Source organism: Phodopus roborovskii, unplaced genomic scaffold (genome assembly GCF_943737965.1).
Source record: "Phodopus roborovskii unplaced genomic scaffold, PHOROB, whole genome shotgun sequence".
Classification (NCBI taxonomy): domain Eukaryota; kingdom Metazoa; phylum Chordata; class Mammalia; order Rodentia; family Cricetidae; genus Phodopus; species Phodopus roborovskii.
Window position 1 is genome coordinate 5,415,716 of NW_026126514.1, and position 288,358 is coordinate 5,704,073.

A 288,358-nucleotide genomic window follows, 5' to 3' on the forward strand; every position below is an offset into this window, starting at 1 on the left:
GATGAGCTCAAGGCACTGGGGTCGGGGGTGAGGGGGCCTAGTGTGGATGAGTTGTCTCTGTGGTTTCTGCATGAAAACACACATTTCTCAAAACAGCCACAGTGGCTCTATTTTTTCCCTTCAACCACCTAAGCCTTTGCTCTCATACTTCTGTTGGAGTTTTAGAAAAAGAAAAACCTGAAGCCTGGCAATGGTGACACATGCCTTTAGTTCCAGAAGTTTGGAGGCAGAAGTAGGTGGATCTCTGTGAGTTCAAGACCAGCTTAGTCTATAAGAGCTAGTTCCAGTACAGGCTCCAAAGCCACAAAGAAACTCTGTCTCGAAAAACCTGTAACCTGATAGATCTTTGCACCTGTCTTAGACAGTTTTTTTTTTCCTTAAAAGCATACACAATTATTCATCAGCTAGTTAGTAGTCTAGGTCTATGGATGCACATACATGTAGACAGAGGCAGCGAGTACTGAGGGGCACATATAGTTTGTGACTGATCTAAATACCCTGGGAAGTCTATAATGGCTCTGCTTTTTGGGGTATCCTTACTCCCTTGAGCTGAGTCTCTTAGACCAATCCAAATTCTGCTCTGGAAAACTCCAGAACAATCCAGAATTTGGAAAACAGACTGGTAAGTTTCTTATCATTTAAGGAAACTAAGTCGAGCCATAGGTGTCAGCTACTTTCCAGTAACGTCTGAGTGAAACAAAGCCATACACTATAATTAAAATTCCTTGGTTTTCTTGTTCCCATCCTTCGTTAGGCGTGCACACACGCACGCACGCAGAGAGAGAGAGAGAGAGGAGAGAGAGAGAGAGAGAGAGAGAGAGAGAGAGAGAGAGAGAGAGAGGAAGATATTTATATGGCTATCGAGAAGGCTCAGTGGATAAGAACACTCAATGCCAGGACTGAGTTTGGCCCCTGGAACTCCAGTGACAGAAGGAGAGAACTAATGGCTAAAAGTTGTCCTCTGACTTCCATATGTGGCACACAAGCATATACTCATACACTTTCTTTCTTTATCTCAGTGTGAAAAATAGATAAAGAAATCAGTGTAAGACATATATATATGTGAATGTATATTGCTATAAATGGCTCTGTGCACACTGGGGACTGTGTCTTTCTTATCCTCCCTACCATGGTTTTTGTTGGAAACTATCTTTGTAACAATAATTACAAGTCTATGATGCTGTACCTCCCAAAGTGTTTACTGCTCCATGATTTTATTATATGTAATCTCCCATCTCAGCTAGGTTAGGGATGCATTATTCCCCCTAGATTGTAGAGGAGGAAATAGTAATCAAACAGTCATTAGTGATTTACTCAAGGTCATACCATTTGTTGGTAGGTGAGTTTTTACATTTCAGATGTGCTTTGACACTTCCTGAAATATACTTTATTTTGTTTTTTAGACAAGGTCTCTCTCTCTTTTCCGAGTGTGTGTGTGTGTGTGTGTGTGTGTGTGTGTGTGTGTGTGTGTAGCCCTTGCTGTCTTGGGACTCCATATATAGACCAGGCTGGTCTTGAATTTACAGAAATATGCCTGCCTTAATCTCCCTAGTGCTGGGATATATACTTTCTCTTCATTATAAGAAGTGAGATTTTTGGTAGCTTCTAGTGAAAATACTCTATTTTATACTTTCTCAGGAATTGAAACCAGGGTCTCATGCATTGTTGTATGAGAGATTCAACATACAGACAGACAGACAGACAGACAGACAGACACACACACACATACATACACACACACACACACCTACCTACCCCAAAAAAGGATGCCCAGACAGACCAAAATTTGTATACACCAAAGTCCAACTTTGTAAACCAATGAGTTTTATTGAATTCCTTATAGGAATACAGAATGATGGCTTACATAAAGAAGCAGATATTTTGTTTATGATATAACAAATAAAGCTTGCCTGAAGATCAGAATGCAGAGCTAGTCACACTAGTTAGCCACAAAGGCCAGGCAGTGGTGACACACTCCTTTAATCCCAGCATTTAGGAGACAGTGATAGATGGATCTCTGTGAGTTCAAGGCTACCCTGAACTACATGAAAGTCTAAAAGAGAAACAGAGTGCATACCTTTGATCCCAGCACTTAGGGTGACACGCTTTTCATTCTAGCACTAAGGAGATGGAGACAGGAGTGATATGGCTGGGTGGAGAGAGGAATAAAGGCTAGAAAGACAAGAGAGAGAGGCTCTGTGGCAGTCTGAGGAGCAATACATTCTGAGGTTCGGTGGATTGCCCCTTCCGTCTGAGCATTGGTAGAGGTGAGGACTCTCTAGTGGCTGGCCACTCTGCCTCTCTGATCTTCAGCTTTAACCCCAAAACCTCTTGGGTTTTTATTATTTGTGCTACAGAGCAGAAATGACTCAAACATATATGCATCCCCAGAGCCCAGCATGGATTACAGCTCACAATATCAGCAGGCAGCTTAACAAATCAGAGTCCTTTCCAGGTGGCTCAGTTGTTCTGAGCCTCTTCCAGTGAGTTAAGCTGCTCATTGTTTCTCCTAGGCAGCTGGACTGATATTTCTCTTGACTGTTTATCCTATTCTTGGGGAGGCAAAGGTGGGGTGGGACTAGTGAATCTAGTCAGTTTCAGAGACTTTCTGAGCTATTTTGAATTGTTTACTTCCTGTCTGAATCAACTTCTATGGTGTATTACACCTTCCCTTAGAATATACTGTTGTTTTCACCTACCTGTAAAACATCCTGTCTTAACAAGTTTCCCTCCAAAATGGAAAATTCTAAACTGGGAGGAAACTGCTACATAATATGCATGTTTAGCACATGCTATAAGGCTGAGTTATACCCACAACCTCTAAACATGTTTCTATATTGTTTACTAGATAGGGGGGTTTATTAGATAGGGTAACTCTCTCTTTTTAGTAAATAGCCAATAAAGGGGAAATGCCCACAATATATAAATGAACTGTTTCTGTCAACCTAATACCAGCTGAAGTCATCTGAGAGGACAGAACCTTTAGTTCCTGTCCTGACTTCCTTCAGGGATGGATTACAGTGTGGAAGTGTAAGCCAAATAACCCTTTCTTTCCCAGCATACTTTGGTCCATGGTATGTCACCACAACAATAGTAACTACCCTAACTAAGACATGAACAATACTTTCTGACTTTCCAAAATGACACTAACTTAAATATTCCACCACTGTTATCTAGTGCTTATTAAACAAATTTCCTTTTGCCAAAACATAACAATAGTGTTTTGAAAGTAATTTTTTTACACTTACTCATTTATTTATTAAGGAAGCAGGGGTGTGCATGGCACATGATATGTAAAGGTCAGAGGACACCCTGCAGCAGTCAGTTCTCTTGTTCTGCGGTGTGGGTCCCAAATATCAAACTCAGGTCATTGTGTTCCACAGCAAGGGTCTTCACCGGCTGAGCTACCTTATCAGCTGTGATAACAGTTTTGTATGAGATTACTGTTCTGCAGACCAGAACAATAGCAAATGCCTTTATTCCCAGCACTCAGGAGGCTGAGGCAAAAGCATCACTGTGTAGCCCAAGCTACATAATGAGGTCCATATCTATTGGGGCTGCAGAGTAAAATTCTGCCTCAGGGGTGGGGAGACTAAACTAAACTTAAAATTAAGTAAATAAAGGAATGCCTACTGGCAAGAGAGCTCAGTGGGTAGAAGTGCTTGCTGCAAAGAAATGATAACCTGAGTTCAAATTCCAGATCCCATACTGAAAGGAGAGTATTGACTTGATAGGTGATGGTGGCGCATGCCTTTAATCCCAGCACTCAGGAGACAGAGCAGGCAGTTCTCTGGGACAGCCAGGACTACAAGAGCTGGTTCCAGGACAGGTTCCAAAGCCACAGAGAGACCCTGTCTCAGAAAAACAAAAAAACCTCTCTTAAAACTGGCTTCTACACCATGTTATAGCACACATGTGGCCACACTCACACATGCATGCATACAATGACAATAATTAACAAAAATAAATAAAACTGTGGCAGAGCATGGGAATGCATGCTTTTGATACCAGAATTTGGGCAAGCAGAGGCAGGAAGTTCTCTGTGAGTCTGAAGCCAGTCTGGTTAACATGGCCAGTTCCAGGTCAGCCAAGATGCCAATGTTAGACCCTGTCTCAAAATAAGTGAATAAGAAACAAATTCAGAAATCAAAGCAAAAATTGTAAGTGATATCTAAATCCAATCCTGAGATGACTTAGCTCTTTCAGTCCAGAGTCTAACATAACTGAACATGATAAATGATTTGGGTACCATTAATCCTTTGTTAATGTAATATGGGTTATTTTTCTGGCTGGGTAGGGTGGTACACACCTATAAGCATAACACTAGGGAGTCTGAGCCACAAAGATCATAACTTGAAGGCCAGGCTGGGCTACCTACTTAATCTGAAGCCAAGCTAGAGGACTTAGCAAATCCCTGTCTCAAACAAAGAACAATTGTCCAGTGTTGATATTCTACAGTAGACTTTAGTATACACCAGGAACATCGAATCAGCTGGCTATGTCTTTGAACATTTAAAACCAAAGCTTAAGGGGGTTAGGGCATCCACACACAATCTGACCCTGGGTGGGAACTAAGTGGCTCAGTGGGCCTGGAGATGAGGGGAATGGAAAGTAGTAATTCTGTCTATTACCTTCCCCCAGTTTCTGTATTGGGAGTTGAAGGAAATTATTTGAAATGTGACAGCCACGTTCTTTCTACCTCCATCTCTACCAACCAAGGCTAGCATCCTGCAGAAAGGAAGCAGAGGCCTGAAGCTTCTGGAAGACTAGTCAGAAGAATAGTCCTATCAGATGCAGATAAAACAACCATTGTCCACACACACACAATTCCTTAAGTAAACTCCTGCTTGTATCTTTGGTCCCATGATATAGTGACTTATCCTATCACTTTTGAACAGAAACACAGAAGTGCCATATCTATCTATCTATCTATCTATCTATCTATCTATCTATCCATCCTTTAGGATGGACTCTCACTACTTTGTAGCTAGGTAGACCAGGCTAGTACAGAACTCACAGAGATCCAGCTGCCTGAGTGGAGCGGCCCCCCACCCTGCAGGGCTGGGATCAAAGGTCTGTGCCACCACACCCATCCTTGTCAAAGGCCTTATTCTCAAATACTTTGTTCTTGAAGGCTCCAGTCATCTCACCATGTGCTACTGCTGGGGAGTGTGTATGTGTGAGTTTAATGAACTACAGTCCCAGCTCTAAAGTCTTAATTTTGACTGCCTTTGTTTTTTGAGATGGGGGATGGTCTCATTATATAATCTTGGCTGTCCTAGAACTCACTCTGTAGACCAGGCTGGCCTCTAACTCACAGAGATCCACCTGCCTCTACACTCTTGAGTGCTGGGATTAAAAACACTCAATTTACTAGCACAAGGCTTTAATTTTGATGCAGTTTTTGTTTGTTTGTTTGTTTGTTTTGGGGAGGGGCAATACTTTGCATGTTATATCTGAGGTGTCCTAAGCAAATATAGTGCCTAATTTCTTCCGAAATTTCCTTCTAAGAGTTCCCTCTTTCTATTAAGACTGTATTTCTCTGTGTAACAGCCTTGGTGTCCTAGAACTCTCTCTGTAGACCATGTTAGCCTCAAACTCACAGAGATTCACCTGCCTCTGCCTCCCAGAGCACTGGGACTAAAGGTATATGCCACCACACCCAGACACCTTGGGTTAATTTTTTAATAAAGTATAGATTAAAGGTCCAACTTCATTCTTATGCATTTAAATATCCATGTATTTTGTATCCCTAGCCTTTATATTCCTATCTATATGTATTTATTTTTATCACTTACATATTTAGGCTTGTAATAACTGCACTCTATATTTTCATTAAAACTTTTATGTAGAGATTAAAAACATTCTTTACATTAAATTGTTAATAAGCTTATGGTGTGGGCTGTCAAAAAGGGGGTATTTTAACTCAAGACAGTTTCTGTGGACTGTGTAGGGTGAGTATAAATTGCACGACTATATGTTAGCTGCTTAGAATGGTGTCAGCTTTGTGGGAAAAAGAGAACAACACTAGAAGGAGCATTTTAAAATGAAGCATCTAGAAAGAGACTGGTAGAAAAAACAGGAAGAAATTAGTGTTGTGCTTCAGTAGTTGAATTTGTTTGCAACTGGTGCCAAGACTCTTCCCCTGGCTTTTGTGGTTAAGGGTTTTATAATTAGAAATTGAATCTAGGCTGGGCATGGTGGTAGCCTAGCACTCAGGAAGTAGGAAGTTCTGGGTTCAAGGCCAGTCTGGTCTACAGAGTGAGTTCCAGGACAGCCACAGCTACACAGAGAAACCCTGTCTCAAAAACCCAGCAAACTACAAATAAATAAATAAATAAAATGGTAGCTCAAGCCAACTGGTGGTTGCACACACCTTTAATCCCAGCACTCTGGGGGCAGCCCAGGCAGTTCTCAAAACAAAAACAAAAATAACCAAAAAAAAAAAAAAAAAAAAAAAAAAAAAAAAAAAAAAGAAAGAAAGAAAGAAAGAAAGAAAGAAAAGAAAAGAAAACCCAAAAAGAAACTGATTCTAAAAGTACAGTCTCGTAATCTAATCTGGTGGAATAAAGATTTTCTTGGCGTTTACTGTAGGACATTTTTGTTTTCTCCCTAAAGTTAATCCTCGACCACGCTAAAAGAAAGTTGCAGCTATGCTCTTGAAGGCACTATGGACATTCTTCCCATCTGCATCCCCGCATCCCTGGCTCTCTGGCTCCATGGGGGTCCCAGGGCTGCCTTGCCAACCTCCCTGCCCAGAGAAGCCGCAAGGCTGATGACTGGGGGAAGGGGCGGTCCGAGGTGCCCCGGGCTCGGGGCTCGGGACTCAGTGTCGCTTCTGCTGTGCGGCCAGTGCCCCGCCCTGGACGCTCTGAGACCAGCTGTCCCTAGAGCAGGCACCGGTTGCCTTGGGCCTCTGCCCTAGACGCCGCCCCAGGCTGGGCTGGGGACTTCAGATCTCTTTAGGTCACTGCGCAGGTTTCTGCAGAAACCGAATGACTCTTGCCAATTCAACGGAACGCTTTACGAGGAGATCTAATTCTGCTTTTCCCATCCCAGAGATTCTCACTCCTACTGGAGGGGTAAAACTGGGGCGGAGAACAGGAGCTCCTGGTAGATCCCAGCTTCACAGAAGAACCAAGCCCCGGCAGAGCTGGGGACACCGGGAGGACCCGGAAATGTTTACATGCCCAGCCTCTGAGGTTAGGCCTAGTCAGCCGGTTAACGACCCAGTGGGACAAACAGCCTATCCTGTCATTTACACAAATGCTGACTTCTGATTGGTACTTTACCAGTATGTGCTGGTGACTAAATTCCCGTCGTAGCTGATTATAGTTGAAAAAGAAAAGGCAGAAAGGAACCTCAAAAAAAGGTTTTTATGCCTAAAGTCTTCTTCCGGCAAGTTAAAATTACTTAAGATGTATGCTTTCAATGAATATCTGCAAAGCTAATTTTTCTACAAGCTTAATTAAACATAGCCCAAGTAGTATCAAGGGCTCCTGATACACAGGAACAAGCCCAGGAGTTGGGATCAGAACAAGAGCTTGACTCTTTGTCTTTTGGAGTAACTGGCCTTAAATATAGGATAAGTATATTGTGAAGTTTTATTTGTTAACTTAATAAATTTGTCTGGTATATAACCCTTATGAAGGTTGCTCTATGTTGGAGGATTCTGGTTGGGTTCCCAGCATCCCACATGGCAGCTCACAACCCTGAACAATGTATGTATGTGGTATACTGACATTCATATGCAGGCAAATAAAATGAGTATTTCTTAAAAGTCACCCCTTTGTGGCTATGTATTCCTTTAACTGTTTGTATTTTTATCTTTATAGTCAAAATAACAATTTCCTACATTTTATTTGTAACTGGTCACCATTTTTAGTGGCTATGTATTGCCAGGCTATAGAATTAATTTTGATCAGGTCAACCTCATGAAAACGTGTTATTTTCTATATGCCATTATAAAAATAGATACTACCAACCGAATGGTATAGATCTGGCTGCCTAGATCTCACTGAGAGGCTCCATCCTCTGCCTCCTAAGTGTTTGAACTAAAGGTGTGTGCCACCATGTCCTGCTTTTTGCTTTTAGAAAGGATCTTCTGATTCCCTCCAGTCCTGGGATCACAGCCGCAAGTCACCAGCCCCAGCAATTTTACCTTTGATAACAACTTGTTTGCTAGAGCCACAAAGAGTAATGACCAGAACACTGTGCCTGTTAAAGGTGAAGACAGACAAGAGGAGCAGACTGTCTGTGTCTGGAGGGCCAGGTGGGCCAGGCTGCTGCAGTAGGGAGGTAGGGAAGGAAGCAGAAGAAAGGTGAGGGGCAGTATACTGGAAGTATGTCACTGAGATGTCAGGGCCAATGCTGACATCTAACTTGGACCAAAATGAGTCAGGAATTAAGATACCAAAAAAGATGCTTTCCTAGACCAGCCCACCCCAGGGAGAAAGTACAAATGTTGTCCTTGAGTCAGACTTTGTACACAAGTAAATGCAATCTAAAAACTCTAATTTCCATTTGGTTTGAGGACCAAGAGTTTTCCATGATCCTGTCTTAAAAAAAAATCTGATATTTACTGAATAGTTGGTCTCTGTAATCCTACCATTTGAATCATTTTACTTGTATTAAAAAAAAAAAAAATCTTGCCAGATGGTGGTAGCACACACCTTTAATCCCAGCACTTGGGGAGGCATAAGCAGGTGGATCTCTGTGTCTCTATGACTCTGTGAGGCCAGCCTGGTCTACAGAGTGAGTTCCAGGACAGCCAGGAGTGTTTTACAGAGAAACTCTGTGTCAAGAAAAAAAAAAAAAAAAAAAAAAAAAAAAAAAAGAAAGAAAGAAAGAAAGAAAGAAAAGCAAAACAATGAAAAGAAAAGAACTCTTGGGGCTGGGGAGATGGCTCAGCAGTTTAGGAGCACTGACTGCTCTTTCAGAGGGCCTAGGTTCAATTTCCAGCAACCACATGACAGCTCACAACTCCAGTTCCAGGGTATCTGACACCCTCATGCAGATATACGTGCAGGTAAAAACACAAATGCACACGAAATAAAAATAAATAAAAAAAACCAAAAATGTTTTCAGTCCCATGAAGTGGGTTATTTAATCTATAGCTTGTAGACAACTGAGAATGATACAACAGTGGTTAGCAGCTGTCTGTGGCTCCTCATGCAACTGATGGTGATGATTACCTCCAGAGTTTGCACTGCATGTGCTGTGGAACATGGTTCTCTGCCATTTTAATTCATGTTTATCATTCATTATGTCACTGAGCTCAACCTTGTCTTGAAAAGAGATGATTGGAGACATGCATGTCCTGTCCAGATATAAGCTATTTAAATTTTTCTTCTGAGGAACACAATTAAGAACTTCAATTGAAGGAAAATGTGATGCTGTTTTATTTATGATCTAACAAATAAAGCTTGCCGAGGATCAGAGTACAGAGCTAGCTACACTAACTAGCCATAGAAGCCAAGCAGTGGTGGCACATACCCTTAATCCCAGCACTTGGGAGACAGAGGCAGACAGATCTCTGAGTTCAAGGCCACTCTGAGTTACACAAACTTGGTAACAGCCTTAAAGAGAAACAGAGCTCACACAAAGGTGATCCCAGCATTTGGGATTACATGCCTTTAATCCCAGCACTAGGGAGGAGGAGACAGGAGATCATTATAGGCAGGCTGAGCAGTGCAGTCTGAGGACAGGATCGCCCCTTTGGTCTGAACATTGGTAGAGGTAAGAACTCTCCAGTGGCTGGCTGCTTTGCTTCTCTGATTCTTCAGCTTTCACCCCCCCCCCCTTATAAACTGACTCCAAGTTTTTATTATTAAGACCAATTAGAATTCGTGCAACAGGGAAACAATTCTTAACTTTACCACTTTGGAGAGTTAAAGAGCCTGTTATTATATTTTGCTACATTAAAAACAAAACAAAACAAAAAAAACTTGCTTTCTTGTCATTAGAATTTCGTTGTTTAGTCGAGATCTTCCTATTTGTCCAGATTGGCCTTGAACTCCTGGGCCCAGTCTCCGACATTACTATAGAGGTGTGCCACATTTCCCAGATTGTCACCAGAATTCCTCATGGCCAACTTTATTCAATTTTGACTTGCTCAATTATAGTAATTGTTTTCTTTCGCTTTCAAGGAAAGACTAACCCACGCACTTGGGAGTTACCAGTGTTAGAATTGTGAGCTTAAAACTACCCTGGGCTCTGCAGCAAGACTTTGTGTATTAATTAGGTCCTTCCATGTCACTGTGACAAAAAAGAAACAATGTATGGTTTCAGAGTGCTCCAGTGAGAGGGGCAAAACAGGTGACTCTCCCAACAAAGGGCCATTCATCGACAAACAGAGGGAGAGAGCAGGAACAAGGCCTGAGTCAGCCCCACAATGTCTCAAGGACAGTTCCTGCAACCCCCTGAAACTTACCCAAGTGTTTCCAAAGATAAAATGTCAGCCAATGAAAAGTTTACAAATTTTCTGGGTATGGCGGCTCACACCTTTAATCCCCGCACTCAGAAGGCAGAGGCAAGTGGATCTCTGAGTTCACAGGCCAGGCTGGTCTACAGAGTGAGTTCCAGGACAGCCAAAGATACATACACAGAGAAACCCTGTCTCAAAACAAGAACAACAACAAAAGTATACTAATGTAACTGTTGCTTGCTTAATCAATTATGTTTGAGATGACCTAACTACTGAAATTCCCCTAGCTGTGCTTAGGAGGAGCTTTTTGGGATAATTGCAATTTTGTACAGGTGCTTGGCCCCTGCATACTGGCACAGTAATAAACACTCTTTGCTCTTGCATTCTATCTGAGTCAGCATTTTCTCAGACTCCCACAGAGGCAGGAGATGTTCATATCATGGCTATCTAGGAGGCATTATTGAATTTGGAGCCATCACCTTCAAAGCTCTGCCCTTAGTGGTCCACTTCTGCATAGGTCCCAGAAGTTCCACTGACTACCGGAATATTCCTACCCACTGAGGGACAAGTGCTAAAGTAGTGGAGTGGGGGGTGGGGAGCTGGGAGTCTGCTCTTTCTTGTTTTGTAAGGTTTTTCATTTTTCAGTTTTTTGTTTTTTTAGATTTTATTTATTTTGCATCTGTAAATGTTTGTCTGTGCACCACCATGCATGCAGTGCCTGAAGAGGCCAGAAAAGGAACTGGAGTTATAGACAGTTGTGAGCTGCTGTGTGGGTGCTAGAAATTGACCTCAGGTCTTCTGGAAGAGCAGTCAGTGCTCTTAACCGCTGAGACACCTCTCTGGCCCCAATTTTAATGTCCCTGTCTTGGAATTCACTCTGTAGACTAGACTAGCCTTGAATTCACAAAGATCCACCTGTCTCTGTCTTCTGAGTGCTGGGATTAAAGGACCTCCCAGGCTTTCCTCAATCAGATAAAAAATCAGGCTAAATCCATAACACAGCCACTTCCAATGATGTGGTTTTGGAGAAAGCCACTTATCTTCCAAGCCACAGAGGTCAAGATAGGTTCTTGTTTAGAATCGTCCAGCAACTTGCAATTTGAACTGAATTTCATAGCATTAAGGAATAACAGACTGAGAGATATTCATGTAACACTGGACCAAATTAAGGCGCTCATTCCTTCTTTTTGCTAGGCCCAGCCTGTGTGAAGAGCCAGTTTGGAGTTTGCAGTCGCCCCATATCTTTGCCAGTGACAGTGTTTTGGTGTCTACCTTGAGTTTGTCTTCCACGACATTAAGGAGAGCAACTTCATCTGCAAGTCCTTCGCTAAGATACTTGATGGCTCAGGCCATGACAACACCGCCAACCCCAACAACTGAAATCTTATTCTAGGGGCCTGTTCTTCTCTTAGAAGATTCACTATCAGCTCATCCTTGAGGCTTGGCCTCCTGGACTTAAAACCCAGAGTAAATGATTGCCAAGTATCAGAGCCACTTTAGCAGGACTCAGTGCAGCAGCAGAAGCCTTTCAAAGTCTTGCTCACTCTGCAGCTCAGACAGGACGAGGTTGCACTATGTAGCATAGACTGGCCTCTGACTTGTGGGAATCTTACTGCCTCAGCCTACCTGAGTGCTGGGACTACAGGTGTGAGCCATCCTGCCTGGCTATAAACACCTAAACTAGGGCTTATTTGCATTTCTGCTACCTGTAACCATGAAGCCTCTTTAACTGGGTGTGGTGATGGGAATTGTGAAGAAAGACATGGTCCTACTGCTACAAATGCCACTTCCAGTAAAACTCATCTTTCTTAGCCATAATTACAAAAATCCTCTTGAGCATTTCAGTCTGTTGTAAATCACTTTGCTGTTTTTCACACAGAGACAATTTTAATTATCCTATAATTCTTGGACTTGGGACTAGACCCTGGGTCATAGTGTGGACAGAGAGAGAGAGAGAGAGAGAGAGAGAGAGAGAGACAGAGACAGAGACAGAGAGAAATGAAGAACCCAGGTCATATCTACCCTTGGCTTATGTTTAGAAGGCCTATATTTATTTAAAAATTTAATTGTAAATTTAAACATTGTGTGTGTGTGTGTGTGTGTGTGTGTGTGTGTGTGTGTGTGTGTGTGGTGCCTATAAGTAGTCTGAGGCCTTGGATCACCTTGTAACTGGAGGTAAAGGTGGTTGTGAGCTTCCCGGTGTGGGTGGTGACAACCAGACTCAGACTCAGGTCCTCTGCATGAACAGTACCTTCTTAACCACTGAGCCATCTCTCCAGCCACTGTATTTGGTTTTAAACCATCTTATTTATGTGTCTGAGTGTTTTGCCTGTATGTCTGTGTATCACGTGTGTGTCTAGTGCTGGTGGAGGAAAGAAGTGGGTTGTTGGACTCTTGGAACAAGTTACAGGCCATTGTGAGCCACTGTCTAGGAGCTGAGAATCAACTCTGGTCCTCTGGAAGAGCAGCCAGTGCCCTTAACCACTGAACTAATCCTCTAGCTCCTGTATTTGTTTTGTAACTTAAGAAGTATGACTTTATAACAACTGTAATAAAGATTGGCAAGCCCCCCCCCCCCAGTAAAAACACAGGATGTACCAAAAATCATTTAGTCCTTCATTTTCAAATGAGAAAACTGCGGGTTAAATGACTTTGCCAAAGTCATACAACCAGCTGGTAGGACCAGAGCCACCCTGTGTCACTTGCCCCCTTGCTTCTGTACCATGAGGCATCTCTTCAGGGAAGTGTTAGGGTGAACCATACAGGGGTATGTTTTCTTGTCTTGGGTTGTATTAGCTGCACAATTAGTGAATCAGAACATAGTTAACATGCTCTCCTGCTAGGGAGAGCAAGGGCTTAAGGGATGGTGAGTAGGGGTTTAAATGATTGTATTATCCTGGGAGGTGGTGGTTGCACCCCCTTTAAACCCAGCACTTGGGAGGCACAGGCAGGGGGGGGTCTCTGTGAGTTTTAGGCCTGCCTAATCTACAGAGTGAGGACAGCCAGAGCTGTTACACAGAAAAACCTGTCTCCGAAACAAACTAACAAACAAAATTATATTACAAGCACTTACGATAAAAAAGAAAATCCTTAACTTTTAAAAATTATTCTTATTAGTCATAGTATTTGTAACTTAGATAAACATAACAACTTCAGGATCAATTGCTCAAATATATTAATCCAAATTACATCTAGAATGGAGAAAACAACTTAAGAGTATACGGGACAGGGTGAAAACACTCAGGTTGGTTTAAACTTCCTGAGAAGTGGGGTAAGCTCGGAAACTTCATGTTTGGTCATATTGGAGAGCCAGAGGACTGGAAACTTCCTGTTTGGTCGTATTGGAGAGCAGGAAGACTGAAAACTTCCTGTTTGGTTGTATTGGAGAGCTAGAGGGTTGGAACACATGAGTCTACCTCTTCCAGTCTAGTCCTAGAGTTGACTAAAACTGCTGATTTGAGATTATTCATAACCAAAGGAACCAAAGCATAGTATCGTGTTAAGTGTATTTGGGGAAGACACTAGTAATGTGGGAAAGAAATACCCAGATTCTGAAATGAAAGTTCAGGGGACATGTGACTTGCTGGAAGGCACCGCACAGAGCAGAAGAAGCTGGAGTTGGTATCTTTCTGTCTCAGGTGCTTGACTTCAGAGCTGCTCCTGTCGCTGCTAGCCCAGTGGCCACCAAAGTCACAGGTGTCTAAGTTTAGATGACATTTGTCTGCCACATTGGATTGTGTCTTAATTTTCCTTTGATGGTTGTGGATGGTAACATAGCCAACCGTATACTGTGAATATATGTAATTCTTCCTACAGCAGGCAGGGCAGCCTGTAGCCTCTTTTGATGCATAAAAGTGTGTATTTTTAGCGCAGTGGGAAAAAGCTATTGCTTACTAGAGTTCTATGTTAATTATATATCAGATGGCTATCATTAGTCCTGTGGTTGAACCTGTTAATGTGTCAGAAAGGGGACTCCAAGTGGCCTATTTCACTTTATTGCATACCTGCACTTGAAGATATATAGTTATATTTAATAGGTCATGTAGCATTGAAAATATGACAAATCAAGTTATACTTGGTGATTTATTTACCTGTCTAGCTTCTCCATTTCCACCCTCCTGCCAAGCAGAATGTGTGCTTCAGATCTCTGAGGAGCCTGTGTGTTTCTGTTTTTGTTTTTAATAGAGATACAGATTTTAGCTTGTCCATTTTGTTCATAATTGTATTGGTCCTCAACAGTCTGACTCAAATAGTAACATAAAAGTATGTAAATACATGTTGAATGACTCAAACATAGGAGAGGAACTTTAAGAGATTTTTTTTTAAAACATTAAGGGTTGGAGAGATGGCTTAGTAGTTAACCCACTTGCTATGCAAGTATGAAGGCCAGCGTTTGGATCCCTGCTACTCATGTAAACTATAGGTAGTTATGACAGCCTGGTAATGATCCTAGCATTCAGGAGAGATGAGATTCCCAAGGCAAGCTGGCTAGCTAGACTAGCCAAGTCAGAGAGTTCCAGGTTCCAGTGAGTGACCCTGTCTATTTATATAAGGGAGAGATTAAAAAAAAAAGACATCTCAAGTCAACCTCTGATCTCTACATGCTTGTTACCTGTACACATATATGCTCCCACCACATGCCCAAACACATGAAAATGTGCACACACATACATGCATATACTGCACACATCTTTAAAGGTTTTAAAAATAAAACAGAAAGCACTGTGTTTATAAAACACAATAAACAAAAGTTCTATAAGCTTTCCCCCATCCTAAAATAAGTCACATTCATTCAGAGTTTCTATGTCCCAACTTTGAAGTGCATTACTAGCTTACTGGATGATATAATTAGACAATAAAAGTAATTACTAGAGTTCAGAGCTGAGTAAGGGAGGAGATCTGTGATGCAGAGTCAAAGGTAGCCTTTGGCATCTGACTAAGTGCATGAAAAGGACATCAATTTCTACAGGCAGATGTGTAAGCCTACAGAGAATGAACAAGGATGAAGGAGCAAGCTTGTTTTCTCATTGTGTGGGCTTTTCTCTTTAATTTTTTTTTTTTTTTTTTTTTTTTTTATGGCTAGGTGGTGGTGGTGAATGACTTTAATCCCAGCACTGGAGAGACAGATGGCCCAGTGGTTACAAGCACCTGCTGCTCTTCCAGAAGACCCAGGTTTGATGCTCAGCACTCACATGGTGGCTCACAGCCATCTGTTTCAGGGGACCTGATATCCCCTTATGGCACCTGCACACACCAACCATGCAGGTGGTTCACAGATGTACATGCTGGGGAAAAACCTATAGCACAAAATAAATAGGGAAACATTTTAAAAATGAAGGAAAAGCCCATTATTTTTTTCATGGTTTCTTTCTATTTAATTATTTATTTATTTTACATTTCAATCCCAGTTCCCCCTCCCTCCTCTCCTCCTGTTCCTTCCACCTCCCATCTGCTCCTCAGAGAGGGTAAGGCCTCCCCTAGGGAGTTTACTAAGTCTGTCTCATTATCTCGTTGAGGCAGGACCAAGGTATCTCTCCACCCCACACACCCCTATGTCTAGGCTGAACAATGTATCTCTCGAATGGGCTCCACTGTGTCAGTTTGTACATTAGTGTTAGATCTTGGATCCATTGCCAGTGGCCTCATATATTGTCCCAGTCACACCATTGTCACCTATATTAAGGGAGTCTAGTTTGGTCTTATGCTGGTTCCCCATTTGTCAGTCCTGAGTCATATGATCTCTCACTAGCTTGGGTCCGCTGATTCTGTGGGTGTTCCCATCATGGTCTTGACTTCTTTGTTCAAATTTTTGCTCCTCCCTCACTTTGACTGTACTCCAGGAGCTTGGCCCAATGGTTAGTTGTGGATTTCTGCATCTGCTTTCATTTGTTTCTGGGAGAGGGTTCTAGGTTCTCTGGGGCTGTAGGCTGGGTATCTTTTGCTTTGTGTCTGGTATCCACTTATGAGTGAGTACATACTATATTTGTCTTTCTGGTTTTGGGTTGCCTCACTCAAGATGTTTTCTTTTTTTCTTCTTCTTCTTCTTCTTCTTTTCTTTTCTAGTTCTATCCATTTGCCTGTGAATTTTAGGATGTCGTTGTGTCTTACCCCTGAGTAGTAGTACTCCATTGTGTAAATGTACCACATTTTCTTTATTCATTCAGTTGAGGAGCATCTAGGTTGTTTCCAAGATCTGGCTATTACAAATAATGTTGCTATGAATATAGTTGAGCAAATATCCTTGTGGTGTGAATGAATGTGCCTCCTTTGGGTATATGCCCAACAGTGGTATTGTAGGGTCTTGAGGTAGGTTGATCCCTAATTTTCTGAGAAATCGCCATACTGATTTCCAAAATGGCTGTATAAGTTTGCACTCCCATCAGCAATGGAGGAGTGTTCCCCTTTCTCTACATCCTTTCTGTCATTAGTGTTTTTGATTTTAGCCTTTCTGATCAGGTAAGATGGAGTCTCAGAGTAGTTTTGATTTGCATTTCCCTGACTAAGGATGCTGAGCATTTCCTTAGATGTCTCTCCATCATTTGAGATTGTTCTGTTGAGAATTCCCTGTTTAGATCTGTACTCCATTTTTTTTAACTGGATTATTTGGTAGTTTGATTTCTAGATTCTTGAGTTCTTAGTATATTTTGGAGACCAGCTCTCTGTCAGATGTGGGGATTGGTGAAGATCTTTTCCCATTCTGTAGGGAGCCGTGTTCTTTGGAAAAGCCCATCATCATCATTATTATCTGCAGCTTTTTCAAAGCTTGACCTTTAACAAATTATTTTCAATTATGCATATATGTTTGTGTTGGAGGCAGGGAGTGGCGTGTGAGTGCATGTGTGGATGCCTCTAAAGGCCAGACATGCTGGCCCTCCTGGAGCTGGAGTTCCAGGCTCTTAGTTCCAAGTGGAGTTCCAGGCACTTGATGTTGCTGGAAGACAAACTTGGATGTCCTGCATGACCAGTGACCCCAAACCTCCAGCCCCCAAAGCTTGAATGTTTCATCAAACTTTGAAATTCAGAACAAGGAAGAAAGCTTGTTTCAGTTGATTGATTAATTGATTAATTAATTAGTTGATTTATCCTAATTTTCTTAGACATCTCACTCTATATATAGTTCAGGCTGTCCCAGAACTCACTATGTAGCCCAGGCTGACCTCAGACCTCAGTAACCCCCCTGCCTCAGTCTTCCAAGTGCTGGAATTACAGTCTGGACTACCAGGCCTGCTTGTCTCATTTATTTATTTACATCATAAAAATTTTTGTAAATGTTATTACTAAAAAATTTACAAATAAAAACAAAAGAAAAAAAAATCCAACTACCCTGAATATGTTTTTTGTTTCTTTTGCTTTTTTTCTAGACAGGGTTTCTCTGTGTAACGGCCAGGCCTGGCTTTCCTGGAACTCGATTTGTAGACCAGGCTGGCCTCAAACACACAAGAGATCCACCTGCCTCTGACTCTTGAGTGCTGGGATTAAAGGTGTGCGTCACCGCTGCCCAGCTCAAAGAATATGCTTTTAAGTTTACTAATAATGAGAATTACTGGGGTGATTGTATTCCAGCTGTCACATAATGGCAATCCAATCTACAGGCTCTGATCATTTGAACTAAAGGGCCCTTGTTTCCAGAGCTGGTCAGAATTACTACCAAACTAGGAGCACATTCTTTCCCAAAGTAATGGAAAAATAATTAGGCACTTGCAATTTATAAAAACAGACAAGTAGCTGTGCAGTGGTGGTGCACAACTTTAGCCCCAGCACTCAGGAGACAGAGGCAGGTGGATCTCTGAGTTTGAGGCCAGCCTGGTCTACACAGAGTGAGTTCTAGGACAGATGAGATTACATGGAGAAACCCTATCTCAAAAAACAGAAACAAGACAACAACAAAAAGCCCCATCTTGTTTCTAAATTTTAAAAAAAAAAATGACATTTGTTACTTACAAACTTAGAAGCAAAATTTGCTAGCCATGTAAGACTTTTCTGGGCAATGGAATACCTTGATTGGGTAAGGAGTTAGTCTTTTCTCACACTCAGCTATTTGCTTTCTTTGGTTGGATATGTGTGTATGATGGGGGCTGAGGATCAAACTCATGGCTTAATATAGACGAGGCAAATAGTTTTCGTAACTGAGTAAAATTTAGTTAGATATAAGTTAATATAGATTTAACAGAAATTGTATTAGTAGTCTATTCTTTTCAGTTTTACCTTTTTTTTTCTTTTAAATTAAAAAGTGATGATGGAGCCCAGCATTGGTGGCGCACGCCTTTAATCCAGTACTAGGGAGGCAGAGGCAGATGGATCTCTATGAGTTTGAGGCCAGCCTGGTCCACAGAGTGAGTTCTAGGACAGCCTCCAAAGCAATACAGAGAAACCCTGTCTCAAAAACAAAAACAAATAAACAAATGATGCAAATGATGATGGTAGAGTGTGTGTGTGTGTGTGAGAGAGAGAGAGAGAGAGAGAGAGAGAGAGGGGCGGGGAGGGAGGGAGGGAGAGCGCTCAGGTGACTGTGGTGTGCATGGAGAGGTCGGGGGAACTTTCAGGAGTGTGCTGTCTTTCCACTCTGGAACCCTGGGACTGAGCTCAGGTCACCAGGCTTGCTCAGCAAACGCTGTAACCTGCTGACACACTTGCCTTCTTTCTTTATTTTTGAGGCAGGGTTTCTTGTAGCCCAGGATAGCCTTGAACTCATTATGTAGCTTGTCTTGAACTCCTGGGTCCTGCTGCCTCTACCTCCTGAGTTCGGGGATTAATGCATGCGCTATCGTGACTGGATGTACTAGTTACTGATTTATGTGTAACAAATAGCTTCAGAAAAAAACAAAAAAACTTGGAGCTGGTAGGTGATTGATTAAGAGCACTGGGTGTTCTTTTCCTGAAGACAGGTGTTCTGTTACTAGCACCCATATCATGTAGTTCAAAACCACCTGTACAGCACAGGCTGGAAGCAAGGGTTTGGGTGCTGAAAGTCATCTTTGGGGTGGTTCCAAAGTGTGTATAGGTGACGATTATTTTCTTCCAGAACGTGGTAGTGATGGCCTTATGTCTCCACTGGTTCGTTTATTTCTGAGACAGAATCACACACAACCAAGGTTATCTGCAAATTACTATGTAGCCAAGGCTGGCCTGGAACTTCTGACTCTCTTGTCCCTGCCTCATGAGTGCTGAGATTACCTGTGTTCGCCTGGCTTACTCTTTGAACCTACCCAGTGAGTCCCGCACACCAGGGCAGTTTCCCTCATTAGACTGAGCAAGAGAGACAGCAGAAAAGAGTGACGTTCCATGGTATGGTCGTGTCTATGTTATTCTAATCTCAGACCGGGCATTCTATCTCACACATTAAAAACAAGTTCTAGCCCATCATGAGGGAGGAAATTACAGAAGACGTGAAAACAGCAGCTGGGGTCAACGGGAGCCATGCTGAAGCAGCCTGCCCCAGCAGGAACAGTAAAAGAAGGCGATGCTGGAGTAAGAAGCCAGCTCACCGGGAGTCATCACCGAGGAATAGCCTTCATGTGCAAAGATGGTGTTATTGATAATGATCCCTTATGACTCTGTGGTCAGGAATGGAAAGACTGCTGAGTGAAGTAAAAAACACTTTCCACGAAAACAAAGATGGTTTTATGATTGAAAACTGTTGTTCACTATTTGTAGTTCGTGGCTGTTTCTAACTGTACAAACAGCAATTCCCCCCACCCCCAAATCCGGCCCCGCCAAGACAGCAAAGCGGTTCTGAGATTTATAATTAAAAAACAACTGTGGGCCAGGCATGGTGATACACACTTGTAATCCTAGCACTAGGGAAGAGTAGTCCCAGTTTGAGGTTTCTTGAACTATAGTACATATAGTCTCAAAACTCAAGAGCCAAATCAGAAAAGCATGTCCCCACCCACCCTGAATTTTGGGATACCTCAGTCGTCAGGGAGAATTTATGTAACACGTATTTTGTATTATATTAGAGGCGAACAAGACAGCGTTTATTCACAATTAGCCTGGGGCAAGATTTGTACCTGCTGAAGCAGAAGCCTTGAAAGTTATTTACTTTCATTTTGTTTGTTTGTTTGTTTGTTTATGTGCATTGGTGCTTTGCCTGTACCTTTGTCCATGTACTATACACTACATCAGTGTCTGGTGCTGGTGGGGCCAGAAGTGAGCACTGTGTTTGTGGAGCTGGAGTTGCAGATAGGTATGAGCTGCCATACCGGTGCTGAACATTGAACTGGGGTCCCTTTGGAAGAGCAGCCAGAGCTTTTAACCATTCAGCGTCTCCCCAGCTCCAGGAAACAAGTTCTCATTGTATCATGTTCTATAGCCTAAAGCCAAAAGAAGTAAGTACACTTTCTATACTCCCCCACCCCCATTTCTAATATTTGAGACAGGATATCTTTGAGTAGTCGTGACTGGCCTAGATTTCCCAGAATTCTACCTGCTTGTGCCCACCATAAGCTGGGTTAAAGCTGTGAACTACCATGCTCCGTCTTTTCTATGCCTTTTGTGTTTGACTCTTTTTTTTTTTTTTGGTACAGTGTGAGTATATTATTTTCATTTAAAAAAAAAGTCAAAATATTGCCATCGTGTGTTGCTAGATAATAGGGTTATATTTATTTTCATATTTTCAATTTGCATGCTTAACATTTGCTTATTAAACATATTTGAGTAAGTTTAAGTAGAGATAAATATAAAGTACATGTCCAGCAGCTACTTCTCTGAAAATTATGGAATACTGTATCTGTTCTCTTCTAGAGCTGTCTAGCCCGTGGCATGTTTTAGTATATATGGGTAGTTTACATTATCTGTTTCTACCTAAACAAAATTTTAAATTATTTGTGTGTGTGTGTGCTATGATGTTCTTATAGAGGTCAGAGGACAGCTTTTGGGAGTCGGTGATCTCTGTCTATACCATGGGTTCTGGAGATCCAAGGTTAGGTTGTCAACCTTGAAATCCTCACCCTTCTACCTCTACCTTCTGAGTGCTGGGATCACAGGCAAGTGCCACCATGCCTAGTTTATGAAATGCTGAGAACAAAACCCAGGGCTTCTTGTGTGCTATGTAAGCACTCTACCAACTGTGTTGTATCTTAGACCCTAGAACAAAATTTTATGTTGAAAACAGTTCAATCGGTTATCAATATTTCCTTTTATGGCTGCAGTGGGACTGAGCCTAGGCTTGACTACAGTAGGTGAACACTTTACCACAAACACTGCTGTTAATCTTAAATATCACCTTACTGTAAAAGGTGATTTGTAAATCAGGATACCATTCTTCCTATTAATATTTAAAATACACTATTAGGGTGATGGAGAGATGGCTCAGTGTTTAAAAGTACTTGCTTCTTTTCTAGAGGATCCCAGTTCAGTTCCTAACACCCAGATTGGGCAGCACACAGTCACCTATAACTCCACCTCCAAGGGAGAGCAGGAATGTTTTCAGCAGCAGTAGGAAGCTGCAGAAACACAAACTCATAGCTGCTATTACAAGTGATTTACAGTCAAAAAAACAAAACAAAACAAAAACAAAACCAGACCGGGCAGTGATGGTACATGCCTTTTTTTTAAAGATTTATTTATTATAGCCTGGCTGTGGTAGCTCATGCCTTTAATTCCAGCACACAGGAGGCAGAGACAGATGGATCTCTGTGAGTTCAAGGCCAACTTGATCTATGAGTGAGTTCCATGACAGGCTCCAAAGCTACAGAGAAATTCTGTCTTGTAAATTTTTTATTTATTATTATGTATGTTATGTATAGTGTTCTGTCTGCATGTATGCCTACATGCCATTAGAAACCATCAGATCTTATTAGAGTTGGTTATGAACCATCATATGATTGCTGGGAATTGAATTCAGGAGCTCTGGAAGAACAGGGGGTGCTCTTAACCTCTGAGCCATCACTCCAACCCAAAATGTGCAACCCAGGATGGCCTTGAGCTTGTGATTCTCCTGCCTCTGCCTCCCTCAGCAAATCCTTCAGGTGTGCACCACCACAACCAATGGCTCATGCCTTTAATTCCTGCACTCAGGAGGCAGAGGCAATTAAAATACTGAAAAAAGAATTTATTTTTATTATTTTGAGTTCTGTGTATCTGTGTATGTGTATGTGCAGGTCACAGAGACCAGAGGAGTCAGATCCCCTAGAGCAGGAGTACAGGCAGCTACAAGCTGCCTCATGAGGGTGCTGGGAATGGAACCCAGGTCCTCTGCAAGAGCAGCAAGTCTCTTACCTACTGAGCCCCTAAAATGCCCTCTGCTCATGTTTTGTACAAGCTTTGAGGAGTAACATAATCAATTATTGGTCACTACATGATTTTCCTACTTCTTCATTGTTCATTTTAGATAACCCAATTGAAAAATACATTCTTTGTAACACTTGGGATTATGTATGCCTAGCTCAGAAAATACAAGAAAATGAAAAGCTTATGGTGTTCCACTACCTGGCAGGGTGTGAAGGGTCCAGCATCACCTTCCCAGTAAACCAACTTAAAACCTGGGCAAAGCATAAGAAGGAAGTAGAGTGAGAAAATCAGATAAAGAAAATACAATGGTAATGATCCTACAAAAACTAAACCTCCATGAAAGAAGCCAGGTCAGAAGGTAAGGATGGGATGGATGACACACAAGAGGAAAAATGGAAGGCTGAAGATAACCAGTTTTCACCATGGCATATTTTTACTGTCTTAGTACTGTGGCCACACCATGGTCATGATGCCATTTCAGTAAAACTACGCACAATATCAACATTAGATGCAACACTTAGACTTAGTCAGAATTCTAAGTGTGCACAAAGCCTTGTAAACATGTATTTGACTGCTGCTATCTCTCTTCCTATAAGGAGTCATTCTTTTTTTATTTTTGGAGACATTTTTGGTCTCTTATAGCCCAGGCTTTTTTCTTTTCTTTCCTTTTCTTTTTGTTTTTTTGAGACAGGGTTCTCTGTATTGCTTTGGAGCCTGTCCTGGAACTAAGTCTGTAGACCAGAGATCTGCCTGCCTCTGCCTCCTGAGTGCTGGAACTAAAGGCGTGTGCCACCAATGCCCAGCTGCTCAGGTTGACTTTGAGCTAACTAGGTAATGGAGGATGACCTTGAACTCTTCATTCTGCCTCTACCTTCCAAGTGTAGGACTACAGGTGTCCACCACTGTACCCCAGCCCTGATCTTTCAGTTTTGAATAAACATGTACATACTGGCTTCAGTACTAATCTGTCAAAATCCCCGGCAAACTCTTACTAAATATGGAAAAAGAGATTAGCCTCCCCACTGGTTTTAGACCCCATGCCTTATTGACTTGGGGGCACCTTGCTTTGTCTTTTAGACTTTGGTCAGCAAATTTTGCTTTTTTTTCATGTGTATAATCATTCATAAAGTAAGATGTATCCCTAGTGCTATAAATGGATGGCAACTATGAATGTAGTGGACATGCATCCAGGTCCCCAGGGAACATGCATGAGAACACAGAGAGAAGACTGTGGGGTTAGATTTTAGTTAGGGCTCTGTGCCTACTCACACTGGTGATAGTGCTACAATCATCCCGGCTCCTGGTGAACTCAGTGAAATTTGTGTAATTCTTAATACCATTTTTAAGAATCGCATGTATACTGCCCCCACTGTCCTATTTTGGTTTTGAAAGCTTGTCAGGTAGCTTAGGCTGGTTTTGAACTGGCAATCCTGTCTCAGGCTCCTGAGTGCTGGCTGGGCTTATCAGCTAGTGCCACTACCACCACACCACTAGCTTCAGAATTAGGTGGACACATGTGATATTAACACTTGTAGACATTATTTCCCCTTCTCTTGGGTGTGTTTCTAGGAGTGGAGCTGCTAGGCCACACAGTAACTTCCCAACTTTTCCAAACATCTAAATTATTTAGTGTTTTACTGGAAGTGTAGGATGTTCAGTTCTCAGCAAGCTAAGCCCTCCTTAAGCTTCTTCATGTACCATAAACCGTGTGCTCTACAGTGCCCAAGGGGTGGATTTCCAGAATTCTTCAGTTCATACTTCAGTGAGAAGATGGATTTTGGTTAGTGTATTTTCTAGGTCTGTGCTCAGACAGAAAGCACAGCTCTTATGTGCACCTTGAAGTTTGCCCTAAATAAAAATGTCTGTTTGGCAAAGAAAAATAAACAAAGAGGAATCCAAATGCTCAATCATTGTTTCGGATTAATCATTTATTGTCAGGACTTGTCTTTTCCTCCCTCGGAGCCAAAATTTGGGAATTTGGTTTTTGTTGTTTGTTTTGCTTTAGCTGCTTTTGAACAGCTCAAGTGTTATTCTAAAGCACACGAGGAAGACTGAGTTTGGGGGGCAGCCTGGTCTACACAAGGAGATCCTGTCTTTAAAAAGGGGGAAGAGAGGTGGAATAGGGTAGTTTTAATTTAAACCTTTTTTTTTTTTTTTTTTTTTTTTTTTTTCCCCCTTCCATTTTTTGAGACAGGATTTCTCTGTGGCTTTGGAGGCTGTTCTGGAACTAACTCTTGTAGATCAGGCTGGTCTCAAATTCACAGAGATCCACCTGCCTCTGTCTCCCAAGTGCTGGGACTAAAGGCGTGCACCACCAATGTCCGGCTAACTAAAACTTGTTTTAACCAAGTGTCTACATAGTATTTGGGAGCTCTATCTAGTTTCACTTTTTCCTAGAAACTTAAAAAAACAAAACAAAAAACTATAAACAAAGAGATAGTAAATGGCACAGTAAGGTCTACCTTCTCCTTTGCAGGAAAGAAGTCACTCTTGGATGTCCTGGAGGTACATTTGGAGATGGTATGTAACAACCAGGCAGTGATGATGCACATGCCTTTAATCCCAGCACTAGGGAGGAAGCAGCAGGCTGATCTCTGTGAGTTCAGGGCCAGCATGGTCTACAGAATGAGTTTTAGGACAGCTAGAGCTGTTACACATAGAAACCCTGTCTCAAAATAAAACAAACAAACAAACAAAAAATCTAAATCTAGTGGAGGTGGCATGTAAACTAAAAACAGATATGCTTATGTTTGTAACAGAATAAAAGGGCAAACAAAATATTTCAGACAAATATTTTAATTATATTTAGTTTATTTATAGCCATATACAACTACTGTATATGTATAATCATATGTAACTATTTACAGATATAGAATCATACACACAAAACATAAAAGAGACTCTACAAAGCACATGGATTAACATATCACACTAGACAGCGTTACTCCTGTGCTAGAGAACCTTATATAAATGAATTTGTTCAAGAGCTTCTCTGTCCATGTCCCTTTGTGGGTACACATCAAGGTTCAATGGTATCTCTTCCACCCAGGAAGACAGCTGCATATTAGTCTATGGGAATAAAAAAGCATAAGCAACACAAAAATTTAAGAATTATCTTATTCAGAATTTCACAATAATATCACCCTAAGTAAATGACACAACCAATGTATTTTTAAAGACTTAAATTGTGAGCTGACACATGGGTGCTGGGAATTGAACCCAGGTCCCCTGTAGGTGCAGCAAGTGCTCTTACCTGATGAACCATCTCTCGGCCCCTTACACCACAGGATTGTTATTACTATGAATAGCACTAAGTTACGTACCACATGAATAAATTTTGTTATTCTCAACTTGTGGGTTTGGAGACTTATTTTATTCTGATTTTGGTACTTGAAAAATTTTAGAGTTTTTAATATAAGATGTGTTTAGATTTATTTTCTGTCTACTAGTGTTTTGCTTGAATGCAGACTGTGCATTACCTGTGTGCACCTGGTGCCTATGGAGTTCAGAAGGGGGGTTATCCTGGAACTAGTTATGAATGGTTGTGAGCTAACATGTGGGTGCTGAGAACAGAACCCAAGTCTTCTGCAAGAGCAGCCAGTGCTCTCAATAGTATAACACTTATCATAAGACTTAAATAATCACAGATGGAAACAATAGGAATACACACAAAGCACAGAAAACTCATTCTCATTCCCCCTCTATAACCTGCATGAGACTGTACCCTCAGCCTATAAACTCTGGAGCCATGGCCACGCAAACCTGTTCAAAGCAGTTCTTTTTAAACAAATTTAGCAACTGTCACACATGCACATGTGGATACTCAAGGACAACCCTCCTGAGTCAGTCCTTTCTACCATGTGGACAACCCAGGCAGCCAGGCCTGACCAGCAAGAGCTGTTACCTGCTGAGCCATCACACTGACCTCAGAGTTGTTTTCTTAAGTAAGAAAGCAACAAAGCCATCCGTTTTACTTCCTTCCTCCCCCCCCCCTTTTTTTTTTTTTTTGGAGACTGTTTCTCTGTGTGACAATCCTGGATGTCCTAGCATTCACTCTGGATACCAGGCTGGCTTCGAACTCCCAGAGATCCACCTGCCTCTGTCTCCCGAGTGCTGGCATTAAAGGCATGTGCTATCACTGCCCGGCATCTTTTCATTTTTTGAGTCAGGCTGGCTTCCAGTCAACTCTCAATCTTCATGCCTCAGCCTCCCACACACTGGGATCATAGACCTGCACCAACATGCCTAACTTTAAAAAATAAAACATTTTTAACAATTCATTGTATTTATTATTTGTATATGTACATGCCACATATATGGTACATGCTATCTCTCTAGACCTCACGTTTTAGTTTTTGTGAGATCAGATCTTTTGATACAGGCCAGGATGGCCTCAAATTCATGAACCTCCTTGTTGCTGCGTCTGGAATGCTGTGATTATAAGTGCCGATGGCTTTTGGACAGATTTATGTACATAGTATTAAAGCTGTTATTTTGGGGACTGGGGATATGTCTCAGTAGTTAAGATCACTTGCTGCTCTTGCAGAGGACCAGGTTTGGATCCCAGCACCCACATGGTGGTTCAACTATTCCTGAGTCCAGTTCCAAGGAATTAGTTGCTCTCTTCTGACCAATGTGGCCACCAAGCATACATGTGGTGCACATATATACATGCAGGCAAAGTAGTTATACACATAAATAAATCTTTTTTGTTTGTTTTTGTTTTTTTGAGACAGGGTTTCTCAGTATTGCTTTGGAGCCTGTCCTGGAACTCTCTCTGTAGACCAGGCTGGCCTCAAACTCAGAAAGATTCACCTGCCTCTATTTCCTGAGTGCTGGGTTTAAAGGTGTGGACCACTACCACCTAGCCATAAATAAATCTTTAGAAAGTTCTCCTGCCTGTCTCCCAAGTGCTGAGATTAAAGGCGTGTGCCACTATGCCTAACGAACAATATATTTTAAAAGGGATGTTTCTACGAGAACAGAAAACTATGGTAGATCACATTACTGATGGGCAGGATTCTCATAAGGAGGAAATGGAGATGGTAAATAGGGATTAATATATTTCTTTATTCATTTCTTGATTGCTTCCTTTGGTATAATAAGTAAAACTAGGGACACAGAGATGGTTCAATGTTCAAGAATGCTTGGGACATCAAACTGCATGAAGAATACAATCTTCCAACCCTACTTGAAATCCTCGGACATCTTTGACCATACTGCAGCTCCGTTATTATGTATTACAGAGTCTGGATATGTAGCTTGACTGGCCTAAAAATGCATTCATCATCCATTCCTTCTGTTCTAAAGGACAGTGCTATGATATGGGTATTCATTTTTCCATCTTAGCTTTTGAGAAGGGGGTTCTGTTGACCAGGCTGGTCTCAAACCTGTGTGTTCAAATGATCCTCCTGTTGCAGCCTCCCATGTGGCTGGGGTTACCCTTCCCCCTCAGTTATGACTGGGGAGGGGGAGTTAGTAACTTATCCTCATTCACTTGTGTTTATTAACCTACAACTATGACCCCACAGCTACGAAAAACTGTGTAGAGAAACAAGGGAACCTATATCCAGATATGAATTGTATTTCAGTGCTTTTGAGGGTAGAAAAATAAACCACAAAGCAGAACTTTAGCAACACAGTCTTGCATTGTCTAGAATGTTATAATAGTTATCAGAAAAAAAAAAAAATCTAAGTTTTGATAAGAAAAATGTTGAGGGGCTGGTGATACAGACCAGTACAGTGCTTGCCTAGCAAGCATGTCCTAGGGATATTTTGTTCGTATTATTTTTGTTTGTTTGTATTTTTTCAAGACAGGGTTTCTCTATGTAGTCCTGGCTGATGTGAATTCTTTCTACAGACCTAGCTTCCCTTAAGCTCAGACACCCACGTGCCCAGCTCAGAAGCCTTAGGTTTAATTCCCACCACAACCAAAACTAACTAACCAATCAACAGAAGGAAAAGTGGTTACATACCTCAAGACCTAAGAGAGAATCTTGGAGACTTGGTACTGTCACTAGTAGTGATCCTTGTTTTCTTACATTATGGATGATGTAGCCCCAGGCTCTAGAACACATTAAAAATTGATACAATGAAACAACAGTGAGATAATATTACATACTAATCAGAATAGAGACAGTTCTCTTGCTCAGTGCCTCCTCTTTTATTCTCATGCCGGGGAGAGAAAGAGAGCGCAAGCATGCTAAGCAATCTACTCTGCCTCTAAGTTACAGCCCAACCAAGTTTGGTGGTACACACCTGGGATCCTAGCACTGAGGAAACTGAGGCAAGAGGATCCTCTTGAGCTGGAGACCAGCCTGGAGTACATAGTGAGCTTCAGGGCACTGGCCTTAGCTACAGAATTAAACACTATCTCAACAACAACAATGGAAAACACAACCCTGGCTGTAGTCTTTAATATACAATCCAGCAACTGCACACTTTGCTCTTTACACAAAGAGGCTGAAAACATGTATTTAGAAAAAAAAAAGGTTCATTAATATTTACTGTTGTTTTATTCATAATTGCCCAAACTTGGAAGCAACCACGACATCTTTCAGAGGAATGGATAAACTGTGATTTATCAAGACAACTACATATTGTTCAGCACTGAAAGGAAATGTGTGCTCAACTCAGGAGGGCACAGAGGAACCTCAAATGCCTATTGGTAGAGAAAGAACCTAACCAGAAAGGAATCTGGATTGTATGATTCTAATTATCTGGTGCTGGAAACGTAAAGCTGTGGGTTGGTGAAAAGACCCAGTGGCTGCCAAGGGTGAGGCTAGGGTACAGGAACCAAGAGATTTTTCAGGCAGTGAAACTACTCTCCGTGTTTTAAGGCTGAGTGTGTGTCATTACACATCTAAACATATACATGGGCTGCACAGCACCAAGGGCGAATGCTACTGTGGACTGGGGACTTCTGGTGACTACGGTGTACCGAAGATCCATCATGAGAAGCACACTGTTCTGATGGGAAGAATGACAGTGGCATAGACTCTGTAGGTGTGTGTGGGGAGGAGAATGCAGGAAATCTTTATCTTTCTTACAGTTTTGCTTAGAACGCAAAACTGCACTAAGAAACGAAAAACAAAAACCTAACATGTTAGCTTTTATTCAACACTGGATTTTTTTTTTTTTTTCCCTGAATAAGGATGACAAAAGAAAATGCAGACGATATCTAGAAATCTAGATGGGCAAAATGTTTACCCACAGGAAACAGAGCTACAGCGACACAGTAGAAATTGACCAATTTTCCAGTTCCTGGGGGGTGTTGGCAAAGTTACAAAGTTAGAGTTCTGAGATTAACGAGATGGGGGTGTGGGCTACTGGAAAGTTTCTGAGTAAGGAGAAATGAAGTTCAGAGTCACACAAGTCAAGCAGGACCAGTGTCAAAACTTTGTAGTTTCTTTATGAGAATCAGTCCTTCTGATGGAAGCCAGGGCTGGGATTGCTAGGGGCAGAGGGAGATGAGGAGTCCTGGGAAAACAGAGGGCACAGAAGCCAGGAATCAAAAATAAAATGTAGATGTGTGTGATGTATACATTAGATTTTTTAAAACTCACATCAAGAGCAAGATCAGACCTCATTTGGCTGTCTGGAGTATTTTGGGATGGAATTCAATATCACACAGCACCTGCACGGTCAGGTGGGGCCAGTCAGTTCTAAAGGTTAATGAAACGGGACCCGCTGATGCACTTCAGAGTGCAGTGTCTGACCAGTTCTGTTTAACTCTCAGGGTTAATAGTTTACCACACCCGTGGGGAGCACCAATGAAGCAATATAGGGGAGCAGTCCTTGCAGTGAGGTGGGTGAGGTGGATGGATAGTGGTATCAAAATTTTTGGTTGAGGCTATGGGTTTCATATGTTTCAGAACTTACTAACAAGACAATACAATACAATGTTCTTTTTTTCTGTATGGGTAAAATATTACATTGCAATATTCAATAATAAATGTCACTGTTCAGCTGGAGCTTTTTTTTTTTATTGGGATATAGTCCTAAAAATGATGTATTTTACAAGCTGATTTAATTTAATACAAGACTAAAGAACTATATTAGCATGACTTTTTCATTTATCTGAGAAAGGTCTCACAGAGCTCAGGATGCACTGAACTAGCTATTTAGCTGAATTCACTGCCATGGACTAATGCATCTTCGTACAGCTTGGGTCAGAACACCCACTAGGGGCGATGAGGGAATGAAAAAAGGAGACAGACACATGTACAGAAAAACTGGGGTTGGGTGGGCTGTGCTCTTGGAAGGAGAAGTTGCATCACTTGGAAGCTCAGAGTTTATTTTATACAGTTGAACAGGATATTTCATTCAGCTGAGCAAGGAGCCAAGGCTTATGGTGTGCAGCTGACAAGGAAGCAGGCTTAGCTAACCTCAGTAGGAGCATTCTGCAAGAGAGCAATCTTTGGGGCCTAAACATCCAGGGGCAGAAAGTTACGGTGGTCATTTCCTACACTCTGCACAGGAAGGCTTTGTACACACAAATAAATAAATACATGCAAACTTTAAAAAAAATTAAATACTTTTACAAATTTTTTTTTCAAAATTTTGCATTTTGTATTTAATGTTTCCTGATTTAAATAAATTGATATCATGTATGCAACTGTCAAGGAATAAATAAAAATTATTAAAAAAAACAAGCTGAGTTTGTCATTTTAAAGTTAGCATGAAAACATTTCAACCTTACTAGTCTCTTTTCACACCTTGCTGAATATATTTTAACAGGGTTCTTGCTTCAGTAAATAACATACCTTGCCTGTTCAGCCTCAGTAAGAAAATATTCGAAGACGTTATTCATTACAATGACATCAGCACTTTGCAGAAGTGAACCTTGGGTACAGACGTCTGCATGAAGCACCTAGAGAAGAATGAGCTCATGTAAGAAATGATAATACTGCATCACGCAGCCACTTAAGAAATGCCTACTGGCTTGGGATGCTGTGAAGACCATAAAGAGTTCTTAGTATCTAGTAAACCCACAAGCTTGTAAAGAGGATTTGCTTTGCTGGGCAGTGGTAACACATGCGTTTAGTCCCAGCACTGGGGAGGCAGAGGCAGGTGGATTTCAGTGAGTTCGATCCATCCAGGCCAGCCTGATCTACCAATAGAATTCCAGGATAGCCAGGCTATAATACAGAGAAACCCTGCCTTTTAAAAAAAAAAAAAAAAAAAAAAAAAAAAAAAAAAAGCCTTTGAATGGAATTATTTGTTTCATTATAATTGTGTTCCCCAAGTCATAATTATTTTCTTTTTAACTGAATTCAGATTTTTTTTTTTTTAACTGCTCTTGAAGAGAACTGGGATTTGGTTCCCAGCTCCCACATATGGCTAACAGCTGTCTGCAGCTCCATAATTCCATTACCTGCCAAGGAAAAAATTAGCAAAACAAAGTATATAAACACTATATAGGGCTGAAGAGTTGGTTCAGTGAGAAAAAATTAGCAAAACAAAGTATATAAACACTATATAGGGCTGAAGAGTTGGCTCAGGGGTTAAGAGCACTGGCTGCTTTCCTAGAGGACCAGGGTTCGATTATCAGCAGCTACAAGGCAGCTCACAGCCTTCTGTAACGATTGTCTCAGAGGAACCAATGCCTTATGATCTCTGTGGTCACCAGGCATCACATCTGGTGCACAGACATACATACAGTCAAAATACTCATACACATAAAATACTACAATAAAGCCTTAAAAAATCCTATGTAACTCAAAAACTTAAACTATAATTAAGGCTTTGCGAGACCATAGCCACGGTAACAAGAAGGCACACTTACTTGCTCAAGAGTAAAACAAATAGACTTTAACAGGGAGAGAAAAACCTTTACCTTATGGTATGTGAGTCATTTTCAAATAAATAAATACTCAAGCCTTACAAATACATGACATGCAGGGTGTTGTATGGTCAGGTTTCAAAAAAAAAAAAAAAAAAAAAAAAAAACATTCTAAAGCTTTAATTCATTTGGCTTAGAACCTTTAAGTACAACTTTGACGCTGTCTTCAATAAAAAGAAAGACAGCTGGGCTAGAGAGACAGCTCAGAGGGTAAGGCTCTTGTCACAAACCACCCAGTTAATAATTTCAGATATTATAAACATGTAGCTTAGCTATGCGACAGACATGTAAACTAATCAGCCGATTTATCTTCATCCTCTTCTTATCCTTAGTTCCTCCTTTTTCTTTCCCATCTATTTTTACTCATTTCTTCTTCCTCCATTCTTGTACTACACAGATCAGGGAAAGAGGACTCAGAAGGACCAATTAATGATGGTGGCCAACAGAAGTGCTCTCAGGGTGCCAGGAAAACCCTAAGGACTGCTGGCGGCTCAGAAGCCATGAAACAATCAAGCTCAACTTAACCAAAATTGAGTGGATACCTCTTATATGTGAGATATTGTGCAGGGAGACAAACCAGCTAAATGAGACATAGTACCTGTGCCCAAATATAATATAGTAATGTGCGGGGGGGGGGGGGAGGGAGGGGAGGGAATCAACTGATGTAACTCCCCAGTGCAGTCAAAGGAAAGAGAAATGATAGGAAAGAGTGAAAGCTTAGTGCTAGCCTGAAGGAAAGGGACAGAGAATGTAAAACAACAGACCTTGTAGGCCAAGAGAGTAGATAAATAAGCACTGGCATGTATTATTAACACTCTATTATAATAACAATATGGAGCTACTATTTTTTTTTTTTAACTAGAAAAAGGCTACAAACCAAGAAAGATAAGGGAAATAGAACAGAAACAGCAGACACAAAAATTTCGAAATTTAGTTGGGTGGCTATGGTGCACATCTTTATTCCCAGCACCTGGAAGGCAAAGGCAGATGGATCTCTGTGAGTCTGAGGCTAGCTTGATCCCCAGAGGTGTTTCAGGGCAATCAGGGCTCTTACAAAGAGAGACCCTGTCTTGAAAAACAAAACAAAACAAAAAGAAACAACCCCAAAAACCAAACCAAGACAATTTGAAGTTTAAGAGGGGACAGAATGTAAAAAAATAAACTAATTAAAAGGGGGAGGAGGAGAAAGAAAAAAAAGAAAAAGAGGGGAGAAAGTTGTAAGGAATTTAGAAGATTTGCCCTGATTTGTTACAGAATCTCTGTAAGCCTGCGGTAGTTGGCAGGGACAGGTGAGGGAATAGAGGGAAATACAAAAAAGAAAAGAACAATTCAAAGCTAGTTTAGGAACCTACATGCTTTTCTCCCACAGGCTTATTCTCTGGGTATAGGGTTAGACATGTGGACCAGGAGACAGCAGGCCTAGCTGGCGGCTGAGGAGATTACAGAAAACAAGGCAGCAAAGGCGAGATGAACATGGGTCACCAAGCACCGCCAGCTCTAAGCCCCCTTCACTAAGTTCCCAGGTTCCTCTTGACTGCTGAACTGAGATGTGGGAAGCTCATCCCTGGGCTGGGGGTAGGAGGGAGCTTAGCCACTGATGGAAGACCTCAGACACTCCCCAACTGTTTACCCATGCTGCACAGTGAAGAAGTCTCAGCTCCCGTTTTCACTCAACAAGCTTGGAGCTTCACCAGCTGTGGTTTCCTACGTTTTCTTTTTTTCAGATCCAACCCCAAGCTCTGTGTGTACAAGGTAGGCACTGTACCACCCACTCATACCCTGGATCTTGTTTCTCATTCAGGTATGGGCAGACTGCAGAAGGAGTGGCTAAAAAAGACCATCACTCACCCCTCAAAAACACACACACACACACTCACTCACACAAACTCAACAAATCAACACAGAGAAGAGGGACAGGAAAGACGGCTCAGCAGTTAAGACCATTGCTGCTCTCACAGAGGTCCCAGGCTTTGTTCCCAGCGCCCACATCCATCCACAACCACACAACATCTGATGGCCTCTTCTGGCCTCCGTGGGCAAAACACACTCACATGGTACACACACATACATGCAGGCAAAACACAGACATAAAAGAAAAAGGGGGGAAAAAAAGCAAAAGAAAGAATGAGCCTGAAAGGGCAGACAGGTTTCAACAGGCGCTATCAAAAATATTCATAGAAACGGTTTTTGTTGATTTTAAGACCCTTCGACACAGTGTTTATCTACAGCTTCAAGAGGGAAATGGTTAAGATTTCCGAAAGCCATAGGGTGGTATAAAAAGGCTTTAATTTAGGAGTTAGGGATCGGCTTGATGCCTGCACTGGGGGGGAAAAAAACCCCAAGTTTTTCACCATAAAGTTACTGATGGTGGCCATAGAAGCTACAAGCTAGGATAAAATACACGGGTGTGTACCAAAGTATTTTTTTAAAGTGATAAAAAATTTCATAAATATAAATATTTTATATGCCTTTATTACTGAATTTAAAAAAAACAAAAGCAAGAACTTGATTATTTGTTTTTAACTGATTCTTTAGAGGTCGTAATTTTTAAAGGACAGTTTATTTATTTTTGCTTTATGAGTATGGCTGTTTTGTCATATGTATGCTGTGTACAACATACATGCAGTGCCTGTGAACTCCAATAGAGGGTGTCAGAAACTACTGAGCTGGAGTTACAGACAACCGTTGGCTGCTACTCTATGGGTGCTGAAAACTGAACCTGGGTCCCTGCAATGCTCTGAACTAAGTAAGTTCTCTCTCCAGCTCCCAATGAGTTCTCAATTTTCAACTTAACAGAAATTCTTGTTAGCTATGTGATTGTTACATAAGAGCAGACTGAGGTCAGTCTGGGCTGAAAAAAAGAAAACTCAGGAACTAATCTTTTGCACTTCCAGGGACTAAATCCAGAATTCTGTACATGGATGATGACAAGTATTTTGACACCGAGCATGACTCCCTACTTATGAATTCTATTAATATCTATAATTAGTAATATTCTAATATTAGCAATTATTACTAGGCAATGAATTCACTCTGGTCACTTATCCTTCTATGTCTAAGATGAGGGTAGGGAAAAGAAATTGGGTGAGAGAATAAAATAATTACCTTTCATAAAAAAGGGAAAGGCTTGATCCTTAATCTTTTTAAAATTTTTATTTGTTATTTATGTACATGTGTGTGCCTGCTTATCTGTATGTTCACCATGTGTGTGCAGGTGCGTTTGGGGACCAGAAGAGCATGTTGGATCACATGCAGCTGACATTACAAGCAATTGTGAACACTGGATGTAGGCTAAGGGAACCCCAGGTTCCTCTGCAAGAGCAGTAAGCACTCTTAAGTACTGAGCCATCTCTCCAACCCCTTGATCTTTAAACTTAGTGAGTGTTTCAATGTTACGGGCAGTTCCTTAATATCAGAGGTTATTAATATTCTCTGTATTGCCATGAGAAGTTCAGTACCTTATTGAAATTTCAAAGATTACTGCATTAAACAGACCTCCTCCAAAAATCCAAAACCCCCAAATCCTTTGTTTTAATTTTTTGAGGATAAAGAGGAAACCCATTGCAGCCTAACAGAGCCATCCTTCCCTAATGACCACTATCCTGTGACATTTATAATATCTCCCATTTTATAAGAAGATAAACGGTCATGATCAGTGCAAGCCCTTCCACTTTCAGCTTAATAAAACACACTGACAGCAAACCGCTACTCAAACTGTGTCTGATATAGAGAGAGAAGGAAAAACTCTTTAATAAAACAATATGTCAGCTTAATCAGTTCCTACACAACAGCAGCAATAGGTTAGAATACAGAAGCAATTAGGTAAGACTCATAAAAGGTAACAGAAAACATACTGTAAAGGTACCTTTATTCTGTCACTGAACTGGTATTTTTTTATGACCATTTCTTGCAAATGGCAAAATTCTCCATTAAGCTCTACTCCATAGAGCTGCGCTGCCGAGCTGTAAAGGTAGCCCTAAAACAAGAAGACACAGCACAGTGTGAACCAGTTAGCTTTTAAGTAGAGGATTACAGACACTTGAATTTAAAAAAATCAAACTCACAGAACTTCAATGTTCAGCACTTTACTGATCAGGGCCTTGACTGAAGTCTGTTAACTCCTATCATACAGCTATATTTTCAGACTGATTTCTACACTCTCCTGAGGAAGCTGGGCATACGGCAATGCCAGAAATGATGAAAGTGACCACATTCCAGCCTTTGTAGGAATTTCTGGGGAAGTTACATCATGGCAACTTGCTATGGTCGCACAAAGGTTTCTTAGGCTAAGTAATTTGTTATTTTTATGAGTTCTTATCAAAGTTCAGTATACTATTTTACTATAATATAGCACAAAGAAAAAGAAGCCAGGTATGGAGACAAGCCTGTCATCACAGTACTTAGTGGGCTGAGGCAGGAAGATCAGGAGTTCAGGTTTATCTTCATCTATATAGTAGGTTTGAGATTAGCCTGGCCACATGAAAAGCACGCCCCCACCCTGACCCCCAAACAAAACAAAACACAGATCAGATAGTGAGAGGTGAAGGGAAGAGAAGAGGAAGGGAGGAGAGGGGAGGGGAGGCAAAAGGAAGGCAGGGGAGAGGGAGAGAGAGTGTCAGTCAGTCACACGGTCCACTCTGTTTACAGTTGTCATTTGTGTTGTGGAGACAAACCAGGAGAGGAAATTGGACAGCTGGTCTTTGAAATTCCAAACCCAATTATTACCATGGAGCAGAATTTAGGAGCCTGCCAAAGGATCCTATTTTGACCTTATCCTGTTACTTTATAATAAAGCCAAGCTGTCACCTTGGATGGTGGCAGGCAAAACTGTTGCTAGCAGAAGAAAGTATTTTCCACATGTTGCGTATGTCCACAAGCCGGACTTTACCGCATAAAGGACTGTGCCAAGTCTGGAGCCAATGTCAACCAAGACCTTTCCTGACAGATCCGGGAGTACATGCTGATAAATGAGCTTCAACTCCGCCAGTGAGAAGGAATGAGAAATAAAACCTGGGGAAAGAAGAAAATGAGCATCAAGCTATGGCTTTGTTTTTGTTTGTTTTTTTTACAGAGGGTCTCACTGTGTAGCTCTGGCACGCAGAGAGACCTGCCCGCCTCTATCTTTGGAGTGCTGGGATTAAAGGCCTGCACCACCACGCCTGGCTAGCTGTGTCACTTCTCCTTGTCTAAGTTTCTCACCTTAGTTTCCGAGACAGCCTGACTCTGGTTTTCCTCTGACCTGCAGGACACTCAAAGACTCACAACATCCTGTCTGACAGAATTTAACTGTCAGGAAGGGAAGATATCGTGGTCATAAAAAACAAAAACACATTAGGTGGTAACTAAATGCAAGCAGTCTCCAGGGACAGAATATAGGGCGTGCCTATGTCTCAAGAGTTACACAGCTCAGAGGTGGGAGGGGCTAGGCCTTCCCTGGTATCTCCCTTGGCTTTTCATGCTCAGCCCCTCACCACACCAGTGATTCTTCTGGGGAATCCCAAAGCTAGACAAACCCCTGTCTTCTGAGTCCCTGTCAGAGTCACCCATGGTGACAAACACCTCAGACTCATTAGTCACCTGAGCAGCTCTGGGTATCCAATCATCATTTATAAATGATTACAGGGGGAGACACAGCCCTGTTTGTCAAACCTAGTTCTGTAAATGTTTACAAGTCAGTCGTTTGGTCTATGGTATTTCAGTTACTCACCTGTCAGTTTTCCCCCTAGCTCTTAGCCATCTCTTTTTCTATCCTGTAAGTGTCATCTTTAGAGAATAACTTTTCTTGGGACCCTGTGTCTCTCTGTCTAACCCCACCCAGCAGTATTTTATCACTATCGGACTTGCTAAGCATGGAGACTATTTCAGATGCCCTGGAAGTTACACTTCTCACGGGAAATGAGCCAGTGTGTGGTCTGTGTATCAACCTGTGGAGTTTGTGAAGTTTGAGGCAGGTCTGTCTGTAGTCCTGTCTGTCAGATTCCGGGCTGAAGAACTGTCTCTGCTTAAATAGTTCTGGATAGGACACACTAAGTGAACGGATCTCCACACTCTGTGACATTTTATCTACCCACTCGCCGCCCACGTAGCTACTTGAATGTGAGAGTGCACGACTGTGTGTGCCTCAGGGTGCCATGTGGCACTCAAAGGACAACCTGAGGAAGTCGGTTCTCTCTTCTACCACGTGGGCTGCAGTGATTGAACTCAGGTCATCAGATTTGTCAGCAAACACTTTTGCCCCCTGAGCCATCTGGCTGGCCCTTAGAATATTTCTATTACCAAAATTAATTTTGGTAAAGGCTATGCTAGAGGTTAGCTTTTATTTTAAAAGATGTTCAATAGTTTGCTTACAAAATTTACACACTCAAGACATGGGAAAAAACACACACATGCACGTATGCACGCACGCACGCACGCACGCACGCACACACACACACACACACACACACCCGCCTACCTAAAGGTGCTGTTTGGTGTGAGCCACACACAGTACAGTAGTTTCTGCTCATTTTCCCTTCCTCACATAATGAATCAATAAAGTCTTCATCGTAAAGGAATGCATCAACGTGAACTGTGGGCTCCGGCTGCTGTCGCATCTGGAGAAGCACATCAAAGGGAAAGAAGTACAAAGGATCTTCTTTTTATTGCTATATAAGGCGAAATATCAGTGCTGTTCTGTTAAGTCCTGAGAACGGGGCACAGAGCGACAGCCCTGCTCATTCAGTTCTGCTCACTGCTCCTCCCCCTTTGTTTTCCTGAGACACCTATAACTTTCTCTTTAGTGTGGATGGACACAGACCATGGCTAAGATCTGACTTCTGAGTCTGACATGTCAATAATCATCAAAATACTTCGCAAGTCATCTTTTTTCAGAAAGCTGTGTTCAAATTGCTTAAAATATTATTGAAACTTCAAGCTTATATTATGTGGGCATGGCAGTTCCCATTTGTAAAACCAGCACTTGGAAGACTAAGGCAGGAGTGCCCGAGTTTGAGGCCAGCCTGGGCTATTTAGTAAATTCAAGGCCAGCCTGGATTACAGCCTGTATCAAAAAAACCAAAACAGGCTGAACATGGTAATGAATGCCTTGAGCCCAGCACTTGGGAGGCAGAGGCAGGAGGATACCTTTGTGAGTCTGAGAGCAGCCTGGTCTATACAACAAGTTCTAGGCCAGTTAAGACTATAGTGAAGCTGCCTCAACCATAAATAAATGGATCAATAAAAATTAAAAACCCGTTATATATACTCACACATTACTAATACCCGATATATCTGATTATAGATACATTAATATGTATTAAAATGTAAAAACATAGCTGCAGTTACCCTTACTGCCAGCAATCCTCCTGCCTTAGCTTCTAAAGTGCTTGAACTGCAAACATGTACTATCATGTTCATCTTCATTTTCCTTTCAAAAACTTTCACAGCATTTTTTAAAGGCTATAGGTCAATTATATGTAAATGAATAAGTTTTTCCTTATTTAACATATTATAGCATGGCGTTGATAAGAACATTAATAGCATCCCAACTGCATTACAAATCCAGTACCAACAACACCCCCACCTGTATGCCAAAGTCTCATTTTAACACTACCTTCAACTTTGTTCTTCCGAGAGCCATCTGAAGGACCAAGCACTTTCTAAGACCTGTTCAGTGTTCACATTATCCTCATGCTATGGAAATGTTGAGCTAGTCGCGGTGACACACCCGTAACCCTAGTGTGCAGAGGCTGAGGCCTCAATTTTGAGGCCAGCAGTACTATAGACCACGACCTGAGCAATAAAACCTGATCAGCTTATCAAATAATCACATTGACCATACTCTCCAGCGCATCCCCCCAATAAAAAAGCAATTAACATAGGATTTAATGCTCAGGTGTTTATAGACAGAAAGGCCCAGACAGTTAACACTTTTTTTTTTGTTTGTTTTTTAATAGGCTGATAAATGGATTCGCCTAAATAATATTTGTTAAGTAAAATTGTGCTGGGGAATCCCAAGGTTAAAGTCTCAAGAGAAAGGAGGATGTGACTGAAGCACTAAGTGAAAAATTGCTTAAAGCTGAATTTCCAACTAACAAGACTACAAAGTGGGGTTAGGGGAACCAGATTTCAAATCTGAGTGGCACAAAGAGAAATGAATTTGATTCAACATACTTACTTTTTGAAGGGCTAGCTGTTCCGAGCAAAGCACAGCCTCTTGGGGCAGACAGCTCCGAAGGTCATCGGCTATGTTTTTCAACATAATGTCATTATTATCTTGAGTGAATTCATCAAAATCCCCTGAAAAAAGAGTAAAAAGGAAAAAAGTAGTTCCTACTCTTGCAGTCAGATCTAGACTAATTGATTACAGATGACACACTTCCCATCAGACAGTGTAAATTTATAAGAAACTTTCTAAACACTGACATGACAGTGCTAACCCAAGTTCCATCTAAAATGGTGAATTTTTCAGGCTGTCAAGATGGCTCAGTGGGTAAAGGCACTTCTTTAAAAAGAAAGCCTGATGACCTCAGTTCCATCCTTGGGACCAACATGGTAGGAGGGAATCATGCCCACAAGCTGTCCTGTCTACACGTGCTACAGAGTGTATATACACACACAAATATAAAAAACAATAACCTTAAAAATAAAATGAGGGGCTGGAGAGAGATGGCTCAGCAGCACTGACTGCTCTTCCAGAGGACCCGGGTTTAATTCCCGGCACCCCCACCCCAAAAGAAATTTTTTTTTCTTTCTCCAAATTGCTCATTAAATAAAGCAAAGAGATTCAAGAAAATATGTATGTAGCATTTATATTGCTTTCTTTTTATTCACAAATAGTACTCCTTTAGTTTTCAGGGTGTTAAACTCTCTAATAAGTAATAAAATATTTTATCTTTGATCACACAAATCTTAGAAATTTAGGAGGCATTGCTCAAGGATTACTCAGAGGAAAGACAGCCTTAATTTGAAGAAGAAGAAGAAAAAAAAAAAAAAAAAAAAAAAAAAAGAAAGAAAGAAAGGAAGAAAAAAAGATGTATCTAAGTCTTGCCCACATTTTGAAAGTAATAGCATTGCGGATGCTGTGGCCCAGGTGGTGGAATGCTTGTCTACTTGTTCAAGGCCCTGGTTTCCTCTCAGCAAGCATAAACCAGGTAAGGCATCACATGCCTACAACTCCAAGAGGCAGGAAGATCATAGCTCGACTTTCTCACTGTCTACACAGGCTAGCCTGGGCTACATAAGACCTAGTGTCAAAAATACCAAATAAACAAGATTAATATTGGCACCAACTATATAATCTACTTGGAATCATGTTGCCTTGATACACTATAGCAAAAGATGAACACACACACACACACACACACACACACACACACACACACACACACGGTAGAGACAAGATCTACCCTGAATCCCAAGTAGGCCTTGAACTTATAGCAATTCTCTTTCTAGCCTCCTCAAGTGTGATTACATGCATCCTAAAATAGCATATTTCTTTAAAAGTATTTTTTGAAAAAAAAATTTTATGAGTGTTTTGCTTACATGTATGTGTGAGTACTGTGTGTGTGTGTCCCTAAGAAGTCAGAAGGGCATGAAATCCACTGGAACTGGAGTTAGGTTGTGAGCTGACATGTGGGTGTTGGAAGAAGGGAAAAAAGATAAATAGTTCTAGAAACAAATCAAGGACATCTTAAAGGGAACGTCATCCATTTCCTCCATTTCTTCATCTCCCAAAAATTTTGGTTATTTTTAAGATCATAATTTTTTTCTCTTTTGAGTGTATGTAGGTGTGTATGTGCGCACACATATGTATGCACCCACATAAGAGGCCAGATGCCAATGCTGTGTCTTTCTCAATCACTATCTCAATTTTGAGACAGGATCTCTCACTGAATTGGGAGCTTGTCAATTCAGCTAGATTAGCTGCTAAGCATGTCCCAGGGACTCTCTTCTCTCCACTCCCCAGTGCTGGGATTACAGACACTTGTTGTCATGCCCAGCTTCTTGGTTCTTGGTGGATGCTGGGGGTCGAAACTCAGGTCGAAACCATCTCCCCAGCATTAAAACAACAACAACAACAACAACAACAAAACTCACTTTATCTACTGAGCTACCCCCCATCTTCTTGTAAGAACAATAAAATATAATGTATAATAATACATAAGAACTGTATTATATGTGAAGGAATGGCATGTTCTGATACATGTCTATATTATCCAGTATTTAAATTAGGTCAGAAATATCTCTTATACATGTGACATTGCTCTATGGTGAACACTCAAAATTCTCTATTCTAACTTTTGAAAATACATATCATTATCTAGAGCCATCTTTTTGTGCAATAGCACACAATTATCTCCTTTGTGTTTTTTTTAATACAGTGTCTCATTTTGTAGCATTGGCTGGCCTTGAACTCATAGAGATCTCCCTCCCTGCCTCTGCCTCCTGAGTGCTGGAATTAAAGGCATGACCCACCATGCCCAGCTTCCTTTTTGAAATTTTTATCTAATCAGGATCTCACATTGTTCAGACTGGACCTTGAACTTGTGATTTTCCTGCCCCAACCTTTCAAATGCTAGGCTTGTAGGTTTGTATCTCCACATCTGGTTTCCTTCTTTGAAAACTTTTTGAAAATACTTATTTTGTGTGTGCAGTGGTCAGAGGACAGTTTTTAGGAGTTGGTTCCTTCCTACACACATAAAATAAGTATTTCTTAGGAGCAAACTCAAATTGTCAGGGTCACCCCGAGGCAGCTGTCTGCTGGCTTCAAACATACTATGCAGACCAGGCTGACCTCAAACTTACAGTCATCCATCTACCTTCGTCTCTTGAAGCTAGGATCAAGATCAAAGGTGTGAGCCTACCATGCCTGGTTCCCTGCTTAAATAGGATATATTTTATTTGTTCAGAATAACATTCATTTCAGCCGGGTGGTGGTGGTGGTGGTGGTGGTGGCGCATGCCTTTAATCCCAGCACTTGGGAAGCAGAGGCAGGCGAATCTCTGAGTTCTTGAGGCCAGCCTGGTCTACAGAGCAAATTCCAGGACAGCCTCCAAAGCTACAGAGAAACCCTGTCTTGAAAAACAAAAGCAAAACATACAAAACCCAAAAGCCCATTCATTTAATAAAGCAGTAGAATTGTGTCATAGCTCCAAGTCTTTTAAGCCTAACTGAATCTCAGCTGCGATAGAGCAGGCAGGCTTTGATCATGAGTGGTAGAATATTATTTTAAGGTGTTTATGCTGCATTTGTTTAACTCTGTGAAGTTGTGTTACTGTGCCTGTCTAAACCACCTGATGGTCTAATAAAGAGCTGAATGGCCAATAGTGAGGCTGGAGCAGGGACAGGCAGGGCTGGCAGGCAGAGAGGATAAATAAGGAGAACCCAGGGAGAGGAGCAGCAAGAGAATAAGGGGAGGACGACTTTGGGGGCCAGCCACCCAGTCAGCCATGGAGTAAGAGTGAAGTAAGAAAGATAAAAGCCCACAGGAAAAAGGTAGATGGGTTAACTTAAGATAAGAAAAGCTGGCAAGAAACAACCCAAGCTAAGGCCGGGCACTCATAACTAAGAATAAGCCTCCATGTGTGATTAATTTGGGAGCTGGGTGGTGGGCCTCTCAAAAAAGATCCAAGAGCCAAAAGAGCAAAAACAAACAACTACAGTCATGCTCATAAGAAAGCTGTCCTTCCTTTCCACAGCACAGGAACATTCTTTCTTTGTATAACTTGAGGTGGTGATTAACGCCACAATAAGACTACTTGGCTCTGAACTGATATGCAAAGGCTTTCTTTTCCTTTCCTTGCATATCTAGTTTAATAGTCTAAATTACTGATTCATATAAGTTCCAGGAGAGGTAGGTTATACCTTATAATGAAGCAAAATAGTATTAACATATACCTCACAATGTTTTAGGCAGAACTTTAGTGTCTCAGAAGCTCCGGTCCTCTCTCAAAACTGGCTTTCCCCACTGTATTCCTGAAATCTAATTACAGTTCCCAAGGTATTAATTAATACCTAGAACCTACTTAGTTGCTCTCTACAGATAAAACAGTGTGAGAACTTGTATGACTCAAATTTAATTCATTTACATCTTTAACTCTTAAAAAAACCCCAAAAACCTCATTATATTTAATGAAAATATTTTGAGGCCCAGTTTCTTTGGATTTAGTTACAATCATGTTAACAAAACAAAGGCTTGCTATGAGTTTACCTTCTAACCAAAGACTCCCAGGAAGCTCAGTGTACCCTCTCCCATGTGGCAGACTCCCATGCACAAGCCCCTGGCAGGCTGGTACACAGCTGCTTAGGGCTGAACACAGGCAAGGACAGGAAGGACAGGATTTCTTTGTTGGTCTGAGTTAGAATCTGCCTCTCTGTAACTCTGAATCTTTTTTTGTTTGTTTGTTTCCTCTTTCAGCTTGAATAGTATCATTACCTTTAATGCTATATATTTATTGGATGAGCACTCAGGCATACGGACCTGTTGAAGTGTTAAACAGTCATTTACATCTAAGAACCCTATACATGGTACAAATATTTTTTCTTAAAACAAACAAAAAACAAAAACAAAACAAAAAAACCACAAAAAAGCAAAACCAAACTCTGATTTGACTACATTCAAAGGCAGAAGGGATTTCTTTAGTAACTGCAGATTCCCCTGTGCTGGTTCTACTTAGAGATCTTAAACAGTTAAGACAACCCTTTACTCATCTGGCTTTACCTCTGTTCTTTAGAACACTATCTCTAGGGACCCTGAGCAGAGACTGACGAGTGGATCTTGGAGTCAGACTGCTTGAATCTGAATCCTGTGCCCACCAACTTATTATTTAGGTAGCTACTCAACTCTTTGAGCCTCAGTTGCCTTATCTATAAAGTACACATAATCATCCCACATCAAAAGACTGGGGTTGTGTGTGTGTTAAATAAGAACATAAATTGCACGTTTAGAACATTGCCTTAGGGCGCTGGTAAGATGGCTCAGTGGGTAAAGGTACCTGTTAGCAAGCCCAGTGACCTGAGTTTGATCCCCAGTTTGACTCCTACAAGTTGTACATAATAGGTACAAATAATTATAATAAAGTGTCTTAGAACTGTAATCAGTCATAATCATCATTCAAGAAGCTCATTTGCATGTGAGGATCAGTGATGTTTATTAAATTCACTTTCTAAAATTATACTTTAAAAGTATTGCCAGTGGATAGAAAGATGGCTCAGTGGTTAAGAGCATATATTGTTCCTGCATGGATCCAAGTTCACTTCTCATACCTCAAACCACCTAGTGCTTCAGCTCTAAGCCTTGAACTTCTACCAGGGCCCAAATTCAAATGCACATAACACCCTCCTCCCACATATCTGAAAGTAATTTTAAAAATTACTAATTTCATGATCAAGGTGAAAACATTTATTCGATTATTAGTTAAAGCAAACTTCTTTCAGCCTGTATGGCAGTTATTTTGGAAGGTGTGGTTAACAGTCCTTTGGAAACTTTAGTCTTTTGGAAAAAGAGTAAAGAAATGTTAATTGATTGCCTAAGGACAGTTAAAATTTCCTCAAATTATCTAGAAGTAGGCAGGAAACAGCTTCTCCACAGGGCAAGATCAATCCTTTAGAAGATTCTGCTTCCATTTAATTAAATATATGGGGAAGAAACATAGTCAGGGCTGGCAGCCCAAGATTAAAACACCACTTTGGTAAAGGCACTAGCATCACAGACCTGTCCAAGCTTGGTTGCCAGGACCCATACGAAGGTGCAGGGGAGAACTGAGTCACCAAAGCTGTGCTCTGATGGGCATACCCGCTGCAGCACTAATGCATACACATACGTTAATAATAAGTATTTTAAAATACCGTTTTTTCCTATGTAGTACACAGTCCTACAGTTTTCTTTTGAAGCTGACGTCCTTTGTCTCACTTTAAACATCTCACAGAGACAGTTATCATCCCCCATGGCATGCGTTGTTAATGTCTACCTAGTTCCTTAGTGTAACATACCCCACATGGCTGCTATAAGCCAGGCTCCTGCTTTAATCTCACGGTCATTCCTCTTCCCCACAATTTTTTGTTTGATTTTCTATTTTTCAATGTATCAAAATTCATTCTAAACCTTTAAAGCCATTTACATCACCAGAGTCTAACCATCCCATTTTTTTAAAATTTAATCTTGAGTTAACAAATAATCACTGTGTATTTTTTCTGTGGTACAATGTACACTTCACTGAAGAATCAAATTAGTCCAGTTAGCACATCTTTCCCCTCACATATTTACGCATTATTGGAGAGAACATTTAAAAATCTGTTTTCAATAATTCTGAGATAGCCAGGCAGTGATGGTCACACACCTTTAATCCCAGCACTCAGGAGGCAGAGGCAGGTGGATCTTGAGTTCAAGGCCAGCCTGGTCTACAAACTGACTTCCAGGACAGCCAGGGCTACACAGAAAAACCTGTCTCCAAAAAGACAAATAAATAAAATTCTGAAATAAATTCTGTATCTCATGATCAACATCTCCCCCTTTTCAACCCCATTCCCTACGTTACATGTAGGGACTTCTACTCAACCCTATAGTTCTAAGTTTGGCAGTTTCCTACTCTACATGTGAGCTCTGAGCTTTGAATGTGTTTGAACACCTGATCCTAAGTTAGCAGTGCTGTTTTGGGATGTTGTGGAACTTTGTGAAAAAAAGGCCTAGTTGGCAGACACATAGGGGAGGGGCTAGAGGGACAAAGGCCCCTGGTTTAGCCCATGGTCTTGGCTTCCTGATTTGCTGTGGGAGATGTGAGTAAACTACCTCCCAAAATTCCTGTCTCCTCTAAGTTACCTCTTCTGAGGTTATTTGGGCCATAGAGCTGAGAAAAGTAACAGATACAGTGAGGTAATACAGTATTTGTCTTTGTGTGCCTGGCTTATTGCTTATAACACAACACTCTCTAGAGTTATTTAAGCTATTGCAAGTAACAGAATTTTCTTCTTTTTAAAGGCTGAGGCTTAGTCTAGGGTAAAACTGTGTGTGTAGCATGTGGGAGGCCCTAGGTTCAATGCCGCCACTAAAGCAGGTAGGCAGGCAAGCAAACTAATAACAAAGGCTGAATAATATTCTATTGTGTACATATAATGTTAAAACTCCACTCATCACAAGTGACTAATATTTGAAAAGTGTTCAACATCCTTAGTTATCAGGGAAATGCAAATGAAAACTGCTTTGAGATTCCATTCACCCCACAGTATGGCTAGCATGGAAACAAACAACAAATACTTGTGAGGATGTGGGGAAAAGGAATTTTTCCATACACTGATGGGGATGGAAACTGGTGCAGCCACTACAGAAATCAGTATGGAGGTGCCTCAGAAAAGAACCATCATATAAGCCAGCTATACCACTCCCCAATATATAACAGAGGGACTCTACATCAACATACCACAGAGACAGAGGCATACTCATGTTTGTTCTGCACTACTCACGATAGCTACGAAATGGAGTCGGTTTAGATGTCCATCAACAGATGAACAGATGAAGAAAATGTGGCCTATCCATGCAGTGGAATTTTATTTAACCATAAAGAAAAATGAAATCATGATATTTTGCAGGAGAATGGGTACAGAAGTAATTCTGCGGGTAGAATGTTTGCCTGGTTCATATGAAGCTCAGGGCTACCCTCAGCCCTGAATAAACCAGGCAGGTGAAGAAGGCCTGAAATCCCAGCAGCTGGGAAGTGGCAGCAAGGGCATCTGAAGTTTAAGGTCATCCTTGGCTAACCAAGGAATTCAAGGCCAGCTGGGGCTACATGAGAGTCTGCCAAAACAAACACAACCACTTATGTGTTGAAATGTAATTTGAACAGGTAATTGAAATGTAAATGTTGAAATTTTGTGCTCTGCACCACTTACAAGAATAAACAGGTGTAATAATATACTTCTTGTTTTGGTTGACCATACAAACAGGTACAGATGGCACATCTGTAATCCCAGTTACACTGGAGGCAGAGAGAGCTTAGAAGATCCCCAGTTCAAGGCTAACCTAGGCTATAGAATGAAACTCCACTTTAAAAAACCAAAACAAGGGCTGGAGAGATGGCTCAGAGGTTAAGAGCACTGGCTGCTCTTCCAGAGGTCCCATGTTCAATTCCCAGCAACCACATGGTGGCTCATAACCACCTGTAATGAGATCTGGTGCCCTCCTTACCTGGCATGCAGGCAGAACACTATATATATATATATATGTATATATATATATATATAATAAATCTTAAAAAGAGAAAAACAATAACATAAATTGGATAGTGGTGACGCATGCTTTTAATCCTAGCACCTGGGAAGCAGAAGTAGTACTACAGAGCTAGTTCCAGGACAGCCAGGGCATCTTGAAAAAAAAAAAAAAAAGAAAAATCAAACAAACACCAACACCCCCTCCCCCCAAAAAAACCCCAAACAAACCCTCGTTCAAGTTAAGTAATCTAATTTCTTAAAATATTCATGTTAATAAACATTCGTCAGAAACTCAAGGTTTTTTTTCCCCCTAATACATTACACAGACTTCCTGAGTAGAAGGCTGGTTTCAGAGTAGCATAAAAATCCCTAAAAACAAAACAAAACAAAACAAGGTGGGTGGTGGCTGGAGCCATGGCTCAAGTCAGCTCTCTGCCTGTGGATCCAGACGCCCAACTCTCAGCTCCTTCTACAGCACCTACAGCTGACACATAGCCATGCTCCCACCATGATAACGAACTAAAGCTCTGAAACTGTAAGTCAGACCCAATTAAGTGTTTTTCCTGCAAGAGTTGCCATGGTCACGGTGTCTCTTTACAGCAATAAAAACCTGATTTTTCTCTCAGAAGGCTGGGACTGGAGGTGGCTAAAAGCCTAGGTCAGTAGTTCTCAGTCTTTGGGTCTTGGACGATTTCACAGGGGTCACATATCAGATATCCTACATATCAGATATTTACATTATGATTTATTTATTTATTTTGAGACAGAGTTTTTTCTCTGTATTGCTTTGGAGGCTCTGTCCTGGAACTTGCTCTGTAGACCAGGCTGGTTTTGAACTCACCGAGATCCACCTGCCTCTGCCTCCAGAGTGCTGGGATTAAAGGTGCGTGCCACCAACACCCAGCTACATTATGATTTATAACAGCAGTAAAATTATAGTTATGACATAGCAACAAAATAGCATTATGGCTGGGAACTGATTTAAAGGGCTGTAGCATTCATTAGAAGGTTGAGAGCCACTGCACTGGGTGATCTTGGTGCTATCTGTAGGGCCAGGATATACACAAATCCCTCAAGCAGAACCAGATGACCTCTGGGCTATCTGTATGACCAAGACTACACCAGATCTTCCCCAGGCCCTTAAGATAACACATGTAGCCTACCTCTAAAACCCATCTTCGTGGAAGAAGTGACATACTTTGAGAAGCGCTTCCATGTATTTCCATGTAATTATGCCTCCTTGTGCACACAGGATTGTGTTACACCAGGAAACTTTTTTCCCCCCTCAAATTGTGCTATACTTAAATATACCCAATGTCAAGACTCTAGAAGTTTGAAACAACACTGGCTACTGAGTCATGTTGAATTGGATGTTCTTCTTGCCTCACTCATTACTCTGCCAGCTCTGGGGTTTGCAGACCCCTACAATTTACTAATTGAGCTCGCTATCACTCTAGCCCACGATACATTTTTGGTGGTGAGCCTGAACCTTTAACAAATAAGCCATCTCTTCAGTTCCAGTACTACATTTTTGTAGTCAATAATTTATTTTAAAATTTCAAATATTTATTTATTATCTGTGATTTCATTGTAAGCACGTCATTATAACCTCCACAATATGAACGTAGACAAGTCAGTATTCATACACAGTTTACAAAGATGCACACACATATTTCTTTTTGGCTTAGGTAGATACAAATATATATGTAATATATTACAAATAATATATATGTATATACGCATACATATTCAGTATAAATTATATACAAATAATATGTGTATATTATTTGCAATATATATTATCTGTAGGTAGAAATCATTATTCCTGAAATCATATGTTCATTTATGAACACAGTTCAATAATTCTTTTGGAATAATGACTAGAAGGAAGTTGGTGTTGTTAGGCTAGGCAGTGGTGCACGCCTTTAATCCCAGCGCTTGGGAGGCAAAGGCAGGTGACTCTGAGTTTGAGGTCAGTGTGGTCTACAGAGTGAGTTCCAGGACAGCCAGGGCTATAATGTAGAGAAACCCTTTCTTGAGAAACCAACCAACCAACCAAACAAACAAACAATAATAACTAGGTGATGGTGGGTGAAAGTTAGGGCTTAATGAAGTGATGGAAGACAACACGCTTATAGTAAGGCTGTCTCAAAAAAAAAAAAAAAAAAAAACCCAAACAAAACATATTTTGTAAATTCCTATCTTGAAACACTCTTCTTGTATGTGTATATAACCATGGAGTTATACTTTCCAAGAAAAACTTGCTACCAGATGCCTAAGTCAACTTTAGGTTGCTGTCTCACTTAAAAAAATCTCTCAAAATGTTTAACAATCATTATTATAACACCTAAAGGCATTGATTGTCTTTACACTAAGAACACTTTTCCTAACAGGTCAAGGTTGAAGATCTAAAACTGGAGATTGTGGTTGAGGGTGTAGCTCAGAAGGTAGACTGCTTGCTCAGCAAGCAGGAAGGCCTGGGTTTGACCTGCAGCACCAGCATAGAGAGATGGATGCAGGAGGACCAGAAGTTCTAAGTCATCCTCTGTTAAGTTTGAGATTTACCAGCACTACTTGGGACCTTGCCTTAAAAAACAGAAATACATTGAAAGTCACCATCAAATAAAAATATTTCAAGTAATGGGTATGAATAAAAGTAATCTTGAGAATTAACGTCTTCCGGTGTAGAAGTACATACGTTGGTACAGTTCTCAAAAGGGAGATAACCTATAAATAAGACGATACTTTCAGTAGACTTTACTTTGCTAGAAAAGAACAATTTTACCCGATAGCTAGATCTAATCACATTTCCTCTTCTAACTTGTGTCTTCTCACTTTTACTATTAATAGCTTAAGTCTCTTTTCCTTCCCTCCCCCCGATTGTTAATAAATGGTGTATTTTACCATGTATAAAATAAATGTACTAGCTACATGTGATCTTTCTTTTTTACCTTGAGGATAACTCTACAGCCTAAAACTTTTTTTGAAAATTGCTATTCCAGGTAGAATCCGCTTGTGCGAGTAACTGAACGAAGATGTTCTAGAAGCCTGTCTAAAATCAGCACAGGAATCGCAAACTATCTAAAGTCGCTTTTCAGGCATCCAATCCTAAAATGCACTGTGATGATCAGGTGTGAATTTGCGGCGGTCAGGAGTTGTCTAGAGACTGCCTAGCACACAGCCCCGCCCTGTCCCGGTACCCAAAGATCAAAGCCAACAGCAAACCGCCGGGCTCTAGCTATTGCAGCTTACGGGTATTTCTCATCCAGTGGAGCAGTGCCGGGACATCTGCTGGAGCCGTAGTACCGAGCAGCTGGAGCACAGCTCGCTGAGCGGTACCAAAGTCCATGGCGCAGCCTGCAAGCAGGACGGGAACGGGTGCGCAGTGAGCATGCGCAGCTAGACCCCGCGCTCGCCGCGACCCCGCCCTCCGCTCAAGAAGGCCTAGACGCTAAGCCCCGCCCCTCCGGGGACCCCGCCCCTCGCGGCTGCAGGAGCTCCAAGCCTCGGCCCCCATGCGGAGTTAGTTATTTTGCACTCAGTCGCCTAGTCGCTTTTTCTCGAAGTGGCTCTTCGAGTCCTGACTTTCCCTGGAGATTGCACCCGGAGAGGGCTTGCTTGGCCGCAGTGACATACAGGTAGAATACTAAGGTCAAAGGTCAGCTCAAGTACAGGAACACTTCCCCCCCTCAAAACCCTTAGCGGAGGCGAGTCGCCAAAACGCGCCTGGTGCCCCGGAAGCGGAAGTGTGTTTTCTTCACGGAGGGCTGGTCTACGCTGAGTGATGACGTCTCCTCATTGGGCGGAAGGTTCGGTGGCAGTCGTCGGTGTTCCAGCTGGTGGGAGTTGGCTTCACGGTGCTGGGCGCTGGGCCCCTAGTTTATGTAGCTGGGAAGTTGGGCTTCGGGGTCGCCCGTGTCCTTCTGCTTCCAGTGTTCCTGGGTTTCCTTCTGCGGCGTGGGGCCTCGCCACGGACTCGCCGGCCCTGTGGGGCCACGGCTTTAGTGGTGCCTTTTGCGGTGAGTGTGTGGGTGGGGGTCTTCCTCACTCTGCGCTTCCGGAAGGTAGCCCCGGGACAGCCGGATCCCTAGTTTGGGCGAGACGCTTCTGCGGGAGTCTACCCTCGTCTCCTCAGGCTGTGATCACCGAGGCGGAGGTGCCCTGATAGTTTTTTTTTTTTTTTTTTTTTTTTTTTATTATCTTGTCTTTCATCGCAAGTTTTACTAAAGGATGCACTGTTAACCCTTTCAATGTGCCTTCAGATCTACCCGAGCCAAATAAGATGCAAGCAGTTGTAGTCTTGATGGCTTTCCTGAACGGATTTAGATGAGGCTTTCTTGCCCAAAGCCTTCTAGTGTGTTCCAGATTTTATTTTCCTGTCTTTTAGTGCTTAACATATTGTTCTTTTCTGCATGTAGTAAGCTCTTGGCTAAATGAATAAGATGGTTCTGTGAATGATGAGATATATTCATGATTTTTTTTCTTCGTTAATCATTTGATGCTACTGACAAGCATTTTCTTTGGAAACTTTATTATATCGACTTTCTCTTTTCTTTTTGGCTTTCCAAGACAGGGTTTCTCTGTAACAACCCTGGCTGTCCTGGAATTTGCTTTGTAAACCAGGCTTGCCTCAAACTCACAGAGATCCACTCGTCTCTACCTTCAGAGAGCTAGGATTAAAGACGTGCCACTACCTCACAGCTTAGATCAACGTTCTTGTTGCCACTCTTACTTAGTTGTTAGGCATTTAAACAAAATGTTTACAGGGTTTTCTTTCTTTCAAGCCGTAAGGATAAAGTAATGAAGTACATAAGCTCAAACATGGAGATGCTAGCACTACAGAGGAGGGAAAAATCCATATCATAGCCTGATCATAATGAGGAACTGTAGGCATAATGTGGTATGGGGTAACAGATGAAAGTTAATGTGCCCCTTAAGAGATTTGACTGAACTATTTGCTGTTGATATCTAGCATCAATTCCTAACAGGCTAATGAGAACGGAAGAGGGTAACACATTTAGCACAGTACCTACGACATAACAGTAATGGTGCAAGAGAGAAGGGAGACATTACCCTCAAACATGCTTGCCTCAACTTTTTTGATACGACTGATTAATTTTTTTTCTGATTTAATAATGCAAGGAGTTCTGTAACTTTCTGTGCTTGCTCCTGGAATGGTAGCTTTTTTTGTTTATTTGTTTTAAAGATAGGCTGCTTTTATTTCGTCAGTGTGCTTTTAGAAGAGCAGTAAAAACTACAGTCTCTTGGGATACTTTAAGACTTGGTTATTTGCTCTTGCTGTTGCCCCATATTGCTAGACTACAAGGTCGTCCATAGATTCCCCTTGAACGTTCTCACCCTCATATATTGCTTCCATACATCGTTACCATATGCCAACCACTTCCGAGCACTTTCTGCTGACTCAATAGGTCAAAGCAAATGCACTACCTCCATCTCCCATTTTCCTCCGGGTTATGTGGTATATATGTTGAGATGTATAGAAGCAGTGTGTTTTTTAGTTTTAACCCTTATTTGTTGAGTGTGTTATGTGTATATTTTATTATTATTACTATTATTATTACTATTTAAAGACTAAGCCACATCTGCCTAGCTACTTTGTAGGCTGGGTCTCAAAATTACTTGAGCACAGGAACTGGAGGTGAGCCTGGGCATCGTTATCAATATCCCATTCCTAAAATATACAACAAAGCAGTGTAATGAAAGGAACACCTAGACATTCTACTTAAGTTGTAGACCATTATGAGTAGCTAAGACTTGAATTTTTTTCTGTATTGGTTTTTCTAACTTTCAAATCAACTTCCCTTCTGCTTTGCATTCATTGGCTAATGACATCATTAGTCACCTATTAAGACTGGAAACACTGGGATAACTTTTGCCTTGTTCCTCTTCTGTTTAACCATTTGACTGTTCAGCTCCATTTCATGTATTTTCTGTAGTTGTTCAGGAGCACTTTTCTAAACTTTTAGATTATGGCTAGTATTTGTAGACTAATGACCCTTGCGTTTTTCTTCATTTGATGCACTTGCCATTGTTTCTAAAGATGTTTGTTTTCTATATTTACAGATATATGTGTTTATGTGTGTTTGAACATAAAGCTTTTGTTTTCCTTTTTTAAAGCAGAATCTTATGTTGCCTTGTCTGACCTTGAAGCCATAGCCTCAAGTAATCCTTCTGCTTCAATCTCCAAGTAAAATATATCTGTAATGGTCCTCTGCCTAAGATATTTTAAAACTTGAGATAAACTGGGCTGTTGTGGTATACACTTTTAAACCCAGCACTCAGGAGGCAGAGGCAGGTGGATTTCTGAGTTTGAGGCCAACCTGGTCTACAAAATGAGTTCCAGGACAGCCAGGGCTACACAGTGAAGCCCTGTCTTGAAAAAAACCAAAAAAAAAAAAAAAAAAAAAACCACCAGCCAACCAACCAATTGAGGACAGGTTTTCATTCCTGTGTCTGATTTGAGGGATGCTGCTGCTTGCTAGACCTGGCTGCACATCAGGGTCTATGGTGGCTTGTTTTGCTTTTCTAATCAGTTCAGATAAGACTACCTTTCTAAAACAGTTTATTATCTCTCCCATGTTATTGTCCCAGGGAGTCTGGCTGAGGATTTAATTTTGAGCTGATAGGAATTGTATTAATGTAACATTGCTTGGGCTTGTGCCTTCCTCCCCCTTTTCCATTTTTCCCTTCAATTCTCTTTTTAGTTTTAAAAGCAACAACCATTTCCAAGGACTTTTTTTTTTTTTTTTTTTTTTTTTTTTTTGCATTTTTGTTTTTATTTTTTCTTTTGGCAATATTTTGTATAAAGATTCTTTTTCTGACTGATTTGACAGCCAAAGAGTATCTTAAGAAAAGATCCTTGTCCTTTTTTTTTTCTTTTTTCCTTCCCCCCCCCCCCCCCCCCACACACACACACAAGATCTTACTATGTAGCCTTGGCTGGCCTGGAACTTGCTATGTAGACCATATTGGCCTCAAGTCACAGAGGTCTAGGAGTCTCTCTTCCAATCTCTTCCAAAATAAAAGCTGTGCACTACTACATCCACCCTTTTTTGTGTTGTTTTGTTTTAAATCTTTTTTCTTTTTTGTTACTAATTGAAACAAGTTTGTTTTACACATTAACCCCAGTTCCTGCACCCTCCCTTCCTCCCCTGTTCTGCCCACCAACCCCCATTCCATCCCCTTTCTGCTCCCCAGGGAGGGTGAGTCCTTCCATGGGGAGTCTTCAAAGTCTGTCATATCATTTGAAGCAGGGCCTAGGCCCTCCCCTATGTGTCTAGGCTGAGGCAGTATCCCTCTATGTGGAATGAGCTCCCAAGGTCCATTCCTATACTAGGGATAAATACTGATCCATTACTAGAGGCCACATAGACTGCCCAGTCCTCCTAACATCCACATTCGGGGAGTCTGGGTCATTTTTTGTTACTATTCTTATTGCTTATTGGTGTGGTGTGGGAAAGGGAGGGAAGTGTATATATGTTTATGCATATGTCTATGTTTGAGCATGTGTTACAGGTCTGAGGAAGAAGCTAAATGAGAATATTGGATGTCTTCTATCCCTGTCTGCATAACCCCTACCTAACCCGTACCTTATTATAAAATTTTTAACTTGATAATTTTCCCCTTCCTTTTCTTCCCAATAAGCCCCCACCCCCATATACCCTTGCTCACTTTCAAATTCATGGCTTCTTTTTCAGTTTATATATGACTTGTATGTAAGTTTTCAGGGCAGACCATTTGGTATCAGACAACCAGTTGGTGTGTTCTTCCATGCCCAGAGAGCCTTTGGTTGCAACCAGGGCATGTGTGCCACTATTGCTCCCTTACCAGACCAGCTGTTGTGGTTTATTGCAGTCACAGCTGGGTAGCACTGTTGGTTGACTCCCTCCTTTAGAAGCTTGCATGGCACCTGCTGGTACCAAGAAAGCTAGTCTTTAGGGAGGAGGCTTTCTGGTTAGTTCCTGCTTAAGAGGTGTTTGGGCCCTGTGTCTGAAGTACATAGTGTTTTCATTAATAGGGACTTGCCTTCCACCTCTGGGGAGGGGGGGTAGCCAAGGGTGATAGCTATAGCCTACAATGTTTTAGGAGTCTCTTGGACAATCCTGAAAAACAGCTCAAAAGAGGGCTTCTCAAGATTGTTACTGTGTTTTTATTAGATGGTCTTTGGTTCTTGGAGAGAACATTGTTAGCCCAGATGAGAAAATTTCATTTATATACAGACTTAATTGTATTATAGTTTTTTTTTGTTTTGTTTTGTTTTTAGGTAGATTGTTAATGGTATGTTTTTTTTTTTTCCCAAACACCCTTATTTATGGTTGTTTTACCCTCCTGTCCTTCTGTGTTTATTATCTCCCTCTCTACTCCTTAATTAGAGCCCTACCCTATTTTTCCTCTCCTCACATCAGATCACTTTTACCCCAGTATATCATTCTCTGTTGTTTCCCCACCCCAGCAATGGTCCCTTTTCTCTTTCCTGATTTCTACAGTCACTTTAGGCTGTATGTACTCCTCTGAAGATTTGGAGCTGAGCCTTAGATGAGAGAGAACATGTGATGTTTAAGACTGGGACTCTAACTAAACCTGAAGCCCACCGTTTTGGCTATTTGGTTGGCCATTGAGCTCCTTGGATCTGCCCCTCAGTGCTGGCATACAGGTGCAACAGCTTTTATATGGCTGCTGGGAATTCAGACTCAGATTCTCATGTTTGCACAGCGTGTGCTCTCAGGCAATGAGCCATTTCCCTAGGCACCTCATTACCATTTTAAAATTGTATTTATCTTCAGAGCAAACATGGATTTATTAAGGAAAAGTAAGGAAAGCTCTAGAGGATGGAAGGGGTTCCATAGCAGGAATACCCTTCTCTTTTCAAATAACACCTGTTCTATAGCCGAGGCTGGCCTTTTCAACTCATGTCCCTCAGTCTCTTGTGAATGCTGGAATTACAGGTGGTACGAATTACCATGACTAGCCTAATTAAGGTTTTCTCTACCTTTTCTTCCATTAACTTAGGACAGTGGAGCTGGAGAGATGGTTTGGTTGGTAAAGTGCTTGCTATGTAAGAATGGGGATTTGAGTTCAAATCCTATTCTCATATTTTAAAGTTCTTGTTAAAAATGTAGTCAAGAATCAAGAATGATGCAGATTTTGTTTTAATTTTTATGTTCAGCCAGGTTTGAATTGCGGGGAGGCAGGGAGATAGTTCAGTATCTAAAGTGTCTCCTATGCACAGCAACCTAGATTTGATTCCAGGAACCCACATAAAATGACCAGGCTGTGGTTGTACATTCATGTAATCTCAGCGCTGGTGATATGGAAACAGGCAGAACCCTGGGGCTCCTGGCCAGTTTATCCTACTTGGCAACTGTCAGGCCAGTGAGAAAGCCTATCTCAAAAAACAAGGTGGACACCTGAGTAGTGATGCTTGAGGACATCTGCTCTCTCTGTGTACACACACACACACACACACACACACACACACACACACACACACACACACACACACCTATGAAGTGTTGCTGTGATTTTGTTGTAGTTTGTTTTTGAGGTGGTCTCAGTATGTAGCCTTAGCTGGCCTTGAATTTGCAGAGATCCAGTGCCTCAGCTAGGGTTAAAAGCATGTATCACCACACTTAGCTTACAGTGTTAGTTTTAATGTTAAGATTTTAAACTTAGAAAAACCTGAAAAACAGTTATTTTAGCTAGGTGTGTTGGCATACAACTGCACTTAGAGGTAGAGTTGAGAGGATTGTTCCAGGTTCCAGGCCATCTTGGTCTACAGAGTGAGTTCTAGACCAGCCAGGACTATATAGTAAGATTCAGTATCAAAGAAACAAAAATAGGACTTTATGGTGTTATTTATGGTGATTTATTTTCTGGAATTAACAAGAGAGTGTTGTCTGTGTTAATCTGATAATGTATTGATTTGGAATGAAAACATTTTTATGCTGGCACAACTCATGGAGCACATACTAGATATTTAAAGAATGGATGGATGAGTTCAAATCACACCTAATTGAACTCGTAGTGTATGTATTAATAACATAAGCTTTGTATTTCCCAAAGAAGCATATTGGAAAAGTTTTCTTCTTGACTTAAAAAATAATACACGGAAGTGTGCTCTCAGTATACATGCAGGCAAACAATAATACTTAAAAAATAATACTCATTTCCAGGTGTGGCAGTGTATACCTGTAATCCCAACATTTAGCATTTAGAGACAGAAGATCAGGAATTCAAGGTCTTTAGGTACATTTTGGGTTCTAGACCAACCTTGTGCACATTAAAGCTTGCCTCAAAAAGAACCAGCCAAGCAAACAAACAAAAACTTGTATGTTGTGGTATGCATTCTAAAACTCAGCCCCTCACTGTAATCCATTTTACTAACTGAGTCATCACTCAGCATGATATATGATTCTTATACCAATCAGTTTGCCTGAAATGTACAATTTGAGGACTTTTGATGAATCTACAGCAGTGTATAGCTACTACCATAATCAGTTTTAGAACGTTTCCATCACCCATTGAACAAACATCATACCCACTAGCAGTCACTCTGCATTTTATTTCCCTGAGCTCTGGGCAACTGTGGATCCACAGTGTTTCTGTAGATGTGTCTGCTATGGATGTTTTGTAAATGAAATGGTAGCATCTGGTCTTTTGTGACTGATGTCATCTCCTATGCATAATGTGTTCAAGATTTATCCATGTCTTTCCATGTCCTGTACTTCATTTCTTTTTCTTGCCTATTAATAGCCTAGTATATGGTTCCATCATATTTAACTTAGCCATTTATCAGGTGAGAGGATATTTGGGTTGTTTCTAGTTTTAGCTAGAACTAGATGTTGTGACTGACTATGATTTTTTTTTTTTACATATATCTTGTTTTTTCTTGGATTAATATTTTGGAGTAGAATTTTTGGGTCATATATATAGTAACTGTTTTCTTTCCACATAGCCTTGCTGTGCTCAAACTCAGAGATCTGAGAGCTGCTCCCAAGTGCTGGGATTAAAGGCGTGCACCACTTCTTTCTTTTAAACTGTGGCTCACTAGCTGAGATTGGCCTGGAACTTGCTGTTAGCCTATGCTAGCCTGAAATTCATGATTCTCCCAAAGTTCAGATTTTTGGAAAGAAAAATATTTCTAAGTTGTGCTGTTAAAGGTACTTAGGTAAGCTGGGCATGTTGTTTGATGAGTATAGTATCTGTTTGGGCTGTGAGAAACCCTGAGTTCAGTTCCTAGCACCATGTAATCTTTGTTCTTGGGAGGTGGAGGGAGGGAGGCAGTTCAAAAGTTGAAGATCATCCTTATGACTAAGTTCAAGGCCAGCCATACATGAAACCTAGCTTCAAATAGTATAGTTTTTTTTAAAAAAGAAAAATACTTACATAAAGAAAGGTGTGTTGGAAAATGTCGCATGTATGTGTGTCATCATCTCCCCCCCCCTTTTTTTTTTTTAGTTTAAAAGAGCCACAACAGGCAGGCCATGGCATCTTTAATCCCAGTCGGATCTATGTAGAAGGACTGTCTAAAAAGCAAATAAACAAAAAGAAAAGCTACAGTATGGGAGATTAAACTTTTTTTTTTAATATAACCTTGCCTGCCCTAGAAATTGCCATGCCATATAGATCAGGCTGGGCTTAAAATCACAGGTAGCCACCTGCCTCTGCTTCCAAATGCTGGGATTAAGAGTGTGTGCCATCATGCCCATCTAAATTCATTGGTGAGAAGTTATTTTTTATTTTGTGTGTATTTGAGTGTTTTACTTGCATGTATATATGTATGTGTATGTACCTGGTATCTTGTAGTGGTCAGAGGAGGATATGGATCCCCTTGAACTGGAGTTACAAATGGTTGTGAGTTGTGAGTGCTGGGAATCAAACCCAAGTTCCTGTGGAAAAGTAAGTGTTCTTACTGTGAGCCATCTCTCCAGACCCCTAGATGCATTTTAACAATTAATTGGTCTAACTTTTTAAAATGAAGAATGGTCTGTTCATGATGTCATCTTAACAAGTTCATTGTGATGTCACAGATAGGAACAAATCATGCCTGGTAACAGTGATAAAAGGATCAGAAACATCCCACTTCCATGGAAAGTACTTACTTCATTGATTTAGCTTATTGGATATGGGATAAGAAGTAAATCTTGGATCCTTTCCATAAAGTAGTTGCTTTTTGAGGTTAAACAACCATGTAACTTTAAAAAAAAAAAAAAAAAAAAAAAAAAAACCAGCAACAAAAAACCTTTGCTTAAATTAAGGTAAGCAAAACTTTTCTCATTTTCACCATGTCAGCAATAATTTAAAAAATTTTAAATGTAATTTAAATTTTTAATTTTTTTAAAGACAGGGTCTCACTGTCTCACCATGGCTCTAGCTCACTTCTATATAGAAGCTCTACTTCTATCTCCACCATGTCCAGCTCTAATTTTTCAATTAATTAATTATTTTTTAAAATTTAGACAGTGTTTCATTATGTAGACCTTGCTGGCCTAGAACTCACTATGTAGATGGCCTATAACTCAAAGAGATCTCCTGTCCTCTGTTTCCCAAGTGCTGGGATTAAAGGTATCCAACACCGCACCTGGAAATAGCAATTATTAACTTCTAAATTATTAAATTTTGCTTGAGTTGGAATGTAATGTTTAGCTCAGCCCGAGATATCTTTCTCTTAGACTGAATTCATTTCCCTTCCTTCTTCATCTTTAACTCCCCTAAGCTCAGTGTCTTAAGTCGATCTGTGGCAAATACATTAGCTATTTTCTTACTGTTTTCCTTTTGAATGAACTTTTTTATTTCATTTGTTATGCTTGTTTGTTTTTTGTCTTCATGTATGTCTGTGCACCACATGATGCCTGGAGCTAGAAGAGCCTGGTGAGGGCACCAAATTCCCTAGAACTGGAATAGATGCAGTTGTGTGTTATGTTGTCAGTTGCCATGTGGGTGTTGGGAGCTGAACCCAGCCCTCTGGTAGAGCAGTCAGTGGTCTTACCGGTTGAGCCATATCTCCAGCCCCTTATTATTTTTTTTAAAGGATTTATTTTTATTATTTGTGTGTCTGTGTCAATGTTTGCAATTTGTGTGAGGGTTACAAGAGGTTTCCTCACTCCCTTGGAAATGGCTTTACAGGCAGTTGTGTGCTGCTTTAAGTGTGAATGGGGAGCTGAACTCAAGTCTTGTGGAATATCAGTAAATTTTAACTGCTGAACCATCTCTCTTTTTCTCCCTCCCCTCCCCTCCATTTCCCCCCCTCCGGTCTCCCTCCCTTCTCCTCCCCTCCCCTCCCCCTTCTTTCTTTTTTGAGATTGGGTCTTTCTAGCCCTGCCTGTTCTGAAACTGTCTATGTAGACAGGCTGGCCTGAAACTTACAGAGCCTCTGCCTCTGGAGGGCTGGAATTAAAGACATGGGAGTCCCTATGCCCAGTTTGTATTTGTCTTATTTTTAGTATCTTGTATACTCTGCAAAATAGGACCAAGTCTAGATAATCTCAAAAAGCCTGCCAAAATAGTTATTTTGAGCAGTTACCTCTTGTCCAATATTGTTTATATTAGACTGTTTTCAAGCTGTTAAAACTTTCATTCCTTCTGTATAACGCTCTCCCCTGACTAGAATACCTTTTTACCCAGCCCCTGTGGCTCTCCTATGTTTGCATTTCTGCTCACTCCATTTCACACTTAACAAGTTCCCTTTTGCCTTCCTTCCCACCTATTTAGTCTGCCTATATTCAGAATTATAGATATTGGCTCAGTCAGTTACAGAGGCTGACAAATCTACAGTTCAGCAGTTGTTGGCAAGTTGATGGCTAACACTGTAATTTCAGTTCAAAGGTAACATGCAGGCTCCAGAGACAGGAGGTGATTTTCTCCTTTGTAGTTAGTTAGGCAAGAGGCATTTGTTTTGACATTTATTCTGCTATTCATTCATGTACCATACCAGCTAGTAAATAAAGCATGTTGGGGCAGGCAGTACTAATCATATTTACTCAGCTTCTGTGAGTACTGTGATCCTTACATGTAGCAGTATATCTGTATGCTTTTATAAAGCGGTACCTTATTTTTATGTTTGTTTTAGACTGTCTCATGTAACTCAGTCTGGCCTCCGACTCATTCCTGTTCCTCCTGTTCCCATATTTTCAAGTGCTAAGATTTCAGATGTATACCCCATGCCTGGCTTAAGGGAAAGGATTTTTGAGGTTACTGAATTTTGGAGTTAGGAAATCGGAGTGGGGAGGGGTGTGAGAGGTGGCAGTGCACATCTTTGATTCCAGCACTCGGGAGCTAGAGGCAAGGCCTGGTCTACAGAGTGAGTTCCAGGACAGCCAGGATTGCACAGAGAAGCCCTGTCTTGGGGAAAAAAGAAATCGGGAAATCACTTTGGAATGGGAAGAGTAATTGTTTCCTTAGTGGTTAAAAGAATAAAAGTAATATGATTTTTTTTTTTTTTTTTTTTTTTTTTTGGAGACAGGGTTTTACTATGTAGCCCTGGCTTGTCTGGAATTCTCTGTGTAGACTAGACTAACTTCTAACTCAAAGAGATCATCTACTTCTGAATCCCAGGTGCCAGGGGTTATTTAGTGGGAGTCTCTCATATAGTTAATGACTCAGCAGTTGATTTGTTTTGTGCTAGAAAAGTTAGGTGACTTATGAATTAAGGTAGTTTTCCTTTTTCTTTTTTGCTTAAGAGTGAGATTCAAAGTAGCATGGAGTTCTATGATGTGGGAATTGAGTACTGTTCCTGGAGAGTTCACTTCTTTATTTACAAGTGGACATGGTGCATCATCATTCAGTGACTCATATTCATGAGCTTGTGCCAGAGAACAAAATTAGTTAAAGACCATAGTTTTATTTCCTTGATAGATTTTTTTTTTTTTTTTTTTAGGGCAGGCCTTCTCTGTAGCTTTGAGCCTATCCTGGAACTCGCTTTGTAGAGCAGGCTGTCCTGGAACTCAGAGAGATTTGCCTGTCTCTGCCTCCCAAGTGCTGGGACTAAAGGTGTGAGCCACCACCACCCAGCATTATTTGATATTTTAAATCTGATGACAATTTGTCTAATATTCTCTAATCAGATATTTAAATGGAAGACATAATAACTAAATAGACATTTTTGCCTTTGAAGTGGATGTATTAAAATTGAGGTTTAAACAATACAAGTTGAAATTACAGTGTTTAAACATTGAAGTAGTTTATTTTGAATTTAAATATTCCTCTTATTCTTCAGTTAGGAGTTAATGAGAAATGGTTTTAAACTAATATTATCTTTTCTTTTCTAGAGTCATAAGTATATCATAAAACCTTCAAGATGGTTCTAGCAGATCTTGGAAGAAAAATAACATCAGCATTACGCTCGTTGAGCAATGCCACCATTATCAATGAAGAGGTATGTAAATAGTGTAAGATACATGTGCTGGTGCATTGTTACTAGGATTAGAGACCTAGACTAAATAATGATCTTTAGAGGTATGATTTAATTCGAGGTAGATTTAGTACTATAAATATACTATAACTGTAAGGAGTGCATTAAAAAAAAAAAACAACTACCTTATTATCTTACCTCTTATTTTTAATTGTGTGAGGTTATGTCACCAGTGCAGGTGCTCAGGGAGGCCAGGAGAGGTGAGGTATCTGAGATCGAATTTCAGGGGGCTGTGAGCTGCCCAAGTACCTGGACTCAAACTTGGATCCTCTGGAAGAGCAGCAAGTACTGTACACCACTGAGCCATCTCTTCTCCTGTTATTTCACCTTAATTGTCAGAACTTAAAAAACAAAATGAAAAAAAAAAAAAAAACCCTACCTTTTGATATGTAGCTCGCTGTTCTGTCTCAACATAGACTTAAAGCGTCCTGGCACTTTCTTCTTGGTAGACATGTGCTTATCTGTTTTTCCTGTATCTTTCAGTCATCATTCCTAGTGTAGCGGCACATACATAGGGAGTCTGAGGCAGTTCAAGCCAGGAAGAAAGAGCTTCTCTCCCTTATTTCCTCATGGAAGGTTTTTCTGGTAATTTCTGATAGACAAATCATAACCAAAACCATTATCATACCTGAAATAGTCTGAGTTTATATGTCCTTTTGTTAGATTTAGTTATTTAATTTTATGTGTATTTAAAATCTTTGTGTGTGATTTTAATTTTATGAGTGTTTTGCCTGTATGTGTCTGTGCAGCATGTGTGTATGTGATGGACAGAGGTCAGAAGAGGGCATTGGATCCCCTGGAACTGGGGTTGTGAATGGTTGTGAGCCACCATGTAGGTGCTAGGAACCTGTCTCGGTTGGTTGTCTATTGCTGACCAAGGCAATGGCAACTTTCTTAAAAAAGAAAGTGTTTAGCTGGGTGGTGGTGCACAGGTGTACACATTTAATCCCAGGACTAGGGAAGCAGAGGCAGGTAAATTTCTGAGCTCAAGTCCAGCCTGGTTTACAGAGTGAGTTCTAGGAAGGCCAGGACTTCACAAAGAAACCCTGTCTCAAAAAAACAAAACAAAACAAAAAAAAGGGCTCACAGTTCTAGAGGGTTGTAGAGTCCATGACCATCATGGTGGGGAGTATGGCTGTTAAAGAGGCATGCACTGGAGCAGTAGCTGAGAGCTCACGACTGATTCACAGGCATAAAGCAGAGAATCAGACTGAGCCTGCTTTTGCAACCTCGGAGCTTACGTTCAGTGACATGCCTCCTCCATGAGGCTACACCTCCTGAACAGCCCACAAACTGGGAACCAAACGTTCAAATATATGAGTCTGTGGGAACCATTCTCATTCACACCATCACAGAACTGAACTTGGATCCTCTGGGAGAGCAGAAAGTACCCCTAACCACTGAGCCAGCTCTCCAATTAAGTGGCTTTAATGGTTTTAGGGTAATGTCTCTCTCACTCTCTTATCTACTCAGTGGCTCATTTCTGCCAGTGTAGCTTAACCACTTGTTATTTGAAGGCAGGTGATTATAGTCTATGGTATTCTTTCTAGTTTGTAGTAACAGTGAAAAACTTCTGAGTTTCATGTTAGAATCCCTGGCTAATTTCATAGTTGTGTGATAGAAATGTGGGTAGATTCTTTAATGCATAAAATGTGAAAATAGCATTTACTTTAAGAATTTTTTTAAATTGAGTGAACTAATAACATTAAAAGTATTCTAAGTTGGGTTGGAGAGATGGCACAGCCATTGAAGACTAAGCTCATGACTAAAAGTTTTCTGTTTGAAGTTTCAGAAAAAAATTCTAATGTAGAATTTAATATCAGTACTTTAAAATAAAAAACTAACGAACTGAAGCAATTTTAAGACCATCTTAGAAACTACACTATTCAGATTTTACTTTTCTGGGAGAACAGTCTGAGAAAGATGACAAATTTTGCACTTGGGCTACATAGTGAGGCTTTATTATTATTATTATCTCCCAACAAAATAGTAATGAAGAAACAAGCCAGATGTGTAAAAGAGGATAGAGGCAAGTTCAAGACCAGCTGGGGCTATATAGTGAGAGAGACCCTTGGGTTGGGGGGGTACATTGGTAAGTCAGTGTATGAAATACTTGGTAGAGGTACAATAACCCCTTGAGTTGGCAAGTTTTCTAGCCTTGGTGTTTCACTAGCAAAAAAAAGAATTTTTTTTTTTTTTTAATGTATTTATTTATGATGCAGGGTGTTCTGCCTGCATGCCAGAAGAGGGTACCCAATCTTGTTACAGATGGTTGTGAGCCACCATGTGGTTGCTGGGAATTAAACGCAGGACCTCTGAAAGAGCAGCCAGTGCTCTTAACTTCTGAGCCATTTCTCTGGCCCCTTTACTAGCAAATTAACCAAAGCAAATAAATCCCTCTGCTGAACATCAGTTCTGGCCGGCACCCCTTGATGAGGGCTGGAGAATCTTCATAAGTCTCTGAAGGATGTACAAAGGACAGACAGTTCCTGTTTTAAGGCCTTTTGCAGGCATTTTGCTGGAACAAGGATAAAGCAGTAAGCAAAACAGGAATTCTTCCTCTTAATGCAGCTTCTGTTCTACTGTCCATGTTCCTGTTTTGTGAGCGACTGAAGCTTCATCTTTTATTGCAGTGCTTATATTTCATGACCTTCTAACCACAATGCCTGTATCTAGACACTTTTGTGGTAGGGAATTTTCAGTGGAAAATAGACCTCTTTTCTACTTTCTTTCTCTTGATATGTAGAAATTGTAAGGCTATGTAATTGTCTTCTGTTTTCTATACTGCTCCAGTTAGGAAAAGAGGATGCTGTGAATATAGGTATCAGAGTTCTTCAGTTTCTTAGGAAACTTCATGGGCATTATCTATTGTTTTAGTAAGTTTCTTTGGCTTAGTGTTGCTGTTATTATTACTGGTTTAATATAAGAATAAAATTGTGATGATTAATACTTGATTCTTAATATCAAGTGCAAAACTACACACCATGTCATATTTTGATATAATGACTGGGTATTTAATAATATTTTTTCTCTCCTATGTCTTTATTAAGCTACTGTATAGTACATGATATCTGATCAATTGTTTTTATGTTGCTGAAGTAAAACATTGAGCATATTTCAATTTTATTTTCAGGTATTAAATGCTATGCTAAAAGAAGTATGTACCGCATTATTGGAAGCAGATGTTAATATTAAACTAGTGAAGCAATTAAGAGAAAATGTAAAGTAAGTTGAATTAATTGTGTAAAAACAGGACAAACGAAGTTTGGCTTACTGGAATTGAGGTGGTAACTAGGAAAGTTTGCTTTATTATGAAATACTTCTGTACAGCACTGGAATGATAGAGAATTCATGTGTCAAAAAACTGCCTGTGGAACAAGGTGTGATGGCTCATGTCTCGGAGATTGAGGCAAGAGAAGTTTGAGTTCAGGGCCAGCCTTAGTTATGTAGTAAGTCCCACGTCAGCCTTGGCTGAAAGATTTAGATGGATGGAAGAAGAATAGAAGAACTATGTATTTCCATAGTGAACAAACCAAGGATAACTTAATTTCATTGTAGATTTTCTTGACTTTTTTATTTGAGTGGGTTCAGTCATTTAATACAGTTAAATGGGATACAATTTTAATTTAAGAGCTTTTTAACAATTCAGTTTCTTCATGAAATTGTGGTGAGACTACATGATCAGCCTTGTTCATGATTGAAGACTTATATTCTCTTTTGTTTCTGTGTCCCTGTTTGAAGGAGTACTGTGTGGTCTTTGCTACTATATCCATTGGAAGAGGCATATGGGTGGGGGCATCTAGAACCATATAGGCACTTCTGATAATTTCTTCAATCCCAATCCTAGCATACCTTCTTTCTGCATTGATAGTCTGGGAGAAGATATGGGATTACTAGCATTTAAGAATTTAGAACTAGAAAGAAAGTCATTGTGATTCTCTATATAATTTATAAGCTTCAAGAAAAAAAATAGGTATATCCAGAGAAATTAGTATTTATGCATTGAACTGAAAGCCCTGAAAAACTAACCAAAGTTTTATATCTAGTATTTTCTGGTACAATTTTTTTGTGGTATAATCTTACAAATCTATAATTATATGGATATTAATTATGCTATTAATATGAATGATTGAATACTCTTACTTTTTATGAGATAAAAATACTTTCAGATTATCCTGACTTCTTTCCCTTGTCACTGTTATGAAGGTCTGCAATTGATCTTGAAGAAATGGCATCTGGTCTGAACAAAAGAAAAATGATCCAACATGCTGTATTTAAAGAACTTGTAAAGGTAAAAATGTATCAATATTATGACTCCATTGACTCAATGGATAAAAACTTATAGGATTTTAAATGAACATGACTTTTGAGTCCCTTCTAATATGGATAATTCATCTGTATTGAAATCCAAATTTGAGATGGCAAGATGCTTTTCTGGTAGAGAGGTGTCTGCTGCTGAGACTTAACCCTGAATTTGATCCTGGAGCCTATGTGGTAGAGGAAGAGAACCATCCTCTAGTTGTTTCCTGACTTTCACATGTGTGTCGTGAGACATGAGCAGACACACATATACAGAAAAAGAAAACAATAAAAAATGAAAATAAATGGGAGGGTTCAGCAGTTAAGAGCCCTGGTTCCTCTTGTAGAGGACCTGGGTTCAATTCCTAGCATCCACATGGTAGTTCATAACTCCAGGGGATCTGATGCCCTCTTCTGGTCACCACAGGCACCACATGGTACATACAAATGTGCAGGTACATAAAGTGTATAATATAAAAAAATTAATAACATGGTGTACATCTTTAATCCCAACAGGTGGATCTCTGAGTTTGAGGCCAACTTGGTCTATAGAAGCAAGTTCCAGAACAGACAGAGAAACCCTGTCTTAAAAAAACAAAATAGATAAAAGTTGTTTGAAAAAAAAAAATATTTGCATGCGTGTGTGATTTCTGATGCCTGTGAGTGTCACAGGCTTTGGAGCTAAAGTTACAAGTGCTTGTGAGTTATCTGATATAGGTGCTGGGAAGCAAATTTGGATACTTTATAAGAATTATCAACTCTGGAGCATCAAGAACTAGATTGGGAAGCATTTGTTCAGTACCTTCTTTATTCTAGGCAGTATGCCTAGTGGGCAGCAGAGATAACATTGGTCCTTATCTCAGAGATGCTTATGGTCTAGAACAGTATGTATATAAGCTAAGTTAAAATTTACATAGTAATACTAAAGCATTATTTACTCTAGTGTGTCCTGCAGGGAATTGAACCTAGGAACTCACATGTGAAGCACATGCTCTGTCATTGACCTATACCTCTAGCTCTCACTCTTTGCCTTTTTTATACAGCCTGACAGTGTTGTTTTAAACAAAATCTCAATCATTTGATTTTACCAATAAAGACTCAGGAACCAGATGCTGGGGTGAAAGCCTGCCAGCTCAGTGAGGCAGAGAAAATACCCACCTGATCTTCCTTCTTAGCTGATGTCCCAGAAGCCATCTCTTTTCCCTGTCTCAAACAACTCCTCAAAGTGAATGTTCCCCTCCTCTACTTCGTGTAGGTCTCTTTCCTGACTCTTTCTGTAGGGTTTTTGTTTTGTTTTGTTTTGTTTTGTTTTCCTTAATAATCCTATGTTCACTTCTTTTCAACTGGTTGCTTGCTTTGCCTCTTGATTTATGGTTGATTTTATGTAACCCTGTTTACAATATTCAAGCAGAAAGCTCTTGGATTAAAGATGTGTGCTAGGGCTGATCACACCACAACTAGAAACAGGTTTTTCTAGTAAATAATGTGGTGTCAGGATTCACAGAATGATAACATATCCTGCAGCATGACAGCTTACCAAATCAAGACAGTAACACCAGTTGAACATGGTGGCTCATGCCCTTAATCACATTACTTCCTCCCTAGGTCTTTTGAGTGTAGGGACCCTTCTCTACACTCTCCTCCATTTATTATACATCATGGTAGAATTGTTCAGCTGTCTATTTTTATCAAATAATTTTTAATCTCTCCCCTCTGACAAGACTAAAACAGGAAGGCAGAGGCAAGTGGACCGCTATGAATTAGAGGCCAGACAGGCTACATATTGAGACTGTCTCAAACAACAAACAAAAAAGCAGTGATACCAACCAAACTGTATTATTAGTGATGTACACTTTACCAGCAAACAATTAAAATGCCAATTTTCACCTCACAAAGCAGTAGATATTAACTGTATTGAATTGTGACCATTGATTATGTGTATGTATTTTCAGATGGGAAGTATATGTAAGATTCTGTACTGTACTTTCAGATTCTCTGAAGCTCAGCTCAGTTGCAAGCTAAAGTTTTGCTTTATAACACCATTTTATATGTAAATAAGCAATATGCATAAATAAGCAATATGCATAAAATCTGGTTATTCTGACCTAGATTTAATTTGGTAGAATTATTTACCAAAGTGAAGTGAGCTTGTCACTTGAAGTTAAAAAAAAAAAATTTGACGATATTGTTGCTGGTGATTAAAATTCAAGATATAATTACATATGAAAATATATGAACTAGGGGGACTCTCGTTTGAATCTCTAACACCACACAAAAAAGTAGAAGCTGTGTCTCTAACATGAGTTTGAAAGAATCCTGATGTTTTTTTCCCCGATGAAATTGATTTTTAATGTTTAATGAAATGAGTGATAATGTGAGATTTATATAACTCAGTAAACCAGTGTTTTAAGTGACTAAATGCATGGTGTTACAGACTTATGTACTAGGATGGAAAATATCTGTACTAAGTATAGGGTAGTGTCAGTTTCAGGGCAATAGACTAGAGGTTTATATGGTTTCAGATTGCACATTGCAACTAACCCTTACAAATGAGTGTGTTCATAAAGGATTTTTCATACTACAAGGTTGAAGATGTGTTTCAGGAATGTAGGAGGATGAGAAGATAGCTTTATAAAATGTTCATTCATAATAGACAGCTGAGTTATTCTGTCATGAGTATATAGGATAGAGATGGATGTAGGGTAGCCTTTCTATACTGAAAAGATAGGAGAAAGGGAAATGGATTTAAGACAGATTTTGCCCACTTCAGGAGTTTTTCTGAAGTTGTGTACATGTTTGGGAAAGGGATAAGAAAGTGTGTTTTGATTTATTTTCCCTCCTTTTTACCAGTCTTCCCTGAAACTCATGTATAATACCATGATGGTATTCTCTAGATTATTGATCCTGAACCACTTAGTCTCTATTGCACCTCTTTCAGCTCTGCTTTTGAAATGCAACAGTATTAAATGAGTGGGCAGAGCTGTGTTCCACTACAGGTTTATTTATACCAGGCTTGGCAGTCCACCCAGTAATGCTAGCATTCAGGAGTTTAGGGCAGCCCGGGTTACATACTGAGTTCCAAACCAGCCTAAGTTACAGATTGAGAGCTTCTTTAAGCCAAATAATAATAGTAATCATGATGATGATCATAATAATTTAGCTTGTAAACATCTGGTCTAGAATATTAGCTGTAGTTATGGAGTTGTCATGTACAAATAAGCATTTCAGGCTCCAAATGGGCTTGAATTTGAATTATGTTTTGAACACACTTATAAGGCATGGTAGTGTGTACCTATAACAGTAATAATATAATTCAAGGACATCAAGAGATAGAAGAAGGAGAATTAGGAGTTTTTGGCTAGCTTCAGCTACATAGTGAATTCAGGGCCAAACTAGGTAACATGAGACTCTCAAAAATGAAATAAGAGAAAACAAGCCTTGTATTTGTTTGAGAACTGTTACTGTGTGACACTTTCCCACTAACTCATTGTCCCTTGATTTCTTCTTCTTCCTTTTTTGTTATTATGTTTTTTGAGACAGGGTTTCTTGGTTTCTCTGTATTGCTTTTGAGCCTGTCCTGGAACTAGCTCTGTAGACCAGGCTGGTCTTGAACTTAGAGATTTGCCTGCCTCTGCCTCCCTAAAGGCATGCACCACCAACACCCAGCTCTCTTTAGATAATACTTTATAGATCTTTTGACATGAGAAATTTTAATTTTTTTTTAAAGATTTATGTATTATGTATACTTTTCTGCCTGCATGTATCTATCCCCTGCAGGCCAGAAGAGGGCACCAGATCTCAGATGGTTGTGAGCCATCATGTGGTTGCTGGGAATTGAACTCAGGACCTCAGGAAGAGCAGTCAGTGCTCTTAACCTCTGAGCCATCTCTCCAGCCTCCAAAACTTTAACATTTGAATTAGAAGGTGCCATTTATCATTTTGCCTCATATATGTATTTGCCAACTAGAACATAAATACCAGTATGGAAGCCTCCAGACACATGATTATTGAGCACTTGGTATGTGTCTGGACTAAATTGTAAAGTTATTTGAGCAGGAAGTACACATTAATTTCGGTACAAAGAGGGAGATGGTGATAAACATAAATGCAGAGTGCCTGCTTTGGCATATGAAGCCCTAGGTTCTATCCCTACTGCCAGAATTAGCTTTTAATTTAATTAAGCTGCCTTTTTTTTTTTTTTTTTTTTTTTTTTTTTTTTAACAGAGTTTTCTATGTTGCTCTGGCTGTCGTAGAGTTCAGTCTATAGACCAGGCTGACCTCAAACTCACAGAGACGGCTTGCCTCTGCCCTCCCAAATGCTGGGGTTAAAGGTGTGCACCACCCAGAAGTTTTGTTTTATTTAAAAGGCAAGACAAATTTAAAAAGTATACACTGGCTGGATTTGAAGACTTGATATATGAGAAAAGAAATATAAATTATCTCATATAGATTTCATGTCTGGGTAATAAAAAATGTATAGAGGCTAAATAATAATTTAAAAGCTACACTTACAGAGAGAGAGAGGAGAGAGAGAGAGACTGTGTGTGTCTGGCAAGTGTGTACTATGTTCTGCAACTTAAGAGAGTTGGCTGTTTCCCTTCATCATGTGGGTCCTGGGGACTGAACTCAGGTTATCAAGGATGGTAATCACCTTTACCTCTTGAGTCAATCCACTGGCCCCCAAATTTGAAGTTTATATAGAGTCTACAGGTACATTTGTTTCACATTTATGTAGTTGTAATAACAGATATGTGATGTAAATGAGCTCCTTACCTCTAAATTGCTTTGATATGAAAGGCCTTAGTATGACTTCAACACTGCAGTGTTTTATAAAACTCTTAAATTTCATACTGCATGAAGGGACTAGTAGAGTTGCATGAGAATGTTGGGATTATGGTGACTTCAATAAAATGGAAGCATCCTTAGTTTGATGTTTATAATTTAAATGTCATTGGACTTTTGAATGTCACGTTAGTCTGACATTTTTATTTCTGTTATACAGCTTGTAGACCCTGGAGTTAAAGCATGGACACCAACTAAAGGAAAGCAGAATGTAATCATGTTTGTTGGATTGCAAGGGAGTGGTAAAACGACAACATGTTCAAAGGTAAATACACTTTTAAAAAATCATATGGAAGCTATATTTGAGTATCTGTATATTGTTTTATAGTCTTGTTACTGGGTGTCTTCTCTGCTTTTGTGATATTTCTGTAGGACATGAAGTGGAGTCCTGCAGTCTCCTCTCGTATTGTCAGAGTGTTAGACTTGTAGGTCAGGTGTGCTGATGCACATCTGTGGCCTGATACGTGTGGAGGTGGGGGGTCAGGAATTCAAGTTCATCCTCAGCTGCATGGTGAGCTTGAGGTCAGCTTTAGCTATATGAGACCATCTCAAAAAAAAACAGTAAAAAATAATGTTAAGTCTGGTTTCTTTTGAAAAAGCAAAGGCACTTCCTGTCCTTATAGAGGAAGAGGAGGTGGATCTTTATGTGTTGAGGCCATTCTGTTCCATAGTTACTTCCAGTTCAGCAACAGCCACAGCCACATGGTGTGAAAGAGAGGGCGTAGGAGGAGGAGAGTGTGTATGCACACAGGGATTTTTTTTTTTTTTTTTAATTGAAGAAAACAAGGGAATTTACATTCTCTCTTGACACAAAGCTCCCCTTTGAATGACACACTGTGCATGATGTTGCCTTTTACATATCCTCCTTAATTTCAGTCATTATGATTGGGTTCCCCAGCTTGGTTGCTAGTGTTTTTTCTGTCACCAACAAGTCTTAGCCATGTTATACTTTAAGGGCAAGAGTGATGGTTGTTTAACAATGATTGTTTCTGCTTTATCATCTTAATTCATTGAATGAGAATTAGAATTTAAACTCTTTGGAACTTTTGTTGTGCCTCAAAATACTTAATATTGCATTCAAGAGAATTATGAGCAATTTTTCTTCATAGAGAAATAAGATTAAGCAAAAATTTTATATAAAATGGTTTGTTCTGATACTTTATTTTTAATCTTCCTTTCCCAGTTAGCATATTTTTACCAGAGAAAAGGTTGGAAGACCTGTTTGATATGTGCAGATACATTCAGAGCAGGTAGTGTGTTAAAATAAAAATTTTCTTTTTGTGATTTTTATTGTTACATTTGAGGCTTCATTAATTCTTTATCTCCTAGGTGCTTTTGACCAGCTGAAACAGAATGCCACCAAAGCAAGAATTCCATTCTATGGAAGGTAGGTTACTATTTTTCTATTTTTGTTTGTTTGGCTTTTTGAGACGCAGTCTCAGTTTTAGTCCTGTCTGCCCTGGAAAACTAGTAGTCCATATTGGCCTCTGACTTGTGATCCTTTTGCCTCCGTCTTCTGGTTGCTAGGCTCCATCTTCTGGGTGACACCATACATTGTTTCTGTTTTTTGTTTAAAGACACCTGAAGCATCCTCATTAAAACATGCTAGGAAATATATTCTTGGAATTCTTTATCATTTATCAGTATGTGGTAGGGGCCTGACAACTTTAGTTTGACTCCCAGAAGCATGGTGAAAGGAGAAAACCGACTTTGGAAATTTACTCTTTGACCTCCACATATGTAGTGTGGCATATCTATGGGTGGGTATGCTCACATGTGTGTGCATGTGCACACACCTGCAAATAAGTATACCTTTAAAAATGAAGTATAGTAATATACCTAATTATCACTTTAAATGCTTTTTATTACCATCTACCATACAGATATTTATAGGAAGGTCAAATTATTTTAAATGAAAATGAGTTTTGTCTGCTGTTTTAGTTAGGGTTACTGTTTCTATGATGAAACACCATGACCCAAAGGGAGGAATGGATTTATTTGGCTTATACTTCCAAATCGTAGTCCGTCATTGAAGGAAGTGGAGGACAGGAACTCAACAGGGCAGGAGCCTGGAGGTAGGAACTGATGCAGAGGTCATGAAGGGTGATGATTCCTGGCTTGTTCATCCTGTCTTCTCAGCCTGCTCAGCTTTCTTTCTCTTAGAACCCAGGACTAGCAGCCCAGTGATCTTATGGAGGCATTTTTCTCAGTTGAGGTTCTTGTAGATAGCTCAAGCTTGTGTCAAGTTGACATAAAACTAGCTAGCACAGCTGCTTTGTGCTTTGATTCCTATAGCAGTGGTTATATGGATTGCATAAATTTGTCAGAACTTATCAAATGGGGACTGTGCATGTAGCTTATGGATTATGGAATGAGTACTTGTCTAGGATATACAAGACCCTGAGTTTAGTGTCTAGTTACACGCACATGCACACACATAGGCACACACGCACAAGCTCACATTAAAAATCTAAACAACCCCCTTCACCCCAGGAACCAGTCCTCATTAAAATGAATATAGTGGGGATTGTTGAGATGGTAATGGTACTTGTGAGCAGGAATGGCAACCTGAATTCAATCTCCAGGACCTTGAAGGTAGAAAGAGTACCGTGACTCCACAACTGCACCATGGGTTATTTGTGCTTATATACATACACATGTAGAAGATTGAATAAAAAATACATATAACACAAAACTGAATGTAGTGGTATGCTTTATTGTATCATTTGTTAGAAGGAGGATTTAATTTTAGAATTATAATTAATTTTTTATGTAACTTACTATCTGTATATATGTAGTCATTATCACTTTTGTGTTTTTGAGCTCTCCTGGAACCCCCTCTGCTGACCATGCTGGCCTCAAACTCAGAGATCCACCTACCTCTGCCTCCCAAGTCCTGGGATTAAAGGTGTGCACCATCACTGACTGGCTCATTATTACTTTCTACAAAGATCTTTGATCATGTTCCCTTATACGTTTACAAATTCTAGTTTTATGGCTGTAATTTAATTTTTAAGATGCTGAGGTGATGGCCAGGAATGGTGCCCACCCACACCTTTAATCCCAGCACTCAGGAGGCAGAGGCAGGTAGATCTCTGTGAGCTCAGCCTGGTCTACAAAGCACTGCCAGGGCTGTTACATAGAGAAACCCTGTCTCGAAAAACCAAAATAAGGAAGAAAGCAAAAATAAAGATGCTGAGGTGAGGGTTATCATGAGTTCAAGACTACTCAGAGCTATATAACCAGGTTAGCCAGGGCTTCATAGTGAAACCTTATCTTAAAAAATATTAATTGATTTATTAAATGATGTCTAGTATGCTAATAGCTGTCATTTTGACTTTATTTATTCTGTGTGTGGGTTTGCTTGCATATGTGTCTGTGCACCACATGTGTACCTGCCTGGTGCCCTTGCAGGCTAGAAGAGGAACTGGAGGTAAATATGTTGTGAGCCCTGCTTTGTGGGTGCCTGGAACTGAACCTGGGTCCTCTGGAAGAGTAGCCAGTGCTCTTAACTGCTGAGCCATCTCTCCAGCTCCCATTCTTTCTTTCTCCTTTTTCAGAAGTATTTATTTCATGTCCTTTTGATACTAACATACCAACCTTGATTTACATAGAAAATGATGATGTCATCATCTGATGGGGTGCTGTACAATTTAATAATTTTATAAAGTGATAGCAAAGGGTTATTAAATGGAAAAGCATGAATAAATATGCTTTGTAGCATAACTTACTAAAGAAGATGCTAAAATATATTTAAGGAAGCAATTTTGAAAATACATGCATTAGAATTAATGTAGACTTTTGTGTGAAAGTTCAGTGGTTCCTCATCATGCCAAACAAATGGGTTCTTGGAGGCAAGAGAGGTGGCTCAGAGGTTGAACATTGACTGCTCTTCCAGAGGTCCTGAGTTCAATTCCCAGCAAACATATGGTGGCTCACACCATCTGTAATTTGTTCCTGTGCCCTATTCTGGCCTGTAGTGGAGGTAGGTATATGTGCATGCAGAACACTGTATACATAATACTGTGCACATAATAAATAAATAAATAAATTTTTTTTATAAAAAAGAAATGGCTTCTGTATTTTTTACTTATTAGGAAGTTTTAATTGAAATATAATTTTTCACTTTTTCAAAATAGATTAAAAGTAATTATTTGGGTGTTTTCCCATCTTAGTATTAAATATTTGTTTATATTTAATAGCTATACAGAAATGGATCCTGTCATCATTGCTTCTGAAGGAGTGGAGAAATTCAAAAATGAAAATTTTGAAATTATTATTGTTGATACAAGTGGTCGGCACAAACAAGAAGATTCTTTGTTTGAAGAAATGCTTCAAGTTTCTAATGCTATAGTAAGTAGTTTTTCATGAACATTATTTAAAGAATTTGAATCAATTTAACTATGAAACCTGATTGAGTTTATCTAAATTCAGTAGAAACAATAATTTTGAAGATTTTCCAAAATGAAACATTAATGTTATCATTTAATGTCTCCTTTAAAGCTCCTAAAAGATGGAGCTGGGTGTGGTGACACATGCCTTTTATCCTAGTACTTGGGAAGCACAGATGGTTCAAACTAGCATGATAACATCTAGATCTAGGCCAACCAAGGCTACATAGTAAGACCCTATGTGTTAGTCACTATTTTATTGCAATTCTTAAAAAATAACACATATAATTGCGACTGGCTTAAAATTTCAGAGTCCCTTCTCATGGTGGGGAACATGGAGAAGGGGCTGCATCCAGATCTGCAGGCAGCAGAAGAGAGAAAGCCTCTGGGCCTGGCTTCAGCTTTTGAAACCTCAAAGCCCACCCCCAGTGACACTTCCTCCAACAAGGCCACACCTACTCCAGCATGGCCACACTTGCTAATCCTTCTCAAGTGTGCCACTCCCTATGGCTAAGCATTCAAATATATGAGGCTTTGGGGGCCCACTCTTATTCAAACATCCACACAAAAACAAACATAGAGTTATGGAAATAATGTAGGTGTAGGAAGTAGCTCAACACCTGTTGCATACATTAGAAATTCATGTTTGTTTATTGGAATGTTGTCAATAATTCTTTGGTTAGTTATTGGTACTAATTAGTGTGTTTTTAGTGCTCCTATTATTTTGAGGAATGGGAACAGATCTAAGGGACACAGCCTCAGTCTGTTACTGATTGTTTTCAGAATACACCGTCTGTTTTGTACCTTTTCTGATTCATTTTTACTGTTCCTTTGCCTTCGGTGTCATTCTAGGAGGTGTTTGCATAACATCCCCCTCCTATTCTTCTCTTCCTTCCTCCTTGTCCTTATTTCTACTCTCTCTCTCTCTCTCTCTCTCTCTCTCTCTCTCTCTCTCTCTCCCCCCCCCCCCCCCCCGTCTCTCTCCCCACTCTCTCTGTTTCTTCCCTTCCCTCCCTCCTCCTTCCCTTTTCCTGTATTTGAAACAGACTCTATGTAGCCCGTGCTGTCCTGGAACTCACTCTGTAGACCAGGCTGGCCTCAAACACAGAGATCCATCTGCCTCTGACTCCCAAGTGCTGTATTAAAGGCATGAGCTACCACTTCCAGTCAATTTTTCTTCTTTATTCAGGCCTCAGCCCAGAATAATTTCCAAAGATGTTACCATATTTTCTTGTATGTATCATGGGCTCAAAGGTTTTCTTACTTATCTCTTAGTCTAGCCCTATATGCCACTTAATTCATGGTGTTCCCTCAGTCAGTATTTATTAATATTTACAGTAAGCCTTCTAGACGTGCTCATGGTGACTTTTTCTTACCATTGGTAAAAATAAGTCTTTCTATTTATTCTTTCTAGCAACCAGATAACATTGTTTATGTGATGGATGCATCCATTGGACAGGCTTGTGAGGCGCAGGCGAAGGCTTTTAAAGATAAAGTAGATGTAGCTTCAGTAATAGTGACAAAACTTGATGGTCATGCAAAAGGAGGTGGCGCTCTCAGTGCGTGAGTATCAGTTGAAGTTTTATGGTTGATAAACCCTTTGCTCTGTAAATCATTTCTTCTATACCTTGGGATCATGTGTATATTTGTGAGTTTCTGTTTTTCAGAATATTTTAATAATGAATGATCCATAAAAGAGGTTTAAGTAGAAATGGGATTTTGGAGCCTGTCTGATGGTTCTAACTAGTGAAAATACAAACAAACAAACTTAATTTGATACTTTTTGTTTATTATCTTTGAAAACTCTTCTGGCTATTTGTTTTCTTTTTTGAGGTTATTATTATTATTATTTTTTTTTTTTCTGTGTAGAGTTGCTGCCACAAAAAGTCCAATTATTTTCATTGGTACAGGGGAACATATAGATGACTTTGAACCTTTCAAAACACAGCCTTTCATCAGCAAACTTCTTGGTACGTACAGTGTGGAATTATAGAACCATCTCTGAGATAGATCTTATACTAAATTAGGGTTTTAACCCTGTGCTTACTAACTAGTTTAAGACAGTCCTTTCCTTCTGTGACTCCCATTCTAACTTCTATCTTTCTTTTCATTCCTTGCTTCTTTAAAGTGCTGGGGATCAAAGCCAGGGCCTTTTGTGCTGCTGTGCTGCATCCCCAGCCTTCTAAATTCTTGTTCTCTGTGGTTATAATAGTAAAATGAGTTATTGGATGTAAGTTTTTTTTTTTTTTTAAGTGTTTGAGCACATAACACAGAAACATGTAGTTATAGTATTAGAAGTTTTAATGATAGTAAAACTGTTCTATTGTCCTAATGTGGTATAGTTAGAGAACATGGAATTAGGCGGTTAGCCCTGCGCTGTTTTCCTTGATGTATGTATGCCTTTGCTTCTTCCTCCTTAGCATCAGTTTTCTTTTTTTTCATGTAAAATATAGTAAGAGTACTTTACTTTGCAGAACTATTACATCTGTCAGTGTGATTTGCATAACGTAAAGTTGAGAATATTATTAGTTATTCATTTTTCTTTTTGGTGTCTTATAGGTATGGGTGACATTGAAGGACTGATAGATAAAGTCAACGAGTTGAAGTTGGATGATAATGAGGCACTTATAGAGAAGCTGAAGCATGGTATATTTGTAGCAAAAAAAGCATTTGATTTCAAATGTTTTCTTTTTCTTTTGTTTTTCTTTTTTGTGGTGATGAAGATTGCCCCCAGGGCTTTGTGCATGATAGCAATCACTTTATTGCTGTCTACCTCCCAAAGCATGGTTTTCTGAGAGAGATCTTACTGTGTAGCTCAAGTTGTTTTTGAACTTCTGATCCTCCTTCTTCTACTTGGGTTACAGGCGTCCACTATTTACTTTCCCTTAATTTTTCTTTTGTTTTTATAAAATTTATGTGGGGAGGAAGTAGTACATGTCTATAGCTCTCATAAAGAAGCTAGAGGATACCTAGATGAAGTTTGTTCTTTTATATCTTTACATGGGTTCCAGGGATTGAACTTGGGTCTTTGGACTTGCAAGACAAGCACCTTTACCCACTGAACCATATTCCCAGCCCTCATCTTTTTGATACATTTACTATTGATTCATTGGAAATGATAATGTCTGCAATTAGAATCAATTTTTCAAATACATTTTTAAGCTGGGCATAGTGGCATATGCCTTTAATCTCTTTGAGTTCCAGGCTAACCTGATCTACAAAGTGAATTCCAGACTATTCAGGGCTACATAACAAGACTGTCTCCCCCCAAAAAAGCTCAAATGCTTGTTTTAGATGATTTATATGCAAATCATTTTAATTCTTGGGCATCTGAGCAGCTACTGAATTAGTTTTGTTATAATCAAACTATATGGAAGTTAAAATAGAAGCTTTTATTTTCATCCTTGAAACAAAAACAGTTGAGAATTCAGAATATACTATATATCTATATATTGGCACAGGGTCTTATATCCTGGGTTGGTCTGGAATACCTTTTGCTCTTGCCTCTACCTTTCAGGCACTGAGATTACAGGGTGTGCCATCACACTTTGCCATTTTTTAGTGTTTTGGTTTGTTTGTTTTTTTTATTTTTTGAGACAGGGTTTCTCTGTGTAGACCAGGCTGCCTCTGCCTCCTAAATGCTAAAATTAAGTGTGTACCACTATTGCCTGGCTCACACCACCATTTTTATTAGTGAGGGTTAATACCATTTGCCTATGTATGGAGTCAGAAACTTGGGTGTCATTTATTGATATCATTTTTCACCCCCTGGGCTTGGGATTGGACACAGGGTCTTGTGCATGCTGGGAAAGTAGTCTACCTCTGAACAATTTTCTTAGCATTATTTATTCTTCTTTTTCATTACCTCTGTCAACCTTTCCCCCCATTTGTCATCTAGTTTGTAGTGCTTTTACCTCTTGAATACATCCAGTTTATTAACCATTCTCTCAACTATTCTGCAGCCATGCTATTTTATCTCATGTCTCAATTGCTCATAAAAGGAAGTATTTCATTGGAGGCTTGCTTCTAGATTCAGAGAGAGAGAGTCCATGGCCATCATGGTAGGGAACATGGCAACAGGCAGGCGGTGAGTTCATGATCATCACAGTAGGAAGCATGGCAGCACACAGACAGGCATGATGTTGCAGTAGTAGCTGAGAGCTTACATATGATTCACAGGTTCAAAGCAAAGAGAGCAAAACTGGGGATGGCATGGGCTTTTGAACCTCAAAGCCTGCTCCAGTGACGCTTCTCCAACAAGGCCACACCTTCTAATCATTCCCAACCAATATACCAACTGAGAACCAAACGTTCAAATGTATGATCCAGTGGGAACTGTTACCATTCAAACCACCACAACCAAATCATCCTTGAACTTGAGATCCTTTTACTTCAGCCTCTGGAATGATGGAGTTACAGGTGTGTGTCACTAAGCCTGGCTGATCTCTTTATTCAGAAAAATGAGAATTTTCAGAAATTCGGCTATGACCCCATCAATCTAAAATTCTCCACCAGCTTCCCATTGTCCTTAGAGTGCGTGTAAATGATCCCCTTATCTAGTTCATGTCTTCTACATTAGCTTTTGACTCTGCTATATTTAGCATTCTGTGCCAGTCATGCTGCGCTTTCAGTTTCTCAAATGTTAAGTTGCTCATACTTTTTGCTAGTCCCTCTATTACGTACATCCTCTCTTTATACTACCTGTGGACAAACACCTAATTCATAGACTAGATCTCACCTCTGATGTCTTACCTGATTCTTAGACTTAAATTAAAAGCCTCTGATGCATGTTCCTTTGAACTCTATAATTATTATCATTGATCACAACCATTTTGATATCTAGCTTATCTTCACTGTGTGAGGTGTAGGTCAGGATCATAGCTGCGGTCTTCATCTTTCATTTTCATAGTACCTTGCTCCCTATCTGACACAGGTCTTCAGTAAATATGGATTCATTGCCTGATTTCTCTCCCTTCTATCATTTTGTGTGTTTTCTTTTTGTTTGTTTTGTTTTGTTTTGAGACAGGGTCTCACAATGTGGCCCTGACTGTCCTGGAACTTGTTATGTAGGCTAGGCTGGGCTCAGATTCCCCCGCCTCTGCCTCATGAGTTCTAGGAGTAAAGGTGTGTACCATGCCAGGCCTTCTTCTATTTTGAAGCAGTGCCCTAGTTTTGCTTCTGTATACTGTACATAGTTTGTCTCTTGTCTGATTTCTGACTCTTTAGATTTCTGAGGCATTTTAGTTTTTATTCCTTATATTTTGGTCATTTTGAGGTCACCAGACTCAGACTTTACCTAACTTCTTAATGATTGTTTTCATGTTCTCCAGTTGTTAATATTTGATAGTGTCACCTGGTTTTTCTACTTTTTTAAGTTTTCATTTGATTCTGTTTCATGGATTTTGTGTTTATTCAGTGAACAAAAAATTGACGTGTGTTTATTATGAACGTGTATATACTTGTCATGTGTGTGGAGTTCAGAGGATAACCTGCTGGAGTCTATTTTTCTCTCCTACCTTTATATGGTCTCTGGAGATCAAACTCACTCAGCTCATTAGTTTTGGTGGCAAATATCTTTGCCCACTGAGCCATCTAGCTGGTTTCATTTCTTTATGAATGACCAAAGTGGATGCTAGAATCTAAATGCTGATGCTTACAGCAGAACAGCAAGCACTCTTAGTCATCGAACCATCTCCCCAGCCCAGGTTATTTTCGAAACTCTGTATTGTGTTCATTTTAACCTCAGTCAGTTTATTTCATACAACATGATTTCTCCCTTAATTTATTATTATTGTTATTATGTATCGTTATGTTTGTGCACACGCTTTGCCATGTATATAGAGATCAGAGAAAAACTGAAGTCAATTCTCGACTTCTTCTACCTTTTTGTGGTTACCGGGGATTGAACTCGGGTCATCAGTTTGCATGGCAAGTACCTCATTCACTGACCAGCCTGTATAATTTGTTTTTGAGCCAGAATCTGCGTTTGTAGCCCTGACTGGCTATAAACTTTGGCTTCTTCTCTCCTTAGGCTCCTGAATGTAGAGATTACAGGTGTCAGCCATCATGCCCATCAGCAAAATAATTTTACAATCATCAATGAAACACTTGGTTTTTTTCATACAGGGACTCTCTATATAGCCTTGGCTGTCCTAAAACACTCTGTGTAGACCAGGCTGTCTTCACACTCACAGGATCCAGATGTCTCTGCTGGGATTAGAGGCACGTGTCATCACTTCTGGCATTATTTGAGTACTATATTGTTCTCAGTCTGTCCATTTTCCTAACCGTGGATAGCTAAGCTATTAAGACGTTTCAAATCTTATGAATCATTTTCACTATTTTATATTTTTGCCCATACATTGAACATAGGAATTTTACTAATATATATATATATATATATATATATATATATGTATATATATATATATTATTCTCTTTATCTTTTGCTATGTTCTGTCAAGTCTTTTAATTGTAGACATTTTAGTAAGTGTAGCTTGCCTTGTTCCTATATTTCTGTTTATTTGCATGTGTCTGTCTAATGTCCTGGAATAGTAAGCTTGTCTGTGATACAATTTGTCCATGTGCATATTATTCCTTATAGCATTCATCTTGTCTTCCCCACAGTAACTTTGCAATGAGTGTTTATTGATTGGATAATATGCTTCAAGATAAATTCATGATTAAGGAAAATACTCATTTTATTGAATGGAAATGTACATTTTCTGCTATATCTGAATTATTTATATTGCATTTCAGGTCAGTTTACATTACGAGACATGTATGAACAGTTTCAGAATATCATGAAAATGGGCCCATTCAGTCAGATCTTGGTTAGTTATCTTTAAATATTTCTAAAGTTTCTTTATATGTTTTTGTGTTATTTGTACAAAGAAAGCAAGTTTAATAAACGGCAATGCAGTTGGCATGGCTATCACAGAAGAGCCACCTGCCTTATTAGTGTCATTGTTTAAAATAGACATTTTTATGAGTTTATATAATGTACTTTGTATTTTTTTAATTATAATTTCTAAGAACACTTATACTTGCATAAATCATTGAGTAAAATGGAGTTTTTAAGAATTAGTCTCCAAGCTAGTATTTAAATACCGACATTTTGAGCAATATTAAGTCTTTGATGACTATGTTTAAATCTGTTCTAGGGGATGATTCCAGGTTTTGGAACAGATTTTATGAGCAAAGGAAATGAACAGGAGTCAATGGCAAGGCTAAAGAAATTGATGACAATAATGGATAGTATGAATGATCAAGGTAAATAAATCTTTTTTAAAAAGCCATTTATAAACAAATAATCAAATTCAGTGTTGTTGTTTTTTTTTAATTGTCTTTGTTAATGCTTAATATGTACCTTTCAAGTATAAAGCATTTAATCATCACAGCTCTTAAGGGGGATAGTCCACTATTATCCATCTTTTCCAGGTAAGAAACTGAGGTATAATCATAGTGAGTAAAAATTTTTCAAGGTCACTGGACAGTAGAGAGACTGGGGTCCATCCTAAACATTTTTCTTGGGAGTCTGTCCTCAGTCACTCCGTAGGAAACGTGATGGCTCTCCCACATCTGAAAGCCTTTTTTTCTTTTTGAAATTATGTTTTTGTTTATTTATTGAAAGCCTTATTTTTATGCCTGACAAGGGAGTATATACAGAAATGCTAGACAAACATATTTAGATTTGGGATGTAATAAAATATTCTGTGAGTTATATCAAAATGACACATATTTCGTTACTTAATTACTCAATTCCCACAAGTTTATTTACAGTTTCAATAAAATCTCACTGTCTAGGCAAGGTGATGCACACCTGTGATCCCTATATTTGGGAGGTAGAGGGCAGAACAGGAATTTAAAGTCATTCTTGAGCTATAAGTCAAGGTTCAAACCAACTTGAGCTACATAAAACCCTATCTCAAAGAAACAAAAATAATAATAAATAAAAAATCTTCCTTTTCAGCCAGGTGGTGGTGGCAGCACACCCCTTTAGTCCCAGCACTTGGGAGGCAGAGGCAGGCCTGGTCTACAGAGTGAATTCCAGGGCAGCCAGAACTATACAGATAAACCCTGTCTTGAAAAATCAAAGAAAAATCTTCCTTTTCATATGTGTATAAATTAGTAATATTGATTCTCAAACTTAACAAAATTGAGAATGCCAAAACACTGGGTATTTAGACATATACCTATAATCCTGAGGCAGGAGTACCATGAATGAGTTTTAGGCTAGCCTGGGCTACGTAGCAAGAAAAAGGCCAGCACCAGCTGCACATCAACACTTGGTTTCAGAGAAATTAAAACAGTCTAAAGAAGGAAAAGATAAAGATTAGCCAAAACATCTTGAAAAGTTAAGATGTCTGATGTAAGCATTCTTTTTCACTCAGAGTCATGAGATACTCTATAATACTGCCTTCTAGAAATCTTACTGTTTTACTTTCATTTCTGTATTAGTAACCCTTGAGTGTGTTTGTGTAGGGAGACAATTGACAGTCTGACCTTCACTGCTCTTTGATGCCATTCTTTGCAGAAATCAGTGTTTAGTCTTATAGATTTGGTTGGTGGGTGGGTTGGTTGGTTGGTTGGTTAGTTGGTTTCCTGAGACAAGAGTTCTCTATGTAACAGTCCTGACTGTCCTGGAACTCCCTCTGTAGACCAGGCTGTCCTCAAACTCACAGAGATCCTCCTGCCTCTGCCTCCTGAGTGCTGGGATTAATGGTGTGCACCACCACCTACACTTGTGGATTTGTTCTTCTGTATTTGATTTTTCTGTTTCATAGATTTGTTCTGTAGTTTTTTGTTATTTTGTTTTTTTGAGACAGTCTCACTATGTAGCCTTAGCTAACCTGTGACTTGCTATGTAGACCAAACTGGCTTTAAACTGGAAAGAGATACTCTGCCTCTACTCCTGCTAGGTAGGATTAAAGGCCTGTACTTGGACTGATTCTAGAAACTGTGCAAGCTTGTATTTACTATACTGTTAACCAGTCACTGGGGTGCTATGACTGAGGCCACCTATTTTTTTAATAATGGAAACTGGTTTTTTAATTATTGTTTTATGTGTATGGGTGTTTTACCTGCATGTATGTCTGTTCACAGTGTGTGTGCTGTGCCTGGGGCGGTCAGAGAGGGTATTGGATTCCTTGAAACTGGAGTTAAAGGCTGTTGAGAACTGTGTGATGCTGAGAAACAAACCCTGGTTTTCTGGAAATCAGCCAATTCTCTTAACCACTGAGCTGCCCCCTACTCTAATTTTATTTATTTTGTTTTTGGGTGTTTTTTCCTTTGTTTGTTTGTTTTGAGACAAGGTTTCTCTGTGTATCCCTGGCTGTCCTGAAACTTGCTCTGTAGACCAGGCTGGCCTCAAACTCAGATTTGCCTGCCTCTATCTCCCAAGTGCTGGAATTAAAGCTGTGCACCAACATTGCCCAGATTCCCCTGGCCTCCCCTCCCCCATTAGTAATTTAGTTACTTATTCGGGGGGGGGGGGAGTAGGGGGGCAGCTTGGTATATATGTGTCGAGGTCAGAAGGCAGTTTGGGAAAGTTGATTCTCCTAGCACATAAATTTCAGGGATTGAATTCAGGTTATCAGCTTGGCAACAAGCAGCTTTATCTACTGAGCTATCTAGGCTGCTTATTAAGGGATGTCATTGATGTTATAAATGAGAATGTTGGATTAGGCATATCATATGCCTGTAATCCTGTCCCTTAAGAGGCCAAGACAAGACGATCACAAGTTTGAGCTCAGCCTGAGGTACAATGAAAAAGAGACTGAGAGGTATTTTCTCTTATGACTGCATTCTGGTTCTGTTTATTTTGTTTTGAGACAGTTACATTGTGGATTATTTTTTTCTTTTTTACCCCTCCCCCCTTTTCTGGTTTTGATAAGAGTTTGCTGTGTATACCAAGCTGGCCTCAAACCTTGTGATCCTCCTTCCTCAACCTCCTGAGTATGTGTGCCACCTATCATATATAGCTTAAAGTAGTTGTTTTGACTTAAGTCCACCTCATTTCTTACATTGCATATAAGTAAAGGCAGAAGAACTGCACCTTACATTCGGAATGATCAAAAAGCTATGGGGGACTCATGAGTACACTACAAAAGGGTTAGAATATCCACCAGGTATAATTTCTGCATTATACCATTATTTATATGTGGAATCTTCTGTTTCTACTTTCTTAGGAGATCTAAATTTATGAATTAGAAGTTAGCAGCTATTTAATAGCTATTTAATAGAATCAACATGAGTGCTTCTGATCTGTTTTTGAAACAATGCCACATTCTTTTGATGTGTGGAGGATATAGAAAGAATGAACATGTGAAATACAGAGTGTTAGACATGGAGTTCCAGAAGTCTTTTGCTATGCAGACCAAACTGACCTAAAACTTACAGAGATCCTCCTGCCTCTGCCTCCTAGTCCTAGGGTTAAAGGTATATGTTACTGTGACTGTTGGTTCTCAGGATGTTCCATTTAAATTGTAGATAAAGTATATATATGTGTGTGTGTGTGTGTGTGTGTGTGTGTGTGTGTGTGTATATATATATATGTACATATATATATATATATATATGTTGGCTTTGTTCCTTTTTTTCTAATGCTATAAATATTTTTAATGTATTTTACTTTAAAACTTTAAACATGGCGAACTGTAACATTGATTAAATCTGTTTTGTGGTTTGACCATTTACATGTTGTTATATGTATAAGATATAAAGTACAGACAGAAAAATGAAATTTATCTCTGCAAAAAGAAACAAGCTGGGGTGATGGCTCAGGAGGTGAGAGCACTTGCTGTGAAGCAAGAGGACTGAATATCAGATCCCCAGAATCTATGTACTGAAGATAGGCATGGCTATACATTCCTCTAACCCTTCTGCTGAGGAGTGGAGACAGGATCCTAAGGAGCTTGCTGCTCAACCCGCCTACCCAAACAGCAAGCTTTAGGTTCATTGAGAGACCCTCTGTCAAACAGATAAGTTGGAAGAGTGCTCAGTTTTACACACATATACATCAACACTTGCAGGCATGCGTGCACACAAACACACACACATATACACACACATATCCTCCCCCTACATTTGAGGGTTGATGGGGCGATCATCTTGCATACAGGAATCCCTTTGTTAGCACCCAGTAAACTGGGTGTGGTATCAAACACTGTAATCCCAGCACTCAAGAAATGGAAGCAGGAAGCTAGAAATTCAAGGTCAGCCTTACCAACATAGAAATTTTGAGGCTAGTTATGTATACATAAGATCCTGTCTCTAAAACATAAAAGTAAATAAAAAACTTATCTGTACAATCATCTGAAGTTATATATTGCCCATTTGAATTTCCTTTGTGTTCACCTCTTCCTTGTTCAGTCCTGGGTTTTGTCCCGAGTGTTTCATTTGGCTTTATTTCTATTTTCTAATCCGTTAAGTTTCCATTTTTAGGACTGGAGGTATAACTCAGAGGCAGAGTGCTTGACTACTGTGATAATAAATGATAATCTTATGTAAATGAAATTATTTGGTTGTTGTCTGCAGAACTGGACAGTACAGATGGTGCCAAGGTTTTTAGTAAGCAACCAGGCAGAATCCAGAGAGTGGCCAGAGGGTCAGGTGTATCAACAAGAGATGTCCAAGAACTTCTGACGCAGTACACTAAGTTTGCACAGATGGTGAAAAAGATGGGCGGTATCAAAGGACTTTTCAAAGGTAAGGGGAAAGTACTTTATCACTTAAAATAATGAATTTAAGGAACAAAATATTACTGGAAATGTTGATGCTGAAGTTCATGTTCTTGGCTTGGGGTTTTGCTCAGTGGTAGGGCCTGTCTTAGTCCCTAGGTTCCATCACAGTACTTGAACAAGAGAGACAATCTGAACTCAATTTTATAGTCAAGTACCACCAGGATTTATCATGTAATGCCTTTTAGAATCAAGCTGGTAGACATTAATATTGAAAATTATTTTATTTCCATCAACATACATTACTATAGAATATTTAGAGAATGTAAGAATATAAAAAAAACTTTTTTCATTCCTCAGAGACTCCCAAAAATGCTACTGGACACAAAAGTGGATATAACTATTTTTCCATATTTCCAAACAATTAACAGAATTGGCTATCACATGCTTACACTCCCAGCATTCTTGACACAAAAGTATTGCTATCCTGATCACCTGTGATTCCTTATGTAGCTAGACCCAGTATCAGAAACTGCCCCCTCCTGCCTGTCCCTCCCTCCCCCTCCCTCTCTCCCTCCCTCCCCATGAACTCCTAGTATTTGAACAGTGCTGGTATCTTTCGTGCCTCTTGTTAGATCCTGAACTGGCTTGTCTTATTTGTGTTCTGGTCAGTGTCTAGGCAATTCCTTGGAGTCAGTTTTGTCCTCTTTGATTAGAAATATAGTAGACACTAAGTAAATTTTCTAATGTAGTTTCTAGTTTAGTGGTCACATATTTCTCACTACATTTCTAGTTATGTTTAAAGTTTTATTTTTCCTTTGTGCATCTACTGATTGTTTTGTTTGTGACTCATGTCTCCCTTGTTCAGTCCCTCAGTTTTTTTCTCCCTCTTGTTCTGTAATAATGCCTAAACATCCTTGCTTTTCATCAGCAAAGACTGTCCCAAGTTTTTCATTTTACTTTGTTTTCTGATAAATTTCTGTTTCTAGGCCTTTAGTTATAACTTAAGAGGTGGAGCGCTTGGCTAGTATGCTTGAGGCTCTGAGTTTGATTCCTAGCCCACCACTCCCTCTCCAAAGTTTCAGGTGGGCACAGTGTCTCTAATCCCAGCGTTTAGGAGGCAGGAGCATATCTTCAAGTTCAACATCAGTTAGACCTACATAGTAAGACCTTATCTCAAAAAACAAAGCTGGGAATAGTGGTGCATGTTTTTGATCCCAACACTCAGGGAGGCAGAGGCAAGCCTGGTTTATTAATCGAGTTCTTTAACAGCCAATGCTATGTAGAGAGACCCCGGTTTCAATCAATCAGTCAAACAAACAAAAGCCATTTTAATGTAAGCCATGCCTGTTTATTGTTTATCTTTTCCTTTGATCTCTTTTTTTCATACAGCCTTTTGCATGTTGATACCACAATAATCAGCTGAGTATTTTCTTCTACTCATTTTTTTTTTTTTTTGATTGATTTTTGTGGGACCAGGACTCAAAACCCAGAATCTCATGCATGCTGTGTAGGTGCTGTACCTGTACCACTCAGCTTTATCACCTGCTCAGATTTGTTTTTTGTTTGACTTTTATTCCTGCTTGACTTTATTTTGCTATGTATAGTATAAAATAAAAGGGTATTGTTTTTCTGAAAAATTTATTATTCTAGCCCTCTAAATATTTTTTTTTTTTTTTAATTGAGCTGTGCAGTGGTGGCACATGCTCCCAGCTCTCATGAGGCAGAGGTAGGCGGGTAGGCGAATCTCTTGAGTTTGAGGCAAGCCTGGTCTAAAGAGCTACTTCTAGGACAGCTAGAAAAACCCTGTCTTGGAAAAAAAAATTTTTTTTTTTTTTGTTTTGTTAAAATTTGTTGTTTTAACTTTTGAGGAGGAGGGGGCAGAGTTTCTTGTGTAGGTCTAGGTATCCTGGAACTCATTCTGTAGAACCATCTGGCTTCAAATTCCAGAGATATGCCTGCCTCTGTCTCCCAAGTGCTGGAATTAAAGGGGTGGACCACCACACCTAGCTAATTATTATTTTAAAAGATGTTGACTTATGATGGGTTGGAGAAGTGGCTTCGTTGTTAGAGTACTAGTTGTTCTTCTAGAAGACCCAGGTTCCATTCTTACTCCCAGCATGGCAGCTTGCTACTGTCTTATAACTCCAGATCCACATGCTCCAACTTCTGCTTCCTTAGGTAGGCAAAACGCCTACAAATATTAAAAAAGAAATTTGAAATCATATGCCAGGTGGTTATGGCAAACACCTTTGATCTCAGGACCAGGGAGGCAGAGGCATTTGGATCTCTTGAGTTTCTGAGTTCAAGGCCAATCTGATCTACAAAGCAAATTCCAAGATAACCACAGTTGCACAGGGAAGCCCTGTTTTGAAACCCCCCTGTCAAAAATAAAAATTTGTTCTGTCAGACTTATTCCTTATGTTCATTTACCAGTTACCCAGTCTCTTCCATTTAGTCCTTATCAGTAAATTCATCCTTTTGTTCATCCCTTTTATCATTGTCTGCATCCTCCCCCATTGCTGAGTATTGGAGCTAGGGCCTTCTGCATGCTAGGCAGTGTGCCACTCACTGAGCTCTAGCCACAGCCATATATTTTTTTATTTGTTTTTGTTTTATGTACATTGGTGTATTGCCTGCATGTATATTTGTATGAAGTGTCATACCCTGAACGGGAGTTACAGACAATTGTGAGCTACCATGTGGATGATGGAATTGAAGCTAGGTCCTCTGGAAGAGCAGCCAGTGCTCTTAACAGCTGAGCCATATCTCTAGCCCTGCCACAGCCATATTTTTTATTATAAATTACTTTTTAATGAAGCAACTTTTGGCAAACAAACACTGCATAGATAGCCATTTCAGGTACCACATGATTAATGAAGATTTTTGTGTCTCCTGTGTTATTTGAGGAGATTGATACTTCTTTCCAGAATGGTACAGGATAATATATTCAGGGCAGCCAAGGAGCACCACAGGCCCATGTGATCCTGTTTGGTCTTTTGGAATTCCCTGAGTGCACACATGCACAGACAGAGCTGCCTGACTGTGTCCTTTGGTTCTTTCCTTGTCTACCTCACCAGGGTCTCTGGCAGGGGCTGCCTAGTTTTGTTGGTTGTTGTACTGTAGTGTGCCGCTCAGGCCCTCGGGGGTCAAAGGAAAAGTGTGGGTCCCTCCTCTTAGTGCTGTTAAGCAGTTGCCACTGCACCTGTTCATAACCACTCACTTCTGCTTCTTAGTTCATCACATTTGTAACTAAAAATATTAGGGGAAAAATCATAGCTTTAAGAAAAAGCTAGCCAGGCTTGGTGGCTCACACCTTTGATCCCATTACTCAGGAAGCAGAGGCAGGTGGATCTCTGTCCAGCCTGGCTTACATAGTGAATTCCAGTTTAGCCAGGGCTAATGCAGTGAAAACAATGAAAAGCTGGTCACATGTGTTTTTCCTCAGAAAAATATATTTGAGAAAAAAAATTAGTAAATTGTGTATGATATTCCATACTACATCACAACATCACATAATAATAATTTTTCTTTAATCAGGTGGTGATATGTCTAAGAATGTGAGTCAGTCACAGATGGCAAAATTGAATCAACAGATGGCCAAAATGATGGATCCACGAGTTCTTCATCACATGGGTAAGTACAAAAGCCTTGGCCAGTTGTAGCATACTGTTAATTTATAGAGTTATAATTTAATGGGAATACTTTCGTAGTGATCTGTGAAAACCTGTTTAAAAGATAAATGGTGGAAGGGAGAAGGCCACCTAATCCTGACTCATTCTAGATAAGTAGAAGTGTTTTGAACAGTTTCTCAAGAGCTTTGTGTGTCTGTGTGTTACTTTGTGACTGGTGTATATGATGTAAGTGTGTGCTCATGGAGATCAAAGAACAATCTTCCAATCAGTCCCTGCCTCGTGCCTTACCGAAGCAGTACCTCATGTTTTCCTGCTACACTATGTGTAGTCCAGGCTAGTGGACCTACAGCCTTTATCTTGTTGAGTGCCGAGATTTCAGATGCACACTGCTGCTTGTAGCTTTCTGCATGCCTTCTGGGAATTCATGTGGGTCATCAGGCTTGAGCAACTAGCGCTTTTACTTGCTGAGCCATTTCCCTAGCTTATAAATAGAGGTTTCCTCCTCTTCGTTCTTCTTCTGCTGCTGCTGCTGCTGCTCTGTGTGTATGTGTGTGTGTGTGTGTGTTTGTATGCGCGTGCGCATGCATGTGTATAGTAGGACAAGCACATGCGAAGACCATTTTTTCCTCTCTTGCTCACCTTTTTAAAGATGTGTCTCTAACTACTAACTTGGTTGGAGCTTGCTGTTTCAGCTGGGTTGGCTGGCCACCCAACGATCCACATGTGTCTTTGCTCTCCTCTTTACTCCCCAGGCTTGGGATTTTAGAGCACTGGCCTCTGGGTCCAGCTTTAAGGTGCTGTGTTTCCAAATCCAGGTCCTCATGCTTATGCAGGAAATAGGCTTGCTACCTCAGGAGCCATCTCCCAAACCCAAATTTTTTTCTAGGTTTTAAAAGTTATTTTATCTTGTTTATTTATTTGGGGATTTGAGAAAGGCTTTGAGATGGTGTCTCACCGTGTAGTTCTTCTGGCTGCCCTGGAAGTTGGTATGAAGGCCAAGCTGGCCTTCACCTCAAAGAGATCTGTCTGACTTTACTTCCCAAGAGCTGGGATTAAAGATTGTGCCACCATGTCTGGCCTGTTGGGTAATTTGGGGGAAGGGGCAAGCTGTTTTGCTTTGTCTGGTTTGAGATAGAATTTCAGGTGATCCACACTGGCTGGGTCTTATTGCACAGCCCAGCTTGGTCTTGAGCTTCTGACTTCCTGTCTGGGCTTCCAGGTTGAGGAGTCTAGGGATTGAGCCTGAGCCTCATGTATATTGGGCAGACACTCTCCCACTGAGTTGCTTCCCAGCCCTAATCATCTGTCCTTAATACTTCTTCCATTGATCTTTCCCCTATTTTAGATGGGCATTTTTATTTATAGAACTTTTGAAATCACAAATTTTTGAACTCCAATTCCATTTTTACTATGTAATCTCTGAAAAATCCCTAAAAGTTTGTAAACTTAACTTTTCGATAAACATTTTAGATAATGGCTCATCAGGAGATTGTGACAAATGACTAAGCTGGTACTATATGTAAAAGCCTTTAGTATAGTTCTGGACATATAGTAAATGCTTAATAAATGGTAAGTTCTTTTTTTTTTTTTTTCCATAACTTTGAAACACAGCCCTTATCCTGAATTGATCACGTCATATAAAACTAATTTTCATTACAAGAAGACTTAGTCTTGTCACTGAAAATGTTCTGTTTAGAGTTCTTGATTGTGGACAAGATCTTTTCATGTTTTACCTTATGCGTCATGGTAACTTCATGAAGCACATTTTTAGAAACAATCTTATTTTATATATCATTCCCAGTTCCCTTTCCCTCCCATTCTCCTATGCCCTCCACTGACTCCCCATCCCATCCCTCTTCTGCTCCATAGAAATTAGGGTGAGCCTTCTATGGGGGACCCTCAAAGTCTGTCACATCATTGGGGGGGAGGTCTAGGCCCTCCCCCATGTGTCTAGGTTGATAGAGTAGCTCTCCATAGGGAATGGGCTCCCAATGTCCATTTGTACGCTATGTATAAATGCTGTTCCCTTACCAGGCACCCTATACACTGCCCAGGCCTCCTAACTGTCACCCACATGCAGGGGGCCTAAAACACTATTTTTTATAAATTAAAGTACATGTTAGGCAAAAGCAGTAACCATTTCAGAGCTCAGGTGGGAATGACCGGTTTTACTCTGTCTCCCTCTAGGTGGCATGGCAGGACTCCAGTCAATGATGAGGCAGTTCCAGCAAGGTGCTGCAGGCAACATGAAAGGCATGATGGGATTCAACAACATGTAAAGAAGAAGCCTTCGCATAAACTGCCCTGGTTGATTGTCATCTGCAAGTGGGGGAGAAGGCTTCTCTTGCCCTCATGCTTTTGTCTCATCCTTTTCCTTTTGTCTTCCTCCTCTTCATCTGACATAATGGAGGAGTGGCTGGTTTTTTCCAAAAGTCATCATATTTCTGCTTTAAATCTTCTGTTAGTTTCACCGTCATAACTCTTCTTAAGTTAAACAAATCATGATGTAAAATTTTAGTACATAAAGGTTTTTAATTGTCTCAAAAGCCAAGCATTACATTTATAAACAGTCCCGATCAGTACATTACATGATATTGAAGAAACATGCTGCAAAATAAACTTCAAGTGATAAGTTAAAGGGTCGTTAACTTTCTTTATGGTTTAATGTGGTCAGTGTACCCTCCCCACCCCAGAAAGTAGACAAAGAGCTAGCAGGTACACTTAAAGGGAGATATGGTAGAATAATTTAATCATGAATATTAGGAAATGTTATTTATTTTAGAATAAAATAACTTTATTACAAAAAAATCTCAGCTTTGCTATTTAAATTGAAATCAATAGTTTGATTATAGTTCATAATGCGTGATGTTTGTATCCAGCTTAAATGTTTTACATGTTTTGGGAGTTTCATAGTCTTTGATTGTTTTTAAAGCTATTTTTATGTTTCTTACATACTGAAAAATTATGTTTTGATAATAGATAATACATAAATTTGCGATGGGAAATTAATAATTAAATTATCAGGTTATATAGTGTTGTATATTAAAAATAATAAGGCCATGGCGAAGTTGGTTGGGTTATTGGTAACTATTAACCACACGTATCCATGTGTCTGTGTGAGTGCATGTATGCTGTAGCACGTGTGTGGAAGGTAGAAGACAACTTTTTTATTTTTGCAAGACAGGTCTCTTATGTAGCTCTGGCTGTCCTGGAACTTACTCTGTAAACCAGGCTAGCCTCAAGCTCACAGAGATCTGCCTGCCTCTGCCTCCTGAGTGCTGGGATTAAAGGTGTGAGGCACCACTGGGCTTCAGACAACAACTTGGCAGAAGTCCTCATTTCACTGTGTGGGTCTAGGAATTGAACTCAGATCAGTCACACTTGACATCAAGTGCCTTTTCCCACAGAGCCATGTCATAGGCCACAGTTCTTAAAACAAAACAGAAAACCCAAATTGAGAGAGAGAGAATATTCAAGTTCATGCATGCACATGCCAGGGTACACATTATTAGAAGTCAAGACAACCTCAGGTGCTAGTCTTTGCCTTCTACGGTATTTAAGACAGGGTCTCTTGTTTTTTCTGGATAGCCGGTTAGTTGGCCTTCTGGGCATTCTCTAGTTTTCACCTCCCATCTTGCTGTAGCAGTGCTGGAACTGCATTGCTACTGTTGTAATTTAAGAAAATGGACATTCGACAGGGTTCAAGCAGAGGGGTGCTTTATTAGGGAAATGGATCATAAGGGGAATGGGAAGAGGGGAGAGCAGCCTTTGGAGACAGAGCAGCTGGAGAAAGGAGAAAGGAAAGAAGGGAGGGAGGGAAAGCCAGAAAGAGAAGGATGGGAAATGGGTACAAAGTGAATGTGCACAGATGGTGCTCTTAGTGGCTGCAACTGAGGGTGTGTCCTGTCAGAATCCCAAGGACAGGCCAGTACAGATAGAAGCCTGAATACTAACAGCTACCATGTTTACCTTTGGTTGGTTTTAGGAGAAAGGTTCAGGCTGGTCTGGAACTCAATGCCTAGTCTCCTGCTTCAGCCTCCTAAATACTGTAATTATGGTAAACTACCATTTTTTAAAAAAAGATTTATTTATTATGTATACAGTGTTCTGTCTGCATGTATCCCTGCAGGCCAGAAGAGGGCACCAGATCTTATAGCTGGTTATGAGCCGCCATGTGGTTGCTAGGAATTGAACTGAGGCCCCCTGGAAAACAACTAGTGCTCTTAACCTCTGAGTCATCTCTTCAGCCCATAAATTACCACCCTTTTAAAAGTATTCTCAGGGCTAGAGAGATGACTTGGAGGTTAAGAGTGCCAGCTGCTCTTCCAGAGCTCTTGAGTTCAATACCCAGCATCCACATGATGGCTCACAACCATCTGTAATGAGATCTGGTGCCCTCTTGCAGGAGTACTGGAGGCAGAATGTTGCATACAAATAAATTTTTTTAAGTATTTGCATAAAGAATGCAGTTCAGCTGGGCATGATAATGCTTAGCAAATTCCAGTATTTAGGAGGCTGAGACAGGAAGATAATGAGTTAAAGGCCAGCCCAAGTTATGTAGACCCTGTCTCAAAAACCAAATGTGAAACAAACAAAAAAAAAAAAATGATTCTGTGTTTTGCTTAGGTAGAGATATTATCGCCAATAATTGTTTAGTAGAAGACTAGGATTTCTCTACTGGGCACTGTGTCCTGGAAAAATTACGTACTCTGTGTTCTACAGAATTGGCATAGCTGTAGAAATCTGAAACTAGAGAAAATGTTAATTAAAATGCATACTACCTTTTCTGGGTATGCAAGCTAGTGGTTTCTGTTTTCTGGGTATTTTTGTTTTGGCTAAATAAAGGTAAATGAGGTGAACTTTTGGCCATAACATCCTGAGTGCCTTCTACATGGGTTTTGCTATTTTTGTGCCTGATTTGAATTTATTTCTCAAAAACTAAACAGTGGCAAAAGGACAGTTAAAGATCTGGATTCCCCTTGGTCAGTACATTAGTAAGGGTTCTCTAGAGTCACAGACTATGGTGTGTGTGTGTGTGTATGGTGTGTATATGTGTGTGTATGTGTGGTTTATTAGAATGGCTTAACAGGCTTCAGTCCTACAGTGACTGTGAATGGAGTCCAAGAATCTAGTAGTTGCTCAGTCCCACAAGGCTAGGGGTCTTATGTATATGTTAGAATTCCAAAGACTGCAATGCCAGTCAGTGATCCACAACTCTGCATTTGGATTGATTGTTGTTTTCTGAAATGATCTCTGTATGTTGCAAGGAGGAGTTACTTTGATGAGGGATGAGGACTTTATCTGTGGGTAGAGGACAAAGATTTGTTATGTTGGTTTAGTAAATTGGTATTTGTAGGCTCTCTGAGATCTGTGGTTCACCAGCCCCTGGGTAGTTGGCTAGGTTTCCAGTGTCAGGCATAATTTCCAGTCCAACTAGAGAACTCTTGGTTACCCCCAAGGTATGTGTGCCACATACACAGTCCATGTATAGGGGAGGAAGAGCATGAAAGCAGGAACAGCTGAGAATTCACATCTTAATCTGCAAGTAGGAGGCAGAAAGACACTGGCAATGGGAAAAGCCTCCCTCTGGAGACACATCTCCTCTAACAAAGCACACCTTCTAGTCTTCCCTAAACAGTCCTGCCAACAGACCAGGTGTTGAAGCTTATGAGCCTATGGGGCCATTCTCATTCAAAACACCATAGAACCAAACCCAGGTAGGTCTTACTAAAGAGCATCAAGTCCCCTTAATCATGGCCATTCTCTAGACCCCAAATTTCTTAACAATTAAATTCCAATTACAGTGTTTTGACCATTACAGTATTTTATGAGATGTCATCTCAATGTCCTCTGCTTTGGGACTGAAAGTTACTGGTGTGGTTAATTTGCATCCCATTTGCTAAGAAATTAGCTTAAACTTTACCTCTAGATGAGTTGTCTAGCCTATGGCATGTTATTGTAGTAGTTAGGTGTTGTATGTATGTGCTCTGTGTTTTACACAGTGTTTTACAAGGATATTTATCTGTGCTTACTGTTGAATGCTTGCTCACCTATGGGCTTAAGCTAATTCTCTGCAATGCCTTATGTTTATACACTGTGTAAAGATAGATTGCTGTGGCTTGTTTAATAAAGAGCTGAATGGCCAATAGCTAGGCAGGTAAGTGGGACTGCCCAGCAGAGAAGAAGTAGGAAGAGGTTATTGAGGCTCAGGGGAGATGCCAACTAAGACATGGAGGGAGTCCAACATACGGAATGAAAGAAAGGTAAAAAGCCACATAGTAAAACGTAGATTAATAGAAATGGGTTAATTTAAGTTAGAAGAGCTAGTTAGGAACAAACCTAGCTATAGGCTGAGCTTTTATAATAAGAAGTCTCTGTGTCATTATTTGGGAGCTGGCAGGATGGAGAAAGACTTGTCACATGGTAGCAGAGTATTGATATTTAGGTGATTTTCTGCTTTTAGAGTGGAACTACCCTTATAAGGCAGTTTAATTTTTAATATTTTATTAATGTGAACTAAAGTTCTTTTGGGCATTCTTTTTTCTTTTTTGAAACAGGTCCTCACTATGTACATATTGTCTTGGCTGTCCTTAAATTCATTATGTAGACCAGATTGGTCTCGAACTCACAGAGAGCTTCCTGATTCTGTCTCCTGATTCTGGGATTAAGGGTGTGCATCACTGTGCCCAGCTGACATGTATATCTTATATTTGACAACTCTCTTTTCCTCCAGTTTAGCCTCACTTTGCTTAAGAGATTCTTATTAGCCTAAAACAATGAATTTATTAATACTGGTTGGATCATAAATGTTAAAAAAAAAAAAGCTAAAAAATTAATATGTGCTGCTAAGAGAGATAATTGATGTGTGCCTGGCATTAAGAAATGCCCAAAGTGGCCAGGCAGTGGTGGCATATACCTTTAATCCCAACACTCTGGAGGCAGAGGCTGGTGGATTTCTGTGAGTTTGAGGCCAGCCTGGTCTACAGAGTGAGTTCCAGGACAGCCAGAGCTACATAGAAAAACCCTGTTTCAAGAAACCAAAGAACAGAAAAAAAAAAAAAAAAAAAAAAAGCTTACATTGGTGCCTTGCCTGCTTCTCTGTGTGAGGATGTCAGATCCCCTAGAACTGTAGTTACAGATAGTTGTGAGCTGACATTTAGGTGCTGGGATTTGAACTTGGGTCCTCTAGAAGAGCAGCCAGTGCTTTTAACTGATGAGCATTTCTTCAGCCCTGTGTATTTTTATTAAGCTAGCTATTTCCCCACCTCCCTTTCACCATACATTTGTGTCTGTGCATATGAGTGCAGGTGCCTACCAAGGTCAGGAACATTGTTTCCCCTAGAGCTAGAGTTAGAGGCAGCCTATGGGTGTTGGGAACAGGTTCTCCAGGGGAGCAGCATGTGTTCCTCCTAACTGCTGAGCCATCTCACAGTTTTTCCCAGAGATACTCATGTCTGCATCAAGTGAGGAAAGCATATAGTTATTGCTAGTTTTTACATTTTAAAAGACTTATGCTTGCTTTTTTACGCTCTTAAAAGTATTAAGTGTTGGGTGTGGGTGGTGGTGCACACTTTTAATCAAAGCACTTAGGAAGCAGATACAAGTTAATCTCTGAATTTGAGGCTATCTGGTCTACACAGTTCTGGGCCATCCAAGGCTATGTAGTGAGATCCTGCCTCAAAATGTAGAAAGGGAGGTGTGCTTAAAAGACACAAAGGAAATGAGAATTATGTTAGAGATGATTTCAACCTTTACTCTGTTCTTGGCAAGTTAAGGGGCAGTAATCTCAGTTATTACCAAAATGGTACAAGAAACAGTTACACTTCATATAATTGGAAATAGAAGAATGTTGTAGAGGCTTTCTTGTCTCACCAGGTGCCACTGCTTCAGCCCCTAATGAACACACAGAGATGCTACATCAATTATTAAACTGTTGGCCGATGGCTAGGACTTCTTACTGGCTACCTCTGTCTTAATTATTAACCCATGTCTATTAATCTATGTATTTCCATGTGGTCTTGACTTACTAGAGAAGGGTCTGGACCTGTTAATCCTTTGTGGTCTACATGGCATCCTCCTTGGTCTCCTCTGCCTACCTTTCCCAGAATTCTCATCTCCTATTCCTTCCTATCTTCCTAACTCTATTTGCTATTGGCCAGTTCATTCATCAACCAATAAGAGAAACATATACAGAAGGACGTCCTCCATCAGGAGAACGAGCTCCATTAGTTGATATGTGTGCTTGATTTTATAAAATTGTGTTGTTACTCTGTTAACAGAAATAGTGTATGAACTTGCCCTGAGGCAAGGAGACATTATTATAAGAAAATCAGTAATGGAATTCTTGAAAGAATTATATTTTGTATATGTATATATATTTGAGATAGAAGATCTTGCTATATTGCCAGACTGGTCTTGAACCCCTGGGCTCAAAAGGCCTCCTGCCTCACCCTTCTATGTAGCTGGTGCTGTAGACGGTGCCATGGTGCCTGGCACTACTGAGGTTCGAATCCTGCACTACTCTGTCACTTGTCCTGTTAAGCAAATTAACCTGTGTCATCTGTTCTCATCTGTAAAAGGTGATAATTAAAGTGTGTTACTTCAGAGTTGTTCTAAGAAAGAAGCACTAACACAAGGAAAGTCCTTAACCGGGTTCCTGATATATTGGCCTGCATAAATGGAATCATTGCTTTTATTAATTTTCTCTGCCTAAAACCCAGCAAAAATGTGGGCCTAATTATCACCATTATCAGTTGCAGGGCTGGGGATTAAACCCAGACGTAAATCCAGGCAAGTGCTCTCTCTACCCCTGAGCTATACCCCTTAACCTGAAAAACCCAACTAAGTATATACATTTGCATACACATATACATACATAAACACACATGGAGCTGTGCAAAAGCCATAAGAAGCTTGTGTTTGATGAATATTCCCGACTTGCAGTTTTTGTTCAGCTTTATTTTCCTGGTTTCACACAGTGGGTAGATCCAAATTTACCTTTATAGTTCTGTGTGCACCAAATTTCAAGAACAAGTGTGTTTTCTAGGCAGTTTTTTTGGTCCATGCTACAGTTTCCTTAAGTGACAGTGTGAAAGGAGAAATATTTTGGCATGTGGCTTCATTGCCTACTTTCATTTAGTATGTGCTATGACAGTTTGGAAATGAGTATAAATGCTCAAAAATAAACCACTGGGATTTCCTCAATATTCTGTTGCTTTGCGTTGTTGATTTATAATAAAGTGTTCTTCAATTTCATGTGTTAACCTATTTTAAGAAAATGCTTCCAGTTGATTGAAATATAACTTGAATTTTCCGTAAACATGATACTTGTAAATCATGAAAATAATTTGATTCAGAAGTGAGAATTGTAATTTAATGTTTGTTACTAATTTGCTAAATAGCATGTGTTTATAGATATCTATATTTTAATAATAATGATCATTGACTGCCCCCCATACAGTATAGAACTGTCATGTTTGTAAGGCCAATTCACAGAATGTAACAGTTGGCCCTTATTTTCAATTTATCAGTCTGGTTTTGATGTTTCAATTCTTTGTTTATGCCACTGTATCGAATCAGATCATGAAGTAACTTCAAACAAGTTAATTTGGTTGTATTTATAACCAGTTTTTCAGTGAAGATTTAAGGAATTATTCTTTGTGCTTGAAGGTCTTTGTTGTTGCTTTTAGATTGCCATCAGGGTACGGATTGTAGAAGAACATTGGGCAGAGTGTGAGGAGATGAGTGCACCTTACAGAAACATCTGTGAGGATGTCAGAACCTCTGGGCCTGCCCCTGCCACTCTTGAGTAGCAGACATGCCTTGACTTTGGGGGATGTTTCTGAATTTCGACGGGCATGAAATACAGTTCTAAAACTATCCAAGAAGCCAGGTTTGTAATCCCAAGGCTGAGTGGCAGGAAGATCCTGACCTGATCTACATTTGAGAAAAAAAAAGAAAAAAAGAAAAAAATGTGCCCGTGGAAAGCTGAGGGGGCGTGAGCTCTGAGAGCACGTGTACAAGAGGGGCAGGGGACTTTGGATCATCATAATTCTGTAGCCCAAATAGTGTGTATTATTTTTATAAACATCATCATTATTTGAGACAGTCTCATGTAGCCCAAGTTGGCCTCAAGCTTACTATTGTGTGGAGGTGTCCTCTTAACCCCTCTAGGAGTGTTTTGATTACAGGTGTGGACCACCATGATAGACTATTTTATAGATTATGTACATATTTGTGAAGATGATCCTGTTTTTTTTATTGTTTTTGTTTTTAGGTTTTTTGTTTCGTTTTGTTATATAGTTTTTAAAGACTGTGTAACAGTCCTGGCTGTCCTGGCCTGGAACTCACGACGTAGACCACGCTGGCCTATTCCAAGTGTTGTGACTAAAGGTGAGCACCACCATCGGCCGTCTGAAGATGATCCTGTTAATAAGCTATTTACCTGGAGATGCTTCAGTTAGCGTAATGTCTAAGTTATGTAGTAAGTTAATACCTCAGCAGGTTTTGTGACACTTGCCTCAAATCCCAGCACACAGGAAGTGGAGTAGGGAGAACTGTAAATTCAAGTTCACCCTCTATATCGGGAATTCGATGCTACGTGAGACCTTAAAAAACCCACGAAGTCTTGTAGTAATCATTGCAATTATGATGTCTTTAATTTGAATACTAGGAAAAATAAAGTCCCACACCTCTTTACACCCACTCTCCCATAGTTATTCACCAGCACACTGCAAGCAAAATTCACCCGTGGGGGCTTTTATTTCAAGGACATTCTGAGGGGAATGGAACATGTAACATGAACTGTGCGTTTTTCCAGCTTTCGAGCCTGCACTCCTTCTCAGCTGCAGACAGGCACGCAGTTCTGGTTTTACCAGCTCAGAAACCGGTGTGTCGGGTGTCTCCACCTGGTTCGCGGCTGCAGAGGGCCAGGTGACCCGGTGATTGGTTCCAGCGCAGGTTAGGGCGGTGGCCACGCCCCCGAGCCGCGGAAGCGGCGGAGGCCCCGCCCCGTGCCCGCCACTCCAGGCGAGCCTTCGCCGGGAGAGGAGTCTGCGTTCTGCGGCCCTGGTGCTCAGGGCTTGCGGCGGGGGCCTTCGGCGGCCAGTGGCGAGAGTTTCTCGGATCACCCTCCGTGCCACGGCTGCCCGGGCCGGAGCTGACCATGGACCAAGAGCCGGGCCGCGCGGCGGAGGGAGAAACCGAGGCGGCGGCCGCCGCGGCGTTCGGAAACACGACGCGGCAGGTAGGTTGGCGGCGAGGGGCAGCCGCTGCCTCCGGTGCAATCTCCGCTGGACATTTCGGGGTTCTTTTCGGTGTCCCCATTTTGTTCGGAGAAAGGGGCGGCTGCCGAGGAGGGGCACCGCGGCCTCCGCTGCCCGGGCTTTCCGGGGTGACGCTCCAGCCACCGGTTGCGAGCGAGAGAAAACAGGCGTGTCCCGGAAAGGCTGTAAAGTCGCCGAAATTCAGGCGCGGCGCCCTGTGGGCTGCGGGGTCTGCCTGGCGGTGAGAGGGCCCGGGGATTAGTGAATGGCAGATGCACTATTGGCATGGACTGCTCAGCTAGCTCTCTCTAACCCAGCCCAGGGCCCAGACTCAGGAAATTGTGCTCCCTCTCAAGCGGAGTCTTCTCACATCAGTTAGGTAGCCTGATCTGGACCACCCCTCGCTGAGACTTGTCTGCAGTTCACCTGATCCTTTTATTAACATCTGGAGATGGGTGTTATCCCCAGTTCACGGATGAGATGATCTATACAGCCCTGCAAAGACATGAGCTAACGGCAATTGTGAATCACAAGGAGTTTGTCAATGGCTACCTTAAGACAGTAAAAATAATCTCGTGATACTAACTTTAATATATTTTAATCCGTTGTATAAAAACATTTCAACATGTAAGTAATAAAAATTACTAATGAAGCGCTTTACATTGTTTATAAATTTTGTTTGTAATTGGGTGTTTGGCGCTTGCCTGTTGCACCAAATGCTTTTATTCCCTGAGCCATCATTCTCTTCATACTGTCCCAAATCCGGAAGACAGTTGTGATTGGCCACATTGTAAATACAGACTAGCCACTGCATGACTGGTGGTGATTTCTATCACCACTGGTTTTAGAAGAAACTGCTTTGAAACCTACTGCAGGAGTATATAAAATTTTGGCTTTTAGAAACTTGGAATTGCTTCTACTTCATGTAAGAAAGGTGCTTTTTCAGTAGCTTCATTTCTGAAATTAAGTACTTGAATGTCAGTCAGGCACTTTTCCAAAACTACAGGTTCCTGAAATGTGGTCTGACTGCCTGTCACTCTTAGTCCGAGCTGTAATGTGCTAATAAAATCTGCTGTACCTGTCTGTTCCTATGGAATCTTACCCCACCCCTTCTCTTTATGTAGAAGGTGAAACATGTAAAGTCTGAAAACAGTAAGTCACACTTGTAAGTCCAGAGTTTAGGACAATAAGGAGGGTTGCCACCCGCGTGATGCCACTCTGGGTGGGCTACAGTGTTGAGAGTAAGAGGGTTGAGGGAGACTCTCTCTTTTGTGCGCTTGGCTAGTTTGAAGCAACCCTTCAGGGATGCAGTCCCGGTGTGTTCCCCACCCCTTGGCTTTCACCGAAGCAAAGGAAGCATATCCATACTCATAACTTACGTAGCTGCTTGCTTGGTGTTAATAATATTAAGTTGTGCTAACTTTTCCTGGGGAGGCACAAGTACACCTCTAACCCGTCACCAAGGACATCCCAAAATACACGCTTACCACAGTCCATGTTGGTGAGGCCATGAGTTTATTGGGCCTTAATATGGATGAGTTATTCACAGGAATGGGGGTGACCCCAGACAGCTGCCTCACCATCAGGTCCCACCCCATCATGGGTGGTGATCTCATAGGGTCTCACATTTAATCAACCTTTTACTTCTATATAGTCTTGAATCTCCCAAAATTGCTTGAAGTTGGGAGAAAGGAGTGGTAGCTGAAATTGAAGCTTAGGGCATCTCCACACCCTCCCTTCAGGAGTGTTAACAGTTGCATCGCCATTACCTTAGACCTGACCACCCCTATGTTATGCTTTAGTTGCCAGGCTAAGGCTCATTCCAGGATGTCATCTTGTTACCATCAGAGAAAAAAAGTGCCAGACCACAGTGTTTTCATATGTGTGTGTATCCACATGTGTTGGGGTCCCTGAGGAGGCCAGGAAGAATCACAGTCTTGATTCAAAACATAAATATTTACACAGTAAAGGTGGTAGGGGAAGGTAAGCCTCCCAGGAAGACCCCTTAGGCTTTCCTCAGTTCCCATCCCACAAAGGACAAGAGTATTTCTGTTTACACATTGCTTCCTTGTTAATACAGATTCACATCATGGATAGAGACTTCTGGAATTTACCAGTTTTTCTTATCTTACATTCCTGAAGTAAAAACACCTCTGGGAATTCTAGGGGTTTGCCCAACTCGAGGAAGAGGTCAGTGTCAAGCTCGGAGGAGGAAGACTTAGGACATCTTACATTCCTTCTCACGTTGTTACAGTAGAGAAACTCCATCTGGGCCTGGTGATTTATACCTGTAATCCTAACATTTGGGAGCCCGAGGCAGAAGGATTGCTGTGAATTTGAGTTCAGCTCGGTCTACATAATGAATTGTAGACAAGCCTTGGCCACAGAGTGAGACCCAGTCTCAAAAAAGAAAGACAAAGGCCAGCCTGTTGTACCATGTAGGCAAGGAGTAGAAACAGTAGACTCTGTCAGCAATCTCAGGCCTTGGTCAGGCCACTTAGGATCTGATGGGACATTTTATACAGACTCTTTTCTGAATAGACTTTTAGCAGAATCTCAGCATCAGTCCCTGAGGAGCTCAGGTTCCAGCTCTTCATTTATTTAGCACCTCTGTCACTAGGCGGAGGGTCTACTGTTACTGTATGCCAGGGACTGTTGTCAGTCAGAGGAAAGGGTGCCCACCCCATGCTGCTAAAAACCTGGTTGAGGTTTAAAAGAAGGCCTGAGTGTTTCGGGCATCTCCAAAAAAGGCAATCTTCTATTAAGAACAGGTCTTGTGGCCTGGTGTGATAGTGCACACCTTTAATCCCAGTAAGCAGGAGGCAGAGGCAGGGAGAGCTCTGTGAGTTGAGGTCAGCCTGGTCTACATAGTGAATTCCAGGGCAGCCAGGACTACAGAGGAGAGAGATGTAATTTGTATAACTGACAGTAAAATATTTTTAAGGTTTATTTTATGTGTATAAATGTTTTGCCTTTATGTATGTGTGTGTGCCACGAGTATGCTTGGTAGCCAGGCGTTGGATCCCCTGGATGTGGAGTTAATGGGTGGTTGTCACCCATGATGTGAGTCCTGTGTAAAAACAACACATGTTCTCCCCTGCTGAGAACGATGCCCCTCCCCCAAACTATTCTCATATACAGGTTTAGTATCTGTAAAAATGAAATGTCTGGAATAGGCAGAAAATGGTTTTTATTTATAGTTGTTGAAAATTTTGTACCAAGTTATTTCTCGGTTGCTTTTCCTGGCAATGTCTCCCTTCACCGCCCATTTCCCGAAGTTGAGGTTGGAGGCACACTTATGAATTGTCTCTCATAGGTTTGGCACTTTGAGTCTAGTTCACAAGCCATAGGCCAGGAGCTAGATCCAGGCACTCATTCATGTCTTACTAAGTTTTACTGGAATCCAGCCATGTCCATTCTTTATATGGTGTCTATATAAGCGGATTCTCCCTGTCTGCTTTGTTGATTTCATTTATGAAAGATACTAGCTGGTCTGCAAAACTTAAGATATTTACTACTTGGCCTTCACACAAAGTTTGCTTAAAATTATAGGCCTAAAATTTGAGATTTACTGTGTCAAAAACAATGGTTAATTTTTATTATGTATATGGGTATTCTGCCTGCACATATGTCTGTCTGTTTGCTTGCTGCCTCAGAGCCTTGAAGAGGGTGTCCGAGTCAGTCCCTGGGTCTGGAGTTGAGATGCTTGTGAGCTGTCATGTGTGTACCTAGATCCTTTTAAGAGCAGCAAGTGCTAACCCATCTCCATGTCCCTCTTTTGGTTAATCTTTCAGATAGGACCTCTTGTAGTTCAGGCTGGCCTCATATTTACTGTGTAGTGGAGGCTGACCTTGAACCCCTGGTCCTCCTGTCTCTCCTTCCTAAGTGCTGAGATTATATGCTTGCACTGACTACCATAGCTGTCTTAATCTTTTCTATGAGATGTGAAAATTAGGACAAGGCAGATGTCACTGAAAATTACTGCATACCAAGAATGTTACTCAAAATTTGGTTTTATACTTACATAGTTTTGGTATTCCAACTCCCCTCCCCCAAAACAAAACAAACCCGTGAATCATGTTTCAGGTTTTCTCTTTTGTAGATTTTAAAAACTGACAAAAGTCAGGATTAACAGAATTTTGTGCTAGTTGTTATGACTTAGATAGGACAAGTATGATGACTTGAGATCTGTCCCTGGAACATACTTCTGAAAAATAGCTTGTAATGCCAGATGGGTCCCAAGTCTTGCTGGCCAGTCTGCCCTCCTTGGAGGTTCAGAGTCCATAGGAGACCATGACTTACACACACTCACACTTGCCTTTCCCAAACTGAATAATTCCACTACTTGATTGATGGACAAAGACGGATCAAAAGTTCACAGTTATATTCAGCTATATGGCAAGTACTTTTTGTTTTTTTTTTCTGAGACAGGGTCTATGTGGCTCTGGCTGTCCTAGAACTCATTATGTAGTTCGAGCTGACCTCCAAACTCATAGAGATCTGCCTGCCTTTACCTTCAGAGTGCTGGAATTAAAGGCATGCACAAGCACGCTAGTCTCTTACAGGACTATAAGTAGTTTTTGAAATTTGTAGATCTTTGTTTAAAAAAACTGTTGCCACTTATATACTAATGACCAAGTTATCTGGAAATTCAGGTATAGAACACTGAAGGCTTTTCAGGGGTTTTTTTTTTGGCACAGTGTTTAAAATTCTCCCTAACCTCCAGGCTGGAGAGATGGCTCAGCAGTTAGAAATTCTTAATGCTCTTTCAGAAAGGACTGTGGATTTGGTTGCTAGCACCCACATGGTACCTCACAACCCATAGTGTCCTGGGTGTCCAGTGTGGGACAGGCACATATAAGGTGCACATACATATTATGCAGGCAAAACACCCATATACATACATATCTGAAAAGAGAAGTTCCCCCATTTTAAATGCCTTCTCTATAGGAGCCCTTGATGTCTGTAGGGACTTACTGAATTTTAGAACCTGTAGTGAGATAGTTCGTCTGTGGCACTGACCATGCCCATTTTGGGGGGGTGGAGCCATGTGTGGAGTGACCTGTGGAAGGAGGTCGGAGGGGAGCCAGGAAAGGCTCTCTTGTTGGCAGGAGAGGATCGGGTTTAATTTCCTGGTGTTCATCTGTCTAGGTTGTAAGTTATTTCTCCCTGAATAAACATCTATTCGGCCTATTTGTTTATCCTGATCCTTATTTAACCGCGATAGGAACCTTCTTGGCCTTAAGAGGATTTAGGATTCCGGAAATTTGTATGATTTTTTAAAAAGTTGCCGAATATGATTTGTCTAATTTATTTGGTATTTAACGTAAGACAAACAGGGACAGAAGAGATGGCTCAGCAGTTAAGAGCACTGACTGCTCTTCCAGAGGCTCTGGGTTCAATCCCTACATAGCAGCTCACAACTGTCTGTAACTCCAAGTTCTAACTCCCTCTCACAGATACACATGCAGACAAAACACTAATGCACATAAGATAAAAAATAAATACATTCATTAAAGAAATAAAGCAAATATCTGTTAGATATTCGGTGAAAGAAATACTTACTCCAAACTCATTTTCTCAATTTTTCATTCATATAGATGAGTAATGAAAGGGGCTTTGAGAATGTGGAACTGGGAGTCATAGGAAAAAAGAAGAAAGTTCCACGGAGGGTCATCCACTTTGTTAGTGGAGAGACCATGGAGGAGTACAGCACTGACGAGGATGAAGTCGAAGGCCTCGAGAAGAAGGATGTGCTACCCACCATTGACCCGGTATGTGTGGTGCCAAGGGCAGTCTTCGCTGGTTGTTTGCTCCTCCAATACTGAAGGGAAAGGACCATTTGAAGTTTAAATCAACTACCATCCAGTAAAACATTATATTTTACACAATATGGATGGATTTCCAACATTTCAATAGTCTACACCAGTCCTTCTTTGTCTCAGAGTTCTTTATTAGTGTGAATTTTAGTTCCATCAGTTCACGGAAAGGAGTGTTCTTCAAGGGAACAAAGTCCAATATCCTGTGTTTACAATGGGCAATTCTGAGAAGTTCTGGTTTAGATGCTGGTCATAGGGAAGTGGCTTCCATAAACTATATGCTAGTGGGGATATAGGCAATAAACAAGTAAATGTTCTATGATTAACTAGCTTCTCGAAAGTGCTATAAATAAAATAAAACAAATGAAAGAATTTAACAATTCTATTTAAGACATGCTAATTTTTTTTATAAGGTTTAGCTCAGTAAATTTTTGGCTGTTAAAAACAAAAACAAAAACAAAACAAATAAAAAACCAAAAACAATCCTAGCTAAGCAGTGGTGGTGCACATCTTTAATCCTGGCATTCAGGCAACAGAGGCAGGTGGATCTCTGTGAGTTTGAGGGCAGCCTGGTCTACATAGCTAGTTCCATGACAGGCAAGGCTATACAGAGAAACCCAGTTTCAACCCCCCCCCCAGCCCATCCTCCAATTCCAAATTCTCTAATACAGAAAATATTTAAAGGATTGTACAATATACTCAGTAGCCAGACATGTTGAATATTAATGGTAATCCATATAGGGAAGCATGTTTGGATAAATGTTTGCCTTTTAAAGTACTCTGAAGGGATTATAGTTGTCTTTTAAAATGTTTGTATGTATCCATGTTTTTAGAAGTCATTGTCAGCTGGTATGTCAGGAAGTAGAGGCAGGAGGATCAGGGGTTCAGGACCAGCCTCAGCTATAGAGCAAGTGTGAGATCTGTCTGGGCCTGTCTCAAAGGAAAACAAAACCAAAAACACATTGTCTCAAAAGCTACCCAGTGTCTAAGTAGAAACAAAAGTGATACATTGTTGGCCATTGTCCTTTAATCCCAGCACTTGGGAGGCAGAGGCAGGTGGGATCTGTGTGAGTTTGAGGCCAGCCTGGTCTACAGAGTAAGTTCCAGGACTGGCTCCAAAGCCACACAGAGAAACCCTGTCTCAAAAAACCAAAGTAAAAAACAAAACAAAAAACCTTGATTGAGCCCCCTGCTTGCTCTTTTAAAAAAAAAAAAATTTTTTTTTGTTACATGTAGTGTTCTACCTGCATGTTTGCCTGCTGCCAGAAGAGGGCACCAGATCTTATTTTAGATGGTTGTGAGCCACTATGTGGTTGCTGGAAATTTAACTCATGACCAGTGCTCTTAACCTCTGAGCCATCTCTCCAGCCCCAAACCCCTGCTTACATGCCACACAAATACACTTAAACTGCTTAAAGCAGTTAGCATATTCCCATCGCAGATATGCACAGCCACAATCAGTTTTAGCACATTATGTCATCCTGGAAAGCAGTAGTTCACTTTCTACCCTCCAGGTCCTACCTCACTCCTGCCCGCCACTAATCTTTCTGTCGGTACATAGGTTTCTCTGACATGAACAGATGTGTGTTCTTTCTGCCTTCCTTCAGTTAGCTTGATGTCTTTAAGGTTCATTCATGTTATAGCATATGTTGGTACTTTGATCTTTATATAATACTATTATATTACATAATATCTGAATAATACTTTATTGTGTGAATATACTGCATTTTATTCATTCCTTTGTCAGCTAATGGAAACTCTGGTTGTCTATACCAGTTGGGTCATGTGATTATCGTGCTATAAATACAGGCTTTTGTGTCACTGTGTGTTTTTTGTCTTGGGTATGTACCTAGGAGTGGAGTTGTTAACTGTTTAAACATTTGAGGAACTTTTTCTAGTCGCTTTTCATGGTGGCTGCCCCATTTTTCACTCTTTTTAAAATTTTCTGATTTAGATTTACTTATTATGTATACAGTGTTCTGCCTGCATGCTCACCAGAAGAGGGCACCAGATCCCACTATCGATGGTTGTGAGCTGGGAATTGAACCCTGGCCCTCAGGAAGAACAGCCAGTGCTCTCTTAACTGCTGAGCCATCTCTCCAGACCCTTAAAAAATTATTTTTTAACTTTTATTTTTATTTTGTGTGTCTGGGTGTTTTGCCTGCCTGCATGTATGTCTCTTCTGTGCCATGTGTGTGCACTGCCTGAAGAGGCCAGAAAAAAGTGTGCACCTCCACACTTGGCTAGAGATTTAATTCTTATGTTTGTTTTTAAAGTTTTATAGTACCAGCATGTGCATGCAAAGTCCCAAGTTCAAGGCTTGCTTAGGCACCATAGTGAGTTCCAGTCCAGGCTAGGCTACTTAATAAAGCCTCACTATGGCGCCTAAGATAAACTCAAGTGGTCAGGTTGGGTACCAACCAAGTGCCTTTACCCACTAAGCCACCTCATCTACTCTTTTTTGTTTTTCATATAAACCATCACAGTAATTGGCCTACCCTGTGTGTGTACTCATTTGTGCACATGTATATGGAGGACAGAGATCAACCTCAAATGTTCCTCAGGAGTCAAGGGCTCCCACTAGAACCTGGAGCTTGCCAACTAGGATACTGGCTGGCCAGTGAGCCCCAGCAATCTTCCTATCTCTCTCTCTCCCTGGGATTATTCCTGGGGTCTGGGAATTGAATTGGTGTCCTTAGGCTTGCATGGCAAGCACTTTACCAATTGCATTATCTCCTCAACACCAGCAGACCTCCTTTTCATCACAGGATGATCTCTACTCAGTCTCTTTGGAGACAGACTCCTCTGTGTAGCTCAGGCTGGCTTGACACTGATATATAGACTAGGCTTGCCCCAAACTTAAAATGTAATTATTCTGGCTTTGCCTCTCAAGTGCTGGGATAAAATTATAGGTATGCCATCTGGCTCTACTCAGTCTTCCTAGATGTTCTTGTTTGGCTTTTTAATGCCTTTATAATAATCTTTCGGGTGTGCTTATGAAGAATAAAGACAAAAAAACAAAACAAAAAAGAAACAAAAAACAACCCAAAAAGCAAGACAGAAGATAGGCTGTAGAATTTGTACAGACTGAGTTGCAGTGCCATTCCATTGCCAAATCTGTTTTTGGTCCTTCCATGGGTGAAGTTGGTGGTGTATATGGAATACAATGAAGTATTTTTGTGGAATTTGGATATAATATACTTACGTTTTTATTTGACTGGATTCCTACCTATGGAATATCTTATATGCCTACTAATTGTTTGACCAATTCACTCTCGTGTAAAGATAGTGAGTATCGGATGAATGTTGGTTGCTAACCTGACTTCTTGTTGCAGACAAAACTTCCCTGGGGCCCCTACTTATGGTTTTACATGCTTCGGGCTGCCACATCAACCCTCTCAGGTATTGCTCTTCTGTTTGAATGCTGCATGATCTCTGTAATAAGTTCTGCTCACAGGAGCTTTACCAAATGGGATGCTCCCACGGAAGCAGCAGCAAAATAGGGAACCACTTTGTCTCTACAGGTAGCCAGCTAACATTGGAAAATATTACTCTAGCTTGTAGAAATGTTCTTCAGTTTATAGTTGTGTTACAAAACAAACTAGGGCCAGCAAGTTGGCTCAGGCAGGTAAAAGTACTTGCCACCAAACTTGACAAGCAGATTTGATCCCTGGAAGCCCTGTCAGGAAAGAAGAACTTATTCCTGATGAGTTGTCCTCTGACCTCCACGCAATACACCATCCCCTAAGCATAATAATAAAAACCACCCCTGGAAGATGGCACCATTATCGTAGGCAGGGTTGTCATATTTTAAACCCTATTAACCACCCGTTCTGTTACTTTACCATTTGGTCTCCTACTGCTGTTAGTCTCATAATGTCTCATTGCTTATTCCAAAGCCTTATTGTAAACGTTTCATATTTTAATTTTTATTATTTAATTTTTTTGTATATTAGAATCTTATCATTTTATTGTTATTGAGTTATAGGGATGCATGTTTTCTTCCATGAAATTTTTTATGATGCTGAGGACTGAACCTGCCCTGTACATCCCAGGCAAAAACTTCCACTGAGGTGTGTCCCAGCAGTATTTCACTTCTTAAATTGAATCATAACTGATATTTGAAGGAAGTGAATTATCAACTTACGTAGTTACGATGCTAATGTTTAAACCATAAAATTTACTGTTTGCAATGAACTACTTGATAATGTCTGTCACTTTTGTATTAGAGCAAATCATTGCTAGTATTTGAGGCAACATTTATTGAGCATGTATAGTGGTCAGGAGTGTTTGGTGTGATGGAAGAGCACAAAATTTACACACAGATTTGGATTTGAATGTTAGCTCTTTTATCTGCTTTGACAACTTCTTCACATTTCCCAAGCCTGACCTCTCACTGCCTGCCAGAGCCTTCGGTATTAGGTGCTGATTTTGGTGGGACAGAATGCCTGGCAAAAGCAAGCTAAGGGTTTGTATGGCTCCCAGTTGAAGTGTACACACCATCCTGGTGAGGAAGCCATGGCAGGTTCATCATCCCTTTTCTCCAGCCAATGATATCCTAACCTTCTCACACAGTGTGTTTTACCAAAAGAAGAGACCTCTAACTGATAATTATAGTACCCGATGAGAAGCATGTAGCAGAACTGTGGCTGGCCTACCACACAACTAATCCCAGCACTGTGGAGGCTGCTGGAGGATCTCTGACTAAATACTCTGAATATGTTTGCTATATAGTGAGACACTGTTCTTAAAACAAACATGCAAAAATAGGAATGTGAACAGACTGGTATCCAGGACGGAAGTGAGGAGACAGTGATACATTTATTGGGTTTAAGGATAAAACAGTAACTCTTGTATTTTTAGTATTACATAAAATGCTCAAGAAATGTTTATGGTATTGTATGTCTCTTAATTTTTGTATCTATAGTGTGTGACTTTCTTGGGGAGAAGATTGCATCTGTTTTGGGTATCAGCACCCCAAAATACCAGTATGCCATTGATGAGTATTACCGGATGAAGAAAGAGGTGTGTATCCTTTTTTAACTTTATTGATGGTTTGTCTGAGGCTTGATGAGCTCCAAGTTGAGTATGTAGGCACTCTAGGAGCCCAAAAGATAGTTCCAGTTTTTTTGTTCTGTTTTTTTTTTTTTTTTTTTTTTTTTTTTTTGCAGTGATAGATGTCAAACACAGGACCTTACATATGCCAGATGAGGGCTTTATCACCAAAGATTGCTTATTTACTTTATTAAATTAACAGATTTTAGAACTCTTCAAAATTCAGATTTCCTAAGGTAAATGTATAAAACCTATGCTAGGTTTTGTTTGCCAGTGCTAATAAGTGAGGCACCTCATATATATTAATTTGATCTTTTTATACCTTTTGATATTGTTACTTTAAAAATGAAGAAATACCACGTACCCTGTGTAAGTAGTGAGGTATTTACTGAGTTCCCCAACCCTCAAATCCCTTTGTCAGGAAAACTGCATCTCCTGTTAGGGTTAGTGTATAAAATGCTCATAACAGCACCTAGTGTATGTTGGCAAGCACATGGTAGACCAGAGGGCTTAGTGAGTCAAAAACAGGTCAGGTAAAGCCAGAAGAGGCCTGAACACAGGGTGTGTATTCTCTCAGTAAACAACAAGCAGTCTTTGGAGGGCTGTGCCTGGAGGTCAGCCTAGAAAGATCACCTGCACAGCAGAAGAGAGCCACCATGTGGTTGCTGGGTATTGTAGTCAGGACCTCTGGAAGCAGTCAGTGCTCTTAACTTATGAGCCATCTCTCCAGCTCTCAAATATGTTTTTAAAAAAAACCAAAAAAAGCGCACCATGTTCAAGCCTCCCCAGTTTGTTCAGTCCACTTCAGAAGCTTCTGGAGTCCTATCTCACTCAGGATAATTCTCCTAAGAGGTTACTCATTCTATACTGACTTGTATCTCAGGGTCCAGATAGAGTGCCACCTCCTCTATGAACTGAATGGTTTCGCTCAACTACAGGTTTTGCTGTGGTCTCTGTGCTGCTTTCTGTGTCACACCTCTCTATATGTCTTAATTTCTTACTAGACTGCAAAGTTCTTGAGGGCAGGAACTGGATGATCTGTACCTTGATTAGGTGCTTAGGGAAAAACTCACCATGCTATACCAACTAATGAATGAACCAACCTGTTAACTAGGATGACACCTTATAATTAAAGTGTCACAGTAGTTACACCTACACGTGTCCGTAGTAGGTAATTTGTTACTTTATTGGGTAAGTTAATTTAGCTAAGTAGTGCTGGGCCATCCACCTTTAAAAATAACTCTTACTTTAAGAACAGGGGAAAAGGACAGGTTTGTTTTGGTAGTGATAGTTTGTTGGTGGAATTTCTTCCAGCTAGGTCCCACTGCTTCAGCCCTAAATGATCACACAGAGACACTGTACTATTAAACTAGTGGCCGATGGCTAGGGCTTCTTATTGGCTAGCTCTCTCTTATTAACCCATAACTACTAATCTGTGTATTTCTACATGGTCTAATCTTACCGGAGAACACCTGGTATGTCCTATCTTCCCCATGTCTACATGGTGTCTCTCTGTGGCTCCTCTCTGTGTACCTTTCCTAGAATTCTTCTCATCTCTTAGTCTCACCTATCTTCCTGCCTCTATTGGCCAAACAGTGTTTTATTCATCAACCAATAAGAGAAACATATATACAGAAGGACATCCCCCATCAGCAGTTCCTTTTCAATTGACTCCCTTCCTCCATGTGTAGTGCTAGGGATCAAATCTAGATCCTCGTGTGGATGTTGGGCATGCCTTTTACCACTGAGCTATACCCCCACCCCAGAAGTATGTCTTAATTAGACACAACACTGAAGTTTGGTTTTTGAAGAAAAAGATGCTATTGAGAGAAGAAATATTTGTTCCTTTTTGGACATTACTATTTTAACTACTGACATTTCCTATTTTTTTAGGAGGAGGAGGAGGAAGAAGAAAATAGGATGTCTGAAGAAGCAGAAAGACAGTACCAACAGAACAAGTTGCAGGCTGATTCCATTGTACAGACAGATCAGCCAGAAACAGTGGTGCCTAGTTCATTTGTGAATATAAATTTTGAAATGGAGGAAGACTGTGAAGTAATTAAGGAAAGCAAACAACAGCCAGCCTCTGTCCCACCATAGAATGAAATGACATATAAAGCCTAAACATCAATCAGGAACTTTTTACATTTTGTTTAGTGTGACTTAAAACAGCTATTTATATTTTAAATTATTTAGGGGAAATCTTTCTTCATTCTTTCAAAGTCATATCTAAAGTTGGAATGCCTTTATGAGTAAATAAGTGATCACCCCCGCACCTCCATGGTGGGGAGCAAGCCACAGGCTACTTTCATGTATACTAACCAAGTACCCTAGTGATCACTAAGCCCCAGCACTTTGATTTTAAAACAATCTTCTATAAAACATAAGGACATTTAGCTAGGCATGATAACACACACTAGGGAGGCAGGGGCTGGTGGTTCTGTATGAATTCAAGGCTCACCTGGTCAGCATAATAAGCTGCAGTCTAGGCAGTAAGACCCTGTCTCAAACCAAAAACTGAAGGCATTGTACATTAAAAGGAGAGTTAAATTGTGAAGATATTTAGTTTTAGGGCATTTGTTTTAAAAATAAAGGTAAGTATTGATTACTCATCTTTGGAGCTGATAATTCTAACAGCTTCAGATTGAAGTGTCCTCCCAACATTGTCTCATGCCATGCCTTCTTTGCATTTAACATACCTAACCAGTACTTTTACACTAAGGATGGCTCAGAGTGTGTAATAAAAGGATCAAGATGGAAGCACTATGGATTTCCTTTTGTTGAGAATATTTTATGGAAAGTGTTGAATGTACTACTGTAAATATTAAGATGGGTTTTCACCTTCACTGCAAGTCACTCGTGTATTTTCAGTAGTTAATAGCTTGCTCTGATCACAAATTAACACTAGTTACTGAATGAATTTGTAGTTGTAGTCAGGTGTTGATCCCTAGTGGCTACCCACATGGCTGGCACCTTGGGTACACATACTCAGTAGTTTTGTTCACCATTGTGAAGTCACAGTAGTAAGTTGGACAGTTGATGTGAACCAGGTTTGGCCCTTTCTCTCCTTACTAGGCTATCATTTACAAAGTTGTGTACTTTGAATCTAATTTTAAGAAATATTCCTAAATATGTGTTCAGAACCTTTTGTCTGTATAACTTTGATTTATAACCAAATATGGATAAAGAGAAATGTGGACAATGTTTTAGATGCTGATCTTTTAAAAGCCTTCTCATAGCTTTTAGGAATTAACACTTACAAACTGCCCTTCTAAGTAGCATGACACTTTCCCTCTTCAATTTGTGCAATTCATACATGGATAGGTGTATTATAGAGACCCGCCAGTGGACCTCTCAGTAAGTTAACGGAAAGCTGGATTTTTAACTGACTATGCAAAGTTTAAGTGAGAGCTTCAGTTGGACTGAAATTTGTAAAGCTCAGCAAGTACGAAGTCTTCCCTGGAGTTGTGAGCAGTTGGTGAGCTCCCTTCATGGGCTAAACTATGTGACGCAGTCCTTAGAGGTTTATCTTTAGATTGTGTAGTTAGGGCCACTACAATGCAGTTTACTAAAATCCAGTCTTAGTTGATAGTTGCTAAAACATGCTGGCCTGACCTCTTCCTCTTGGTGCAGTGCTGACACCTCAGACACTTATGAGGCCAAGGCAGGTGGGCTAGGGAGATCACTAGAGTCTCTCCTGAAGTGCCAGTATCTCAGAGTTTACACCACAGCTTGTGATTACAGTAGAAGAGGAACCACCTGCAAAGGCTCAAGGTTTCCTCAGTTTACTTTTGCTGCTTGTTGGGCAGCAGCTGGTTTGTGACGTTTGGAGTTATTCACTGTGCCTTATATTTTTATACTTTGGTTTATGCAAGTTATAAAGTTTATCATAAATGCACTAAACAGTTTGCTTTATTTTAAGTCTCTGTCACCCCTTCCTACTTTCCAGCCCTGAGTAGAATTAGTTTCCCCTCTGGATCACACTCCATGATGTTCTATTTTCTTTTGAAATCCCTTTTTATTAAAAATTGAACATAAGCCAGGAGTGGTGGTACACGCCTGTACTCTCAGCACTAGGGAGGCTGAGGTAGGATCATGAGTTGAAGGCTGGCCTAGACTACATATCAAGATCCTTATTTCAACAACAACAAAAAATAACAAAAACCCATAAATGGAGGTTGGGGATGCGGAGGGAGGGGAAGTGTGATTGGTATGTAAAATGAATAAAATATTTAAAAAGCATAAAAACATGAGGTAGTATAAAGAATTAGTAAATTCTCTAACAAAAACCTTTTAATAAAAGGTACAGTTTTGTAAATGTAACTTGATAATGTTAATAAAACTAGACAAAATTTTATACTTGTGATTTTAATGAAAACAAAATATTGCATAGTTTTCTTAAAAAATACAATCTCAAGAATTTGGGGGGCTGGCAAGACGACTCAGTGGGTACAGTTCTTGCTGGTAAGCCTGACAACCTAAATTTGAGCTCCAAAGCCCATGTGGGAGAAGGAGGAACTGACCCTTAAAAATGTCTACTGACCCCCATGTGTGCTTTAGTGCTCACACACAGTAAATACATGAAAGCTTGGAGGGGAAAAAAAGCATGGTGGCACTCACCTGTAAACTCAGCACTTGGGATGGCTCTCTATGGTTTAAGGTTCAAGGCCAACCTAGTCCACATAGCATTTTCCAGGCAGTCAAGGCTACTACGTAGTGAAACCATGTGTCAAAAAAAAAAAAAAAAAAAAAAGTCACATCTAAAGCTTTTGAATCCCGAAAAATGTAGTGGGCTACTTTGATGGAAAAGTTTGATGTCCTTAATATTCATGAAGAACAAATACTGTAATCCTATATGAATACCAGAAATAGTCCATAAACTCAACATCTACTTACAGCAAGTCTGACTTTCTGTTCCTGAGCTAAATGGAACTAGAACTTACCACTTAATTAAAAAAAAAAAAAACAAAAAAAACAAAAAACAAACAAACAAACTAATTGGTCCTATTACTTTGAAATTGTTCCAACCGCAACCAGAAGTCTAGTAAGCAAGATATGTGTGGTGTTGTACAGGCATGAGACAAGTTTTATTTAGGATGTTTCTAGGGATCCTGCCTCAAAGGTTTGCATGCAGCATTCAGGCTTTGTCTTTATGAAGGCAGTCTGGTCTCTGAGAGCTCACGTGTCATCCAGATCTGCAGAGTTCTCATTGTCATTTGCAACAAGGGCTTCTCTGTTCTCGTAAGTCCAGAAGCCGTTCAGATCAATGAGAATGGTGGTCACTGTGTCTCCTTGATTGCTGTTGATTAAATCCTGAAGTGAGATTTTCAAAGGATCCTTTGGTTTTACCATGTCAAAGATCTCATCCTGTATGGAAAAAACAGTAATAATGAAAGCTGGTGGAATTTCTGCCACAGATGTAAATTCGGGATATTTAAACCACTGTACAATTTTTATTTCAGTTTTTTCTTTTCCACTTAATAGGTATCTCCTTAGCCACAGAATTTTCTTGGGCGATTCCTTAGCTGTATGATAATTGTTTCTCATTTTAAAGATGAAGAAAATGGGCTCAGAGTTCAATTCAAGCTCATAGCTAATGACAGAGCTATCTAATATAGTATTCTTTGAATGCAACTAACTTACACTTCTTATTGCTTTCTAATGGTGGGGCAAAGGCCGGGCATGGCATTCTCTTCCACTCCCAGTGCTTGGAATCAAGCACCCAAGATGTCTCTCACCAGGCAAGCATTTCTACTAAGTGACATCACTATATCTTTTAAGTAAGAGCTCAGCTAAGTAATAAAGATTCAAGTAGTTCAGAGATAGTGAAAAACCTTTATTTCTAATAATAATAGCAATTTTTATTCTAATCCCAATATGGGAGGAATGGAACTCCATATTAAAGAATTAGTCATACAAAATAGCAAAATGGTGCCGTGCCAAGACTTAACCAGATTCATGGAAGAACCTCTTCTATGTTATAAATATCTGCAAGGCAATATCCTGTGTTTCTTGTTGTTTTGGTTTTTCGAGAAAGATTTTCTCTTTAACAGACCTGGCTGTCCCGGAACTCACTCTGTAGACCAGGTTGGCCTCAAACTCAAAAAGACCAGTCTGCCTGTGCCTCCCAAGGCATGCACCACCACTGCAGGCATTTTCTAATCCCGTGTAGTAAAATTCCTCAAGAATATTTAGTAGTTAGCATAATAAGCTGTTACAGTTAAAAAAATTTATAGAGTAAATCAAGTTCATAAAATATAAACTCAAACTGTATTCTTTTTCCAGATTGGTGGAAGATTAATGTGCTGGTTCTTAAATCCATGTTACAGAGTTTGAAATTCCCCCTATTTGTGTTGTATCAGAATGGTCCTTCAGGCTTATTCTTGATTTATTATGCTACTCAACTAAAACCAAAAAGATCCTACTGAGTGTTTCTTTCTAAGAAACTGACTAAATGCCAAGTAGCAGCATATATTTCAAATAATGATGGTTTTCTAGATCTATATTTGTATATCTCTGTGTGAATGCTACATGTATGCCAGTACCCACACCGGTCAGAGGAGGCTGAAGATCCCTGGAGCTGGAGTTACAGAAGGTTGAGAGCTGTCAGCATTGCCTTGCATGGGTGCTGGGAATAAAATTCAGGTCTCTGTCGCTTTTACCCTCTTTGCCATCTTTTCAGACCCGAGTAATGATAATTTTCATACTGAAAAAAGGGTGTTTCTATAAATCTAATAGATCAAAGCATGCAGGCTCACTGAGGCAGCATACTAAAAAAAGGGCTTGAACCTAAACAGTCCTCCAGATGAATGTGGAATTTACAATGAAAAGGGCTGATAAAGGATGCAAGCTTTTTTTTTGACAATTTTCAAAAATGAATAACTTCATGAGAACACAAGACTGATAGTGAAATTATCAGCTATGTCAATCAGTAAATCCAAATTTGTCTCAATTTCTGATGATGTAAGAATCACTTCCCAAAAAGTAACAGCAAAAATCTGATTTGGAAAAGTGATTTATAGTTCATAAATTACTTTCATATAAAGTTGGATATAACATTACCTAATATTATTATAGTTATATTATCTGATGTTATATAAGGAAATAAAAAACAAACCTTGACATCTTGAAATGAAACAGGATCCTGTCCATGGATTTTCATTAGTTCTTGTATGGCCTATATTTAATGATAATAAATCCATAAATAAAAAATTAAGCCTATAATCAATCCCCATCCCCTTCTCACCCCAGTAGGGGTCCAGTTTCACACTGTTTATAAGCTTCACCATTCTTCTGACTTCTCCACTTCCAGTCCACAACTAGACCTTTCTACACTTACCCTGCAGCTATTGAGAACTTGGGGTGAGGAAGGAGGGTTAAGGATGAAGGCTGCTGTTACTATTTCCAAAGGCTAGCTGAGTCCCTCCCGCTTGTTTTTATAAGAGAATACTGAAAAAGATGTGTAGCAAAATCAGCTTTACTTCACTATTATATATCTCCTAAAAATAAAAGAATAAAACACGCTTGATTTCCATTTTAAATCTTTTATAGTAATCCTCTCAAATTTAAAATCATTAGGTAAAACTGTCAATAAGTAGTTTAAACCAAATAATCTACCATATCTTAGGGTACAATGCTCCTTTACCCAAACCACACTTACCCTAAAGAAATAATTAAGGGAAAAGACATTCAGATATCCCTTGTTCTCAATGTCCAGCAGTTTGAAAATATACTGCAGAGCTGCAGGCTCCTTTCTGTTTTCTAAGGCGAGAACAAAGTCCAGGTAGGTCTTATAGTCCTTACAAAAGAGAAAACATTTACAGTAATTTTAAGTGAGTATCTATCAAAATGAAGGTATTTTATAATCACAGATGGCAAATTTGACTATTTTTTAAAATATGAAATAAATTCATTTGTGCACTTAGTGTTGGTTCCTAGGAATTCTATGTAGGCACTAATCTAGGACAGTTCTAAGAGACCCACCTCATTTTTCTTTTTCTCTCTCTCTCTCTTTTTTTTTTTTTTTAAGTTTTTTGAGACAGGGTTTCTCTGTATTGTTTCGGAACCTGTCCTGGAACTAGCTTTGTAGACCAGGCTGGCCTCGTACCTCCCAAGTGCTGGGACTAAAGGCATGCGCCACCAACGCTCAGCCCCCGCTCATTTTCTGAGACTTTTGCTTAGCTTCCATATTATAAAATTGTCAAGACAGTGATTATTTTATGTTGCTATTCAGTTTATCTTCATTTCAGTATAATTTATTTGAATTTATTTTCTCTAGAATGAACATCAGTCTACTTAAGTTGCTATTTAGAACCCACTCATCCATGTCTGTGGGTTCCATGTGTATGGATTCAATCATCTGAGGGCTGAAAATATTTGGGTACAAGTTTTAATTTGTACCTAACTTAGATTTCCCTGTCATTAATACATATACAACATAGTGCAACTACCCAGCATTTATACTGTATTAAGGATTACAAGTAGCCTAAAGATGATAAAAGTATACCAGTACATGTGGCGTCTGTGGATGCTGGTACCCAAAATGGATTCTGGAACCAGTCTACAGAGTCAAGTCTGAGCTTGTGGCTTGCCTATCACCCACAACTTTGAAAGCTGAAGCAGGAGGATCTGAGATGAAGCCAGCATGAGCCAGCAAGTTTCTCCAAAACAAAAGAAAAAAGGAATCAGATGATTTCCAATGGAATGAGGAGTTTGGCTCAGTGGTGAAGTGCTAGCCTCACAAGCATGAGGGCTCAAGTTCAATCTCCAGACCCAAGTAAAGATGCCTGGGATGGTGGTGTGCTTTTGTAGTCCTGAAGCTGGAGAGGTGGAGAACAGCATCCTAAGGGTTTGGTGGCCAGCCAATCTAACCTAATTAGTGCCTCCAGAGAGATCCTGTCTCTGCATTCCTAAGGATGACACCTGCAGTTGTAGACCTCTAATATACATAGGCATGTAAACTTGCACACATACTGACAGAAAAATTTAAAAATTACAAATGGAAGTGAGAAACATGACAGAATGTATATTGAAAGGGGGACTTAAAAGCTACTTGTCTGCATTTTTTTATTAATTTTGCTTTTTGAAACAATTTCTTTCTCATCCCAGGCTGTCCTGGAACTCACTATATGGCTCAAGCTGGCTTCAAACTAAAGGATGTGAGTTTAATAAGGTGTGAGCCACCATGCCCGGCAGAATACCTGTCTTATATAATAACAAGAATACTCGGAAAAGATGTTCACATTCTTGGATGGTTTTATAAGATGATTAAAAATGTTATTTGTGCCAGGCAGAGGTGGCTCATGCCTTTACCCCAGCACTCAGGAGGCAGAGGCAGGTGGATCTTTGTGAGTTCAAGGCCAGTCTGGTCTACAGAAAAATTTCTAAGATAGCCAGGGCTACACAGAGAAACCCTGTCTCAATAAACAAAAGAGTTAAGGAGCTTTATCATGGCTTAACTCCATCCACTTAGGCCCTCTGATCTTTACTATTCAACAGAAGGCATCAGTTTATGATAAGCCTTTGGCAGTCTACATCAGGAGGTGTGGAGTCATTTTTCCAAGAGCAGTGCTTGCATTACAGTGGCATAACACAATGTAAGAGCACACTCTTATTTGGACACTTTTTAAGAGGCTTTGGTTTGGAAAATGATGTCCTTACTATGTTTCTCAATTTGTTTTGAGATGTCTACAGCAGTGGTTCCCAACCTTCCTAATGCTGTGACCCTTTAATACAGTTCCTCATGTTGTGGTGACCCCCAACCATAAAATTAAGTGTAATTAGACTTCCATGTATTTTGAGAGGGGAGAGGACAACTGCACACGTTATCTTCAGCTACTAATGAAGACACAGTAATCCAATATGATTCTCAGATTTAGCTGGCTGTGGCAGCTTCACAACCAACCCCCAGCAGTTAGGAGACTTCAGCAGGAGTGCCCACACAGCAAGTTCCAGCCAGCCTTGCAATAGAGGGGCTTCTGTCTCAAATGATGAAGGCAATGGGGCTGATTTAAATCTGTGTCAGACCTGGCAATTTAATGACTGAGATATTTATATAGAATAGGGCTACAGGTCTGGCAGTGGTAGTACATGCCTTTAATCTCAGCACTTGGGAGGCAGGTGGATCTCTGTGAGTTGAGGCCAGCCTGGTCAACAGAGCTAGTTCCAGGATAGCCAGTGCTATTACATAGAGAAACCCTGTGTTAAAAAAAGAAGAAGAGAGAGAAGAAAAGAAAATGGCTTATGGAAACTGTAGGAGCCTAGGTTTTTAAAATTTTAACAGCAGATTTCAATACCATTTCTCCATCATAAGTGAGACACTCCTGGAAAACCCGGTCTAAGAAGACATTGGTCATGGTTGCTGTTCCATAACGGGAGAGTTCTTCCTTACTGAGCATGCCGTTGTGATCTTTATCAAGATTCAAATACTGACCTTAGAAAAAAGATGACAGGTACATACTCAGGACCAAAGTATTTTCTAATTAACCACAAAGGCTGGGCATTAACAAAATGTTATTTTATTACCTAACAATCTGAAATGGGACTAATTACATGGTAGTAAAGGTAGTGGCTTAGAGGTAATAGTTGGTGACCCTTCAAATCTTGACTGGAACAACTACTAAGCTAAATCCACACAAAAGGCCCAGTATGAAGCTTGTGGTCTTTGGACTATTTCATTTACATTTTTGTTTTTAGTTTGCAACCAGTTAGAACATTCATAGGTCTCTAAACTTGGTGTGTCCATAGGAAGCACAAAAAAATGCTTTCAGCTTAAGTCAGAGATAATGGATCCTAACTGAGTCAGGAGACCATCCAAAATGATATTGTAGGAAACTAATAAAACTCAATAAATCCAAATCGTTCCCTAGTACCCCTCTGTGTGCATCTTGACAATAGCATTTCATCATAAAAGAAGACAACAGTTGTTGTTCTGAGCCAGTGACAATGAATCAGATTACACCATTCTACTGAAAACAAAGCATAGCAATTATGGAGAGTTGCACAAAATTCAAACATTAGTAACATGTGAAGTACATCTTAGTAGCCTAGAGTAAGTACTAACTCTTAAGTGGGGAAAATACTCTGGTTTTAAGGTAAATAGCTTGTATATAAAACTGGCCTCTAAACCCCATGGGGAATGAGTAATGACACTTTAGTAATGGGATCCTACCGTAGACCCTCAGGGCAGAAGGAGCAGAAAACCAGTTTGTTTCTTGACTCTCTTTGGACAATTCCTCATCCCTTAGCTAAAGAAACAGAAATATAATTAGAAAATTACAATTATCATGTGACAAAATTAAATAGTTTAATAAATATTTACCTCCAGTAAGTCATCTAGGAAGCTGCATGCTAAAATATCTTGAATTTTGATCTTCCCTTTAAAAAATATAATGAGAAACACAATTTTATTTTGAGAGCAACTTTTGTTTGTGTTTGAGACAGGGTTTCTCTGTGCAGCTTTGGGGCCTGTCCTATAACTTGCTCTGTAAACCAGGAGCTCTCAGCTCTCTCTCCAGCACCATGTCTGCCTGTACATTGCCATGCTTCCCACCATGACGACGATGGACTAAGCCTCTGAACTGTAAGCCGCCCTGATTAAATGTTTTCTTTTATGAGTTTCTGTGGTCAAGGTGTCTTCACAGCAATAGGCCATTGAGGCAGTAGGTGACATCCCACCATCACATAACTGGTTATAGTCAGTGTGAGAATACTTTGAAAGATCTTTATAGAAAGAAAGGCATTGTGGCCGTCTTGTACACTCGTCCTCTCTTCTGAGATTTGCCAGATGGTGTTGCTGACATTAGAAAACAATGGGAAATGGTAGACTTGTCTAATGTTGAGATAGTATGCAATAAATAATATTCCAATATTTAGATTACACACACACACACATATATATTTTTTTTTTACCTGTTCTTAAAGGGTCCAAAAAGAAGAAGAACTTCCTAACTGCTGTACAAACATAAAAGGAGTAAAAGGACTTTTCCAACCCATCTAATTGTGGCAAAGTAGGAATGAGTTCCAGTATGTAGTTTTCTAAGTCCTGGAAACAAAACAAAATGTTGGTTAAATATCTTGCCTTGATTTCTTCACTATGGCAGACTAGAAGCTGGAATTATAAGCCAAATAAACCCTATTCCTCTTAAGATTGCTTTGATTAGCAGGGTGTTGGTGTCACACGCCTTTAGTCCCAGCACTACGGAGGCAGAGGCAGGTGGATCTCTGAGTTCGAGGCCAGCCTGGTCTACAGAGCTAGTTCTAGGACAGGTTCCAAAGCAACACAGAGAATCCCTGTCTCAAAAAAAAAAAAAAAAAAAAAAAAAAAAAAGATTGCTTTGGCTAAAGTTTTTTTTTTTTTTTTTTTTTTTTACAGCAAAAGAAACATTAGGACACTAAGTCAATATGTTTAAAACTCTCTGGCATATTTGGAAGGCAGAGGCAGTAGGATCACTGAAAGTCCCAGGCCAGACTGGCTACAAGGGTTGCAAAATGAGACTTTGTCTTTCAAAATCTAAATGGAAAAATACAAGTCTCCTGTGCCGGTTTATATTTAACAACTTTATTTTTTACTTTAACTATTCTAAGTAAAATATGCCTGGTAGATCAGAGACATCTAAGTTCATAAAGGGACAGGCACCTCAAGCCTGTGTCAAAGATGAGCTCTTCTTGGCCTTTATCTGCTTTCTCCCAACTTTACCAGTGTCCCATTCCCTATACCACACATTCAATCTAACAGCAAGGTGTGTGATTTCTTTCTCTCTCTCTTTCCTTTTTTTTGGGGGGGTGGTAGTAGAGGTGAAGGTAGGATGTCCAAAATGTGTACTAAATGAGAACTATTTTTAGCTTTTGGAGGGTATTTTTAGGGTGGTGGTGGTGAAAAAAGTTCTCAGGCTTGCCTCAAACTTGTGAGTAACCTCCTGCCTCAGCCTCTTAAGTCCGGAGTTTAACAAGTGTGAGCTATGCATCATGCCCAGCTTCGTTTCTAGCTTCTTCTACGCTCATCTTTCATCTTGGCCACTCTCACTTTTCCCTCACATTACTACGATAGACAGCTGCCTGTTATTTTTACCTCCATCCTGTGCTCTTATAATCTTCCATAATGTATCCAGAGCGACCATGGGACAGGCGAGATGGTTTAGTGGGTAAAGGCGCTTATAGCCAAGCCTGATGACCTGAACTCAATTCCCAAGTCTCACATGATAAGAGAGAGAGAACCAACTCCTGTAAATTATTCTCTGACCTCCATATATTCACACATAAAATGAAAAACACAAACAAACAAAAACCAAAATCCAAACCACACCCTGACAACTCACTGGAACATTCCCTGGCTTCTTCTGAATCTCAGAGAAAATGCTGAGCTCTTCCCTATAGTCTAAGAGGCTCATGTATGAGGTCACTATCTACTTCTCAGACTTCTGCCACTTCAGCTTGTGTTCCAGCCACACTGGCTTCCATTCCTGCAGAAATAAGCAAAGCCAAGAGCCCTTTCCTGCAGTGTTGGTCTGCATCTTACAGGACAAGAACAATACTGTGCCCCTGGGAGGGACAAAACGATGATCTGAATAATTAACTCATTAGCTTATTGATATTTATGCCCAATAGGCCTTCTCTCTTAAGCTCTACAAGAGGACTCCATATTGGAAAATAAAATATAAGCCCAAAAGAAATATAACTATACAATTTAGGTAACTGCCAAAAATACCATTTGGGTCATGAGGTTTTAATCCCATTCATAACCTAATGATATGAATGCCTATAGGAAATAAATATCTTCTTGGTAACCCTTTAGGTCCCTCTAAATGTATGGGTAAAAGCAAAGCCATATTAGCTTTTTTCCTATGTTCTATAAAAAAGAATCTTTTTGGTCTTTATTAAAATAATAAAATAATTCATACATGAGAATAACCACGCTGGTGAGATGAGATGGTTCAGCAGGTAAAGCGCTTGCTGTGCAAGCCTGAGACCTGAGATGGAGCCCTAAAATCCATGGAAAGGGGAAGAGAGCGAACCAGCTCCATCAAGTGTTCCTTCAGTCTGCACATATGTTCTGTGGCACATGTGAGCCCTACCCCATCTCTCTGTAGCCCCTAGAGGGACTGGCTAAGGAGATGGCTCAGTGGTTAGGGGCTTGCTTTGCAAGTGTGAGGACTGGAGCTCAGATCCCAGAACCTATGTCAATGACAGTGGGCATGGTAGTCTACCTGTAACGTCAGCCTTGGACGACTGACCCAGGATTCTCCAGAGCAAACTACAAACTAGCCATGTGGCGAGGTCTGGTTTGATTCAAAGAGCCTGGCTCAATGAATAGGAAGGGAAGTGTGATTGAAGATGATCCCTGATCAAATCAGGTCCCCGCATGTGCTTGCACACATGCCAAACATGAACCATTCACAAAAAATCCAAATTCTCTCTCTCTCTTTCTCTCTCTCCTTCTCCCACCCCTCTGATTTCACTACATAGTCCTAACCAGCTTGGCCAAGTGGTCCTTGTGTCCTGGCCTCCTAAGCAAGGATTACAGGTATGTAGCACCACACCCTACTCTCATCAATCATTTTTAAAACCTGTTTAGATACATTCTATTTATTCATTGACACTGTTTTGTTGGTAGCTCAGGCTGGCCTGGAACTATATATGGAGCTTCAGCTACCCCTGAACTCCCAACAATCCCCCTGCCTCAGCCTCTACAGTGCTCAGCTTCATTTTCTTTTTAAAAAGATCAAAAGATATTTTAAAAGGCTAGAAGAAAAGAACCTATAGATCGATTTATGTGGTCAATATATACAAGATCTAACATGTTTACAGAGGTAAAAATCAGGCGAACTAAAGCTATGAAGACAAAATCAAGCAAAGTAACATTTACATATAAGCACAAGTCACTTAGTGATGATTAATGTTAATATTTTGGTGTTTATTATGGTTATTAAATTTAGATCAATACTCACTGATTCCCGAAGGTACCCTTGCCCAGCAACATCATATAAACTGAGTCCTATTCTTGTTTGATGCAGCCAAACTGTCCATAAATAAGAAAATCACATGTAAATACTAAGATCTGTTCTTTACACATATGAGATAAAAAAGTAAGATGCTAGACTAGAAGTACAGGCCATTCCAGAGCTTCATAAAGCCACTGTCACACACATTAAGTAACCAGTGGCCCCTAAGCCATTTAAACCGAAAGAAAAAAGCCATGAAATATTAGATTTCAACAATTCTGCCATGATTACTGCAGTGAAACTGATACCCTTAGGGACATTGTTTTCTGCCTATTAAACGTGGTATTCCACCCAACAGGGAGACCTAGCACAACACTGTGTCTTCAGTGAAGCTTGAATCCTCCAGAGGTTAATTACTGCAGTCAAATCTATTAATTAACAATGGTACACAGTAATACTCCACAGGCCATATAGTACTAAGAAGATTCATAACAACTCCAAAAGGTTTTAATACAGGCTTCTTGAAACCAAGACTACAAATGTGGGTTTGAGACTATCCCTTCAGACACATTATTAGTGAAATAAAATTAACAGTAAATTTAAATTATTTCAAATCACCCATTTAGCAGAACTCTGTTCTGCTAAGAGTGAAATCATAGTGAGGACACTGTGGTAACAGGGACAGAACGGCAGGGAAAGGTCCTTTGGGGAGTCTACCCTGAAAACAGAAAAAGTGTAATTGCTTTTGATATCCCTACTTTGCCACTATCCTTAGGGTACACAAGGCTTCTGTTTAAAATAAATGGCTCAGTGGTTAAGAGCACTGGCTGCTCTTCCAAAGGACTCAGGTTCAATTCCCAGTACCCACATGGCAGCTAACAACTGTAACTCCAAGAACTGACACCCTCACACAGACATACATGCAGACAAAACACCAATGCACATAAAATAAAAATAAATAAATTTAAAAGATAAATAAAATAATGAATTCAATTTTAATACAGAAACTCCTACCTCTATACAGTGCACAGCAGAAACGTAACAGCATAAGAAAAAAACTTGTCACACAGAAGTAAGTGTAGACCAGTGCCTACTTGATTCCAGACAAAAGTTCAAATTCATACACACATCAAATCACCTTTTCGCATGACGTAGTTAAAGAACTGCATGATGGAAATTCTCCCATATGAGTCTGTATGAAGGAGTTTGGCAAAGACTTTTGCAGTAAAAAATTGCCTAAAAAAAATGAAAATTAAAATGTTCTATCAGCAGTACAAAAATGACGTCTTTAAGAATTAGCAAACATCATAAATTCATACAGTTAATAATCAAAGTAAGAGACTCCCCATACTTCAAAATTTGAAACAGTAAGTTATAAATATTTGCATTCTTTCTTTGCATTCTTCAAAGAGCGAATGACCTAGGTACATGCATGCCCTCATCTATTGAAGCTTTGGCTCAGCTGCCTATTGTGATGGCCTAGTATAGGCCTAGCCATAGTAAGGGGCAGGCCCCTCTGCAAAGCTGCCCTCAGGTGCCAGGATGCAGAGTGCTCCTAAGTTGCAGGAGAAAAGTCAGTAGGGCTGCTGGATAGAGTCATCCATCACATTATCCACCCCACCATAGGAGTGATAGATAACGGAACTAGATTGGTATTCAGCTCCTGTATCTGTGTATAAAGGTGATAACTGAACAAACACTGCTGAATGCCTGCATGAATCCAACATCTCTTACTGTGTCATGTCACCCACTCACAGGTATAAGACAGCAACAGGGCTTCTAAAACAGACATGCACAGCACTGAATAAACAGCATCAGTCATTCTGAAGAAGGTTATATTGAGAAGGAAATAAACCAAAGCATGTAGAAGAAAGAGTAAGAAAACTCCCCCTCCCCCAGAGTTCCTTTTATTGTTGTTTGGTTTTTAGAGACAGGATTTCTCTGTGTATCCCTGGCTGTTTTAGAACTCCTTTTGTGGACCAGGCTGGCCTGGAACTCAGAGAGATCTGCCTGCCTCTGCCTTCTGAGTAATAGGATTAAAGGCATCTCCTGCCTTGTTTTTGAGATATAATCTCACTAGGTAGCCCTAAGCCAGCCTTGAACTCAGAGATCTGCCTTCTACGAGCCAGGATGAAACACATGTGCCACAATACCCAGCTAAAGAGTTCCTTTGAAATACCAAGTGCATATCTTCTCTCAGCATAAGAAACGTGTTTGGAAGAAAGGGGGCAGCTGATTGTGTGTGCTGTACTTCTAGCACAAATGAGGCTGACTCATGAGAACTGCCACATGTTTGAGGCAGCCTGGGCTACAGAGTGAGTTTCAGGTCAGCCTGGGATGGAGCGAGACCAATTCAGATCAAACCAAACTAAGCCAAGCCAAACCAACAACAGCAGTTTTCTCAGCAGAAACTTTTGCTTCCCTCTCTGCTGCTCTCTAATGGATCGGGGATCTACCTTTAAAGGCACCTGAAAACCACTACCAGCACTTGTGATGAGAACTGGCTCCAACTTTGTTTACATAACCGCTAACAGAAGAGCCATCACATTCCTGGGGTGACTACATCGCCATGTTCTGTAAATGCAGTATTTCTAGTCTAGTAAATCATGACTGTAATTTTACCTATGGGATCAATCCTGTAGTAAATTTTCCTAGGACACGAGATAAAGTGTAAATGATTTAATATACTAGCCATGATGTATATAGTATTTAAAAGGTTATTTATAATTTCAATTGAGTTAAGTTCATATTTCAAAATGCTGAACAGCAATAATAGTTTAAAAACTATATTAAAGAGTTTGTCTAAAAGGAATATCATGGTCTTATAACCACATAATAGAAATATTATGTTTGAGTAGATGTGGGTTGCTGTAAAGACCATGTAAGTATATAAATTATCATGAAGCACTAAATATCCACAAAAGCCCACTGTGGCGTTTGTATACTACGAAGTTCCTGCTCTTGGGTATACATCTCCAATCTGGCTGTGAAGCTACCACCTCAGGCGGCCAGTTTGTGCTGTAGACACAAACTCATCTTCTACTCATTATAGCTCTGGATGGCTGAGTTTAATTTATCATTTGGCTTACCTTTTGTGTACCCTTAAAATGTGCTTTATAGTAAATGAATCTTATTTATATTTAAAAGAGTAAAAAATTAGAAAAAGCAAACCTTTGCTAAGTTAAAAAGTAATGAAGACATAAAATCATTAAATGGCATTATTTTATTTGTTTGTTTGAGACAGGATCTTGCTGTGCAGCATAACACAAACTAACCTTGAACTCATAATCCTCCTGCCTCAGTTTCTAGAGTGCCCAACTTGGTATTTTCCCCCACACCCCATCATCCCTCCCTCCCTCTATCTCCCTCTTTTGTGATAGGCTCTTACTATGTGGCTCTGGGTAGCCTGCTATGCAGACCAGGCTGGCTTCAGAGTCACAGAGATTCACCTGCTTCTGCCCATGGAGTGCTGGGATTAAAGGTATGTACACCATACTCAGTGGCATGATTTTTATTAATAACTTCATAGCATCATTCTTCCTCCTTGCTGTTTTATTGCTTTTCATTAAGCTGAATGCTTCAGTCCCCAGAGTATTGGCATCAAAATGTGAACTACCATGTATCCCTTTCCTCTCTTTCATCCAAGACAGGAACTCACGGTGGAGCCCATGCTGACCTTGAACTTGTGATTATCCTCCTGCATCCGTCTCTCATGTGTTGGGCTTACAAACAGGTGCTACACACCCAGCTCTTAACTCCACAACAACACTTTCATATGTGTGGTACAGTAAACATGTGTGGCTGTGTGCACATGGGCATGTGGGTACATGTAAAAGCCAGAGGGTGATGGCCATAACTCCCCCAATGCTTTCCACCCTACTTTTTGAGTCAGATCTTCTCACCGAACCTGGAGCTCACTGATCTGCCTAGCTGGCTGGCAGTGAACTTCACAGATCTGCCCACCTCTGTTTTACCAACACTGGGAGTTGCACACATATGTTACTGCACCCAGCTATACAACTGCTGGGACTCCAACAGACCAATCTCCCCAGTCTCCAATTTTTTCTTGACTCTAATTTTATCACAGTAAGTCAAATATCACACCATTGACTTCAACTCCATTGACAGTGGAGGCAATACAAATGTCTAACATAATATGTTCCTCTTTAAATCACATTATTCTTACTTGCACTTTGGTCCAGCCTTTTCACCAACCTTCAAAAAATTTTCATAATTGATCATTGCTTCCTCTCCAATCATAGGTGGTATCTGGTGTTTATCCAGCAAAAACCATAAGTTCTTAAGAGAATTAGGGAAATGAAGGTGTTATAAGTTAACAGCGATTTAAGGATGGAAATGCATCATTTCTGTCTAATAAAGTTAAAATTAATTTATGCCCCATTATTTTGATTACTACTAATAAAAAAAACCTGACACTTATTGTGCCTACTCAAGTTTTATGCTTTCAAAATATACTACTTCTTTAATCCCTATACTATGTAATGCAGGCAGCTATCTCTACTTTACACATGAAAACTAAAGCATAAAGGTATCAAGTCTATTGCCTAAAGTCACACCATGGGAGGGGGCCAGGATTTGAACTTCTGCAGAGGATGATACTGTAGTGTTTTCCAAACCTTGACAACTCATTAGGATTATGTGGGAACTTAATAAATAAAACCTCAAGAGCACTATGCTTGGAAATCAGGCCATGCAAGTTCAGCAGCTGATTCTGGCACACAGGAACACACCCTGCTCCAGAAACCTATGGCGTACTACTCTACGTTAATAATTCAAAGAGATATAACAAACTTCTGCACAACTTAAGTACAAGAAAGAAATGGATAATAGCTAAAGCCACTTGGCTCTATTCATACCTGTAATTCTTCATTATCTAAGAGTTCTCTGCTTTTCCTCTGTAGAAAGACGGCTCTAGATTCCTCTCTTAATTTCTGTAATAAGACTTCATCTTCTGCTGGCAACTAAAAGCACATTGGAAAAGTCACCTTATGTCAATATCAAATTAAACAGGACTAGTTTAGCAGTCTGGGTAAAGCCAGCATGCCTGCTGAGACGACATCACTGAGTAGTATACTTACTACTAATACCTATAATAAAAAGAGCCTATGGCTCAAAAAAGGGAAGTAACAACTTTGCCTTCTTGTACCAACTTACTGGTACAAGATTTTAATGATTTCAAAGTATTTTATCACAGTGATAAATCAACTGTAATAAAATATACAAAATGTTCAATGTAATCCTCTATTTTAAAAATATATGCTTCAGGCAGGGAGATGGTAATGCATGCCTTTAATCCCAATACTCAGGATGTAGATGCAGGCAGATCTCTGAGCTCAAGACCAGCCTGGTCTATATAGCTAGTTCAGGATGTCCAGGGCTACACTGAGAAACCCTATCTCAAAAAAAAAAAAAAAAAATTGTATAATGCATGCTTTGAATCACACTTTTGAAATTACATTTCATTTACAGATTCAGAAATATCCACTTAGACAACACTTACCCTGTAATAAAACCGGGGAATGGTCTTATAGAATTCATTTGTGCTTTTTCTACCTCCTTTCCATTCTGAGTAGTATTTGGTAAATAAATCCATTTCTTCATCTTTTAATTCTTGTTCACTTTTTTTCCCTAGTAACAAGACAGGAAAAGCACAAACATCAAATATTATTTTTACTCAGGATAGCCTATACATTAAAGTCTAGTTAACATCTGTGGTGGCAAAAAGGCCTTCAATACTGTGTTTAGATAGCAAATGTACTAACTTGAAATACTGCCTTCCATTGAAATAGCCTTCCTTACCTCAACCACTAAACTGTCCAGCACAATGAGACTTAGTGTGTTCCCTATACTTATATTTAGCATTGAAGCTTGCCTCCAGCCTCACTGGGCTCTTCAAGTCTACCATCTAATTTCTCAAAACGTTTCTGTTTATTATCTTACAAAGGTGGCACTAGGAAGGGAGTCTTCAGCACTTTGCTTCCCATAGTATTTCTTGTGCCTGTCATGTTAACTTGCAACCTTTAACAGTTTTTTTTAGTATGGCTTGGCACTATTGGAGAAAACTGCAAAATTTTGCAAATAAAACAGGAACTGAAAAGGACTAATGAGGGGCTGGAGCAATGGCTCATCGGTTAAGAGCACTGGCTTTTCTTCCAGAGGACCCAGGTTCAGTTCCCAGCACCCACATGGTGGCTAACAACTGTCTATATATAACTCCAGTTGCAGGGAATGGGACACCCTTACACCAATGCACATAAATAATTTTTTTAAATGTTTATTCTTTAAAAAAAAAGAAAGAAAATATAAAAGCAAAGGACCAATGAATTTAGTGCCATCAAGAGGTCACTAATTATTTTTCACAAACAGGAATAAGAAACTAGTAGTTTTAACCATAAAGTTTTTAAATGTTGCTATAAAGGAAACAAAAATAAAGCATAGGTAGAAGTAGGAAATTCATACAAGAAAGTTGAAAGTTGTTTTTGTTTGTTTTTTTCTCTCTTGCAGTCTATTCTGCTGGCCATATTCAGTCTAGAGCCTTCCAGAGGCCTCTGGACAAACTCTCATATCTACAATAAAACCCTCTCCGCAACAATAACTAGGAGAGGTTGTGTCCTCATTTTCATCATGAGGCACCACATAAACATGGTGCACTTCCATGCATGCAGGCTATTGCAACATGTTTGTTAGTGGTAATGGAAATGATCTAGGAGAAAAGGAAAAGTTACTAATGTATGAGACAGAGAGAATAAAATTGAAGAGAAGCCACTGAATAGTACAGACTATTCTCTTTTTTTTCTAGAGGCAGTGTTTCTCTGTGCAGCCTTGGCTGTTCCAGAACTTTGTCTGTAGTCCAGGCTGCTCTCAAACTTAGAGATCCACCTGCCTCTGCCTCCCAATTAAAGGCCTGTGCCACACTGCCTGATGACAATTTTAAGGTGACAATTCAAATTAAAAGTGGGTGTAAGGATAAATACCTAACACCTGAGAGAAATGGTAATTGAAAAGAGCTTCTAATCCCTCTTTAATGAATATATGTATATATACATATACATAATGTATTTATGCGTATATACATATTATATACATGTATACATATATTGTATACATTGTATAAATGTATATATACTATATACATTTATTTTTTTAAACCAGTTATCGATTGGAGAAGGCAGACTGGAGACAAGGGAAGATGAGAGGAATTAAGTGTGGAAGTCGCATCTTGCAGATGCGACTAAAACACACCCGTTAGCTTAGTGGACGTGAATTCTAAAGGAGAACTCTGGCCACGGTTGTTTTTCTTTTTGGTTGTGAGCCTAGCCTTTAATGGCTGAGACATCTCTCTAGCCCAGCAATATTTTTCTTTAGCGCATTCCAGCGGCCTGGGTGTTGGTGTCGAAGTGGAATAATTTAACCAGATTGATTTGGCAAGCAAGTGTGAAGGTCCGGGTGACGAACAATGTAAAACGTATTAATGAAATTTAAAATGGAGGGTTAAGTGAAAAGTGAGAGTTAAAAGGCTGCAGGCACTAGGGAAACTGAGGCAAGGAGGGTCAGTTAAGTCAAGACTGGCCTGGACTACAAGGTAACACTTTGTCTCAAAGCGGGTGGGAAGCTATAAGGATAAATTATCGTCAGTCTTGGTAAGATGGAAGGGAACCAAGCTTCTCAGTTATTCCTCATAAGCCTAAGGTCGTGGAAAACGGGTGCCCCGGTTCCGCTTTTCGTTCCTTGTAGGTCATTCACCAGGGAAGTTGGGGTCACTCTTCGGCGGATCGCTAAAGCACACTCCGCTCAGACTTTGTCAGATTAAGTTTACCAGACGCGGAAAGTATCACTCGCACTTCCCCCTCCTCCTGCCCATTCATCCCTCCGCCACTTCTAGACTGGGGCGGGCTATCTGGCGGGCGGTCCCTCCCGGACTCACTCTTTGGATCCGTGCTGGGCGACGCCAAACGCCGGCGGAGCACGTCCTTCCAGTCCATGGCTGACTCAGGCTCAGAGGACCCTGCATTTGCGGGTTGTTAACCGCTCCACCCACTGCCAGCTCCGACGTCGGACGCCACCGAGGCGGGAGGAAATTAGGCAGGACGCCTGGACGCCATCTTGGACGCGGGCGGAAGCAAAACCCGACTGCTGTATATATTCCGGATGCGGCGATAACACTAGCAGGGACGGAAAGCAGACAAGAAATAGGTGGGGGGAGAAATTATCCTTTTCATGGAAGTATCCCAGCTCACCAAACCTGATTTTAAAGGCCAGGAAGAAACCTGCGTGAGCGTTTGTTTGGCTGTGGGCCTTTGGCGCGTGCGCATCACAGGATGAGGGAATCCATTATCTTTTCCGACCTGAGAAAAGCACTTTCGTCACATCTTGTTCTCACCCTGGAGCCTTAAGAGTCTCCAAGATATAACAGAAGCTTCCGTAGCCGCCTCCAGCCCTCTTAGATACTAAAAGATTCAAAATTACCTTTCTTTTTCTGTTTATCTTCGTCAGGTGCAATAAAGAGCCTTCAATCAAGCCATTCAGGCCCTGGCGACTGATTCGGCGCGGTGCCTTGTGGGTACTGTAGTTTTCACCGCATTTATGGTTACTTTTAAGCATGCCTGACATGGTGAGTTGTTGAATGAAGTGATCTTCGTTTGTCGGCCATCCGTACAGTTAAGTCTAAGCCCTTTCTGGACTTCACACCCTTCCCAGTGGTATTTATGCTGCGTCTGGTTGATCCCTCTTCTCCCAAGCGATTTAGGGCCTGGAGAAAGTGTAAAGAGCAAAGGATCCTAGACTTTTTCTTACTTGCCGGTGGGGTTGCGGTTGGTGGCTCCTGGTCAAGTTTATTACTTTATTTCTAATTCCCTTGGTATCTTGCCCTTCTTCAGGACCGTTGTGATCCACAGGAGTCAAACTAGGAAGTCCTTTTTGTGCTTTTTCCTCCGATTCGAAAACTGGAATTAATAGACGCCTCAGGATTCCCCGTCCGTCTTCTGGTTTAGGGATTGCTACTGGTGTTGGAGAGATCCCGGGATCACTGGTTAATGGAGAGCTCTGTTAGCTTTCCTCGCCATTAAATCACTCCTAAAGCATAATCTTGATGTGTTTGTAAGGGAAAAACAAAAGGTCTCCTTTTCAAGAATTGCGGCTTCAGCTATTGCCAACCTCGAATCTCTTAATTTTCCATCGCAGAGTAGAGCTGTTTTGTTTTTAACCCTCATTCATCTCACTGCAGAATGACCTGTTTGTCAGGTTTTCGGAACTTCCCAAAACTTTGGACGAGCACCCCTTACTTTGAGCTGGTGGTCCCTGCGACCTTTCCTGTCTCTTTCTTTCTCATGGTTACCAGGAACCAACACAGATGGTTTTCTGTTAAAACCACGTCCCCTCCAAATAGCAAATCAACGAACCTCCTGGTTGCCAAGGCTAGAACACTCAAGAAAGAAAATGACAGCGATAGGCAAATTTCTTCTGATCATTATTTTGCTGCTGGAGCAGCCAAGATGAGGTCATACTTAAATAATAACCCTCAGCAGAGAGATCATGCCATGCCACGTGTGAGAAGCACTATTGAACTTCCAACTAAACCCTTGAACTCCGAAGAGTGGGATAAACTTAAAGATGATTTCAACGGGAAGGCCAGTTTTGAAGAAGGGGTCATTTCACAGATGGTTCACAGCTGTAGTTCTGTAGATGTAGCTAAGTCTCTCCTGGCATGGGTAGCAGCAAAGAACAATGGAATTGTAGGGTATAATTTACTTGTCAAGTATTTGTATCTCTGTGTCTTTCATAAGGAAACATCAGAAGTTATTGATGTCTATGAAATCATGAAAGCCAAGTACAAATGTTTAGAAACTGGGGCTAGCAGCATTCTCATCCGGGGTCTGATCCACTCAGACAGATGGAGAGAAGCCTTGCTGCTGTTAGAAGACATGAAGAAAGTCATGATCCCTTCAAAAAGGAACTATGGCGACTGTATACAGGGAGCCCTCTTTCATCAAGATGTGAACATGGCTTGGAGTTTGTATCAGGAATTGATAGGTCATAATCTCACCCCTCTGTTGGAAACTTTGAAGGCCTTCTTTGATTTTGGCCAAGACATAAATGATGATCACTATTCGAACAAACTGCTGGACATACTTTTGTATCTAAGGAATAATCAGCTGTACCCTGGAGAGTCATTTGCACACAGTATAAAGACATGGTTTGAAAGGTAACTTTGATTTGTGTATGTGTTTTTATCTCCGTACCTGTATTTTAAAAATGGACCCTTTTCTGTGTTCTTTTTTAGCTGCCGAGACTCATTCAGATTGTGCTTTTTAAAAAAAATAACTTATTTAACTTTATTTTATGTGAGGGTGTCGGATCCCCTGGGACTGGAGTTACAGACAGTTGTGAGCTGTCATGTGGGTGCTGGGAACTGAACCCAGGTCCTCTGAAGAGCAGCCAGTGCTCCCAGCTGCTGAGCCATTGCTCCAGCCCCCAAAATAATTCTCTTAAGTAGGAATAATTTGTTTTAGTCTCTACTGGTCACGTAAAAGGAATTTATACAGCACCGTTTGTTTTTATATAATAGATTTCTTCCTTTTAGAATGATCCATTATTTTATTTTATTTTCTGAGACATCTAACATGAATAATGAGTTTAGGTTTGTGTGTGGGGGTGGTATGCACACTTGTATGCAGACACATATTCGAAGGTGTGAGGAACAGAGTCTGACATTGGTTATCTTTTTTCAAAGCCGACATTACTTTTAAGACAGTCTCATATTAGAGCTTAGTATTTGTTTGTTTTGGCTTTTTAAGACGGGGGTTTTTCTATGAAGCTTTGGGGCCTGTCCTGGAACTCTCTCTGTAGACCAGGCTGACCTTGAACTCATAGAGATCCACCTGCTTTCCAAATGCTGGGATTAAAGGTGTGTGTTACCACCGCCTGGCCTAGAGTTTGGCATTTTGTCTAGACTAATTGATTAGCAAGACCTGAGGTCTGCCTGTCTCCACTCCTATATTACAGGTACAGGCTGCTGTGCCAGGTGAGTTCCAGGGATCCAGACTCAGTTCTTACTTGTGCAGCAAACACTTTACCCAGTGATCATATTCATACTTTCAAAAGTAGTGATGGGAATAATGTGCTTGTAGTTGTCCTGTGATCCCTGTGTTTAATTACGGAGAATGATTAGAGTAGATGGGCAGTTCCTGATCTATCCTGATACTCAAGCCTTAGATGGAAAAGCATTCCTCGAATTTATTTTGCCTGTCTCCTTATCTGGCTGGTCTCCCAAGCTCTCCTTTGCTTTGACTCGTGTTATAAGTTGTGTAGCTGTTTATTGTTTCAGCCTTTTACTCTCATCTCTTCACTCATTCTTGACCATTTCAGGCCATTTCCTGAAATCCCGTTCATTCCTTCTCTTTTCTCTTGTTATTGTATATCATGTTTATTTTAAAGTAGACATCTTGTCTGATGTTCTTAACAAATTTATTGAGTGTCCAAAGAAGAGGAGTGAGAGTGTGAAAATCTTGGAGTTTGGGGTTTATTCTGTTTTTAAGAATGCAGGTTTTGGAATAGAGTTTTAGGGGAAAAAAAAAAAAAAAGTATCAAAACAGCAAGAAGAACTGATGGGAGAGGAATTAAAATTGAAAGCAGGGATGCTTGTTTGAATGTAATTTTAGATTTGGGTGAGAGGTCATGAGGTCCTGAATTAACTGGTGAAGGGAAGAAGGCAATAGGATCAAGACTCAATAGGAAGTAATGGTGGTTTATATAAGAGGAAAGGGTCTGGTGATTGAGAGGGTAAGTCAGTAACATTTTTGGGTGGCTCTAATTACACTAAAACCATTGTATTTCTGACATAATATCTATTGAGCTGCCATTCCTGGCAGTGGTCCATGAGGTTAACAGCAGTGCAAGAGAAAAATTACTCCAAGTAGGCACCGTGTCTAGAAGCTTTAGAACTGAGTGTGATTTAAATATTATCTCTACCTTTTGTATACTTCTAGTGAACATAGATTGAGACTTGAGTTTTTGTTGTCGTTTTGTTTGAGACAGGGTGTCTATGTAGCCTAGGCTATTTTGGAGCTATCTGTGTAGACCAGGCTAGTCTACCCCCCACCAGTGCTAGAAATAAAGGCATGTGCCATCATGCTCACCCTTAGACAAGACTTGAAGAAGAGGAGGGTTATGTTAGGACATGAACCAAAGGGATACTGTAGATCTAATAGAATGCTATCTGGTCCTTAACCCCAACCACAGCCTAGCAGGCAATGTGAAAGCCCTCCTAGGGAAGTATTCTGAACTTCTCAGAGCTCTTTCTTACAGAATGTCTAAATGTGGTGACTGTCTGTCTTTAGGTTCAGTAGGAATTTTTAACTTTCTGATAATCCGGGTTTATAATTTTGTTTGTTTGTTTGTTTTTGTTTTTGTAGTATTCCTGGAAGACAGTGGAAAGGACAGTTCACTACAGTTCAGAAAAGGTAAAGACCATTATTTGTCTTCAATATATTTGATTCGGATATAATAAATTCCGTTGGTATTAGCTTAAAAATAAGAAAGGCTGGAGAGATGGCTCAGTAGCTAAGAGCTCTTCCTGTTCTTCCATAGGATCTGGTTCAGTTCTCAGCACTCACATCTGGTGGATCACAACTGCCTGTAGTTCTAGTTCCAGGGGATCTTCTGCCCTCTTCAGGCATGTGCCTGCATGTGCACACACACACACACACACACACACACACACACACACACACACACACTCACTCACACTCACACACTCACAAACACCTAATTAAAAATAAATCCAGAGTGGAGACAAGCTTCTAGTAATTAAAAAAAAATATTTAAGAACACCTTATATAATAGAGAATTTATAATTAAAGTTCCTGAGGGGGAAAAACCATCTGTTGTTGTTTTGAGAGTCTTGACTTGTAGCCCAGGATTCAAACATAAAATAATCCTGCTGCCTTAACCTTCTATGTGTTGGGATTTACAGGTACGTAGATAGAGATTTTGGAGTACTCGAAATGTTGTTCCCATTGATACTGTGAGTTTGTGGTAAACATAATGATGCTTGCCCCTAGACTGCTGCTGAGGGAGTTGTGTTTTAAGAATTACTTTAAAAGTTCCATCTAGCTTTTTCTGCTGACTTTCCCTGTCACCATAATGGTGTATGTAATTATCTTGGCTGATGCTCTCGGGACATTGGCGGTGCTGGAAAGCGTGGTGAACACAGGCCTTTACTAGGCTGGGCTTGAGTTTCTCGCTGTGATGAAGCACAGTCACATTGGCAAATTTGACATCACTGACAATTACAGAGCTGGGGAAACTGCTCTGAACCCTGCAGGCAGGTTAAGTGAATGTGGTAGATCTGAAGGAGGAAAAAAATAGCAGAATATTCTGTTCCCATCCTATCAGTTTTTTTTCTCTGTGTTAACAGCCTCAGTTGGCATCATGAACCATAAAGAAACAAGACAAAAGATATGCAGGAAAGAAAACCCTATAAGATTCTTTTTCTTAAACAAATGAACAAAGACAAAAACCACTTTAAATTTCATTTTATTCTGTGTGATGGTCAGTGGACAACTATCATACCTGTCCCTGGGATTGAAATCAAGTTGTTAGGCTTGCCTGCAAGTGCCTTTACCCCTGAGCCGTATTTGAAGCCCCTGTGATTCTTCTAAGAGTGGAAAGCATACATATACATAAAATGCTTTAGTTCCAAAAAAAAAAAAAAAAAAAAAAAAATGTGATGGTTACAGAAGTTTTAATTTTTTTTTTATTATATTTCTGTTTCTTTGTGCTTTGGAATTACTAATTTTAGGAAGAACTTATTTTCTAAGACATTATTTAATATAAAACATTGCAATTACAGTGGCCAGTGTTCAAGCTGTGGTAGAGCCTTAGAGTCTATTCATCTGAGTCTAGAAGAATATGAATTTCTCAAGGAGAAAATCATGAGGGATGTGATAGATGGTGGTGACCAATATAAAAAGACAACCCCGCAGGTGAGTCTAACAGGCTCTATTGTATTCTTAGATTGCTTGTCTAGAGCAGAGGCCAACAATTTTTTTCTTGTAAAGGTCAAATGGCAAGTATTTTGGGCTTTGTGAGTCATACAGTCTCTGTTATAGTGTTTTGGTTTAGATTTAATTTTATGTGTATGAATGTTTAATGTAACTGGAAGTTTTTATGTGTCCCACCCAGACCCAAAGCCTCTTATAAAATAATCAGTCAGAGGCTTAATATTAATTATAAATGTTTGGCCAGTGGCTCAGGCTTATTACTAACTAGCTCTTACATTTAAATTAACCCATTTTTATTAATTTAAATATTGCCACATGGCTTTGGCTTACCGGTAGTGCTCTGCAATCTTACTCCTCCTGCAGTTACATGGCGTCTCCTTGACTCTGTCTTCTTTCTCCCTGTATCTCTGCTTGGATTTCCCACCTTCCTATATTCTGCCCCGCCATAGGCCAACACAGCTTTATCCATCAATTACTACTAACATATATTCTCAGTATACAGAAGGACATCTCATATCAGTTTAGCCTCCATGTATGTATGTGCACCATATGTGTGCCTAGTGCCCATGGAAAACAGAAAAGGCATCAGACCCCTGGAGCTGGAGTTACAGATGGCTCCAAGTCACCATGTGAGCGCTGAAAACTGAACTGGGATCCACTGCAAGAACAAGTGCTTTAAACCTCTGAGCCATCTCTCTAGTGTCCCCCACCTTCACCCCCTCCATTTCCTCTGGTACCCCCCTCAAGTTTATGGCCTCATCATCTTTAATTATTGTTGTTATGGTCCTTGCAGAGGACCTCAGCTTAGTTCCCAGCACCCATATGGTCTCTTACCACTGCCCATAACTTGTGTTCTTGGTGCCCTCTTCTGGCCTCCACCAGCACCTGGCACACAGAGAACACATACACACATGTAGGCAAGATGCTCATACACATAAAAATGCATCTTTAAAAAAATGATTATTGTTATATATCTGTACGTATGTATGTACAAATAAACCTACTGAGCTCATTCACTGTTGCTTTTCTATGTGATTAGATCATCTGTAGATGATTAAGTCCATGTATGGTTTCTCAAATCTTATATCTGTGAATCATCAGAAGATCTTAAAATGCAAACCCTAAACGAGCTGTCTGGAATGAGGGTCTAAGTCTGGCCTTTGTTAGTAAGACTGTGTAGGCTGTCTGTTTTGTCTTCATTAGTTTTGTGCCTTTGAATGTGCTACATGTCATATGCTTCTTAGTGTGACACTCAACAACTTACTGTTACTTAGGTGCTGATGCTCATTTATTTGAGATTGCTTTTGTGACACTGGAGATAGAAACAGGGTCTCATGCACACATGCTAGGTAAATACCCTACCACTAAGCTCCACGCCCCAGTCTCTGCTTCTGTTTGATCCCTTGATTAAGAGAGCAATTGCAGGAGCTCTCTGTTGTTGAGGCACATTTCCCCCTTGAGGTTAATAAATCATCTGTGAGGTAACGGCCAAGGTCATGCTGACATCGTGTATCGTTCACCTTTTACTCAGGGGTTTTAGCATTATGGAAATGATCCCTCCTTTCTGCAAGTGCAGAGTCACTTTTGTCATTATTCAGTTCTTTTCTAGTAACTGGTGTTACACTGTATGAAATATTTCTTCCTTCTATGTTGTTTGTTATTTTTTTAGTCATCAGTGTAGACATGAGGGCTCTTTCGGTACTCTCTCTGTATTAGATAGGATCCATTGCTGTCATTGTGTTGCTTTTCCCTGACTTGGCTAGTGGGAGCCCCTTCAAATCAGTCCCTGTCCCTTTTGACACGAGCCCATCCCTAGCCCAGGCTCTCACCCTAAAGTTCTCCTATGTAGCACCCACGCTACAATCTGTTCCATTAATCGGGCGAAGGCCTAGAGATTTAAATAAAAGACAAGACAGTGGGTCATTCGTGCGACAGGAATGCTGGAATGCTGAATGTCGTTTATTGAGGGGAAGGAGCAGGCTTATATACTGACTCACAGCACAGTGGAAAACAGTAAAGGGTCAAGCGTGCAAGTTCTCGGGCTTAGTTCCTCCCCAGCAGATGTGTGTTAACAAATCAAGAAGAGAACCAAGAACTACCCTGGTGCAAGATGTTCTAGCCAACAGCTTCAGGCTTGCTCAAAGTGCCTCGGGGGTCTGCCCTACACTCTTATTCCAGTTATAGAGCTCCCCAAATTGTATTCTTTTGTTTAACACTACCCATGGCTCTACATTGTTAGAATTCATTTTAAATACTTATTCTAAATCAATAGAAGGTAGACTTATTCGTTTTTCTTGCTGATTTCAACTCAGATGAAATCTTCCTCTTGGATACTGTTAGTTCCAGATTTTAGACAATTCAAATAGCAAAAAAAATTTGATGTAGTCAGGCTCAACTCACAGAGCAGCTGTTTCTATTCAGAGATGTTTGGAACACATTTTCTCCTTGGCTCTATACTGGTAGTCTTTCCCCTTCCTTGTCTCCTAATTCTCAGAGTAAAAGAGGCTTAAACTGTTAAGAATTAATAACCACTATGCATATTTAATAATTACTGTCAATGATAAAAAATACAGCTCTTATCTTAAAAGGAATGTCGTAGTTTACTCTTGAGTGGATTATGAGTTACCATGGCCCAGGAATGTATATTCAAGTTACCTCTAATTCCATGTTCCAATGTGGTAATAATTTCATTAAGGTTTTTTTGGTTTTGTTTGTTTGTTTGTTTTTCTTTCCGAGATAGGGTTTATCTGTGCAGCTCTGGTTGTCGTGGAACTCAATCTGAAGACCAGGCTGGCCTCAAACTCAGAGAGATCCACCTGCCTGTGCTTCCTTGAGTGTGGCATGGGCCACCACTGCCTGGCTCATTAAATTTTTATAGAAATGAAACAAAGAATCCTAAGTCAAGACACTTTTAAAATATATCAGTGATGATATCACATGGGCAGGTTACAGGCCTCAGAGTTCCTGATGACATTCTAAGCTTTTGGGCTGGTGGATGCTAAGTGTTTGTTTCAAAAAGTATTTACCTAATGGTCATACACAGAAGTGGGCAATAAGTGGTTCTATTTAAAGGGGTAAGATAGCCAAAGATAATTTAGCTCTGGACTTTTCCACATTCCAACTTTCCATAACCATTGGAGTTAATCAGTCAGTGAGCCTTTTAGACTGTTGAATGTAGGTGCAGCTTTTTTTCTGGGAACTTCTCTAAACTCCATGCATGTTATGTACCTCTCAAGATCACAAAAACTTCACAAGGATACTAGCATTTGGAAGTCAGAAAGCTCAGGATAAGAAGTGTACTGTGGTTAGAGTGTAGCGTGTGTATGGCTGAATGAATTTGGAGTTTAATTTTTGCAGGCTAGATGAGGCAGGTGTGGGTTTAGAGCACTTGTGCCGAATAGGAATGAAACCAACTCATTCTGAGCCTAGAGGGAGGAGTTAAAGATCGGTAAGTTAGCTGGGTAGATGGGGTAAAGAACTTAGTGGGGTTTTTTGTTTGTTTGTTTGTTTGTTTGTTTTTTCCAGACTTCTAAGTTCTCTGAGTACAGGAAGAAATTGTTCATTTAAAGGAAAGAAAAATGATGGTAGAGTTAGGGAACTTGAAGAGTTAAAGTCTTGGAAATTCAGATTATTTGTGAAACGATGAATCTCTGGTGCCCCAGTTGAAGCATTGATCTGTCTCAACAAGCCATTTTTAGTTACAGGAACAGAAAAGACAGGTGAATTTGATGGCATAAGAGTTTGCTCTGTAGTCTGGTACAGTTGAGGGGGACGGGGAAATAAGTTTCAGTATAGTTGAGAGGACGACTTGGTGAGTGAGACCACGTTTAATAGGGAAGGAAATGAAGATGGGTGGAAGCTCGTGGATTTGGAGGCAATAGAGATTAAGAGTGGAGAGGGAGCTCCTTGAAGTTGAAGAGCGAGCTTGAAGGACATAGGGTGGCAATTAAATTTCCTTGAGTTGGGTTTTAGATTGTATGTGGAGTGCAGACACTGACAAAAGCCAGGTACAGGTGAATAGATACAGCCTGAAATGCCAGCAGCTCACACACAGAGGTGTTCAGAGTGTCCATGGATAAGACTTTCTTTCTTTCTTTCTTTCTTTCTTTCTTTCTTTCTTTCTTTCTTTCTTTCATGTACCTTTCATGTACTCTCTCTCTCTCTCTCCCTCCCTCTTCCTTCCTTCCTTCCTTCCTTCCTTTCTTTCTTTCTTTTTTTTTTTTTTTGAGATAGGGTTTCTCTATAGCTGTGGAGCCTGTCCTGGCACTCACTGTGTAGACCAGGCTAGCCTTGGACTCACAGAGATCCACCTGCCTCTGCCTCCCAAGTGCTGGGATTAAAGTCCTGTGCCACCACCACCCAGCTTTTTTTTTTTTTTTTTTTTTGAGACATGGTGCTCTGTGAAACAGTTCTGGATGTCTGGATGTCCTGGAACTCACTCTGTAGACCAGGCTGGCCTCAAACTCGCAGAGATCCACCTGCCTCTGCCTCCTGGGTGCTGGGATTAAAAGTGTGTGCCACCACTGCCCAACAAGATTTATTTTCATTTTATTTACTTTTTTTTTTTCAGTTCTGGGGAGCAAACCCTGCACCTTCCTCATGCACTAGCACTAGAGCCATGCACTAGCCTTATATGATAGTGTGCAGAACTTCTGCCAGGTGTGGTGGTGCATGCCTTTAGTCCTAGCACTCAGGCAGAGGAGTTGGATCTTTGAGTTCCAGGACAGCCCGATCTACAGAGTTCCAGGACAGCTAGCGCTACACGGGGAAACCCTGCCTCAAAGCAAGCAAACAAGCTAACAAACAATAAAAATGTGTAGTCTGGCTGACCTCTGTAGTTCTGAGTAGTCCTGGCTGACCTAAACTCACTCTGAAGACTAGGCTGGCTTTGAACTCACAGACATCTGCCTGCCTCTACTCCTGAGTACTAGGATTAAGGAGGTAGACTATCACACCAGGCCCTCCCTATATGGTACTTTTAAGTAATAATTACAACCACATCTGTGAGACAATTAACCATGTACGAACATTTTGCTCTGCCACTTAGGTTGGGGATAAAAACTGAGTCAGGTACCAAATTCTTGATCACTATGGCTGGTGCCTGGGATAATGTACAGCAAAGAAGGGGAGGTACAGATCATGGGTCAGTAAACTATGGATCACAGAGCAGATTGGGCTGCTACTTGTTTTTGTAAATAAAAATGTATTGGAAAATAGACAAAGTTGTTGCTGGAGCTTCTTTTCAACCTGGTCCCACAGCCAGTTAGCCCCAAATAAACATACCAAGACTTACATTAATTTATAAACTGTTGGCCAATGGTAGGGCTTCTTACTGGCTAGCTCTCTCTTAATTATTAACCCATAACTACTAATCTATGTATTTCTACATGGCCTTATATTACCCGAGAACGCCTGGCGCATCCTATCTTCCTGGTCTCCACATGGCTTACCTCTCTCTCCTTCCTCTTCTAGCCCCACCTCTACTTCCTGCCTGGCTACTGTTTTATTCACCAACCAATAAGAGAAGCATGTATAAACATACCTCATCACAAAGTCATTTATTTATGTACTATCTGTGGCTGTGTTTACCCTGCAGAATCGAGTAGGTACATACTGCCATGTGGCTTGTAGAGCTGAAATAGTTACCATTTGGCATGTTAGAAAACATTTGCCAACCTCTGATATAGGTGAATATCAGAAGCCCTTGTGCACACACACACACACACACACACACACACATTAGAAGAAAAGTTGCCAGGTAAAGAGCATAGATGGAGAGGTAAGAAATGGAAATCTTACCCAAGACTGTAGGAAAGGATATAGGTATGGATGATCATTTGGTTATCTCTCAGGGATGGATTCCAGGACTCTTGTGGGTCAAAACTCTGGATGCTTGAGTTCCTTTGATCAAATAACACACTGCTTGCATGTGCAAAATAGTGAATTAGTGAATGTGTAGACTTTATTCTGTGATTGTGTGATACAGTATTGTTTCTGACAGAGCTTGACTTACCAAGGGCAGGTAGTACATACTGTGCATCATTGAAGCTGGGCATGGCACATCCTGTAGTCTGAATCCTTGGGAAGATGAAGCCAGTAGAATTGCATAGCCAAGGCCAGCTGTAGTAAGATTTATCTTAAAAACAAAAACAAACAAACCCAAGAGCATTGAGTGTTGTTGACTAGATTTAACAGGTGGGTGCCTAGAAAATCATGAATGTGACTAACATGGGTCAAAATGAATAGGAGAGGAAGGTAGAAAGTCCAGAGAGCACCTTGCATGAGAAGTTGAGGCACTGGAGGCTTCAGGTTTGGGGTTCGGTTTTTGTTTTTGTATTACAGATCAAACCTAGAGCCTCCCCTTGCTTAGGGAAGCACCTCCTCTACTGAGCCATGCCCCCAGCCTACAGAAGGAAAAGGGATGTCAAGTGTTGCAGTCCACACTTCCTAGCACTTGGGAGGCAGACACAGGAGGATCTCTATGATTTCAAGGCCAGTATGATCTACATAGCTAGTTTCAGCACAGTAAGGGCTCTGTAGAGAGACCTGTCTCAAAGAAAACAAGAAAGGAAAAAGAAAGAGGCCGGATGGGTGGTACACATTTGTCCTTTGTGGAATTGGTTCTAGGACCCTCAGTACTAAGGTTTTGAAGTCTGAGAAGCAGAGTTGAAAGGTATCCACATACCACCCCCCAAACAAAACAAAGAACACAACAACAACAAAACGGCACATCACCCACATTCTAGCTGACCCAAACTTCAACTCCCAAGGCAGGACATTGAAGTGAGAAGTAAGAAGCATCCCCATCGAGGACCTTAGAAGAATCATGCTTGGCTATGGTGCCTTTATCAGTTTTTATTTGTAACTTTAAAATTTAAACTTTATTTTGTTTGTGAGTGATTTACCTGCTTATATTTCTGTATAACCACTGTGTGCCTCATGCCCACAAAGGCCAGAAGAGGACACTGGCTTTCCTGGACCTGGAGTTTTAGATGGTTGTGAGCCACCATGTAAATCTTGGGAATTGGTCCTTGGAAGAGTAGCCAGTGTTCTTAACCCCTGAGCCATGGCTGATGGGGGGATGTCCTTCTGTATATGTGTTTCTCTTATTGGTTGATGAATAAAAACATTGGCCAATAGAGGCAGGAAGATAGGTGGGACTGGGAGACGAGGAGAATTCTGGGAAAGTTAGGCAGAGAGAGGCATCTAGAAGAGATGCCATGTAGAGACCGGGAAGATAGGATGTGCCAGGCATTCTCTGGTAAGATAAGGCCATGTAGATTAGTAGTCATGGGTTAATAATTAGAGAGCTAGCCAATAAGAAGCCCTAGCCACTGGCCAACAGTTTTATAATTAATATAGTGTCTGTGTGCTTACTTGGGGCTGAGAAATGACTGCAGGACCACAGTGGAAAGAAAAACTCTTAGCAACACATGGCTCCAGCCCCTTGTTTTTATTTTTTATTTGTTTAGTTTTGTTTTGCTTTGTTTTGTTTTTTTGAGACAGGATCTCTCCACTATGTAGCTCTAGCTGTAGTCCTTTCTTTTTAACGCTTAATTGCATTTATTTATTTTCTGTACATTGTGTGCATGTTTGCCACGGCCCACATGTAGATGTGAGAGAACTGTGGGACTCCGGCCCCTCCACCGTGTGGGTCTTGGGGATCATACTCGGCAGCAAGCACTTCTATCTACTGAGCACATTGTGGGTGCTCTTGTCTGCCGGCTCATCTCTCCAGCTCCAGCTCCAGAGTTTTATTTTTTAAGTATAGATTTATTGGACTATGTTTGCACAGAAGAAAACTGCACATGAGATGTTTAATGTGAGTTTTGACATATGTGCTTGTCATGCAAGCCTGACAGCCTGAGGCCATGACCCAAACGACAGCCAAAGGAGAAGACCAAATTCTGAAAATTGTCCTCTGGTTTTGTACCCTTGTGTGGCATGCACCTGCTCTCATACACACACACACACACACACACACACACACACACACACACACACAGAATGCATAATATAAAAATTCAAGTTATTATGCAAGTCCATTTGTGCTTTTGTATTAGATTTCCATGACTGCCCTAACAAATGCCACTAATTGGATGACTTAAAATGACAGAAATATCCTAGCATGGTTCTGGTGGCTAGAAGTGTGAAATCAAGGTGTGGATGCTCCAGGGAGGAGCCCCTCCTTTCCAGCATTGCAGACTTTCCGCTCCTAAACATTCTGTACTCCTCCTCCTCTTTTTTTTTTTTTTTTTTTTTTTTTTTCTTCTCTTCTCCATATCTTAATTATCCTCCATTTAACTCCTCTAGCTTGGGGAGTCCAGGATTAGGGTTTTCCAAAGCTGCCAGCTGACTTTCAGGTAAAACTGGGGTTGAGAATGACTGCTTGTAATGTGATATTTTGATGGACCTTGCCATGTAGCAGCTTTCCTGTGGAGTAAAACTGAACACATCTCTAAAGATGTAGGAGCAAAGAAGGCATTTTTTTAAATTAGTTTTTCTGTTTTTAATTAATTGGTTTGAGACACAAGTAAGTTTTGTTTTGTTTTGTTTTTTTTTTTTTTTTTTTTTTTTGCTTGTTTGTCTTTTGAGATAAAGTCTCTCTGCATAGCTTTGGCTGTCCTGGAACTCAGTATGTAGACCAGGCTAGCCGCAAACTGACAGATCCATCTGTCTCCTCACACCATTCCCCCCAGTCCCCAAACATTGCTGGAATTAAAGGTGTGCACCACTTCTCTGGGCATAAATTTAGTCTGTAGCCCAGGTGGTCTAATATTAACTACGTAGCCCAGACTAACTTTGAACTCATTAAGATCTGCCAGCCACCCACCATACTTCCCGTTTTAAACATTTGTTTGCTGTGCTTAGACACTGTAGCCACCAGGTGGCAGTAGCGTGACATGTAAATTGTAGGCCATTGGGCACTTCAGTCCTGTTAAAGATTTCGCACTTCCTCAAACTGACAGGTGTTTGTCATTTTGTTTTCAGTTAGGTGAGTGGTAGTAGGTAAAGGGAGGAATTGTGGGTGTGAATTTTAACTGAACACATCAGAACTCCAAATAATTTAACCCAAGACTAATTGTGTGGGCATCAGTGAAGATCCAAAAAAAAAAAAAAAAAAAAATATTTGGGCCAAGCATGGTGGCCCACTAATCCTCTTGCCCCCTCCCAAATTCCCAAATGCTGAGGTTTACAGCCCACCACACCTGGCTTGCTCATTATTCTTTGTTTGTTTGTTTTGAGACATGGTCTCTCTACTTAGCCCTGGCTGGCCTCAAATTTATTATGTAGACCAGGCTGACCTCAAATTCAGAGAGGCCCACCTGTCCCAACTGCTGGGATTAAAGGTGTGCACTACCAAACCCAGCTTGTCCTATTTCTTAACAGCAACAACAACAAAAAAGTTAAATTACAGTCAGTTTTGTTTTTCTTATAGACAGTTGCCCACATAAGATTTCAGTTCTTTAGGTTTGGTGCTGGGCCTTGGTGTCAGAGCATTTGACTAGTGCTGGAGAAGCCCTGGTTTAATCCCCAGTTCCTTATAATCACAGCATGATAGCACACACCTGCAGTTCCAGCAAGCAGAGGCGGGAGAATCAGAAACTCTAGTACGTCCTTGGCTACACAATGAGCGCAAAGCCACTGCGCCTAGCTCAGGACTGCTCTTTCTAGCCTTGAATTTGGCTGCGGGAGAAATGTGGGTTTCTTACTTTGCTTTCAAGTATCATCTCTCTCTCTCTTTCTCTCTCTCTTTTTTATGTATATGAGTGTTTTGCTCATATGTATGTCTGTGTACCACTTGCATGTCTGGTGCAAGGAGAGGTTGTCAGATCACCTGGAACTGGAGTTACAGAAGGTGGAGAGCCACCATGTGGATTATGGGAACTGAACCCAGGTCCTTTGTAAGAGCAGCACCTGCTCTTAACTGCTGAGCCATGTCTCCAGTCTGTCAAGTATCATCTTAATGAGAGAGTTGACAGCCAGCCTGGGCTAATATAGTGAAACTCTGTCTCAAAAAAGAAAAAAAAATCAGTCAAATAGTCAAAGCTCCTGTCACAAGCATGAGGCCTGATCTCAAATCTCCAGAATCCCTGTGAAAGCCTGTCACATAGTCGGTAATAGCAATGTTCCTACAGAGGGGAAACAGGGAGGCAGGAAGTTCCCAGGAATCTGGCAAGCTAGCTGTCCTGGTTTGCATAGCAGCTAAACAGAGAGACTGGTAGAAGGTGTGAAGACAGACACCTAGGGTCCTCTGACCTCCACACCCACAGTCACACTCCTTATGTGCACACACACCCTGAACTCACCTTACAAAGGGAGCCATGGTGGCCCGGCAGGTGACTCACTTGCCACTAATCCTGCCACCTGAGTCCCATTCCCAAAAGTCATATGGAGAGAGCTGACTCCACAGAGTTCTCTTCTAACTCTGGGCATGCCGTGTATATGTACACACACTAAATAAATAAAGTAATAAAGTAATAGACATGCATGTCCAAGGTAGAACATTTAAAATCCCATAACTTAAAATTTTTCAAATAATTTCAGTAATTTGGGATTCTGTTTTCCTAGAAAGAAGGGAGGAAGGCAATTTCTGTGGGGTACATTTGTTTGAACTCTCAAAGTGATGTTGAAGTCAAACCATTAATCTCCCTTGTTAATATCTCTTTGGTTAATTGACAGAAGGGAGGCTTCTGATGTTTCTCTAAGTGTAGGACGTGTGATGCAAACAAGACAGCAGTGTAAGAACGGATGTAATGTGGGTTTATTCTGTGGAGGGCATTGTTTTTGTTTGAGACAGCATCTCACTGTGTAGCCCTGACTGACCTGAAACTCCTGTGTAAACCCTGCTGGCCTTGAACTCACAGATATCTTCCTGCCTCTGCCTCTAAGTGTTGGGATTATAGGTGTGTGTGGCCACACTCAACATTCCATAGGTCTTAGGGGTTTGTTCTTAATTCTTTCAAGTCAGAGGGCAGAAATCCCACTGTGGTTTGAGTGGCAGCTGGACATTGTAGATGATATAAAATGAACTCTTTGTCAGTCTCCAAAACTTTCTGTTTTGAGTTTGAAGATCTTGCTATTTCTTTTCTTTTCTTTCCTCTTTTCTTCCTTCCTTCCTTCCTTCCTCCTTTCTTTCTTTCTTTTTTTTTTTCAAGACAGGGTTTCTCTGTGGTTTTGGGGCCTGTCTTAGAACTCTATCTGTAAACCAGGCTGGCCTCAGACTCAGAGATTTTACCTGTCTCTGCCTCCCAAGTGCTGGGATAAAAGGTGTGTGTCACCAATGCCTGGCAGATCTTGCTATTTCTAAGATAAATCATGGGATTTCCCTTCCTGAGGTTAAAAAAAAAAAAAAAAAAAAAAAAAAAAAAAGTGTGTGGTAAATGATAAGTTTGGGGAGCTTAGTGCCTTTTAAAAAGCCAAGAAACTATGTTCTTCTCCATTATCTTAAGCCATGTGCTTTTGATGTGCTTTTGTATACGATGTCCATTCATGAACAACTAGTTTTAACTTACAGACCTTTTGCCCAGTGCATCCGTAGTAAGCAGCCCCTGAACCTCGTCCCCTTTCTTTTTTCCTCAACTCCACAATTAAAAACCTGAATGTAGACACATGCTCTCTGGGTCATCCAAGTGTGGACTCTGGTTATAAAGGTGAAGTAATTAGAAAAGCAGTAAGTGCAGGGAGGCTGACATCTTAAAAGAACAGTCATTCCCTGCAGTGGCCCTCACTTTGCCACAGTTACACAACAGATGGACTCATTCATATATGAACATTTGTTGTAAAGACTCGCCTGCCTGTCTCCCTTCCCTTAGAATAGCTTCCCTAGTTTGTCATTGTTCTTCATCTTTTCTCATTTGGTTTTTACTGGATCTTTCTTTATTTTTTGTTTTTCTTTGTTTGTTTGTTGTTTTTGAGACAGGGTTTCTCTGGGTATCCCTGGCCATCCTGGAACTCGTTCAGTAGACCAAGTTGCCCTAGAACTCAGAGAGATCCACCTGCCTCTGCCTCCCAAATGCAGGGATTAAAGATGTGTTGCACTACCACCACCCATGTATACTGGATTTTTAAAGGTTTAGTTTGTGTATCCAGGTGTTTTGCCTGCATATTTATCTGTGTGCCACATGGAGGACATTAAATCTCCTGGAACTGGAGTTACAGATAAGCCTCTATATGGGTGCTGGGATTTGAACCCAGGTCCCTTGGACAGCAGCTAGTGCTCTTAACATGAGCCATCTCTAGCCACTTTTACTGGAATTTTACCAACTGGAATCCGGTCTCGTTTATGAAATTTCATTTGAAATAATGTACCTTTGGTTTCATCCATGAAGTTTGTTTTATACAAGGTCAGGGGTATGTTTGATGGCTCTTTCAGAGTTACATTGTAACTTAGATATGGAGAGTGTTTTAGGGGCAGTTCTGAGAGGGATGCTGGATTGGGAGGCACATGTGGATGGGAAAGCAAGAAGCTAAGGGATGATGTTATGTTTAGGAGTTACTGGGTTACTATGAAATTTAATAAGATATTTTCTTTATTTAATAAAGGTTAAGTATGCCCTGTATTCCTGACAATTTCCACATTGGATTATCTTTGATTTAACAGATTAAAATTTAATAAAGTGTGGTGGCTCATGCACTTTGAAATCCTAGCACTTTGGAAATGGAGTCAGGAAAATCAGGAGTTCAAGGTCATCCTCTGCTGCATATTGAATTCAAAGCCAGGTTGATCTATAATCCTGCCCTAAAAAAACTTGAATGAATGGGTGAATGAATGAAGGAGCAAGCAAACAAATGAATAAACAAAACAGCATTTTAGTATTTTGCATATATCAGCTTAACAACTAAAAAAAAAAATGTTTAGTGATGTGTGTGGGAATGTGTACACGATTACAGGTGTTGGCAGAGGCCAGAGGTGTTGGTCCCCTGGAGCTGGAGTTACAGGTGGTGTTCAAAATCAAACTCAGGTCCTCTGGATGAGCTGTCAGCCACACATGTCCTCCAGCAGAGTTCTCGTGGAAAACTTACCTTGCTGGTCTTTAAACGGATGGTCGGTCACCGAGGCCACTTTGGAGCACTTTTATGTTAAAACTCCCGTCGCCAAGCAGGTTTCTTCTCTAGGAAAGGGAACTGGGGCCTGGTCTTCCTGTGGAGCTGAGCTGAGGGTGGGGCCCTCAAGGCCAGGGTAGAAAGGAAGTTGTGATTTTGGTGTGTGAAGTTGCCGTCTGAATATTGTGCTGTCAGGTTGGAAGGCAAGAAAGGGACGTCAGATCCTTGCTGATATTTCAGCTGTACAAAGCTCTGTTGAAAACTTTGCCATTGGGTGGTCACAGCAGTGCACACCTTTAATCCCAGCACTGAAGAGGCAGAGGCAGGTGGATTTCTATGAGTTCCAGGCTAGCCTGGTCTACAAATGGAGTTCCAGAACATTCTGGGCTACACAGAGAAACCCTGTCTCGAAAAACAAACAAACAAAAGCTGTGATGCCTCAGTAATTGCCTTTTGTTCTGCAAGCCTTGAAGAGATGAGAAGTAGGAGAATTAAGAATTTGAGAAGGTGGTGTGGTGTTTCCTTCCAAAGGCAAAGACAAAGCCAGGAGGATCCCTGATAGGTTGAAGGGCAGTCTGGGCTACATAGTGAGTCTCAGGCCAGGCTAGGTTAAAAGGAAAATAACCTAAAAATAGGGAATGGACTAGATGGGGTTGCTATGACACAAAGTCAGCCTAAGTTCTCAGGTAAAGTTAGTTTATAGGCTCCTGAGGATTTATTATTATTCTGTTTCTTTCTTATATGAGTATACACACACACACACACACACACACACATATACATATACATATAATGTTTGCCCTGTAAGCATGAAGACCTGAGGTCAGCTCCTCAGCACCCATGTAAAAGCTGAACACAGAGGTGCACATCTGTAATCCCATGCTAGGGAGGTGGAGACAGGTGGATCAGTGGGGTTCATTTGACAGTCGGTATAGCTGAGTGTGTGAACTCCAGCTTCAGTTAGAGACCAATCTCAAAAAATAGGTGCTTGTGTTTAATTCCCAGGACCTTCATGGTAGGAGGAAACCATCTCCCAAAAGTTGTCCTCTCACCTAATCACATGTGCCATGACATGCATGTAAACACACACACACTAAATAAATGTAGTAAAGTTAATAATAAAGTAGGAAATGATTGAGGAAAACACCCAGTGGCAACTACATGCAGGTGCACATACACACACTACACACATACAAACACACACACACAGAGACAGAAAGGCAGAGAAAGATGAGAGAGAGAGAGAATTGGTGCATTAAGTAAATGCACATACATGTGGGCTGGGAGATGGCTCAGTGGTTAAGAGTGCTGGCTGCTCTTCTAGGAGACCTGGGTTCAATCCCCAGCACCCACCTGGCAGCTTGTAACTCTCTAACTCCAGTTCCAGAGGATCTAACACTTGCATACAGACATACATGTTGGCAAAACACTAATGCACATGAATAAAATTAAAAAAATAATACACGTACATTTTCAGGGTACAAGTTCTCCAGAGAGAGATTATAAGACAGTGCATCCTTAGTGATTTCCTTGCAGAGGCAGCATCTTCCTGTAGCATCTTTCCTTAAATAAACCCTGTATACTTATATTTATTGTAAGATGAAAACAATTCATGTCCTCACTAGATTGTGAAAGTGTCCTCTAAGCAAATATTTTGGAAATCCTGAAAATTGCTGACTGTGAACAAAGATGCTTTTAATCGCAGAGGCAGAGGCAGAGGGATTAAAGGTGTACACCACCACACCTGGCTGCCTTTTTCTGTTTTTAAAGCGATGAGATTAAATTTCTGAATGAAATAGGCAACACAGCTCAATTGACTTCCAAGTGGGATCTATCCAGACTTCCTATTTTTTGCGGTGCTTCTGATTTACAAAAGTTACTAACTTAAAAAACAGCAATAACAAAACCCAATAAACTGTATGTGTGACTCTGTGGTATAGAGAAAACTGTAGCCATAGCCAGTCTGGACAGTTGTAATATGGAAAGCTGTATCTGCCCTGGCTTTTAGGATAGGTGTGAACTGCTGATTGGTTCTGGGGTGGGGAGACTTCCACACAGGGAAGTGGAATCTAGGGAGGTTTATGTCCTCCACGGTGCTAATTGGGAAGTGTGAGTTGCGGGGATTTCCATCCTTTGTTAATAAGGTCTCCAGGCGCATTTCCTCTGGTTCACGAATGGGCCTAAGCTGTGGAGCAGCTGCAGGGAAGTGAACTGTGATTTCCTGCGCTCAGGAGGACTGGCTTTTTGTTTGGAGGTTTTATAATTGCAAGAGTGAAGTATGCATAGATTGAGCTACCGTAGTGCCTGGTTAAATAGTAGGTCTGTTTGGCTGTTCTGGAATTACTGACTGCACTTACACCAGCAGTAGATTTGCTCAGGTGGTTTGAATTCACAGACAGTTCCTGTCGGCTCAGCAGCCGGCATTTAATGGCCCTCTGCTGTGATGAGCGGTCTGTTGCTTTGTACCTAGAATGGAACGACTGCATTCTGCCATGTTAGCAAGAGTACTGCAGCGCCTTTGCATACTACAGTTGTACAAACGCTTGTATTTTGTTGAGCTGCATGTTTATTTCAGATTTTCTGACATGAGAAAGGCTGCAGGGGATAGTTTTGGGGAAAAGTAAGGTCCAGCCTAGGTAGAGTGGCCAGCGCAGTGGGAGGAACTTAGTGTGGTGGGCTGGAAGGTAACTTTCTTGCAGTCTCTGCCAGTGTCTTGAGGTTTAATACACCTGTTCATTTCCCCAAAAATATGTTTTGGATGCTGGCATGGTAGCATACTGCTTTCTTTAACCTAAGCTGACAGATCTAAAGGTGGATGCAGGAGGATCAAGAAGTCTAAGCCAACTGGGACTCTGTAGGTGAACCTTAAATACAAAAGTAAATGAACAGTTTCTTCTGGTCCTGCCCTCGCCTATTCTTCCCATGCAGAGTAAGAAATAAATGTATCCTGCATGGCTCAGGTTTAGGGATCAGAGGACATATTTGAGGAGTCCTTCTGTCCTTCTACCATGTAGGTCCCAGGGATTGAATTTGTCATCTGGTTTGGCAGCAATCGCCTGTTTGTACTGAGCAGTCTCACTGCTCTGATCCTATTTTAAATGAAAGATGACGACTGTAGCCAACTGTTCAGGAACCATTTCTAAGTGGGTATTCATTATGAACTCAACGTGTCAAAAATAAATGCTTGCTGGGCATGGTGGCATTCGCCTTTAATCCTAGCACTCTTAAGGCAGCAAGACAGATCTCTGTGCGTGAAAGGGTCAGCCTGCTCTACATGGGAATTCCAGGCCAAACTTAAGTTACATGGTAAGAGCGTCTCAACAAACAAAAACAAAACCAAAGGTTCCCAAGCCCTCCTCTGGGTTTCCCTTTGTGAGTTCCTCTTTAATCTGCCATCTGCACCAAAAAGGCTAAAGCCAATTTTGTCTCCTTTCTAATCTTGACTTTGGTATCTGATTAGTCACTAGGGTTGTTTTGCATGGTTTCTCATGCCAGCCTCTACTTTTCCACTTGCAATAATTCTGTATTGTTCGGGCCTTTAGCATTAACTGAGTTTGCACATTACTTCCTGTTTAGCTTGCGTATACTCTCCCCTTCCAACATCTTTTCCCCCTATTCTATTGCCAGGTTAGTCTCTCAGAACACTGATTTACTCATATTACCCTCTTGTCTAACAGCTCTGCAGTTTTCCACACCTACACTGAAGGTGACTTTTTCTAGTTTAGCCCAGCCTGCATTTCAGGCCCTGACTTAACCTGTCCTCTCCAAACACTGCTTCAGACAGTACTCACCAGCTCTGAGCTTTTGTTAGTTTTCCCTTCCCCTCCCCCTGAAATATGTTCTTATCTCCAAATCCTTAAGGCTTTCTAAAGTGCCTGTTCTGTCTTTCCTGACTTTTTAAAACTATTATTTTTATTAATTCTTTGAGAATTTCACATAGTGTATTTTGATCAGATTCACCCCCAACCCCTCCCATATCCATCCCACCATGGGGTCCAGTTTTTATTGCCCAACTACTCTTGGGTGCAGGGCTTGTCCTAGAGTATGGCCTGTGTACCAGGTGTCACACATTTAAAGAAAACTGATCTTCGTGGATGAGGGGATGGGAAGACTGTAAGAGTCAGAGGTGATGGAGGAATATAAGGACAGTTTTCCAGACACGACAGAGCAATTGCACATTTGAACTCACAATGCCTCTTACAGCACGCACAAGTCCTTCACAAGCTCAAGACACACAAAATCTCAGCATGGAGGCAGGTGGAGGTGGATGAAGTCCCGCCCTCAGCTGAGAAGATACTAGCATTTGGTAGCTGTCAAGAGAAGGATCAGTTTTCTTTATAGGGAAGGAAACTGAGGTTCAGAGTAGTCCCTAAGTCACCAATATTATACAGTTTAAGTGGTGAAACCAGGATTCGTTTCACTCATTACACTGATGTATATTTTTGAGGATAGAAAAGTAATGCTTAACTTACATATTTGCTTAATTATGACAGGAATAGGTATGTGAATGTGAGTTAGTAATTTTTAGCAGGAATAATGAAATCAATTTAAACTCTGTCATAGGCCACAGGAACATAGAATTTCCCTTAATGTTGTCAATTACTGCTGGAATGACTCATCTGCCAGCTCTTGGTTGGTCTTTAGTTATTCAGTTATTTGTGTAAGTGAGACATGCAGCGAAACCACTGATGATGTCTAGGATTTATCATCGGAGCTAATGAGTGTTCCAGGGATATCCCTGGGATTTCTACCCAGTGTCCTTATCTCTGCCATCCATTGTTTCTCTTTCACCCAACCCCCTTTTTTCTTTGTGTGTGTGTGTGTGTGTGTGTGTGTGTGTGTGTGTGTGTGTTTTAAATAGGATCTCACTGTGTAACCCACCTGGCCTTAGAGCTACTGTAAAATTATTTAACGGGTTGAACTTAGTGTTGTTTCTCTTATACATTCTCCCTTCTTGGGTTTTTAGGGTTGTCCCTGAAACAGAACAGAAAAAAAAACAAACAAACAAATTTAAAAAAGAAAGAGAACAGGCAGGAGAATTCCTTTCTTTCCTTTTAAAATTAGCATTAAACCAAGTTAGATGATAATTGTTTCATTTGTATGAACATCTAAAATGAATGGCTTTTGAAGGCATAACAGGTATATTACACTTTATAAAGGAAGGGCTCATGTAGCTCAATGGAGTTGGGAATCAACTGGAAATTGGGGGTAGAGATGTATGCCTCAGTAATAAAGTCTACTATAAAGGTTCTCTGTATAGAGGTCAGAGAGGAATGGGGAGTGAGTACTTTTAACACTAAAGGGATGGATGGCTGTGGTAGTGCATGCCTGAGGCCCAGCACCAGAGACAGAAGGAAGATTTCAGCTAATTCAAGGCCAGCTTTATCTACATAGAAAGTTTCTGGTCAGTAGCCAACCATATATACAGAGGCAGAGATATTGTTAGTCTTAGCAGGCATCCATCTACTCTGCTTCTGTATAAATAAAGGAGCACATTTATCAGTAGCAAACAGGAAGTAGAGGTAGTTGTTCTAATAACCTGTGTTAAAAGACAAAGAGTAGTAATTTAATCACAGCACTCAGGAGGCAGAGGCAGGCAGGTCTCTGTGAATGTGAGGCCATCCTGGTCTGTAGAGTGAGTTCTAGTACAGCCAGGGCTGTTAACACAGAGAAACCCTGTCTCTGTCTCAAAACAAAACAAAACAAAAAAAAAAAAAAAAAAAAAAAAAAAAAAAAAGGAAGAAAAGAAAAAAGTAAATAATTGTTGGCAAGCAATTATTTGAAGATCTTTTGTAATAATCAATTTTCTGTGTGTGTGAGCATGTGTGTGCTAAATGTGGTGTGTGTGTGTGTGTGTGTGTGTGTGTGTGTGTGTGTATGTATGTGTGTGTTCATATGCCTTTTCCCAGTATATGTGGGAGTCACAGTAGGATGTCTGGTGTCCTGTTTTACCTCTCTCTCTGCCTTATTCTGTTGAGACAGGGCCTCTCACTGAATCTGGAACTAGGCTGCCATCCAGCAAGCCCTCGCAGTCCTTTGTCTGTACCCCTCCCTTACCCAAGCACTAGAGTTACGGGCTTGCATGCAATCATGTCTGGGTGTATTTGTGAGTGTCAGAGATCTAAGCTCAAGACCTCATGTTTATGCAGCAGGTATTCTTAACCACTGAGCTATTTCCCTAGCTCCAATTTTATTGTGTCTCTATTGTATCTTGGAGGTAGGCATTAATAGCCCTTTTTTACACCTGAGGAACTGGAGACCCAGAAAAAGCGAGGTGATTACCAAGCTAGCAGACAAGATGCAAAGCCATGGGTTTATTTCTAGTATGGTCTCTTTTGAGTCTTCATAGTTTGTCTACCAACTAATCATGTACCTAATCAAGATAATAATTATGTAATATCCAAAGGTATTCTTGGGGACTGGGGAGGTGACTCAGTCACTAAAATGCCTGCCATGTAAGCCAGAGGTCTTGAATTTGGGTCCTGGGCATCTATGCAAAAGCCTAGTGTGACAGCACATGTCTATAAACCCAGGGCTGGGCGAGGGCACAGAAATGGCTGCCTCTTTAGAGCTCACTGGCCAGACTAGCCAAACTGAGAGACCCTGGCTCAAATGAATGTTGCTAGATAGGGTTTCCCTTTGTGTAGCTCAGTAGTGATATGTTTGTATAGTGTGTTGGATAGCTCTGCTGGAGTAGGTAAACCTGTGTAGCATCTATGCCTGTCTCTGTCTTTTTCTGTGCACAGTTCCAACTGCTCTTCAAGCCATTTTTAACCCATATGGACTAAAGGGTGAATTGATAAATAAGTGCTTGTTGTGGTTCCTGTGTGGGGGCTTACATAGTTTCACCCATGAAATGCATTCACTCTGTTCTGAAATTCCCTCATGAAGGACTTAAATACTCTCTTTCCGTCCAAGGAAGAAAGGATGTTAAGCATCATTATGTTGGTGTTTTATGGATGCTTCCTGGTTGATGGTGTGGCAGAGGGGATTTCCAGGATCTGTAGCTCAGATGTACTTCCTGAACTGAATGCAGAATTGCAGGGAAAAAAATTGAGGCGTGGTAATGCATGCCTGGGAGATGATTCCAGGAGGGTCAGGAATTCAAAACCATCCTCTCTAAGAGTGAGTTCAAGAACAGCCTGGGCTACATGAGTGCTGTCCTCACACCCACCTCCTCCCCTGAAAAGTTATTAGCAGCATTTGGAGGTGTGCAGCATTCAGATCTTGTTATTTGTCTGTCTTTGCTTGATGTATTCCTTTTTAACTTGGAAGCAAGATTTTTCAATTAAGAATATGTTGTCTTTTTGCTTTTAGCTACTCTTGGTAAACCCATAAAGATATGATGGGAAAGGAAAGAAGAGTGAATTCTAAATTAATATTTTTATTTCATTTTGAAACCATACTCATCTGAGTTAAATCTGTTTCCCTAAAGCTTAGGTAAAATTTCAGAAATACTGGTGAGTAAATTCCATTCCGTCCAGAATTTACAAAATAATTCACATTTACTTGGAAAAAATACATAATTGCTATTGAGCATATGTCTTGAACTCAGGATTCAAAATGGTTCAGAATATTTTTCTATTTGTTTGAGAGTTTTACTATTTATAGCCAGGCCAGCTTCAAACTAGCAAGAATCATTCCAACTCCAGAGTGTTAAGATTACAAGTGTGGGCCACACTGCTGGTTTATGTTAGGATTACAAGTGTGGGCCGTACTCTTGGTTTATGCTAGATTACAGTGCTGGTAGAACTCCTGGTTTATGTACTGCTGGAGATCAAACCTTGGGCCTTTCAAGTGCTAGATAAGCACTCTACCAAATGAGTTACATCTCCAGCCCTAGCACAGAATTCCTTTTTCTTCCCTAACTTTTATTAATTCTTTGTGGGTTTGACATCATGCATTCTGGTCCAATTTATCTCCCTGACCCCTCACATCTGCCCTCTGCCCTTGCAACAACCCCCCCCCACAATAAAACCAAATTTAAAATAAAAGTCAAACACCAAAGAAAACAAACAAAAAGAGAGAGAAGAATCTTGTGGAAGCTGCAGTGTGGCCCCTTGAGTCACAAAATTTACCCCTTAGTCCACACATCTTTACTTGGAAGTGTTCACTGCCACAAGTCACTGGTGTGGCTCGAGGCCTCTGACTTCTGCTACCCCATCTTAACCATGCCTAGCCCCTGATGAACTTCTGATCTTCCTGGCCACTTCCCTAGTGCTGGATTATATGTGCCTGGCTAATTTTTAAAAAGCATTTATTCAGGGCTGGAGAGATGGCTCAGTGGTTAAGAGCATTGGCTGTTCTTCCAGAGGACCTTAGTTCACTTCCCAGCAACACATGATGGCTCACAACCGTCTCCAATATGATCTGATGCCCTCTTCTGGCATGCAGGTGTACATGCAGCAGACATACTACGCATCAATAAAAGAATTCATAAGTAAGATTATTATATTTGTTTTTTGGTTTTTCAAAGCAGGGATTCTCTGTGTAGTTTTGGTGCCTGTCCTGGAACAGACTGGTCTCGAACTCAAAAGAGATCTGACTGCTTCCACCTCCTGAGTGCTAGGATTAAAGGCATGCACCACCAATAAATAAGTAATATGTTTAAAAAACCATATATTCTTTATATAAATAATGGATCCTCATGTGACATTTTCATTCACATATGTGTACTTTGATCACATTGACCCCTTTGTTCCTGCCATGTCCTTACTAGTTTCCATTCTACCTTCATGCTGTTCCCCCTTTTGTATAGATTCCACATATAAGGGAGAATGTGCTACTTTCCTTTTCTTACTCCTCTTTGTAATGGAAAAGAGCCTTTACAGACAAACAGTTTAATTCTGTTTCTGCCCCTCCCCTGCAAACACTGGTTGCTCCCAGTTAACTCAATTATATGGCCTAGAACAAAAAGATCTGTCATTAGACTTACTGACGTGCGTGCAATCTCATTAGTCCTTATCAGTCTTTGTTCTGACTTTGTGTCATCTCTACTTTTTTTTTTTTTTTTTTTTACCTATGGACATTTTAATGGCAAGCTGGGGAAATTGGTATTTGCCAGTTATTAACTGGGATATTTACCACATCCTATTTATTTCCCTGATGTCATAAACACTTGTCTCTGTTGTCTTTATACTATTTTGGTGGCTAAATAACTCTATTCTAATATACACACACACACATATATGTGTGTGTGTGTGTGTGTGTGTGTGTGTGTGTGTCTGTGTGTATTATACACTATATATATTCTGTAGCCCAGGCTTATCTGAAGTCTTCATCTTCCTACCTTCACCTCCTGAGTACTGGATCCCAAGGATAGACCACTGCACCTGGCTACTTAATTCTAATCTCTAAAATCTGATAATCATATAATGATGAAGTTATTATATATTTGTATTATTTAAAAGCCCCCTAGAAGTAAAATGTTTATCAGGCTGGAATAAAATTACTGGGTCAAATGGAATAATGGTATTTTTAGGTTTTAAACATATCGCCAACATAATTTACCAGGAGAGTGAGATGATTACAGTGTCCTGCAGATTACAGAACTGTGCTGTTTCCCGTATGTACTCCTTACAGTGCTTCAGGGTAAACACTGTTACCTGTCTTTATCAATGAGGTTCAAAGTAGGTAACACGTGCTTTACCACCAATGAGTGGAAGAGTCCCTGCTCATACCCAGACCTGTCTGAGTCCAAAGCCACTTCCACACCATATGTCACTCATAGACATTACAATCTTGTTTTTATTTCACTTCATTGGATTTGTGTGTGTCTGGTGTATGTACATATGTATATGCCAGTGTGCATGATGGTACATGTGTGTGGACATGTATGTGCTGGTATAGCCCAACGTGTGCTGGGGCTAGAGGCTGAGGCCAGGTGTCTTCCTTGATTCCTCTCCACTTTATGTACCGAGTCCCAAGCTCCGGTTTGTCTCCTCTGGCTTGCCAGCTTACTTCTAGAATCTCCTGTCAATCGTCTGAATGCTGACGTTACAGGAAGGCCACTATACCCTCCTGGCATTTATGTAGATGCTGGGGATCTAAACCCTGGGCCTTATACTTGTGTGGTAAGTACTTTACTAACACATTGAGTTGCCTTCCTAGCCTCTGACTGTCCTTTTTAATGAAGAATAGCTCCCCCAAATAAAACATGTTGGAAGGCCATTTGGGAGTGACTTGCACGTGTTCTGCCACACCGTTGACCTTTTGGTGTTTCTCAGGGCTCCTTCACCCTGGGGCTTCCTTTTCCTCCTCTACCCATTCTTGCTCTACTTCAGTACCTTTGGTTTTCTTTAGCGTGTGCGTGCCAATGACTCAGGTCTGTGTAGCTCCAGCCCCCGCATTCCCACCAGACCTCAAGCTTCCTGGTGGACATCATCTCACTAAGTCCTGGACTTTCGTTCTTCACAAATGTCTTTATGCGGCTCACTCCAACCATAGGTAATACAGAGAGTTTGAAGACACTGCCCATTATCTTCTCGCTCTGTTGTTGCTGTGGAGAAGTCTGCTTCCTGTCCAGCTTCTGTTCCCTTGCACATGGCCTCTGTTGTTTCTCTGACAGTTGTTTTTCTCTTCTCTTGTTTCACTATGACATACCTAGGTGCAGCTATAGTCATTCTCCACTTGGGATTATGAGCTTCTGGAAACCGGGCTTTCACATCTTGAATCAATTCTGCATAATTCTCAGCCTTCGTGCCTCCAAGTATCGCTTCTCCTAAAATTCCTACAGGATGCTTTTGTTCCCTGTGTGTCTTCATTTTTGATGTGTTTCATTACCTTATGCATTTGAACTATATTTGGAGTAACTTCTTTAGATTTGTCCTTATTGCCTCTCCAGATGTCTTACTACTTTATTTATTTATATAGTCGCATAGTTATAATTTGGTGTGTGCATTTCTGTACCATGGCACACATGTGAAAATCACAAGACAGCCTCCTGGAAGCTGTTCTCCCTTCCACCATGTGTGTTCCAGGCACCAGACTCGGGTCATCTGGCTTGGCAACAAGCACCTTTACCCACTGAACCTTCTCGCAGTCTCCCGATGTCTATTCTTTATCCATCTACTTAAGGTTCCCCTCTCCCCACATACAATTATTTAATGATTTGCAGTCCATAATTCATCCATCATAAATGTAGAGTTTAATGGTTTGTTTGTTTGTTTTTGAATGAGTTTATATATTCATATGACCATTACTATACTGCAGTATTAGGCTACTTCTGTTCTCCAAAAGTTTCATCAGATGCTTAGAGGTTAACCTTGCTTTACACTGCTCCAGGTAAGCACTGTTCTGTTCTCTGTAGTTTCGCTTTTACCATTTAATATAACCAAATCTTAGAACATGTGACCCTATTGTCTACTTTCACTTACTACCCTGTTCTGTATCAACACTTGTTTCTGGTGGTGCTGTATTGTTCTTTGTGTTGTTGAGGGGTTCTTACCTTGTTGTCTGCCCATCTCTTCCCCCAATCGGTAGAGGTGGAGCCTATGTTCACCAGGGTCCCTCTTCCTCCAATTGGTGTAGTTGGGGGCTGTGGTTCTGTTGATCACTCTTCCAGGTGTAGATGGGCCCAAGGCTGAGATGGTCACTGTCTTCGCTGTAGGCGGGGCCACAGCTCTGGTGATCTCCTCCAGGTATTGGTGGTGCCCAGGCTCCAGTGATGGCTCCTCTAGGTGCAGTCGGAGCTGAGGGTGAGGCTCCGGAGGTTGGATAGCTTCTGGAGGCTGATGCTGTCGTCCATGGCTCAGCTTTTGTTGTCTCCCTCTATTTTAAAAGAATTTTTTTAAAAATTTATGTATGGGTATTTTGTCTGCATGTATGTCTGTGTATTGTGTGTATGCTTGAAATCCAGGGAAGCCACAGAAGGTTTCAGACCCCCAGGAACTGGAGTTACTGCCATGAACTGTCACATGGATGCTGGAAATCAAACCCAGCTCCTCTGGAAGAGCAGCCTGTGCTTTTAACCACTGAGGCATATCTCTCTCTCTCTCTCTCTCTCTCTCTCTCTCTCTCTCTCTCTCTCTCTCTCTCTCTCTCTGGCCCCTATTTCAGATTTTTAATTGCAGGAGTTAAGGTCTAATTTCTGGGGATTTTTAAAATTTCCTTTTATGTTTTAATTAATTTTACAAAACTATTAATTTCTAGAGACAGCGCCTTATATATCCCTGACTGTCTTCAAACTCATGATCCTTCTGCCCCAGTCTCCTCAATACTGGGATCATAGGTGTGCATCACCAGGCCTGCCTTTTAGCATTTACATTGTCTCTTGAGTCTTTCTGTTATTATCCTTATCCTGAGTTCTTTGGACTCCATTTATGTTTTGTGAGAAGACTCATACATGATTGATAGTTTCCTGTGTGCTTATAGTTTTGAACTGATGAATTCATTTTTAAGGAAGGTTCCCCCGCCCCCCCCCCCGTGGGAATTTGTGTTTGTGGCCAGGATTGTTGATAGATTCCGGGGGAGTATTGTTTGCTTCTGCCAGTGCCCAAGAGATATTACTAGACTAGGCCTATTTCCTGTGTTCATTCTTGTGAGCATGATGATTTTGTCTAAGTTTATACTTGCAACCTATTTAATGTGTGTGCCTGTGGATCCCTTTTCTTCAGGAATCTTCTTCCTTTCTTAGACCCCTGATGGATGACTTTAAAAAACATATGTTCATGTATAAAAGTTCCTTATTTATTCAGTTTGTTTCTGATCTCTCATTTGGGCCCAGGGTTTGATTCCTTATAAGTTCAACCATACATTAAAGGTTTTATGGGTCTGGACATATAGTTCAGTTAGAGTGCTTGTCTGACCCAGCGAGTCCTGAATTCAATCCCCAGCACACATAAATGAAGCATGGGGGTAGATGCTTATAGTCAAGGCATTTGGGATATAGAAGCAGTAGTATCAAAAATTCAAAGTTCAAAGTCAGCCTGAACTACATGTGATATTGTCTCAAAAGCCTAAATAAATATTTTGTTGTAATAAATGCAGCATGCTTTTATTTTGTTTAATTTAGGGGCAGGATGATGCTGGGATCAAACCTATGACCATGGACATGGTAGGCTAGTGCTCTACCACTGACCTACACCTCGAGCTCTGTTTATTTGAGGCAGGGTTCACTGTATAGCTAAGATTGGCCTCAAACTTGAACTCCTTCCATCTTGTTGGTATTCCATGACTACAAAAATTGGGGGATATATTTATTTATTTATTGGTTTTTTGAGATAGGGTTTCTCTGTGTAGCCCTGACTGCCCTTGAACTCTGTAGACCCAGCTGGCCTCGAACTCACAGAGTCCACTGGCCTCTGCTTCCTGAGTGCTGGGATCAAAGGTGTGCACTAGGTTTGAAAGGTATTTATGTCAGGAAGTTTTTTCATCTTCTTCCTCCTCCTCCTCCTCCTCCTCTTCTTCTTCTCTTCTCCTCCTCTTCTTCCTTCTTTCTTCTTCCAGAAAATTCAGATAAAATTATAGGGTTCAAGGTTACAGAAGGGCTCAGTTGGCCGAGTTCCATCTTCACAACCTATGTAAAAATGCTGGATGTGTGTATTTGTGTTGCCAGAAGTGGGAAGTGGACAGGATGGTCCCTAGCTTGCTGGCTTATTTGGTGAGCTTCAGGCCAGTGTGGGGCTTGTCTCAAAAGATGTGGATGGTGTTCCTGCCCACGTGCATGAACATGCACACAAATGAACACTTCTGTCTCTGGTCCAATGGAATATCACAGTGTTAACTGGGCAGTGGTGCCACACACCCTTAACTCCAGCAGTTGGGAGTCAGATGCTGGTGGATCTGTGAGAGTTTGAGACCAGCCTGTTCTACAGAGTGAGTTCCTGGACAGGCAGAGATACACAAGGAAACCTTGTCTTAAAGGAAAAAAAAAAAAGAGGATATAGTACTGTACTAGTCACAGATAATGAAACAACTGTGGGAAATCATCTCTCACAACTTCCTATTAAATAAGTCTAAGCTTTCTAAATTTTCTATTTTGACAAGGTTTGAGAAAGGCTTAGATTCTCTCCTGCCTCTGTTTTGACTGTCATGCTCTAATGGAACTTTCTAGATGTGTGGCTTAGTTTCTGGCAGTCATGCTGTTATTGATAGAAGTTTTCCTCAATTCTTCTCTTATTGAAGGAAATAATTGGCTTGTAAACAATGCAAATGCTATTCTGATGAAGCCGGGGTCTTAGGGAGGACACAAGCCCTTCATCTGTGTACAGGTGTGTCCATTTGGAGACTGTTTTAGCACCTCTGCTGGAGCAGCATTTCGAGCATCTGGAACTATAGGGACTTTCTTGGTTCCTTCATATCTAACTCCCTGTGTAGTCTTAGTGTTAGGGATTATTTGGGAACTTTGTCCTAAAGAAGTCACATAATTTAGACATTAGGTTTAAAGATACTTTTTATTGATGTTCCCATGTTAAGAACATTGTTTGTATCTAAAATAGCTGGTATTCCCCTGCTTTTCCACTTCCAGTATGACTAAAGCCAGTTGTCTTAATATCCCCTTTCTCTCTGTTTAAAAAAAAAAAAACACAAAAATCATGTCTGTTTTGCAGAGCTGTGGTAGCACAGGCCTTTAATCCCAGCATTGGGACGCAGAGGCAGGCAGATCTTTGAGTTTGGGGCCAGCTGGTCTACATAGTGAGTCCCGGGACAGCCAGGGCTACACAGAGAAACATTGTCTTGAAAAACCAGAGAAAGAGAGAGAGAGTTACAAGTTTTAGCATCTCCACTTACTAAGAAAAATCACTTGCTCAACCTGTTAGTGTTCTCACATATCAGGAGAATTGGAAGTAGAGTCAGGCTTGCCATGTGGGCCTTAAGAGTCATATAATTATAAATAGGCTTTTTCCTTTGTTCTGGAGTTCATCTGCCATTGTAAGATTCCTGTTTCTTGCTTTCATAGCTTAGACTGCATTTATGTGTTTCAGTAGAAAAATCACTTAGCAGACTTGCTTCATTGTTTTTCTTTTCTTTTTTTAGGCTTTCTCTGTGTAGCTTTGGAGGAGTCTGTCCTGGAACTAGCTCTGTAGACCAGAATGGTCTCGAACCCACAGAGATCCGCCTGCCTTTTCCTCCCTAGTGCTGGGATTAAAGGTGTGCGCCACCACCACTTGGACTGGTCTGCTTCATTGTTTCTAATGTGAACTAGGATAAGGTAAAAAAAAAAAAAAAAAAAAAAAAAAAAAATCAAAACTTCTGGTTGTTATAGAGTTCATTTTAAATTTTTTTTGTTTACACTTCAATCTTATAGTAACTATCAAGAGTTTCTTTTTTTCTTTTTAAATTTAAACTCAAGATATGCAGTTTTGGAGGGTGCAGGACCTCCTGTAGCTCAGACTGACTTCAGAATCACTCTGTATCTGACGGTGACCTTGAACTCTTTGTCCTCCCATCTCACTCTCCCAAATTCTAAGATTGTAGGTATGCACCTCTATGCCCAGTTTTTTATCTTTTAATTTTTAAGTAAAATCTCACCTGGTGGTGGTGGCGCATACCTTTGATCCTAGTGTTCCAGAGTCAGAGGCAGACAGACCTTCTCTGAGTTCAAGGCCAGTCTGGTTTACAGAGTGAATTCCAGGACAGCCAGGTTGCACAGAGAAATAAAAATATGGGGGGGGGGGGAAACTCTCATGTAAGCTCAGCTGTCTTCCTTCCTTCCATCAATGAATATGGATGAGCTTAAACTTGTAATCCTCCCGTCTCTACCTCTAGAGTGCTGAAGTTACAGGTGTACAACCCCTTCACTTTTTGTTTTGTTTTTGCTTGTTTGCTTGGTTTTGAGATAGGGTCTCATTGTGTAGCCTGTAACTCACATAGGCCTGCCTGTCTTTGCCTCCCAAGATCTAGGATTAACACTGTACACCACCATACCCATTTGGATTTAATTTTAAAGTCATGTCCTGAAAGCCTATCTATTAACTACTACACACACTCACGCATGTGAAAAATCAGAGGACCTCTTTTCTACCATGTGGGTTCTGGAACTTGAACTCGGATGATCAGTGTTGGCAGCAATCACCCTTACCCACTGAGCCATCTGGACAGCCCTATTTCATTTTTTTATGTTTATATTTATTGCCTGCCTGATCTCTGCCAACATTTGTGTTAATAGCCTGTGTTTGTAAATCACATTTACAATTCCTTTGTGGTTACACTTTCACTTAAGTTTTTTGTTTTGTTTTGAGACAGTGTTTCTCTGTAGACCAGGCTGGCCTTGAACTCAAAAAGTTCACCTGCCTTTGCCTCCCAAGTGTTGGGATTAAAGGTGTGCACCACCACTGCCCGGCTTCACTTAAATTTTAAAGCATAAAATCAACAAAGGTAGTGAATGAAGCATGGTGGTACATACCTGTAATTCCAGTTCTCAGGAGCACCCTCCAGACAGGGGGATTGTGAGTTTGAGGATAGTAGAACAGCATAGAATATAGAAAAAAAAAACCAAACAAACAAAACTAAAACAATGACCTACATACTAGTTCTGTGAAGCCCATATGTTGAAAAAAACGAAAGAAAAAAAAAAAGAACAGAAAAAGAAAGGCTTCTTTTATGCCAGTGAACACACAAAAAGATATTCCAGGTCAATAAAGCCATGAGCATGATCATAATACAGCCAGAAAGCATCCATGGTTGGGGAGGCTGTGGAGAAATTGGAACCTCATGTTACAGTTAGAAAAGTAAAATAGAACGGCCACTTTGGAAATAGTCTGGCACAGAATTAGCATGTGATCTGACAAATGGACCCCTAGGTATTTCAAAAGAAATGGAATGTACACCCATTCAAAACTGTACACCAGTGTTCACAGCAGCATCGTTTTTTAGTAGCCCAAAGTGGAAAGAATAGAATGTTCACCAGCTGATGAGTGGATAAGTACGCATAGTAATAACCATAGCATGGGATTTTTTTTTTTTTTTTTTTTTTTTGGCAGTAAGAAGAGTTAAAAGTGTTGACTTACACTGTGACAAGCGAATAAGTATTGAAAATATCATTCTAGTAAAAGAAGCCAGTTTCTAAAACCTCTGTTGTATATATGATTAAGTGTAGAGTACTCAGAATAGGAAATCCAGGGAGACAGAAAGTAGGTTACCAGTTGCATTATAGTAGTCTGGGGGAAGGATTGGCTGTCACTGAGTTTCAGTTGCTTTTCTCTTTCTTTTTTTCTTTTTTCTCTTTTTTCTTTCTAGGAAGGATAGGTAGTTTGGTGTTATTATACAACACTGTAAATTGTATTTTCAAATAGATGAATGTCATGACATATTAATTGTACCTCATTAAATCATTTTAAGAAAAAATGTTTTTAGTGACAGCCAAGAAATAAAGGATTAATGTACGGGTGGACGTTTCATATCCTAGAACATTGGCCAATGTGAATTGAAGTATAAACTCAGTAATAGAAAGAAAGAATTGTTCTTTGATGTTTGTTTGTTTGTTGGGTGGTTCCCCCCTTATTTTGAACAGGGTCTTGTGTAATCCAGAATGCCTCCAAACTCCCAATGAGGCTGACCTCCAGCTGCAAGTGATGGGATCGCAGGCCTGCACCTAACATTCAGCTCTATTCAAATTTGCCTTCCGTGACAGCTGCTGGCTCTCAGGCTTGCAGTGTTCTATGCTGTCTTTGGTGTGTGCTGCCTCGGTAGGCTGACTCTTTTTTTTTTTTTTTTTTTTTTGGCATGCCTTATCTGCACTAACTACCTGGTGGCTTTTGAATTCAACAATATAAATATATTTCACTGCCAGAAGCGGGTGGATATCTATGAGTTCAAAGATAATCTGATCTACATAGCTAGTTCCAGGACAGCCAGAGCTACATAATCCAAAGACCCTCTCTCAACAAATATGATAGATGGATGGATGGATGGTTGGTTGGTTGGTTGGATGGATGGACGGACAGACGGACAGACAGACAGGATAAGTGGTTGTATTTCACTTGACCTGAGCTTCAGGGGCACCTATGGAAATACTGCCATGGAACCTTAACAGTTTACCAGTGGGCGGGACTTGAACAGTGGGAGTAAAAGAGCAACCCAGTATTCTGAATCTTTTTTTCTCTGAGTAGAAAATGTGGTCTTTGGGTAGGGATTTTATGACACATCCAGAGAGTCACCCTTCCCATAAACTGTCTCAAGCATACCTTTTCCCAGGAATTTCTAACTTCTCTGAACACTACAGTATCAGAATAGGAAGGGGGAGTTTGTAAGTTATCTAGTCCAACTTTTTTTTCAGAGACACATTGCAATGTCTGTAATTGTTATTACTACTGAGACAAACACCATGTGCTACTAAGCACAGCACCAAAATGGTAGTTGACAGTGGAATGGGAAATGCTTTCTCTGCTGATTACTAGTGACTTTTTTTTTTTTTTTTTTTTTTTTTTTTTTTTAAAGATATGCTGGCCTAGAACTCACTGTACTGCTTCAGACTGGTCCCACACTCCTACTAATGATCCTGATATATTAGATATAGCCTCTTAGGAAAACTTTAGTATTAGCAATTTAATGTACTTGTCTTGTTTCCTTTGGTTTATTTAGCAGTATATGGACAGAAACAAACAAATAATAGTCATATTTGTTAAGTTTCAAACCTGGGACAAATAGCTGATCGCCTACTTAATATATCAAGGTGGACTTGGCCTTAGGTTCTCCCATCATCCCTCAGTCCCTACCTGTTACAGGGGATAGCTGGCTTACCCTGACCTCTATACTGAACTATCCAGCCCACAGGCCAGGCTGCCCTTTCCCCAGAGTCTTCCCTGTATAATCCAGACACTCCGGTTACCCTTGTACCTTTTGCCTCCTGGCTACTGTACTTTATTCTTCCTCCCCTCTCTCCTCACATGGCTCAGGGTCATGACCACTGTGGACTCTTCTCCCAGATGTCCCTGCCTCTACCTATGTTCTCCCACATATCTATAATAAACTTTCTCCTACACCTTACCTAGGAAGAGTCATGCCCTTTCCTTCCTATTTCTTTTCTTCATTCAATATTGTATAGAAACTTTTAATTCCCCTTGATAGTTTACTTTCACTTATAAAAATTAGTATTCCTCTTCCAACCAATCTTTAGTTGGTTTTGTTACCAAATGGGAGTTTTTCTTGTAGTTATTTTATTATTGTGTGTGTATGGGTAGCTTTGCCTGCATCTATGTACCACTTGTGTGTTGGTGCCCAAGGAAGCCAGAAGAGGGCGCTGGATTTCCTGGAATAGGAGTTAAAGATAGTTGTGAGTCCTTGTGTGGGTGCTGGGTCTTCTGCAAGAGCAGCCACTGCACCTAACCATCTCTTCAGCCTTCCATGATCCATTTTAAAATAATTATGTATGCATTGTGACTAAGGACAATTTTTTTACTTTTCACCTTACTAAATAATTTGAGATGGTAAAGGTATAAAAGACTGCTTCTTGGCCTCTTAAAGCAGAGGCAAACCTCGTGTGGTGCACACCTCTAAACCCAGCATCCAGGAGACAGGCAGCTCTGAGAGTTTGAGGCCAGCCTGCAATACATAGGGAGTTCCAGGCCAGCTAGTACTACATAGTGAGGCCCTGTCTCAAAAAGAAAGAAAGGAACAAGAAAGAAAGGAAAGATCAGTGATTGTTAGCATTTCTCTCTTTTAAATACATATTTAAACCTCCCCCACCCCCTTATACATCCTGGGATTTTGGTTCTTTTGTTTTTGTGGGACGGGCTGTCTGTGTAGTATAGCCCAGGCTGTCCTGAAACTTGGTGTGTACCTAGCCTGGTACATGGTGATCCTCCAGCCTTAGCTTCAGTGCTGGGTTCAGGCGTGAGCCTCTGATGCTCTGCTGTTTTTATTTATATTCTCAGTGCCTCTGGCTGGGGGTATAGGTCAGCTTTAGGTCAAGCTCTTACCTAACGTGCAGAAAGCCATGAGTTCGACCCCAGTACAACAGCAAGAGGTCAGGAAACCCCACTCTGTCTCACTTAGTTTATTCCAGCACTTGCAAAAGAGAGGCCATATTTATATTCAAGTGGAGGTCCCCAGCTTTTGAGGTAGGAGTAGTGTCAGATAATTTCCAGACATGTTTTAAAATCACCAGTGTCATATATTGTCCAGTTTCTGTCTGCTTTGGTCTGGAGTTTCTGGTATTATTGTGTGCTCCAGCACAACAGACAGACTCTGTCATTACCAGGAATGGGGTTTCCCCCTTCATTTCCCCTCCGCAGCGCTCGACTCATTTGACATTTAGCATGGTTTATTTGGTTTGTCTCCACATTAAGCTAGAGGGGTTTGTCTTTTTTATAATGTCGTAAGCATAGAGTAGTAGTAATGGCACATACTTGAAGTTCCAGCACTCAGGAGGCATAAGCAGAAGATTCCTGCGTTCCTGGAGAGCCTAGAGTATGTAGTGAGTTTGAGACCAGCCTGAGCTATATATAGCAAGGCTTCAGAAAACAAAAATCAAGAAAAAAACAAATTTTTTTTTTTTTTTTTTTTTTTTTAAGATAGTCTTACTTTGTAGCCCTAGCTGGTTTGAAAGTTCCCAGTAGACCTCAAACTCAGAGATTTGACTGTATCTACCTTCAGGGTGCTGGGGTTAAAGGTGTGTGCCACCAAAAAAGATACATTAATGAAAAATGTAGATCCTTGTTCTTTTGCTATGGTTGCCTGGTAACTGAGTTCTGTCCATTTACTTCTCTTAAGGACAGGACTTAAAAATTTCAAGACCCCATCTCTTCATGAGTACACGTGTCAGCTGGCAGTCTAGTGACTACAAAACGAACCTGGGCATGACAGCACTGAGAGGCTGTAGGGCATTGGATACCTGTGCAGATGGCATCTAAATGCAGCCGTTTTAGACTTCATTTCCGGATATGCTCCTCTGTGTGTGCGTGAGGGAGGGGGAGAGAGAGTGATCTTTCAGGGGAGGAATATTTCAATTATGAAAATAATACTAAATCACCTCAGCGTGTTTACAGTGAAGTCCTGTCTGGTTCTCCAGTCTAATTGTTTTTAGATTGATTTGTTCTGAGATGGGGTCTTTTATATCTCGGGCTGGTCTGGTCTCAGTTCTTGGTGTAACAGGCTGGCCTTGAGCTTGCTGCTCCCCGTTTCTGCACTTCTCTGGGGTGAAGTGACATACCTGGTTTGGGTAGGCAAGCTTGCCACCAACGGACCACATCCCGAGCCCCTAAACTCTTGTTGATGCTCTGTCTCACTTTGCCTTTTTAGGAACTGCAGAGGTTTGAGAACTTTGTAAACTCCTGTCCTCCTTTTGATATTGTTATTGATGGCCTCAATGTTGCAAAAATGTTTCCTAAACGTCGTGAATCTCAAACTGTAAGTATGTTTATTTTGTCATTCTCTCTCTATAGAAATAGTTCTTGTAAACCACAAGCTGCCCTTCAGCTTGCTTTCTCCTGGCCTCTACTTTCTCCTGAGAGTCACTGCTTTCCTGTGGATCACATCTCTCTAATTTGAAAATTAATACAAGATATAATATCGAGATACTAGATATTCATTGCTTTGGGGGTTTCCACATATGATACATTCATAAATTAACCTATGCAGTTGTTTTCTCATGGGATACTCATTTGTTTTTGTCAGTTTGTAAATATACTAGTAGTTTCAAATAAGACTACCATGATTTTTCAGTCTTTTTTCCCCCTTTTTTCTTTTTGAGATAGTCTCTCTATGTAGATCAAAACTGGCCTGAACTCACAGACAGAGCCTTCTGCCTCTGCTTCCCAAGTGTTTCCCCTCTGTGCATGATTTTTCAAAGCAACAATGAGATTAGAAAATTGAAGCTCATTTTGTACAAAAAATCCCTACAAAACATCCAGAATGTTGGAATTTGAAGAGAGTTCCTGGATTTCAGGCTTGTGGCTGTCACCATTGGTGATTTGTACTATTCTGCAGATGAAATTTCTATTCTTTTTATTTGTCTGTTTGTTTGTGTGCTTTGGTTTTTGAGACAGGATTTGTCTGTATAACAGCCCTGGCTGTCCTGGAATTTGTTCTGTAGACCAGGCTGGCCTTGAACTCACAGAGATCTGTCTGTCTCTGCCTCCCAAGTGCTGAGATTAAAGGCCTGTACTATCACTGCCCAGCCAGTCTGAAGAGAATAGAATGGTTCCTATCTCCTAAAGGTGTTGTAAATATTTAATAATTCTGTATATGCAAGCACTTAGTGCACATACATAACAAGTGTAGCTATGATTGTAATTGCTATTCAAGTGAACTCCCAAATGGAACAATAATACTTATTTTTCCGTAGGCTTTTATCTGATAGTTAAAAATTTTTTCCTGTCATTCATGACAATGGAAAAGGCTAAATTTTTGGCTGAGCATGGTAATGCATACCTTTAATCCCAGTATTACAAAGGCAGAGACAGGTGGATCTCTGAATTTGAGGCCAGCCTGGTCTATGTAGAGAGACCCTGTCTCAAAAAAAAAAAAAAAGGGAAATACTAAGTTCTACCTTAACATTAAACTCAGGCTAGGCCCGATATCCAAATGGTAGTTGATTAAGAATTGAAGTTGGGCCCTTCCTCTCTTTCTTTCAACCCCTCTCTCTGTTTGTCTGTACCCTCTTTGCCTTTTCTTTCTTCCCTCCCACTGCTCCTGTCTCCTGGGAGGCCCGTTTCCCCCTTCCCTTCCCCCCTTTTTACCATCCTTTTCCCCTAATTAAAAAACAAAACAAACAAGAATTGACATCTGGGGCTGGAGATATGGCTCAGTGGTTAACACTGGCTGCTGTTCCAAAGGATTTGGGTTCAATTCCCAGCACCTACATGGCAGCTCACAACTATCTGTAACCCCAGTTCGAGGGGGACACAACACCCTCACACAGACATACATTCAGGCCAAACACCAATGCACATTAAAAGAATATAAGTCAGTACTATTAAAAGCACAAGATAAAAATAAAACAGGATTAAGAAACTGTTTTCCAGGCTGGGGCATAGCTCAGTGGAGAGAACTTGCTAGCATGCATAAGGCACTGATTTCTCAAGCAGATATAACTTAAGTTGGTATGATGGTATGTGCCTATCATCCCAAATTTCAGGAAGCAGAAGCAGGATGATCTAAGTTGGAGGCTAGCCTAGGTAGGCTACATAGTTCCAGACCACCCTGAGTTACTGAATGATACCCTATTATTAGGCATATTAGGATTTTTTTTTTTTTGACAATTTTTTTTTTTTTTCTTTTCTTTTACAGACAAGAGTCCCAAGTAGCCTGGGCTGGTCTTGAACTCACTAGGTAGCCAATGGTGACCTTGAACTTCTAACCATCCTGCCTCTATCTCCGTACTTTCCCATCACTGATTAATTATGGGTCTTGCATTCATTACGTGGGGAGTTTCACTGTGATCGCACAGCTTGGTCTTAGAGCTTACATCTTCAGGACAATAGGAGTTAAGGAACAAAGAAAAGGAGGTTGGGGGCTGGGAAGATGGCTCAGTGATGAAAAGCTTATGCTACTCTTGCAAGAGACCCAAGTTCTGTTTCTAACGCCCATATCAGGTGGCTCTCAACCACCTGCCATTGCAGCCCCAGAGGGTCTGACTACTGGCTCCTCGGACACCTACACTCAAGTGCATTACAGACACGTAATTTAAAACAGTATCAGGGCATAGTGCCACTCATCTTTAATCTTAGCATTCAGGAGGCTGAGGTGGATCTCTGTTAATTTAAGGCCAGCTAAGACTATATAGTGAAATCCTGTCTCAAAAAGAACAAGTTTAGTTGTGAATTTATTTCCTCCGTTTTCAGATGTATCTTGTATGTGTATTTTATGTTTGATTTATTGTTCGTATGTGTGCATGTACATGTCACCATGCTCATGTGGAGGTCAGAGAACTTGCCAGAATCCCCTTCATTCTTCCTCTGTGTAGATGTTAGAGTTGGAGCTCAGGTCATCAGGTTTGGCTCCGGGTGCCGCTAGGCACTGAGCTGCTTCAATGGGCCTCCTTTCCATAGTTTAACTTTCTAAGTTGGGTGTGGTAGTGCATGCCTCTAATCTTAGCCCTCAGAAGGCTGAGGCAGGAGGATTGTGAGTTGGATGCCAGGCTGGACCTTAAAGTGAATTCTAGGATAATCTGGCTACATAGTAAGACTCAGTCCAAAAGGGGTGATGGGAAGTGGAGATGGCTCGGTGGTTAAGAGCACTTGCTGCTTTTACAGAGGACCTGAGTTTGGTTCCCAGCACCCACAGGGCAGCTCACAACTATTTCTAACTCCGGTTCCAGAGAATCTGATGCCCGCTTGTGGCCCCCAGTGCAACAGGCACCATGCATGCAAATGAATACTCATACATGTTTTTAAAAGAAAGAGCCATAACAGAATAAAGATAAGTAGAAACTACATTATTTTCATGGATTTAGACTGAAGTGTGTATATATTTGGCACCACTATCCACCCAATTATGTGTCCCCCCAAATCAAGTATTCCAGGCTTTTAATTATTATCTTTCTCAGCCAGTGTCATGGTGCATACCTATAATTCTAAGACTTTGAAGGCTGAGGCAGAAGGATTATAAGTTTGAAGTTTCAGAGAATACAAGAACAAAGTAACAAAAATTACCTTTTCCCTAGCTTCATACTCAATTGGCTGACAGATTGTATTGATTACCATCCCAAACTTCTCCTCATGTTCTAATTGCTTCTTTCCATTACCAGTAACATTATATTTCATCGACACGGCTAAGCTGTCTTCTTGCTTCCTCTTCCCTGTCAGTAACTTCCCATGGTATGTGTAATAGTGTGTAAGTTCCTTGTGGATGATGGAACTGTTCATCGTGGGATATTTGCCTCTCTGCAGCCACCTCTGTGGCCCCTCCCCTTTCCTTCACTCAGTCATTGGGTCACTGGGACTCTTCTTGTTGTCACCCATTCGGAACCTGTTCCTGCCTGTTCTTTGTGCTTGCTCTTCCTTCACCCTGCATGCCCTCTCTCCTTCACATAGCTAGATCGTTATCAGCACCTCAGAAGGCCCCCTGAACCCTGCAAAGGGACCAGCTCTGCTTACCCACTCTGCACATCAACCCTGGTCACATCTGTGGTGGATAAAAGTGACCACATAGCTGACTGTGACAGCATACACCCGCAGTCTTAGCCGGCTGGAGATGGCTGTAGGAGGCTCACGAGTTTGAGGCTAGTCTAGGGTACAGGGAAGTCTGGACAACCTGCAAACTGATTCAGAACACTGAGCTCAGCCAATATACTGTGTGGTCCCAGAACTATCCAGAACCCAACCCAAAATGAGAAATTAAGTGGCTGTTTTAACCCCAGTTTTGGGTGGCTGGTTATATATCAATAGGTGCCTGTCATTTGCTTCTCGTTTGCTGTGGTAAAACATTAACAAAAAGGCACCTTGGGGAGGAGTGGGCTTGTTTCACTTCACAGGTTACAGTGTGTGACAGAGGAGAGTTGGGGCAGGAACTGAAGCACAGGAGGCACACTGCTTACTGGCTTGTCCCCTGTGGCTTGTCCCCTGTGGCTTGCCTAGCCTGTTTTCTTATACAAATTGAGACCACCTGTCCTGGGATGACAGGGCCCAAAGTGAGCTGGTCTCTCACTTCAATCATTAATCAAGAAAACTCCCCACAGACATTCCTGCAGGCAAGCTGATGGAGGCAATTCATCTCTTGAGCTCCTCCCTTCTTATGTGACTCTAGTCTGTGTCAAGTTGACAAAAATTAACCAACACAATAACTAATTTAGTTTCTGCAGTTACTTTCAGTTTTCGTAATTTATCAATCTCCTACATTAAAGTATAATGCCCAGAAATTAGACAGCTTGCTCGCTGTTCTTCACACTGAGAAAAGGGCCTTGAACACGAAGGCTCAGTACATTTCATAAATGATTGAAAGAACGGACAGTTGAGACTACAGTAACCCATCAGAGACAGCACCTGCTTTCAGCCAGAATGGTGAAAGACAGCTAAAGTTTTATTCTTAGTGTCCTCTTTCTCATGCCACCCAGTGATCTACCTTGTATGAAATTAAATGAGCTGGTTATTTCTGAAAGACATTTATTTATCTATTTGTTTACTTATATGCATCTTTTCTGTGCACTTCAGTGTATGTATGTACACCGTGCACATGCAGGTACCTGCAGAAAGCAGAAGAGGGAGTTGTGGGTGATTTAAAGCTGCTTGGTGTGGGTTCTGGGAACTGAATGCCTCTCTAGCCCCTCTTTTTTTTTTTCTTTTAATCTCCTTTTTATTTATCCTTTGTTTCTTTTACATCATGTATCTCCATCCCATTGATTTCCCTGTCCCTTCATATCTGCCCTTGGAACCTTGCAATCTCCCCCCAAAATAAAATTTTAGAAAAAATTAAAAAGAGAGAGAAGGAAAAAAGCAGTCTCATCATAGAAGCTGCATGTGACACAGTGAGTCATGAAGTAAACCCTTTTATTCATGTATCTTTACTTGCAAGCGTTCATTGCAGAGTCTTTCACTGGTCTGGTTCCAGGCCTCTGGTTTCTGCTACACTATCAATGCTGGGCCCTCACTGGGACTCCTCTTGGATGTCCTGTTGCTGCCCTGTGTTGTGGAGATCCTGCAGCTTTGGGTCTGCACCAGCAGATCACAGATGGAATGGATATTGGGGTGGACTAACTCATAACCGTGGTTCTGGGTCTGGGTAGTTGCAGGGTTAGTCAGCCCGCCACCTGAATAATCTGATTCTTGAAATGTGCTTATTGTAGTGTTTGGCATGTAATCCAGTACATTTAAAAGCAAGGGAATAAAGCAACCCCGTGTGTGCATTTGTTGCCCATAGCTGTACCTCTGTAGGAGCAGAAGCATGGTGTTTTGATTTATTGTGGCTGTTGGTTTTAGCATATGTTCAGTATCCTATTTTGAATAACTGGCAGCTTTCACTTTTTTATTTTTAGCAATCTTCAGTAAGTGGTCTCCATGCTTCATTGAACTGGTGCTCAGAGTCTAACCCAGAGTCACCAAGTAAATAGACATCTTCTCTGTAAAGTGACCAAGAAGTATGACATATAGGGGCTGGGAGGAGATGGCCCAGTGGGTAGTGTTCTGCAAACATGAGGACCCGAGTTCACATCCTCAGCACGAAGGTAGGAGCAGGCAGGCTGGCCGGCAGCAGATCCAGGAACTTTCTGGTCAGCTAGTCTAGCTAAATAGTGAGCTCCATGTTTAGTGAGAGACTCTGTCTCAAATAATTAAAAATAGAGTGGAAATGTGATTGAGGAAAGCACCCCACATCAACCTCTGGCCTCCATGTATACCTACCCAGGCAAGCACACCCTCACACTTACACACAACATGTACATGTGTGTGCACAAATGAAGACACACACCCACTCACACATATACATACATACACAGTCACATAAACACACATACATACAAATACACATGTGTACTGTCACGTGCATATATGTATAAATGCATACATGCATATACTGAACATGCATATGCCACACACACATATACTACATAAATACAATATACATTAGCATACAGACATACATGTACACATTCCCTTACATATACACCATGCATTCATACATATACACATGTACACACATGCATACATACAATATATTCATACACACACACCCTCACAAAGGCATACACCATATGCAAATGCATATACCATATACTTGCATATATACACACACTTCCTTATTGATGCACATACCAGACATACACAAATACACAGATACATGAACATATATATACACATATAAATGCACATGCACACTCTCTCATGCATGCACACATACATACATTTATACCCTCACATATGTATATATCACACACAAAAACACCACATGCACATACATCCATACATGTACATACCATACATGTATACATAACACATGAATGAATACACATACATATACCACACACATGCATACACAAAGATAAGAAAGAAAGGCTATGAAAATCCTGGTGTGGTAGCTCACACCTGTACTCTCAGCATTTTGGCAAGAAGTCGGTGAATTCAAGGACAACTTAAGTTGCATAGCAAGACCCTCTCAAAGAAACAAGACAAGGTGACTCTTTGGGACCTACACTCTTGGGCATATCATGCTTTTATCCTTAGTGCCTTTCTTTCTTTTAACCCTAGTGCTTAAAATACCTCAATAAACTTCATATCCCCACCAAAAGAAAAAACAAAAAACAAAAAACAGAACCTAAGGAAAAAAAGAATTTGTATGGTTGTATGGATATTCTAGAAAAACAGAAACCAATTCTGTTAGTCAAGAGGGGTTAGGTTATGCTGCAGTAATAATTCAAGTTTTCAGTGACTTAAAACATACCTTTTTTTGATACCTGCCCATTTAAGGCCAAATGTGTTATTATTATCCTCATTCCAGAACCAGAATAACCAAAATATTGCCAGTCACAGTGGCAAGGGGAAGAGAAGTTGTAAGACTATGTTTGCTTATAAAGCTTCTGCTCTGATTCGATCACTCTGCGTCTCCCCTTTAAAGTTTATTATTATTATCATTATCATCATCGTTATTGTTATTATTATTATTAGTGTGTGTGTACAAGTGTTCCTGTATGTATGTTGTGTATATGCATGTGTATATGCATGTGAGCATGTCATGGCGTCTGTCCGCATTACGGGATAAGCTAAAGTCATCATAGCTTCACAGCAAGTGCTTTCGCCCATTCAGCCCCTCTGCTCATATTTTATTAGCAGCTACTGTAGATTCCCTAGTCACATGTGAGCTCAGTAGAACAGGGAAGGCAATCTTACCATGTGCTCAGAAGGAGAAAGAGAGAGAGAGTTTTCCAATAACTCTTCAGGCTGCCACGCTGAGCATGCAGATGTGTTACAGTAGTCAAGCTTGAAATGCGTTTTAACATAGCAGTGCAAACTGTCTTTGCCTGAATTCTTTTTTTCAAAGCCTGGGTCCTTGGTTGCAGTTCTGTGTGATCCTCTTGTTGGTTGTTTTTCGTAGAATAACTGGGGAGGCTTCTAAGACTCGGTGACTCAGACTTGACTCATGCTCGCACAGCTTTCATTTTAAGAAATGAGTTTTTCTTTTCAATCACCAAGGATTTAATACTTGGTGGTGTGAGGTGGCTTTGAGGGGACAGGAGCAGCATGCAGCTTTTCACTTGGGAAGCAGAATAAAAAGTGGAAAGGTTCTTACACCACAGTTTCTCTCATTATCTTCCACACCCCACACGCCTGCCCATGCATCAGCCCTAACCCCTTTGTTCCTTTTGCAGTCTGCATTTTAGATTTCCCAATGTCTCTAAGCCCCACTAATAGAGGGAGTGGGGTTGGGGAAGTACACCGTTTTAGTTAATCTTGCCAGCTGTTCCCAACTCTACTCCCTATTTCTGCAATGAACGGAGAATTGGTTAAAATGGCTTCGGCACAATGAAAATTTATAATGTAATTTTGAAGAATTATGGCCAGACATCAGCACTGAATGCTTTCATGTTTGCAGCTTGCTTAGGGCAGTGAATGGGAAGCCGTTTGGTTGGAAATGCTGCAGAATTCATTCTGATTGCCACCTCTTAGTTGCTTTTACTACAGTGAGAGAAAAAATGGAGGCAAGGTATTAGCCATTAAAGGTCATTTGGTAGAGCATTTACTTGGCAGTGAGTTCTCATATTTTTTTCTGCCACTCAAGTTATTCTATTTCTCTCTGTTGATTTACATAACCTCCTGTTAATGTTTCAGTACCACGAAGCACCTAAAATGCAATAAGCTGTGCTCATGGTTTGTGTGTATATAACTTCGTCCCCTCACTCCAAACTGTAGAAATGTTGAATTGTCACCGACTGTGCTTGAAACTGTTTCAGTAATTCAAAGGAGGTAGGGAAGCTCAATTCCTGCTGTGTTTATAGCAGCAAACATTACATGTTGAAGTGGAATTTCTATTACATCTTTTTTTAATGGCTTATTTTTGTTTTGGGTTTTGTGTGTGTGTGTGTGTGTGTGTGTGTGCATTGGTGTTTTGTCTACATATGTCTGTGTAGGGTGTCGGATCCCCTGAAACGGGCACTACAGACAGGTGTGAGCTGCCATGTGGGTATCGGAGACTGAACCTGGGTCCTCTGGAAGAGCAGCCAGTGCTCTTAACTGCTGAGCCTTCACTCCAGCTCCTATTACATCTTCTTCAAAATACTCTTTCCAGTGTATTGTTTTCCCATTTTCCCTGGCAGGGCGGCTCTGCAGGAAGCTTGCCCTGGTTCTCAGATCCCCAAACTTGGCTTTTGCCCTCAAGGAACATATTGCTTTCATGTCCCTGTTTTTCTTTTCTATTTTCCCTTTGTTTGTTTGTTTGGAGAAAATGTTTCAGTATTTTTTTTTTCTTCCATTGGAATCTAGAATCAAGAATTATTGTTTCTACTTTGGGTTGAAGTTTTGTGCATTACATACAGATAACTGGAATGATAGCTAAATATTTTTTTCATTTTGATCAGCTGGTTAGCAGTAGATGTTTTTTTCCTGTTAGAATTTGAAAGGTAGTTGACCCCCCCCCCCCGCCCCTCACTCTTTCTCCTTTTTACCCCCTTTGGTGTTTTGAGACAGGGTTTCTCAGTATTGATATGGAGCCTGTCCTGGAACTCACAGAGATCCACCTGCCTCTGCCTTCTGAGTGCTGGGATTAAAGGCGTGAGCCACCACTGCCTGGCATTTGTTTGCTTTTGAGACAAGATTTTACACTGTAGCCCAGGCTGGCCTTGACCCTAGGCAGTCCTCCTCCTGCCTCAGCAGCCCCAGTGCTGGGGTGTTTTAAAAATGTTAATTAGACCAAGGAGAAAGTGTTTAATTGGAAAAAACATGAGACTGAGTAGTCAAATACACTACCAAAGCAGTAAAGTTGTCCTTTTTTCTCTCTAAAGAATCTGAAACATCACCCAAGCAAATCACTGATGGTGTAGATTCTTGAAACTAAAATGGAAACTGTGAACTTGACCTGTGTATCTTAAAACAGCTGGCACTGTAGTAGCATTTAAATTCTAGCCCATCAAGGTTTTGCATGTGCCAACAAGAGATGATGTCTTAGGGTAACTATGACTGTGATGAAACATGACCAAAACAACTTGAGGAGGAAAGGGTTTATTTGGTTTAAGCTTCCACATCATTAAAGGAAGTCAGGACAGAAACTCAAACAGGGCAGGATTCTGGAGGCTGGAGCTGATGTAGAGGCCATGAAGGGTGCTGCTTACTGGCTTTTTCATTCTGCTTGCTCAGCTTGCTCAGCCTGTTTTCTTATAGAACCCAGGACCACCAACCCAGCGGTGACACCACCCACGATGGCCTGGGCCCTCCCTGATCAATCACTAATTAAGAAAGTATTGTATAGGCTTGCCTACAGCCTGATTCTATGGAGACATTTTCTCAGTTGAGGTTCCTCTCTCAGATAAGTATAGCTTGTGTTAAGTTGACTTAAAACTAGCCACCAAGATGGCTTGTTGTGTGTAGTGCCTGTGAATCAAACAAACCTGAGCCCTAGGAAGATGCTTTATAGCTGAACTGTGCATTCCTGGCAGGGGTTCTTTAATCGATAAGCTCATTGCCTGCTGGGACAGTAAAGCAAATCCATGACTCCTTATTTTTAAATAGTTAACAGCTGGGAGCTGGAGAGATGCTCAGCAGTTAAGAGCACTTGCTGCTCTTGCAGAGGACTTAGGGGTAGTTCCCAGCACCCACATGGTGGTTCACAGCCATCTGTAACTCCAGTTCCAGGGAATCTGATGCCCTCTTCTGACCTTCATGGACACCAGGCACTCAGGTGGTAAACATACATGCATGCAAGCAAAACACTCATACACATAAAATAAATACATCTAAATTTTTAAAAAGTTAACAGTTGGTCATAGTAGCAAGAGTCTAAGGTACGAGTATCACAGTCCCAGGCTAGCCTAGGCTACAGAACAAGACCCTGTCTCAGGAAAACCACAAAAATGAAAAGGATAAAAAGTAAAATAGCTCTATCTGGTTCCTCGAGGCTGAGATAAGTGGTTCAGGGCAATAAGTGAGGATTATTGGCTGATAATCTGGGGTCGACTGAGGAACACAAAGGGCAGCACCTGGGGATTTTTTTCCCTATTCATCTTTCATGCCATGGTACTAGAGAAGTCAGATTGCCCTGGGCTGAGTGAGCGGTGTCAGGCTGACTGCTTCTCTCCGTCACAGTCACATGCCGCCTCACCCACTCCTCTTGCTTGACACATGTGACCTCTCTTTTGTCATGTAACTGGTGCCTGCACCTCTTAGAATCATTGTCATAGGCACCGGCTTGTGAATGAAGGCTGAGGTTTAGTAAAGCCATCAAGGATGTTAAAATAGAGAGCTGAATGAAGCTAGGAAAAGTTTCTGTACTGAATTTGCGTTCATATTACCTTCTTTCCAAATTTCCAGAAAGGTACACCTTGCGTAATAGACTTCTCGATCAGGTGTGGTGTTTTGTTGCCAGGTTCCTGTGTTTGTTATCTCTCTGGCAGAATCTTAGTGCCTAGTTGACTCCCCATCTTAATGTATCTGTGTGATAAGTATTTGGGGTGTGGTGAAGCTGACTGTGAATCATGATTGTGTGTATCCTGCTTCTATGACAATGTATTAAAACATCTTCCTTAGGAATGTCATAGGTAGAGGCCACTATGCAAATAACACCAGTTTTAACAACAAGAAAAGTATTTCTTGTTGGGATACAGTGGTTCCATTGTTCGAAGTAAATGTATTCCTGTTTTGAAAACTATGTAAATTGCTCCTACATAATTATTACAGTGACAATGCTTCAATAATTATTAGTTCTGTTGTGACACTTATTTTATAACAGCATTTTTCTTTTAAAATGATTGTCTCACACTTCTCCCTGTTGTTATGGCTGATATTTTCTCCCAGCCCCAAATAATTAAATCCATTATCTTAAAAGCAGTTCAGTTCTTCGGGTTTACTTGCTTGGTTTTTATTTTGTTTGTTTGTTTTCAATAATTCAGTTTTTTTCTGGGTAGTTTGGGAAGAGTATGTTGTTTCATTTTAATTCACCCCTCTCCAAAGAGGATACTCTGTATTTTAGGTCATTTCGATTCATTTTGTTCTAGAAAAGATAAGATGGCTATCTATAATCACACAATACAAAAAATAGAACAAATTTAGAAGTTAAAAAAAAAACATAAGAAAGGGAAAAATAAAGTTAGGAAAACAGAAGGTTTGTTGGTGTGGAAGATGCACACATGATCTCTTCATTTGGCTGTAGTTTGCCAGCAGGTGTAGATGGAACATGACATAAACAAGCCTTAGAATTATAAGCAAGGGCTCTCAGTTTCATTTGTGAGTACCCAACTCCCATTCTAAACGTCTGTCTTCACCCAGGAGGATCCTGAAAGGGAGAGATGAGAGAGACAATGCTTAGAGACCGGGAAGTTTGGAAGCACCCCGGGTTCTAGTCTCTCTTCCAAGTGATCAGTTTCTATAAGACTCAATAGTTTATATGATTCACATCATTCATAAGATTAAATAGAAATAAATTGTTGAGGGGAAATGTTAATCCTCCCTTGAACTAAAGGGATTTTTCCAGCGAGCCGTCACAGTGCAGGCCTGTGAGGCATCCTTTGTCATTCATAACACTGTTATCAGGTTAGAGTGAATGGATTGTATGAGAACTGACAGAAGGGAATGCAAGAATGGTGTGGGGCATGAGAGCGGCTCTGAAGGTGTCAGATAAGCCTCAGTAATTCAGTCCCACTGATGTCATTGCCAGTGGCAGCTCATAAGAGGCATGTGAGTTCATTTAGCTCTACCTATATGTACTGTGTCCAGGGCTGACACTTGGGATTGAGAAACCTTTGGAGAAGCCAGACTACCTGTGTGGAATTTCTTGTCCATGTTGGCATGTGACCTAGTGGTGTAGTCATGTTGGTCTTGTTCATATTACTGAGAGTTCATAGATTAATCTTTTATTTTTTTAATGTGTGTGGGTGTTTTGCCTACATGTATGTCCATGTGCCATGTACATGCCTGGTGCTTACTAGCATGCAGAAGAGGATGCTGGGACCTCAGAAACTGAGTTACAGACAGGTGTGAGCTGCCATGTGGGTGCTGGGAGAGATACGTGATCACATAGGTTAATCTTAATATTTCATTCTCTAGTCCCTGCTCTCTTGGCAGAATTTATAATATTCAGGGAAACTCTCTTGAACTTTTTCTGATCTGTTTAGGAAAGAGGTAATAGATAATCTTACTAAATTTAAGGTTGGAGAATAAGTGGAAACAGCAATCTCTCTTCAAATAAACCAAAATAACCCTACAAAATATACATAATGTTTTAAGAGTTTCCATCTCTTACCAGAATAGCTTGGGGGTGAAAACCCCAAAGCCACAGCAGTTCCATGGCTATAGAGCATGAGTGTACCAAACTCTTAATAAAACAGTCCCATGGTAATAGAATATGAGTGTACCAGACTCTCGGTGACTTTCCAGTATTTTATTTTAGCTATTTTATTTCATTGTCTATTACCTGGTTATCACTGTGACATGTGATTGGAGTAAAAGCATCCCTTAACTTTTGACTCCTTATTATTTTACTTGTAATTAAATCCTGGCTTCTATGAATTATTTTCCGTAAGGATGCCAGGCTGTAGACATAAGTCAGATCACCTTCACACCTATATATACACACCTACATCATGTGGTATCTTTAAATACTAGTCCTTATCATGGTTTATCATGTGTATAGTTTTAGTATTAGCCATAGAGATAAGAACCAAAAAGTTCAGTACCACTGCAGGATGCAGCTAACACACTTTGATGTTAAATATATGTATGCATACATACATTCCCACATACACATATTTGTGGTGTGTATGTTTTATTTTTCTGGGGCCTTGCTTACTAGGTAGCCCAGGATAGCCTAGAACTTACTATTTAACCCAGGGTGTCTTCCAACTCAAAACCTTCCTGCTCTGCCTCCATTGTGTTGAGATTATAGAAGCCTGGCTTAGTAAGTTTATGTTTTGGGGTCTGGCAAGATGGCTAAGTGGGTAAAGGCACTTGTCACTGAGGCTGTGACCTGTGTTTGATATGTGGACCCCGCATGGTGAAGAGAGATCACCACTCATGCAAGTTGTCATCTAACTTCTGTATGTTCTCTGTGGCAGATGCAAACCCTCACATGGACGTATCTGTTGGTTGATCACTTTTGGGACAGGGTCTTATGTAGGGCTACACTGGCTGCTAAGGATGACTGAGGGCCTCACTCTCCTGCCCCTGTCTCCTGAGTGCTGGGGTTACAGGTGTGCATCATTAAATGTCTTATTTGTATATATAAGAATAATATCAGGGACTAAGTATTTTATCATCCACATTTCTGAAGCGAGGATATAGACCAGTTCTTTTGTTTATTTTGTTTTTCAGTACAGGATTTCTTTAACTAACAGCCCTGACTGCCCTGGAACTCACTTTGTAGACCAGGCCGGCCATGAACTCGCTGAGATACACCTACCTCTGCCTCCCAAATGCTGGGATTAAAGGTGTGTGCCACTGTCCCCCTCTAGACCAGTTTTTGATACATTTTATAGCTTTAAAAATTATAAAAATAACATTTTTTTATTTTAGAAGATGTGTTTTTATCATTTTATTATGTATAGGTGTGTGTGTCCGCATATGAGTGTGTGCAGGTGCCCACAAATAAAAAGAGACTTCCGATCCCCTGCTCCTGGCGTTATTAGATGGTTGTGAGCCACAAGACTTGGGTGCTGGGATCTGAACTCAGGTCCTCTGGAATAGCAGCAAGTCCTAACTACTGAGACATCTCTCCATCCTCTGTTTCCACTTGTTAATTTGTTTTTAGATAAAACCTCATATAGCTCTGGCTGACCCCAAATTCAGAATATATCTGAACTCCACTGTCTTAAGTGCTGGGATTGTAGGCATGCACTTTGAGACCTTCCCACCCTTCTCTTTCTTTCCATTAGGTCGAGACAATGTATACCTAAACACACAGCTTGATTTGGGTTTTGGTTTTGTCTTTCATCTGATAAGGTCTTTTCTTTTACAGAATTAAGCATTTTGGAAGTCATTCTGAATGAGTAATAACTGCTTTCCTAGTGTTCAGTGTTCAGACTTCCTGGTTTTTAGAAATATTAAAATGGTAGCATAGGGCTGGGTAGAGCTTGCTGAACATACAAAGCCCTGGATCTGATCCCCCAAGCAGCGTATAAACTGGGTTTGGTAGTGCAAGTTTATAATCCCAGCACTGGAGGTGGAGGCAGTAGGAGCAGAAGTTCAAAGTCATCCTCCGGTACATGAGCTTAAGGCCAGCGCTGGTATGTGTACATGAGACCAAAAGCAATGGAGCTCTCTGTTGCCATGGATTCAACCTCTGAAATCTCTTGGTATTGGTTATATGAAGCCTGTGTTCCAGTCACTGTGTGTGAGTGAGGGAAGCAAGTTTCTTCATGTTAGAGTGCTCCTGGGACAATTAGGTGACCGCCTTACCCTCCCTCCACTTGCGTGCACACACCATTCCTGGGTGCCAGGATAGAAGCAAAAAGCTAGAAGCCAGTGCTTTTCACTACTGAGCCGTCTCTCCAGCTGCTGTCATGTCAGGAAGCATAAGACAATCTTATTGGTCTTCAGCCTGTGATTTTCCTGCCTCCACCTCCCAAATGTCAGAGTTCCAGGTGTGAACCCTCACACCCAGCTTGTGTGTATTTGGGAGTGGGGTTGGTGGGTTCAATTGTATGTAACTCTCTAGGCTTTGGGGAACTGATTGTTTTCCAAAGGGCTGCAGCATTTTACATCCCCATCAAAAGGATGATGTTTGATTCTCTCCAGGTCTTTACCAACACAGCCTATGATCTGCTTGGGTTTTTTTCTCACAGTAGTCATTCTAACAGTTACGAAGCTACTGCAAGTGATTTTGCTTTGTACTTCCCTGATACTTAATGATGTTGAATCATCTTTTAATATGCTTATTAGCTATTTGTGTGCATCTCTTGGAGAAATACTATTATGTTTACTTGCCTGCTTAAAATTTGGTTAATTTTGTTTTACAATAAGTTGGGAAGTTTTCTCAGTTATATTTTGACTACTAAGACCTTATAGAGAAATGATTTACAAAACCTTCCTCCTATTCTTTAGCTATCTTTAAAAAATTTTTGTTACATTTATTTGTTTAGTGTGTGAAGATGACTTTTGGGGGTCAGTTCTCCCCTTCCACCATGTGGGCCCTGGGGAGGGAGCAGGTTGTCAGGCTCGGTGGCAGGTGCTCCTACCTGAGGAGCCATCTTGCCAGCCTGCCCCTCTTTTTACCTTCTTGAAGATTTCTGTCTCTTTTTTTCCCCTAAAAAATTAATATTTTTACACTGAATTTCTTTGATGTGTTTTGTTTCTTTGTTTCTTTTTGTTTTTTGAGACAGGGTTTCTCTGTGTAGCCCTGGCTGTCCTGGAACTCACTCTGTAGACCAGGCTGGCCTCAAACTCAGAGATCCACTTACCTCTGCCTCCCGAGTTCTGGGATTAAAGGCTTGTGCCACCGTTGTCCATCTTATGTTCTTTTTTAAAATATGGCATGAGTAGAGTCCGATTTACTCCTCAGTATATGGATGTCAGTTTCCTCGTACTGAGAACTTTATAGCATCACTAGTTAACTTACTAGGAATTGCTGTGTACCTGTGTGCTTGTTAGCTTTTTGTCAATTTGCCACAAGCTGGGGACATCTTGGGAGATGAGACTGCAATTGAGAAAACTGTCTACTCCAGGTTGGCCTGTGGGCAAATCTTGATGATTGATGTGGGAGGACCCAGCCCACTGTGGGTGGTGCCTCCAGGGCAGGTGGTCCTGATATATTTAAAAAAACAAGCTGAGCAAGCCATGTAGATTTTCCCATGACCTCTGCTTCAGTTTCTGCTTCCATGTTTCTGCCTTGAGCCCCTGCCCTGACTTCCCTTCATGATGAACTGTGATCTGAGGTTTAAGCAAAACAAACTTTTTCCTCCCGCAAGCTACCATTGGTCATGGTCTTTTATCACAGCAATAGAAACCTAACTAAGACAGCCTGCTTACTGCTTACATCAAAACACATCTCTGTTGCCTCAAAAGTAAAGGTGTCAGTTTCTGGAAGCATTACAGAAAAACTTTCCTAAGTGGGAGCTTTTCACGTGGACTCTGATTTATTGTTTGTCTGTGTTTTGTTTTTCTCCCAGGCAGGAAATGACTAGAAAAGAGACTCACAGAAACTCTTACGATCTACCTGCCGAAATTCTCCTGCCTCCCCTGCATGACTATCTTCTCCTGTGTTTTGTTTCTCTGTGCATCTCTCAGAATGTCATTCAGTACAGCACCTTCTCGGCTGGTCCAGCTAGGAGATCCTTAACCTGCTCCATCTTCTCATGGGCTCTGACTCACAGTTTCAGGCATTGTGCCGTGGGCATCTTTTGAGGCTGCTGAGCTCTCACCCACCCCGTTTCACTCTACTTTTTCCTGGGTTCACTTTGACACGTTACTGAGAGTTGAGATTGGAATCATGGAATGGTCATTTTACCTACCTTCACATTCTGTTTATGAACAACTCTCAAAGGTAAAAATTCTTTCTTCTATTGAGCCGGACCTATCCTGAGATATGATTTGACAACAAGCTCCAAGTTTCTCTTGTAGGGGGTGAAAGAAGTGGCACCACGATTGTCATGTTGAGGGAGACAAGAACACCCACTAACTTCCCATCATTCTGATAACAGCTCTCTAGGAGCAATGAGATGCTTTTCAACACAGGAACCACCACACCATTGGGGAAATTACTCCTGTTCCTAAAGATCGCCCAGCATCTTTACCTACTTCATGTTTTCAAGCTCCGGCTCCCTAGGAGTGATTAAGCTATCCTTAACCATCATGCTATTGATAGACATGCAGTGACTCTCCTCCAGGAGGGCTGGGAGCAGAGCAGAGAGATTGAGGAACTGCAGTGCAGCCATCTCCCACATAAGGAGCCATTCTGACAGATGAGGACAGCTTTTGTTTACTTCCCTGAATCAGTCTTTTTTTTTTTTTTTTTAATGATAAACACGTTGGATTTCAATTATTCTTCTTTGACAGAGTTTTCATTTTATCCATTCTGCAGATAATTACCCATGAGTGATGCAGGGATAATATCCCAGAGTCCTTGTCATCTAATATTTGATCTGAAGGAGGTATAAAATAAACAAATTCATTGCCAAACTGTAATAAGTATTTTGATCAGTTTAAGTTGCTGTAGGAGGGGCTGGGGTGATGGCCCAATTGTTAAGAGCAATATGCCCTTAAGGGGTGGCAGCTCACAACCATTTGTAACTCTATTTCCAGGGGACCCAGTGGTCTCTGAAGGAGTGAGACATGCACATGGGGCACACACATATATGCAGGCAAACATTCATGCACATGAATGCAATAAAAATAAAAAAAGCTTTAAAAAAGTAGCACTGCATTAAAATTCTAGCTGTGCTGAACGGTGATAGTTGTGCTGCCACTTTAAATGTAGTCCTGCCCTTACCTGTACAGCCAGCAAGTACATGCAAGTCTGTCCTTGACTTTTTCTTAACCTCTCTCTCCTGAGGCTGTCGCTCTGAAGATGAGTGTCTGAAGACACAGATAGGAGCCAAGCCTATAATCCAGCACAGGGGCCTGAGGCAGGACCTAGGCTAGTATGGTGAGGCTCTGTTGAAAAATAAAGAAGAGGAGAAATGGTAGAGACAGTTCTGTACCTGAGTGGAGCTGTGTCAGCTGATACGTGTGCCATAAATGAAGTTCCAGTGCTGGGCCCTCTAGGGTCCTGTCTGTGTCATTCTCTTGGTGGGATTGCCACACCCTAGCCTTCTTAGGTCTGACTGGTATTCTGGCACTCAAGCTCCATATTTCTCTCTTCTCTGCACAATGAAGCCATGTTTGTGTATCTCCTGGCTCCCAACCTCCCTTCTATAAGGATTTCATGATTATATATGTACAAGTCCTCTCGGTCTCAGAGTGAAGTTCCCCAAATCCTACAAGAGTGTACTCCCCTGAAACAACTTCCTATCATGTTGCTTGAATTTCTTTTCCCCTTCAGTCTTTGTCTAGCATCATTTCCAACCTCAGTATAACTTCATTTACTTTACTTTTAGTTGTAATTTCTTCCTTTTTTTTTTTTTTTTTTTTTGAAACAGCTCTGGCTGTCCTGGAACTAACTCCTGTAGACCAGTCTGGACTCAAACTCAAAGAAATCCACCTGCCTCTGCCTCCTGAGTGTTGGGATGAAAGGTGTGTGCTACCTCTGCCCAGTAATTTCTTAACATCAGAAGGACTTTCCTTAACACAAATAAAAAAAACTTTATTCTTGATAATTTAAGGTCTGTTCACCATACTCAAGCCCATGAATGATAGAGATGAAAGTATCGCAGTTTCTGTGGCTCTTACTAAAAGCAAGTGCCAGAGATCCATGGGAAAAAAAGGAATCTTGTTTAAGCAAGAAATAGCTAAAACTCTAAACTTCTAAGGGTGATGTTGGTGTCAAATGTCTTTAATCCCAGCCCTCAGGAGACAGAGACAGGCAGATCTCTGTGAGTTTGTGGCTAGCCTGGTCTACAGAGCAAGTTCCAGGACAGCCAGGACTACACAGAGAAACTCTGTCCCCCCAAAGTCAAAATAAATAAATAAAATAAAATAATTGGCATATATGGTATTGTGACTGTGGCTCGGTTAGCGGAGTGCTTGCCTATTGTGCTGGAAACTGTAAATTCTATCCCATCACAAATAAAATCAGACCTGGTTGGCACACACTTAGAATCCCAGCACTTGAGAGGTAGAGGCAAAGGGATCAGAAGTTCAAGGCACTCACGGCTATCTATATGGTGAGTTTGAGGCATGCCTGGGCCACATGAGACCCTGTCTCAAGTCAGGTGGTGTGGAGGCTGATGTCCAACGGAACTACAGATTTAGTTCAGAAACCTTTGAGCAAATTCAACAAACAAAAACATACAGGTCACCAGTGATTATCTGAGGCACTGAGAGAAGAAAGGCACATTGTTCAGATCCACCAATGGTTGTAGCCCTGCTCAATTTCTGTAAATCACCTGGCACCTTCAATCTGAGTTAGCTGGTCTCAGTTTTAAGGCTCTCTCAGACCACTCTGTTGTTCACAAAATAATTACTAGTAGCTGTCAAGACCAGACACAATGTATCTTTCCAGTTCTAGACTCTTCCCAAGACAAAGTTGTGACCTCACACCGCCACCCCTCCAACCCCACTTCCTTTTTTAATGACGAAGTGTTACCAGCCCACACTGGACTTGAATTCCCAGCAATCCTCCTGCCTCAGTCTCCTAGTACTAGGATTACAGGTGTGAGCCGCCTACCACATCTGGCTCTGAGTTCTTGGCTCTTCTCCTCTAGATTTAGAACTTAATTAGCCGTTCTGACTACAAGGGGAATATCTTTTGAATGTTTTTTTGGTTTGCTTTGTTTTTTAATGGTAAAGGAGAGTAGGAAAAAAGTATTTACATACAACAGAGTAGTACTTTCCTGGTATTATAGTGAGTTTTTGCCATGCTTCTTTTGTCTTTTAGTAAGTTTATCTCAACTTTTTTCTTGGTTGCTTCCTTTCTTTTCCACTTAGCAAAGTACAGTTTTTTTTTTTTTTTTTTTTTTTGTTAGTTAGTTATGACTTGGATTTTGGATTTCCAGATGGGATCTCATTGTCCCTGAACTCACTAAGTGGATGAGAATGACCTTGAACTTCTGAGACTTCTGTCTCTTCCTAGTGAGTACTGGCATAGGCATGTACCACCATACCAAGTTTTTTGTGGTGCTGTGTACCAAACCCAAGGGCTTCATATTTGCTAGGTAAGCATTCTCCTAGCTAAGCTACATCCCAGCCTTGGTTTGTTTGTTTGTTTGTTTGTTTGTTTAGACTTAGGTGAGTGGATTGGGGGTGAGGGAGTGGTTAAAAATATTTTTAAGTTATTATTTTATGTAAATAGGTGTTTTGCCTGCATGTATGCCTGTGCTCTGTATGCATGCCTGGTGCCCATGGAGTCCAGAAGAAGGCATCAGATCTCCTGGGACTGGAGTTACAGATGGTTGTGAGTTGCCATGTGGATGCTGGGAAGTGAACTTGGTCCTCTGCAAGAGCAGCCAGTGCTTTTAATTGCTGAGTAATCTCTCCAGCCCCTTAATTTTATTTTTAATGTTTTGCCTTAAATTGTTCTGCATTTTTTGGAATTACAAATTACACTCATCTCCCAGGCTAGCAAGTAGCTCAGCAGATAAATGCATTTGCTCCCTGATGACCCAAGTTCTAGCCCAGGTTCCATGAGGGAAGAGAACATCGGCCCCTCAGAGTTGCTGTCTTACCTCCACATGCATACGCACACGCAGACACACGTACAAAATTTTAAACTTAGGCCAATTTATGCACATCCTGTCTTGGACTTCTGTGAAACTTATCCTATTAGATCTAGGATTCTCCTTTACCGAAGTCCCTTCCTTTACTGTTACAAAGGCCAAGCCAGCAAATACTTTTCTTCTAAAGCCCTGTTGCTCCTACATCACCTCCTGCTTCCTCCCTGTCAGCCATGGTAGTCCTGACTAGACATTCTCTCTGTTGTTTGATCTGCTTTCTGGGAAATGAAATTGTCGATATGGTATCAGTTTACCAGGTGCTCAGCTTTTACCGTAATGAAACCTCTCCCTGGTGCTGGGAGAGGTGCTGTTTTCTTTCACTACAGTATTGTATGTGTCTATCTGTTGTGAAATCTGTGTTAGGAAATCTTCACCGTGCCTTGACTACATCCTTATCATTAGAATAGAAAGAACATCACTTTCCAATGTCATGAGTTTCGGTGACATTTGCCCCTTGTATAAACTTTCCAAGTTTGCTTTCCTTGTTAAGTCTGTCTAGAGATTATTAGGAATGAAGCCAGTGACCTGTGCATAAGAGTTATTGGAAGACTGCACCGTGTTCATTTTTGAGGTACACTAGTGTATGTGTGGGAGCACTGTTCTGTTTTAGATGGTATTAAAAGATAGCAGCCTCTCCCCCATCAGTGCTTAATGTCATACATCTCTTTCCTCTCATTTCCACAAAGGCATGGCAAATTTGAAGGAAATGTTCACTTATGGAACCCAAGCAAGCCAGCTCTTCCCTGATACAGGGATTGCAATTAATACTGTAGGCAGTTAGAAATCATGGGGAGAAGGACAGAACACAAAGTCTCAACAGAGCTCCTTATGGAACATAAATGCCACATATTGTCATCACACTGTGTACATCCAGAGACCTTCAAGGTGCTTGGAGTCAATTTTTGCTTGTTTGTTTGTTTTTTTTAAGATGGAGTTCAGTCTTAGCTCAGATAGTCACGAACTGTTAGCAAGCTTCCTGCCTTTGACCTATTGAGTTCTGAGAATATATGTGAGCTAACAGCCCAGAAAAAAAAAAAAAAATATTCTTTAATAAACACTTAAACAATGGAGGATAGATCTCATTTAACAAGCACAGTCTACTATGTATAAAGTGATTTGTAAGCAATAATTTATTTAATCATCATGAACAAATCTATTTTCTTTTTATTTATTTTGATGTTATTATGGGAGTTTGTTTTGGTTTTATTTTTATTTTTCTGAAATAGACCTCACTGTGGAAGTAAATAGAGATATGTTCATGATGAATACCTTTGTTTGGATTTTGGCTTTGGGTTTTTTGTTTGTTTTTAGAGCCAGGGTCTTGGTATATAGTTCTAGCTGGCCTGTCTAGCCAGGCTGGCCTCAGACTCCCGGTGATTACTGTCTTGGCCTCTATGCCTAACTGAAAATCTGTTCTTCTCCCTATACATGGATTTGCTGTGGGTCGCCTCATTAACTATTGAGTACTTACTGGATGCCAGCTGTGTGCTGAGTTGGTGCCCTGCATTGTGCTTGTGAAAGGATGTGGAACCTACCTTTTTCCAAGTTAGGTAATTCCTGTAAGACAACGCTGGAAGAAAGAGTGAGAACATAGAACAGGAACAGTTGCTCTAGAATTGTAGATCTGCTCACCTCAAACGCTTCCACGTCCTCAAGAAAGCTGCAGAGCTTAATGAAGGACGTGGCACAGTGGGGCAGGTGCCGAGGGTCTATATAAAAGTGATATACACAACGCTACATTTGGGTAAAGAAAGCACACACCACATCCCCCCCCCCCAACACACACACACATGCTTGCAGACATCTTGCTGGAAAGCCACCTGGGAAATGGATAGCATCGTTTGCCCTTGAGGTAAGGAACTGAGTGAAGAGATAGGGTAGGAGAGAAAATTTTCATCAATACTCTTTGGTTTCTTTTAGATTTTGAGCCATACAAGTTTATTACTCCTACAAAAATAGTTTTACTTCCTTGGAACATCCTATAACTTCATCTGAGGAGAATATATACCAGCAGTCTTTTATTTAGTGGGTTGTGTGAGCAATTACAATCCTAAAGCTATACCAGATAAACAAAAAAATATCACCAAGGATCAAGTGTGTAATATATTTTGTTTTGGTTACAGGGAATTTTCCACTTTTTATTTTCATGCCTCTCAACTAGAATATCCTGATAAACATCCAGTTGTTGAGAGTAGGTGTGGTCCTCCCAGAGAAGTCAATTACCAATTTTATATATATATATATATATCAAAGAGCTACTTTGTGTGTGTGTTTGGTTTTGTTGTTTTAGTGGAAATTATACATGAACTGTGCCAGGTAACCCAGGCAGAAGACAGGTTGAAAAGGAATATGATTGTGTCCATTTGTATTGTTCAGGATTTAGAGCAAGTTAGATTTCCTTTGTGCAGTGAATTGCTTTTGAAGTGCATTGGAGAAGTCGTGAAGACACTCAATGCTGAGCAGGGCTCATCTGTGAAATCCTAGCCACTGACATGTGGCAGAAAGAGAATCTCAAACTGTGATCCACCTAGATCATATAGCAAAACCCATCTCAAAACAAAGCAAACATCTATAGAAGAAATCCTGTGGAATATAGAATCATCCATATGTGAGTCCCAAGAAATTCTATTAATGTGTATGTTTAACAGTCTTGTGAAGGTATAGAACAGTGATTCTCAACCTTCCCAATTCTGTGACCCTCATGCTGTAGTGACCCCCCAACCATAAAATTATTTTCATTGCTACTTTATAACATAACGTACCTTTGTCTTTTCTCAGAAAAGGTATGCTAAACTACTCTAAGCATCACTGTAACTTGTTTGTCTTCAGCAGTCTTAAAGGGCTTTTTAAGCCTTTGAGTGGTTGTTTACTTTTCTCTTTCTTAGTTTTTCTTTCTCATTTTTAAAAAACATGAGTGAGCATATATGGACAGGCATGGGGGGGTAAAAAAGCCAATTGTCATTCCACCTCTTTTTTTTTTTTTTTTTGTGCTGGGGTTCCTCATTGACCCGGAATTCACCAAGCAGGGTAGGCTGGCTGAGCACAGGAATCCCCCTCTGGCCACCGCACTGAGATTGCGTGTGCATACCATCATGCCCAGCCTTTTCCATGCGTGTTCTAGGGAGCAAACACACCACTTTATCTAGGGAGCCACCTCCCAGTTTTTTATTTTTTAATTTTGTTTTCTTATAAGGAAACACAAATTCTTTTTCATAATTTTCCTCTCACAATAATCACAACAGCATGTTGGGTTTTTTCCCCCTGAATTATATAATAGTTCTTCATCTCAATTTGTGGTCAGTAGACATGCAGTTAGTTATACCTTGCATTTTGATTTTTAGAAAGAAACAAGTTTAGGGCTGACAAGATGGCTTAGCACGTAAAGGTACTTGCCTCTCAGCCTGTTAACATGATTTCGATCCCTAGGACCTACATGATAGAAAGAGAGAACTGACTCCCATAAGTTGTCTCTGGCTTCCACAGGTACACTGTGGCAAAGTGCAAGCATGCGCACACACACACACACAAATTAAAAAGAGACAAATTTCATTAGTGTACAGAGACCAGATCTAGTACCGCACGTCTGTAGCCCCAGCCCTTGGGAAGCAGAGTCAGGGGTCCTGAGATTAAAGTCACCCCCATCTACTTAATGACTTTGACACCAGCCTGGCCTACATGACCATGTCTCAGGGGTTCTCGCCCCATTCCAAAAGAAGGAAAAGAAGCCTGCTTGCCTAGACTGTTTTACATTGCATTTAATTTACGTATTAGGAAAAGAGATGTGGGAATCAGGCCATTGGGTTCCTCACCAGTGGCTGTTTGACTCTCTTTAAAGTCCAGGTCTCCTGTACTTACTCACACAGCCAACTTAGACAATAACTGGATTCGGCTAAGAAAGCTCTGATGTTGGTACTCATTGTTAGAATGCAATAAGGATTGAAAGACTGAAACTCTTTGTGCATACAAGGTCGGAAACATTGAGAAGTGTTGCATATTGTTATAGTTAAAATCAGGTGGAAAGGTTTAGGGTTGTGTAATGATGGAATGTTTTCTACTTACAAACTCCCTAGTCATGCATTTTACATTTGTTAGCAATTAGGCCCAAGAATAGTTGGGTTTAAATGTGCTTTGGAAACTAATTTTTCCAAGTACTTTGTTTCCTAGATCTTTACTAACATGATGGATGACATTAGCTCTTTAGCTTTGTTCTGGGAGATAGCCTTGCTTTTCCTTGCTCTTCCCTAGTCTGCCCTCCTACCCCACTCCCACTCCCACCCCTATGTCCACGCGTGCTGTACTGAGTGTTGAACTAGGGCCTCACTCATGCTTTACTTTTCTCTCAAACCCCTCTTTAACTTTTCTCTCTAATTTGCCGTAGCTGAACTTGGGCTCACTGTGCAGCCCAGACAGCCTTGAACGTGCAGCCCCCCTGCTTCAGTCTCTAGTTGCTGGGCTTACAGACCTGATCTACCAGTTGGACTTTGTCACCAGTTTTCCTAACAGTGCAGAAAAAGGGCTCTATTTTGGATCACCGTTAGAGCTTTCCTAATTGCACATGAGGTTTGAAGGCCCTGTTCCAGCCTCACTTTCACTTACTTTTTAGGCTTCTCCAGAATGGAGTTAATGGAAGAAGTAAACTCGAAAGGTCTCTACAAGGAGGCAAATGTCATTGAAACGTAGGTCACTGAAAGGTGATGTTCCTTCCAGTGGCATGGATGTAGTTGGTGCAGCGATGCTCGGGTGGCATGGAGGTAGTCAGTGTATGGTGAGGATTTCCTGACAGATTGCAGAACACCTTTCCCTGCCTCCCCAGTGCTGGACTACCATGCTACTTACATTTTTTATTTATTCTGCTGTACATGGATGTGAGTACACACATGCCATGTCTCACATGGAGCTCAAAGGACAACTTCGGTTCTCACCTTCCACTTTGTGTGTGTCTGCTGAACATTGAACTTAGACCATCAGACTAGGCTACAGGCACCTTTACCTCCTATGCCGTTTCCCCAGAACAAGATTGTTACTGATTAGAAGCATGGGCTTGAGGTTAGAATGTTGTATGTTTGAAGCCCACCTCTGCTGTTTACTGGCCTGTGGCTTTGATCTAGTTCCATAACCTTGCTGAGCTTTAGTTTCCCCATATAAAAAGAGAGAATGAGGAGGCAGTATGCCAAATTCATAGGACTGATGGTGATATATATAGAAACACTAACTTGTAAAGTTTTGGGACATGCCATAATTGCCCAGGAATTCATAATAAGAGTAGAAGATTCTTCTGTTCTGTGTAGACACCTGTGAAAAAGATTCCCCAGACATCTCCTTCAGAGAGAGCCCACTCATCCCAGCATGCTTCTGCCTTGAGTATGTTCTAATTCCCCCTGCCAGCCTCCTGCAAGTCACATCCCCATTATTGCTTCCTGTCTTTCCAGTGCTGGGTCCTCTTTTCTGCTGTGAAAAGCAGAAGTGAGGGAGGTGGACAGGGCTGGGGATTTCTAAAGACTGTTCCTAAGCCTGCACTGTTATATGAAACTATATTTATATGAATTTAATATTGGGTTGATCTTTTCTCTGAGAAACACAAAGGAACTTCCCAATTAAAGACTGAGATGTGTTAACTTGTAAGGAAACAGACATTGTATGTTCTTCACATACAGTATGATGGTTACACAACTATAAGAGCTTAACCTTCTGCTCCTGTTTTTAACTACACTTTGCATATGGGGAAACTTAGGCTATTAATTTGCCTCAAGGACACAATGTACACTACTAAACCTGAATAGGTTTAAACATATGAAATTGTGAGTTTTTATTTTTTGTTTGCTTGCTGTCTATCTGTCTGTCTGTCTGTCTATCTATCATCTACCTCTTTCTTTCTCCCTCCATCCCTCTCTGTCTCTCTCTGTCTCTCTCTCGCTCTCTCTCTCTCTCTCTCTCTCTCTCACACACACACACACACACACACACATACACACACTTTGTAGCTCTGGCTGACCAGGAACTCACCATGTAGACCAAGCTAGCCTCAAACTCACAAAGATCTACCTACCTCTGTGGGCTCCTGAGTGCTGCTATTAAGTAGAGGCATCCCACTCTGCCCTGCAATTTAAATATTTTTAAATTGTATTTTATGCATTTAATTGGTTTAGTTTGGGTTTGGGTTGTTTGTTTGAGGCAGGTTCTCTCTATGTAACCTTAACTGTCCTAGAACTCACCATGTAGACCAGGCTGGCCTTGAACTCAGAGATCTGCCCACCTCTGCCTCCCAAGTGCTGGAATTAAAGGCGTGCACCACCATGCTGGGCTCCTGTTCATTTAATTTGTATGTGCATGCATGTGCATGTGTGTGAATGTCAGAAGACAGTTTGTAGGAGTCAATTCTCTTTTTGGTCAGTTCTCCCCTGTGTGTCTGGGGGATTGAATGCAGGTTGTCAGGCTTGGTGGCAGGCACCTCTCTCTACCCACTTAAATGTAATTTTACTGTTTGTTATTTATATGTGTGTATGTGAATGTGTTTGCTTAAAATGGAATTTTACGGTTTTTATTTGTATGTATTGTGGTGTGTGATTGTGTATGTGTTAACATGTGCCAGCAGAGGATGTTGGATTTCCCAGGAGCTGGAGTTACAGTGTTTATGAACTGCCTAATGTGGGTGCTTGGAACCAGTCCTCTGGAAGGACGGCAAGTGCCCTTTAGCCAGGGAACCATCTCTGGTCCTAGATGATGTGGAAATTACCGTGGTCTTCCTGCCTCTGCTTGAGCTGAGCCCCCACAGTTGACACGGTTGACTATATTTTTGTTTAATAATAATAAAAAAAAGGTGGAATCTTGAGAATCTCCTGTAGTTTCTGATTCACAACCTACAGAGTATAGGGAGGATAGGTGTGTATCATGTATCATTGATAGAGAAAACTATTTAAATGCATGTATGTGGTTTAAAGAGACATTACATGTCTGGACCCAGCAGGTGGGCTATAAAACGTCCTATGTACTTCCCTCCCCACCACTTCCCCTGTCCCTACCCCAGCTGCAGGATATGATCTTGACTTCTATGTGAATAATTTTCCCATATTCTGTTGTTTAGGTTTTGGAAACTGAGTGATGGACTAAGTGTTAGCTGTGTGAGGAGGACAGTACTGTTTCTGTTAGGGAGGTAATATACTAGACACAGTCTTTAGCTCATAATCTGGCTTGGTTTACTTGGAGCCCTTGCCTTGGGGAGCCAGAGTTCCCAGTCTTATATATCTTTGGGAACAGATTGTGCTGTGTGCAGGACTGTTTGGAACAGGTATTCAACTTCCAATAGAATATTTTCACATAGGATGTCCTATCTTTCAAGAGCAAAGCAAAACTAAACGTCCTTGAAAGTTCAATAACACACAAGGCTTGAGTGGTGGAGGCAGCCTTGTGTGTTGAGGAGGATGTGAACTCTAGTTAATGCAAGCCGTGTACAGGCATCAGGCATTCTGCTTTCAGAATGACATTGTGGTGCCAGTGCGGTCTTGGTGATAGAGGGGCCATCTCTTGATCCATTTCCAGTCAGGATGCACTCATAGTAACTGGTATCTACACAATTTAGCATCCTCCTGGGGGTTCCTATGCCTCTTCCTGGCCTGGATTGTGTTTCTTGTCTTCCTGTCTTGGGTTAGTTGTAGTGATATATTATTTATGATTGATTAAAGCTTGCCTGAAGATTCAGAAAGCAGACAGCCACAAGCCATAGAAGCCAAGCACACATTTTTAATCCCAGCAGCCAGAAACTAGGAGGTGGTGGTACACACCTTTAATCCTAAAACTCAGGATTAAGAGGTAGACAAATCTCTTTGAGTTCAAGGCCACCCAGGGATATATGAGATTGAATCAGTCTACAAGAGTTAACAGATCACAGGCCTTTAATTCCAGCACTAGAGGGGTATAAAAGATAGAAGCAGAGTTTCAGGTTTCAGTAGGAGTATTCTCCAGCCACACTGAAGATAGGGGCATTCATTCTTCAGCCACGCTGAGGAGAGGCAGCAGTCTGAGACTTGGTGAGGAGCTGGAGTGTGGATCAGCCCTTTCAGCCTGAGCTTGAGGTGAGAGCTGATGGCCAGCTGCTTTGCTTCCCTGATCTCCCAGCAAGCTTTAATAAATCATAAACAATATATCACCACCGAGTCAGAGATTATCCAGAATCCACTTTTCTTTTTGAGGAGTATTTGAGGCAGGGTCTCAAGTAACCTGGCTTTGAATTTCTGGTCTTCCTGCCTTCACCTCCTAAGCACTGGGCCACTGGGTGTGGCTCTCCAGGAGTTTTCTTAAGGGAGGGGATGCATGGAAAGTAAAACTGTTGACAGTTTTCATGTTTTCAAACATACATACCTGTGACTGAATAGAGACCTAACTATTAGAAATATATATGGAAAGATATTAGAAATAAGTTGTTTTTCAGAATTTTGAAGACAGTTCTTCAGGCTTGCAGTGTTACTCTTTTAAGTTTTCATTTATTATTGGGGAGAGGGGGGAGTATAGGCAGGAATGAGCCATGGCCACATGGAGATCGAGAACAACTTTGATTCAGTTCCCACCTGCGATCAGGGTCGTCTGAGATCAGGGATGGGACCTAGATGGTCAGACCTGCTCAGCAGATGCCTCTACCCACTGAGCCATCAAACCAGCTCTTCAGGGTCACTCTTAAAATATTCGCACTTCTAGCTTTCTTGTTGGTTGGTTTGTTTGTTTGTTTGTTTGTTTATTGGTTTTTCGGGTTTTTGGTTGGGGGGGGTGTTCAAAACATGCTTTCTCTGTGTAGCCCTGCTGTCCTGGATCTTGCTCTGTTAGTTTTGATTTGGGGGCTTTGGATTTTTGTTGTTATTGTTTGTTTTTGTTCTGTTCTGTTTTTTTGAGACAGGATCTCACCATGTAGCTCCGGGTGTTCTAGAATTAACAATGTAGACTAGTTAATTGTCCTTAGCTGCCCTGCAAATGCTGTGGTTAAAGGCCTGCACCACTACAAATCTGGCCACTTGCTTATTTTATGCATGCCCAGTACCCCCAGAGGAGTCTGGAACTGGTAGAAATCGAACCCAGATTCTCTGGAGGTGTAGGCAGTGCTCCTAACCTCTGAGCCATTTCTCCAGCCCCTGTAGAAATCTTTATAGACCTTTTGGGGGTGAGATTTTGAATGCTTCAGAATAAATTAGCTCAATATTCCTAAACTTAGCTTTCAGTATTCAAACTACCTACCTTCCCTCACCTCCCAATAAAAGTGACACAGATACCTTGTAGAGACATTAAAAAGACAAAGAATGTGTATAAGTACTTAGAGAAAAGTCACACTGAGTCAAGAACAAAATCTGTCTTCTAGACAGCTCTGGGTCTCCTAGCTGAGGATCCACCAAGGCCAACAATTTGATCATTTTCTGAAAGGTTAGACTCGTGGGTGTTAGTGGCCAGAGCAGACGGTGTCCAGGAAACACATCCCACACTGGACAGGATGCAACCAAGGCAGGAATGGTATTTCTCCTCCTCAACAGAATTGTTTCATTCACTGAGGATAAGATGAGGTCACTGAAATCTCCCTAAAATAAACACAGGATACATGAGTCTTAAAGCAGCAGGATCTTTATGACTTCAGGATGAAGTAATAGAATACAGTGTATATACTCTCCCAAGACATTTAGAGTCAGTCTCTTTAAATGTACACATAGAGATGGAGGTAGACTCTGCCTCAGTTCAACCTCACCTTCTCCCCTCTTAACTGCCCCACCTAACAAACAAGCTCGTGGAGTTTGTATACACCCACTGAAGGCTTCCCTCTCCTGGCTTGCCCTGGGTTCTGCTTCTCATCTTCCAATATCGAGTGATCTCTCTTCCATGAAATATAAAGTTTGAAAAGTTTCAACAAAATAGAGTTATTAATCTCCTTTTTTGAAAAAGCCATCCTCCTGCCTGCAGGCACCCTCTGTCAGTGGGAAACCAAGGCTGCTGCGCATCAGCTGGACAGCAGGCAAATACAAGCATGATATAGAAACTTCAGGCCACAGTTTTAAAAGGTTTCCTGCACTCTGTTTACATGGTGATATTTTCAACAGTGCACAGAAAAACGCTGAACATGGCAGCCACTTGAGAAGTAGAGTCATTGTCACAAGCATTCGCATCCAAAAACTTAGCTCAGTAGAAAAACAAGGAGGATCAAGACAGGGCTGTGGATAATCCGCAGGAGGCAACAGGAGCACAGAAACAAGTGGAAAACACCACATACTAGTTTAAGTTACAACTTCCCTCGTCTGCTCTGCTGTAAGCAATGTAGGGAGTACAGAGCATCATTTCCAAGCCTGTCTGTGGCCTTGCACTGCCTTAGAGTTCTTCATTTTCCTCTGTCTCCAAAATTTCTAGTTTATGAGAAACAGTTGTCAAAATGAACAACTGCACGTGAAAGATTCTGTTTACTTTTATTCTCTCATCTGACTTAACTCCTTGATATCCTGAAATATGCCCGTTTGAATAGAAACACCACCCACCCTGTCTGCTGCTGCCCAGTGCCATCAACCACAACCAGGGGGTCATCTGCAGGGAAGCATCACATAGAAAATGGTGAAGCACTTCCTGGCTTTAGTCTCCCAACAACTGGGTAACTGTTATTAGAAAGTGGTGACCCTTTATGCTGGAAATGTACATAGGCCATTTTGTGGTTATTCTTGTAAAGACCTCTGTTGTCTCTGGTGCTTTGAATGTCTCCTTTTGTAAATAACTGAGATGTTCTCTTCAACTGTGGGTTCTATTTAAAATTAGTTTACTTGCCTTTTACAGCTCAAGCTTTGAACTACAGTGTAAAGAAGAGGCAGGTCATCCTGTTACATCCTCCTTGGTGTACACATTCTCATGGTTTATCTGGGAAAACAAGACCTTCAAAAACTTAGGTATAATCTAAAAAAATAGGAAAAAAAAAAAGAAAGAAAGAAAAAAGAGCTTAGGTCTGTCAAATACATGATGCCTTGACCCTCAGACTCTCCATCCAGTCCCAGTTTTCACTAGTAACAGCTGTAGGCCATTTTTGGTAAGAATGGTTTCCACTTAACCCAGCTTCCCTTCTACCCCAGGGTCTATAAAGAAAGAAAAAAAAAAAAAATAACCAAGTTCAGGAACCTGAGCTTCCCATGATCCTTGAAGAACTATTCACACATGAAATAGCAGTAGCAGAAACTACTAGGGAATGCTTTATCCAAGGGACACTGGACCCTAACAGGTTAGGTCGAATTAGAGTGTGCCTTCTAACTAAAACTGACATGAAGTACAGCTTCCCTCACTGCCCTCTCCCTCACCAGTAATTCATGAAGGAGAGAACGCTCACGATGATGTATGTCATCTAAGCCGAGTGTTGGTGGCACACACCTTTACTCCCAGAGCTCGGGAGGCAGAGGCAGGCAGATCTCTGTGAGTTCAGAGTCCAGCCTAGTCAACAGAGCAAGTTCTAGGACAGGCTCCAAAGCAATATAGAGAAACCCTGTCTTTTTTTTTTTTTCCTCTTTTTTTTATTTAATTTTATATAACAAAGTCCAATTAAATGAAAACAAACATATACACAATATTTGGTAATTTGGGCGTCGTTCTTTCCAAACTACTTCCTGCTGGTAAGGGGGGATTCGAAGAAGATTCAGATATCCTGGCTGTAGCCTGTAGGGCTGGAGAAACCCTGTCTTCAAAACAAAACAAACAAACAAAAACAAAAAAAAGAAAGAAAAAAAGAAAAGAAGATGATGTCATCTAGCACTAACATATGCCCTCCCTGAAGCTCTTCATCATCAAATCCTTGCCAGTTGCTTCATAAAGTCACTAAAATGAGGTGACATTGCCAGGGAGAACTTTCCCTGAAAGCCAAGTAATTTTAAGAACTTTTAGGACTGGGGAGATGGCTCAGCAGTTAAGAGCACTTACTACTCTTGCAAAGGACCTGGGTTGCATACCCAGTACCCATGTGGCAGTTCACACTGATAGACAGACAGACAGACAGAGATAGGTAGGTAGGTAGGTAGGTAGATAGATAGATAGATAGATAGATAGATAGATAGATACTTTTCTCTACATAAACACAGAGGAATATTCTGAATAAGTGCCATATTTCTTTTTACTTCCTCATTCTTAAATGAGAAAACACTATTGACTTCCTTCATAATTTTCTATGAGGTAGTAAAAATTATGCAAGACTATTTTGTTTTTACATATGAAGAAATTTTATGTAAATGATGTAACTTTACATTTTTGTTAATGATGACATGATAATTTTATATTTTTGGGTTTTTAAGAGAGGGTTTCTCTGTGTAACAGTTCTGACTATACTGGAACTCTTCTGTAGATCAGGCTGACCTTGAACTCACTGAGATCTGTCTGCCTCTGCCTCCTGAGTGCTGGGATCAAAGTCATGTGCCATCATTGCCTGTCAACATAAGTTTTTATGACACAAAGTTAATGGAAGAGAAGGAGATTCATAAATGGAAGGTACATTATTTATTTTTGCAAATAAAGAAATCTCAGCAAATAAATAATTTGGAATTCCTGGGGCCAGAACCCCAAACCACCAGTCATGCAGATAGGAATTTGGGATCATGTACTTGGTTGCTCATATTAAATGGGAAGTGTGATCATGGGTGACTGACTTCACTCATAATTTCACCTGAAAGTATATTACCAGAAGGTAATATGGAACCAGAAACACACTGTCTCATGACCACCTTCCCCATGCCCTGTGTTCTTACACAGGGAGGATGCCTGTCACCTACAGGCATTGCTGGCCTCTAACCACACCTGGGCTTTATCTGATCCTGCTCTCTGGAGAACTCTCTTCTCTCGGTTATCATATCTGCAGTCATGTAGTAATTCCTATGCCCGGGCCTCAGAAAAGAGCTATCAGGAGGAAGGACCACTCTTCTACACATACAACACACTGACATTATCTTTGCTGGGTTCAATCCATCCTAACGCTTCCTCCCTATCACCAGATTCTTTCTCAGGTACTTTCTTCCAACAAGTACATGCCTGTTGACCTTTTCTGATCAAAATATCCTAAAGTCTGTTGTCTTTAAGGCAGTTGTGAGTGTATGGGTGCGTGTGTGTGTGCATGTGTGTATGTTTGTGTGTGTATATGCATATGTAGTTAGGTTTTGAAGAGGCTGTACCACTTGGTCTGAATGAAGAATAGAACTGATTGTTTGCTAAGCAAAACAGAGCTCTGCTTATGTGACAATGTCTACACAAAGCAATTTTCGGGTGTTCCTCCCTAGAGCCCTGTCCACTCCTGGGGGAGGGTTCTTCCTCGCCTCTCCTTAAATCTGTAGGTGTTGTGCTCAAACCTGAAAATAAAGCAATCTTACATGGGGTCTAGGGAAGCAACGGGACTCAGTGCTGTGTGCTGTGGACCATCCGATTGGTTATATGCATTTGCAGGCCACATCTTAGTCCTTCACGGTGCCTCTGCAGCACTGACACAGACACTCCTGTTGACATGCCTTCCTGCTCTCTCTCTCTCTCTTTCTCTCTCTCTCTCTCTCTCTCTCTCTCTCTCTCTCTCTCTCTCTCTCTCTCTCTCTCTCTCTGTATTTCCCAGCATACCTCTGGTTGCAGCCTCTGCTTTCTTCCCTTTTAGGTCTTTATCCTGTCACATGAAAGCTCCCCTACTTTCTGATGGCTCCTCCCACTACAGTCCTCATTTTATTCCAAATCTAAAGCTTCATACTGGCTGCTCACTAGACACCTCCTACCAGGAATGTCCAAGCTTCCTTCTCTCGGGACCCTGCTTGGGAACCATCATCTATCCAGTGGTCCAGGTCTTACTTAATTTGTCCTCCTTTTTATTTCCCACCTCCAGTCAGTGACTGTTCAAAGCTCTGTTTCCAGCTCTGAAGGTGCCCTCCATCTCTTCTACCATTTGCATAACTGTTTCCTGCCCAGGTTGCTGCAGACACCTCCTAATAAGCCCCCGTTCTGGTGCAGTCCAGAATCTTGACATCTCCAGTGGCAGTCCCTGTTCTAAATCCTTCCATCTGCCCGACTGTTTTCAGGCAGGAAAAGACCTCCTGTGATTGTGCCCTGTGCCCTTCGTGTTAGGTGTTCTCCCTGTCATCTTCCTGAACCTCTGCCTGAGCTCAGTTCCTTGAACTCAACACACTGATGATCTTCTGAACATGATGCTCCTTGTCCTTGGAAACCCCCATTCCTTGTCTGGGTAATTCATTTGGAGACTCGGCTGTGCTATCTGTCACTTACTCTGTGGGAATATCCCTGACCATGTTACTTTCCTTGAGTGTGACTACACTCCCTCCTAGCAGTTATTATATTGTATTAGTCATTTAGTAGCCATGTCCGTAAGGTTAGGAGATAATTGCCCTTAGATCTGCATCCCTGACAGCTTTTGTCTAGGAACTTACTGAGCAGCTTCTCAGTGATGCTGATGAACAAACTGGCCTGTCCACCATCAAGATCATGCTCTGTAATACACACACCTGCATACAGGCATGCCACAATGTTAAATACTTTGCATCCAAACTAGTCTCTAGGGCCAGCCACCAATTTTTAGAAATCATATCAGGTTGGGTGGTATACTTCCTGATACCAGGGGGATAAAATCAGCAGTATCTGAATGTGGAAAATTCTGTAAGGACAGTTACATTACATTAGTTGCAAGAGGAAAGAGAAGTCAGGCCTGGTTACACAGGCGAAGGTCTATATCCCCAGCTCCTCAGAGGCTGAGGCAAAAAGATCGAAATTTAAGTCTTCCCTAGGATAAATTTAAGGCCAGTTTAAGCAATGGACCCTGTCTGGAGTGTTTGAAAAAGAGTCCTAGGTATATATCTCAGTAGTGGAGAACTTGCCTTGTGCACAAGAACCTAGGCTCAGTCCATCCAGTACTGGGGGCTTCGGGGGGTCAGGAAGAACAAACACTAGAGAAGAAAGTTACCAAGCAACTGCATATAAGCTGCTTTTTAAAAAAAAATCCAAATTTTTATTTTGTTTTGAGGCAGAGTCCTCAAACAGGGTAAGGTTGTTCCACACTCACCTTGTAGCACAGAATAGCCTCAAATTTAAGAGCCTCCTATCTCAATCTCCCAAGTGCTGGGATTACAGGCCTGTGCCACTACACCTTTTAAATCTTTTTTTTTTTTTTTTAAACAAGATAGCTTAGGCTAGCCTAGAACTCAAGGTCTTTCTGCCAATGCTGTCATTACAGATGTGTACCACATGCCTGGCAGAGTAATGAATATTGTATGTGGAATATATATTATTATCTTGCTGAGGATCTGATGTAATTTTTTGCAGATAACAGATCCCAAAGGCTTTAGAATTTTTGAAGATCTCTAGTTCATACAGCCCCGGGAAGTAGAAGAAGAACCTGCAGAAAGGGAAATTAAAAGAGGTCTATAAGATTGCTTAGTGGGGAAGACCACTCACCACTAAGCCTGATTAGCTGCATTCAGTCCCTAGGACCCACATGATCAAAGAAAAAGCTCACTCCTGAAAGTTGTCCCTGCATATACATACACGTGTACACACACACACACACACACACACACACACACACACACACACACACATGAATGCACGCACGCGCGCACACACATATACATGCAAGCACATACTTTTTGTTTTGTTATATAGAGACTGGGTTCCTCTGTGTAGCCATGGAGTTCTGGAACTCACTCTGTAGATCAGGTTAGCTTCAAACTCAAAAGTCTCCCTGCCTCTTCCTCCTGAGTGCTGGGATTAAAGGCATGCACCACCACCACCAACACCACCCGGCTTAATACAATTATTCTAATTTTGTTCTTTTTTGGTTTTTCAAGACAGGGTTTCTCTGTTTAATAGTCCTGGCTATCCTGGAACTCATTTTGTAGACCAGACTGGCCTCGAACTTACTGAGATCCACCTGCTTCTGTCTCCCAAGTACTGGGATTAAAGGTGTGTGTCACCAACGCCATCTTAGTGAAATTATTTTTGAAAGACATTGGAAGAACATGGACAGGAACTACATTTGCTATTTAGGATACTCAGACGTCTTGACCTTTGCTTCCCCCCACTCCCACCCTCCTCTTTTCTATTCCTGAACTTCCCTGCTCACAGTTATTTCTAACACATGAAGCCCTGCTAATTGTAGTTTTTCCTACACCCAGAAACTATTTTTGATCAGTTTTATGCCAAAGTAGGCATGTGATTTATGAGGTTCTTTAAAAATCTAGTATCCATTTCTACAGGAGATAAAATAATCAAAGTGGAAGCCAAGCTAGAAGATACTTACATCAGTACTGGCCTTCAGTTTGATCTCAATTTTCTGGCATTTTAGAGGGTTGTTCCTTCAGGGTTTTATGGACCATGGTGAAATAGTAGGGAACACAGAAAACACAATCCCAAAATCAGAAGTGAGTTCCTTTTAGTTAGCGTAACATTTGGGTTATTTTGTTTTTTTGTTTTGTTTAGGTTTTTTTTGTGTGTGTGTGTGTGTGTGTGTGTGTGTGTGTGTGTGTGTGTTTGTTTGTTTTTTGAGTCGGATTTCTCTGTGTCACAGCTCTGGATGTCCTGGAACTCACTCTGTAGACCAGGCTGGTCTTGAACTCACAGAGATCTGCCTGCCTCCACCTCCTGAGTGCTGGAATGAAAGGCATGTGCCACCACTGCCCAGGGTCTTATGGTTTCTTTCTTTCTTTTTATTTAAGATTTTATTATGTGTATAGTGTTCTGTACTGCATGTTAGAAGAGGCAATCAGATATCATGACAGATGGTTGTGAGCCACCATGTGGTTGCTGGGAATTGAACTCAAGACCATTAGAAGAGTAGTCAGTGCTCTTAACCTCTAAACCATCTCTCCAGCCCGTCTTATGGTTTCTTTTGCTGTGATAAGCAACTTGGAAAGAGTTTGTTTCATCTTACAGTTTGTAGTTTATCATTCAAGGAAGTCAGCTATGTATAGTAATTAATTACTGTATAAGGCTATAACTCTAGTCCTAGGTTGATTTGATTTCTTTTGGTTTTGAAACAAGATTTATCTGTATAGCACATGCTGGCCTGTAACTATCAATACTCAGTGTCTCAGTGTCTTGAGTGCTTGGATTACAGGCATGCACCAGCACACCTGACTCAGTTTTATTTTTGATCCAGCATACAATTAAGTTAAATTTTCTTTTTCTTTGCTATTCTGGGTATGCCCATGACTTTGAGCCAGCCTACTCAGTCCAGCTTGCAATTTATTTCACAGGCTTTTCATAGCCAGACTGTCTAATTTTCAGTTACCTTTATGCTACCCATTCACCTTTAAAAAAAACAAACAAAAAAAACTGTCTTTTATTCTCTTATTTTCATTGCTTTCAAAACATTGTTGATTACAGATCTCTCCACCACAAGATGGCACCCCAGAGTAGTTGAAGCTATGGTTTTTCTCTTCTTCCTAACTTGGACTGTTCCAGTCAGGGCATGTCTGTGAAAGCTCAGTTGTGTTCTTTAGACCGTGCTTTCATGGAAGGTTGAAACACAGGAATCACACAGTGTGGGGTTGTGTGGTTGGATTCTGGGGCCAAGGACTGAACCACAGAGCTCGTGTTGCCCCACAGGTGCTGTGCCATCTTTGAGACAGGCTCTCCCTGAGTTGCTCGGGTTGGCTGGCCTGGAATGTGAGAACCTCCTAGAACCTCCTGCCTCAGTGTCTGAAATACTGGGGATTATAGGTATGCAGCACCATTTTTGACTTCAGCATGTGCTTTAACATTTTAAATATATGTTTGTAATAACTTTATGTTAAATTTTATGCAAATTTTTAAAGTAATTGTCATCACCATTAATGGGTCCAATTCCCACTTTGAATTTATGTTCAAAGAAAATAATCTGTAATTTCAGTGTAGTTTTAACGAAATGGAGGAGATGCCATCTATACCTAATAACCTGAGTTCAATCCCTGGAGCTACTTGGTGAAAATTCAGAATCACCTCTTACAAGTTGTCCTTTATCTTTACTCTCTCTCTCTCTCTCTTACACACACACACACACACACACACACACACACACACACACACACACACACACACACGAGAGAGAGGGGGGGGAAATAAGTACATTCTGAAGGAAAGGCACCTTTAATGTCTTTTGAAGTGTGTGAATTGATGAATCATAATTTTTGTTTATGATCATCATCATTGTTGCTGTTAGTTTAGTGATATGGGATCTTTTGGTATATCTCACACTGGCCTGAAACTCACGTAGTCCAGTTTGAACTCAACTGCCTCAGGTGGCTGAATGCTGCTGGGGTTACAGGCATGGACCAACATCCATGCCTGGTGCCCAGTGTTGGGCATATTCTTCAGCTAATCAAAATGTGTTTATTAACCATCAAATATGTGTACAATCAGAACTTGTATTTTCCTAGGCTTGATAGGCAAGTAAGAAAAATATTGTTATTGTCTCACTAGAAATGGTATGTCTTTAAACTCTTGTACACTATGATAATGGCCATGTGCTTTCCACATGGAGAAAGCTAAGAAATAACTATTGAGTAAGTACAGAAGTTGCTGCCTAATTTTGAAGCAAAAAAAATTATATTTTTAAACTATTTCTGAAGAATATTTATTCTTTTTGTGGTAGGGGATTTGCCACAGCTCATATGTGGAGGTCAGAAGGCAGCTTCATGGAGTTGATCCCCTCCTTCCACCATTATGTGGGGTCTAGGGATTGAACTTAGGCCGACAGGCTTGATGGCGCGAGTACATTTACCCTCTGAGTCATCACAGTTTCACTGTGTAGCCCTGGCTGTGCTGGAACTCGCTCTGTAGACCAGACTGGCCTCAAACTTAGAGATCCACCTGCCTCTGCCTCTTGAGTGCTGGAATCAAAGGTGTGCACCACCACCACCCAGCATAATGAGAATTTTTTTTTTAATTGTTAAAAATAATTTTGAGCAATGGTGGCACAGGTCTTTAATCCCAGCCCTTGGGAGGTAGAGGCAGGTGGATCTCTGAGTTCAAGGCCAGCCTGGTCTACAGAGCAAGTTCCAGGATAGCTAGTGCTACACAGAAACCCTATCTTGAAAGATTAAAACAAACAAGTGTGTGTGTGTGTGTGTGTGTGTGTGTGTGTGTGTGTGTACATACATACATACATACATGCACATTTTATTTTTTCTTCAGAGTTGGGGTAGTGACTTCTGAGTCCCACCACTATCTCGGGGAACTCTAGAGGAGTCAGTTTAAAAACAACTTCGTTAGTCTGTCTTTGGAAACCAATACCTAGAACCAGTATAGCCTGACCTGGGCAGAGGTTAGGTATCCATTTATAAGCTGGTCATGGTGGTGTGTGCCTATAACCCCAGAGTTTAGTAAGTAGAGGTGTGGGGGGTCAAATTCATCCTTGACTTCATAGTTGGAAGCCAGCTTCTGCTACTTGAGAGCTCTTGTTACACAAACAGCAACAAAGAAGGCATTAAGTTATAACTTTCCTCAGGCTTTGGAAGATAGAAAATTATTAAGAGCTAGTCTCTTCCTTCTAGGAACTCTGAGACTCACCTGAAGGAACCAGCTAGCAGAATCTTTCCTGTTATTTGAACTCTTTTTGTTTGACTCCATGTTTTCTAGCTCCTGAATGTAGTCTCTCACCTAGCCCAGAAGAATCTACAGCTGCTGGTCCTGGGCCGGAAGCACATGCTAAAGCCAAGCTCTAGGTGGAAAGAGGATGAGATGGAGCAGGTGCAAAAGCAAGCCCATTGCTTTTTTGCTGATAACATGTAAGTATTGGAGGGTTACAGGTCAACTGGACTAGGTTCCAGTCATCTACTTAGTTATCTATCCTGTCATGAAGAGTGCTTGCCCATGTGTATGCAACCTCGTTTTAAACAAAAACAAAATAGGTTGGAGTTGGCTTACAAAAATACAGTGTCTCCTGTAGAGCAAACGTGCATAGACAAGAAAAGGAGCGGGGTAAGTCAGGAGTGAGGCTGGCACTTAGAATTCACACCATACAATCCTAAACTGATCACTGAGCAGACACTCTGCAAATACGAACACAGTATTTGTTCTCAGTGCCGATGACAAAGCTCCTTGCCCTTTTAGTCCGAACAGAAACAAGCCACCAGATAGCCTCATTGTAGCCAGTGCTCAGTGCTGTGGGAAGTGGGAGTGATGAGAAGGACTCCTCGCCTCACAGTGCTCCTCCCTCACACAGGGGCAGCAAAGATCCAAAGTCCCTGGTGTAGGAATAAGCTGGCCACTGGTAAAAGAAGAAGGCCAGCATGGATGGGTTAGAAGAGCAACCAGAAAGTAATCTTTTGGGGCTGGGGATGCAGTTCAGTGGGTAGAAAACTTGTCTGGCATGCAGGAAGCTCTGAGTTCCATCCCCAGCCCCACAAGAAACCAGTGGTGCTGGTACCACCTGTGATCTTAGTCCTGGGAGGTAGAAGCAGGAAGATCAGGAGTTCAAGGTCATCCTGTGCTACTCAGAGGCCATCCTGGGATACATGAGACCCTGTCTAGAAAAGGGGGGGGGGGAGGAAGGGAGGGAGGCAATGGGGAAGGGAAGGAAAAAGTTCTGAAATCAGAGAGAAGACCTTATTATAGAGGACCACACAAAGGATCTGGATTTATTATTTTGTTTTTGCTTTTTTGTTTTCTGTTGTTGTTGGGGGGGGGTTGTTGTTGTTTTGTTTTTCGAGACAGAGTTTCTCTGTGTAGCTTTGGAGTCTGTCCTGGCACTGGATCTGTAGACCAGCCTGGTCTGGAACTCACAGAGATTCACCTGCCTCTGCCTCATGCGTGCTGGGATTAAAGGTGTGTGCCACCACTGCCCGGCTGGATTTATCCTAATAGAAAATTGCTATTGAGCTACAGCTTCCCAGGAAGGCAAAGGAGCGCAGCAAACATGATTAGTACCACATTGTGCAGTTCATTAATAGAAAGCAGCAATGCAGGAAGATGGGAGGCCTTGGGCCGCACGGACAAACCCTCAGTGTCCTCGGGTTTTCCTACTGCTTCTGCTGGCACACATTATTTGCAAACTTGCCTGGCTGTCACTTTACAGTGTGCCTCAGCACTAAGTCTAGGACTCATTAGTTCAGAAGGGACAATTTCAATGTTTTCAGGACCCCACAAAGACTTAAAAAGGTGAAGTGGCTCTTGATGCATGACTCGGGAGGTCAATTCCTCACTCAAATCACAAACCAAATCACTTGTTTACACTGAGGGGAGGCATTTCTGTTGCTTCAGAAGCAAAAGACTTAATATTCTCGATGTTGTCACTCTCGAAGTGTTGGTAAGCATTAGGAGTATAGGCTTATTTCAGATCACACACCTGCCATTTCCCACCTGGAAAGGTATTTACTCCATGCATAATCTTCATGAGGTTATTGTGGAGGGTGAATGAGAGAATAGTTGTAAAATGTAAAATCTGCACAAGTTCATGGAAAGTCTGTATGTTCATCACCATCATCGTCATTGTTTTTCTTAAAGAAAGAGATACATCATGTGCTATAACCCAGAAGTCTCTTGGGAATTGGTATTGCTGCCTGCTTTGGGACCTGTACTTAATGCAACTATTCAAGTTCTAAGCTCTGTTATAAAGATTGACTCACTAGTTTCCTGTGTCTCGGGATTTAAATATTTATGCTTTTAATGTTAACTTGTATTCTCCATTAAAGTACCAAACAAATCTTTCGAACATAAAACAGAACAGTGTAGTGAGTCCACATAATCAGTCCCCCATATAAACCTGCTCTAACAATCTCATCGTCTTCCAAAGAAAACTCCTATCCTGTGGATTTTTAGGCTCTAACATTACTCATCGTCTTCCGTATAAAATCCTGTGGGTTTTCAGGGTTGTTTTGGTTTTGTTTTTCTGATAAGGTCACAACTCTAGCCCATGCTGACCTGAAAGTTTTTTAAGTCCCAGGCTTTAGCAGTCCCTTCCCCCAGCTTTCCATTGTGTTTTAGATAGTGTCACCGACTAAGGACACCAGGCGTGTCAAGGAAAACTCAGATTGCCTCTGTCAAGAACCACTGGCACCCCCAAGGGATGTCCCAAGTAAATGGGTGGAGGGAAAGCCCTCCGCCCCTGCCATGACTGACTGTGCTCCTCCTCCTGTCCACTGCAGATCGAAGGATGATCCATTCCTGCTCTACGCCACCCTGAACTCAGGCAATCACTGCAAGTTTATCACGAAAGATCTGATGCGGGACCACAAGGCCTGCCTGCCTGACGCGCACACCCAGCGCCTCTTCTTTAAGTGGCAGCAGGGACATCAGCTGGCAATCGTGAAAGGTTCTCCAAGGTCAAAACTGACTTTCCAGGTATGGGGTCTGCTCTTAAGTGATACTGATAGAGTCTTGCCTAAAGAAAGAGGGTGGCACAGTTCTTTAAATGTTGAAAGTTCTAAATATTTCCTTTTTGTTTTAGTGTGGTAGTTAGCCAGTTCCTAGAAACAGCGTCTGTCAGAGCAAAAGTATTCACAGGCCAGCCCCAAATTGATTGACATATTAAAACATCTGGAGTATTGTGTGATTGTGCCTGAAACAGCACCTTCACCTATACTTAGACACTCTGTGTTTCCATCTTCCTGTTTACTTGAAAAAGCTTGAAACACCTTATCCTGTCATACTTTTCTTTCAAGCAGTTTTTCCTATTTCTTAATTTAAATTACATTTGTGTACATGTATGTACGTGTGTGTGTGTGTGTGTGTGTGTGTGTGTGTGTGTGTGTGGTTAGAGACGGAACTCAAAGCCTCACACATACTAGGCAAGTCCTCTACCACTGAACTGCATCCTCAGCCCAGTTTTTACTTTTTATTTTTGGGACAGGCTAGCTTTGAACACACTGAACACAAATAGATTTTGACTTTACTATCCTCCTATTTTATTTGCCAGGCCCAGCTAACATATTATATTCCTTTTTCATTTTTAATCATGTGTTTGTGTCTGTGTGGGTGTGCAAACATCAGTGCTGGCGCCCAAAGAGGCAAGAGGATATAGATCCCTGGAGCAGGTGTTACGGGCATTTGTGAGCCACCTGACATAGGTCCTGGGAACCAAACTCTGGTCCTCTGCTGAGCAGTACCACTGCACCATCTCCAGCCCATGTGTTATATTCCTGAAGACTACTAAGAGAGTAGATTCTAAGTTTTCTCGTTGTGAAAAATAAAAAGTTGGTAACACACATTAAATAGCTTGAGCAGCCATTCCACAGTGTAGTATATTTCAAAACATGCTGCATGCAGTACATAGGGTTTCGCTATGTGTAGCGTGTGTAGCTTTAGAGCCCATCCTGGAACTCACTGTATAGACCAGGCTGGCCTCAAACCCACAGAGATCCACCTGCCTCTGCCACTATTAAAGGTATGCACCACCTGGCTAAGTTTATTAATCTTAAAAATAAACTAAAATACAAAACAAATGTATAGTGAAAGAGTACCCGTGACATCACAGCAATTATTAAATCAGCAAAATCAGGACTTTATTATGGGAAATGATTCAAAACAACTGACCCAGTTTTCTCAGAAACAACAGCAAAAATGAAAAATACAAGTTCAGTGAAAATAGAGATGGGAAGGGCATCTCTGCATTACAGGATGATTACAAGTAGTCCAATCCCTCGAAAGCAGTAACCCTATTTTACTTCTCAGTTAATAAACTACAAAATGCATGTATATACATATGTAGTAATGGGGAAAGTACAAACAATAGAGATTTGATGAGGCTGAGGAATTGTTGATTAGTCTGATGTATGCATGCATTCATACATATACATATTAATGTATGCAGTTAAATCAGACAAGCTCTCACCGTGTATCCCTGTCTGGCCTGAAACTCTCAAAGAACCAGGCTGGCCTCATCACCCTCTTGGCTCAACCTCCTGTGCTGGGATTCCTGTTTACTCTGCCATCATACTTATCTGATGTCAGTGCTAGGGAAAGGCTAGTAAAAACACTGATCTTAGAATTACAAAATAAAATATCACTTTTTAGACGTACACATCTGAGATTCACTTCAAGATAATCTTGAGAGCTATTTTTCTACTTTCAATATTTGATTTTTCTCTTCTCACAATAAAATAATCTTATAACTTGTAAATATGACACTCTTATAGAGAGTTCTTAACCTTAAAATGAAACTCCCCTTTTACATGATTTTATTGTTGTGGGGTCTGGAGAGGTGGTTCAGTGGTTAGTGCTTGCTGAGTTTCGATCCCTGGGTCCACATTACAAGCCCAGTGTGTTCTTCCACATGCCTGTAGCCTCAGTAGTAGTGTGTGTGATGGGAGATGTCATTCTGTAAACATGTTTCTCTTATTGGTTAATGAATAAAGCACTGTTGGCCAATAGGAAAGCAAGATAGGCGGGACTAGGAGAGAAGGAGGTTTCAGGGAAAGGTAGGAGGATATTTAACATGTAGGACCTAGAGAGCAGAACACTGGATCCTCTCTCCTGGTAATAAGACCATTTGGAAACACTTAGATTAATAGAAATGGGTTAATATTTAAGATAGAGCTAGCCAATAAGTAATGCTAGTAACAGGCCAACAGCCTTATATCTAATATAGCATCCCTGTGTGTTATTTGGGGCTGGCACGGCTGTGGGACCAGGCTAGCGGGGAGAACATACTCATAACATGTGTGGAGTAGAGATAGGCTTGTTTGTGCTTGCTAGCTGCCAAACACACACACACACACAAAACAAAAACAAACAAACAAAAAACAAAACAAAAATACAGGAGCTCTCTGTTCAGGCAGAGACCCTGCCTCAATGGAATAATATGGAAAATGGTAGAAGAAGCCTCTGGCTTCTGTGCCTGCACAGGCATGTGTATTGGTATGTACATGTGCATACACCACACACAAAGATACACAAAGGAAGGAAGGAAGGAAGGAAGGAAGGAAGGAAGGAAGGAAGGAAGTCCAGTGATGAGGGACGTCAGTAACCTTCGTTGTTGTTCTCACGGTTTGGCTCTCTTTAACCCATCAGCATACTCTCAGCTATGACACAGTGGTGCAGACAACGGGAGATTCCTGGCACATACCTTATGATGAAGACCAGGTGCAGAGATCTTCTTATGAAGTGCCAACCAAATGGCTGTGCCTCCAGCGGAAGACGCAGGCGCCTGCTCCGTGCTGAATTGGTACTGGACGCCTCCTGGCTGGTAGCAGAGCCCTGCCGTCCATGCTAACTTCAGGCATGACCTTTGTCTTGCAAATAAAACAATCTTAGTAGCACTGTTTGGTTTAGTTGGTTTGCAGCAACAAATTGATTTTCATCTTTGTTTGGTTTTGTTTATGAAGCAGGTTCTTGTAACTAGCTGTAACCCCCACACCCTATCCCATCCCATCCCCCCATCACCCCCCCCCCCAGTGTTTCTGGAGTTTTATGTAGAACGTGGATCCTAGTGCAGAACCTTGGTGTTGGTCCCTCCTGCCAGGCAGCTCTCCATACTTGCTCTGGCTGATTTGACTTTCCAGGCTTAACCATTGGTCCTTCTTTGTTTTATAATGTAATTATAAACATTTCCATGCTGATTATGATATTGGCATGATATGGTATTCCAAGATAATATCCCAAAAAAGTCCAATTTTTTTTTTTAACTTTTAGAAATAAAAATTGGCTTTCAAGGGGGGAAAAATAGGATTTTGAGCTGGCAGGGTTGCTGAGTGGATAAAGGCACTTGCTACCTGATTGATGATCTCAGTTTCATCCTAGGACCCACAGGGCAGGAGGAAAACCTGAACACATAAGTTGTCTTCTGACCTCCATGAAAGTACCCCCTCCACACATATGATAGATGAAATATAAAAATAAAGAAATAATTTTAAAAATAAATTTTGAAATGATTACAAATGGAGAGCCGTGGAAGAAACTGGGGATCTGTTTTCTAGATCCCTGAACTGTATATGTGCTCTGAGCCCTAATTTTTTACATTTAATTTTGAGATAAGGTCTCCAGGCTGTCCTTGAATGTACCGTAGCCTAGGCAGGCCTTGAACTTAGGGTCTCGTCTGCTTTAGCCTCCCAAGTATCTGAAGGCCAATGACATTGCATGTAGCTTATTTTTGAAGAAATTATTCTGGTTTATGAGGGAAAAATTTCTCATTTTTTATTTGTTTGTTTGTTTTGGGGACAAGGTTTCTCTGACTGTCCTGGAACTCTCTCTGTAGATCAGGCTGGCCTTGAACTCACAGATCAGCCTGCTTCTGCCTCCCAAGTGGTGGGATTAAAGGTGGCCACCACCACACCCATGTAAAGGGTTTTTGTTGTTGATTGGGGGGTGATGGTGGTACAGTTGAGGTGTGGTATGGGGGAGCAAGGTCTTGCAATGTATCCCTGTGTAGCCAAGAACATGTAGCCATCCATCTGCCTGAACTCCCACGTGCTAGGTTGCAGGCATGAACCTCCATGCTTACTTAGATTGAATTATTAAAATTGCCATGAAAGGGGGTGGGGAGATGGCTCAACAGGTAAAGCCTGAGGACCTGAATTTGATCCCCAGCACTCACATGGGAAAGCTAAACGTGGGTGCATATGCTTCCAAGACAGGCTCACCCCGACTGTCTACTCAGGTGATCTTTAAGCCATCAGAAAATCCTGTCCGGAGAATCAAAGTGGATAGCTTCTGAGGGACAGCATGGAGGCTGCCCTCTGGCCTACACATGCACACACAAAGGATAACTGTGTGTTAAATAGTAGAGATGTGTGAAAGATTTGGTAACTCTGGCAAGAAAAGATCCTTTTGACTAGACTGAAATGAGTATGCCAGCCATCTCTTTGGCACTATTTAAAATCTAATCCCAGAAGCAAATGCCTGAGAAGTCACTTTAATCTCAAACATGTTAGAGAAATAAATTCAAAATCAGGTCCGACAATGTCATCACCCCAACTGAGCAGAACATTATTAGTGATCAAGTTAAACTCCCATCTAAATATTCAGGGTCTGTTACTAACGCAGGTCTCGTGGACTGTCAAGGATGACATAAGAATAGAATGTGTGTGTCCACTAGGCGCAGTGGGATCCCTGACAGTTCTGTCCATTTGGCTTTTCTGGGGCAGAGTGCAGCCCTGGCCTGGGGGAATGGGACAGCATTTACCCCCATGAAACAGCTTCTTCTAGTGGTAGATGTGGCCAGTCTCTGAAAAAGTGAGTTCCTTGTGACACTTTTGCTTAAAGTCTGCATAAGTGGACTTTTGGAAAGAAGTAACCCACTCTTGGATTGCCCTAGAATTCAAGGGTCCTTTTCTTTTTGAGACAGGGTCTCTATTCTCTAGCCTAGAACTATGTAGAGCAAGCCAGCATATGTACATGTTTACCCTGTTTTCCTTGTTCTACCAGTATTCTGAAATGTTTTCTTTGTATACTCATAACAATGTAAATTCATAGAAAGAGTCAACTGGGAGTCAGATGTGGTAAATGCCTATAACCCTTGCCCTTGGAGCTGGAGGAAGGAGACTTGGGAATTCAGGGTCATCTTTAGCCACTTAGTTTGTTTGAGTCCAGCTTGAGCTACATGAGACCCTGTGTAAAAGCAGACAAAGAAGACTCTGACTTAAACTAGGGCGTTCTGTATAGTACAATGTGCTTCTGTTATAGCTGTGTTGTCTAACTCCTACTCAGGGCCTGCTCATGTTCAGAAGAAACTGTCCCAGAAGCTGTCTCCAGTAAAAGGCCACGTCCTTTGGCACTTGCTCTGTTCCAGGAGTGGTCACGTCCTTGAGGAGAAGGTCCTTTCCAAGTCAGGCCCTCTGATCTCCAGCTCATAGAGAAAACTCTGTCTAGGCCATGTTTGTGAAGAAAACTTCTAAAGAACATAAAGGGCCTTTTATTTTTCAGAGCAAATCATGTGGCTTTTGTTGCTATTAATCCAGGCACAAGGGGAAGTTTATGTGAGAAAATCATTATTGAACAGTTTGTGCTTCGCAAATGTCAATAGAACATTTTTCTTTCATTTCCAGAATCACCAGAGTCTCAAACTCTTACACTGGTATTTTTGGCCCTCTTTGTAATGGCCTTTCTCTCTCTCTCTTCTATCTTTGGCTTTTGTTTTTTGTTTTTTTGAGCAGGATCCCATTGTGTTACAGCTCCGAGGGGCAAGACATTCTGGCAGTCAAAAGTCAGGGAAAACCACAAAGTCACCCTGTACAGCAAACCTCACACAAGAATGATTGGGAGGGAAGAACCCAGAGGGTGGCTGCCTCTGCTTAGTCAAGAAGCAGCTGAGTAGAAGACAGGGTTTATATAGGATCTCCGGGTTGGGGTGGAGGGATTTCCAGGGTGGGGATTGGTGGGATTTCAAGTCCAGAGCTTGGGCTTTTTACTCTGTAGATAGCGGGCTGGGTCCAGCTTTAGGGCAGTTAAAGTGTTCTTTGGTTGGAACCTTGTGGGTGGAGGTACTCAGGGGAGGGGCCTGGCCACTCTTGTGCCTTCTTGAAGGGCTTAAACTCATAATCCATGCTTGCCTCAAACCACTTTGGTCAAAGCTGGCCTTGAACTTGTAATCTGTCTCTACCTCCCAGATAGTAGGATAAGCATGCACCACTATACCTGGCTGTGGACTTATACATACATACATACATACATACATATATGTGTGAGAGAGAGAAAATTGATACATGTATGCAGGGGTCCACAGAGACCAGAGGAAAGCATTGGATCCTCTGGAGCTGGTGTTACAGACAGTTGTAAGCAGCCCAGCATGGATCCTCTGGAAGAGTAACAGGTGTTCTTAACTGCAGAGCCACCTCTCCATCTCTCACATCTTTTGTTTTGTTTTGTTTACTTAAAACAGTCCTAGCTTCAGGATCTCAAACTTTTCGATTACTTATTTACTTGTTTTGCCCACTCTTGCACAAGTGCATGCTGTAAGTGCATGCATGTTCTAAGGAAGGCTTCCCCAACAGAAGTGTAACAGCTCAGCTCCGTCAGGGAACAGTTCCCGCACTGCAAGTGTTACAGCTCTGAAGGGAAAGATACCCTAGCAATCTGGAGCCAAGGGATACCACAGTCACACTGCACAACAAACCTCACTCAAGAGATTGATCAGGAGGGAAAATCCCAAGAGGGTGGCTGCCTCTGCTCAGGCAAGAAGTGTCAGGGAACTGAGCAGAATATAAGATTTGTGTAGGGCTTCTGGGTGGGTAGAGTTTTCCTCGGTGACCTGGGATTGGTGAGTTTTTGTGGCCTGATCTTGAGGCAAACTAGGGGATTGATGAGATTCTCTTTCTTGGCTCTGGTCTTGGGGTCAAGTCAGGGTCTGGGTGTCCTTTCCTTGTCCCTTTTACCCTACCCATGCCACAACACATATGGAAGACAGTCTAACTTTTGGAAGTAGTTGGCATCAGGGATTGAATGCTGATCATCAGTCTTTGTTGAGCTTATACTGTCTGCCAGTGAAGAAAGTGGGCTGGCTGAAGCAGTCCTTCTCAAACTGTAATGAGCTGAGAATGGCCTAGAGATCTAACTTCAAATGCTGGTTCTAGCTGGAAATACAGCTGCATACTAGAGCATGCACATAGCCCTGAGTTCAGACCCTGGCAATAAGGAGAAATGAGCTCTAATTCAGGAAGAGCATCCCTGGTGATGCCAGTACTGCAGTTTATAATTTGAATAGAAAGCACCTCACAGGGGATGGAGAGATGGCTCAATGGTTAGGAGCACTGGCTGCTCTTCCAGAGGTCCCGAGTTCAATTCCCAGCACCCACATGATAGCTCACACAACCATCTATAATGAGATCTGTCTGCATACATGCTGACAGAATCCTGTATACTTAATAATAAATAAAGTCTTTTAAAAAATCACCTCACTAGGCTCCAATATTTATTAATTCTATTTTTAAATTACATTTGTGTAATGTGTGAGAAAACCTCAGTTGTCATCCTCAGGGACATTATAAACTTCCTTCATTACACAGTCTTTCATTGGCCTGGAGCCCAGGTAGATTGGCCAATACACCTTAAAGATCCTCCTATCTCTGCTTTGTAGTGCTGGGGTTACAAGTGCTTGTCAGGCATATTTGCAGTGGTTCTACAGATAATATTCTGGTCCATATGTACTGAGGCAATCACCACTGGCCGTGCTATTTGTCCAGCCCCTGTTCAGAATTTCCATTACAGAATTGCATACTCTTCACATCTGGATTATGATTGCTTGTGTTAAAGTGGCCGCAGGATTGTTCGTTATCCAAGGGGAGCAAAGATGTAATGGTACCTTCTAGACATACCAACTAGAAAAACTGACAGGAAGAGTGGGAGAACAACAGCCATCTGACCTGTTACAATCTGTCTCACTTGCTCCAGAAACACCCTCTGCCCCAACTTCTTACTCCATATTGGTGAGCATTTGGATAGCCTCCAGTTTGGGATTTTACAAATAACCCTGCTAGTGGCTAATAATGGCGTGGGGCACTAACACCTAGAAATGTTTTGTTTGTTTGTTTTGTTTTTTCTGCTTTCTTTACTTTCTTTACTTCACCTACCTGGTTTATCTATTCAGAGCATAATTCCTGTCATAATACTCGCTCGCTCAAAAACATTGACAAGCGGGCTGTGATTGTAGCTCAGCCTAGCAAGCATGGAATCCTGTGTGCAACCCCCATTACCACCTGAGTCAAGTGTTATACCTGTGATCCCAGCAAGCAGCTGTGATCCTTGCACTCGGGAATAGAAGGAAGAGCAGGAAGTTCAAGGTCATCCCCATCTTGGGCTCTGTGAGACTCTGCCTTGGGCAAGCAAGCAAACAAAAAGCTAAGTGTGGTGGTGATGCATTCCTGTAATCTCAGCACTAGGGAGGTGGAGGCAGGAGAATCAAGAGTTTAAGGCTATCCTTGTCTGCATAGCAAGTTTGTGGACTGCTTGGGTTATTCTGTGATAATGTCTCAACAACAGCAATAAAAAACCAAAACAATAAAGTTTCAAGGTCTCCCTGTGGCCTTCCAGCTAGAGCATAAACCCCTTTAGCATCCTGGGTCTTGTCCTTGCCTCGTGTGTGTGTGTGTGTGTGTGTGTGTGTGTGTGTGTGTGTGTGTGTGTGTGTGTGTGTGTTAGCAGGTATGTTCTTTTCGAGCTGTTTTCTTCCTCCAATTCTAAACACACACACACACACACACACACACACACACTCCCAGCTTCTGACCCTACTTGGTTTATCTGTGTGTCTCCCAGAGCAGTTAGGAATGTTTTCAGTTATGTTGCTGAACTACTTTGGAGAAGTTGTTTGAAAATGTCTTCCTGGTTTTTATCTCTCATGCCCACTTCTCCTTTGCGCAAATTCCCCCTTTACTCCTTGGTGTTATGTATGTGAGCTGGCTGGCTAGAAACTAAGTGTGGTGTCTGATGCCTCACTGACCAGGACATAACTTCTTAGAGCCCTGCATGTTGGCACCTACCTGTTAATCACAGGTAATTAGGTAGAGGCCGAAGAATTGCAACTCCATGGCCAGCCTCAGCTACATAGGTAATCTGAGGTCAGCCTTGGCTACATGACACCCTGTCTTCATAAACAAAAAGTAACTTGTTAATGCTGTCTTCCGTAATCATACCATTAAACAACCCTTGACCCACCCAAAGCGGAAACTTTGGAATTGGACTTCTTTAGTAGGTATCTACCCAGGGGCATGACACTGTGGTAACTGGGTATTACTTGCTGTGTATGCCCTCAGAAGACTGCATTCCAGAATCACATTCCAGTGTTTTAAAGTCTAGATCTGTCTCTGTTTTGAAACTTGTTTTATTTCCCACTGTGAACAAAATGCACTTTGTGTGAAGTCTGGGGAATCTTGGCTGAGGTCTCTCAAGTCATGACAGTAGTTAGAGGGGAAAAAAAAAAACAAAAAACAAACAAACTATAGTGCTCTCTGTCTTTCCTGTACGACTGAATGTTCAAGATGCTATTCCTAAGCTAGCACTCAGGAGGTAGCGGTAGGATAATGAGGTGTCCAAGGCCAGTATTGGCTAGATAGCAAGTTCTAGGCCAACCTGGACTACAGAACCTGTCTCCCACCAGCCAAACAAACAAAAACCCCAAGTGGGAGGGAGGGGGGAAAAAGCAAGGGCTCACTTTTGTCAGTGAAATACTTGTTTAATGACCAGAAACCTCATTCATTTGCATTCTCCCTCTTGTTTAATAATCAGAAACCTTGTTCATTTGCATTCTCTTTCCCTCTCCCTCTCTCCAATTACCCCAAGAGGACATGGTCTTCTGAGCAATAGTGATGCCACTTTTGTGGTAAGAAAATAGGAATTAGAGGAAGCCAATTCGGAAACCTCAAAGAAGAGGAAGTGTCTCTAGGCTGAAGGGAAGGCTACTGAGTTTTATTTCCTCTTCCATCTTGACCTCATGGTGGTCCCCCACCCATCCTCAGTCAGGAAGCAAGGTTCAGGAAGATCAAGGGAAAATCTGAAAGACCCAAAGATGCAAGGATCCGCCACAGCCGTGACAGCCTCAGCAACTGATGTTTGCAATCTTACAAGCCTGTCCATTCACAGGCGCATCCAAATGGTGTGGGACAGGGAGGGTAAGAACTGGCCACTTTCTAAATAAGGAAGGCTCACTTCTGAATACTGAGTGTGCTCAGGTCATTGCGGTTCTTGGCTTGGCTCTTTACTGGGAAGAGAGCAAATTGAGCCTAGTTTACCAGTGCCCTTTCCACAAAGAGAAACTGAGTTCAAATCTAATAGTAATTGGTTTTGTTTTCATTGTAGTAATTTTATTTTTACTTTGCTTTTAGAGGCAGAATGCTCCAATTTGAGAGAAGAAACCACAGGTGTGACCACTAGGTAGTCTGAGGCAAGCAAGACTCCGATTCAAACCCTGTGTTTCTGACTCTCAGAGCCTGGGACTTTGTTTCTGTCTTTCCTGGCTTGCTTTTCACAGAACCGTTTGCTGTTCTCTAGCTCTGAAAGACTTCCGGTGTTATGCCTAAGGGGAGGCTGTGTGTCATAAACCACCAACGGTTCAGACTAAGCCAACTGGGGTCTTCCAGTATCTGGGCAGAACTTTGAGACTTCTCAAGGAATTCACAATTTCCTTGGCTTCCCGAAACCTCAGCTGAGCACTGGGTCTGTGTTTAAGGCAGTTTGGAAAAAGAAGAGAAACATCAGAACTCTAAGGTGATCATATGGAAGTTGTTGTTATAACTAAAAACCAAGGGTGAGTAGCAAAGCTGAAGGTCTTGGCTGTGTAGAGAGGACAGTGGGTGGTTATAGTTAAATGCCTTTAGGACTGAGCCAATATGAGTTTATTTCCTTTTAAATCAAAGGGCAGCATTTATCATTTTAGGTAAATGCTTAGAGAATCCAGGCACAGAATTATATTGCCTGGTAAGGAAGAGGATGGCACAGGAGGGAAATAACAGTACTTGAGTGTCTGCTGTGCTGGTAGACACAGTATTGTACCCCCATTAGTCTAGAGAGTGAGGGAAGCCCACAATATCATGGACAAGGGGAACTGAGGAACAGGAACACTGCTTTATTAGAATCCTGTCAGGTACGAGTCTGAAGGCTTTGTGAATAAAAATATAATGAAGTTGGAGCTAGAGAGATGACTGGGCTGTTAAGAACCCTAGCTGCTCTTCCAGAGGTCCTGGGTTTGATTCCCAGTACCACATGGCAATTGATACCCTCTTGTGACTCCAGTCCCCATAAATCTAACAACCTGTGGCCTCCTTGGCTACTGTGTGTACCTAGTACACACAGACAAAAGACTAATGCAGGCAAAACACTAATACACACGATTTTGAAAGAAAAAACCTGCAAGTATGAAATTAACTTATATTTCAGAAGTCACATCCCAACCCACATTTGATATCTCATTGGCTCCTCTCCTTTGCTCATAGATTATAGAACTAGGATACAGATAAATAGCCTTTTCTCCTTTACAATACTCATTCAGGATTACTGGACTGTTACCTATCCCAACATACCTATTGAAATGCAGGAAGAATGGCCGACAGAGATAAACCAGGGAAACGGTAATGGGAGGATTCAGATAGAGTCTCATCTTCACTGAATCTTTGGGGAAACTTATGGGGAGGAAGTCTGGTTAGGGAGCTGGGCAGAGTCCCACCTCCCTTCCCCTGCTCAGGCAGGCAGGGTTGTTGTATCCTCAACTCTGTCTTGACCGCAGCTGCCTTTAAGGGGAACCCCAACTCTCCTAAGCTACTTAACATACATATATATATATATATGAATTCACAGGGCATTGTGTTTTAACACCTGGCAATATTACAGGGAACCACAGACCTCATTCTTCTCCATTCCCTGCCTCATTGAAACTGACTGGGGGAATATTTTAAGTAATGGACTTTTTGTGTATGGGGGGGGTGGAGGGGTGGGAGTGAGGGTGGGGGAATGGCAGGTACAGAGCTCAGGGTCTTGGGCATAATAGGCAAATCAGTCTTCCCTGAGCTGTAGACCCCACTAAGGGCAGAATTCTTACCTTGTCTTTGAATACCATGCAGTTCAGCATGTTACTGGGAAAGCTACGCCACTACTTTGTAACTTTGCCTTGTGGGTAACCCCTACCATCCACTTTCTTCTATCCCCAGGGAGAGTGGGGGACTGGCCAAATGGAGGCCCCCCAGAAAATTTTCCAAGACTCATGAGATGTCAAGTCATGTCTAAAATTTTTCAAAAACCCAGAAAGTCATTTCAAAAAGTCTGACTTGGGTGCCTCGCGGAGAGGAAGAACAAACTTTCCATCCAGACAGCAGGTCTGTCCCGTAGGCTTGTGGGAAAGTGGCAGGGTGGTTGTTGCCCCGCTCCCTGAGCCAGGGGAAGTCCACTTGGCTGAGTGGGGTAGCTGCTGCCCAAGGTACATACCATGAAGCCTGCTTCCAGGGGATTTCCCTTTGCAATGGAACCAGCGAAGTTTCATCTTTCTGAAAGGTTTCCCAGAGGAATACATTTGACTATGTGGAAAAGTCTCAAATGTGGATTTCTCATTTAGTCACAAGTCTCTTCAAATAGGAAAAATAAGCACAATTATCCTAAGTAAAAATGTACACTCTATGAATGCTTACTTCATGCTAGGCCATCTTGAAGACTTTGCTTTACGACTAAGTTGCTGAGTAAAGCAGCTGTAGCTCCTGCCTCATCTAAACTGGGTTCTAATTCTAGCTGTCAGTGTCTGTACTGAAAATTAAGTTGATTCCTTTAATAAAGTACACTGAAAATGTTAAAATATACCAGCCTGAATCATGTGTGCCTCTTTCTTGACCTAGTTAAATGCAGCCACACCACAGGAGGTCAAGATTTGTTTGAGTTTGTGAAATCTCATGGCTGGTAGAGTGTGTCATTTGAAACATCCCACCATTACAAGGTGATGAAAATCTAGTCATGTCTACATGAGAACCAAAGTCCTATGGATATGAAAACATGTCTCTGTTGTTACCTTTCTCTATGGTTTTCAATTTAGTGTAACAATCATTTCTTGAACTATTGTGAGCCTAGTCCTGTTCCAGGAGTAGTAGACAGTACAAAGATACCCAGGCATTGCTCTGCCAAACTGGTGAAGCCTAGACACACGGCTCTTTGAATTAAACCTTATAGCTGCCAATATTTCACTCACAGATGGCCTGCTTGGACTGGAGGCGTATGTAGTTCAGTAGTAAAGCACTTACCTAGCATATGTGAACCCCTCGGTTCAACCTTCAACACCACCAAAACTAAATAAACAGGCTTTTCTGGAGGCAGTGAGTAGATAACAAAGGTGTCCATATGCTAGCTAGATCCCTTGTTTAACTAGGCAATGGCTGACATTGAGAAATTAGGGCGGCCATATCAAGCAGCTCTGAGGATGGTCAAAGAGCCAACATTTCAACAATTGCCCTGCACACAAAACCTGTGTAGATGACTGCTTAGTACAGTTAACTTAGCACAAGCAACACAATTGTAATCCTAAACGAAGAATCCTTATACTTTACTTTTTTTTTTTTTTTCCTCCTTTTTCTATTTTTCAAGACAGGGTTTTTCTGTAGCTTTGGAGGCTGTCCTGGAAATAGTTCTTGTAGACCAGGCTGGCCTCGAACTCACAGAGATCCTCCTGCCTCTGGCTTCCAAGTTTTGGGACTAAAGTATCTTATACATTTCTAATCACACATCACCACTCAGATGCCAGATGATTTTGGAGCTGTTTGGTTCTTCTTCTCCTCCTCCTTCTCCTTTTGGTTCTAATTCTTATAAGACAAAATTCTACTGCTTTCCTTTGTACAATGTTATTTGCAGTCAATTAAACATCCAAAGCATGAATTATCTTATCACCATTGTCTTTATTGTGAGCTAAATATGGTTAAATGTAGTGGGATATTCACTATGTCTCCTTCCACAGGTCACTTCCGCCCCTGGCTCCACCCCCCGATGGGCATGGTCAGTGCCACAGGAGACAAAGTGAATATCCCACTTAAGCACACTCTATTTTGTGCTTTTTGAAATAAGTTTTCTTGAGGATTCAAGCCAATAAATTCTATACAGTGGGCATGAAAGGTTGAAAGGGACTGGTAGAGTTGGCCTTCAAAGAGAGCGGATGGGCCTCAAGGAGTAACCAGGCAGTAGACAGATGAAGAAGCAGACGAGAAGGTCAATTTATTAACCCTGATCCCTAACCTAGATGTTAGGCTTCATTCAGCAGATAGTAAGAACCCAGAGGGATCTAGGCAGAGAAGCAACTTGAGAATGCTCTTAAAAGAAAGAAAGAAAGAAAAAAAAAAGACACAGATTGATGTTATCAACAAGAAACTATTGTACCAAGGTAGCCCAAAAGGACTCTAAATCTGAACAGTGGGAGAAAAATAAAAAGCTGGAGGAGAGTCATTTCACAGGCATAATCAGCACCATTCAGTAACATACATGGGAAACAATATTGCTAACAGTCCTCATTTGCTGAGTACTTATTATGCTAAGGACTTTGCTTAGTACTTCTCATTTCATCTTTACCTCCATAAAGTGGATCTTATGCACATTGGCAAGAAAATCACATATCTGAGAACTATTGCAAATGGAATTTAAATTCAAGTTTAAATAGAAAAGAATCTACTTTTTTTTTTTTTTTTTTTTAAAGTGAGTTGGGCTGTGGTGATTCATGCCTTTAAACCCAACACTTACTCGGGAGGCAGAGGCAGGGGTCTGAGTTTAAGACCAGCATACTCTACAGAACAAGTTCCAGTACAACCAGGGCTAGACAAAAGAGAAATCTTGTCTTGAAAAACAAAAACAAAAAGTTTGTATTTATGTGAATATGCTGTGTGTAGCCTTGGAGGCCCGATACCATTAGCTGGAGTTACAGGTGGTTGTAAGCCGTCCTATGTGTGCTAGTTCTCTGGCAGAGCAAGTGCTCTTAACCACTGAGCTACCTCTCCTGCCCCACGATATACATTCTAAATTTATGTGTTCTAAAGGGATTAATCCATTTGGACTGGAGAAGATCACTCAGCCTTTAAGGCTAGGCTCACAACCAAAAATATAAGGATTGATCCATTCATTCACCAAGTATTTATTGAGCACTTTATACTAGGCATTGTCAAAGTAAATCTGTATCAGTAACAACACTATGGATTTTTGTCTTCTTGGCACTTAAGAGTAATGATGAAAGGACAATAAGAAGTGAATAAAGTTTTTTGTTTTGTTTTTCTAGCTTTCCCAGTATGAGCAACAATGAACAACAGACTCTGGAGACTGCCTGAACCAGGCAGTGTGGGAAGTCCCACCAGGAACGAGGATGAGTGCCATGAGTTTCTGGAAACAGAGGAGCTGCATTGGAGCTTAAAGAATGTCAGGAGGGCAAGTGCTTCTCAGGCACCATCCGCCTAAGTCCACTCCCTGTCCCAACTTCTCTGTGTGCATCCTGGGGAACTGGCAGCATTGTGATGAGGCCAAGGCTGTGGCTACCTGCCACATGGACAGTGAGGCACTTAGCAAAAGTAAGAACTAGGACAAGAAATTGGTCAAAAAGTATGATGGCTTTTGGCCCTCCAAGTATCTCATCAAGCAGATCCCAAAATTCTGGGGCCAGGTCTAAGGCTGGCACGTTCCTTTCCCTGCTGGCATACAATGAAAATATGGGGCCACATTGATGAAACCCACATCAAGATGAAGAAGGTACTATGTGGCTGTTGGTCATGTGAAGATGAGGGATGATGGGTGGTTTGCAACATCCACCAGGCTCTCCATGTCTTGGTGAGCCATTGCTCAAGATCTGGTAAAACTTCTGGGTTTTATACATCATGAACTCTGAGCACATCCTAATAAAACCCAGTGCCACTATAAAGTGAATTCAAAAAACTATATGTAGCCAACCGACATCGGGAACAGGAGGAGGAAATGCTGAGAAATTGACTGCTGCATGGTATGGACTCTGAATACAAAAGGCAGGCGTTGGCTTGAAAGGAAAGAGATGAAGAATCTGTCTTTACCTACTTTGGGTTTTCAAAATGCTGTCTGTTTACCATGACAGAGGCAACTAGGGAAAATTCAGCTCCAATGCGAGATCTAAATTGGAGACACATCTGTATACTAAGGGACTAAGGGAGTGCATCATCCCCTAGCAGTCTTACAGAGAACTCCTTTTATCCATGGCTGTTAAGGCAAACTGCAGGAGTTATAATACCCCTGGCTGAGAGTCTGGGAAAAGCACTCAAAAGGCCAGGAGTTAATTCTGATGTAGGAACCTGAACTGGAAACAAAGGACAACAGCTCTTATCAGTACACTTGGGAATTGGAGTTGGAAAGTACCGAGTGTTCCAGAGAGCTGTTTACAAGGACTACTTTCTTAACCATGTTTCAGTTTTGGATATTCTCTCTCCCTCTCTCCCTCCTCTGTGTAGTCCTGGCCCTTTTGGAAGTCACTCTGTAGACCAGGCTGGCCTTTGAATCCAGAGGCCCACCTGCCCTATTTCCAAGTGATGAGATTTAAAGGTGCGCCCCATCACATCTCACTTTTACTTTTTTTGTAATAATTTCTAAAAGAAGAAAACAATTAACTTGAGAAATTAAACTTCCTTATGAAGAATCTTTTCTTTAAATGTTTTACTTTAAAATAAAGCGGTTTTAGAGAGTATGCCAGAGAGCTGAATATTTCAGTATCACAGCAGTAAATTGTCACAAATATTGGTGTGAACAAACCTTTTTTTAATCTAGGGGGAAATAGCTTAATATTGATTGTGCTCCAAATTATATATTCACTAAGCAGGAGTAGTTCCTTGTGTGCGCAGAATTTTACAGTTTGAAAAGCCATTAGTTTTCCAGGCCAGCTTGGAATTACTTTCACCTACTTGGAATTTCTTTCCGGTATCCATCCAACACCATCCAACACCAGCCTTCTATGAAGCTCCTGCCCTTAGGATGTTGCTCATTGTCACTTAAGTCTGCTTAACCTCAACTTCCCATAACTTGCATTTCAACCCCAATTCCACTTTTAAGACAAAACAAAATAACAAAAAAAAAAAAAAAAAACTGGGCCGCTATCCCATGGAAGGTCTTGCCAGACTAGAAAAAGAAAACTTGTTTTTCCCAGCGGCTTCTTCAACCAGCCCTCTTTCAGATCCTACATTTAAGGGTTGCCGCAGCTGCATTCCTTTCTCCCCAAATCGCAGGAAGAGAAGTTGGCGAGTAAAATGAAGGTTAGGAAAAACAAAGTCTGTAAGACAGGACAGCGAGTACAGGCGCCCATACTAACGAAGGTGCGTTGATCACGCGGTCTCCAGAGGTCACAGGTGGGCGAATCCCTACTGCGGACCCCTCGAAAGCCTCCCCTTTCGGCCAATTTACTCTCCAGAAAGCCCTAACGGCCGCGGCCGCGAGCTCGCGGGAGCGCAGCCTCGGCCCTCGAGGCCCCGCCCACTTACAGGCGGCTCCGAGAGGCCCAGCCGAGCGGAAGCAGCTCGACCGGTGCTCCGGAAGCAGTAGCAATAACTTCCGGGAGGGTCTTGTGTGGCTGGTGTGGGTGCTACGGGGTGCAGTGTGTGTTTGAAATAGTGGGAACGCCATGTCCCGTGGTTCCAGCGCCGGTTTTGACCGCCACATTACTATCTTCTCTCCCGAGGGCCGACTCTACCAAGTAGGTGAGTGAGCCAGGGCCGCCGGTGGGACACCCGAATTGCTCTGTCATGCTTCGGCCTGGAGCGAGCAGACGCGGCCCGAGCATAGTCTGGGGCTTGAAGCAGGGCCGGGGCCAGGAAAGGAGCAGGGTCGAGGTCGGGTTCAACCTCGTGTTCCCATCCCCGTCTGCGAGCGGACTTTTGGGCTGAAACCAAAGCCCGGCTGTCTTCAGGAGCGCCTCGGCGTCCAGACACAAAGAGTTAAGGCATTGCACTGTAATGCCTGCCTCCTGCTTCCGGAGTTCCCGAAGCACAGCGGTTCGCAACCTTCCCAATGCCCCGACCCTTTAATACAGTTCCTCACGCTGTGGTGACCCCCCTTCCCCAGCCATAAAACTATTTGCCTTGCTACTTCAGAACGGCAACTTAGCTACTGTAACGAAACGTAATGTAAATATCTGTGTTTTCGATGGCCTCCGGCGACCCCAGTGAGAGGGTCGTTCGCTGCCCCCCCCAAAGGAATCTCGACTCCCACGTTGAGAACCGCTGCCCTAGCTCCGTTCTACCTCGAGCCAGAGTCTTCGCTGACAGTGATTGGTTCCTTAACCAGCAAACTAAATGTATCCCCCTCACCCTGCCCCCGGCTGTATGGATAGATTCCTTGCTTTGTGGTCAATCCAAGCATGCAAAGCCCTACCGGACAGACACCACTGGTTCTAGAAAAGAGATAAATGTCACTCTCCCCTGATGGAAGCCCGCCACTTAAAGAAAGTGACAGATATGGAACTAAACGAATAAAAAGAGTGCAAAGTATTTGCAGTTTCAAAACTTCGAGATATAGGGATCATAATAAACCGCTCCTGAAGCTAGCATTCAGATTTTATACCCAGGCTCTGTGACTGCTCCTATAGTTTAAAAGCTAATTCTCAATCTAGTTGAAGCTCAGTGTGTTAGTCTTTACCAAAGAACAGTTTTAATGGACAGAACCCTGAACTCGCTATCAGTTACTCCATATAACAGTAGGTACATTGAAATCGTGGCAGGGTTTAGGTTAGGATTATAGGACAGACTTTTTTAAACTCTTGTCATAGAAAATTTAGTGTTGGGCTGGAGAGATGGCTCAGAGGTTAAGAGCCCTAGCTGCTCATCCAGTGTTTAGTTCCCAGCAACCATATGGTGGCTCACAACCTTCTGTAATGAGATATGGTGCCTTCTTCTGGCATACAGGCAGAACACTGTATACATAATAAATAAATAAATCTTTTAAAAAAGGAAAATTTGGTGTCACCAGAACCGATACACATTTGGATCATGGTAATTTTATTTTGGAATAAGTCTTTTATCTCATTGTCTTGGCAAGGAGAGTATACCATCCTGGTTGAAAATCCTAGAATTAGCCTGTAAATGGAGTTCTATTCCTAAATTTCAGAAGTAAGGTTAAAGAAGTTGGCCTGTTACATATACATATTGTATATGATGTAGCAAGGACCATCATCATTTAATTAATTTGGTAACCTGTTTAATTCACCTCATTTGAAAGTTGTGATAAAAGAGGTGATGGTCCTAGTCAAGGTTGTGTATGTATGTGTTTTATTTTTGAGTTTGAAATAGTTTTTTCTGTATTTAATTATTGTTTATTGTTTGAAGTTTTGATTTTGGATTTTTAAGTTTGTAAACGGACAAGGCCACACTTAGACTTGTGTCTTGTTTCTGTAAATTGCATTGTAGAAACTAGCCATAAAACAGTTTTCAGTGTTTCTTAAATTTGGTGGATAGAAAGGCTGAACATAAAAATAAATAAGTAGAAATAAGAAAATAAAAAAGAAGGGCTGAATATAGTGTCATATTGGTAGGCTTGGAAGAGAAGATGTAGTTGAAAGCAAACTTAATATTTAGACAGTGATTTTAACCAGTCCCTCACTGGATAGATAACATTCCCATTGTTATCTAACACAGTTAGGCATTGTTAAGAAAGGAAAAGTGAAAGAATAGTATGAGCAAGCAATATAGTGCAGAGTTTAGGCCTTGGAACCATACCTGGGTTAAGGTACTGGCTGTGCTCTATACTAATTGGCCCAGGCAAGTATATAATCTTTGCTCAACTTCTGTTTGCAAAATTGGGCTAATTTCTCCTCTCGTGGTTGTTGTGAGGATGAAATTAGGCAACACATGTACATTGCTTAGCTAAATGTTGCCCATTAAATATTTAGCATTTGGTAAAACAGGATGCCTATTTGATTCTTTGGCTTTAAATAAATTAAAAAAAAAAATCTGGGGACCAGGAGTGGTGGCTCATGCCTTTAATCCCAGCACTTTGAGATAGAAGCAGGAGGATCTCAATGAGTTCAAGGCCAGCCTGGTCTACATACTGAGCTCTAGGACAGCCAGAACTACAAAGAGAAAACCTGTTTAAAAAAAAAAAAAAAAAAAAAAAAAAAGTTAAATTAGAACCTCTGTAGATAAGGGATCCTTTTCTTTGGGTCCAAACTTGCTTAATTTCCTGATGAAATATGTGTCGATTCTCAATATTGTTAATGTTGTTGTGTGTTAGGCTAAACTTTACACTCTCTCAAAGACATAACATCTGAGAACTATAAAAATGCAAATTGTTAACCTAGACAGCTGAAGAATAATATAGCAAAATGGAGTGATGATTAGGGAAGTAAAGGTTGATAGAATGTTCCTCATTTGCCATAGTTTAAAACTCAAAAATACCATGAGGGGTTGAGGTTAGTGTTTTCATAGTGTGCCCAAGTGTCTGCATTTAATCTCCAACACCGAAATAAATAGTATAGCAGTAATCAAGGCATAAATTTAAATTGCAGTACTGAGCATAATTATAAATGTGATCTGTAATTTTTTACAGTAGCAGTAGGTAGAGTACTTTTAAAAATAACACTTTGGTAACTATTGCAGTTTTTTGTCTTTAGACCTTAAAATAATTTTAAAAATACATTCTATGTATTTTGTATGTGCATATGTCAGAGGACAACCCAGGAGTCAGTTCCCTCCTACCGTGTATGTAGGTTCTGGGAATCAAGTCAGGGTATCCCACTTACTAGCAGGTTCCTCTTTCTACCCACTGAACAAGCTGCCTGGCCCTGGGATATTTTTCCCCTAAATATTTATTTTAGTTTTCAAATACTGTGTGTGTCTCTGTCTCTGTCTGCCTAACATGGTTACTAGGAACTTAACGTCCTGTGCAAGAGCAATGCACTCTTAATAACCCTCTAGCCACTGGAAATTTGTTCTTAATAAGTGTGCAAATTGTGTTTGTGTGCAAGCGTGTGTTTGGAATTATAAAACATGTAGGTTTAAAGTTTTGTATGTGTTTGTGTGATCATGTGCACACGTGTACATATGCGTATGAGCACCAAAGGGCAACTTGTGGGAGTTGGTTCTCCACTACATAGGTCTCAGGACAGTCTCAGGTTGTCTTTCGTGATTGTGGGTGCCTTTACTCACTGAGCCATCTCTCTGGCCCTGAAATGTTTTCTCTTAATGTATGTATACAGAAGGCATTCATACAGGCTTGTGATAAGAATTACAGAGCACCTTGCTTTAAAATTATATTTTAAAGTTTGGAATGTAACTTAGTGGTTATTGCACCTGAGAAAAAGAAGGGGTGGGGATAACAGGAAGAGAGGAGAGTGTTAAATGTCTGTGTGTACACACGTTTACACCAAAAAGTTATAGGCTTGGGCCCCAGCACTTGGGAGGCAGAGGCAGGCCGATCTTCCTGAGTTCCAGGCCACCCTGCTCTACAGATTGAGTTCCAGGACGGGCTCAAAAGTTACACAGAGAAGCCCTGTCTCAAAAAACAAAACAGCAACAACAAAGTTATATGTTCAACACTTATATTTTCAAAATCTCATATTCTTCTACTCTGCCAGTACCAAGATTGTTAGTGACCCCATTCTTAAGGATCACTGTTTTAAAAGCAGTATTAGGTGTGAGCTGCTTACACTGAGTTATTCATTCATTACCTGATATTGTTTGCTTGGTCCTGGACTTTTGATGTAGTAGACATAGTACCTGTTATTTGTTGAGTAAGGAAGGAATTTATGACTTTCATTTTTAAGATTTGTTTGTCTGGCAGTGGTGGTCCACACCTTTAATCTCAGCACTTGGAAGGCAAAATCAGGTAGATCTCTGAGTTCAAGGCCACCTTGGTCAATATAGCAAGTTCCAGGACAGCCAGGACTACACAGAGAAACCCTGTCTCATATATGTGTTTGTGCGTGTGTGTATAATTTGTGTATATTAGTGTTTGCATTGCATGTATGCATGTGTACCATATGCTTCTGCATGTTTGCAGATGCCAGATGAAGGCCAAAGTCCCTTGGGACTGGAGTTATTAGCTGTCTTATAGGTTCTGGGAACCAAGTCCAGGTCCTCTACAAAGGCAGCAACTGCTTATAACCACCGAAGCATCTTTTCTTCCCAGCAATTTGCATCTTAATAGTTTGTTTGTATATTGAATACAAAAATACTGTGTTTGACAATTTGTTTTGTGTGTGTGTGTGTGTGTGTGTGTGTGTGTGTGTACATGGTAAAGTGCCTATGCTAGATGCACACTCCAAATTCAGAAGACATCAGACATCTCTACTCCTTTGAGACAAGGACTCTCACTGAACCTAGACATAGGCTGGCTACCAGCAGTCTCCAGTGGTCATCCTGTCATCCCCCACATGCACATACATACATACATACATACATACATACATACATACATACATACATACTCGGGTTACAGGGTTACAGGCATGTGACCATGCCTGGTTTCCTATGTGAGTGCTGGATATTTGAATTCAGGTTCTCATGCTTAAACAGCAAACACTTCTTCCTGCTGAGCAATCTTCCTAACCCAGATTTGGTTGGTTTTTCAGTTTGGAGTGGGGTTGTATGGGGATCACAGAACAACTTGCAGGAGTTGCTTCCCTCTTACCTTACAGAATCTGGGGATCAAACTCAGGTCATCAGTATTTTGATTTGAGGCACTGTTTTGCTCTTTTGCTGTATATCTGAGCCTGACTTTGAACTTGAGGCAGTCCTCTCGCCTTACCCTTTCCAGGGCTGAGATTATAGGCATGCACCACCAAACACGGCCAAGGACTATTTTAATGTGTAAAAAAAATGAGTGTCAAGGGCTGGGCCTCAAAAAAAAAAAAAAAAAAAAAAAAAAAGGTAGTAGGGTCAGGTGTTGTTTATATGTCAGATAAAGCTCCATGATTTCAAGACTAGCCAGGGCTGCATAGACTCTGCCTCCAAAATAAAATAAAGACCTGTATGAATAAGCCAAGCAGGGCAGGTGTGTTGTGTTTGTAATCTTTGTAACTCCAGCTCTGGGGCTGTAGAGAAAGACAGATCTCTGAGACTTGCTGGCTAGCCAGCCTAGCATACCTTGCAAGCTCTAGACCAGTGAAAGACCCTCTCGATCTCAAAAAAACAAGGTGGATGGCCCTGAGGAATAAATGATACCTAAGGTTGTCCTCTGGGCATCACACATATGATCGAATAATTTGACTCACTTGGGTCTTACTGTTTTTTTTTTTTTTTTTTTTTTAATATTTTTTTTTTTTTAATTATGTGTATGTGTAGGTTGGTGCCCATGGAGTACAGAAGAGGGCATCATATCTTCTGGGGCTGGAGTTAAAGGAAGCTGAGAGCAACCTGATAGGGATGCTGGGAATTGATCTTGGGTCCTCTGGAAGAGCAGTAAACATTATTACTGCTGAGCCATCTCTGGCACCTCCAATCTACACTAAAGTCCACTTAATAGATATTTCTGAATGAAACACAGTCTTGTTATTTACTAAGATGTTCTTGGACTCAATGGGCCTTCTTCCTCAACCTCAATACCAGAATTGTAGGCGTAGGCTACCACAGCCTGCTTTTGGCAATTTTTTGTATTTCAGATACTGTGTTTTTTGTTTCTATACTTTCCTTTTAAAAATATTTTATTACTTTGTGTGTGTGTGTGTTTGCATGTGCCACAGTACACTGAGAGGTGTTGAGAGGACAGCTTTGTGGGGTTGGTTCTTTCCTTCTGCCTTATCACATCAGTTCTGGATACTGAACTCAAGGCAGTAGGTACCCTCTTAGGTTTCTGCTGCTGTGACAGAACAAGTCCATTTGGCTTACACTTCAGTCACAGTCTTGTCACTGAGGAAACTCAGGACAGGGTCTCAGGCATGGAACCTGGAGGCAGGAGCTGAAGCAGAAGCCATGAAGGAACATGGAATATCTTATATTTCTTATCCTGGTCACTCATGGAGGTTCTGGTCCCGGAGCCAGTGTCCAGAGTAACACTTAAGACAGGATTTTGAGATTGTCTACTGTGTAGCAAAATTTAAGTCATAATTAAAATTAAGAACAATTTTTTTAAAATTATCTTTTGAGCCTGGTGATGGTGACACAGGTCTTAATCACAGCACTTGGGAGGCAGAAGCAGGTGGATCTCTGTGAGTTCAAGGCCAACTTATCTATAGAGCAAATTCTAGGATGGCCAGGGCCATCAAAAAAAAAAAAAAAAAACCTTCTGTATCTTCTGTACTAACACAGAAAATGATAGTCTTTTTTGTTTTTGTTTTGTTTTGTTTGAGACAGGGTTTCTCTGTGTAGCTTTGGAGCCTGTTCTGGCACTTGCTCTATAGACCAGGCTGGCCTCAAACTCACAGAGATCCACCTGCCTCTCTCCCAAGTGCTGGGATTAAAGAAATGTGCCACCACCAACCATTGAAAATGATAGTCTTATTTCTAATCTTATCTCCTCAGAAACCATCATTATCAAGTAAACTATGGGATACCAACATAGTTTATATTTGGTTTCCATCTTGATGCCTGTTTTTAAAAATAGAATGCATTGACAGTGGCTGGAAGTGTACAATCTGAAGTTTGTAATAACACAAAGAACTCTATGTTGGTTGTTTAAAAATTACATTTTCTTTCCATTTTTGAGGCAGGACCTCATTATATAGACCTGGCTGGCCCCAATCATGCTAGGATCAAACTTCAACTATAGACAAAATATCAATATGAAATATAATAGCAATTAAAACTACATGTGGTTAGTTATTGACCCAAAATTAAGAGAAGTATTAAATCTTTAGAGCAGCTAACTTTGAGCTAGGAAAACCAGGCGCGGTTGAATAATGCCCATAAAATAACTTTTAAAGTGATGAGATGTGATAAAAAAAAAAATAGAGTAATATTGTATCAAATTTGGTGCTTAAACCTAATGAAAATTTAATAAAATAAAACTAGAAGAAATGGAGCTGGTTTGACTGATTTATTGGCATTTTTATTTTTTTTTTATTTATTTTATATAACCAAGTCCATTCAAATGAAAACAAACATTTATAGACAATATTTGGGAATTTGGGCATCATGCTTTCCAAACTACTTCCTGCTGGTAAGGGGCACTGTCATGGGGGATTCGAAGAAGATTCAGAAATCCTGGCTGTAGTCTGCAAGGCTGCTTTGTCCAGCTGTTTTGAATGTAGGATCACCTGGTACTATGTTTCAGGTGGTCTGGCTTGATCAAACCACATTAGTCTGGAAGGAATCCACATCTTTTCATTCTGTGGAAACAAAAATAGAAATCCTTTTCCCCAGTAACTTGTCCTTCCTTGAACTTAAATTTTGGAGTCAAAGCATTTTTTTAAAATTTAATTTATTATTTTACATGTCGATCCCAGTTCCCTCTCCCTCCCTCCCTCCCGGCATTTTTATTATTTTGACTTTATTTTCCATGGTTGGCAGTCCATGTTCATATAGCTTACCCTTATTATTTTAATGATGATTTGTTAACTAAGAATCTGTGAAATATTTATCCCACCTTAGCCAGAGCTGATGTTACACAGAGAAACTGTCTCAAAAAACATGAATGAATGAATATCAAACTTGTTTTGTTTTTCCAGAATATGCCTTTAAGGCTATTAACCAGGGTGGACTCACGTCTGTAGCTGTCAGAGGAAAAGACTGTGCGGTAATTGTCACACAGAAGAAAGTACCTGTAAGTAATTAGCCCAGGCAGTTAACTGCTAAATTGTAATTTAGCAGACAAACTAAAATGTAAGAAGGTTTTTGTGATTTAGAACAGAATTACATTATTACCTATTCACACTAGCACTGTTCATGGTTTGGCTGAGTAGGTAGAAGTACCACATTTAAACTTTGGTGTAATTATAATAAATACAGTGAGATTTCTAAGTCCTTTCTTTTCTGGGACCTTTAACCCACAGAAAACATCTAGCAAAAAACATCTTCCTCTACCACATTTTTAAAGATTGGTTTTAACTGTAAAATGAACACTATATGTCTCATAACTTCTACTTTATAGTTTATTGTTAAATTCCAAACCAAATATAAAAAATTTGTTTTTTTTTATAACTGCACAGAGGCCTGTGGCCTTAAAATGAAGTGGTTGTGATTTATTTTATTCATTAGGACAAATTACTGGATTCCAGCACCGTGACTCACTTGTTCAAAATAACTGAAAACATTGGCTGTGTGATGACTGGGATGACAGGTAACTGGCAACTGCCTGATGTTATTTCATCATAATTATCTTTGTATTTGTTTGGTTTTGCATTTGTTTATTGAATGTGTTTGTGAAGGGGTGCACTGTGTCATGCATGGCCTGTGTGAGGTCAGAGGGCAACCTGTGAAAGTTGGCCTTCTTTCTCTACCATGTGGGTTCTGAGAATGGAACTCAGGTTATCAGACTTAGCAAAAAACCCTTACCTTCTGAACCATCTTGTCAGCCCTGTCTTTTGTGTTTTAAAGACCCCTTAGTGTTATTAGTAGATTCACTGTCTTCCAAGGTTACTATTAATTTGTGTTTATACAAATGTGCTCACTTGTGCATGTGGAGGCCAGAGGTGTCTTCCCCTACCACTTCCCACCTTATTTTGGAGATTAGGTCTCTTCCCAAATCTTGATCTCTGTTTCAACTGATTGTGTGGCTAGCAAGCCCCCAGGATTATCTTCCTCTTTCCATGACATGCCTCCCTGCCCAGGGTTATAGGTGCAGGCCTCGCTTTTACATGGGTACCAGGGATCCAAACTTGGGTCCTCATGATTGCACAGAGCTTTACCTGCTGAGCCGATTCCCCAAACCCTAGTGTTGGTATTTTAAGACTATCATGAATGTATTAGTTGGTTATTCAGCTAGTTTAATTGACTGATTATAGTTATTGAGTTGACTGATTGGCTTTTTGATGGGGGGGGGGTTGTTTGTTTGTTTGAGATAGACTCTGGAACTCACCAACCTTCTGAATGCTGTGACACTTTAATACGCCCCCAACCATCAAATTATTTTCACTGCTATTTCATAACTGTAATTATGATACTGTTATGAATTGTAATGTAAATATCTTTACTGATGACTTAAGAGGCTCCTGTGAAAAGGTAGTTCAACAGCCCTCCCAGGAGGGTGGATGCCTACAGGTTAAGAACCACTTGTGTAGTCCAAGCTGCTCCTGCCTCCTGAATGCTGGGATTAAAATCCGGTGCTAGCGTGCATGGCTGATTGGTTGGTTTTTGAGACATCGACTTGCAGTATAGCCTAGGCTAGCTTCACATTCAATGATTATCCTCTCTCAGCCTACCTAGTGCTTGGATTACAGGAGTGGTTTGTGAACTGTTTGAAGTAGTAAGTGTAATGGAATTACACTGCTGGTAGGAAACTAGATACTGTATTTCAGATGTGTTTAGTAATTTAAAGAGTCCTAAATAATTTTTCTCAAAGCTAGTCATGACATTAGTTAGAAATGACTGAGCAGTTGTGTAAAGCCTACTTTGGCTTTTAATTTTCTGAATTCAGAGGAAAATTCAAATCTAAAACATAAAGGTGGAGAAATACTATTCTCTTCCCTTGCGTATGTATTTTAGTAGGCTGGAGAGTTGGCTCAAGGATTAATATCCCTTGCTGCTGTAGAGGACCCAGATTTGATTCCCAACACCCACATTACCCCCATCCATGATCTCTTTTGGCCTCTGAGGGCACTAGGCACACACAGTACACATACACACAGGCAAACACTCATACACATAAAATTAAAATGAATCTTTTAAAAATGGTATTTCTCATGAAACCTTAAGAAGCATATCCTTTGAGAGTTATTAGACTTCTTTATTATTACACATATGCCATGGAGCATGTGTAGAGGACAGAGGGCAGCTTGTGGAAGTTGGTTCTCTCCTACACTGGATGAGTCCTAGGAATCAAACTAAGTCATCAGGCTTGGTGGCAAGTCCCTTTATCTGCTGAGCCATTTTGCCAGCTCAGTTTATTAATAAATTCTTGTAGAAATTGTGTTGACTGCTGGTGAAAGGCTTGGTGTAAAAGAGCAATATATTGTATAAATTAAGCTCCATGTTTTACATGTACTTACATGTCTTACATGTACTCCATACGAAGTCATTCGGTGTTCATTATCACAAGAAAAAGCCACCGTAGACCCTTTGTCCTTCTATGACTTGTATTTGAAATAAACATACATATGTACGTACATACGTATGTACACACTCACACACACGAGAAATAGGCTTTCATATTCATTTTGTGCTCTAAATCTTTAAGCTGACAGCAGATCCCAGGTACAGAGGGCACGCTATGAAGCAGCTAATTGGAAATACAAATACGGCTATGAGATTCCTGTGGACATGCTATGTAAAAGAATTGCTGATATTTCTCAAGTCTACACACAGAATGCTGAAATGAGACCACTTGGTTGCTGTAAGTATGCTCAAAAGTCTTCTAAAGAATTGAGTTACAATTGTGTTTAAAACCTATAGAAAGAAACTGAGACCACGCTTGGGTTTCAGACATGTAGTTTGAAATTAAAAGCTTTCAATCTTTTTTTTTTTTTTTTTTTTTTTGTCAAAAATGTCTGTTTAGAATATGTAATGTAGAGTATCCAAGTCCCCATTTTATTAGGCTGCTGCAGTGGGGTTCTACTGTAATTCCAGATTATTCTGTGAAAGCTGGAGAGATGGCTCAGTGGTTAAGAGCATTGACTGTTCTTCCAGAGTTCAGTTCCCAGCACCCACATGGCAGCTCACAACTGTCTATAACTCCAGGATCTAACACCCTCCATAGACACCCATGTAGGCAAAACACCAATGCACATAAAATAAAAATAAATAAATTCTGTGAAATTTTATTAGGCATTTTAATGGTGTCAATGCCACTTTTGGTCTTGGGATAACATATAGGCTTATAGTTTATTTCTAATTTAAAAAAAAATTTTTTTTGGTTGTTTTTTGTTTGATTTTTGAGACAGCCCTGGCTATCCTAGAACTCACTCTGTAGACCAGGCTGGCCTTGAACTCCCAGGTATCCACCTGCCTCTGCCTCTGAGTGCTGGGATTAAAGGTATGCACCACCACAGGTAGCTTGTATTTCTATTTTTTTTTAAATGAAATTTCATTGAGGAAGAGTAAGATTTATTGATCTTTAGATTTAATAAACTCACCTGACAATCTCAATACATGCTATTTGTTTCTCTTTTTTATTTTGTTTATTTGTTAATTATCTACTTTTTTGGTTTTCTGAGGCAGGTTTCTTTGTGTGGCCCAGGGTAGCCTCAAATTCAAATCCACGTGCCTCTGCCTCTAGGGTGCTGGAATTAAAAGTGTGTACCACATCCCTACCACCTGACATTGTATTTGTTTCTGACATCATTCATTAATGAAAATGAAATGTTCCAGTCCCCGAGCCTGCCTTTTTTATGTATGTGTGGTTCTGGGACTCAAAGCCAGGATTGTGTTTGTTAGACAAGTCCTCTCAAGTCCTCTACCGCAGAGCTGTAGACCTAACCCTGAGAATTAAATGTAATGTTTCTTTTTAACCAGTGATTCTGTTGACATCTTAAACATTATTTCTCCTTTAACTTCTTATTTCTTAATAAATGTTGTTTTGCCAGCATGTATTTCTACACACCATGTGATGGCCTGTGGAAGCTAGGAAAGGGTGTCAGATCCCTGGAACTAGAGTTAAGATAGCTGTAGGCTGCCACGTGGTTGCTGGGAATCAAACCCTGATCCTCTGGAAGAGCAGCCAGTGTTCTTTAACTGCTGTGCTGTCTCCCCAGTTCCTGATTTCATTCGTCCCTCCCCCTACTCTTGGAGTCTGAGTAGCTCAGGTTTATCTCAAATTTGTGATTCCCCTGCCTCAGCCTCCGAAGTGCTAGCAACACAGGTATGGTGGCACCCAGTTTCGGCTCAGTTTCTTTTGTTCATTGTTGATTCCTTAAATGTTGTTACATCTCAGACTATATTGTTGGGCCTTCCCTTCCTTCTTTGCAGTCTGGTTAATATCACCCTTGAGTGGCTTCACTTGCTACTTCCCCTTCTGTGCCAGTTACTCTCCTGGTTTCTTACCCAACCCCTTCCTATACAGATAACTTCTGACACTGTGAGTCACTGCTGTTCACATGCATCCTCAGCTTCTCTTTTATAGTCATATCCCACTCTGTCTGCTTATCAGGTTAATAAGCCTTTGAGTTTTGCCTCAGTATCTGTTCTCTCCTGTCACTTTGTCAATGTTATATTTGTGTTATTACCTAGCTAATCTATTTCTTCTGTTTTCTGTATTCATGAATTATTCTAAAAATGAATTCTGGTTGTTACAGCAAGGAAAGAGGGATCTGAGGAGACTGGTAATGCCGTGGGCTTTGGTCTTTTGACTTAAGATGTTCAATAAGATACTGAGCCTGTTTAAAAAAGCAACAAACTGATACATCCTTTTTCAAAATAGCAACTTACCTGATACCTAATGCATCAGTGGTCATAAAGCTACATTTTAACAGTTGGAGGAAACACATAACCTAAAGTTAATGACCAAATAATGAGTAGCAGTAACTAAGTATGACACCAAGAAAGGAAATGTTTATGCAGGATGGTATGACATATTTAATTGGAGCCTTTCTTTTCAGGTATGATTTTAATTGGTATAGACGAAGAACAAGGCCCTCAAGTGTACAAGTGTGATCCTGCGGGTTACTACTGTGGCTTTAAAGCCACCGCAGCAGGAGTTAAACAAACAGAATCAACCAGCTTCCTTGAAAAAAAAGTGAAGAAGAAATTTGATTGGACATTTGAACAAACAGTGGAAGTAAGTTAGCCAAAAGGAGTTGAATTTTTATTTATTTTTATTTTTGCTGCTCTGGAAGAGGGAGCATTATTGTATTATTGCTAGTCTAGAAACACTATTTCTTAGTTGGGCAGTGGTGGCACATGCCTTTATCCCAGCACTTGGGAGACAAAGGCAGGAAGCAGGAGTTCAAGGCTAGCCTGATCTACAAAGACAGTTACAGAGAAACCCTGTCTTAAAAAACAAAACAAAAAAGCCTATTTCTTAATGATGTCACAAGATCCAGATTTGTTAGCTTAATGGTATAATTTATATAATTCAACTGGCAGTCGGGGGGGGGGGGGGGGGGAGAAGGCTGCTTTTATTTATTTCCTATCTTAGTTCATAATGGCTTTGAAACAATATCCAACAAACATATAATATAATGGGAAAATAAGAATCAAGACAAGACTCAAGGACTGGCATAGTTGCTATGATTAATAGACTCAAGTTGGGCTTAAATTTTCCGGATAACAAAACTGAAAAATATAAGATTTGGTAGTGTTGTTTTAGTTTTGTTGACATATTTGTGTGTGTGTACATGCATGTATGTCTGTATGTGCCACAACACTCATGGAATTTGCAGGGGTCAGTTCCTTTCTACCACAAGGGTTCCAGAGATTGAACTCAATTTGTTACACTTAGCAGCAGTCATCTTTACTCACTGAGCTATCTTGATGGTCCTGTAATAATTGTTTTTATGGTCCTATACAAAGGCAGCTACAAACCAAGTTCTTGGAGAGCAAATTGTTTCCCAGTAAAAGGATATGTGCACAGAAGGCTGCAACATAGCTCAGTAAAATGCTTGTCTTGTAAACTCAAGGATCTCATCTCAGTCCCCAGAACTTAACAGTGCAAACAAATAAAACCTGCTTTTGCTTGTGACTGTGGACTGTTGAGGTAGAGACAAGCTGTCAGCCTAGCCTTTGTGGTTAGTTCAGGCCAGGGAGAGGCCCTGTCTCAAGGTTACCCTCTGACCTCTACACCCAATACACTTTTTTATTACTATTATTATTTTAACTTTTAAAAGCTGGTTGTGGTGGTATACACCTGTAGTCCCACTTTGGGGGAGGCAGAGGTGAGAGGATCATGATAAATTTGAGGCCAGCCGGTATACATAGTGAGTTCCAGGCTAGTCAGGGCTTCCCAGCAATTCTTTCTCAAAGCATATGCATGTCTTTAATTATTTGAATGTTTCTTAAAGTATAATTTATAGTTACATAATCACATCAGATATAAAACTGCTTAAAACATTCTTAAATTACCATATCAAACCAAAAACATTTTAAAGGTTTAGTAATCAGTCTGAATGATTACTTTGGTCTCTTTTACACCAGGTGCTAAACAAAGTCTTGCTTATAGTGGGCATCCAGCAAATGGATTTTTATTTGTTTGTCTGTTTTTTGAGATGTGTTTCTCTGTGTAGCTTTGGCTGTCTTGGAACACTGTAGACCAGGCTGGCTTCAAACTCAACGGAGACCCGCCTACCTCTGCCTCCCAAGTGCTGAGATTCACTCATGGTGTGCACCACCACACTGGACTAAAAATGCGTTTTGTTTGATAAGCTCCTTTAATTTGGGGCTGTTTAATAGAAGCAGGTTTATGTCAGCAATTTGTTAGTAACACACCTGTAGGACAGTCACTGAAACACAGAAGAGAGTGTCTTGTGGTGTTACTTAATCAGCTTGGGGTGGGGGATCTTGATAGCTGGAAAGTATTGTTTTTTAATGTTAGCATTCTTTTCAGACTGCGATTACATGCCTGTCTACTGTTCTGTCGATTGATTTTAAACCTTCAGAAATTGAAGTTGGAGTAGTTACAGTTGAAAATCCTAAATTCAGGTGAGTTACGTTTTTAACCCTGTGCTAAATTCTCTAAACTAAAAAGCTAGAGACATTCAAGTTCCTTTGTGGTATAATATATTTGTATATGGTGGTATGATGAAATATGGTTCTTTTTTCCCCTCTAGTAACTAGGGTTCTATTTCAAAATTTCTTTAAAATGGTGATTGATACTTATGATTCTGGTACTTGGGAGGCTGAGGCAGGAGGAGTCATGAATTGAAGGGCCAGCCTGGCTCATGTAATAATTTAAAAAAATTATCTCAAACAAATGAGTGTGTCTCCTCTTAGACTATGTCTATGGTCATTGTTGTTGGGGACATTGAATGAAGAATTTTTTAGTGGTGTGTGTGGTTTTTGTTTTGTTTTGTGACATTGTCTTGTATGTAGGCCAAAGTGGACTTGAACTTTTTTGGATCATCCTCCCTTAGCCTCCCATGTTCCTGGACTGCAGGTTGCTCTTCCATACAACTTGTAATGTGTAACCCCACCTCTTTCTGATTTGATTCGCTTTCTTGGTTGCCTGCGAATAAGTGATATGAACAGAAAAACCTATAAAACTGAGAAAATAAAGTTGCATCTAGCCTAATAGTTTTTTTCTATAAGAAAATGGTCCCCTTGTTGTTATTGTTTTGCTTCTGTTTGAGTCCAGGCTGTCCTCAGTCCCCAGAACTGGGACGATTGACCACCACACCCATCTGGCTTCCTTTTCCTAAGCACTGAAATTTCAATAAGCACTTTACTTTCTTTTCCATTATAAGACCTTTTTACTACATCTGAATGTTATTTGCATCTGTTTTAAAAAAAATTGAGCAAGAAACCAAATATCTGTGTAAGCAGACCAGTGTAGCTGGGTGTTATACACACCTGCAACCCCAAATATTAGGCAGCTGAGGCAGAATTAATTATTGGTTCAAGGTCATCCTTGAGAACATAGTGAAACCTATCTCAAAATAAAAGTGTATTTTAAAAGTATATAGCGAGTGTGAGAGTGTTTACCAGCAGCAGAAAGCAGATTCAATGCCAATACTGGGAAGAAAGAAAAGCCCTTGTCTGATTTTTAAATTCTCTGGTAATAAGTGTATTTGAGTAATAACAAAGAAAACAGAGAAATAGCATAAGATTCTACTTACAACTTTGTAAATGAATGAGTTGTTAAAAAAAAAAAAGATCATTGTGACAAATTTACTTTTTTTAGAAGTTTAGTAGTGAAGTAGGGTATGGTCATACAAACTATAATTCCAGATATTGGGAGGCAGAGATAGGAGCATCAGAAGTTTAAGGTCATTGTTGACTACATAGTAAGTTCCAGGCCAGCCTACCTAAGTTATGAGACCTTTTCTCAAAACAAAGCAGCAAACAGAATCCCAGTGGTGACAGGTCACGTCAACAGTGTTGCTAAGCAACTGATTCCTTTAAGACAAACATTTAGAAAATACATATTCACATGAAGTAAGTACCTTCTGGTAACTAGTATTTTAGAGTTTTGGGTTTTTTTTTTTTTTTTTTTTTTTTTTTTTTTTTTGAGACAAGGTTTCTCTGTGAAAAGTCTTTGCTGTTTTGGAACTCATTCTATAGACCAGGCTGGCCTCAAACTCACAGAGTCCCAAGTGCTGGGGCTCAAGGTATATACCACCACCACCTGGCTTGGTGAGTAGATTTTTAAATACCATTATAACTTTATGTCTTAGGGCTTTTATTGCTGTGAAGAGACACCATGACCACAAGTTTTATAAGGAAACCATTTAATTGGGGTTGGCCTATAGTTCAGAGGTTCAGTCCATTATCATCATGGTGGGGGCCATGGTGGCATGAAAACATGGTACTGGAGAGATACTACTGGAGGATCCTACATCTTGCGGGCAACTGAGACACTGGATAGTATCCACTCCCATAGTGACTTACTTCTTCCAACAAGGACATACCCACTCCAACAAAGGCACACCTCTTAATTTTAATAGTGTCATTCCCTATGAGATTATGGAGGTCAATCACATTCAAACTACCATATTTTATTTCATGGATAGTTACTGAGTTCAAGCAGCATTTGGGAGGGCATATATATTATGTGTGTGCGCGCATCTGTGTGTATATGCAGAGGTCAAAGGTATTCTTCCACCTTATACATTGAGGAGGATCTCCCATATGCTTGCTGATTCAACTAGTCTAGCTAGCCAGCTTCCTTCTGAGCTCCGGGGTTCCAGGTAGGTCTCCACGCTTGCACCTACTGGGATCAGAGCTCTCTGCTTGTGCAGAGAGCACTTTATTCACTGTTAATGTGAATTTGAGTTATGTTTTTAAGACATTGACACCCAAAATAAATTGAATGTAGTTCGTATAATTTAGCTTCATATTAGTTAATTTGAAATGTTTTTAACCTTAGCTGTAATTAAATTCTGGATCCTGATACAAAGAATACTTTCATAATCTAGATGAAATTGATGTGTTGTCTGGTCTGGAGAGTTCCTGCAGTATAATCTGTGGGAAGAGTCTTGGGCACATACCTTTTAAAAGATTGGTTATAAATTGGTAGTTGCTGAAGTTAGAGGATCCGTACATGGGGGTTTTTGTACTGCCTTTTGTATGTTTGAAATTTTCCATAATAAAAACCTTTTTGAAGTAAGCAGTTGTGATTTTTTTTTTTTTTTTTTTTTACCCTTTGCCTTCCAGAATTCTCTCAGAAGCAGAGATTGACGCCCATCTTGTTGCTCTAGCAGAGAGAGACTGAACATTGTCATTAGTTTACCAGATCCATGATGCCACTTGCCTGTGTGTTTGGTAACAACAAACCAACATCATAGAGGCCCCTGGGTTGAAGATGGAACCTCCCTCACTCCTCCTGCCACTAAACTGGTTAGGACTCTGTATAATTAAAACAGTGCTTTTGGAAATAATTGTGTCCTGTCTTTCTTGATTTCTAATTTTAAATATTAAGCCTTAGTACATACAGATTAGTTAAGTGTTCACCATCTTCATGTTGTAGCTTTAATCATTTTGTTTACAAAAACTGCACCTTTTGTTGCCCAGATTCAAACCACTAACTTGGCATAATGACCAAACAGCAGACTTGGGAGTTGACTTTGAAAGTGTCTGACTGGGTGGTCATGTGCGATAGGCTTTATTTACACCTCTTGTTCCTGGGATATTCCTGAGCTCAGAGTTCCCTGGAAGACTTTATACTAGAAAGATGCCCTGGCTGAGCTGCAGTGTTGTGTTCGGTTTTCATTCTTTTGGTTTTTCCAGACAAGGTTTCTCTGTATTGCTTTGGAGCCTATCCTGGAGCTCTTGTAAATCAGGCTGGCCTTGAACTCACAGAGATCCGCTTGCCTCTGCCTCCCGAGTGCCGCCCAGCTGGTTTTCATTCTTGTTGGGAATTGAAGCCAGCATGCTGCCATGTGCTCTGCTGAGCTGCACCTTGGTCTATGTTCAGGAAGTATTTGTTGTGTGGGGATTTGGCTTTTATTTTTTGAGACAGGATCTTACTGTTTACGTTGACTGGCATGGAATTCACTGCGGCCCAGGCTGGCCTCGAATGGAGCTTAACCAGCCTCTGCCTTCTGAGTGCTGGAGCTAAAAGTGTGCACCATCATACCCTGCTCCGAGTGTTCTTACCTATCTGCCTTCAGGAGACAGGACTAGAAAAGGAGGATCTGTTTTGTGTTTCCTTAAGATTGAATACTGATTGAGATGACGTCATTAGCAAATGTTAAGGGGAAACTACATAGTTTTAAGATTTATTTTTACTTGTATATATGTGTACCTTTGTGACTTCATACATATCATGTGTGCACTTGCCCTTGGAGCTTTCAAATCTGGAACTGGAATTTCAGGTAGCTGTAAGCCACTTGATCTGGGTTCCAGGAACCTATCCCAGTCCTTTGTAAGAGCAATCTTCTTGAGGTATTTTAACTTCTGAGCCATCATTCCTGCTCCTTTTGGTATATGTTCGATACGTTTTGAGACAGGGTTTCTCTGTAGCCCTGGCTGTCCTGGAACTTTGTAGACCAGGCTGGCCTCGAACTCAGGCTTGAGCCACTACACCCAACTAAGTATATTTTTTTTAATGCGTGGAATAAAAATGTAAAATTGTTAAAGTAGTTCCCTAGTGACCTAAGTCATTGATTGTTTGGATAGTATTCAATACATTTTGTCTCCTGTGCACTGAGCAAAACTTGCTGTTACCCTGAGTGATCAGAGTGTACTGGATGAATCAAATACCAATTCCTGAAGTCAGAGTTGCCCATCCATAGCCACTAGGCCCATATAGGAAGTGATCATGCTGCCACTGGAAGCAGGAAACTTCACCAACCACATCCTCAAGGCTGAGTCAGGAGTAGGAAAGAGCAGGGAGGCAGAGTTGTTTCAGCTCAGTGGCTACTGCTCTGGGACTGCCCTTCTGAGTCTGCTGGGTTCTCAGGAGGGTGGGGTCTGGAAGGTCGGCCTCCCTGGATAGACAACATCCACAGATCCTGGACTGATTGACTTATCACTCTGGGACTGCAGAGGAGAAACTAGCCAATTTTTCTCTGAGAAGACTGGACATAGAGAACTAAAATCAATTTGATGGAAAAATCTAGGTGAATGGGGATTAACTACTGAATAGTTTTAAAATATTAGAATGGTTATGTTGAGCTTAAAAAGAAACAAAATACCAATGGAAGTATACAAATTGTGAGAGAAGAATTTTTGGAGCAATTTTTATTAAAATAATGAAAATGAATTAACCCTTGAAAGCTATTTTTAAACTTTGTACTGCATTAGTTGTATTGATGGGTGAGTGTGTGTGAGAGAGTGAGTTTAGAGGTTATAGGACAACTTTCAAGAGTTGGTTCTTTCCCCTTTGGGTCCTGGGGATTGAATTCCAATTGTCAGGCTTGGTGACAAGCCATTCACCACCTCACAGAGGGCATTTTGTTGATCAAATACAAAGTCAAGTGTGGATGTTGTTTGTGCCTGTAAACTCAAGATGGTAGATGACTAAAATAGGAAGGTCAGCCTGGGCTACTTAGCAAGTTACAGAGCAGCCTGAGCTGTAGTGAGGCCATCCTATATTTGCACACACATACAATATATAAAATCAGAACTGTCCCTGCAGCTGCTGAATGCACCTGTGTGTGTGTGTGTGTGTGTGCACTCAGTATAATATAATAATATTTATTGACAGTATGCCCATACATTCATGAATGTAGCATTTGGGTAGCTGTCTGGCTTGCCCTAACACCATTTTTCACAACATCATACCCCTTAGGTTACCAGTGAGCCACAAATCAGGCACTTATTTTCCTCACTGGCTTCCCCAAATCTAAGATTCAAATTTGTGCCACAATCAAATTATTACTCAAACGATTCTTAAAGGATCAGAAATGCTAAGCTAAGTATGTTCGAATGGTTCTGTGCGGTTCCAAAATACAAGAAAGTCTCAAATTAACAGCTGTGGACAGAAGTTTCTGTCCTGCCCAGTCCCACAGCCTTTAAGTCCCAAATAAACATACAGGCCAATATTAATTATAAACTGCTTGGCTTCTTATTGGCTAGCTCTCTCTTAATTATTAACCCATCTCTATTAATCTATGTAATCTCCATGTAGTCTTGCCAGAGAATGCCCAGTGTCCTACCTTCCTGGTAGCTACATAGTGACTGTCTCGGTGACTCTTGTGTTCCTCTTCCCAGAATTCTCCTAGTCTAGTAGCCATGCCTATACTTACTGCCTGGCTATATCCTGTCTGTCCATTGGCCAAAACAGCTTTATTCATCAACCAATAAGGAAAACATTCACAGCATACAGAAGGGTATCCCCATCAGCTAACATAAGCTCTCTTATTCCCACAGCACAAATCTATTGCTTCTGTTTTCTTTTGCATCTAGAAAATGTAGCTACTATATTAGGAAATGAAGTTAAATTATATCAGGAAGAATGCAGAACTATAATTTGCTATTTAGACTGTTTATTTAAAAAGTCAAAAAACCCTAGCACTGGAAAGAGCTGTGTGGACAAGGACACTTGTCACCAACCTGACTCTTGACAACCTGTCCAATCCCTAGGTTGCAGGTAGTAGGGGTAGAGAACAGAACTGACTTCCAGAAGTAGTCCTCTGGCCACGTGTACACACAAAATAAATAAAAATAAAACTTAAAAATAGCCCAGTAAGTATTGCCTTTACAATATTCTTTAAACTCTTAAATTTACTGTATGTATGAAAATGACATAATGAAACCCATTACTTTATTTGCTAACTTAATTTTTTCTTTTTAAAGTGAAATGTTAAGCCAGGTCTGGTGGAATTCATGAGCAATCCCAGCATTTAGAAGAGGAAATCAGTAGAATCAAGTGCTTAAGGCCAGCCTGGAACACTTGAGAACTTTTTCCACAGGAAACTTTGCTAACCTAGTCAAAAACCACCCACCCTAAAACTTAAATAGTAAGAAAATTCTAAAGAAATGTACTAACCCCATTTCCCCCCACAGACTCAAGCATGCCAGAGTGTGGTAGAGGTTCCAGCAGGGGGGCTGGTGGGAAAATTGCTCGTAACAAAATGGCGCCCAATGTGGGGCTCAAAGGCACAACCCTGGGATTAAGAGTCTCATGCTCCACCTACTGAGCTAGCAGTTTTCCCTGGCCTGGTCCCACATCCTCGTCAGCCCCAAATAACACACAGAGATGCTGTATTAGATATAAAGCTGTTGGCCTGTTACTAGTGTTTCTTATTGGCTAGCTCTATCGATCTAAATGTTTCCATGTGGTCTTATCTTACCAGAGAGAGGGTCTGGACCTCTTCTCTCATGTCCTACATCTTGAATCCTCTCCTACATCTCCCAGAATCCTCCTTGTCTTCTAGTCCAGCCTATTTTGCCTTCCTATTTGTCAACAGTGCTTTATTCATTAACCAATAAGACATCTGCCATCAGAAGGTCATGCTTTTTTGGAAACTCGGACAAAGAGAGGAGGTCAGCTAGTTGCTACTCAACTTCTCTGATCTAACAGGTTCCCATCCCAGCCTTTTTGGCTCCTGAGTCTTCAAGTCTTCCTAATAAGTAGAGTTTTAATTAAAAGCTATAATTGACAGCAGTGACATAGCCAGTGCCTGCACGAACAGAGTTCCAGTGGGTGGGTGGGCTGCTACCAGAGAAGCAGGCCAGTAATTTTGGAGCCGCATTTGCTGGCTAAAACAGCAGCAGATTAAAGCTCAGCCTTTGTGCTGACAGAAAACAAAACAAAACAAACAAGCAAACAGCATACCACAAGGATACTTACGAATCCCTGTCTGTTACAGCGTTGTTCACAAGGACCAAGAAGTGGAGTCATTATAGATACCCGTTACAGGTGAATGGAGAAGGGAAATCTGGTCTGCATGCCCTGTAGAATTTTATTCAGCAGGGAATGAAATGTCATCTGCAAGGAGATGGAAGTGGAGATGAGATCATCATGTTATTTTAATAAGCCAAACTCAGAACGATGAACGTGACATGTTTTCTCTCATATAAGAAATCCAGGTTTTCAAAAAGAAAAATCTATGTTTTTTTGGCACCAGATGTGTAAAGTGAGGACATGACTGCTCCAAGATAGTTGAAAGGAATGTTGTAGGATATCATTTTAAAGTGTGCTGCTTTTGTTTATGCTGTAGAACACTTGTTTAACGATGTAAAGACGTGTTGCTTTTGTTTTATGCTGCATTTGTTTAACTCTGAGGCTGTGATTCTTTGCCTGTGTTAAACACCTGATGGTCTAATAAAGAGCTGAACAGCCAATAGCAAGGCATAGGCAAGGGTAGGTAGGGCCGGCAGGAAGAGAGAATAAGTAGGAGAAATCTGGAAGAAGTAATAAAACAAGGAAAGGAGGAGGTCGGGGCCACCCACTCAGTCAGCCAGCCAGCCAGCCACAGGGTAAGAGTGAAAGTAAAATGTACAGAAATAAGAAAAGAAAAAGCCCAGAGGCAAAAGATAGTTGGGATAATGTAAGTTAAGAAAAGCTGGCAAGAAACAAGCCAAGCTAAGGCTGATGTCAGAAGAGCCTGCTGTGCAAACTCAACACAACCTGGAAGTTCAGGGAAATATGCCTATTGAAGCTGACATGTAAACTCCCAGCCTCCTGTGGGCATTTCTGGGATGGACTAGAGACATCCGTAGATTCCAAAACTATGCAAAATAACAGTGCATGTATTGAGTTCCTGGGAGAGAACCACAGCTTTCATAAGATATTTGAAGAAATCGACTTCTCAAGAAACAGAATGCTCACTGGTTATTTCTGGGGAAGTTGAAACTGCCTGCCATTTAAAATGCTTTTCTGCAGCATTTCATGTTTTATTTTGTTATACTTCGTATTGTTTGTTTGAGACCAGGCTAGCCTTAAACTGGGGAGACCCTTCTGTCTCTACCTCCCAAGTCATGAAAATACAGGCATGCACACTACATCAACTGCATTTTAAAATTACATGTGCTTATTTTGTGGGGGTGGGGAAGAAGCCTGTGCCACATTGTGCATGTGGTAACTGAAGGACAACTTGCAGGGATCAGTAGTTCTCTCCTAGCACTGGGGCTCAGGGGATGCACTCGGGCTGTCACCCCACTAAGCCATCTTTTCAGTCCCCACCTCACATTTTAAGTAAGGACCATGTTCAAAGAGATTGAGGATGCCTTAGCTCTGTAGGTGAAATAAAATCATGAACCATACTGGCCGTGGTGGCACACGCTTTTAATCCTTGCTCTCAAGGGCGGAGGCAAACAGACCTCTGTGAGTTTGAGACAAACCTGACCAACACTGAAAGTTCCAGACCATCAAGAGTCACATGGTAATACCCTGAGTAAAAAAGACAGAAATTGTGATACAATGAGATACTTTATTGCCTCTAGGCTTCCTCAGCATCTCTCTAGTGAGGGGCTGGAGAGATGCTCATCGGTTAAGAGCACTTGTTACTTTTGCAGAAGACTCAGGTTTGATTGCTCGCACCTCACATAGATGTGTAACTCCAGTTCCAGGGGATCAGGTGTTTCCCCAGGCACCAGACACACATATGGTACATATACACACATGCAGCCAAATCACTCATACATGTAGAATAAAATGCACAAATAAATTTTAAAGAGGAATTTTAGATGACATTGGAAAAATGCTTTTGACTAAGGGAAGAAGCAGTGTTTTATTGTTACCAAATCTATGACGTAAGCAGCACACAGGGAAGAGAACTGCTGGGACCAGTCCATGCTTACAGGGGAGCTTTAGGATAAAGATTGATGTGCAAAAGGTAAATCGCTTTCTGGTATTTTGGCAATAAAAAAAAATTTACTTGAAATTTGAAATAAATACCACTCCCCATAACACTACAAAAACAAAGAAAGAGCCTTTTTTCCCGATATCTTAGGGAGGCTGCAGTGGTTGTTGCCACTCTCCGAGATTCATCATGCCGTCTGAGGATGACAAGAAGAAGAAAGATGCTGGAAAGTCGGCCAAGAAAGACAAAGACCCAGTAAAAAAAAGTCTGGTGGCAAGGCCAAAAAGAAGAAGTGCTCCAAAGGCAAGGTTCGGGACAAGCTCAATAATCTAGTTCTGTTTGACAAAGCTCATTCGACAAACTCTGCAAGGAAGTACCCAATTATAAGCTTATTAGTCTGGCTGTGGTCTCTGAGAGACTGAAGATTCGAGGTTCCTTGGCCAGAGCAGCCCTTCAGGAGCTAAAGGACTTATCAAGCTGGTTTCAAAGCACAGAGCCCAAGTAATTTACACCAGAAACACAAAGGGTGGAGATGCCCCAGCTGCTGGTGAAGATACATAAACAGGTTCAATCAGCTGTACATTTGGAAAAATAAAACTTTATTAAATCAAAAGACAGCAACAACAACAAAGAAAGAAGGAGCTAAAGAGAAAGGAAGAAAGGAAAGAAAGGGAGAAAGGAAGGAAGGGCAGAAATACTTGGATCTATGTGGAGAAAATATCACTACCAATGAAATAAACCCAATACCTAAGCAAATCACTCCCCAATGTTCTCAGATTCAAAGACTCGTTGCTGTCAGTATGTCAGTTCTTTCCAACTTCATTTATAGATTCAACGGAATCCTAATAAAACCCAGTAAGTCATTAGGGGATAGCGACAAATGGATTCAAAAGTCTTTATGGAAACCAGAGGAGTCCTAACAGACAATACAGTACTAAAGAACGGGAAAGCAGAAAGACTCACCACAGCCTCTGACTTCAAGACTGGGTGGGATCAGTGCCGAGAGAGAGCCTGGCGTCTCAAAGGTGCCACTGGCTCCTTCCCCAGCATTGTATCAACTTTGTTAGAACCAATTGAGACAGCGTGGTGTTGACATGAGAATGACTAGGTCCACCAGAAGCAGCCAGCAATAGACCCACAAACAAACCAGAACCCACCCCCACCCCCGCAAAACAAACAAACAAACACCATAAAGCATGTCTTTAGCTGAAGTTACATTGCCTTCAGGGGCTGGAGAGATGGCTCAGCAGTTAAGAGCACTGACTCTTCCTGAGGACCCGTTTGGTTCCCAGGACCCACACGGCAGCTCTCAAACATCTGTAATCCAGTTCCAGGGAACCCAACACTGTTTTCTGGCTTCCATGGCCACTGCATGCTCATGATGAAAACACTTATAAAATGGAAAGAAAATAAACTTTTTGTTTTTAAAATGACATCACTTTCCCTCCTCCCTTTCCTCCCTCCAGTCCCCCCCCCCCGTACCCTCCACCAAACCCCTGCCACACTCCCCACTGTCAAGTTGACAGCCTCTTTTTTCTCTTATTGTTGTTACATGCATATGTGTACACACAGTGTACATAAATACATAAAAACGATGGTAGGCTGTAGTTCTTTGCTAGGGATGAAAAAAGGGGCTGCACATTGACAACGCCATTGATACCTACCGTTGTTCCCACCTTGTTTATCCAGCCATTTCTAGGATAGACTGGTTTATGGCAGACTTCCGGTATTCTGGGGCCTACCATCTTCCTGCCCTACCTCAGAAATGTCTCCTGGGTCATGCAGGCAGGAACTGTGATGTAGGTGTGTCCAGTAGAGCTGGGGGCCTCACAAACCTGCTGATCTCTGCATTGTGTCCAGTTGGGGTTGTCTGTGGCGGTCTCCATTTGCTGCAATGAGAGGCGTCTTTGATGAGGAGTGTGGTAGCTACACTTATCCAGAAAAAGTGACACCCGAAGACTCAGCTTAGCTTTGGGGGGAGAGGAGCAGCAAATAATGTCGCAAAACTTGGCAAGGTCCACATGCAAAAATACAATCTAGACACAAACCTTACACTTTTCACAAAATTAACTTAAAATGTACATGGCCTGAGGAGGCCAGAAGACATGGGATCCCGTGGAAATGGAGTTATAGACAATGTGGGTGCTGGGTACTGAAATGGTCCCCTGCAAGAGCAGCAAGTGCTCTTAAATGTTAAGCCATCTCCAATTTATTTTTATTTATCTGCCTGTGTTTGTGTGGGAAACGTGTACATAAGTGCAGCACCTTCAGAGGCCAGCAGAGGGCACCAGGTACTCTGGACTGGAGCTGCAGCCTCTACGATCAGGCCCAGTGCAGGTGCTGAGAACCGAATCGGAGCCTCCGGAAGAACAGCAAGCACTTTGAGCATGGGGCGGTCTCTCCAGCCACTTTACCCCCTTTTGTGAGACAGGGTCTCACTGTACATCCACAGTTGGCCTAGGACACCCCATGTAGACCAGGCTGGCCTCAAATGTGCTCCAACCCTTCTCTCTGCCTCCTGAGTGCTGAACTTACACCGTGTCAGGCTCATTTCCTGTGTTAACTTTTTAAATTAAAAATGTTACTGATTAATTAATTAATTAATTAATTACATTGTGTGTGGGGCTGTGTGTGAGCACAAATGTCAAGGTCAGAAGACAACTTGTAAGAGTTAGTTCTTTCCCTGTCTGGGTCCAAGGGATTGAACTGGGGTCATCAAGCTTGGTGGCAGGCACCCTTATCCTCTGAGCCTTCCTTTTTGTGTTTGTTGTTGTTGTTGTTGTTAGCAGATATACATTGTATAAAACCAGAGGTTTCATTATTATATTTTTACATATGTGTATAGTATACTTTGATTATATCCAACACATACATTTTTACTTGTTGAGTTTTTTTTGAGACAGTCTCACCATCTAGACCAGGCTGGCCTTGAACTTTCATCCTCCTGCTTCTGAATCCTGTGTGCTCTCATTACTGGTGTATGCCGCCACATTCAGCTGGCCATGTGTGTGTTTGTTCATTTTTCAACCCTATACCAAAAGCACAATTCATGATAAGAGCAAAAAATGGCCTGTGGGGCCATGTTTATGCCAGAACTCTTAGTACAATATGGTCAGGTTTTCTGTAGATATAAAATTATTTTTTTAAGTATTAATTTTAAAAGTGCATGACAGGGAAAAAACTCTCATAACAACTCCAGGTTATTCATAATAGTTATGAATACTATATATGTACATATATTTGTTTGTTTGTTTTGTTTTTGAGATAGTGTCTTGTGCTCCCAAATGCTAAAATTAGAGGCTGGTAGCATTACTTTCAGTTTATATAATGTTCAGAGTCAAATGGTCCTGAGTCTTTACAGAGCTTCAGGGATGGACCCAACTGGAGTGGTGAGGGAATAAAGAAAGATAAACACACACACATGGACACACACACATGGACACACACACACACACACACACACACGGACACACACGGACACACATGGACACTGACACACACATACACAGACATGGACACACACGGACACACGGACACACATGGACACTGACAGACACACAGACATGGACAGACAGACACACACACATGGACACTGACATACACACACACAGACATGGACACACACACACACACACACGGACACTGACATACACACACAGAGGCATGGACAGACAGACACACACACACATACACACACAGAAAGAGAGAGAGGGAGGGAAGGAGGCTGGGATTGGCACAACTGGGCTGCTCAGTAGTTGTGCCCCTCTTCTGTAATTTTTCTCTGAGCCTTATGTGGGGGGCACTGTGTTGCAGATGTATCAGTTGGGGTCCAGCCCCACAGCCACCTGTTTTCTGTTTTCTGCTATTTTGACTAGTTGTGGGTCTCTAATAGTTTCCATCCGTTGTAAAAGAACCTTCAATGAGGGCAGCTACATGTATCTCTGGGTCCAAGGATAGTTATTTAGAATATAGTTAGAATTACACTGGTACAGGAAAGTGACAGTAGTAGGTTCTCCTCTAGGGCCTGTGACCTCACCAGCCATGGGCCGTTAGCTAGGTTTATAGTGAAAGGCACAAATCCTCTATTGTTAGGTGGGCCTTAATTCCAAGTTGGTTATCCCCAAGCTAAGAGTGTTACTTTTGGGGTTGGAGAGATGGCTTAGTGATTAAGAACAATGGCTGATCTTCCAGGGGACCTGGGTTTGATTCCCAGCACCCACATGGCCCCTTATAACCATTTATAACTCCAGTTCCAGGGGATCTGAAGTTCTCCTCCAGCCTCTGTGCACACACACGGTGCACAGACAAAAATGCAGGCAAAACACACACACACACACACACACACACAAATAAATAAATATTTTTTATTTTTAAATACCACTACTGCAGTACTGTGGATAGCTTTCCATCCACTCATGATAGTTCACGAGCTTTACGGTTGGGTAGGTACTGATTGCTCTTCTTCTAGCAGTTTGCATAGCACTTTCCAATCTATGAAAGCCAGTCTTGGAGGGGAGGCTTCCAGGCCAGATGCAGCCTGATCCCTCCTCCTCCTGTATCTAAATCTAAGTGTATGGTGTTTTTTGTTTGTTTGTTTTGATCTCTCTCTCTCTCTCCCCCAGTTGTTTGGGACAGAATTTCTCTCTGTAACAGCCCTGGCTGTCCTGGAACTCACTCTGTAGACCAGGCTACAGAGTTTCCAACTCATAGAAATCCACCTGCCTCTGCCTCTGCCTCGGCTCTGCCTCCCGGTGCTGGGATTAAGGGTGTGTGCCACTGTAATGAGATATCCACCCCAAACAGGCGTGGTCAGTGCGGGGATATCTCACTACAAGCTACCACTGCCCAGCTGTGTACAGTGTTTTAGGCAATGGGGACTTACTTTCAAATTCTGGGAAGTGACGAGGGCAACAACACATAATACACATAAACAAATAAATCTTAAAGAAGAACTATGCTAAGGGACCAGCAGGATGGCTCAGTGGACAAAGGTGCTTGCTGCCTAGCATCAAATGAAAAGAAAGCACAAATGTTTCCTTTTCATGAGCAAATAAGCCAAAAATTCCCCCAATAAAATACCGGAAGTTGGGGTGTGGGTTACGCTTACCCATTTTTTCAATGTTCCTGCATCCTACAAATAGCACAGCCTAGAGAGCATTTTTACCATGCTGTCTGTAATTCCTCAGCTCCTGCATGACTCTGCCCTGAGCTAGGTGGCCCCATACTGTGCACATTCATGAGGTGTTTTCACAGTTCCAGGGACATCCATTTCCCACTATACAAAGCACACGTACCAACAGGAAGAACAGAACGTACGTGTCCTGGTGCCTCGGTTTCCTCTACCTAATGCTCAACTAGAACCTTGTCTTCCTATCTGTAGGTCAAGGTGACATCACCACTACACAACAGTGTTCGGTTCTGTCTCAGAAACAGTGCCTGGGTGACAGAAAGCATCTGCTCATTGGCTTCTTTACATAAGGAAGGCAAGAAGAAAAAGCTCCCCGGGCTGGGTTTGAATGTGCTGTGGGACCACTTTACCCTGTTGTATCTTAGGGGGCTAATCGGTGAAAACTTTCAACTGGTGAGCTCAGTTTAAATCCAGGAGTTCTTTGAGTTTCATACATGACATCTAGGGGATCTTTTTAATTATTATTAATATTTTTAGAGATTTCTTTATTTGTATTTTATGGGTATGCGTGTTTTGGCTGTGCCCTATACGTGTGCAGTACCCAAGGAGGCCAGAAGAGGTCATCAGATCTTTTGGAACTGGAATTGCAGATGGTTGTGAGTCACCATGCGGGTGCTGGAACCAAATATGGGTTTCCTGCAAGAACGATAATGGCTCATAACTGCTAAGCCATCTCTCCTGCCCTCTGGGGTAATAGTTTTCAAAGTGTATAAGCCAGGTCCCCACCTGCTGGCCCATAAGACCAATGGTTCCCTGGACACAGCCGCTCTGGGTTTGTGCCTTTTCAGAGCACTCCTGAGCGGAGTCTGTTTGATGATTAGGAAGCAGCATCTGCAGGAGACATGGTCACGTATGAGCAAGTAACTGGGGACTCACCCCACTTCAGTCCCCTTTGGCCAGTGTGCAGCCTGCAGTGTACTGAGGTCAGGTTTCTGGAAAGTGACTTTGTGCATTAGGTTCATGTTGACTGTGTCTCTGCTAACCACATCCTTGACTCCAATAAAACATGCAAATATCTGCCAATAATGAGCCTGGCTTAGAGCACAGTAACTTCATCTTGGGGCTCTCCATTCAAGGGTTTTAGACATGTCCAACTTGTCTATTTATAGTCCCTTCTCTGTGAGAGGCCTTTCCCAGGCCCAAAGGGTTGCAGAGGAGAGCAAGGAGAAATCTGGTTTAGAGGAAGGTTATGGGTAGCTGTCTCAGGTGGGGAATGATGCTGCTTGGGTTTAGTGAAGCTACTGATATTCCTTTTGAGTAGTTGCCATAAGAAAACTGAGTGGGTTAGGAGTGCCCTCTATTCCAGACACCATCATCTGACACCATTGCATGAGATGACCTGTAAACCTAGCTAACCGAGTTATGCAGCTCCTACACAGGCCATGCTGCAGTGACTAAGGCCTTGTTGGGACTGGAATGGGGATGAAAAGGAACAGGAAAGACCTGGTTTATCTGCAGGGAGGCCCAGCTGACAGCCTGGGCTCAACCTCACCGGGGTTTTCTAGGGACAGAGTGGAGGTCACCGACTAGATTTAGCGACTAGATTTAGCTATCCAGTCCACAACTACCACCACAGTACAGCCAGGCCACACCAATTAGGCAGTCCTGGAGCCTAGTGGCACTTGTTTCTGGGAGCTTATGTGACTCTTCAGCAAGGGGGGGGTGAATTTCTCTTTTAATACTGGCATTAAATGTTTTTTAGAAAGATATGTCTATTTTATATGTATGAGTCTGTTGCCTGCACACCCCCACCCCAGCCTGTACTGGTGTTTCCCAAGTGGCAAGAGCTCAGCTGTGAACAAAACAGAATGAGGCAAGTTTACCCCTTCTAAAAAGTAGTTCATTTGTCCAAGGAAAATGGCTGTAGAGTCCCTCAATTGTGGGGTGACCTAGAAAGGTTACTTGCTTCCTTCAAGCTCTCTCTGTTCAGGAGCAACCCTAGAAATGTACCTTAGGAGGTTGCCAGGAACTGGGCATGGTGGCAAATATCTTCTTGTGTGGTGAAAACAGGAAGATCAGGAGTTCGAGGCTATCTTCAGCTACATAAAAGGTCTGAGGGCATCCTGGGCTACATGAGGCTGTCTTAAAAAACAAAAACAAAACAAAACAAAAAACTAGAGGGAACCAGGGAAGTAGTCTAGATAAAGGCTGTGGTCCATTTCTCCTCAGTTTAAGAAACATTTTTGTCGGCAGTGGTGGTGCACACCTTTAATCCAAGCACTTGGGAGGCAGAGGCAGGCGGATCTCTGTGAGTTTGAGACCAGCCTGGTCTACAGAGCGAGTTCCAGGACTACCAGGGCTACACAGAGAAACCCTGTCTTGAAAAAAACGAAAAAGAAAAAAAGAGAGAGAAAACACTTTTGTTTCTCAGCACCACATGGTGGCTCACAACCATCTGAAACTCTAGTCCCGGGAGACCTGATGCCCTCTTCTGACCTGCAAGGGCACCATGTACACATGTGGTATACATGCATACATACATACATACATACATACATACATACAAAACACTCATCCACAGAAAACAAAATAAAATAATCTAAAACAAAACAAAAAAAATTAAAGAAGAAATAATTTCATTTGATTTACTAGCAAATTAACTCTAGTAATGATCAAGGCAAGACTGGCTGAGTCCCTTGGGGACAGATAACTAAGGTCCCTGCCTGTCTTATTGAGGAAACAGTCACTGAGACATTTGAGCCTTTTTGCATCCTGTCTGTTTCCAGCAGGGTGGAAGTTTGGATCTTTGCAGATGTAAATTAGGCATGATATATGCGCCAAGCCAGTCTCGTGGCTTGCTTCCAGACAGACTCTGTTAGGGACAGCCCCAGGGACCCATGGGCCATGGTCCGTGAGAGCCATGTCCTCAACAACTGTCCTTGAAGACCTTTCCTGCTACACGCCATGCGATGATCTCCTCTAGGACCTTGCTTTCTCCTTCTTCTTCTCCCCTTCCTCATCCTCCCTCCTTTTTCTGTGCAGTGTATTTCATGGTCACTGTGAAGTGGAGGATCTTGCAGTTTCTTCAGGTCCAGGCAGAACTGCAGGCGCTCAGCTAACTTTTCATTTGTGTCAACCCCCAGTTCCAGGCTTCCTTGCACGAGATGGGGGAGCTGGTAGCCCCAGAGTGTGGGGAGTAATAGCCCCATGAAGCTGGTGTGGTGGTCCAAACCTATAATCCTAGAAGTTGGGACCACCTTGAGTTTGAGGTCAGCCTGGGCTACATACTGAGACCTTATTTAAAAAGTCACGTAAACCCTAGTTCGGACACCAGCCCCCTCCCCTTCCCATGAAGACTGGGAACAGTGACATTCCTGTTCACAAGGTGGAGCCAGCAGTTCCCCAGGACTGCATGCTTTGGATGAAGGCCATAGTCATGCCGTTGCTCCATTTGAAAGCTGGCCTTAGATAGGTCCAGGTGGCAGAAGCCAGGACTGGTCCGGTAGGGACCTGGCACCTACATCTTCATGATTCCAGCTGCTGGTACTGGTAGCCACAAGTCACATCCCAGGTGGAATTCTCACTCCATACCTGAGGAATTTCCAGGCTCAGTTTTAGTTTCTGTAAAACATGCAAATGATTACAACAGAGCAGAGTCTTGTTGTTGTTGCTGCTGTTTTACTTTTTAGACAGAGCCTCCCTATGTAACCCTGGATGGCTTGAAACTTACTACGTACATAGTCCAGAAGAGCCTCAAACTCACAGAGAGCCCACCTACCTTTGCTTCTGGGGTGGTGGATTAAAAGCGTGTGCCACCACACCTGTCCTGAGACAGAGCCTGTAAAGTGCTACAAAGAACACTGGCTTGGGTCAGGCATGTTGCTCAGGTGGTAGAGTGCTTGCCTGGCATCGCATGAAGTCCTTGGTTTGAGCTCCAGAACCACACAAATCAGGCATGCTAGTGCATGCTTATAAACAACTCAGTGCCTGAAAGGTGGAGGCAGGAGGAGCAATTCAAAGTCATCCTCACCATATCTGGAGGCTAGCCTGGGCTACTCCAAACAAAACAAAACACTGACTAACAACTAGCAGCAAGGTATGTTCCAGACTGCTTTCAAGCTTTTTGGACCTTCTAAAGGTGATTTCCTGAGAATATTTTCATATCAAATAGACAAGATCAGCTCAGCAGACGCCAGCCTGGAGTTAAGTCTCCTATTCAGCTCCTCTCCCTCACTAGCTCCCTACCTGGCAGAGCAAATGTGGCCCTGTGTAACCTACACAAGGCTTGTTCAGCCACGGAGTGAACTTCCCACCTTTTCCAAATGAAGATGTTTTCCCATCTCTCAGGAGGCAGAGGCAGGCAGATCTCTGAGTTCAAGGCCAACCTGGTCTACACAGTGAGTTCCAGGACAGCCAGGGTGACAGAGAAACCCTGTCTTGAAACAAACAGAATGAAGCTGTTCTTTGCCCACATCACTAACTTGTGCGGGATAGACCAGGCCCTTCTCTGCAGGCTCTCCAGCCCCTAGGGAAGGCCATCCCCTAAGGAGAACACATGAGATCTCAGCATCAGGAACCAAGCTGCTTCTCATGCTCCCATGAACCAAAATAGATCTGTGCTCTGAGAGGAGCCCTGGACTCGTGGTTGTCTCTAATTTGCTTTCCGTTTTGGGGTCTTCAGCATCTTCAAGGCCCAAGTGGTTCTGTTTCAGCTGGACCCCAGCACAGATCTGTGAGGTCCCTGACCTGCACCCACAGCCTGCCTTCCCAAAGATTCCTCATCCTACATTCTTGGCCATGGGGGAGAAGAAAATGGATTTGTGAATCAAGGCTAGCTGAGGAAGGAAGGAAGAAAGGAAGGAAGGAAGGAAGGAAGGAAGGAAGGAAGGAAGGAAGGAAGATTTGATATGGAGGCCTCAGAGGGCAGAGGACATGAGACCGGGTAACAAAGTCATCCTGTGTCACTACTCTTGGTACCTGGTGACATTAACCAGCTCCTACAGAAAGCCTAGCTTTTCCAACTCTGTATTCCTATTGCAAGACATGGCTGCTTGAAGTCTTGCTTGTGCAAGAGATTTTGCAACCTCACGATGACTTTTGTCACCTATAGAGAACGCCATGTTCACAAGCCAGCTTGCTTATCAGGTTATTGGAGTCAGGAAGGTTGAGGGCCTTGGGATGGGGAAATCCTATCTTGCACAGCTTCCTTCCTACCCCCTGCACTGGCCCCACAGAGCTAAGAAGGCCTTCCGGGACCTGGCATCTGGCTACTGGGCTTCCAGCCAAGAATCCAGATAATACTCTGACCGACACTGGATTCTTCTTATCTCTCTGGGGCACAGGGACCATGAGGATCCTACTCTGAGTAGAAAACATCTGAATTTGTCAGGGCCTCAGGCGTGGTCAGCTCCAGCCACCTTGTCCACTTTGTCCTAGAAGAAACCGAGGAACACTTGTCAGGACCATTTCTCTCACATAGATCATGTCCTCTTACTGGCAAGGCCCTCATCAGCCAAGGACTGAGTTATAACCCTAATGTGAACCTGCCCATCCCATAGCAGGTGCTACATGAATGCTCTGTCTTGAGGCCCTAGGCCGATAGAGCGCCGTTAGTCAGCATCAGTTCTGCTTGGAAATGTAAACATCTCAGTTATAACAGTTGCTACATTTAAAATCTTTTTTTTCTTCCCCCTCCCTGAGACAGAGTTTCTATGTGTTACTCTGGCTGTCTTGGAACTCATTCTGCAGTCTAGTCTGGCCTTAAACTCAAGAGACCTGCCTGCCTCTGCCTCCCAAGTGCTGGGATTAAAGGTGTGTGCCACTACTGCCCTGCCATTTTTATTTGTTGTTTTGAGACAGGGACTCTTTCTATAGGTCTGGATGTCCTGGAACTCTGTGTAGACCAAGCTAACCTCTGCTGCCTGTGCTGGGATTAAAGGTGTGTGACACCATGCCTTTAGGGTTCTTTCTTCCCCTTTTTCTTTTTTATTTGGTTTTTGTTGTTGTTTGTTTGTTTGTTTTTTGTTGTTTTTTTTTTCTTTTTTTTTGAGACAGGATTTCTTTGTGTAGCCCTGGCTGTCCTAGAACTAGCTCTGTAGACCAGGCTGGCCTCGAACTCTCAGAGACCTGCCTGCCTCTGCCTCCTGAGTGCTAGGGTTAAAAGTGTGCCACCACGCCTTTAGGATTTTTTTTTATGAAGGGAATGCTTTGAAATGAAAATAGTTTACCACATCAATCAGAAAACAAAATATTTGAATGGCATGTCGAAGTACAGTGGAGAAAACAGAGTGTCACTAATATGGCTCTGTTTTCTCCACCGCACTCCAGACCAGCATGTGCAGCAGGGTGAGAAATAAATCCTGTTCTGTACCCTTGTCAGACCCGAGCTTCAGATCCTCAGCCTATTGTCCTACCATCTTCAGGCCCAGAAGGTAAGTCTGTCTTCCCTCATTCCCACGTTCCTTTCTGGGGTCCCTCTGCCTCCCGCATATCATAGCCTCCAGTCAGGACAGAGAAACCAGCAAAGTAGAATGTGCCCTCCTCTGATGCTGTTTCTCTGCTGACCTCATGCATTCAGGGCCAGAAAGCAGCTCAGTGCTGGGTACCACTCCAGGTGCAGCCCAGATGCAGGAGTGTGGTGGGGGTTTTCTGTCTTCTTCTGTAGCCTGGTTGATAGATCGTTAGGTGGTCTTGCTGTGGATGAAGATTTGCATTGGCTGAGCTCTCCTCTGCCTGGGTCTGAGAGGATGGTCCAGGAAGTGCCCAGACTTCCCCTTCTGCGACCTGGTAGGGTGGAGGAGGAGTTCAGGGCCTCAGGTCTCCTCCCTCAGCCAGAACTTCAGAGCCAGCAGCACCTTCTTCACCCCTACATAGGCCTGTTTCCTTGACTTTTTCCCTGGGCTGCTCCCAGCTCTTCCAAAAATCCCCTCCAGGAAATTTGTTTGTTGCCACAAAATAATGCAAATCTCTTGCGGGGCTGCCAGGCAACAGTCAGTCTATGTCTCCATGAGCAATGAAGAGAGGGGGTGGGGCAGGCCCTGTGCCCTTCAGCGCAGCCCTGCAGGCACCCTGACAGGGTGAGGAAGCTGCACCCATGCTATCAGGGACGAGGCCAGAGGGTTCGACTTCGTGTCAAAGGGAGCCAAGCTCAACCCCAGGAAAGGCCATGCAAAACCCTGAGATGTTCCAAGGCCTTTCTTCCTGATTAATAAACAAATGGTTTGTATGCATTAACTTTTTGTATGTATTAAAGCTAATGTGTCTTGGATGCTAAAGTTTATGTGGGGCTGGACAGGTAGCTCAGTCAGCCTGGGCTACATGAGACCTTGCCAAGAAATAGAGCTGGGGGAAGAAAGAAGGGAGGAGATAAAGAAAGAAAGGGGCAGGGGAAGGCAGGGAGGAACCCCTGGCCAGGTACAGGTCAACCACTTGGTGATGTACCATGGATGCTGCATGGTAGGGATGTAAGTGCCCTGCAGGTAAGCCCCCAGAGAGATGCCATCTCCAAGCAGAGTGGGAGAGGGTTGAACAATGACTGAGAAAGGCTGGGTTGATGTCAAACTCCTTTAGCAGCCTGTTTGGGTTATTGTTGTTTGGAGCAGGATCTCGCTCTGCTGCCTACTGGCCCTCTTATCGCTGTCTGCACTCTTCCCAACCCTGCCCAGTCACTCCATGGCCTAAGTGAAGGTCTGAGGAGAATGCCTGCGCCTGCTCTCTACTCCTGTTGTAGATGCCTCCCATAATTAGGCTGTGACCACTCTGAGAGGAATGGAATTTTCTGGGCTCCTCCTAACTGAGGCAGGTGGTAGCAACACACATTGACCATCTACCACATACCTGGCCCTTGGGTGAGTGCTGAGTGTAAACAAGGCTTACTTCTCAGTAGCAGTCCTGTGAGGTAGATGTTTTCTTGCTTGGCAGATGGGATTCTGGGCCTCAGAGAGATTAGGGACTGGTCCAAGGTCACCCAGGTGGTGTATAAATACAAAACCAGGCCACTTTGAAATACAATGAGTGATCTTGAGTCTTGCGTTGTCACAAGGGATGTGTTACACAATGTGCAGCCCTTTCCTGCAAAATCCAGTACTTAATCCGCATTCTCACCAAGCTCCTACTGAAAAGTTCATAGCTTCATTGCACCTACACAAAGGTGTCAGAGCCCCCCCCCCCCTCGGAGGTCACAGAGATGTGAGCAGTTCATCTTTGGCTCTCTGAGATGGCCTGGGGCTGCTGAGCTGGAGACTACAATGACAAGTAGGATATATGAAGCTTTTGCCATGTGTTCTCTAAGGATAGATCTAGCAGGAGGCAAGCTAGAGCAATTGTGACTTAAAAGCAGAATTTGCTTCCTGTTGGGTGGTATTATGCAGTTAAATTTCTTCCATGTGGGACTGAAGAGATCGCTCAGAGGTTATGAACACTGCCTGTTCTTCCAGAGGTCCTGAGTTCAATTCCCAGCAACCACATGGTGGCTCACAACCATTTGTAATGAGATCTGGTGCCGTCTTCTGGCCTGCAGGCATACATGCCAGCAGATCTTAAAAAAGGGGGTGGGGTGGGGTGGGATGGATAGAGGACAGGAAATGGTACCTTACTTCCTTTAAAAAGTCATTCCATATGGTCAGCTAAGTGTGTCTCAGCAGTGGGTGACAGATCTGGGGCAGGGCTCTCCCTGTTCTCCAGGCCACTGATAAAAGTTGAAAAGCCACAGTAGGAGCTAGGATAGAGCAGGGCAAGGGGCTAAATCTCTGTTACAAAGGTCACTGATAGATGGGCACAGCTAGGCAACTCCTAGTATAGGTCTCCTGTTCAGCCCCACAGACAGGGTCTCCCCACCCTGTCACCAGGCTGTGTTTCAAGATCTAGGACAGAGCAGGCTGAAGAAGCCTTCTGTTTGTTTGTGTGGATGTGTGTCTGTGAATGTGTGCGTGGTGCTGAGGATTAAAACCAAGGGCTTTTCGAATACTAAAAGCAAGTACTCTTTTGCTCCATAACTAAGAAACTTCTTTTTTGTTTGTCCTGTGGCCTTATTATATATATATATATACATACATACATACATACATACATACATACATATATATATATATATATATAGAGAGAGAGAGACAAGGACTTGCTGCACAGTCCTTGTTGGCCTCAAACTCAAGGCCACCTCCTGCCTCAGCCTCCTGAGTGCTGGGATTGCATGTGCCCATCACTCCTAGCTGACCTTACACTATTGGTCATCCTGTTTACTCTAGTGCTGGCATTTTTGTTTTGTTTTCTTTCTTTCCTTTTGTTTTGCTTGCTTGCTGGCTGGCTTGCTTGCTTGCTTGCTTGCTGTTTTGTTAGGTGGGGATCTCACAGAACCCAGGCTGGCCTTAAACTCACTATGTTCACAATGATGACCTTGAATTCCTGATCCTCCAAGCACAGAGCTAGAATTGTAGGCACACAACACCACAACTATCTACAGCGAGGAACTTTTCCTTTGTTTGCTTCCTTTGGGACAGCTCAGGCTGGCTGACTTACTCTGTAGTCAAGTGACCTTGAACTCCTGCCTCGACCTCCCAAGTGCTAGTGTTAAAGAACTGTGCTGCCACACCCAGTAGAGCTAAGATTCTTAACTGAGGCAGACAAGCTTGTATAATGAGCTCATCGACCCTTCCCTGCCTCCAAACAAGCACACGTGCCTCTGCCCAACCAGCACCAACCAGCGTTTGACCCTGGAGAGGAGCAGCATCCTTGGCCCGTTTGAGGTCCATGTCCTATGTCAACCTTCCTGACTAACCAGAGTGCCCTCCCGCTCTCCCTGCCTCTCAAGGCTAGCAGCTGTGAGTGTGTGCAGATGATATACACAGCTCAATGCAGCTTAGCCTCAACAGCCGTGAGCTCTCTCTGTTGCCTGGTAGTTTCAAGCCTTCTGGAATGTTCATCTTTGTCCACCATCGCCATAACTGGAGATGCCAGGGGCTTTAACTTTGCATAGGCAAATGCACTTCAGCTTTGGGTTATCGGACCGGAGGCTGCAGCAAACGTTCATTCTCTTATTTCACTCTTGTTTCCTGCATTGTGTTTAGGGGAGAAGGCTCTGGGGCCCAAAGGATTGGAGCAAAGAGGGAGCATGCCATGACTGGATGGATGGGGGACCTACCTCCCTAGACTTTGCAGCAGGGCAGCCTCAGGGGGACGATGCAAACAGAGGGAAAATTCTGGGGTTTATTGAGCTGCTTGGCCAATACAGGACGGCCCATTTCCAAACTCCCTAGTGGCTCTGGACTCTGTGGCTCAGCATTCTGGCCTCACCAGCTGCTGCTTCATGGTTACTTGCTGCTTCTGTGTGTGTGTGTGTGTCTGTCTGCTTTTGAGGTAAGATCTCTCTCTAACCCATCCTTACCTTGAACTCAATCCTCCTGCCTCAGCCTCCCAGGTCCTAGGATTACAGGCATGTACCACCCACCCAATGAATGCCCTGCCTTGCCTAACCTGCCTGAGTTCACATTCCTGGGTTCCACAGTAGACATTCCTACCTTGGGGGAGAGGAAGAGGCTCCTCATCCCTGATAATTCTCAGAGAGCATTTGAGAACTTTTGTTCTGCATAGGTATGCCACACTCCACACTGCTGATGAAGGCAGTCCTACACCTTTCCTCTCAGCCAACTGCCTCATTCCAAGGTGCTGAGGGCCAGAACTGCATCTCAGTGACATGTTCCCTGCAAAGGAACTAGCCTGTTGGGTGTGGGAGCAGCAGCCTCATTCCCAAGATATACCCTTCAGAGTTCTCGTCCCCTGTTGCCCTGTCTGGGCCTTGCCCTGCAGACTCTGGCCAGTTGACAGTTTGGGAAAACCCCGAGGGAGTGGCAGAAGCAGCTGCAGGGGTGGCAGGGAGGGGAAGGAGTCAGCAAGGGCTGGCATCCTCCTTCCCTTGAGTGCTGCCTGGCTTCCTGCCCAGGTTGAGGTCCTGCTGTGATGCTAGGCCCTAGGCCAGGCTGTCTGCTTCTCCCCTTTGAGTGCCCGCTTAAACCTATTCAAGTGCACCCACTTCCTCTGGGACCCCGAGTCTGCTTCATTCCCTCTCCTATAGTCTGGGCCAGGAGGACCTCCCCCACACTAGCCTTCAAATTTGAATTAATCAGTTCCTCCTCTTTTTTTTTTAAGAATCCACCAGGACATAGAGAGGATTCCTCCCTCCCTCTTGTGGTGCCTGGGAGCTGGCTCGTCTTTCACGGCTGTCACAGAAGGTCACACCCAGTCCTCATGTTCGTGGGTGGTCACTAGTCCCCAGAAAAGAGGCAAACCACAGTACGTTGCCACTCTCATGAACTCCTGTTCTAATAGACAAGCGGACCAAGAGACAGGAAGATAAACAAGACAATGGAAGTTGCAAAATCTCAAGGAGGGGAGGCAGGCTGGAATATGGAGTGGGGAATCGACTGAGAGTATGGCTCATCTTCACCACACCCACTTCTGAAGCAGAGCAGCAAACCCACCCCAGCGCAAGGCAAGTCCGGGAGAAAAAAGCCGTGAGCTACTCCAGGCCTCAGCTGAAACAGGAACCCACTTTCCTTCACCCCTGCTCAAAGCAGCAGCGGCTTTCAGTGCTAGAGAGGCCAGCAGGGGCCGTGAGTACTGACAGGAGGCCGGCAGTGACCACCTACAAATATGAGGGATAGACGACTATCTGAGACAGCCGTGAGGGATGTGAGGGATGTGAGCTCCCAGTTACCACAAGATGGGGGGGGGAATCAACTCCATGTCCTGGTGAATTCTTGGGGAAAAAAAAATGGAGGAGGTCACCTGGTACAGACTACAGTGGAGGGGACAGAAGCAGACATGGGGGTCAAGAGGAAGTTCATACACTCAAACAGTGAGTGAGTGTGTGTGTGTGTGTGTGTGTGTGTGTGTGTGTGTGTAGCACTGTGCAAGCCCGAAGAGCAACTTGTAGGAGTTGGTTCTCTCTTTACACTATGTAGGTCTTGAGGACTGAACTCAGGTCCTCATGCTTGGTGGCACACACTTTTAACCACTGGGCCATCTCATTCATTGGCCATGGTTTTTGTTTTATATCACAGAAGTTTATTTAGCAAAAAAGTTTCATTTGAAAGTGTACATGACCCATATCTACATCCCAGGCAAGCAGGCTCTTTGGGGAGGGGTGTGGACTCCTCTGCTGAGCAGCCTCGTGTAGACTCTTTCCCAGGCTTCTAACGTGATGACGCCGTTTCCTCGTATGACCACCGTTCCAATGCTGTTCTGTTGCCCACTAGTTGCCGTCTCCACACACTCATCCGTCAGATGTTATGTGTATGCACTCTTGCACACGCCACAGTGCTCGTGTGGAGGTCAGAGGACAGCTGTGTGGGAGCAGGCTCTCCTCTTCCACCATGTGGGTCCTGGGGGTTGAACTCAGGGCTTCAGTTTTGGAGACAAGCACCCTTGCTGAGCCATTTTGATGAGCTGAGGTTGGTTTTGTAAATCTAAAATCCTGGTGAATTATGTATGAGCAACTATGAAGTAACTTAATTGTTCCTGACTCCCAAATATTTGTTTATTTTGTATGATCCAGAGGATGATCTACAACCTCTATGCTTTCTATTTTGAGTGGGTGGGTTAAGAAGAGGTAGCAAGCAAAAGTAAAAGAATAAATTATAGCTGGGGGTGGTGGTGGTTCCCGCCTTTAATCCCAGCACTTGGGAGGCAGAGGCAGCCTGAGTTTGAGGCCAGCCTGGTCTACAGATAGAGATCCAGAACAGCCAGGGCTACACAGAGAAACCCTGTCTCAAAAAAGAAGAGAAAAGAAAAGAAAGGAGAATAAGTTACACATGTCAAGTAGTAGGAGCAGCAGGAAGAAGAAATACCATTCAATCAGGGACTCCCAGAGTCCTGGAGACACAATGCGCAGTCCTGACTGCAAGAAGAAGAAACACCATTCAATCAGGGACTCCCAGAGTCCTGGAGACACAATGCGCAGTCCTGACTGCAGGAAGAAGAAACACCATTCAATCAGGGATTCCCAGAGTCCTGGAGACACAATGCACAGTCCTGACTGAGAGACAATAAAGGTGACATCACCACACTGGAGCTTACTAACACCCAGCAGAAGATGGTAGGGACTCCAGTCAGCTGGAGTGAAACAACACACAGAAGCAGATAGATGACGTCATCAGATTGGGGCTTCACAAACATCCGGCAGAAATCACCTGTGGAGCATGAGGCAATCAGCTGGCATTCCCATTTGAGCTTTTTCTCACCAGATAAGGTTCCCGTAGCACAACTGGGCTTCTTATCTCCACTGCAGGCATTTTTATGTCACAGGATAAACATAGTGACCCCTACCAGACATGGTTTATCTTCTAACTCTTCTCAAGGACACATTGTTTTCACTTGTGCTGTCTTTGTGTTCTGTCCTTCCCTGGCACAGCTATCAGGGCAGCAAGTCCCAGAACAAAGGGTTTTGGAGGGTCTGAAAGGGGCAACCCCACTTCCAGGGCCAGCTCTCAGTGAATTAAATCACAGGTGACCATTTACCAATACAATGTAATCACTGCCTTAAATAGGTAAGCTACCCACCACAGCCTACTTTACAGATCAAATTCAGATACCACACTTGGCTTGCAGCAGTTTCCGTAGGCTCACGCTTCATTCCGATTCTGTGTGATTCAATCTATGCGGGCTCTGGGAGTTGGGCTTGCCACAGCGATGGAGGTGGATAGATACACAGGCAGGGAAGGACACAGATGCAAACAGCCTAAGAGGGGAGATGCTGGCTTTTCTTCAATGCCTTCCAAGCTGGGACTTCATCTCAGGAGCCTGACAGAGACAGATTGATCCAAGTCAAATTCAAAATCCTTAAAGTGTCGCTTGGGCCCCTCTGGGGAAGAGTACACCAAAACAGCAGCCACCCAAACAGGTTCATCACCAAAGAGCTGTCCTTCTGAAGCCAGCTTGGCCGACAGCAGGTTCTGGCCTACAGCCTTGCTGTGATTTGGGAAAAGCTACTGGTCATTCAGATGGACAGAGCCCAACACCATCTGGTTTAAACATCGCCCTCCACCCACACCCCACCCTGTTCAGCCATGTGGGTTAAACACACACACACACACACACACACACACACACACACACACACACACACACACCTAGTGGCTGTACACAGCAGGCTTGGTCCCAGGAAAGTCTCTGGGCTGAGGAAGAAGACAGCATTCTCCACCAGAGTATCTGTTGCTTCAAAGCTCTATGAAGTGAACCCTTGGCCATTTGATCCTCTTAGTGGACTGTGGGTCCTGGAAGGAGCTGGACATTCTCCTCCTCCTAGGATTTTAGGCCAAATCCTTAGTTGGAGCCAGGCAAGGACTGGGCCTGGCTTCTTTTCAAGGCCGATTCTAACTCCCTCTACTTGCTCTCAACCCTTCTGCCCTCACCTCTCCCCACAATGTCTACCACACAAAAAAGAGGCAAGCGGGAGGCGGGGGAGGCGGGGGAGCTGGGAAACTCCCGTCACCAGGCTGCCAGCTGAGTATAATTAGCCCTGTTGCTTTCACAGAGGCAACAGTGTATGCTTGCCCAAGGCCCAGGCCTTCTACTGTTTGTCGGCTGCTTCTTAGGGCAGTCAAACCTCCAACCTCTCTTCACCAGGGAAAGAAAGGAAAGGCTGAGACAGAAGGATAGAGCAAATAAGAGAGGCCTGAAGCTTGGGGATAAGTCCTAGCAGAGGCCTTGGGTCCCCCTCGACCCTCAGGCCCTCTGCCCCTTGCTTCTTAGCCTCTCACAGCGGGGAGGTGGGAAGATGCGTGCATATTTGCAGCCAGCAGCTGCCGTTTTCTGGCTGAGGGTTTTGGTAACAGAAGCCTCTTGGGCTATTGGGGGCTGGTCACAGGACCTCAGCTGTCCGAGACAACATGCTTCAAGTGGTTTTGCTTTTGAGGAACCTAATGCCCAAGCCCTCAAGGACTTCTGTAACTGATGCATGTCCCAAGGCCTCTCCTGGTACAGCTTCATTTCTCGCACACCCTCTGGCTTCCACCCACTTATTTCCATCCTGGGCTTCGAGTCCAAAGAGATGTGGGAAGATGATGGCTGGAGCATCTTTACTCCTAGAATGACTCCAGGCTGTGCTTAAGGGAAGGAAGACAGCTAGCTTGAGTGTGTGTATGTGTCTGTGTGTGTGTCTGTGTCTGTGTATGTATGTCTGTGTGTGTGTCTGTGTGTATGTGTGTCTCTGTGCGTGTGTGTCTGTGTGTCTGTATCTGTGTGTATGTGTGTGTGTGTCTCTATGTGTGTGTGTCTGTGTATGTGTAGCTGAACATAGTGATGCATGCATGCCTGTAATCTCAGTGTCCAGGAAGCTGAGGCCAGAGAATCTCTAGAGCCCAAGAGTTTGACACCAGAGAGCACTTGCTGCTCTTGCAGGGGATCAGGTTGGAGTCCCAGCACCACATGGCAGCCCACAATGTATTCTATTTCTGCATAAATAGAAAAAAAATTTAAAAAGCTAGGTGTGATGATACATATCTTTAATCCTAGCATTTTGGAGGCAGAGATAGGGAGATCTCTGTGAGCTCAAGGCCAGCCTGGCCTAGATAGTGAATTCTAGGTCAGTTGAAGCTACACAGAGAGACACTGTCTCGAAAATAAACAAATAAATGAATAAATAAAAATTTCTATAAGTTTCCTGAAATTCTCTTCAAAATTATTAAGCTAATGATTTTGATATTGTGTGTACATGTGTGTATATTTCACATATGATTTCCATGTGTATGTGTTTATGTGTGTGTGTGTGTGGAAGCCAGAGGACACCTTGGCTGTTGTTCCTAGGACCTATTCACCCTGTTTTGTTTTTCATATTTAAAAAAAAACTTCTTTTGTGCATATGAATGTTTTGCCTATATGTGTGTATATGAGCTACTGTGTGGTGCTGCTGGGAACCAAGCCTGGGACCTCTGCAAGAACAGCAAGGGCATTGATCACTGACCTGTGGTGACATTTTGTTTGTGTTTTAACAAATAAAGCTTGCCTGAAGATCAGAGTGCAGAGCTAGACACTAGTTAGCCATAGACTCCAGGCAGTGGTTGCTCACCTTTAATCCCAGCACTAGGGAGGTGGAGACAGAGAGATATGACTGGGTAGAGAGAGGAATATAAGGCAGGAGGAGACAGAATGTCAGGCATTCAGTCTGAGGATTCATAGGGGCAGGATCTCCCCTTTGGTCTGAGGATTTGGTAGAGATAAGAACTAGTGGCTGGCTGCTCTGCTTCTCAGATCTTTCAGCATTTAACCCCTACATCTGACTCTGGGTTTTTATTATTAAAATCAATTAGAATTTGCGCTGCACTGAGCCTTGTCTCCAGTGCCTATCCTGTAATTTTGAGACAAGGTCGGTCTTTCATGGGGATCTTGAGCTCATTGATTAGGGTGTGATGGTTAATGTGGGTGCCAGGAAATTGAACTCAGGTTCTCATGCTTTCATGACAAGCATTTTACTGACCGGTGTCTCCTAGACCTATGTTTGACACTGCTTTTACTAAATTTTCCCTATAAACTCTCCCTATATATATCTTTTCCTCTGCCTAAGGTATGTGCTGCCATGCCTGCCTATATATTACGTGGGAATCTACCCAATTTGTGGGTGGTTAGGTATCTGACACTCACAGGGGAAGTTTGCTAAGCAGAATATTTTTGTTTTTGTTTTTGTTTTGTTTTTGTTTTTTTTTTTTCCGAGACAAGGTCTCTCTGTGTAGCTCTAGGTGTCTGGAACTCACTCTGTAGACCATGCTGGCCTCAAACTCGGAGATCCTTGCAGATAAGTTTCTGTCCCGCCTGGTTCCGCTTGGTTCTGCTTGGTCCCGTCTGTTGCAGCTGTCCTTCATATCCTCCTGCCTCTGCCTCCAGAGTGCTGGGATAAAAGGCTTGTGCCACCACTGTCAGGCAGCAGAGGACATTCTCAATTCTGATATTTCACATTACAATTTGTAAGTTTTGTTCATAGGCTCCACTGTCTAAAAAGAACACATTTGAGAAGGAAAGAATACAGCATCGAGACTACAGGGCTGAGTCAGGTTTCTGTTTGCTGGGCAGCCTTAGGTAGGGAATGTCATGTCTCTGAGCATCAGTCCCCTCCTGTGAGACAGGGATGCTTCTACCCCATGTGTACTGGGGACCAACACAGCCCTGACACACCAGCCACTCAGTTCACAGGTGCTGCTGTTGTTTCTAGTGGCCCACCTGACCTGGGCCACTCTCGGCTTCCGCCTCCAACCTCTCTAGTGGGCCTGCTTGATTGGCCCTGCCCCTGACAGATGCTGGGTAAAAGGTGTTTAGGTCCCATGCAGCAGCACCATTACAGGCATCCTTCTATGTGTAGCGCCGCCATGTGCACAAGCAGTTGGTGTAGACTGCTCAGTTGGTGTAGACTGCTGAGTTTAACCCTCAAGACAGCCTTGTAGGGTAAAAAAAGCAGTGTGGGGGTCATGAGCCCCCGGCTGCATGCCTAAGTGCTGTTGACTTCTGGCTGGCTTTCGGTGTTGGTCAGTGGGCATCTCAGACAAAGATCAGAGGAAGGGAAGACAGGGAAGACATTCATTGTCTTTGATGTTCCCCCTCCCCCTGCCCCACAAGGTCACCCAGGCCAGGGTCTGACCCCAGAGAGAGGTCACTGCTTCTCTCTTCTCTGGGTTCCATTTCATAATGTTAGTGCGGTTACGATCAGCACCATGTCCCTGCACAACCTCTGTGTTGCTTTCACACTCCTCCAACTTTGTAAACAGCTCCTTTGCAAAACAGGTCAGCCTACCCTGTACTGCTTCTCAGCTTCGCCTAGAACAAAACTTAGATTGTCCTGGGCCTTATCACTTATCAGCTTACTGCTTTGTTTTGTTTTTTTGAGACAGGGTTTCTCTACAGCTTTGGAGCCTGTCCTGGAACTCGCTCTGTAGACCAGGCTGGCCTCGAACTCACAGAGATCCACCTGCCTCTGCCTCCTGAGTGCTGGGATTAAATGCCACCTGACTTTCTTTTCATGTTTTTAATTTCACTTTTTTTGGTTTTGTTTTGCTTTTAAGATTTGGGGGTCAGGCAGTAGTGTTGTATGCTTTTAATTCCAGCATTCTGGAGGCAGAGGCAAGCAGATCTCTGAGTTTGAAGCCAGCTTGGTCTACAGAGCCTGTTCTAGGACAGCCAGGACTACACGGAGAAACCCTGTCTTGAAAAACAAATAAACAAACAAGATTTGGGGGACTGGGAAGATGGCTCAGCAGGCCAAGTGCTTATAGCATGATCAGGAGGGTCTGATTTTGGCTCCCCAGCACCCATGTAAGAAGCCAGGAGTGTGTCAGCACACACCTGTAACCCTAGCAATGGGGAGGCAGGCAAATGGAGCCTGAGGGCTCACTGGCCAGCCAGTCAGCTAAAACTCAAACTTCCGGTTCAGTGTGAGACTCAGTGTCAAGAAATAACGTGGAGGATGACCCAACATCAGCCTCTGGCCTCCACACATGCATACACCATATACACAAAGCCAACAGATAAAAAATAAAAATAGGGCCAGTAGGATGCTCAGTGGTGAAGGCACTTGCTGGCAAGCCTTAGAGAGAGAGAGAAAGAGAGAGAGAGAGAGAGAGGGAGAGAGAGAGGAAGGGAGAGAGAGAAGAGAGGGAGGGAGGGAGGAAGGAAGAAAGGATGGGAGGGAGGGAGGAAGGATGAACAAAAGAAAGGGAGAATTTAGGCATAACAGCACATGTTTCTGATCTGGGTAGGTGGAGATGAGCAGCTCCCAGAATCTCATTTGTCAAGTCAGTCTAGTCAAATCAGTAAGCCTCCAGGTTTGGTGAGAGACCCTAACTCAAAAAGTAAGGTATGGTGGCATATGACTTTAATCCTAGCACTTGGGAGGCAAAACCAGGCAGATCTTCATGAGTTCAAGGCCAGCCTGATCCACAGAGTGAGTTCAAGGACAACCTGGTCTTCAGAGTGAGAGCCAGGCCAGCCATCCAGGGCTACATACTGAGATAGTGATACAAAGGCTAAAAATAAATGGAGGAAAGTGTTCAGTGAAAAGACACCTGACCTCTATCTACTCTGGCCACCATATGTATGTTCACACATTTATATGAACATCTGAATGCACACACACACACACACACACACACAGTCACAAACTGTCAGCATTGTTTATTACCATTTGTTAAGTAATCCAAGTTTCACTTAATAGCTGACCACCAGCAATTACAAGTTCTTTTAATCCAGTCTTGGTGTGGCTGGGGAAGGGTCATGGGGGCCAGAGGAGGTCAGTGTGTGGCCTGTTTTCATCACCCCAGCTACCTGGACCAAGGCTGGCAGCCAGCAAACTGCATGACCCTCTTGTCTCCAGCTCCCACGGCCCTGGGGTTTCATTTTCAAGTGCCAGGATCTGGCTGCTTTGTGCACTGCCTCCATTCCTCATCTGCTCTGATGGGCTGTAACTATGAGCTAAAACAAGTCTGCCTTCCTTGAGCTGTGTTTGCCACGTTTTTACCACAGCAATGAGAAAGGTAACTACTTCCCTAATTACTAGGGAGAGGTAAGGCCGCCGACGTAGTAGATCCAACCAAGTCGTTCTTAGATCTTTAGAACTAGTTTACAGGCAGAGTGTGGAAGAGTCTGGAACTTTGGGCTAG

General features: G+C 41.5%; 5 protein-coding genes and 1 pseudogene across 6 annotated transcripts; 4 read left to right on the forward strand and 2 right to left on the reverse strand.

Annotated features, from left to right (window-relative positions):
- Window positions 1-25,448: 25,448 nt before the first annotated feature.
- On the reverse strand, window positions 25,449-52,089 carry LOC127230594 (uncharacterized). The gene is made up of 8 exons (XM_051195859.1): window positions 51,936-52,089; window positions 40,657-40,778; window positions 38,956-39,094; window positions 37,390-37,511; window positions 36,367-36,477; window positions 31,423-31,529; window positions 28,633-28,723; window positions 25,449-25,726 (listed from the first exon to the last, which is right to left on the reverse strand). Exons 1-8 carry the CDS (start codon window positions 52,030-52,032, stop codon window positions 25,610-25,612), a joined length of 906 nt encoding a protein of 301 aa, XP_051051816.1. The 5' UTR covers window positions 52,033-52,089; the 3' UTR covers window positions 25,449-25,609.
- Window positions 52,090-52,439: 350 nt separating this feature from the next.
- Window positions 52,440-119,454, forward strand: Srp54 (signal recognition particle 54). 2 transcript variants are annotated; one of them, XM_051195852.1, is made up of 17 exons: window positions 52,440-52,702; window positions 63,971-64,077; window positions 67,247-67,338; window positions 68,320-68,404; window positions 73,415-73,519; window positions 74,438-74,504; window positions 74,584-74,641; window positions 77,457-77,607; window positions 79,060-79,208; window positions 79,515-79,615; window positions 80,205-80,291; window positions 84,405-84,478; window positions 84,809-84,917; window positions 89,184-89,354; window positions 92,867-92,962; window positions 114,972-115,069; window positions 116,993-119,454. In XM_051195852.1, exons 2-17 carry the CDS (start codon window positions 64,000-64,002, stop codon window positions 117,197-117,199), a joined length of 1,728 nt encoding a protein of 575 aa, XP_051051809.1. In that variant the 5' UTR covers window positions 52,440-52,702; window positions 63,971-63,999; the 3' UTR covers window positions 117,200-119,454. The 2 variants fall into 2 exon arrangements, with proteins under 2 accessions (XP_051051809.1, XP_051051808.1); XM_051195851.1 differs by lacking the exons at window positions 114,972-115,069; window positions 116,993-119,454 and adding an exon at window positions 95,149-95,599 and having other exon boundaries at window positions 52,442-52,702.
- A 710-nt stretch (window positions 119,455-120,164) lies between these two features.
- Window positions 120,165-138,432, reverse strand: Ppp2r3c (protein phosphatase 2 regulatory subunit B''gamma). The gene is made up of 13 exons (XM_051195853.1): window positions 137,984-138,432; window positions 135,560-135,687; window positions 134,916-135,020; window positions 134,225-134,337; window positions 131,177-131,274; window positions 130,045-130,115; window positions 127,010-127,142; window positions 126,420-126,475; window positions 126,270-126,345; window positions 125,395-125,531; window positions 122,760-122,897; window positions 122,217-122,276; window positions 120,165-120,466 (listed from the first exon to the last, which is right to left on the reverse strand). Exons 1-13 carry the CDS (start codon window positions 138,039-138,041, stop codon window positions 120,278-120,280), a joined length of 1,362 nt encoding a protein of 453 aa, XP_051051810.1. The 5' UTR covers window positions 138,042-138,432; the 3' UTR covers window positions 120,165-120,277.
- A 570-nt stretch (window positions 138,433-139,002) lies between these two features.
- On the forward strand, window positions 139,003-224,612 carry Prorp (protein only RNase P catalytic subunit). The gene is made up of 7 exons (XM_051195850.1): window positions 139,003-140,260; window positions 142,470-142,517; window positions 143,909-144,041; window positions 178,287-178,394; window positions 218,998-219,146; window positions 221,505-221,700; window positions 224,368-224,612. Exons 1-7 carry the CDS (start codon window positions 139,284-139,286, stop codon window positions 224,515-224,517), a joined length of 1,761 nt encoding a protein of 586 aa, XP_051051807.1. The 5' UTR covers window positions 139,003-139,283; the 3' UTR covers window positions 224,518-224,612.
- A 14,649-nt stretch (window positions 224,613-239,261) lies between these two features.
- Window positions 239,262-257,266, forward strand: Psma6 (proteasome 20S subunit alpha 6). The gene is made up of 7 exons (XM_051195862.1): window positions 239,262-239,435; window positions 247,334-247,428; window positions 247,863-247,944; window positions 250,000-250,155; window positions 252,356-252,534; window positions 254,299-254,393; window positions 257,064-257,266. The coding sequence occupies exons 1-7, from the start codon at window positions 239,360-239,362 to the stop codon at window positions 257,119-257,121; spliced, it is 741 nt and encodes a 246-aa protein (XP_051051819.1). The 5' UTR covers window positions 239,262-239,359; the 3' UTR covers window positions 257,122-257,266.
- Window positions 257,267-263,788: 6,522 nt separating this feature from the next.
- On the forward strand, window positions 263,789-264,212 carry LOC127230760 (40S ribosomal protein S25-like; annotated as a pseudogene).
- The last annotated feature ends 24,146 nt before the right edge of the window (window positions 264,213-288,358 follow it).

Bases quoted from the DNA above. Each gene is read 5' to 3' on its own strand.
- LOC127230594 (XM_051195859.1), bottom strand. From the start codon at position 52,032: ATGGACTTTGGTACCGCTCAGCGAGCTGTGCTCCAGCTGCTCGGTACT. The intron at 39,095-40,656 runs GTAAGTATGTTG...GTGCTTCTCCAG, and splicing joins AACAGCTAGCCCTTCAAAAA to ATGCGACAGCAGCCGGAGCC. The intron at 36,478-37,389 runs GTAAAGTCCGGC...TTCTTGTTTTAG, and splicing joins TTGGCACAGTCCTTTATGCG to GGCTACCTTTACAGCTCGGC.
- Srp54 (XM_051195852.1), top strand. From the start codon at position 64,000: ATGGTTCTAGCAGATCTTGGAAGAAAAATAACATCAGCATTACGCTCG. The intron at 67,339-68,319 runs GTAAGTTGAATT...ACTGTTATGAAG, and splicing joins CAATTAAGAGAAAATGTAAA to GTCTGCAATTGATCTTGAAG. The intron at 68,405-73,414 runs GTAAAAATGTAT...TCTGTTATACAG, and splicing joins TATTTAAAGAACTTGTAAAG to CTTGTAGACCCTGGAGTTAA.
- Ppp2r3c (XM_051195853.1), bottom strand. From the start codon at position 138,041: ATGGACTGGAAGGACGTGCTCCGCCGGCGTTTGGCGTCGCCCAGCACG. The intron at 125,532-126,269 runs GTAGGATCCCAT...CTTTTTTCTAAG, and splicing joins TTCTGCCCTGAGGGTCTACG to GTCAGTATTTGAATCTTGAT. The intron at 122,277-122,759 runs GTAAGTGTGGTT...CATTAAATATAG, and splicing joins CCCTTAATTATTTCTTTAGG to GCCATACAAGAACTAATGAA.
- Prorp (XM_051195850.1), top strand. From the start codon at position 139,284: ATGACCTGTTTGTCAGGTTTTCGGAACTTCCCAAAACTTTGGACGAGC. The intron at 219,147-221,504 runs GTAAGTATTGGA...TGTCCACTGCAG, and splicing joins TGCTTTTTTGCTGATAACAT to ATCGAAGGATGATCCATTCC. The intron at 221,701-224,367 runs GTATGGGGTCTG...TTAACCCATCAG, and splicing joins GGTCAAAACTGACTTTCCAG to CATACTCTCAGCTATGACAC.
- Psma6 (XM_051195862.1), top strand. From the start codon at position 239,360: ATGTCCCGTGGTTCCAGCGCCGGTTTTGACCGCCACATTACTATCTTC. The intron at 250,156-252,355 runs GTAAGTATGCTC...CTTTCTTTTCAG, and splicing joins AATGAGACCACTTGGTTGCT to GTATGATTTTAATTGGTATA. The intron at 254,394-257,063 runs GTGAGTTACGTT...TTTGCCTTCCAG, and splicing joins GTTGAAAATCCTAAATTCAG to AATTCTCTCAGAAGCAGAGA.